Below are 284,748 nucleotides of genomic sequence, written 5' to 3'. Positions count from 1 at the left end.
TTGACTTTGAACACGCAGGCCAAGTACAGTATTTGCAAAACATCCCTCTTTTTTTATTTAAAAGGATAATGATTTGGTGTCAACCCCCACCCCCAAGGCCCCCCCCCCCCGCCCCCACGATCATGACTTTTCATGTCATTTCATTTCGTAGGACCTGACACTTTTCCATTCGTCCCAAGCTGTATTTATTTAATCTTATTTTATTTGTTTGTTTTTTGTGTGTATATAGTCTGTGTGTGCGTGTGCATATATTCTTTTGCTCTTTTTTCTAAAATAATTATTTTTATCCATCTTATTTTATGCGTACATATTTGTAAATTCTTTTCATATTGCGTGCACCTCTGTTGTGCGTCTATGCTGCTGTGACTACATTTCCCTCGAATTATAATCGTTTGGACTTTTGGACAGCTGACGGGTCTCCACGATCCGACCTCCTCTCGCGCTCTCCTTCTCAGCCTCTCACTGTGTCCATCACTCCCGTCTCTGACTGCACACACAAAAGACACATTTTCCTGTGTATGTGTTGAGGCAAAAATAAGAAAAAAAAAAAATAACCCAACGCCATATTTAAAAAGATAACCTTAAATTTGACTGGGCCTGGCAGGAAACACACGCCGGCTAGAAACGTACGGAAGCGGCAGAATATTGGGAGCACGGAAATTCAGCCTGCTGGTCGGGGAAGAGGATGGCAAACATAAGGAGCAGCTCACCTGCTGATTAAAAGTCACCAATCACTAAAATCAACAGGGGAAAAAATAATAAAAAAAATAAATCTCCCTTCGCCTCTTCAATCGTTGATAGTCGATATGTAAAAGTCTAGTTTCGGCCTCCTTCGAGCCCGATTTAACACCCTGCAAGTTTATTTAAGCGAGCTTCTAAAGTGAATGGAAAACAATGGTTGTCCGGAAGCTTATCAGAATAACAAGAAAAATCTCAAATGACTGACATGCAAGGAATCGTCAGCGTCCGCTGGGTTCAGGTTCTTTAAAGTGTTTCTCGGCGGCTCAGACCGGTGTTTTCTAGTCTATAAATAGAGCTGAGCAGTCTACCTGACGTCACTCGTAGTTTAGTCTTTCTTGCAGAGACAGGAGCCGACATCGGAACCGGGCTTCCACTGTGATTATGTGAACTCGGGACAATGAATAAGCTGCAAGTGTACTACATCCCGTGATGTTACGGACCTTCTCAGGCACCGATTCGTCTTACTCCATTGAGATCAAATTCTCAGGCGTGCGGACGTGAATGTTTCCAGCCGCTGAGACCGGCACCAACATCTCGCCGAGGTTTCGCGGGCGGCCGCGCGTGGACCTTCAGCACCGACTTACCACTTCTGTGGAGGTCTCCGTGTGCTCTGCAGCCACGTGCTCCTGCAGGGAGATCTCCGTGTAGCCCATCCTGCCGCAGTAGGGACATGTGAAGGCCTGGGGCTGCTCCACCGAGAAGGCTTCTCCGCCATAGTACAGGTCTGGGAGGGAAGAGGGATCGGACATCATTCAGTGTCAATGCTCTGCTGTGTTTTCACTGCGAGGTGGAGGTCCTCCTAAGCGGGAATCGAGTTTTGCGTGGGACAGCCGAAGGAAGTTAAAAGCTTCCAAAGGCTTATTTTACCCCACGTAGCCACACGGGAAGTCACGTAGAAGTCCACATGGTCAGTGACCTCCAACTTAACCACAGCGTTTCTAGCCTTCCTGCTTTACAGGAAACGTAATTAAATCTACTCGCACGGAACCACCTGTAATTCAATGGAGTTATATTTATAGTGCAATGTACACCTTACAGTTATAAAGACGACGAGAAAATGAAACGACCACATTAAACCCCCCCCACCCCACCCCCAGAAATGAATAAATAAATAAAAATGAGGTGGCCTACAAATGCAAATGTATGGAAAGCAAATGAGGGAATGGCGTCTTCACGCATCACGGGAGGTTGTCCAGGCAACCTCGGCTTATAAAAGCATTACTAAAAGACACCAAACCTAACTATAGGACTTATCTATTGGGGAAGTTATAAGCCTGATCTTAAAAATAGAGACGATATCTGCCTCCTGAACTGATAGCTGACGGCTCAAACACCCATTCTACTTTTGGAAGTTCTGGGAACCACAAGTAGTCCCGAGAGCAACGTGTACTGTTGGGATGAAAGGGCACGATGATGGAGCTTAGTCATTAAAGACCTTGAATATATAGAGAAGGATTTTAAACTTTATTCTTTAGTTCACAGAAAGTCAAAGAAGAGAAGCTAATATGAGAAAAACATGATCATGTGAAAGTAGGCCAACACAACCCATTTAATAAGTGACAGCTGTCATTAAAACTTCAAGAAGGGATTTTCTTGTTGTCGGAAAAACAACCTTTTAACATGACACTTTACATGTCATCATCTGACAAAATGTTCCAGCAAATGTGTCAGTGAACGGTTGCATATTTGTGTCCACCCGATAAATTGAAGCATTATTTAAAGTCCTATTTTCAAATTCCCGCTTGTGCGGTTTTGGTCTCCGCCAACACGTGTGGAACACATCTGGTGCTTCGGCTGATAAATGCTCCACTGCTCGCCGGCCAGTTGTTACCTTTGTCTGACTTGTGATGTTGTTGGGCAGGAAAGATGTTGCAAGTTCAACTGCTGGAAACGAGGTCGAGGACGGTGCGTTATAAAACCAAAACAATGAGCTGAAAGATGCAAAACCGCATCCATGAAGCTGCTGATTGGATCTCCGGCAATACATCTCGGAGGTTTTGTTGTTACAAGTGAGCCCTTACACGTTACTCACGTTCATTATTAATATGAAGACAGTGGTGAGAGGTGGTTTACAGAAAGCAGCTTGCAATACAACAGACTATTTTAGAAAAAAGTTCAATACACGGCTCTACTAGCAGCTTTTCTCATATTTCGCCATCACAACAATAATAATCAATCCGTCAGTCAGTTCCACCGCACTGAGGTACGTTTGTACACGGTGACATCTACCACAGCACAACAAAATGAAGAGCCCTTTCTGAGCTCGCACCTTCTGCTGTGTTTTCAGCAACAGTTGCTGTTTGTATTTTTTCTCTCTAGATTGTAAAAGAGCACTTTCGGTGTGTGAAAGGGTGAATGCCAGCATATTTCATAGCACCAGAACATTAAATAATAGTCGAAGCAGTCGTTCCAAAAGCAAGAGTAGCGGCCCACTTAATCAAAACTATAATTTCCCCACATTAGAGGTAATTGAACACCTACTCTAATGCTAAATTAACAAATTATGATTACTTAGTGAATTTACAATAGTACGGTCTACTCTCCACTGCTGCCACTACATAATGTTCTAGTTTTGTAGATATAAATCAAACCCAGAAGCCCATTAACACACTCCCCAAAAAAAACTCCTCCTCAAATCCGTCACTGCCGAGCCATTTGGGAACGGCCGTTCCATCTGAAAACAAAAGCCCGTGCCAGCAAAAGATAACGTGCCCTCACCGTTTCACTTGCGCTCGCTCATTAAAGCCACCGAGGAGAGGTTACCACCGGCAACAATGCTTTAACCGAACTGTGACAATCCGAGACGTTCTAGTTCTTGATTACTCGTGACAGGTGTCTGTGCAGTGCCCGTTTAAATGGTATAAGAAAGAAAATGTCACTGTACCAAGTTGGAAAAGTCAAAAAAAAAATTCCACCTCATTTATATTTGAAGCTTTTCGTTCTCTTTTTTTTTTTTTTTCCTGATGACGCTGTGGGAAGCAGTTCAGAGAGAGTGTGTGTGAGTGTGTGTGTGCATGTGTGTGTGAGAGTGTGTGTGCATGTGTGTGTGTTTAATCCGAGGACCTAAACTGCAGAGATGCATCAGAATTTTCTTGCTGGGGTTTTCAAGTTGACCATCAACATCCGTCTGTTGACATTAAATGCTACCGAATCAATAAATGACAGCTCATCTGGCTCAAATTCACGCTTTCCGTATTTCTACAACCAGCTCATAAAATTAGCCACAGTGTGAACGTTAACGGTACTTACCAAAGTCGACTCGGGTTAATATACACTGCATGGGATGCTCTGTTGTGTGCCTGGTTGTGGTTGCACCGCTCTCGTAGCACGATGCGCACAGATCGTAATCGTAGCAGATTAAACATTTGTATCGTCGACCTCTGAAGTTGCCTTTTAAACATGCATCGCAGCTCACGCCTGAGGGAAGAAAAGGGAGACGCGACAAGGGAAAGGAGAAAAGAGAGGTCAGAAAATGTGTAGCTGTATGTTTGTTGATCATTTTAAGATTTAAGTTGTCCATAACTTTACTTTTGAAGGATTATTTCATCTGTCAGCAATTTTGTTTTTACATCTTTTCTGTTGTTATTAAGCACAACAGTAAGTAACTGGGATTTCTTTATCAAAATCAACTGAAGTATATATTTTTTTTACCTTAAATGAATTAAAAAACAACAACAATGAATATCAGCTTCATGTTTTCATTGAATACAAAACAGTTTCACTTTAAAACATACTTATTTAATAATGATACTGTATAACCTTAACAGCATGGCAACACAAGGTCGGCAAATAGAAAGATAATATGGAGTCTGGCTGGATATCCTTCTAAAGTTAATCAATGATACCAAATCCTGGCATTTCTCTCTTTATAGCAGGAACATCTCTGATCACCGCAGGAAAAAAAAGTCCTTCAAAAGGTTTTACCTCGTTGACAAAACATCACAAACACCTGAAAAACACAACGCCGTCCAGTAAAATACTAAAGCCGTGCACTGAAGTTGAGTTTGGACTGAGGCTGCGACAGACGTTGATTCAAATAAATAATAAAGCTTTCAAATCTCCACACAGGAACGTAAGACTCGACTTCGAGGGCAGTTGTCGTTCGCCGCGTTTGGACCCGAAACAAGTTGGGTGTGTACTTCAGGGATATCCACGGCGAAGTAGTGACTGGATCGTGTACAAGAGATGCTAAATTTAAACGAGAGAAGAGATGCGAGGGAGTTCGGATGCTTCAACTGTACAGCTTTATAAAAAATGAAGGACAACGGGACGGTCCTTTCTTTGCGAGGAAGTCCATCCGAACTTGTGACAAAGCGTGCTCGTCGCCGGTGGTCACGCGTGAGGACACGCTGGGTTTAAACGCTGACGTTTTGAACGGGGAAGCGTGACGATACAGAATATCTCTGTGTTCAAGGACTTCACCGTACTTTTTGTATTATGACAGTTCAGTCAAACGTTAGTATCCGTCACCGTGGTGAAAGGGGCACGGACGGATGATTTGTTTGTTTGAAAGGATATTTTCCACAAAAAAACAACCAAAAAAGCGTTTTTAAAAAAGGAAATATCTTCAAAATGACTGAAGTAGTAAAAACCCGCATAGTGAGGACTTATTACACGTTTCCTCACGGACGACGTGTTATCCTTTAACTCAGGTGTGACCAGCGGACCTTGTAGACCAGAGATCAGTTTAACAAAAACAACAACAACAAAAAAAGGTTGAACCGTGCGTGTCACGTGGGGTCCGAGGCTCTTCGGGACTGTCCCGGAGTGAGTTGGGACACCAGACTGTTTTCTAACTCCCTCATCGTTCACAGTTGGGAAGCTGGAAAAAAAACGCTGGTTTGCAAACCTGATCCTGCCGCGCAGCGGGGGACACGGATCAGAGAGGAACATAACTTCACAGCAAAAATTAAATTAAAAAAAAAAAAGTAGTCGTCAACAACAACAACAACACGACGAGCATGGGACGTGAAGGCCGCCCCGGGGCCCGACGAACCTCCGCAGCAGGCTGAACGTGTCGCGGACGAACCACCGACAGTCGGCTTCACTGTGAGCCGAGCCGAGCCGAGCCGAGCCGGCCGAGGTCGACTGGACTCCTCCCGATGTCGGGGAGTTCAAAACACGTGGTGACGATGTTTAAAAAGACCGAGGAGGAGGAAACTCCCCGAGTCCAACAAGGTTGGCCACAAGGACGAGGTGAGTGTGGACCCTCCGGGACAACTCTCAGCAGGACGGGGTGGGGTGGGGGCTCGAACCGGCTGACGTGAACCCGCTTCGACCCCTCCCCAACCCAACCCGGCCCGTCCGGGACCCGCTGCCCTCCTTCATGTCCCCCCCTCCCCCTCTCCTCGGTCCTCCTCTCCGGTCGACGTTAACCGACATCACCGGATAGCTTTTAGCACGCGGAGCTAACGCGAACGTAGCTTCTTCCGCTTTGTACGTCAACGTTGTTTTGATCAGCGAAGTGTTGGAAATGTTCCGAAACACGAACATGATCCGCGAGCTCCGTCGGAACCGGATACTCCCGGGTTTTTTTTTTTTTTTTTGCGGCCGTCGATAACGCGTCCCAAACCCCCAACAACACCCCCCCCCCCCCCCAAAAAAAAAAAAAAAAAAAAAAATGTTCCTCTGCAACCTTGCTCGCTAACGTTAGCCAGCGTCAGCTAGCGGTGCGCTGTCAGACCGTTTTTTAAATCTCAAATCCGGACTTCGTTCAAGTCCTCCGCGTCGAGCTGCTTCTTACCTTCATGACGGGACATCCTACGGACGCTATAACGCGGCCCCCTTTGCTCGGGCTCCGCGGGCTTGTAGTACAGAATAATAGGAGTGAAGAGAAGCCGGGGCTGGCTGGCTGTCCCTGGCCTCTTCCCTCATGAAGGATCCGGTCTGGCTCGCTGCCCTCCTCCGCCTCCTGCTGTGTCACCGTCCGCCGCGCCGCCGCTCTGTCCGCACGGTGGCGCTGTCGTCCCGGGTTTGGTCGCGAAGGTTTGCTGAGGTTTCTGGAGCTACCTTGTGTTGTTGCTAAAACTACACAGGAAACAAACAAAAAATAAATAAATAAATGCGGTTTTATTTACCGGTATAAAATCTCCCAAGACTCAAAGGAAAGTCTCGACTGAAATAAAATCAATTGAAATCATATTTAACAGATGAGACAAAAAAATATATTTTTAAAAAAAAAGCACAGAATTGATCAAAGTTAAGGCGAAATGATGTGACTTGTGCATTGTTAAGCAAATAAAAGAAATCTTCCAGCTAACTTCCATCAACTTGTCAAATGCACACATGCTTACATCGATGGAGCTTTCTGATGTCGATACTTCATTTAAACAAACGTAAAAAGAAAGAAATCAGGATGCATTTTAATAGAAAGAAAGAGCGTACTTGCAGCCCTTCCAATACACATGTTCACTTGTCTAAACTCGATCTGAAGTAGGCTGCTTACCAACGACCGATGGACCAATAAATAGATCAAATAAGACATCAGTCTCCTAAGTTTTTACCCTGACTTGATGACTTGTAATGGGAACAAGTTTAGCCATCATGGCCATTTTGAAAAGGAGAGAGAGCAGAGAGAAACATGAAGATTTGAAGTACACATACGGTTTTAAAAGTAACTGGATTGTGGAAGATTTTGCATTAAACCCAAATCAAGAAAGGGCCATTTAAAAGCTTTGTGTGAGTTATTTTTGGAAACCGCTCCTGCTAACACAAATGAAGCTCTGTGGTTTGCAGACACTGCAAACTTTCTTCTGACTTCTTGGCTCATAAGTGAAGTTCTTGACAAAGACTCCAGGAATGAGTGAAAGCTACACTAGATAAAGATGTTAAAATTACACGGGTTCTGCTCTCCCCGCAGAGCCACCTACCTGCGTCTACTTTGTTTTAGTATTTCACAGTGCCCCATTGTTGGGTCTTGCCAGGCAGACCTCGTGGAGCAAAACCAGGACAGGTCAGTGGAGAATCAAACTGGCACTCAAACCTTGCAGCTGGCTGGAGAGTGTGGATGGAAAGAATAACAATACCCCTGCATGGGAAGCTACTTTAACTTTGAGGCTAATTTATCTGCCAATGTCTGACATCAGACTGATTCTGGGAAGTCTTTGGATTTGTTTTTCTTTCTTGAAGAACTATAGGCCTATTGTCACTCTCAGCCTCGAATAGAGAACAGAAGTAATAAAGTAAGAAGTCTATCGGGTTAAAGGTGCTGTATCTTGTACTCTCAAAATAGAATCCAAGTCTTCTGAAGGCAAATGTAGTCTTCGTATTTACCCGAAACCGGATGACAATAATTTCTGCTTTGTGATTCGGTAGGTAGGTAGGTAGGTATATACTTTATTAATCCCAGAGGGGACATTTTTTATTAACATCAAACTGTAAACTTTCATTTCCATGACACGGTACTACAGTTTCAGTTTCAGATGAGAAAACTGTCATTTGTCTTGTTAACACAAATTATGAATAATATTTCAAAGGAAAGCCTCCCCCCACATATACCTGAGTAATTTCCTTTGAATGTGGTCTCGTGGTCACTTATCTGCCAGCAGTTTAACAACATGTAAGCCAAGTGGAAAGTAAATTGGAACAAGTGTGTATTGAAATGAATCATTTATATATTATGTCATTCAGGTTTCCTGTATCTGCAACACCGGCAGAAGTAATTCATTTATTGTGAAAAGAATTTGCACGAGCTGCTCAGACTTCCGTCTTTCACAACTCTTTACATCTTGTTACACATTCAACCGTGTCAATGAGCAATTTTGTACTAAGCCAGAGTGTGTTTACAATGTCATCATCTCCTCTAACATCTTCCAGCATGTCAGACTTGTGAGCAATGGCCACCGCCCTCCGGAGACCACCGCGGTCCATGAAGCAGTCATTTCTATTGAAGGAGCAGGATAGATTTCATGGCTTGTGTCCTGTCATCATTGGAACTCTAGTGCCCGCCCAGAGATGCAGTATCATGCACCTTGTGTTACTTTCCCAAGCATATGGCTATTAATACATTGGCGCTAAAAATAGGACAAGTTATTTTGGACACTCCTATGTCACACACTCTCACTCTCCCTTTGAAACAGAGATATTTTTTTTTGTTTGTTTTAATGTTGGACTTTAAAAATAAAAAAAACCTCTCCTATCAGGAGGAATATCTTCTACTATAAAAACAAACAAACAAAAAACAAAACATGGTAGAGAGTGAAAGCAGATGCAACTCACGTTATGGGTCGTTAAACACGTTGACCCCGTGCACATAAACTGTAAACTACAGGATGACTCTGTTTGCAGATATATCTAAAAAAAAAAAAAAAAGCTGTTAAGATGCCAGGTACCAGGGGCTGCCCGGGTGGCAGGTGACACTTCCATACTGTTGGGCACTGATGTATGTACACAACACAGTGGTGTTATTGTAGCCTTGCGTGAGTGCGCCCATTCTTCGCCTCATCAATTGAAACTGGTCGTTGAGCTAAGCTGATGGTTTGGCTGCGCGCCAAGCTGAGAGAGGGGACGATGCTTTCAGGGGGAGGGTGCCTCGCCATCCCCCCCCACATGAACGCGGATCACAGCCTTTTAAATATTCCTTGAAACACACCGAGGGAGATTGTAACCTGGGTTCCTAATTCCTAAGGAAACTGAATTTGAGGGTTTCTGTTACTGTAAAGGTTTGAAAACGCGTCTCTAAAAACGTCCTCCTCCTTTCAAGCGTGCTTTGGTGCCGTGGACTGTTTATTGACAAGTTGTGCACATTATATAAACCCGTTTAGGCAACAAAGCATGACCTTCATACCAATACCGAGCTTCTAATGGCGGCTTGCGTCAGTTGTACCAGTTGTACACACCCCAAAAAAGGGTTAAACACGTGAGATGCCTACTACGAGTTCATTCAGATTTGCCACGCCCTTCAACGTAAACAAATGGGGGCTTGACCAATAAGATCCACCATAGATCAGCCGATGATCAGATGACTGAAGAGGGGAAACTATTTAAAACTCTAATGACACTCTTGATGCAAGTTTATATATTTCTGGAGCCGCACTTTCACAGCCGCGCACCTTAAAGCACCGCCGGCTCTGTTGCTCTTTGTCACCACTGGATTCAAACTCCTTCACCTACGCGCTACCAGCGGCAATACAAAAGACATTTTTATATTCTCAGGAAGCTTTTAATTCCTTCACACTCGTCTGTGACCGAGAAATGAATCATAAAGCCCTTTTACTGTGGATTTTCCTACAGTGTGCGTCTGCGCTCTTCTCGTCCGCAGTTGGAGAAAACGCTGTTCTTAAAGGTAAGAAATGGCTTTGTGTCCATTGTTCATTCATTAGTATAATTTGTGTTACAGCCGCAAATGGATTCGTTAAAACCTAACATCACATAAGTAGGTTACAAGAGGGCATAATTTGCGCTTGTGAAAATTCATAAATGGAAAAAGTAGGAAGGAGCGTAAACCTCACATTTCTGCACGTTGATTAATTAGCATTTCTAGATTATTAGGGGATATTACAAATTGGAACAAGTGTGGCGGGCAGAGCGAACCAGAAAAACGGGGATGGATTTAAAAGACAAGACCGCGACGTGTCCTTTTTGGGAGATCAGCGGGAGTCTTTAAGAAAAGCTCCAAGTGGATGACACACAACGCCACGTCTGTGAACTATTTGGAAAGATGTTCTGCTGAATCCGCGTTTTACCACGGGCCGCCCTGCAGCCGTTTTTACAACCCAGCAGTCATTTTGGTCTGTGTGGCCCATCACCAGTGGGTGTTGAGTTCATTTCTGTGCACATTGTAAAGCCTATTTGGGCGAACTTTAACATGTTGGGAATTAAAAATCGACCTGACGCTGCTGCGCTGAGATGAATCCAGACTGATTTATCCTCTTCATCAAGAATCAAATCAAATAAATATGTCACCAAAAAAATTATTTGAAACATTCCGTTTTCAAATAGATTTTTTATTCCCAAACATTTCCATATACAGTATGCTCATTTCTACTTGTAATTTGTCGGCATCCTCTGCTTGACTTCTTGCGTCCGTCAAATGTCGTAACTACTGTTTTAGCGTCAGATCTGAGAACAGTGTGTTAAAGTCTTGTATAATTACGAGCTGTGGCTGCAGTTGCGTAAAAAGGATGAAATGAAAGAAGGGTGGCATTGACATTTTGGCTCTGCGCCTGCGTCTTCACTCCAATTTGCACCCAACCGGTATTGTCGGTGCAGATGTTGGCGGCAGAAGCAGGTTGATTGGCTGCATCAGCCACTGCAAGTATGGGGTGATGATGGCTGGATTGTGTGTGTGAAGCCAGATCAGTGTTTGTCTTTCCTTTTTAATGTGATTGTAATCATCAGACTGCCAGAGGAGATGAGAATATAATAAACCTCTCTGTATTTGTTGGCATTTGTTCTAGGAGTTTGGTTAAGAGTTGTGACATGTTCAGGAGTTCACACGTTTTCTGACAGTTATGGATAATGGACAATAAAGCTAATGAGCTTTCCATTGGTTTTCTCTGATATATTGTGCCATTTCATTTTCCCTCAGGTGACGATAGTGGATTGGATGAGTTGTCAACAGACGGCAAGGCTCTGGATGGCACCGTCAAGTACAACATGAGGAAGAGTTTCGATCTGGAGCAGGAGGGCTGCTACCTGCAGGCTGGGAAGAAGGATTGTCTGCAGGACTGTGGCTTCAACGCTACAGCCAAGACTATCTTCATCATCCACGGCTGGACGGTAAACCTGACGTGCTGTTTTTCTTATGTAGCTCCTTGTGCATCTGGGTCACTCACCTGCTGACCAGTGCTTTGATTGTTGGAATTTATCGTGTGTGTGTGTGTGTGTGTGTGTGTGTGTGTGTGTGTGTGTGTGTGTGTGTGTGTGTGTGTGTGCACGCACGCACGCACGCACGCGCAGTGTCACCAAGTTAAAGTAGTTTGCCTGAATGAGTGAATAAATGAGTCTTCTTTTTTCTTTTCTATCAGATGAGTGGCATGTTTGAAAGCTGGATGAACAAGCTGGTCTCCGCAGTAATGGAGCGTGAAAGCGAGGCCAATGTGGTGGTTGTTGATTGGATGCCGATGGCACAGCAGCTGTACCCTGATGCAGTCAACCACACCCTCGGCGTAGGCCTGGATATCGCTGGCATGCTCAACTGGCTTCAGGTGTGTACACACTCATTTGCACTCGTCACAAACTTGGTTTACTCTCATGAATCACGTTGGAGTTCCCTGCTGAAACTGATTAAACACACAATGCACACGGGGTTAGCAATTTATAAAGAAAATGGAGAAAGTGTCATCTGCAACCAGTTAACATTAACAATCCACTGAACACCACAGTTTCTCCGTGCATGAGTCAGTCACTGCTGACGTAGCTTATAAAGAAGGTGTCTGTAGTATGTAGGATGGATGGATTTTCTGAATGATTGTTGGAGTGTGATCTGCAGGTAAGGAGTGGTGGAAGAGCAGCTGAAGATAAAATCCATAAAACCTGCCCCTTCTGTCTTTCCATCGGTCTAATTTAAGAGACAATAGACTTTTGTGAGCACAACAGAACTGTAGATCTGCGTGAGAAGTGAAATGGTATGTTAAATATGCATTTGGTCACAACACCTGATGTGTTTATATTTGGGGCTCCTGATCCATCCCCGTGGCAGCAGGTTCATTTCTTCCTGCTGTTATCTTCGCAGCATTGTGTACTTGATGTTTTGCTTTTAAATACCTTTTTAGATCAGTGCTCATCAGAGAGCTTAATAAGGATCACAGGCTATTTAGCACATCTGAGAAAAAGACCACAATTCCCATTCAGCACGACTGTCACAAAATTGGAGCGGTGCGATGAAGGATTCAGGCATTCTGCCACGTAGTTGTAAACACAGACAAAGACTATTTCACGGATTCAGCCTGAGACAGATGGTGGAGGCGCTGTTGCATGGAAGGGACCGTCAGTAGATTCTGTTCGGGTTAGCTGAGCTTGGCTCAGCTGCAGGCACAGCTCATCATCAATGGCTAAAATCCAGGATTTGTCCACTGTGGGTCCATGTGGGTTTGTATTCATAGTGGCAGCTGCTGATATGAGGGTTGCATGTTTTTTTTCTCAAACAGGATGAGCAGCAGCTGCCTCTGGAGAATGTACACCTGATTGGCTATAGTTTGGGTGCTCATGTGGCCGGCTACGCAGGAACATATGTACGAGGGACCATTGGCAGAATCACTGGTAAGTCATGTGCTGACTAAATCCACAAACAACACCCCTAAAAGAGGGTGCGTCCCCATTTGTCTGACCTGTCACTTTCTATATTTCTCAGGTCTAGACCCAGCAGGACCCATGTTTGAGGGTGTAGAGGAAAAGAGGCGCCTCTCCCCAGACGATGCTGACTTTGTGGATGTTCTGCACACGTACACTCGAGAGGCTTTGGGTGTGAGCATTGGAATCCAGCAGCCAATTGGGGACATTGATATCTACCCAAATGGTGGAGAAGTGCAGCCTGGCTGTGCACTCGGTGACGTGCTGGCAGTGGCAGGAAGTAAGAGCTTGTTTTAGCTTTCCAGAATGAGAACATCTCTAGAAACGGCACTTATTTGTTTTAGTTGAAAATGCTCCATTTCCACCTGATCTCACACTTTATCATTTAGCTGCTGCTCATTTAACCTACTGTCCTCCATTTCTGTAGATTTCATGGAGGTGATGAAGTGTGAACATGAGCGAGCCGTGCACTTGTTTGTGGACTCCCTGATGAACAAGGACCATATGAGCTTTGCCTTCCAGTGCACTGGCCCAGATCGCTTCAAGAAGGGGATCTGCCTCAGCTGCCGCAAAAACCGCTGCAACAACATTGGCTACAACACCAGGAAGATGCGGAAGAGGCGCAACAGTAAAATGTACCTGAAGACACGTGCTGACACACCCTTCGGAGGTGAGAGACAATCAGAATATGATGTGGAAATTCACTGCCATCTGGTAAACGGTAAAAGATAAGCAGTCCAGTTTATCTTTAACCACTATATCTAAAGTGTTTTATGATTCCACGGTTGCTAACTGTACTACTTGTACCGTCCTCCAATGTGGGGAAAAAAAAACGTAAACCCTGTTTTCTTTTTAAGGTTACCACTACCAGATGAAGATGCACGTGTTCAACAGAAAACAGGCAGACAATGCAGACCCCACCTTCCATGTCAAGCTGTACGGCGGCCATAATGACACAGCAAATATATTTGTAGACGTGTAAGTTCCAACTCTAAATCCTTTCCTTGCAAAACCAGTCTTTTCTCAGCACTTCACCGTGACTTTGTATAAAATCACCGCTTGGCTAAGCTCCTGTGCTCTGATATGCACAGCCTCGTAGCTGCCCTGCCTGCTGCAATATAAATTTGGAATTTGAACTTGAGTCTAATTTGCACTGACCTTCTCAAAGTGTCAGTCACATAGATTTGCAACGACCTCAGACCGAAGGAGGAACCGTTTCCATAAATGTAAAAGCATGGCATGGCAGTGAGTCAGCAATCTGACAGGCTTCTCATATTGTCCAGCATGTGGTGTCTACTTTAGTCACTCTGTTTAGTTTTAAACAATGCAGAAATAAAATATCAGACTTGAGCGCACACATGCTAGAAGTTCTGTCTTCAGTTTTCTTATTCACCTTCATGTCTCTTCCCTTTTCTCCAGCCATGATGAGACTGTCGGTCTGAACCTGACAAACACCTTCTTGGTGTTTACTGAGGAGGATATCGGTGACCTGCTGAGGATCCGTCTGAGTTGGGAAGGAAACTCTGAATCCTGGAACTCTGTGTGGAAGAACATCAAGAAGACATTCTGGGCCTGGAACACCAGGCCTCCTAAGCCGGTGCTGGAAGTTCGTCGGATTCGTGTGAAAGCTGGAGAAACGCAGAAAAAGTAAGCAGAGGGGTGAAACGCTGTATGGTGGCCAAACGTTTGCCGCAGTGAAGAATTGGGATTCTCACTCTGGTCTGTTGCTTTGTTGTTACAGGTTTACTTTCTGTGCCCAAGACCCTTCAAAAACGGAAATCTCACCCGGGGAATCGATAAGTTTCATAAAATGTCGCGATGGCTGGGAAGTGAAACCAAGAAAACGGTACGAAACGTGCTCAAACTATGCATTGGAAAAACGATTTCAAGCAAATGTAAATTAAGAAAGAGCTGTAGTATGGTGTGTGATTTAATCTGTTTCTGATCAACAGGCTGCCCATGTAACAACTGAGCACTTCCAACAACCAATGCCCCGTCACCATGGGGGACCCAACGTGGATCTGAGAGAAGCACGGCCTTCTCTCTCTCTCTCTGAGCACTTTTCATAGGAGGATTTGTCAGCACATGGTGAAGGGCTTCAGGTCGAAGACTGGAAAGTTTCTGGAGATGAGGACTATGGCGGTCTGTCCAGCAATGCAACGCAACTCTAAAAATGGTGTGTAGGCTGGAAGCGGTGGCAGTCCTGAGATGCACTGAGATTGCGGAGGAATTACAGAACGTTCCTTTTGTGTTGACTAGTGAAGTAGAATACAGATCTGTGCCAGTGGATGCACATCGGCAATAGTAGTCCCTGTACTGTACATTTTTAAATATATTTTTTATTTATGAAAAAAACGGAAGCACTGCCAGACCAACGTTATTTATCAGAGCACATCCCATAATGAAGCACATGTTGAATGAGTTGTTTTCCAGATGCAGTATTTGTGTGCATGTTAATGTGCGTGTTTGTGCCTGTTGTGACCAAAACATGTGCCTTTCTGCTGTGAGAGATTACTGATACACTGTAAAACTGAAGGAGATACCAGATCTCACTGCATATGTTTTTTTCTGAGGTTTTGTGCATAGTGTTGCTGTATGTGGCTTATTTTGGGGGTGCGTGTACATAATGTAAATACGTTTTTTGACAAATAAATTCACCTGTTATTTGTAGAAAGTGTTGCCTTTGTCAATCCTTTTTAACCGTCAGGATGGAAGTGTGCCTCAAGATATCTGCAACATGCAAGTGATGATTTTCAAGATGAGAAAATTTAAATTTGATTTTGATGTTTCACTAATCCAAACATGTTTCATTCTTACAACCTCAGCCCTGTACAACTTTCATCAACAATTTATGTGACAATGAAATGCCACTGTATACACTGGTAACCCACAACATTAAAACCGCTCACGGGTGATGTGGCTAACACTGATTATCTTATCGCAGTGCACCTGTGAAGAGGTGGGATATATTAGGCAGCATGTGAACAGTCCCTTCTTGAGGTTTGTGTTTTAAGAAACTCAAGGCTCTGTGATTTATGCTGTGTTTAAATGGAACTTGTGACCTTGTGATTACCACATGAGAAGTCGTGTGCACCGTATGCTTGGCATTCAAGCTGTTAATTTGTAAAACTACTGTTGCTAGGCAATGGCAGACTGGACAGTGTCTAGAAGCCACAAAGGCTAAAAATTTAGCAAGCTAACGGGGGGGTAACGTAATGCAGGAAATGCAAAGGCATAGAGAGAAAAGATGAGGCTGTTGGGATGATCAACATTTTCCTCAGATGTAAAATTACAATATATTAGTTTAACATCAAATGAAAAAATGCGCTTCCGTGGTAATTCCCATTTCCATAAATGTCAGAAAACACGTGAACTCATGAGCATGTCACAACTCGTAATCAAACTCCTAGAACAAATACAGAGAGAGGTTAGTCAGGCCCTCCACACACAAAATCTACAAGGTGAGGACACTGAAGGACGAGGTCTGCAAGACGGAGCAGTTGTTTTCTACGGGCAAGAAACCTGAACTCAAGCAAGAGGTCGTGGTTTCAGAGAAGAAGGCTCCAAAGAAAAAAGAAGTTTTGTTTTTTAAACTTTTTCTTTTGGAGCTAGATGAGATAGACCAATTAGACAGCTGGATGAGATAGACCAACAGATATCTGAGCTTCATGCAGATGTATTGTTTGATTCAACTCCTATCAAGATGAGTGTTCATATTGGAACCATTATTTAAATGTTGCTTCGCCAGGCATTATTACAAAAGAAACAGCTTTAACCATCATGCAACCCTCAGAAAGGTGTTCCAGTCTTTATCAATCAACAAAACCACCAGAATAAGAACATTTAAACAAAACCAAATGTTCAGGATCTGTTGGTCTTTCTTTGTGTTCTGCTAGAATCATCTTCCAACTTCTTAAGGCCTTCTCATTTAACAGAAGCTCGTTTATCCCACCTCAACACTGCTCCTTCTAAACTAGAGAGCTTATAAATAAATATGCAACATTACAAACCTTCTGGTTTAAGAGGAAATCTGAATAATAATAGTGGAGCAGTTCTCAGTACTGACTTTTTCTATCTTTTAAGTTGTTGTTACACGTGTTTACACATGGACTCACATTGTCCAGTAGTAATCCCACCTTTCAACATGCAGTAAAGCCTCTGTGTAAATTATTGTTTAGATTGCGAGTAGTGGCAGTCCATCATTGCCACAAACATTCCTGAGCCGTAATGACACACCTGCATTGTTGGAGCATGAAGCAGTGAAGTGGCAACTTCCTTGTCTTTTCATGTTCATTTTGCTCCTAAACATGTCAGGAAAATGGGACCACGTATCTCGTTTCATATCCTCCTCTGCCCTATCATGTTTCAGGAAACGTCTGGAAGTTCAGTAAGAGGAGGAATGTCTTCAACTATGCTAACATCAGGTGGGTGTTGCTGCTGTCTGCCAGCTCTTTGCTGTTAGACAGCATCTTCAGTGCTTGATGTAATCATCTTCAGTTCTTTGTTTTGCTCTTGTGACAATCTGCTGACCTTTCTCCCCCAAAACACACAACCCTCTGTACAGGAACCCAACCAGCCTTTCTGTGACTGAGAACGTGGAGGTGCTGTGCCCCGACAATAACCAAGATAACATCCAGAGTTGCTTTAGTGACTCACTTTAGTTTCACAGTCATGAAATATCTTTACGCCCTGGATATTATCTGTCTGCAGAATATTGAAACCACAACCTCTTTAGTCACTGCCAGCTTGTTCATTAAAGCCTCTTTTCTATAACTGGACCTTCTGAATAGCTTGTCAGACTTATTGTTAAAAGGCGCATAAAAAGCAAAACCAGAATGCCAAGCGTGTTAGCCCAATGCTAAAAGAGTGTTTTTGTTTTTTGACCTTAAAAAGTAGTTAATTTTCCATCTTTTTAAAGAACTTCAGCCACATCTGTGGGTCTGTCGTTAGCTGATGGAGCTTGATCAGTTAACATACCGTGATTTACATGTGAAACGAATCAACAGGTGGTTGTCTACGAGGGGAAATTGTAGCTTCTGTGTTTGTTTAAAAATGATTGGCATCAGATTTAAACAACCTTCTTGATCTTTCTCATTCACTGATGCTGTGGTTGGCTTTGGTCTCGTGTTCACAGACAGCTGATATCTGCCTCCATTTTTCAGTGTCTTGTTCTGGGTGCCAGACATTTTATTAATTTATGAACTCTTTGTCACAACCTGCACCCAATTCAGGTCATGTTTCCTGTTAGTTTATTTTACATCCTGTTTTATTTTGGCATCTCATCCTCTCTCCAAATCTGCTCTGCTATCTACCACAACCACCTCACCTGCTCCCAGTTTCCTAATCAGCCTCAGCTGCAGTCACTTGCCCATCACCCCAGCCAGTATATATACTCCTTGCTTGAATTAATTCATTGCTGGATTGGTATGTCAGTAAAGTCAGAATGAGCACTATATCGCTTGTACCTGTTTCAGTGTGTTTTGCGCTCCTCATTTGTGTTATCCCGTTTGCCTGCATTTTGTGTTTGCTTCTTCAAATGTAAGTAAAGTTTGTTTGTCACCTATCTCCTAATGTGTTGGTCATGCCTCTGGGTCTTCTCTCCTGCTGAACTTTAACACTCTTCTTTTTGTAAAGGAAATGTTCAACATTTTGGTAAATATGCCAAGAGTTGGATAAGAAGATTGTTAATACTCGTATCTTGTATGTTAAATACAAAGCTACCACCAGCAACTAACTTTGCACCGAACAAAAACTGGAAATGGGTAAAATGGCTCGCCTGGATCTAAGGGACAGCACCTTGACAGCTCACTAATCTAACAAATCTATATTGTTTAAATCATATAAAAGCAGAAAAATGACAACAAAAAAAGTGTAAAAAGACCATTTGTCTTTGTTGTGGGGTTAATATGATGATGAAAACAGAGCTTATTTTCCAAGAGGTGGGGTTATTGAACATCCTGGAAAATGTACATTTTTGTACATCAGTCCAAATTTTTATAGGGTCCTAGTTTTAAATTGACAGTCTTCCAGATTATTCCGGTACCCTGCTTGTTGGGATTGAGCCCCGCTGGCAGTTTTGTTAAAAGGTATAATCCAAATACGAACAAAAGAACAGTCTAGCTGTTGCTCTGAATCAGGGATTTTTTTCATAGGTGACTGTCACATGATGCAGATATTAAAGTTAAAGCCTCTGAGAAAGTTATAGAGGCAACACATTTTAAATATATACCTTTATTACAATTCTTTAAAATATCATCAATCTCCTATGTGTAACGGTCACTAAGTATTGAATGTGTCGCATATCTCAAATGTGTTCTGCCAAACAAACTCTACTGCTCATCGCTGACTACTCTTAATTTTTTATTTTTTTTATTAAGACTCTGAAAGCTTACTGTACCACAGAGGTCAACTTGTAGTCTAAAGTTGTACTTTTGAGTGCTGTTCCTGCATCGTTACAAGTACACCTTTGGTATCAGAGGTTTGTATTGCCCCCTTTAGCAGAATATTTTCCTGGACTGGCATCGGCTTTTAGAAATCTTTTGACTACACTTCCATGCAGTTCTGGGATGTTTGAAGGATTTCTTGCATGTAATGTCCATTTCAAATCTTCCCACAACAGTTCAATGGTGATCAAATCTGGGCCTTATATTCTTGTCTAGGCCATTTCTTCTTTTTGAGCTGTTCCTTGGTGGATTTGCTGATGTGCTCAGGGTCATTATTCTGTTGAAAGCTTCACTTTTAGTTGAACTTCAAGATGATCTTCAAGCACTCATTGATATGATGAATATCTTGTAGTTGAATCAATGAATGCCCAGTCTCTGAGGCAGCAAAGCAACCAAAAACCATAATGTTTCCATCATCGTACTTCACAGTAGGTTTGAAGTCTTTCTGTCTTCGGTCTGCACCAAACATCTCAACTGTTATTGTGGCCAAACCACTTTCTTTGATTTGCCTGCTCGATCTTTGCTTGTATTATCACTGTCGAACTCTAGTTTTGCTGGAATTGTTCTTTGTGGACAGCAAAGGCTTTTTCCCCCATGCAGGTCTACTTTGTCCAGTCTCTTTCTGACTGTAGAATCCTGCACTTTGACACCAACACTTGCCACCTGCAGATTCTGTGATAAAAGTTTGGGGTTCTTGAAGACTTTTGCATCAGACAGTCTGCTTTTGGGTCAAATTTGCTTAGGTGATCAGTCCTGGACAAACTGGCAGTTGTTTGAAATCTGGGTCACATGTAGAAGATTTTCCTTACAGGGGAGTGATTTATTTCAAATCGTCTGGAGATCTTTTTAATCCCTTCCCAGACTCTAAGGTATCCACTTTTCTTTCTTTTCTGAAGGCCTTTGAGATCTTTATAGATTTTGGCACAATGACACCACACTTTTAATAGCAAAGACAACAGCAGACCCTGAATGTCAGAGCTTCACTCCATCACAAGGTTTTATGTGGAACCCTGATTCTGATTTTATGGAATTAAAATGGTGATGAATGCACATTTGCATTCATCACAACTAATTCCATGTGACTGATCTGTTATTTTACATTATTATTATACAAAATGACCACAATGTAAATTTTGTGTTATTTGTTCTGGTTTACCACCTTTATTGGTTATGACTCTTAGAGGACCAAGTGTTTGCTTGTTCAAATATGTTAAAGCCAACAGTTTTCATGTCGTGTGCTTTCTTTTTTACATCAATAATAAATGTCAAAATTCAGGGTAGCTCCACTTACAAATTTGAAACTTTGCAGACAAAAACCAAAAGGATTTTGTTTGCCAGCTACATTTTCATGAACCTAATAGAACACTACTGACAGGTGGTTCTGGGTCCATGTTACCACAAAGTCTCAGGCATGTGATAGGAAGAGGTTTAAGACAAACTTGCCCTACATTTGCAGTCCCGCTGTAACTTTATTTGTGCATGTCCTGTGAAGAAGGGACATAGACTTGAATGAGGTTGCACATCTGAGGGTTTTGGTTTCAAGGTCCTTTATGCAGCGTCTCTGTCACTGCTGCCAGAATGGTTGCCGTAACACACCACGAGCAGCTCTGTTACTGTGGAGCAACGTGCCTCGCAGATTAAAGGGTGTTGGTGCACACGTTTGCCACATGTTGGCTCAAACACCACACCAGCCGCTGCCCTGTGGATCAATGGCGAGAGAGGGTTGGAAAGGCGGGGGGAGGTGATCTCCCATGACCCCGGCTGTCCATGCACGCACGGATGTCAGTCAGAGAGAAACCACTTGAAGGCTGTTTTGGGGCACCCTAGTGATCACAGTGGAAACGCTTCCAATAGAGATGGAAGTTGACCTTCCAACACTCTCTATTACTACACTAAGAGAGTCAGCTGAGGGGTTGTGGCATGTCGGTCTGAATCTGGCAAGAGTTGAAAGCATCGAGGTCACATGGGCTCTCTGTGTTTCCAAGCAAGACGTCCTCTGACTTTTCTGGTAATGTAGGAGGAGAGAATGTCAAAGGTGGGTGTGACTTTTGTTTATAGGGAATATTATTACATATGATTATTTGAACTAACAGCTGACCAGATATTTGATCCAAGACTCATGTTTTTGTGGAAGATGTGTTGTGATAATAAAAGGTTGGAGAGATGGTGGATTAGGGACAGGAAAAGCAAATCATATTTTCTGGTGATGTATCTATCCCTCCACTGGAAATTAGAAACATATGAAACATATCAAGAACTATGCTGGTGGCTCAGTAAGACCTTAATCTGCCAGCATGCTTCTTCAGAACTTCCTGGTTTTGATTTGTTCTTTAACATGATAACATTGCCACTGACCAATGTCATGACAATGTTAAGTAGATAACATATCTATCATGTTCAATATTTTTAGCATGTTAGCATGCAAGCATTTCTGTAGTTATTTGACCATAAACAAAACAATTGGACAAACAAAGTTTGACCAGGTAGTTGAAGTAAAATCAAAGGTCAGGGGAACACCAAATTTGTTGCAAATCATCCTGACGAGAACACAAACGGTTGTACCAAATTTCATGGTGACCTATCTGATAATTGTTAACCTGCAAGAGGTAAAGTCAGGAGATCACCAAACTCGTGGTTCTGGGGAAAGTCTACTTGGCAGGCTACATTTAAACTCCAAATATAAAGCTAACTGTTCTCTCCTGAGATCTCCTTGTCTGATTTATTGCTCCGCCCCTTGTCATGTGTCTGGGGATGCCATGATGTCAAAGGAAAGCAGAGAACAGTGGTCATGCGTAGGGGAATGACGCTGTTCAGGTGGGAAGGTGCTCAATGTGCTGTGAGTATTGTTATTGTCCTATCATAAAATAGCCAGTCAAAAATAAATATCCAATCAGATGCCGCATGCTTCAAAGTCTATGTTTGTTTTGTCACCATAGTACACTATAATTACACTGGTCCCGGTGTAGGTATTTTTATGGGTGGCAATTTTTCCACTGGTCCACTCGGCTCCAACTGGTGCATGGGTCAACACTTGACACCATTGTAATGGTTTCACATGTTTCCTTTGTGCTAAGCTTAACTGCCGAGCGTGTTTGTGTGGTGTGCTGTGTTGGACCATGGTCCAACACAGCACATGTTGTGACTGGCTGAGAAGCGCGTGAGGGTCTGAGTTGTTGTTTGAGTCATCTTTTATGTAGAGCTAGACCGATACTGAATTAATTAATGATATAAAATAAAAAAAATTCTGATCTCCATATATCAGCCAATATTCTTTATTTATACAGTATATACTGCATATATTAACATATTTTTATATCACTGATCCTGCCGATGTGGGATTTTGATCATAATTTGGAATAATTTACAGTTTATTGTCCACAATGACATTAGTGCACTGAAACATTCAACTTCACTGGAATTATAAATAACTGTCTATAATAAAACACAAAAATGGAACAATTACAGATTAATGTATCTTTTTTGCATATATTTTGTAAAAAAAATTAAATAAAATTTCATAGCCAATATCGATTTATCTGCAATAGGCTAATTTCAGCCAATAAAATTGCCTGGCTCATTTATCATTCAAGCTCTGACTGTCAGAAAGAATTCCTGAGGTCAACTTCTGAATCGGACAGCTACAGCACAACGTCCTTTACCTTTTGTACAATTGAGGAAAACAAACTACTGTTTTATAGTTTGATGAAAGTGTGAGTTGGGGTTTTCAGATCTTAATTAATCATATATATATTCAATTTATTCAGCAGTTTTTCGGGTCATGTTTGTGTTTGGTGTTATTCAGGTTCCCAGCAGTTGAAACTTCATCTATTTTTGGACGACCATTTTTAAAATATTTTTTACAATAAGCCAACCACAACCAAACGCGGACCTAAAACAAGTGGCATAACAATACTAAAAAAAAAAAAAACACAAGGAATGTTCAAACCATACATTTTTCCGTTTCATTGCAAAGTAAACTAAGACCAAATAATACACAGGACTGCAGCCAAAATAACCCATAATGAACAATTCAACTTCCAGTAAAGTGTAACTATTTGAATGCAGTTTGGAATCAACTTCAAATATTTTGCAGAAATAAATAGCTGACTCATTGTTTGTACAATTACAATGGTAATCTGGAAAGCTTGTATATGGATATACTGTTGAGGGCATCTGAGGGAATCAGTCAAGGTTATAGCTACAAGGCACATTTATGAATTTTGGTCTGGTGTGTTTGGTCACGTAGCCACAGAAAATATCTATATCCTGGAATTAAGACCTGTCTTTTCTGTTGAACAGAAGGAGGATAATGTCAGTTTAGGCTGGGGGTCGTTGTCCTCATCCATAGCTCCTACACAGCTGGACCTCTGCCTGGCTCAGAGTGTCCCACTCTCTGCTGTCCTCAGTGCCCCTCTGCTTCCAGGGAGTTATTGTATCGGACCATATCCGACTATGACCAGACACCCACGAACCCTCCACTAAGTGCCAACAAAAGCACAACTGGAGAGACTGGCGAGCCAATGGTTGAAGAGCTGGCTACAGTAAACCCAGTTGACCCTGTCAGCTGTGATCCTGAATCAGCTTTAGTTCTCACAACTTTCTCTCATGGGATTTCCCCCATCAAGCCAATAATCATCGGCTGTGTCTGAATGTCACATATTTGCCACGACTTCTGAAATCATGTCAAATGGCACTCTCAGAATGATCTAACAAACAGGACCTTGCACAATGTTAACAAGTCAGATAATGTGATGCATTGGAGGAAAACACTGATTTTAAAGGAAAGTTCAAGACCAGAGGGTGTTTGGATGCAAAGCTCAGCATCAACTTCCAAGCAACATGTTTTTGTGTTTTTAAAGGAAATAAATAGATATTTTCAGAGGCTATGAATTTCTCTGCAATTTCACACAGTGACATTTATCTCCATCTGTTCATTCAAGATTTTATGGATCATAATTGAATACTGTTCAACCCTTTTAAAGCAATTGAAGTCTCATTTACTTTCTTTTCCAGAGTTAGATGAGATCAACCCATCTCTCTTGCAAGGCCAAAGAGACATTTGGCCTAGCCTTAAATAATGACTCAAAGCAAGAGCAGTGACCTGGTTCACTCTAAACGTCTACCAGTGCCTGGGAAGCAACTCCCTGTATCGTCACTCAAAGACTGAAATGTAAAAACAAGAATTTGTGGTTAAATGCTGTGACTACTGCACCACAGTGGTGCAGTTGTTGTCACAGTTTCCTCACAGCACGGAAGTTCGAAAGGCCCTCTGGTGTTTGCAAGTTCTCCCTGTGCCTTTGTGGGTTTCCTTTTGAATGCTCTGGCCAACATGCACAGTCAAAAGACATGTGCTATAGGATAATGCTGCGATCTTCTAAATTGCCCGTAGGTCTAAAAGTGAGTGTGATTGGTTGTCTCATTCTGGACCTCTGATGGACTGATGAACCCACGTTCAACCAAAGGCTCGAATCCCCTGACCCAGCAGGTTTAGATAATGGATGGATGGATGTTGTTACTATGAACACCAGATTATCCTCTTGACCAGCGAAGATTTTATCACCCACTCGTTTGCTAAAACATCTAACATAAGACAACAAATGCTTTATGCTAAGCTAAAACAACAACAATGTGATGTTGTTGTTGCTTAAAGCATAAACGTGAAAATATTAATCCTCTAATAAAAAGATGGAGTGCATTTCACAAAACTATTCTTTCAGATTTCTTCAGTTTTTTTCCTGAAAATGTCAAGAGTTTCATTTTAAGAGATAAATATTTGTAGTCATGGGCATATGCTACACATTACACAGTCACCTGAAAATACCTGGTGGTGAGCTGACCCACTGCTGTTAAGACGGAGTCATTGTGTGTAAACACGACGCATTCGGTTTATACAAATTTGATGTAGCTTTAATAATTTTCAAACGCAGATGACAGACTTCCTGTCAGGGACAGAGGTCAAAGGTGAGCAGATGTGACAGTTACCTCTGATTCAGGAAACCATCCTGCAAACAAAAATGTCCACAGTGTGTCAAATTGAGCCACACATAGCACTTCAGGGCAAGAATGTTGCCAGGCAACATGTGATGTCAACGTTTCCAAGACAATGAGCTGCCTGGACCTACCTGTACATTTTACTGTTTCCTTTATTAGTCATGTATACACAATGTACGGAAGCTAATTATAGACATGGTCTTTTGTGTGTTTCTTGATCACACCCATTAAACATTCCTAGTGTTGCTGGAAAAAGAACGTGGACCCTTGGATTCAATAACTTGTTCAACCTTCTTTGGCAGAAAGATGTTTCCAGTAACTGCAGATAAAACCTGCACAACGTTCGGCAAGTATTTGGGACCTTTCATCCTTTCAGAACTTCTTCAATTCAGCCATATTCGTAAGTCGTTAAACGGGAGTTTAACTGTTGTTCCCATTTGTATGTCTCTTCATAATGAGACAACACAGGCCCATCCAAGCCTTTTAACTTGGTGAGTCAGTGTGAGCTGCAAGGAAACTGAACCCCAAGCTGACCCATTAGAAGAATATTTCTGTTCCAAATAACCCAAAATAATGACCCAAAATTAATCAAAACCAAGTTTCCAAGTTAAACATTAACTGACCAAAATGTTGTCACATTGCAAAACTATTCTTCCCTGAATGTCTTAAATTAGTCTTCACAAGACACACACACACACACACACACACACACACACACACACACACACACACACACACACACACACACACACACACACACACACACACACACACACACAGCGCCTCTGACGCTGGTCATTTCTTCAGGAGGGTGGGCTGAGACTTTCTCATGGGAATGAGCCAGATGAGTGTGAGGAACCCGAAGAAATGCCCTTTCAGCTGAAAGAAAAAACTAATCTGCTGACAATAGGATTTATATAATTCTTACATGTAACAATAGGATACCTTGAGACCGTTGAGTCTGCGGAGAATTTTACAGTGTTGATTCAGCTGAATTTCTCAAACCACCCTGCTTGAAATCAGCTTATACAGTTACAGTCACAACTACAGTCTGAACATTAGAAAGCAGGTCAGTGAGTAGTTGGAACTTTCATTGTTTATGGTTGCACTACAACGTAAATTAATTGTTTTAGTATCTTGTTTATGGTTATTTAGAGAGAGAGAGAGCTGATTTGGCTTAGAAATGACAGGCTTCTTTGGGTGCACTAATTGTTGGTTTGTACCCCTTTACATTACAAAACCACTACAATTACTTTGCTGGATACATACTGTGGGTGATTTAAGCCCAGTCACGTCTTTAAATAGCTCGGTTGGACCTGAAGAGTCTACATCTCACATGATTGCAGCACCTATTTTGCCTGCGTAACACAATAATCGGCTTTATGATGAAGGTCAACCAAAACACTTGGTGTTTCTAATGCAGTCGACTCTGCGAGGTTTCTGGTCACCTGGGACACCTTTACGTTTAATTAGCACGTGTACTATACTGTAAAAAAAACACACGCAAATGTACATTGGTCGTGTGTGGCAGGGATTCAGGTCCTTGTACTGTTGCTGAGCCAAACCCATGGAATGTATATGTAGGTATTCGGCTTTGATGTCCCATGGTCGGATTCATGTGATTTGAAGATTGATTTGTACAGCAGATCAAACACGATGGAGTGTCTACGGCCCGACTCACTGAAGCAGCAGGCAGATCCCACCTCAAAGGGAACTTCACTTTTCATCAGAGCTACACTGCTGAGGAATGAGGATTTACTGTTAATCTTTTAATACCAATACCGTGTTCCAAACAAACCTTTCCTCTTTAGGGAAGACAGCGGTGAGCGGCTGCAAGTCCATTCACACAAAATTAAATTCTTTACTTGTTGAATCTCAAATTGAAAATTTGGTAACATTGAAATTTACATTCAACAATTACAGTCAAAAAATTGGTAAATATGTCTAGTCAATTGTACTGTATGTTTAAAAAAAAAAAAAGCTGTAAAAGCCACATTCAGCTGTGTGTGTATGTTTTCAATCTACACAAAATCAGTGGAAATGCTGAAAATATTACGAAAAGTTGAATATTTGCAAAAACAAGTTTGGCTGAGTTGGCAAATCTGCACAACGTACGATAGAAACGGACCAATAAAACTGCACTGAAAAAACAAACCTAAATGGCAGCATAGGAAAACATACATACTGTATATTTAGCATAACAAGGACATTTTAATAGAAAGTCTTTTACGACTCTTTACACACCTGCAGTATTTAGCTTATTTGAAGTAAACCTGATGTGTCGCTAGGGGCTGCTTGCACCAGACGGTCTTAAAGGAGCAATGTGTAGGATTTTGTGGCGTCTGGCGGCGAAGTTGTAGACTGTAACGTTCCACGCATGTACGAGAATCTGCGGTGGCCACAAAACTCGTGAAAAACATGAAGGCTCTCTGAGCGAGAGTTGTGTTTGTCCATTCTGGGCTCCTGTAGAAACATGGAAATGTAACATGCCAGGCTGCGTGGAAAAGGACCCGCTCCCTGAACATTTAGGGCTCATTTTTAGGCAATGAAAACACAATGATTCTTTATGTCAGACGATTATACACTAATTAAAATAAAATTATGAATTTATATTTAATTTATTTATATTTAAACAGACTCCAATAAATCCTACAAAATTAACTTTTAAATTCAAACTTTTATATGTAAATGTAAGTGGAGATTTATTAATCAGTATATTAAAACAGGTTGTGATATACTAATAGCTTTCATGTGAGATTAGTTATTTTTATTATTCATACTTAGTAAGTATATCAGGTGTAACTGTTGTGTGTGTGGCATGTCATGTCTGTACAATACGAAACCAAACAGAAAGTTAACTGAAGGACTGGTTTTCACACACACACACACACACACACACACACACACACACACACACACACACACACACACACACACACACACACACACACACACACACACACACACACACACACACACACACACACACACACACACACACACACACACACACACACAAAGCTGAGCATACCAAATTGTCAGCAGGAAATAATATATGCCAATTTTTTTTTTTTTTTAAAACAAACTCTTAAATATTTATCTGATTGTTTTGCAACGAGCTGTCGTGACAAGGACACAGAAAATTTCACGTTGTAGAGTCCCGTCAGGGAAATATGTTTCCGGCAGCAGTAGGGTGATATTAGCATTTATTATTGACATAAGAAAAAGCAGAACAACCCAAAGTTTCTTCAGGGAACATTTCTAGGAATTTCAATACATGTCAAAGAAAGCATTACTGTGATTAAAATATTCATACATGAAATGTTTTCGGTTCTAAACCGCTCTCCAAACATCTTCATACCAGGAAGTGATATCATGCCTTTTATGTTCCCGGCAGCACTAAGGTAATGTTGTCATTTATTATTGATAGATAAGAAAAAGCAGAACAGCCAAAGAAATAGGAGGGAAAAAAAACAACCATGTTTTTATGGGAATTCAAACAAATAAAAAGATTGCTTCAAGGATAGATATGAGAAAAAAAAAAGATAAGTTATCTTCAACACAAATGTACATGTGTTCTGAATTTCTGAGATTACAAGCAATCAGTGTCTTTTGGACTGGTTGTTCTGCTCGTCTTAATCAGAAGCAAAATATCATGATAGAAACTTGTTAAATTGGGCTTATGCCACTGCAAACATACAGCTATCACTAATCATGGTCGTGATGTGTTGCATGTTTTACACGTTTAATATAAATGCTCCATGTTTCTGAAGCATCAATTCAAACCTGTCATTGTGGTGTTCGTGTCTGCGAGGAGCCCGAAGCCGCCGTTAATCTGTTGTCTAAACGTGAAGAGGCGTTTAGGTTGCAGTCTTATTTACTAATGTTGGGAATGAATAATCGGTTCGACCGGAGGCCTTCCTGGAGGGGCGACACACCAGGTGATGAGTTCTGGCACACTGTGTGCCAACAACTCAAGTTGTTTTCAATATACAGTATGAAACAAAAGCACACAAATATTCATTTCTGTTTACTTCAATGAGTGCATGAAATATTTGTACAGTATTGGCAAAATGTAAAGTTCACTGAAGGCCTGATCGCAAAAATGACTTTGCCAGTGTAGTTGGACATGGAGCAACTTCGAGCCAGAGGAATAGTTCCCTGTCGCTTTTCTGAGTTTCGCGAGTAAGTGATGCTGTCTTTGAAAAAAAAAAAATTCTCTCCTGGATGCAATATTTACTGATAAAACTTTTTAGCCCTCCTAGCCTACTTGAAGATCTGAAAGCAGGACTTCCCCAGCTCCTTTGGAAGATCCTAATCACGTCAGACAAAACTGAAGTATGGATCAGAAAACTGTTGTGGCTCACTCAACATTGATCATTATGATGTTTTTCCTGTTATTAAATGATCTTCTGGCCGCTATCACACCGAAGCATGTAATACACCTGTCGGTCCACCAGAAGATTCTGTGTCAGTGTTGCATTTTGCCTCACTTAGACCGAAGAGCTTTCTTGTACAACTCGCGTTCAAGTTCGAGAGAAAGCAAAAGTCAAAATGGATGTATGGATAAATTCGGTACATAGCATAAAACATCTAACTTGCGTAACATACGTTAAACGACTTGCGTAACCCTATATATGTAAAATGTCTTATCTTTGCCTCTTACATTTTCCTAAAACTAACCACATGGTTTTTGGTGCCCGAACCTAAAACGCCATGTGCAGTTTCTGCTTCATGTAGCCATATGTGAAATGGTGCCTTATACTGGACATGTTTTGTGTTTAGATACAAATTTAGTCTCCTTTTCTTGTAACCAGTCCAAGACACACCTGTGCAACAATCGTGCTGTTTATTCAGCCTGTTGATGACCAGGAATGGGAGGTGGATGGATTATCTTGGCAAAGGTGAAGTGCTCACCGAGACAGATTTGAACAAATTTGTGATAAAAATTTGAGAGAAATAAACCTTGTGTGCGTGTGTGTTTATGTTGAGTGTATTTTATTACACACGGTGAACTTGCTCTGGCCACTTTAATTTCCCTCATAGACTTTTATTGTCAGTCTGTTTGTCCTTATTGTCACCGGATTTGATCTTTCTGTAGTGCAGTTTGTCTGTCTCGGTGGAGTTATCTCTACTCTACTGTTGCTTTTCTCCCCAGCAAGTCTTTTTGCTCGTGTCAGATTAAAAAAATGCCCTCCAAACCCTGATTTGTGTTATTTAATCCCAAAGAGCTCCTCCTGATAAAAACAAAAAAAACAATGAGCTCTTCTGAAGATGAGCTCACCTCTCAACCTTTCCTCTCTCCTGATGTGTGGGAACAGGACTACATGAGCCTTACTGTATGTTATGGTATTCTGTGGGGATCCGTGTTGAGTAAGACACAGAAACAGCCGTGTCTTGGCTTGATGTAAATTATACAACGCCTGATGTCTGATCACAGTGTTCCCACCTCATATTACACTTGCAGTGGGATATCCGTGCACATACGCAAGTACACTCGCGCTCACACGCATGCAGCTCCTACCCCGATTTCAACCTTTCCAAAGAGAAAATCAGGCTGAAGGGTGACTTTCAATGGGAAACCCTCCCGTCCAGTGCGAACAGACGTACTCGTGAGCGAAACAGGCTTGGGGATGAGGGATTTCCCGCAGTATTGTGTATTTTGTGAATGAATGAATGAGTAGCATACAATGGTGAGGCAGACAAGCTCAAGAGACACAAGGACAAGAGCTTTAGGAAAAAAAAAAAAAAAATTGCCTGACTGCTGCACACCAACAAATGAAACCCACTTCCGCCTCCGGGGGTTGGTTGGTACTCATGAAATAGTATTTCACAGAGAATGAAAAGGAGTCGGGGAAACTAAAAGAGAGCAGGGCGGGGGGGAGAAAAAAAGCACAAACGTGTTGATTGGCTCAGGGCATGGTGCCTGATTCTAGGCTCTTTGTGATTGGCTGAGAGGTATGGCCTCACCTTAAAAGAGGGTTACTCCAGTTCAGTGACACTGAGATTTCCGTGTGTGCGTTGGCGTGGCTGAAAGCCTACTTTGACATGCCTTTCTCATAAGAAGCAGTTATTCTGGCATGTGTGAACATCAGTCTGTACATTCCTGATCCTTCAGTCACGATTATTCAGCTGTCTTGCTTTCTCACAATAAATACAGGAGGAACAATCACATATTTGTTCCATGAATTGTCAGATGATCCCTCCAAAGGTTTAGTCTAAATTGCTAAAATCCAGGCTCATAGTTAAAACCGCAAACCACATTAACCCACTTATGTTTTAAAAGTTAAATTCAAAGACCTGGTTTAAAAAAGAAAAAAAAAAAAAAAAGCAGTTTGATGCATCACATTCACTAGTTTTAACAAATAACTTCCTTCTTAGTTTGACCCTTCAGGCACTCAAATGTGACAGGCTGTGTGTCAGCGCAGTCAGCAATGGCAAGGAAATCGCTTGGAAAACATCTATAAGGGACGGTAAAATCAGCATTCGAGGCAAATTCATTTGTAGGCATGTACACATTTCTACTTTTTGTCGCCATCCCCACATGCCAAGTCTAACCTAAACCCTGACCCCTTCCTCTCTCTCATCCACCAAACCTTTAAACTGACCCTAATCCCCGGGCTGTGACACTTTGCTCCCTTTGAATGTTCACCATTGAGTGTGTGGCACTTGGCCAAACAAAGGGACTTTGTGTCAAATCCAACTCCAGTGCTTGGTGGGAAAGAGGCTGTGATGAGTTATTTACCCCGCAAAGTTACTTTTGATCCCAAATATACAAAGAAATATTCATAATGTGACTTTTATTACATGAGAAACAAGTTCAGTGATCAGTCATCGGTAGAGGAGCCTGTGAGTCTTTGTTTTCTCCAGCCATTGCTGTTTTTTTTAAGCTGCCACGGTTTATATGTGTAATTAAAACATTTTTTATTTACTTATGTGACCATATGATGGTCAGAGGGGGAATTGTCGGAGCAAAATTAATCATTATTGTTATATTTAATCGTTATATGTAATGATGTGCTACTATTATTCTCTGTAACTTTCCAGCTGACCTCCAACATTTATAAGTGCATGAGGAACTTGCTTATCTTTGTCTTGTGAAGAAGGAGACATTCAAGTAAGATGTTCTTGTTTCCCAATAAATGTGTGGCTGCATCTGTAAGTTTTGTCAGACTCATCAAGCACACTCTGTGTGCATGAGCTTGTCCTTTTCAGCTGAAAACAGATTGACTCTTATTAATAATTAGTCATTCTTGGTGATCATCATCAGAATCATTCTTAGTGATTCGTATATTATCCTGTTCTATTAAATTGACAAATAACAGTTTGTTGTATCATTGTTTATCTGTTCATTTCTCACACGGAAACACATAATTTCCACGACATGTTTTGATTATTTTTGTAGTGTTTGAGAATTTCTGGTCTATCCACAGAGCAAGTGGACCATTATATTCTGTATAATACCAGAGACAAAATAATCAGAGAAGGGGAAAAATCAGAGTAAAGTGAAGTCTGAGGGGAACACAGGTCCTCGAATCCTTCCTCCAATTATACATGACTGAAAAAGACAAAACATCAATGGTGCAATTTGATAAATGGGTTGAAATGGGCGTCCCTGATAATGGAAGCTTTAGCCTAAAACAATTAGATCAACTTAAGGCGTGTTTGGAGACCAAAGAACAGACTACAGAACACACCGAACACTAAATGTTTGCCAAAAAGATCGACAATAATGAAGAAACACCTACAAAAATTATAAACCACAAATACAAAAAAAAATTCAAAAACTTTTATGGTCAGTGAAGGCACTCATTCCTGTTTAAGCATACACATCATTAACTGACAAACAGAAATTAGCTTTAGCTATTTTTGTAGGACTTAGGCATTCTTAATAAAATGAGCAAGCACGGAGGAGATTTTCCCAAATTCAGGATCACGTCAGTTGTGATAACACGTGATCATGCGCAGGGAGATCAGTGGATTTAGTTGCCGTCTGCAAGTTTTGGATGCGTAATGTGTGTTGTGTTGGTGTAAATGGAGTCAATTCAAACAAACCATAGTTTTGTATCACTCATCAATCAATAGAGTGAATGTATATTGTGTGGTCAAATATTCCAGCAGGAACTCTTAAGAAGTCTAGGGCGAGACACTGCCTGGTCTGCATAGAGATATATAATGGTGTGTTGGATCAAGCGAACACGACCACATAAGCCTGTCCAGCCTCTACTTTACACTCTACTAAGAACGTTATTACCACATAACCACCACGTGTCAGCGGGTTTTGGAATTTGCATGCAACAAGGGAAGAATTTGCAGGTTACATTTAGTCTACCTAAGTCCTTAGTTTCTGTGGGGGACTCAAAACAGTCAGTAAATGTTAAGTTGGTGGAGAGAGTAAAATCGACAGGTGAACGACTATTGCTAACCGGCCTGGTGAAATATGTGGAGCCGAAAGCATGTTTACAAAAATCCAAAACCCGACAACAGAAATTGCTATTTGTGAAATAAAGGTCGCACAAAAAAGGACAGGTGTGATTTCTGTCACAGGTTTCAGATGTATGATAAACTGGGACAACTATCAACTCTGGTTTAGCTGACATACAAAACAGGCAGGATTTGGTAGTGTGCTATTGGGCTGTGTGATTTGCATATCTCATCCAAGTACTGGATTTTAGTGGTGCGATGTCGGGATAGAGGAACGGATTAACTTTGACCAATTATCGTTTTGCGTAAGTATTCGAGTGGACTGAGCTGTTAATGTGGATGTCGGTAACGTTACGGGCATCTTCAGTATGTTGTGTGTTGCAAGTGAAATTGATAAGAAACACTGTGACAGATGTGAGTAAACATAAAAACAACAATGAGCCCTCACTAATCCCTCGTAGGTGACACAGAGCTTCACTCTACACGTTACTTAGGTGGATGGAGCTTGGCACGCTACAGCACCAGGTCTCTGTGGGTGGTACGAGCAATGGGGACATATGTCAAAACCCAGATAGTGTGAAACCTCTGACAAGACTTGGCTGACCAGACCAGACCAGACCAGACCAGCTGCAACTGGATCAAGTTTGGCAGAAAAATAAGCAAAAGGTCTCAGTCTACCGCCATGAGTTTGTGTCAGCACAGACGTCATGTAACCGTCCTTGTGGTCAACAAACTGAGTAAAAGGTAGGTCAGGGTTTGGCAGTCCCAGAGTTGGAGCGGTCTGCAGAGAGGCCTTTAAGTCAGTGAAGGCTCCGTCAGCTTCTGCAGTCCAAGTCAGTCTGTCAAGTGTACAAGGTTTGTTATCACCATGAATCATGACAGAGATACGAGCCTCTCTGATAGAATAATTAAGGATCCACTGTCTACAATATGACGTCATTCCTGAGAAACTCATCATTTGTTTCTTTGTGACAGGTTTTGGAATTGATTGAATTGAAATGAATGCATTTGGGATAGAGCGATTTGCGCTCTGCTGTGGTCACATCTCCCAGATATGAAACTTGTTTCAGAGCAAATTGCAATTTTGAGAGACTAACCCTTGTGACCATTAAGTGCTAGGTGTGTCCACTGGCCTGAAAGTACGCATCATGGGACCAAACTCTGTCCCCGGAAAGAAGGACGAACTCTACTTGAAGCCAATTCAAAGGACCATTTTGATGAAGGGCCATTACATTGAGCCCCTTGAAGATGTGCCTATCTAAACCTTGGTTTAAAGTGACATAGCTAGGAGAATACTGCTTCTGCAACATTTTATGTGCACAAACTTTGAAGTGGGCTGTGTCTTTAAAACACAAGAGGCCAGTCAAGACATCCTCCAAAATCACCTGTATGTGTTCACTGCAGGAAGCCAGGATGCTTGTAAACCGAGTCTAAAACAAAACTTTTGGCTTGGAGTTCCCAGTATAAGTTGAGCGTTGCCAACACTAACAGATAAAAGATTGATTTTCTTACCTGCAGTCATGATCTCAAACATTGCTGTTTATTGTTAAAACTGAAAGTGAGCGTCTCGGATGGATGCGTGGACTTAGGTAAGCTCACCTTAGATAAACATGACCTCATCTGAAGTGGTTGAATCTCCAGTCTGGTACGTTAATGTGTTGGTAGCTGAGGGTCCATTTTACAAAAGAGTGTCTTTTAAGAGTGTGAGCAGGTTAACACGGCCCTGCATAGTAGCATGCATTCATACTAAGTGACTCACCCATCAAACACACCCATGTGTGAAGGAGGTTGAAGATCGTTTGATGTCACTTAACTAGACTGGGCTAGAGGACTTTTACAGAACAGCTGGGGAGCACATGAGCCCGCAGCTGTCCACCTCTGTATATGAATGATGTCTATGCCTCACACACACAGACACACACCTCAGACTATTCTGGACAGAGCTCACCAAACAGATGATGTAAAAACATATAAATGTGAACTGTTTTTCTCTTTAATTTGATCATTCTGTGTGGCTTGTGGAGTTCGAATGGATAGACTGGGTACTGCATAATTAAGAGGTTACTTTATATACTGGTTTAGACTTGATTCAGCTTTATAATTAGGGCATAAAGTGTTGACACAACCGAATAAAGATAGAATAGAATAGAATAGAATAGAATAGAATAGAATAGAATAGAATAGAATAGAATAGAATAGAATAGAATAGAATAGAATAGAAGGTGGTACACAGATAATCAGGAAATAAGTAGGGTTGTATACAGATGGTCTATGACAGGTGAACTTCATATTGATTTTTATTTCAGCATTACCCAAACAAAGAGACAAAGTGTCTTTGACCCTGAGGTGCTGAGTTATTTATCAGGAGTAATTCTTCCACAGATTTGGAGCCCACAGTCCTTGTGATCCATGTGATACTGGAGCAGATATTGTGCTGGTGTGCTGTGCAGGAGGATATCTGAGCCTGTCCAAGAATGCAAACAAACACATTGTAAACTGGCTGTAATGCCTCATTCAGATGGCCTTGTTCCCAAACAAGTCAGGTACATTAGCTGTCAAAAGAGCAATGCAGCTACTGGCATCCATGCAATATAACCCATCCTGTAGTTAAATCACCTCAGGGTTATGTGAGTTTAGTTTGTGCACCTTCAAGTTCGTATTTGAACTTAAAGAATGATTAATACTCTGAGAAAGTCCCATGGAGGAAAATTAGGTTTGCTACTGTACGTAGGACCCAGCCCCTACAAACCACATAAACAATCCAAGCTCACAGAGTGATGCATTTAAAAAATTTCCCCTCGGGGATTAATAAAGTAAATACCTACCTACCTACCATGCTGTTGGTTGGTGCCAGAATTGGATCACCACCAACCTGACACCAAATAACAAACTTTACGCTGCTGTGATTGGATGTTTTACTGGCAGTAAAGTGGTCCCGAACCCCATCCCTAACCTTAACCATTCCAAGTACAACAATCAATTTATTTTATTTTATTGTTTATTTTGCAGGGACAATGCACACCAATCAACAGCAAAACTGTAAGTGAGCCAGAGTTAGCCAGAGAGGCAGGGTGCCTGTGGTAGTGGGACATGGTTTGGGTCAGTTGCAGGAGGGACTGATTGGTTCAGGGAACGGTGCCGGGAAGAGGCTTAATTACCACAGCTGCATTTAATCACTGATTGTCTGTCTCTCCCCATAAAAAGCCAGTAGTAGCACACTGGATGAATCGCAGTCCTGGACACACTGAGATGGAACAGACACTGGGTGTGTGCTCGGAGGCACAGCAGTAGAGCACAGACTGTGACAGAGCGAGGCTGCGGCCCAAATAAACACATTTTGAACTATACTGCAGCTGGTTCGGTGTTTTTGTGCTGAGAGAACCCACCGTGGTAACAGACAACTGTTACAGCGCCCCTTCCACCGATCCAGTCTAGCGCCTATCCATATTGTCAGCTTGTTTCTTGTTCCTTTCTTTCCTTGGTAGATGGTGGATGTGCTGCCAAGTATGAATGTCTGCCTGGTTGGTAAATTATACATTTCAAAAATATATTTTTCTTTATTTGTTTTGATTGTATTTAGATATTAAGGATTAATAATGTGATATTGTATAGGATTGTGGAAATGTTACTCTAAAGGCTGATTCATGGCTTCCATATCCACATGTCCAACTTCAAACAGTCTTCAAACTGGTGAAACTACTCTCTGTGAATAGCCCACCATCCCTTTCATGACTGGAGGCCTCCATTGTGAAGCCATGATATGCTTCACATGCAACCATGAGAACAATGGAGTAAGTCTGTTGTAAAATGAAGTTGTTGGAGGTGCTTTGATTCGTACATCATTTCCATCCCAAACACAGTCAGAAGGAGTTCCAGATTCATCTGAAATCCTGAGCTTTGTCCACCTACTGTGCTCGGGGTGGGAAGGCAACAAACTCCGGCTGGTGTCTTATGTAGGAGACCGACGCATACCCCGAAACTGTCATATGAATGGAACGACATGCCATGAATTGTTCTTAAGTCAAAATTACTTTGTGATGCTGTTTCAGTTGAAACCAGATCAGGATGCTCCCCCATACTCTCTAACAGGGTAACATCTGAAGGGTTATTCAGCCAGCCAAATGAATATCCAGAAAGCAAACTCTTCTCTTCCACTTTTTGGAAGATGCAAAGCTAATGATGGCAATACATAAAAATAAGGTTACCGGAAGCACAACTAAAAGTAAGACAGTCTGTTGGCAAATGCAGAGTGTGTAATGCTGGATTCCTACTTCTAGAAATGTCATTGGGAAGCAGGCATAAACTTTACCTCTCACTTTTAAAGCATAATAAGGCAAGACAAGGTGACTTTATTTGTATAACACATTTCAACAACAAGTCAATTCAAAGTGCTTCACATAAAACCATTAAAAGCATCAAAACATAAGGCAAAAGAAAAGGACATTTAAAAACAAAGAAGAACAGTGATTAAAAACTTTAATAAAGTTAATTTGATCTAACATTAAACCTTTCAAAACATTTTGAACTTTTAAAACAGCCTGCTCATATCAAAACAGAACAACTGCAATTATGTCAAGTTCACCAAGTTCATTCAAAGGTGATTAGTGGGTATAGAAGTAAATTATCAAATGTGGAATTCCTGCCTGTAACTTCATGCATGATTTCAGGCAACCAGTTCAACAGTAAAATGCAACCCTATGAAAAACTGACCTAAACTTTCTTGCACGTAGTTTTCCATCTTTCCCTCTTCTCATTTCCTGTCTTCTTTCTACGTTCTACTGTCTACTGTTAAAAAAAAAGTTGATATTCAAGAGCTCAACAGCAAGATCTATATTAGCAACAATGTCTTAGTCACTCGAAATAAGGAGAATAAGATCGAAGCATACTATATTGAAACAAGGTTTGCTGATTTCAATTGTCAAAAAAATGAACGAAAAAAAACCCATGACATTTTGTCCATGATGATACAATGAGGGCAATATCCACAGCGGAAGGGAATGCGCTCATCAGATTAGACTGTTCAGAAACTTTGGCGTGCCTAACACCTTTGTTCTCTGTGACAAAAAGTTTGGCTACAGGACATGGTTCCCAGGAGATGAGTTATCACAGCGAGTGTACTGAATGTGTTTGACTGTGTGTTCAGCCAGCTGAAAGATAGACTTAATATCACACCACTGTGTCTGTCTGTCGTGTAATTTGCCAAGCAAAGCAAGCCACCAACACGCAACCACACATCGCGGTCACCGCGTCATACCACCCTCCGTGTCGGACGTCTCCAGTAACTTGCGTATCAGAATTTGTTAGTACTAGTTTGTACATATGCACTTACTTTATCCCGTACAGTAGTTTCCTTTCAAACAGAAAATAATTATATTTTTCTACTTTTACACTGACATTGAAACTTTTCATTTCAATTTCATTGGCTTTTCTTGTAATGACAATTATATATATATATATATATATATATATATATATATATATATATATTATTTATTTATTTCTTCATAAAATACCTTTCTCCTCTTGCCTCAAACTCCTTCCTTGCAGCATCCTCTGATTTAGTTTTTTTTTTTTTTTTCAACAATGTGGACTGGCAAGTTTAGATGTCGAAGTCGTTTTCACCCCTCAGTTCTCTGTTTTTGAGCTGTTACATGTATTGGGGATTAAAGATTATGATGGTTTTTTTGGCATTTCGAAATAGCTGCCTTTATGGTTGAGAAAAGACAACTTTCGTGTTCCCCTCATTGTTGAACTCACTGAAATTGAGTCTGCCTGGAACCACATTCACAGACAACAATGTCACCATTGTCATCAAGTGGTTGCAGACAATGCTGGATGGACAGAAGATTCCCACATTTTAACACTGTCACAAATACTTTAAGTCGGTCGAACACCAGGAGCCTGACATCTTGAAATTGTTCATGTTTTCAATTTTCAATGTTTTTCAGCATTGAAAATTATGATTTGATATCAGACCCTTAGAAATATAACCATGAAAAACTTCCTGTCAGAAGTATGAGGAGCAATCAAAAAGTTCAGAGATTGCTCCTGTTGCGTGTGAATGGGGCGCGGCACTGTGATGGGCACCGAGGAGGTGGAAGCTGTAACCTTCCTGAGTAAGTATCCTAAGTTACTGCACTTGGTCAACAACAGCTCCTGAGTTACGCACAACTTTATGACCACTGGTATGTGGTCCATGTTCAAATCGCGGATACACCCAATCCACTGCTTACAAAAATATGCAATTCAGGTGCTGCAAGTGATGAAGCAACTTAACTTGGAATACTTCACAAAAGTTATAGCTTCCCTGTGTTTTGTGCATTTCATGGTGATGTGCTCGATTTCCAAGCAACACGAGCAGTTTTGGAACTTCCTGATTGCACCGCGTGTAGTGACATCAGGGTACGTTGACTGGTCATATACAGTACATGAGCCAATGCAGGACCGACACCTTGTAAAACAATAGCTGTGTAAACAACAGTTCTTGTTAGCTTTAAAAAAAATTAAAAAAAATCAGCCTTCCTAATGCAAAATGGGAAAAGCCCTTGAATGTATGTAGCTCTTGGGGAGTTTCATCCAAAAGTGCCTATAGATTCTATTTTTTTAATCTGACTGGGCCAAACTGGGCAAAAATACAGCCACAAAAAAAGTCGTCTTTTGGGGCTCACATATAAGTTACACTTTCAGTAGATCTCATTTAGCCATACCACAGTCTCAGACTGAAAGTCATCAAATATTCTCTCAGGGGTTGATCGTAGAAAGGTTGCAGTGACTGACTGGTAAAACCACAGCTGGAATGCAATAAACACCACAGAGTGACAGACTAAAAAACAACAACATTTTGCTGGTACAGTCAGCGTATAATCAAAATGCATTTACAAAGGTACCATACAAGTTCAAGTGTGGCTTTATGCAATGTATGCATAAAGGCTCCACATATGCAGTGTTAAACTGTGAGATTTATGCTCACAACGCTCGAGGTGTTGGTGACCACAGACCAAATTCAGCCCTACAATTAACTCAAATATGAGACAGGTTTAATTGTGTGAGAACAGAGGTTACAGGACTGTGCGGGGCCGGCTGGTGCTCAGTGACATCTAAGCCACAGGCAAAAGGGAGTGGGAACAATAGAGTTTAAGGAGGGAATGAGCAACCGGTGTGCAAGGAGGAGCAGGTCAGGTAATGGGTCGGGGTGGAAACATACCGAGAGCACAGATACACTGATGAGGTGCACTTTCTACTGACAAGATGATGCAATATGTATGTCAGTGTGATCAAGTGACACTGCCAAGAAAAAGCTAAATGTTTATTTTAGTGCTGCTTCCTCACCACAATTTCAAATTAAAAGTATGCACCACTCATTGAAACAGGTGTTTTCAATTTTGGCTGATTATTCTGATTAGACCTCTGAGATACACTCATCAAAAAGGTGCAATCCAAACAATTGAGGAAGTGAGGAAGATCAATCAAGATTGGACACAGTCTGGAGAAGACGTTTGATCAGGCAGAATCATTTAAATCATGTGTGTGGATTTAGCATGCAGTGAACACGATCTTGAATTTGTTTTCAGCTCAGCTCCCCCATTGAGCCTTTCCTTTTATTGTGAAACAACAGTGGGATTAGGGACACAGCTGTGCTCCGGTAAAGTTAAAAATAAATGCAAGGCTTGAGTCACTTATCCGTACAAAATTACGCTGAATGGTGTACAATAATCGCAGGGTGAGTTGGTAAACTGCTGTGGCTGGAGAGCTTACCCTTGGCTGGGCTAGTGCCAATCAGTCATAGTACTTCAATATTTCCTGCTGGTTTTACTCTCCCTTAACATTTTAATCATCATTACTGACCATTCAAAAATATAAAAAGTAAAAGTTCCTTTGAGTTTATCCTGTGCTTGCTGTAATTCCATTGGATTGGATTGATTTCACTGTTTTAAATATTTTTGTCTCTAGGTCTTTAGAGGTTTGAGAGGAGGAAGATGTATATATGAAGATGTATGATATATATAAAGGCTGTGTTTTTCATGATGACACCTGCTCTGTATATATATAGTGTACTGTATACAGTACATATACAGTAGCAATGTCTTCTGCTGTTTTCTGTTTGAGGTTAAACCCTGCCCATGTTTGTTGCTTTGTACCACATCCACCTTGTAGTATTTTACCAAAGGGAAGTGAAAATTAATTATTCTGTCCTCATGATCTTTTGAAAATAAATGGAAACTTATTTTGGTTTTCAGGTCTTTTTTTTCCTAAAACATAAAAATTAGCAACAAGCTAACTTCCCTGTCAAACTATTTACCTCCTGACAAGTACTCTTGGTCATATGCTTTAACTGACCATTTGACACCAGTGACACCCAGCAGCGTGTCTGCTCTTAGTTTCCGTCCGTCATCTCTGTCACAGGTTTTGGTCTTAAAATATGCATTCACTGAATTTCTAAGGGGGTCCGTTCTACTTCAGTGAAAATAGACCATTTCCTAAGAAAGGCTCCATTTGGTGACGGGAATGAACTTGTTTATTTCTCAGAAGGATTTGTCAGTACTGGTACACTTTTAGACACATTTTGGAAAATACATTTTGGTATCAGTGAGTATGAGGGCACACGCAGATATTCATGGAAGAATTATGATGCTATTCATGGAGTCATTAGATATCATTTTACATTTACTTTTTTGGCCTTTAGCTGTCACCCATTCAGCACAGCAGTCTGATGTATGAAATGGGTGACCAGGGTTCAAAACTAGGGTAACTGGATTACTCTTAGATTTATTTGACGGTTGGCTTTGATCAGAGAATGTGATTCACGTGGAAACATCAGTGTGTGAAATGCATGCATGGTCTCACCATGCAAACGGGCACAAATGCAAAGCTAAAACTAGACTCACCGCCTTGCAGTTATAATATGCCTCTGCCAGCAAGTCAAGTTGCAGTTTACATTCTTATCTGTCTAAATGCATACAATATATACTATATAGTGAAGAGTTTGAAGGAATTTGGACAATATTGCTGCAAAGAATTTCACACACATCCTCAACAGCAAAGATCTAAACAATCACTACGGCTTTAAGGTGAACACCGAACATCATTGTCACCAGTTCAATATCCGACCGAATGTGAATATGGTCACAAATGAAAAATGGTCTGTTCCTTTGGTGTGGCGTTGAATAAACGCCAGAAAACCATTGAACAACATTGAAGTTGACCTTTGACATTTGGGAATAAAATGTGATCATTGCACAATTTTATCCTATTAGATATTTGCGTGAAGTTTTGTCATGATTACCGAATCAATTCTTCAGATATGTCAACAAATGTGTTTTGTGAGGGCAGAGTGACGTTTCACCACCAAAATCTAATCAGTTCATCTTTGAGTTCAAGTGAACGTTTCTGCCAAATTTAAAGACATTTCCTCAAGACTTTAATGAGATGTCACATTCATTAGAATGGGATGGACAGACGGAAAACCCAAACACACGCCTTAGCTGTTGCCAGCGCAGAGCCATAAAACCAACACTGAAATCTGTGTCCACGCAAACAATGCTAATTACACACCAGAAAACAAAACTGTCAGATGGTTCAAGAAAAAATGTTGAGGATAACAAAAGTGTGAAAGCTTGCTCAGTATTCACACTTATGAAAGAAAACTTTACTGTTAGCTCCTTAACAGTCTGTGTAAGCTAAATTTAAAAAAAAAAAAAAAGTGATCATCTTAGGACTCATTAAGACTTGAGCACTGCTTAAAAACACAGTCCTCTAATTATTTAGTTAATGGACCCAATGGAGACAGTCCATCCACTCATCAGTGCAGGTGGCTCCAGCAAAAAAGTTTAACCTGGCTCAAGTTTGCAATGTGACACCATGCTGCTGTGTTCGCCATTCAAATACATGCAAGCACACATTCCTGGTAGATGTCTTTTTGAATCTATTTCTTAGTATACTACAAAAAAAATAAGATAGATGTCACTGTGATACCTTTCCAGAGTTGTAAAATCTTGTTGTGCAGTATTTCTGCATGTGATGAGCCTTTCAACACATTCAAATTGGACCCAGATCGTAATTCATTCTTTCAGTGGTAGTTTAAATGACACGTTCCCACAAACAAAAACCTCCTGGGCGGTTTTAACTCAGGGCTGTTTTGGTGTGAATGCTGCTTATGGCGACTGGGGAATGGGGACCCTCACGAGATCATCCAGTACAGTAGCAGGTTGATTAACAGAAAAAGACTTGATTTAGGACTATACTGTACTAGGCTTAATAGACACCTTGACAAAGATGTGTGTGTGTGTGTGTGTGTGTGTGTGTGTGTGTGTGTGTGTGTGTGTGTGTGTGTGTGTGTGTGTGTGTGTGTGTGTGTGTGTGTGTGTGTGTGTGTGTGTGTGTGTGTGTGTGTCTCACTGTGTGTGAGGGATAATGGTAACAGTTAAAAATCTTAATATAATCAATGAATAGCAATTTACTGAAAGGAAAGGTGACAATATGATATTAAAATTAGGATTTAAAGGTCACAACTGGGTCAGACAGTCTGACATCAGGAGAGGTCTGTGTCTCTAGATTGGTAAAATAAGACAACAGTGTTTATTGTGACAGTGAGACAATGTGTATCAGCTCAAAGGGCAGATGTTTCACTATCAGTGACCATGACGTGTTATATTAGGTAATAACAAACTTTTGGTTCAGTCTTTGGAGCTTTTGGCATCATTGACCTTCGGAGTTGATATTTGTTATAACTATTAGGGGGAAAGTAGATTGTGTTCTAAAAAGGTGAAACTATGCAGAATGTTATGTGACTCATTGGAGGATTCTGCGTTTAATTCATCCACTGCATCATTTGTAAACCAGATGAACTCTGATATTTGTTTATTCTCAGCTTCTTACCACTTACAATACTACACACATACATCTGATTTCGAGAAACACCAACATTACTCATTCTATGAAGGACTTGTTCATTGAAAAGCCACATTTCTTATGTTGCCAAAAAACACAAAACTTAGTGAGAGACTTCTAATCAGTTTGGGTGGAGGATTTTTTCATCTGTGATAATAACACGTACCTGGAACACGACAGGAAAACAAGTGATTCATAACAATGCGTGTAACAACCCCCAGAACAGGACAAACAGAACAAAGTTGCCCGTAACAGTTTAAAATAATTACCATGCACATTTTTGAAGTGGTTCATGAGGAACACTTAAATGTGAGGTCTGACGTGGCTAAAGATTAAGAAAGATTATTCCCAAATATAGCCTGTGTGGCCTTGTGTAGAAATATAAAACTCCAAAGCTGTGAGAAACCTTTAGAAAATGTGTCATAGTGTGTTTACTTCCCAGATTTAATTAGTTAACTGTGTTTTAAGGATTTGCAATGTTCTTATGGAGGATTATGTTGAGTGTTAATCTCTTTTCCCAGTGAAATACCAGCGTTTGTCTTTAAAAACATGTATGTTTTTGTAAAACAGAGAGGTTTTGTGATTATAAAGATATTTCTATATACGTTGTAAGGACAACTTTTCTGACACCTTGGATAAATTACGGGGATCAATTCAGCCGTGGTTCATTCACTGCACTGATAATCATGTAAAAAGTTCAAACAAAGATACTCGTGCACATTTTCACCTGATATTTTCAAAATATGGACTAGTCTAATATTGGTTGAAGGCAGCATGATTACCCACTGGAGAACATTGGAAAGCTTTATTTATCTTAGTATTTGGCTGAAAAGTGCTTAAATAAAGTCATACTTTCACAACAGTTTTCATGAGGACACATTTTGTCACTTTTGTCACATGCACAGTAATTTATTCTTAATCACCATGCCAAGTGTATGAGGGAGTTGGACAGTGGCTGGATTAAATGCACTAGAAGATGCATGGGTGTTATAGAGCTTTGTTTCCATGGAGATTAATTGAAATTCTCAACGTTTTTGATCATTTCAAAGTATTTTCATGTTAGCAATTCACGAGAGCAAGTGTGCTGCATTACATAATAGATCCACATGGAGGATATCCACAACAAAAATGCAAATACATTTCTTGACATCACGAGACTGCAGTTGTCTTTGAAGTCGAAACCTTTTATGGACTCTGAGGAAGTTCAGTAAAAGTCAGCTTGAGGAATTGTCGATTTGGACGGCTCTCAGTATTCACTCACTGAACGCACCTGTTGCGTCCACGAGTCTGTAAGAGCAGTGAAGTCTGGATATTTGGATTAAACCTTGCTGTTCCTGTCATTCTTCAAACATTGACTTCAATAATAACCTAATGCTATAATAAGGGTCAATACGCTTTGTTCAATAATGCCTGAACCGTATGTTACACAAATGCTGTTTATCCATACATTTCTTTCATACAGCTCCATTTTCTGGTATAGGCCTCACCCATGTCCACCTTTCATTTTTTCCCAAAATTACAAAATCCACTTTTTCGAACTCGTCCCTGTTTTTTTTCCCTCAGTGACAAAAAGGGTGTTAAAAGATTCTGTTTTTTCTTTTCATTTTAAATTGTCACTAAAAAAAAAACTATTCTTTTAATCAGCATGAAACATTTGTAAGTTGAATGCTAAGGCAAAATGAGGCTCCCCGCTCTGGGGCAATTTCATGCACTTAAATGTCAGCATGCCTGAAGCAGAGCTCAGTCTGTGAAGGGCTGGTGCCATCTCTCATTGTGAGCCTGCCTTTACCGTGTCCACGTAGATCAAAGAATACAGTGCTGGGGTCATTAACTTGCTCCCTCTGTCCTCCTCCTGGAGGTTTTTGTTCCCATGGGGCTTTGTAAGGAATCTCTTACTGGACAAACACATACCATGTCTAGTTTGAAACAGTTGTTCGAAGCAGTTTGAAGGCCAAGTTGGAAATGTTCTGGAAAAGTAAAATCAGTATTTATGCTGGAATTTTACTCTAACATTTTTTTGTGTAAAAAAAGCCCAACATAAAATAACTAAAATTACCTCAATTTGAGCAGGAATGTTTTTGTATTCCAGTCTCATAGCATTCAATACCGGTGCAGGTTGTTGAAATAATTATCTTAGCTGGACGCTGCACGCAAAGAACAGGAAAGCAAACAAAAGGTGCTGAATTATAACATACCAGGCTTTGGCTATCCCATATTACTCTTTGAGTGTGTGTGAATGTGCGTGTGAAGCCTTTAAACAAAAAAACAAAAATCACCATGACACATTAGTGGGCCCCAGAAGGGGGCTGAATCCAATCCCAGCACAATGAAGAGAGATGTCGGCTCACCTTCTTTACATTACAGTATTTACTTTACAGTCTCTACTAACTTGGATGTGAGACATGTTGCTGGAGCCACCTAAAGCCTTTATCGTGGCAGTTTATATTTTTGTTTTAGTGCTGCATATTCCCGACACATAGGAAGCTTGGAAATATTGGGGCTCAGTTGTTGATGTGAGCCGACCAAAAACCGCACAAATTCAAGTTTTATATTTTTTTTCATAAACAGCAAGATAACACATTAAGATAAGCAGCTACAATAAAGCTTAATATCAGTAAATGTGATCACAAAGATCAGCAGTGATCGACACACGTCTTGGTCTCAGTCTCTGAACACTGAGAGAAACTCCACAGAGAGGACGCTGGATCACTGGAAGACTCAGTAGAACACAATGTGATGCAGCTGCGAGACATGTTGAACTTTGAGTACAGAACACAGTAGATATCTTAGATATGTAACACAGCTGAACTCTCAGTTTCAAGAATATTTATGGCGTGCACTTCCTGTAGGTTCTCTATTGATTCAAAGGAGTTTGAACACTTTCTGTGAAGGCTGTGAGAATTCATAGTAACTGAAGTAAGGGACGAGCTTGAGAGCAAGTGAACCATCAGATCACATAAATTAAAGATAAGAGAAATAGGTGTTTGTCTGAGTTTTCCCTCAAAGCCTCAGTCACTGAGGCACATACTTTGCATGTGTTGACAAGTGATGGTTTCTTTTAATAATGACATGCTGCACGGCACACAGCCTTACAGTGGTGCATAGCTGTTGAGTAACACATCCTTGCATTTCTTTTTGACTGTCACTGCTCGATAAGGTGATCCGTCATGTCAGGTTCTGAATATTCAAGAGTGTCTTGAGGGCCGCACATGGGAGGGCAGCTCTACCTTTCTGTTGACTCAGTTAGTACTGGAAAGAGACATGACGCACTGAAAGTTGACTCCATGCTCTTTGCGTAGAGCTGGGACTAAATAAAGATGAAACTGTTGCAGGGAGGTACCTCTGAACCCCCTCAACCTGTGCACGCACGCACACATACGTGCACAACTCTTTACCACTGATGCTTCGTCTGTTTCTTACCAAACCTCTCCATACTTTTTTTTTCCTCAAGAATGCACTCTTGAGCATCCTCACAGACTTGTTAGCATTCATCCGGTGCATCTGACAAGAATGGTCACTCTGTTTCTCTCCAATCAATCAGAGGGCCCCCATGAAAAACTGCAAGGCCCCCCGAACGCCAACACCTCTGTCTTCGCTGCTCTTCTGGCGTCTATGGGACTCCGGGTATGATTCCGGGCACTGGGATACCTAGAAACTAGGGCTTGTGGTCAGTGCCAGTTTCCATGGTTTACCCCTGTCAAAGGGATGTTCTTTCTGGGTCTGGTGTGTTTGTGAAATCCCCGTGAAAAGATGGCTCTGTGTCCGAAGGTCCCGAGCCCACCGAGAGCAGAATTCCTCTGTGACTCTGGCTGGGTTGGAGTTGCGCAGCACAGCGGATGAAGGGGAAAATGGGGGAGAAAACACAGTAGCAGCATGTTTGGGTCCTGGCTCGGTGCCACACATCAGTTAGGAGCTCAGGGGACTGGGTTACAGTGGGGGTTCACAGGAGGGAAGTAAACAGGCCAATGTGTATACAATTACACCAGCAAACACACTTTCAACTGCTAAGACACAAGAAGACGCCTGTACAAGCCCACATACATTAACACATCAGGAATTAAGCAAACATTGTCATAAAGTCCAACAAACAACCCCCGAATTTGGTGATCTGAAATGTCATTATAACCCCACAAACTGGTATCACGCCAAACCATGTAATACACCCATCGGTCCATGACCAGATACTGTGTCTGGGTCACATTTAGTCTCAACTGGGTCTGAAAAGTAAGGTGTGTTAGGTTTAGACACCAAAAAACACATGATTAGGGTGAAGAAAAGATCAGGGTTTTAGTTAAAGTAAACAATTTTATATTAATAACATTACATACGTAAGTTACTTAGCGTACGTTACATAAAACACATTACGTTATGTATTCAAATGGAATCAATGTTGACTTCTGCTATCGGACGGACCTAAATATTGGCTGTCTGGGTGAAAGTTCTGTGTTTATTCCATTGAACCGGCCTCGACCTCGTCTCTAGGTGGACTTTATCACCCTTTGTACGCGTGGAAATGAGAACAGGCTGCTCATAGATGTGTGTATTTTTTACGCCCTAACGAGACATTGACATTATTGTCTGGTGCACTGTCAGATGCTTTGACATAATATTGACCTGGTCATTTATGTCGCTTGTACACTTAAAAAAAATAAATAAATAAATCTTAATTTAGATACTATTTCATATTTTGGAAATAATATAAGAAATTTGTAAAAAAAAAAGTTGTATTTTGTGCATATTTACATAATTCCGCAGCGCAGTTTACTTATGACTAATCTCTTGACAATCCGGTTTACTTTCCGTCTGTTTTTTTTTCCTTCTCAGAAAAACAGTGAACACATAAAAGGAAGCTTCTGTTTGCCATGAAACACCCAGTGACGCACCAGTGGAACAGGAGATAAGCTTCAGACGAGAGATTGTCCACATAACAAAACCAGACAAGCCGAGTCTCATCTGAAGGAACATAAATATGAAAACATGAAGAATTTAATACACAGTCAGTTATCAATAATGAAAATCAGTCAGTTAACAGTGTCCCTGCTACATATATAGATGTGTGCTGTGGGTGACTGTTATGTGATTAAATTCAGTTCAAGACGTTTGTTTCTATGTTTTGAATATATTACAAAACTCCACCTCACCCAGGGCTGAATGTGCTCAGTAAACTGAAACCATCTGATTTCAACAACTAGTACCGCCAGCCTTTCCAGTTTGCTGTGCTCAAACTTCTCTCAATCAATGCTGATAATTAACTGTTCACACCTTCTAATTTTACAGAGGCCATTATTGTTTTGATATGCTTAAAATTGAACTTTGTGTTTTCATAGACCTCATTATGAGGCCCTTTAATCTTAGCGAAAAATGTCCCTCTGATTTTTGTACATTTAGAAGAATAAATAATAACATGATGTGACCTGCTGAAGCAGAGCAACTTAGGACACTGACAAGTTTAAAGAAGTCTGTGTTAAAAACGTCATGATTTTGGCTCCCTGTCTTGATGCTGTATCTCAGTTACATGGAAACAGGATAGCTTTTTTTAAAAAAAATTTTTTATCATCTATAAGAACTCAAGTTATGAAGGCGATTCCCTCTGTTTCCGGTTGAGTTTTGATCCAACCATTTTGACACTGTCAATATTAAAATTTTAAAAATATTCACTGAAAAAGAACTGATAGAAATCTTTTAAAATAGCCTGACAGGGGTTTCCTGTCAAAATATGAACTACTGAAATTTTGATCTGAGCTGAATGAAAAGGAGCAGTGGACCGTTGGTGTCCTCTGCAGCGTGATCACTGTTGTCAGAACAGCATCACTGCAGCTGGTAGCGAGTCAGCATCTTGCTACAGGACATATCAGTAGGACTGTTGTTGGCTGCCATGATGGCCTGAGGTTGGGCTTTCCGGTTGAAGGACATGCAGTGTGACGGTTCCCTGTGCTTCCCTGCATATAAATCACAGAGCTGATTGGATCTGAAAGGCTCAGAAAGGAAAACATATGATGATTATGACATCTTGTCGCTGGTTCTCAGAATTTGTACCTTTTCCTTGAGGGGCCGAGCGTTGCTGACCAGAGTTGTTTTATAATCTACACATTGTTTCGCACACTTTCACGCTACAAAATAAAACGACTTAAGTTTCTTTTTAGACTCCTCTGTTCCAACACAGAATACATCTTGTGCCCGTTAAATGGTATTATCTTAATACCACTATGCATAAAATAATTCCCTTTAGGACAATATAATTGTTAAGTGAATTTTTACCGCAGTGTTCAAAATGGGCTGACGCTGCTCATACTGCCAAGCAAATGCCTGGCTTTCACTGAGTGGCTCCATTTCCACTGTGGCTTTAGTAAAAAGTACGTGGGACTCCCCACATCGTGGCAGACGGAGCAGCAACCAGACACCGACTCAGGGCTGGAGGCTCCGCTCTGTGGGGCCAAACATAACAATAACCCTCGGGCTGGTCAGCACTCGTATGCTGGTCTGCTTTCCATGAATCTGCAGTGCTGAATCCAAGGTTTTCCATGGTCAGGGCCAATGAAACCACTGTCCTTATGAATTTACTGAGACTCGTTTGATTTGCTGGCTGGACATTAATAGAGCACGGAGGTGTAATAATTGGATACTCGTGGAGCTAGCTATGCAGTAAAACCCAAATTACACTTCTTAAAGATTGCAAAGTTTTGCACATTTTAGACCGGTGTGTTAAAGACACACCAGACTGATTTTACATTAGTGCAGGTCATTTTACAAAGCATACCATAATACTTCAGATTGATTTCCCAACTTTAAGGCTCATTTTAAGTGAGAATTATATCAAATGAATATTGCAAATAGATAAACAGAATATACCCCAGTAGTATCTAACGATGTGTAGTTGCATGATTTAAATCACCTGTAATAGTCCTTAAAGCAAACATTACTATATTATTTCAAAATTCTACCTCACTTTGGGGCCTGTGTAGGTTTAGTCTTCTTCAAAAGGGTAGGTATTGTTGGGCTCAATTATTCAGACGTTCAGAAATCTACCAAACTACAATTCAAGGTGCAAATGACAGAATTCTTCCTCCCCCTGCTGGACATGTGCAGGCAGTGCTACTACTTGATGGACCGATTCATTAATCCGAGGCAGTGGCAGGCTGGTTCTTCAAGGTTATTCTCTGACCATCTCTGTCTAATTATGATCGTTAGAGTAATTACTTTGATTATTTAAGAATTATTTACAGTGAAAGCTCCCAAATAATTATTTTTCGCCCCTCACTCTGCAGGTCAAGGGAAAGGCACAAACAAACTTCCAATACAAAAAAGTTCTTCTTTACAAAAAAGTTGATCAGAATCTGTGATGCAAACATTTGTCAGTTGTTGACCTGAATCAGCGTTGGACCTGAAAAGTATTTACAACTGACTTTTAAACAAGTGTGAGAGTTAATAGAAACCACGTAAGGAACTATGTTTCTGCGTTGTCTGTGTAAAAACAAAGCCAACAATATTTCTATATTGTTGGCTTTGTTTTTATTGTTGTATTATTGTTGTAACAAGATATGTTCCATGTGAACTGTGCGACCTCTGTGTTGGGACTGAAAACTTTCCACACAACATGGATAAGTCCAAGATAATTTAGTCTTTCAGTCATTGAAAGTTAGAGGAGTAAATAATTGACATTTGTGTGTGTGATTTTGTGAGTGTCAGTGTGTGTGTGTGCGTATATTAAGTCTGGAGCATTTGCTCACTCTCGACTACGTTGGATATGTGTATTGGGACTTAGTGGACTCTGTGGGCTCCAAGTGGTCATTTTTTCAACCACAAGTCACTTGTCCTCCCAAGCGTAACTCGTACATCGCAACCTGTCACTCACCTTTTAAAAGCAGTCAAAATAAAAATAAAAATAAATTTTAAAAAAAAAGCTCAAGGTAAAACAAAATTAGAATGTCATTTATCATCTACTGTAGTTTAACCATATTGAACCAAACCTTGACTAAACTGCAAACTTAAAAAATATATATATACAGCAATTAATTAACAATAAAACATATAATAAAAAAAAATACAACAAAAAACATAACAAACGTAACTCAAGTACCCTTTGCTCGCTTTCTTTTGCTTATCGTCCGATCTCCCGTCTTTCTCAATTGATTTAGTTCAGTTGTTAAAAGTCTTTCTGCTGATGAAGCCTTTGTAATGCAGTTATAATATGGAGAACCAGGAGTAAAACGAATTCTTCTAAATTACGAACAGAACCGGAAACTGTGCGAATTACTTGGACGGTACTCAGACTTTGAGTATTTCCGGAGTATTGGAGCAGAGATATAAACAGAGACAAGATATAAATCCGTCTCTCATCGCCGATACGACAACTACACTCCCGGGCTCCTCTACTTTAGCCAAATACATAAATAAACAGTAACAGTAATCTACGAATTACACTCCGTTTGTACCACCTGTACGGTGACGCACCGCGCGGACAAGACATCGTTACTTCTGAACAATACCGGAAGCGCCCGCTTTCATCTGAACGAAACCGGAAGTTAACGTGGTAAATGCTCTCGTTCCGCCTCGTTCATCTTTGTAGGTGTCAAGGCCCATGTATGTATTTCTATGATCAGGCCGACGCCGGGTTTTGGAGGACAGGCAGCTGTGATCCACGGCATCGGTTCATCTGTCACAATGTCATTTATGAACAGACCAACATCAACCGGGAACTGAGCCTCGATATAAAGTGACACAAATGACGGCGTTTTGGTACGTTTACGTTTGCTTCCGGTGTCTCCCTGACCCTTACGTTGTTCCCGAGGTAAACATGAGCTAGCTTCATTTACAAAACATGGGGGAAAAAAATAAATAATAACAATAAATAAATAAATGCACGTTTAAGGTCAAACCTTCGTTTGTGCGCGTTCAAATAGGAGTCCTGCTAAATGCAGGTGACAACAATTGTCTTGTCTGCTCCCAGCCTCCTTGATGTGTGGCCAGCTAATACCAGCTTATGTAAAGTCAGTAGCTCTCAAAGGGCTGTGCGGGTTTTTGATTTGTTATTGAGCTCTTAATCAGAAAAAGAAGATTTCAGAAGCAATTTCATCCTGAGTGATGTTATTGTGTAAAGTCCCACTAGAGGACGCCCTGGTACACACGTAAAGACCACTGACGTCACTGTCCTGTAAAGGATTTCTGAGGTGTAACTAATGACTTTATTCATCATTTATAAACCACTTACCAATTCTCTAAATAAGTTATAATGCTTTATTTACAACACAGTGAAAAATATCTGACTGGTCTGTCAGGTCAGTGTCTCATTAGTTTCTAATTAACAATCAATTAAGCAGTTCTAAGTGTTAAAAGTTGACGGGTGTCATAATATCTAATGAACTGCAACGCTTAACATCATTTTTCTGTGATTGTAAATGTTAAATTGAGAACAAATTAGTCTAAAGAAATGGATTTTGATCCAGATAACCTTCAGCATTTTTTTTAAAGGTCACAGACAGTTGAAGCTGTTACCTGGTAAACAAAAGAGCCGTAAAACTAGCAGGATGAAAACAACCTGCTGATCCCAAACTTAAAAATTATTAATAGCTGATAACGGATCTGGAAAACATTCATAAGTCATTTACTGAACATAAATTTAGACAGTGTGAAACATTGTACAAAATGTGTCTTAATAGAATACAGTATACACCTTGTTTGGGATGGATTATCATTTTACTCTTCACCTATTGTGTGTCTGATAATAAATGGTACATTTTCCTGTTATTTACACTGTGTGGTTTATTCTGTTGCTTTTTGTAGGTGAAACAAACAGACTGAGCCACAACATGTAAGAACCTCTCAAATACAACATTTTGAAGAACACTGAGGGACGTTACTTTCAAAAGAATGATATACCGATGTATGTATTTGTACTTCTGAAGGTCTGGGATCAAATATCCCGTGTCCCTGCCTGTGACGGTGGGCGTCTTGTTAGTGGGCCTCCCGTACTCCATCTCTCTGGCTGCTCAGTGGCTTTATGGCTGGCCAAACAAGCCTGGATACCAGAAGTACATAGAGGCTCTGAAACCAAGGTAACCGGTGAAATACATTAGATCTGTTTGTTGTTCCACACAATATCGTTTGGATAAAAAACATTTTTGTTCTGTTTTCAATCCTCGTTTTAATGTTCGGCTTCTCAATCAGGCGGATTTACTGTTTGGCCAGAGCTGTGCTGGAAAACCTCAAATACCTGCAGTATGGGAGACTTTACGTCCAGTGGAAGTCGTGGTATACGAATGAGGAAAACCGTAAGCATTACGTGAAGGTGTGTTCAAAGTAAAAAAAAAAAAAAAATCTGCTTGTTTTCAGTAAATAAAGTCACATCTTAACTCTGTGTGTAAGCAGCGCTCAAAAAAACTGACTGTGTTGTCTGTCTGGACACCTAAAAGGGCATCACATTTGGCCGCAGAGGCAACAAGCTGGACTTGTACCACCCTCCAAAAGTGGGCAGATCTCAAGATGTGCCGGCACCGCTGGTGGTTTTCATCTACGGAGGTGCGTGGGGCTCCGGAGATAGATCCATTTACTGTTTGGTGGCCCGGCAGATGGCTGAAGAGCTGAATGCAACCGTCATTTGTCCTGATTACTGCACATATCCAAAGGTGAAAAACTTCAAGAACGAACAGTAATCCTGATGAAATTTTGATTAATTATGGCACGTACAGTATGAAGCGTGCGCATGAATATAAATGTGAGACTGGTTTCTAAGATGAACGTTGTTTTCATGTGATTGTCAGGGGAATGTTTTAGCGATGGTCCAGGATATTGCCGACTGCTTGGTTTGGGCCCAAGAGAGTGGACAGAAGTTCAACTTTGACAAAGTAAGAAAGATTTGAACTATTCTTTGGAAATTAGAGACTAGACAGACCATTAAATGTAAACCCCCAAAGAGGGAAAATTTGTAATGAAATCATATAAAATCTGCAGGTAATCTAAGATTTCTTGAATCATTTCCAGTTTACTAAAATCTTGATTTTAAAGCCGTTTCATGGGATCTTTAATCCCACAGCTACTCATATCATGAATAAACTCTTAAATTTAAGTAGCACTGATCCCAACTGTCTGATCTGCATGATTTATTAACAAATTAATGCACTGTAATTGTATTTTTTTGTTATAAGTTGCTCATGCTGAGACCTTTTTTACATCAAGTATTTGTAAATGTCTCCTCCCATGTTTCATGGTTGGTATCAATGTAATTTCACATGCTGTTGTTCTGTTTTTATGAATAATTTTTATAGGACAACGTTGTGTTAGTCGGCCACTCAGCAGGTGCACATTTGTGTGCACTGACCACACTGTTCCTCGTTGATGCGAGAGAGGAGCTTTTCATCGAGTCAAGAAAGCAGCCCGACGTTACACTGTCGATAAGAGGAATTATCGGTAAGGATTGCAGTGAGTCTCAGTGCTTTTACAAGCATGTTCGTGCCGATAAAAACTCAACATTCAGGATGTTATGTGGGCCTCTAAGTTATTGATTGTATCACCTGAGGGCAGAACACTTCTTTTGAGGATTCAAACAGTTTCTGAATCTCAGAAAGAAGTTGTCTTTTTTAGAGGAATCAAATTCGTCAAATACAGTTTTGAAAAAGAGCGGGACTTTGAGCATTTTTTTTCTCTTTCCTTTAATCCATCCAAGTTGTTTTACTCTCCCTCAACAGGTCTGAGTGGCGTCTACAACATCATGGATCATTATGAGCACGAGCAGTGGAGAGCTGTTGAGTACGTCTCCACCATGCACAAAGCCATGAACGGAGTGGAAAACTTCCCGTACTACTCACCAACACACTTACTGAAGAAGCTCAGCCAGGACAAACTCAGCAGGTGAGAGGAAAAGACCACAAGTATTGGCTTTAAGATCGATGATATTTATTTAAAATAGAAATATAATACAGACATTTTTCTCTGACAGTCTTTGATTTTTCTGTTTCTGCCAGAGTGCCTCAGTTCGTTTTGCTCCACGGGACCACTGACATCATCGTTCCTAGCGAATCTTCTGTTAAGTTCTCCAATCTCCTCACCTCGCTGTCTGTAAAGGTGTCGCTCTACCTGCTCCCCAGAGTCAACCACATTGAGATAGTCACCGACCTCATGGTGCCAAACAGACGTTTCTACCATCCCATATTCAGCTGTATCAAACAGGAGTTCAGAAAGCTACTGGGTTCCTGCTGACATCCCATCCCATCATCAAACATCAGAAAACCACTCACACATCACTAATATTTACTGACTGTGCCATATACTTACTTTGTTTACAGTATCTGCTCTAATACCTCAACACGAATCATATTTAATCTTGAGTTTTACTTTATTCTTTATGCTGTGATTTCCTAATAATCATTACAATGATGATAATGATATTTCTAACAGCTCTGTAATTGTGAGTTAATTTAGTTTTTTTTTAATCTATAGTCTGAAAAAAAAACTTTCCCAATGGTCAGCAATCTGCATAAACTCAATCATTCATAATGTCTTGCTGCAGTAAACTGTGAATGAAGTAAAATCAATCATGAAGCAACAATAGTTTTATGAAGAAGCACGATGACACACAGTTTTAAAATGGCAGTCCAGTTACCAAACGTATACCTCTGGTTTTAGACCAACTTTGTATGATGAACATCAGAGTAATTTTTATTAACTTGCTTGTTTTTATCAAATGAAACATTTCCTGATTTATATTCTAACATATCATTTTGAATGATAATTTATTGACAAATAAATTCAGACAAACTGTAATAAACTGACCTAAAGGAACTCAGAAAGTCTTCACCTTCTTTTGTTCATTGAGTCTTTGTTAGGTACCTTTTAGATCTTTCAGACACACAAATCACACAAAGAGCCAAGCAGCAGTTACCAGGTACTCGTATAAAAACAACTAGCTTTGGTGCTGTCATGCTTAATTTATAAAGATAGTGGGGTTTTTTATGTACCAAATATATCTGCTATATATATTTTTTTTTTTACTATATTTCTGTTCACATTTACCGTCTGTATTTCTCCATGGTGTTGTTTGGTTGAGTAACCCAGCAGCCATTGGTGAAAAAAAGTATTCAGATCATATTGTTGATTTAAAGTACCAATACCGCATCTTAAAAATTCTTCATCACAAGTAAAAGTCATGTATGAAAAATCCCACTTAAGTAACGGTACATAAGTATCAGCAACAAAATGAAGTTAAAGTATTTAAGTCCTGGTTTGGTCCCTCTGACTGTTATATTATATATGACATCATTAGATTATTAATAGTGACACATCAGTGGGCCAGCACCATGTTACTGCTGTAGCTGCTGCATGGGGAGCTAGTTTGAACTACTTTATATCCAGTTTTATATGCAGGGACAAATGTGAGGGGTCGTCAGATGATTACTGAGAGAGGAAAAAAGAAAAACAAATCCACCACTTTGTTCATGGTTGAAATGCACTTAGTCGCTTAGGATAAAAGCGTCAGCTAAATGAAATGTAATGTAATGTAATGTAATGTTTTTGTACTTTTACTCTAATCTTTGATTTTTGATGAGAAATTCGATCATTTGAACATCTGCTGAACTGAAACCATGTGAGAAGTTTAGAGGGAAACATCTGTTTGGTGGAGCCGTTAACAACTCAGACATTTAAGCTGTGACCACGACGACCCACTGATTTGTGTAAGACCTGAGAAGACAAACGGGTTGGAAACCAGTGGTTTAATCTGTAAAAATGTGTTGGATTTGAAAAGCTTGCGACAATATCCATCGTGTCTTCATCAAATCCTCCTCTGAAAAGTAACTCAAGCTTTCAAACAGGTGGGGTAGAAAGTACAAATCCTTCTGAAAATAACGGATCAAATGGTAATTGAAGTACACGTACCTTAAAATTACACTTAAGCACAGCATTTGAGTAAATGTAGTTACTTTCCACCACTACCCGTAGTATTTCCCCACTTCTTCTTCCAGCTTTTATTTTGAAATTTGAGATGAACATACACGCACGCACGCGCACTCGGCGCAGTTTGACGCGGGTCGGCGCTTTCGGATCATTTCTGGCTCTGCTCCTGCAGCGGAGCTTCACTTTCTCACGCCCTCTCTTTCTTTCTGACCGCTTGGACGAGCAGCTGGACTTTTGTGTTGGACATTACCGAGGCGAGAAGAAGTGAGAATCAGTCTGTAAATATGTAACATCGCCACAGTCCGCTCAAACACTCGTGTTTCCACCGAGACGGCACAAAAAATGGACTCCGAGAAGAAGTTGTGGCTCTGCGGTCTGCTTTGGTGGTCGTTCCTGGTCCAGCTGGCGTCGGGAGGTAACAACTGCTTTTTGACAACAACTTTTTGAATTAAAAAAAAAGAAAAGAAAACAGAGATGAGAAGAACGTATTTGATGCTGCATTCAATGACGAATTGTACAAACTGGAATTGTGTCCTTATATTTGTAAACTTGGAGGAGTTTTTTTTTTTTTTTTTTTCCAATGTCTGCAGGGCTCCCATCAGTTTGCTAGTTTACGACACCACTTCAACAACAACAACCCAAATAACAAAAGACAATCAATTACAATTTTTTTTTGTTATCTGCACCATGCTGCAGTACTATTTCTAAAACATCCTGGCTGTGTCTCCAAAAGCAGGTTTTTAGTATCACTTTACAGAGGATGGTTCAGCTCCTGTTGTGGTTCACAGGTCTTTAAAATGTTGACCAGTGTAACACCTAACAGGATTAAATAAGATGTGAATGAGGACGAGCTGCTGGCTGTTTTGGCTGCAGTGTCACGGTTTCCCTCCAGCAGCAACAGAAACCCATTTCAAATCGCATGATGCTCTTTGTTTTGTTTTTTTAATAGTGTTTGAGCTAATAAATCTCAGTGTTCCAGACATATAAATGATTTGCAGTGGACTTTCGATAATGTGTGCATGCATGGATACCCAGAGTACTGTCACCTTACCGGAGGAAGCAGCGGGCAGCAGACATGGGGATGTGATGCCCACTGCACTGGAAGAACTATCTGACTGTGACAATAGCACACTCAAATGAAATGGACAGTTGTTGCTGTATTGAAAGACCGAAGGGTGAAAATATGGTTGTTGTTTTTTTTTATCTCATCCTTACAATTTGATATATATATATATATATAATTTCTGTTAGGTGCCTTTTAGATCTTTCAGACACGCAAATATATGTATATATATATATATATCTATGTATATATCTATGTATCTATGTATATAATTTCTGTTAGGTGCCTTTTAGATCTTTCAGACACGCAAATATATGTATATATATATATATCTATGTATATATACAATATAGATATCTATCTATACATATATATATAGATATATATCTATATACGTGTATATATATACATGTATATATGTATGTATATATATATACATAGATATCTATGTATATATATACATATATATAGATATATATATATCTATGTATAGATATATATATCTATATATCTATGTATATATATATGTATATATATACATGTATATATGTATATATATATACATAGATACATAGATATATATATATATACATATATTTGCGTGTCTGAAAGATCTAAAAGGCACCTAACAGAAATTATATATATATCAAATTGTATATATATATATATATATATATATATATATATATATGTGTGTGTATATATATATATATATATATATATATATATATATATATATATATATATGTCTGTATCTGTACGGGCATTCCTCAATCTGTCTGGTTGATTTGATCCTGAACATGTGCCGTGCCCTCGGGGATGATCAGGAATTATTTCACAGTGACTCACACTCACCATATCCTTCATGGAAAATGACTACAATACAGACATTTGCTTTACTTCAGTGCATTTCTGAACGTATTCATCTGCTGTATTCCTTTTGCATTATTGCATTATGAAACAGGCCTGTGCTAAAACATCCACGTCCCGAGCTTTGACAATGCATCAGCAACAGAGGGGCACGACAGTCAACAACAAAATCAGCGAGGCACTTCAGTCGAGTTGCATCTCTGATTTGTTGTATAAACTGCGCACGCAGGCAGTGACAAGCACTGGTCCTGCCCCTCAAATTAACTGTGAGCAAAGCACGGGCTTTGTTGTTCAATGAGCAGTTTGTGAAATCTCACCAAAAAGACACCGTCCTCCTGCCAGACATGTAGATTACGAAACAAAACTCAAACACCTCCTTTTTCTGCTTTTGAAGCCACGCAGTCAGGTGGGTGTTGCTCTCTGACTCGTGTTCTCTTTCATTTACATACCCCCAAAATGTCGGTGTTTCAACTCTCGTCAACGTCAAAAAGCTGAACCTGCTCAAATGTTCTTCCGATGGTTCTGCATCTTTCAAAGAATCCGCTGCCTTGCGGGGAAGTTGCGGGGGAAGACCATTTTGTTTTAACCAAACGTGACGTTCTGGGATACGACCTCAACGTCATTGTGATGATGCCAAAATGCAATTGAGCATGCATGTCCATCCTTGTGGATTTAAGGGAAAAATGTCATTGCATTCCTCTTGACCCGTTCTCAGAAATGCCTAATCCTTGTTATGTACACAGAGCCAGTGAAATGAATGAACATAAATGAGAAAGGACAATACATTTCCTCAGTCTGAGTCACGGTCACGCTGAGAATAAGTAATGCTGAATGCCTATGGGTTAATCAATTGTGTTTATTTTCAGCTGAATTTAACAATTGAAAAGGACTTTTTCATATCATTATCTTTGTTGGGGCTAAAGAACACAATATTCCACCTAAATTTTACAATAGTTATACCTAACCTAAGGACATGTTTTTATATATATATTTAGAACTTTTTCTAGCTAGTCTGTGCCTGTATGTGATTATTCAGCTTGGGTTTCTGGCTTGAGGAATATTTCTAATTAGTGAAAAACAGTGCATGCACATAAAGTGCACTAAAGCTGGCTGTAATGGGGGATGTGGGAGGGGAACACTGTGAGGCTGTTTGCTGAGAAAGAGAGAGGGCTGACTAGAAACATATTTATTTTGGATAAACAAATGAATGGATCCTGGGCCAAAGGTGTGCGTCTCTTGTTTAATAGCTATGGGTTTGTTAAAATATGTTTTCTTAATTATAGGATTATAGGATTGAGGATTAGAGGGCTGCAAGGTTGTCAATTAATTCATTGTTTGATGGCAACTATCTGTGGTTTCAGCTTGTCAGTTTGAGGATCTGCTTAGTTTATTTGTCTTATGTGAGGGTAAACGGATTATATTTTGGGTTTTAGTGGGCTGAAGCAAGGCATTTTAAGTTGTACAAAAAAAAGCTGCTTGTATTTTGGGATTTTACAGACCTAATTAATTGAGGGCGGTGCAGTGGTCAGCACTGTCACCTCACAGTGAAAAGGTTCTGGGTTCGATCCTGGCCTGGGGCCTTTCTGTGCGAGTTTGCATGTTCTGCATGGGTTCTCTCCGGGTACTCTGGCTTTCTCCCACCGTCCAAAAGACATGCATGTCATTGGTGATTCTACAAATTGCCCTTCGGGGTGACTGGTCTTTGGTTCTGTCTGTCTCTATGTGTTGGCCCTGTGATAGACTGCTGCCCTGTCCAGGGTCAACCCTGCCTTCGGCCGAAGTGAGCTGGGATAGGCTCCAGCCGTTCAGAGCGCCTTCTCAGTGATACAGAAGACATTTCATTTTGTTTTCCATGGTCCTTATTTGGGAAAACTGAAATCTTTTTTTAAATATAAAGACTTGAGTTGGCTGTTTGCACCCAAAGTCTGTGAATTGGATTAACTTGGAGGGACCTGGGAGAAGAGAGAAAAAAAAAAAGACTCGTCGTATTGACTTTCCTTCTTCTATTTATTTGACGAAGGTTTTATTTTAAATATGCACTAAAATATATTTATTTTAAAGTATAACTTACATTTATGAACTAAGTTTAAATTTATGTTGTTGTTTTTTTTGTACAATCAGCTCCTGTTGATTGATTGCTGTACATTGACATGCCTGAAGGACTAATTGACATGCTTTCACGGTTAGATTGTGTTGATTTCCACTGCACAGTCCGTACAGATTGGATAAGGTCAGGCAAATTGCACATTAGTGCATTAACCCTTTTAAGAGTAAAAGCAATGCACACACTCACATTAACTTTATCCAGCTTTCCACAGTGAGTCACGGTGGGCCATTAGCGGTGGACTGCTCATGTCCCTGGGTCACGATGAACTCCCGATAAGTCAGACACAGAATTGACAAGCTTCTTGACAGAGGCGAAGATGTCTGTTAACCTTTGAATATGCGTGGGCCTCTGGAGCTCATTAAAAACGGGGCTGGTGGTGCCCGGGCATGGCAGCTCAGATGAGAACGCTTCAGAGCGTGTTAGCCCAGATTACAGGGTGATGTGAAATGGCAGGGAGGCGAGGTAGAAGAAACAGCTGGGTCTGTCCGCCACGCTGTTTCTGGAACACGGGGCCACAGACAATGTGGGGACGTCAGAGCCTTTCATGTTCAGGTTGAAGGTTCCTGTCAGGGCAGGGCAGGCCAAGACATGTCTGACTACCTCCGAGCCACCAACACATCCACTGCCTCCGTTTGTGCACTGCTGTCATAGCAAAGTAAAATACCTTTAAAATCCACATATCATCGCTACAGTTTTGGACAGTCCACGAACAATTTGCTTCTGAACGTAGAAATGAGCAGAGACATAAACCTGATATTCTGTCGCACAGGCTCGAGGTTGGTTTCATCCTGAAGGTTGTTATTATTCTATGGCTAAATCTTTAGAGCTCTAATAATTGTACTCCTGTGTTACTTGAATGCATGTAAATCACTGTGGTTGAACACATAAAGTACAAACACAACTGGCCCACCACGAAGGCTGAATTCAGCAGAAATCTTCCAAGCATTCTTTTAAATCAGGTGGGGTATAATTTGTGCACTGTTGTGTTTTAAAGAGGCGTGGGTGTGCGTGCTTCCACTACACAGACTCTGCTCCACTTGTAAAGAACTACCAGGATGATAATTAGCTTGGCTTTTATATCTAAATGTCACATGTTGGCTATATTAAGACCACAATGCTTGACTTGACTTGCTCCGTGTTTGCCGTAGTCACTGCTACTGTACTTTCTGTTCCAGTTCATTCTCATACTTGGCTCCCTTTGAATAATTGTGATGTGGCTTGCAAATGACAGTGAACAACACATTCAAACTGTAAATCTTTTTTTTTTATTTTTTTTAAATGCCTCTCTTTAATGTCTCTCTTACAGCTTCCTTCTATGGAGATGGCTTTGTACAGCTCAAGGCAAGAGAGTCGTTCGACCATAACATGCTCCGCATTCGCTTCCGCACCTCCAGCACCAATGGCCTGCTGTTTCTTGCCGCTGGCCGGACCAACTACTTCTTACTAGAGCTCCGTGTTGGTCGCCTGCAGGTGGGTACATCCATGGCCCGAGCACATGAGCATATGTGTTCAAGCATATATGAGAACACACGTGCACGCAGATGTGCGCGTGCATACACAAGCATTCAAAACACACCGTTCTTTGTGCTCGACTGCATGCATGCACACGTTTGGCACATGAACACTGACCACCGGTAGCTATGGCTCCGTCTCCTCTGACAGTGTCAGACTCTCAGCACGGTAACACAAGCAGACAAGTCTGGATGGTGTGAGCTGAGCATTAACTCCTCTGCTAGTCATTTCTTGTCACAGTGGAAACAAGGGGATCATGAACGCAGTCAGATCTGTGTTTTATTGTGTTTGAATGAGGGATTATTTATTCGAACCAGATGATTGGGAGGGGATCACCGTGAAACAAACGTCTGCCTTCCCAGCAATATAATATTTTTATTGAAATATCAAAAACTACAAAACTAATCAGTCGTCACTTCCCTTCCAGTAGATGTAACCAATGTATTATATAATGTAATGTAGGGCTACAACTACTGATCATTTTTTAGATTAATTCATTGTTATTATTGATGTATTTATTTTTGTAATGTCAAGAAAATTGCAACAATTTCTTGGCTCAATGTGAAGTCTTTAGATATCTAGAAGTGACTAACAGTACAATATCAAATGAATTGCATTCAGTTTATAATGATATAAAAACAGTAAATTCTCGCATTTGAGATGCTGGAACTAAACTGATCACTGAAATAATACATTTTCTGTTAAGCAACTAATTGATTAATCAACTAATCATTCCATCTCGTATCTGATGTATTGTGCTTTTTATATAATGTTATGTGCTTTTATATAAAGAAAGTATTCTTTGTGCAGTCCTCTTGTTACTTACTCAGTGAAATTATTGATTTAAAATTGTAAGTTCTTTTGATATAGTGAGACATGTGTCTGCTTAACAGCTGCAGTGCCTTTGTCTTCCATTCAATCATGTGTTCTCCTAAAAATCAGCCTTCAAAACAGTTGAAAAGAAAAATGTAACTAATTTCATCAAGTGTAAATTGGAATTAATGTTGTATTTATAAGCATTAATAACTACACTTTAATACATGTACCAATCAGTTTTGTTGTTGTTAAATTCATGATGAATAGTTGTGGTTAATAATGAGTATTCCACAGAGCATGTATGTTCCTATTTCTTAAAGTAGTAAAGTCTATAGTGAAAATAACTTGCATGCAGCTCTGCCAGGCTGAATCAGCATATAGAATGGACAGATGTACTGCCGGAAGCCTTTTCGAAGATGCAGACACAGGAAACACAGGAAGTCCTGAGATGTGCTTTAAAGCCTTTGCGTTTCAAACTTGAGAAATCCTTGTGACTAAGCTTCTATTTGTGTTAGACTTTTGCTGCTGGGAATGAATCACACTGACAACTGTGGTGCATTGTCATACTTCACTGAGCACGAGGAGTGAACTCTGTGTCCCTGTTCTTTAAACCTGCACTAGTCACAATTTTTAATTTTTTGTTCAGTCAACACAAGTTTTCCTCGGGCTTGGGGTCTCATTCCATGTGAGTCAGACACGAGCGTCACTCCCTTGAAACCCCAGCATGGATAGCAGCGACTCAACGGCAAGCCTTGACAAGCCCGTCATCAGCATTAGCTTGAGATGGTGACATGATGCTCAGAGGACACAGCCGAAGGCGACGAGATAATAGGGCTCTTCCTTCTTTGAAGCTGTCACCAACAAGTGACATCATAAAATAAGCAGTCTAAATCCTGTGTTTCCCTTTCCAGTTGTCAGTATGTACAGTTAGTTATTTCATTCTTATGAGTTATAATGTCAAAGATAAACAAACACCTATTTCATCTGATTCAATGAAAGTATTTTAATATACATATTTTAGTTAAGGCTAACATGCTGATGTTTAGTAAGTATATCATTTTTGCCATGTTGACCATCTTGGTTTTGGAGGATAGGGTGAAAAGTTGAGGGGTCACTTAATTCTGCCCAAATGTTGTCAAGGCGCTTGACTCAAGACTACAGATGTCAACGTGACGATGGTGCAAGAGGAAAAGTGAAGGTGTCATCAAAGTTATCAGGATTCATCCTGTAAGAACTATCGATGTCTGCAAAATGTTATCCCAATCCGTTCAACTAAATGTTGTGATATTATGATATATTGTTGAGAAACGGTTTCATTCTCTCTGTACCACAGATATAGGTATCAAATTATTGGCAGTCCATATAATAGTTGTTGAGATATGTCATTACAAAACAAACTCCCGAGGTGTCAGAGGAAAGGTCATGGGGACCATGAATGACTTTACCAAAATACCAGGGCAGTCTGTTCAATAATTCTCCATGTAAATCAGTCTGGACAGTGAACCCCACATTCCCTAGAGTTACACCACTAGCATAGCAAAAAAATGGCAACAGTCATATTTAATGTGGGACATCAGAAAAAAGGTCCGTTCTAAATTGATGAACCTAAATTTAAACCTGGATTGCAACTTAGGCCACCATGTACATAACTTGTATTTCTATAATTTAGTATATTTTGTAATCCAGTTGTTTTATTTCTTCTCTTAGCTGAAACTGGACCTCGGATCGGGGGAGCGGGTGTTAGAATCCGAGCGAGGCACCCAGCTCAACGACCTGGCCTGGCATTCTGTGGAGGTCCGTCATGTGCAGCTGAACATCACTCTGACTGTCGACAAAAACTCTCACACAAGTATAGAGGTGTTAGGGTCCCATCTCAGTCTCGACATCGTAGATGGTCTCTATGTTGGAGGCTCAGGCGGCTTGGACAGAATTTACCTGCCCAGAGACCCAATCGGCTTCAGGGGCTGCATGGACGAGGTGGTCTTCAATGAACATGACCTGCTGTCATCACTGAGGCCGTATACTGGATTTAAGAGTGTCCATGAAGTGTCTTTAGGCTGCAGTCCCCAATTCTTCGCCACCGAGGAGGACCCTATCAGCTTCTTCAGCTCCACGGCTTACATTTCTCTTCCAACCTGGAATGCCCAGCAGGAAGCTGTATTTGAGTGTGTTGTGCACACCTCTGCGAAAGAGGGAATTCTCCTCTACAACTCGGCCAGAGAGGGGGATTTTGTGGCTCTGGAGATTCAGGAAGGTTTGCCAGTGGCCATTATTGGGAAAGGTGGAACCAAAACCGAGCTTCGTTCTCTCACATTCATCAATGACAAGAAATGGCACTCTATCAAGTTGCAATTCAGTTTCAAAAGCCTTCAGCTTACTGTCGATGGAGAGATGGTGAAAAGCAGTGTTATCCCTCGTTCAAAAGGGTTTCAGCTGAAAGGATATCTTTTTATTGGCGGTATCGATGACGGCACCCGATCAGAAGTCAGAAAGGTCGGGCTCGTCTCTGTGTCTGGAAAGCGTGTCAGAGGAGGTTCCTTCAAAGGATGTTTAAAGAACATTGAAGTTAACAGAGCCAAGATGGGTCTCTCTAATGCTGTAGTCACCAAAGATATCTCAGTTGGTTGCGAGCCAGAGAAAGAAGGAGAACCATCAACCACTGCGAGTCCAACAAGTACTCCGGCATCCCTTTTTCACTTGGTGACACCAACACCATCATTTTACATGTCCACCCTTGCAAGGGGCTTGGACAGAAGATACGGGCCAAATTTTGTGCAGCTTAAAAACCTTGTAGTCCAGGAGGGTGGTCGAGCGTCTCTCGAGGCCAAACACATCAAGGTTCTCTTGGACTTCAAGAAGCTTGGCATTCGACAGTCTCAAATTATGTTCCGAATTCGGGAGCAACCAGTTCGAGGTCAGATAAGGCTTGATGTCGATCAGGACCAAGAGGAGAACACTTTCAGTATGTTGGACCTTTGGCACGGACGTGTGATGTACATCCACGGAGGCTCTGAGAAACCAGATGACTTCTTTATGTTTTCAATTTTTTCCAGTAGTAGAAAGCAAGTTCCAGATTATCTGAATGGCAACAAATTGTACTGCTACAATATTTCTGTGACACCAACCAACGATGCACCTGAACTGAGTCTCCCCGAAGGAAATCTTTTTGTCCTGCTGGAGAACTCAAAGAAACGTCTCACCACAGATGTTCTAAAGACCACAGATATTGACAGCAATTACACCAACATTGTCTTCTCTGTGCTTGGGAACCTGAATTCTGATGCTGGATATTTGGAAATTGAAAGCAACCCTGGCAAGGCAGTGACCTCATTCTCATATGTAGACTTGGAGGGTCTGAGGGTCTACTACGTACACACAGGTGTTCGAAACTCAAGGATTGTTCTTCGAGTTAGTGATGGAGAAAAGGTCAGTAACACCGTGGTTTTAAGGGTCATGGCGGTGGCACTAGAGTATAAGATCGCCAACAACACGGGCCTTAAGATCGTTCAAGGAGAGACAGCTATTATTGGTTTAAAGCAGTTGGCCGTGCAAACCAACGCTGTGAAACAATATGTAGACATCCGGTATGATATCATTGAACCCCCACAGTATGGAGAACTTCAGAGACTTCACTCAAGCGGTGAATGGAGGCTGACGGACTCGTTTTCACAAAGGCTTCTAGAAAAAGAGCGCCTGAGGTATGTTAGCACTTATCCTGACATACAGACCTCCAATTCCACGGATTACTTTAAGTGCAAAGTTAGCGTGGCTACAAGAGCGACCACTGAAATACTATTTCCAATCTCTGTGAGGTGGGTGAGGTACCACCTGGTGAGAAATGTTATGATGGTCTTGGATAAAGTTAGGAAAGTGACACTGAACTCGAAGCACCTTTTCGCCACAGCTGAAGGTGTGGCCCTCTCAGAGGCCGACCTATATTTCCGAGTTCTCACTACACCAAAGAAAGGGAAACTCCTGCTCAACGCCACAGTCTTGCAGAAGAACCTGACCTTTAGCCAAAGAGATGTAACAGATCTAAAAGTACATTACCAGCTAGTTGACAGACCTTATGAAGATACAACTGACAGGTTCAAATTTCATCTGGTTTCCAGACACGCTCAGTCACAAAATTATGATTTCCAGTTTTCCATCAAAGCTGATGTCAACAGTGTGTTTATAAGAAATGAAGGACTCTCCCTTCAGGAAGGAGAAAGTAAACTTATCACAAAAGATGAGCTGCTTGCAGAGACTCTGAGTTCAAAGGACATGTTCTACACTGTCACGAGCAGCGCCAAACATGGAAAGCTAGCCCGCATTAGTCAGTCAAATTCCAATGTTAGCTACGACAACATCTTAACCTTTAGTAATCAGGATATATTAGAGGAACGTATAATGTACATCCACGATGACAGTGAAACAACTCACGACGAGTTCACTTTCATAGCCTCCACCAGCCAAGGGTTCAAATCTTCTATTGCAGAAGATGAGATTGACTCCAAAGAGGGAATGTTCAACATATCTATTCAGCTACTCAATGACCACAAGCCAGCACGCGTTATTGATAAAGTTTTCCATGTAGTACGGGATGGACAGAAGTTGATCACCATCGACGATTTGCGTTATCACGATGCCGACTCTGACTTTGATGACGGCCAGTTGGTTTACAATCGACGTGGAATCCCAATGGGAGACCTTGTGTTGGTTAATGACACCACTCATCAGCTGTTTCAGTTTCGACAGAAGGATTTGGAAGAAAAGCAAGTGTTGTTCATTCACAAAGGTGTGAGCACGGGCAGGTTTGTGCTCTTTGTCTCGGATGGAAAACATTTTGTATCAAGCCTTTTAGATATCAGTGCACATGATCCTTTCTTAAAAGTTAGCAATAACACTGGCCTCTTGGTTCAGAAGGGACAATCAGTGACCTTTTCCACTAGCAATTTCAGTGTCGTATCAAATTTGGACATCAGAGATGGCCAGGAGGTCATCTTCAAGTTGGATGAGGCTCCCAAGCATGGTGATCTTTATCTCAATGGAACAAAGGCGAAGTCATTCACACAGTCTGACCTAAAGGACGGGCTGATCTCCTATCGGCACGATGACAGCAAACATCTCGCGGACTATTTCAACTTGACAGTGAAAGCTAAAGATCTTCAGCTAACACGCAGAATCAGTGTGAAGGTTTACCTGGAAAGTCATCAGAGGCCACCGATAGTGCAGCATCACAACACCTTACTGGTGGAAGAGGGAAAACCAGGGAAGATCGATGAAACTAAACTAGAGGTGAGTGTTTAAAAGAGAAGGGCTTTTGTGTCAGAGAGAACAAATAATATTCATGCCGTTTTCTTTTTGGTTCAAATGATATGAAGGAAATCACTATAATTCAGTTCTTTATTTTTCTTAAACACTGAGAGTGATGATACATTAAAAACATTTCCGCTTTAGTACTTTCTGTCCTGAAACGAGTATTGATTATTAAAATTGTAACGATAACAAAGGAAGGAACTATGTTTGGCAGATGATCTCAATCAAAAAAGATCAATATCACCATAAATGATTACTTTTACTGTCTTGGTTTTTAATGCTGCTGAAAAGGTAAAAACTGAATGTGGACCCGTTTTTGTTTTTTGCTTTTCCCGATGATGCCAAGTTGCATTGAGAGTTAACGGAAAAATAAATCTTAGTGACAGATGGAACATTTCTGATTTAACCACTGAATGTTTTGTGGTTTTTGCAGGTCACCCACGAGGACAACCTGCCATCAGAGATTGTGTTCACAGTCAAGGTAGCCCCCTCTCATGGCTTTCTCCGGCGTTTTGTCGAAGCGGAGGAGCGCTACGTCGGAACCAACCAGTCCCCTGTCAAGACATTTACCCAAGACGACATTAACAGCGGGAACATTCAGTATGTGCAGGCGGAGCCCGACAAAGTCAACGACACCTTCGTTCTCGATGCCACCAACGGGGTCACTGACGTCAGCCGCATTAGGATGTCTGTTGACATCATCCCACTTTTCATCCCACTTCAGGTCTCCAATTTCACACTAAACGAGGGCGCATCCAAGGCGCTGACCGAGGATGTGCTCAGAGTCACCAACCGGCACTTTTATGGAATCAACTTCTTTTACAGTTTGACCGAGCCCCCGCAGCACGGTCACATCGAGCACTCTCGACATCCCGGTGTACACATAACCACTTTCGCCAGGAAGCAGGTGAGATGTCCTTATAGACACTCTTATAGTTGCCACAGAAAATAGCAATAGACTGACAGTGTGAAGGATGGATAAATACTTTGATTTAGTGCAGCAGTAACATTATTCATGTCCAGAACTCAGTAGCCTATGTTTTGTCCATTGATTCATGGATAAATATTTTGACTAATTATTATCGCAGTAATTATTTTTTTTATCACATATTTGTAATTTTACCCTAATCTACAAACGAGGCTTCCAGTGTGTCTGACCTAACATTCATCCTTAATTAAATGATCACATTTAAGGGATAAAAAACAAGCATTACCTTGGCTTGACTCCCTTTTTATCTGTTGTGGTTATGCCCCTGATTCATTTCTGAAACATGTGTTTTGGTCATTATATGCATGTTATTTCGTGGAATAAGGGATCCCAAGTGTCACCATAGATTATAGTGTTTGGTACTAGTGTGATTTGAATGACCTTTTACAGTTCCAGTCTCCCTAATAATTTCCATAATCCTTAACCAGGTGGAACATGAATTCATTTACTACGTCCATGACAGCAGCGAAACCTTAGACGACAATTTCACTTTGGTGGCCAATGACACCGGCCTGAGGAAGAGGAGTGCAGCCCAGACGGTGTACATCCAGGTTACAGCTGTCAACGATGAGCCTCCTGTTATTACAGCCAACAGGGTCCTCAGGGTGAGTCTGCTCTGCCGCTCTATATTTAAACTCTGGACACTTTTTTTTTTTTTTATTTGCAGGTCTGGCACCACAGCTTACTGTCAGACAATTTTCACGTGGGCAGTGTTGCAAATTGCCATGGCTGACTGGCTGGCTGGATGGGGGAAACTATGTTTGCTATGTGGAGGAGGGTCCAGGGTGGCAAGCAGCACAGAACAGACTTTTACATAAATTTGGAGAGACCCAGGACTCGTAGGAACGTCTGTTATGGTGTTTACGTGTTAAATCCTACAATTCATTGTTCATAGTTCATAGTTTTGAAATATATAACTGCTGCTTGCGTGACTTTAAGAGGGAGTTGCTATTTTCTGTAATCTGGGTTAACTGTAAATGATTTCTAAGGTTATGAATACAAATCCTTAAATTAAATGGAAAATAATCCCCAGGCATAGATGATATGTCAAGTGACATATTTGCTGAAAATAAATTAAATCCATTCCAGAGAATCTGAGTGTTAAGTGGCATGATGCCATGGCCTGGAAATAGCAAACACAGGGGCCATATGCCAGCAGTTCATTCCAGTTTCTTCTACTTCATATCTCTCTTTACTCTCTTCACTAGTTAGTGACTACTGTCTGTGAAAAGCAGTCACTAATTACATACATTATTATATATATATGTAGACTCTTAAATCACACAAGTTGTCTTGTGTGTCCATGTGCTGACTAGTGCTGACTTGTCTGGCTCAGTAACACAAGTGTAACTCGGTCAGCTTTAGTGGCTGGAGTTTGGAGAGGTCCAGCTGGAAACAGACTTTGAAGTATAGGTCTCTATTGTCTGCACAGCTTTGCCCCAAATGCCTCAAATTCCTCTGGGGTCCTGCAGATGAACAGGAGAGTGACTTTCTAAGAGTTGAAAGAGTAGTTTCAATAAGAAAATCAGAACATATTTTTCAAAGAGAGCTGTTTTTGATTTGTGGTGATTGTGACTGTCAAACAAACCTGCACATACGGACGTCTGATCTGTCTAATTCAATTGTGATCATTCATCATTATATCATGTTTTACTAGATGTTAGTTAGGTGGAAGGTCAGGATTTTAAAAAGGAAGTGGTTTACAGTGGCCACAAGGTGGCCCTCTTCTACTCCTCATCATTTTGAGTGTCATACTTGCCCTGCAGAGGATTTAGAGATTTAGAGATTGTTGTACAGTCACAGTTATGAATTCCATTTATCAATTGTGCCAGAGGTATTATCTAAACATGTTATCTAAGCCTGATTGGATAAGGCTGTCTCATGAACACAAACTGCTCATTTTTTGTTAAAGTATGACACAAAACAACGCAGACAAAAGAAACATCATCCAGTGATTTGTGCATTATGTAAACTGAAACCCGTTGAAACCAGTATTGTTTTCTGATTTTATATCTGCAGTGAGCAGCATCTCCTGCATTCCAATGAGGATTTATCTTTATATTTGTCTTGTATATATTTTGTCTTTTATATTTATTTTATGTGATTGAGATAAAGTTTGCTGAAGCACTTCCTTATAGAAAGATACAAAATAGTTTGAATTCTTAGGAATTCCAAAAAGTGAAAAGATTGAAGATGGTGATGTTTGTTCTGTTGAAAGTCATCTTCATCAGTAGAGCTGCAGCCTGATGAGCAGCGGACACCCCGCAGTGTTGGGAGGAATAGATCTCCACTCCAAATTGATCTCATGTGTCGTCTCTTTGAATGTGGTGAGTCACCCTGATGCCGTTCATCAAGTCCTGCTGTGACTTCCTGTTACATGGGGGATTATTGGAGGTGTAGTCATTTATCACCAGAAGAACAAACTCTCACATGTGGTGAGTGTTGTCATGTGACGGGTCCTCTCTGCTGCAGGGCAGATGTAAAGTGTGTGAGTCCCATGTCGTTTGTGGCGGTGGAGTTTACAAGCACTAGTAGCAAAAGAACCACAGGCTTCTCTTCCAGTAAGTAGCACTTTAAACTAAGTGCAACAACCGCACAGGGCCAGTTACACCTCAGCTTTTCATTTTGTCAATGTATCAGAATTTTAGGTCCGTTTACACTCCACTGTCAACCAATTTTTTGTGTTGCGGTAAAACTTATTCTCAGATGCTCTTAGGTAGCAGTTGTTTCATCACATCTGGTTTTGTCTGTTGCTTTTTGTTGTTGTCACCCTACACTGTTCCCTTCTGCAGTCTCTGATTACTGACATCTGTCACCTTAAGCAACTTTCAGAGAGCTGCAGTGGGAAGTTGCAAGTGAACAACCTGTTAGTTTACCAGTGTGTGAACACTGACACGAGGCTGTGATCACACCCTTTGCATAAAATGCTACATACAGTGGTGTGAAAAAGTGTTTGCCCCCTTCCAGATTTCAAATTTTTTTGCATGTCTGTCACACTTAAATGTTTCAGATCATCTAACAAATTTAAATATTAGTCAAAGATAACACAAGTAAACACAAAATGCAGTTTTTAAATGAAGGTTTTTATTATTAAGGGAGAAAAAAAATCCAAACCCACATGGCCCTGTGTGAAAAAGTGTTTGCCCCCTAAACCTAATGTTGTAATGATGTTAGTTATTCCTACTGTGCTGTCTCCTCAGCTTTGCAGAGTCTCGGCATCTTTCAGATCACTGTTTTTGTTTTCCACCCCAACTTGTTCTGGTTCATTCTCACCTACTTGTCTGTGTTGGTATGCTGGTGAACAGAGCTCAGTATTTCGTTGCTACATGGTCTATGGAGACCTTTAGAGAGTCAATATTGGACTCACATTCACCAGGTGGCCAGAAAAACTGTATGACTCCAAATGAAAGCTGAGTGTGTCAATAGGCAGCTTCTTTTTTTTTACTTTATAGGTTAAGTATCAAGTGTCAGTGTTTACAACATGCCCCCCCCAAAAAGTAAATTTAAATTAATTAAGAGTAATTCAAATGAAACTGATCCAACTTTTCTATGATAAGAAAAGTTTTGAATTTTTCATAACATTTACTGACATAATATATAAATAAAATGTGTTTTGTCTCGTTTATACTTTAAAAAGTACAAATATAATTGCATTGATCAGTAATAGGTCTTCATCCCATGACAGGAGACAGTTATGTCACAGCAGGAAAAGCTCAGGCATTAATAACAAAAATGAAGAGTTAAGAGACCTATATGGTCACATGCACAGTATGAAAATAGGTGATTACACCGTACAATTCAATTCTTACTTTGCTGATCCTCCCTAACCTAAGAAAGAAAATAAATATTTACAAAATCAAACAAAAATAAACCACTTAAAGAAATATCAAAGAAATAAAATAGTTAAATAGAATACAAAAAGAAGAAATACAAAATAATGTACTGTGTTGTGCAAAAAGCGACTGAGAGCAGCAATCTGGTGTGCTTGACTGTTGGTCATAAAGTCCTAAAGTGCAGCATGCATTATTGCACATAACGGTTTATTAACAAATACCAGTGCAAGTGACAGTTAGTACCAGTGTGAATGACATGAGCTCAGTGAGTGGACTGTGTGTGTCAGATTGAGAGAGATGGCTGTATTCCATTTATCTCATTTGTTTTCAGGGTCTTGGTATTGTGCACGCTGGCTCTCTGTCACCGGAGTGAAAAGCAGAGCCATCGTTACGATCATCAGTAACACCTGCACTTTTCCTACCAGTCAGTCTGCTGTGAGAAAGGCCAGTTCAGTTCATCAGATTTCAGAGTCCATACATTCTGTGAATTTTTGTCACGGTGTTGCATCGATTACTGTGGAACGACAACCTTACCAGTGGATAGTGGCTAGTTATGCAATAGTTGCTCCGGCCTGGACTATAGAGGCTCGTCCTTTATTGTCAAGTGCCTGAACGGTTCAGTAGTTTTATGTTGTGTGTGTCAATGGGTTCCTGAGTTCCTCTGTGTTGGCGTGAAGCTTTTGAATCTACATGGAAACAGGACTTCAGTGTGCCTCACCAACACTCACAACAGTCTGCGTGGCTATATTTAGTCCTGAGGTGTCCTTGATTTGTGCATTACTCGAGCCACATTTTTTCCTCTGGTTGTTATTGTCTTACCATCTATAGGAGCATGCGTTTGAGATTATTTTTGTAGCACTTCTGCCTCTGGATGATACACTGTACAGCGGGAAGTAACAAGTGAACAAAAAATGATTTGAAATAGCCTTGGAGCTGGACTCGCACCCACAGAGCATCCCGGGTCCATTGTATGAGGTGATGAATGACAAGGACACATCAGCGGTTTCTGTTGCTCTTTTATGTGCCTCGCTTTCTTTTCATTTGTATTATATGTCTGGAGAGAGTAGGTGTTACTTAGCTGCTATGCAAGTGCATTTAATTCATGAAAAAGTACAAATTAGACATAATCAATAATTGTTGTACCTTAATTCAATTCAATTCAACTTTATTTATATAGCACCAAGTCACAACATAGGTTATTTCATGGCACTTAACACATTAAAGTCCTTACAACAAGACTTTACAATATTATACAGAGAAACCCAACAATTCAACAATTCCCACATAAGCTAGGAGGGAAAAAAAAACCCCTCCTCTTTAAGGGACAAAAACCTCCAACAGAGGGAAGAAAAGACTCCCTCTTAACAGGAAGAAACCTCCGACAGAACCAGACTCAGAGGTGGGCGGCCATCTGCCTCGACCGGTTAGGGTGAGAGGAGAGCAGAGAGAGAAAAGGACAGCATAGAGATAGAAGAGAAGAACTGTTGGTGGAGATGACAAGCGCAGGGCCGAGACATGCAGCTCCATGACGGGACATCTGGAAAAGAAAGAACAGAAACTATGTGAGCGAAGGAACTGAATGGAGACAACAGACAATAAGAAAAAGCTATGGGAGAGAAAAAGATGGTGAGGTATGAGTCAGTTAAAGAGTAGGAGGAAAGAAAAGAAGCTCAGCGTGTAACGAGGTCCCTCAGCAGCCTCGGTCTATAACAGCATAACTAAAGGTTGGTTTAGGTCTACCTTACAGACTTATATTTTTTCTGGGTAACTTTAATGGGGATTTATTCCAAGAGTGACATCCACAAAAGGAAATGAGCTGTAATTGAATAAGTATCTTTAGCCAATATTCCATATTATTCCATATATCAGAGTAAATGTCAAACTTGGATTTATCTGACAAATACAGTTAGCCCTACATCATAAGCCGTGTTAAACAACATCACAGACAACGCCTGCTGTGTCCTTGTCTGTGGTGCGTCCAGGTTTGGGTGTCCTCCGTGACAGAAATCAGGCTGGACGACCTGAGAGCTCAGGACCTGGACTCCCCCTCAGAGGAGCTCCACTTCATGGTGACCCCACCCAGCAACGGACACCTGGCCCTGAAGAGCGCCCCCATGAGGGCAGTGCTCAATTTCACCCAGGCCCACATAGACCAGGGACAGCTGCTGTTTGTTCACAAAGGTAAAGTCATTTTGCTGTTACATGAAGTATTGGAAAAGATTTAATTTCATATTTTAATGTGATTTGTTTATGTCATTTACACAAACTGCAAAAGAAAACCCTGAACATTACCCCATATTAACAACAACAACAACAAAAAGATTAAACATTAACTATTGTTAAATAATGAGCGTAAATGATATTGGAAGATACAGACAAACTAGAAAACAGAAATGTCTTTATTTATAAAAAAATTCTATGGAGAATGGTATGAAAGAGAAAACTACAGCAATATCAACGATCCTGTCACTTTGATCACTTATTGACTTGTAGTAATATTGGATTTTATTGTTGTTATCGTGTTATTATTCTTCAAATTATTCTTCAAATTATATTTGATGTTTATGTTTCTGTGTGAAGTTTTATGTGATGTGATGGCAGCAACAAGCCACAGTAATATATATTGATATCAGACATTGATTTTGATCCTATTTCCCAGTCCTAAATATAACCAGAAATGAATTACTCCAAATGTTATCAGTGTCTTTTCATTCTCTTAAGGTTTAGATTTAATGCAGGAATGCCCAAATGTAATTCATCATCTTGTTTTTGTAGTTCTCTTTTGTGTCCACTAGAAGGTGCTGTTGGCCGTTAATAATGGTTTGAATTGCTTCCTACTGGCATCAACTCTGTGAATTACAGTCATCAGCAGGAACAATGTGCTATTTTCCTCATTAGCTGTTAAATTGCAGCACTGATAGAGACAGACTCGACCGAAAGACAAAGAATCCTGATGGAAAATGTTGAATATAGTCTGTCAACATGTGAAGGTGACTCAGATCAGGTTTCTGCTTCCTGTTCTGATTCTTATCTAGTTTTTTCTTTCCCTTTTCACCCACCAGGAAAGGTTGTAATAATAGACTCTACCCTATTCAGAACAGCCCTCCATAAGAACGTCTCTTTCTTTTTCATGCACAGACCTCTACACACACCTACAGGAGTATATTGAGTTTCCCTTATTGGCTCAGAAAAAGGGGTTTAAAGTTGCAGTGCAGTTTTTCTTCACACAAACATCAGGAATGCTGATGAGGAAGTTTTCATGTGTATTCTGCCGAAACACGGTTAAGCTTATTTGTAGTTTTGTTTTAGCCAAGAACAAAGTGAAAACATGCATTTACAAAACTGAGATGCTGCTGTTCTACATTCAGTGCAGGAGGCAGAACTTGCCTTCAGAGACGTCTTCACGGTTTGATCTTTTCATCTCATTTCTGGTTTCATGTCATTTCCAGGTGCCATGTCTGGAGGATTCAACTTCCAAGTCAATGATGGTGTGAACTTCACTCCCAGGCAGATCTTCAGCATCACTGCCAAAGCCTTGGTTCTCAGTCTTGTGAAAAACCGCCCACTCATGGTGTTTCCAGGCAAGTTTTACCCTCTGAGAAGAGTATTATCATAAACGGATAAGGCTGGTATTATTACATATTTTAACCATAGGCAACAAATCTCATGAAAAAATATAAACTGTTAGTTTCTCACAATATTTGTCCTCGTCCTACCTCTGTGGGACTCAGCTCCAAGACACCACATGTTGAAACAGGCCCCAAATATAATATAATATAATATAATATAATATAATATAATATAATATAATATACGACCTGTCCAAGGTGTACCTTGCCTTAGCCCAAAAGTGAGCTGGGATAGGCTCCAGCCCCCTGTCACCCTGTTCAGGATAAAGTGGGTATAGAAAATGGATGGATATATATAATATAAAACAATTGCTTTTTTAAGAAAGGTTAAGTAATTTCCTAAGACATATATTTATTCGTTATCACACATATTTGTTACTCTATTAAATACTCACATCAGTTCTTTGTGGGATTGACTACAGTGCCAATATTAATGGGAATGGAGACACATGTGACCCAGTGCAGTGGTGTGGCTCACTGATGTGTTTTAAATAGTATTTTGTGAAGCTCAGAGGAATGAACTGCAACAGACTTTGGTTACACACACAATTACTTGTTAGCAGTTCATTGTTGTTTTTTGTCTTCCAATGTGATTTGTGGGCAGTAACAAAAATACAGATTTTCACCAGACATGCACTGACTATGATTTGCCCCATCAAACTTAATTAAGCTTAAATGTCTTAACTGTGCGTAGCTTCTTTTTCTTTTTTTCCCCTCTTCTCATGATATGAGCTCACAAGAATTTGTGAAGTTTAATTTGTTTTTATTGGTTTTGAGTCATCATGAAATGCCACAGCTGCTTCCTGAAAAGAACTGAAGCAGCATATTTTTGTCTGGCTCACTCAGACTCACACATTCTTTTTAGTCCTATTATTAACCATAAGCAGAGTATTGATTTCCTCTTTATTTTTTTTCTTTTGTAAGGGCTCAGTCAAATATTGAAGTGGGAAATGTGTGTGTGTGTGTGTGTGTGACATCTTTAATTTCTCATTAGCTGTATTTTGTAAGTTGATGCCTGCTTGCATGTTCAGCCTCACTGCAACTAATCTGCCCAGAAGTGTTTGGTTAAATAATTCAGCACCTTCTTAACAGCCAAGTCTTTATTTTGCCCAAATGTTAGATTGGTCATTCAGCTTTCTGTCTTTATGTTTTGATAGTTACTAGTTTTAATAGTCAGGAGCTAAAAATAGACTGACTGGGTGTCGTCCGTGTCTGCAAACGCATTTCAAGGTTTTCAGTGGTCTGCTGTGTGAATTAGAAGGAATGTATATTGTGAGGGCAGCAAACAGCCAACTGGCACACTCTGCTGAGCTTCCCAGCCACAGGGTGAGTGGGTACTTGAAAAGCTGCACCACTGTCTGTCTGAGGCAGCCCTGTTTGTGCTTTGTGCCAGGCGGGGCAGAGAGAGAGAGAGAGAGAGAGAGGGCGGGATGGGATGGGAGCTTTTACTGACAGTGAATGGTTTGGATGGGATGAGGGGAGACATGAAACACTTTCACACTGCGGAGGGAAGATAAATGTTTTTTTCTTTTCCTCACTACCAACCTCAGATGTCTGGGTGCTTTCTGTAAAACTGTGCAGAGACTCCTTGCTAAATGTCCTTCGTTACAAAGCCAGCGTTTATCTGAAAGCATTCCGACTGTCGGTCATTGCGGTGTCACCTGCAAATACCAGATAAGACTTTCTAAAGTGACAAATGTGTTTATAAGTTGTTCCGAAAGGCCGCATTCAAAAGTGGAGTGAAAAGCCATTCCGTCACGGAGAAGAGGTGCACGCAACAATCATTAAAATATGGGGATAATAGTGTAGGACATTAACAATGTTGCATCATATGTAAACCAAATCATTTGTGTGTGTGTGTGTGTATATAACACAAATGTCTGCAAATATAGCAAAAAAAACCTCATCCCGTACAGAGTTAGCGTAAAATAGATTTTCATTGTGAAAACACAAGACAGCTCGTCTCTCCCTCTTCTAAGCAGGACATTTCCCATGAGAGACAAGGATGGTGGGAGCGCTGCCTTCGACAAATGATGAATGAATTTCTCTGTGCTTCGACCCCTCTATCATTGCCTTCCATCATTTATCAACAGTCTTTTTTTAGGCTCCGTACCCTATTCACAGCAGCAGCAGGGCTTACGGAGATCTATGTAATTCATTTTAAGAAGAAAGGCAGCTCTGAGTAGTCATCGTGTTCAGTAGATGTGTCTTTTCACTGTTTCCCCAAATGGAAAATTTGTGCCTGCACGGAGCTGATCCACTTTAATTTCTTGTTTGGGTTTTATGTAACACCCCGCACTGCAGTTGGACAGTGCTGTAAAAAGTCTCTGATGTCTGCAGTGCAGCTTTAATTTGACACATCAAAGGACTCTCGTCAGTCTATCCCAGACAGATTGTTTTGCATAAATTGGAGTCAAAAAGATGTGAAACTCTTTCACAGGGGGGAAAACTTACAACATTTGATGCAGCCACACAAAAGTTTAAACAGTGCGGTCACAGCTAAATGAAATAACAGACAACAAAGTGACTTTTTTTTTTGTAGACAGATACAGTTTAATAATCAAGCAAAGCCACTTTATCAGTATTTAACTTCTCATCTTTCTACAGGTTCGTCTAGATCAATCACACACGAGCATCTACAAGCTGTGACCAATGACATGAGCAACGCCTCAAACCGCATCATTACATTCAGTGTGATTCGACATCCTAAACTGGGGCGTCTGGTCATGAGGCGGCCCGATAATTCAACTGTAGACATCTCCACGTTCACACAAGATATGGTGAGTGAAGAGTATCAACGCTTGTCTCTCATTTTACATAAGTACATTTCCAAAATAGAATACAGAGGACGTGAACAAAAGACAGATTAAACATGAGAGTTCCTCCATTCATGTGGAAAGTTGCCAGATTTCCACTGTATGAATAATACATCTTCTACATCCTCATTCAGAATATTGACTTTGTGCTTCTTTAGCTGAATGGAGCACGTAAAGCTTTTATGTAATCAATTATTTCAGATGGATTATGATGGTCAAAGCTGTGATGCTTGTACTATATTTACTGCTGAGCAAAGCAGATTTAAATTAATGATTATTTCTCATACATACTGTATTAATATGTTCCAGAATGAGGGAGAATTACTGAGGCCACCGAGCTGTATACATTTGATTCAGTTCACTTTATGGAAGGCTGTTCTGAATGTTGTGCAAATTAGTTGATGTAAATGAACTACCGGAGTTTGCCTGAGGCTCTGGCTTGTTTCTGTACCACAGGTGGACAGGAAAGAGGTTGTGTACATTCAGACCCCCATCGAGTCAGTGGGCTGGGAAGCCATCGACTCCATGACCTTCTCTGTAGCGTCACCGCCTGCGTCTTTGGACAGTCAGAACTTCAAAATAGACATCTCCTACGAGAACACCGGACCTGAACACAACACAGTCCTGCTTGCAAACACAGGTATGGACACGAGTCTGCAGTCATACTAGCAGCTGTGTGAGACTCCACTGAAACACGGTGAACTAAATGTTAACATCAACATGATAACATGTTCACATTGTTAACATGCGGTTGTAGAGCAGGTTTAATTTTTAACATGTTAACAATACTAGTTTGTTTCTTTTTTTTTTTTATCCTTTATTGGGAAGGTCCTATTGAGATACAATATCTCTTCTGTCAGGGAGTCCTAGTCAGCTTTGGCAGCAAAATGATATGATACGATTTAAAAAAAAAAAAAAATTACAAATGGAAACAAGTAATAACCCTAAAACAGACAATAAATAAACACATAATATAAATGAATCCAGGGCAATTAACAATCACGGGAAATAAGGAATTGTGCTAAAAGCGAAAACATTTTTGTGTAGTAACTGATTTTAAAATACATTTTAAGAAAAAGTAAAGATTTCAAGTTAAGTATGCCTTGCAATTCTTTCCAACTTTAAGGCGCATGAAAGGAACAGGCAGATTCACCCAGCCCCGTACGGGGAAGAGGGACCTTGAGGAGAATTTCCTCTAATGATCAGTGTCATAGCTGTTGGTGGTAATTTACCAACCAAAGCTTTTCCAATTAAAATGAACACAAGGGTTTTTCTCCTGAGACAAGAGCGAAGTCCATTTAACCATTTCATGCATCATATATTCATTGATGTTTTCAAATTCTCGCACCCCAACACAACATGATAGACTACATCCAGTTTCTTCAAAAGAGATGAAGATGCATCCATATAAATGAAATCGCCATAATCTGACAAATTTAAAAAGTCTTATCAATGTGGACATCAAAAGTCAACCTGTCATCAAGCCAGATGCCACGATATCACCAGGATGTAACCCTCTGTAGGGAGGTGTCATCTACAGTCAGTGGGAGATGAACAGGAGGGCATACAAATTGTAAATTTGTTCTTTTTAGAATTTAATACCAGTTTTAATTTAACAAGGGATATTTTCAATAAATTATAAGCAGCCTGTAACGAATCCATTGCCACTTTTTAAGATGGTGCCGCAGTACAGATAATAGTATTATCTGCATATGGATTTAATCCCATACCAAGATCGTTTGTGTAAATCGTAAATAAAATGGGTCCCAAAATAAATCCTTGAGGTACACCTATCTTTATTTTTTAGCGCAGAGTTATAATTGTCGATGAACACACCCCATGGTGACGCTTTCGGAAAAGTCATGTCTGAGCGACAGGCCAATACTGCCATACGCTAGCTAGAGTGCTGCTGGCACTAAAAACCACAGAGTTCGTGTTTGTTGATGTTCTTATCGCGTACAAATGTTAAACAATCTCGCCCTTGGCAATTAACTTGACGCTTGCTTGGTAACAGGTGCTGAGGTGACAGAAGGGGAGAGTGTCGTCATTGACGAGTCCAAACTTGATGCCTCTAACATGATGTCCAAGTTGCCGACGCCTCAGCGCAGCTTCCATGAGGTCTGGTTTCAGGTGACATCTCTGCCTCAGCATGGTGTCATTGTTGTAGGTGAGAGAAACCTCACCAAGGAGAAACCTAACTTCTCCCAATTCATTGTCAACAAATACGGTATCACCTACAAACACGACAACTCCGAGACAACCCGGGATTCTTTCGTATTCAGTGCATGGCTAAATGCCAAAGGCAAGACCGCGCAACGCCCTCAAGATGGCGATGATGTTGTTGTGGAGAGTTTTAACGTTACAATCACAGCTGTGAATGATCAACCGCCTTTGCTAAAAACCAAAGCTCCGAGTGTGAAGGTGGTTCAGGGAGATACAGTGGCCCTCGGACCGGAAAATCTCAAAGTTGAAGACTTAGACAATCCCCCTGAGGATGTTAAGTTTTCTGTGATTAGTCAGCCCAACAACGGTTACCTAGCTCTTGAGGGAAGTTTGAATGAATCGATAGTGGCCTTTACCCAAGCCCAAATCAATAATAGAAGCATTTATTTCATCCACGATGGAAGCTCAATCTCGGGGGTATTCTACTTTAGTGTCACAGATGGCCACCATAAGCCTATATATAAACTGTTTAACCTAGAAGTGACTGAAATCGCCATTTCCCTGGTCAACTATACTGGATTGATACTGCTGCAAGGTGAGACATCAGTGTCTGTGACCCAGGACAACCTCGCTGCTGAGACCAACGGGAGAAATGCCAGCATTCACTACCAGATTACAAAGCCTCCAAACTTTGGCAAACTTCTGAAGGGCAACCAAGAGGTTACACAATTCAAACAGGAGGATTTACAGGCTGGATGGTTGTCCTACCATATGTCCTCTCTTTCTTCGTCAGAAGACAGCTTTGAGTTCACTGCCTTCACTTCAGAGGCTAATCTGACCGGTCAAGTGCTTAATTTAACTGTCAGACCTTTGATCCAGGTCAGCAAAGGTTTGAGGATTTCCAACGGGATTACTGCCAAACTCAACCCGAGCTTTCTTAACGCCTCTGAACTGGCTAAAATAAGTGACAGTGACCCTGTCTTTGAAATGATGTCCCATCCTAAGTATGGGAAGGTGGTTTGGACAAAACCTCAAATGTCCAGGAAATCTGTGCCAGCTGAGTCCTTCACCTTTCTCGAGCTGATGCAGGGGAAGGTAGCCATGGAGCTCAATGCCAACATGAGTGGGATTCAAGAACTAAATGACTCGCTCGTATTTGTCCTGAAAGCTGATAACGTCCCACCTGCTAAAGGGGAGTTCCACTTTACAGTTGTGCCATACAATGCAGGACTTTTTCCAACCACAAAGAGTCCTGTCCCAACCACATCATCTGTTCCTCAGACACCAATCAAGACTTCCAGAAATGGAACTGCTTCGTCAGTCCTGTCAACGGTCTTCCTCTCCACACAGCAACCAAGCAAAAACCAACAAAAATTCAAGGGACGCAACCGCTGGGGAAACTCCAACCGAACTAGCATTTTCAGTACAACTCTTGGCAAACCATCTCAAAACGAGGAGTTCCCTTTTAGGAACACGCCAGTTCGTGTAGAGTCCTACCCTCAAAAAACCTCCAGTCCACTCCTGGTCATCTTACCACTGCTGGCCCTGCTGCTGCTTGTAATCATCTTTGTGGTTCTGGTTGTCTTTCTTCGACACCACAGGCAAAGGAAGCAGAGCACTGCTGCACCACAGGAGATACCCCCAACTGGTCTTCCAAGCACTCAGTCTTACCAGGGCCAAACCCAGCGGAGCACAACAGTTCCTACAGTGACTGTCACCCCTTTAAACTCCACCTGTCCTGCCAGCCCCGTTCTTGACCGGTTAATGACACCAAATCAGGGCTCGGCCTGTAACAACATTGATTCAAACCTGCTCATAAGCTCTTGGAGCAATAGTTCCCTGGTAGCATCTTCCCAAATTGTTCAAACCGCCACTCCCACTCTGCAAAAGAATCAGTACTGGGTATGATCTTCCAAAAGACAACTTTCTGTTCACATTGGAGAATATTGTTCCAGGTTTGTGGTTGTGTACTTAAAGGAGGTTACATTTAATTATTACGTGTTGCAGGTTCTAATCAATATTGTCGTGTGTGAGGTTTCACTCCTGGTGACAAACTCTGATTTATCACCCAGCACTTCAGATTTATGGAGCTTTTTGGCCTCTTTTAAGCTCATTGTTTTAGTTTTATTAATGCATTACCACTTGTTTCAAGTTTCACCACTCCTATTTACCGGTAACTATACAAAATTGGCAACGAGCTAAGGTAGAAAGTGAAGAACAATGTGCATTTAAACATGGCCAGAAGCACAGCTCCAGCACGGTGATAATATTGCTGTGTCTGCTAGTTGTGTGAATTTATAAGGATATAATACTATATGTCAAGGTTGTTTGCTCGGGTTTTCATGCAGCTTTAAGAACGGATGAAGAGGAAAACCACCCGGCCAAAGTCCTTTACATTCACATTTATCCGACCAGCTCGGAGTTTTCTTTGAGCTGCACAATCATGAAAACTCTGGTTCACAGTCCAACGCCACCCGCTGCTCTATGTTGGGACAAAATTCTTTCACTTGAGCATTTACAAATGAATCCACATTGCAGTAAATGATAAACTACGTTTGTGCTTCATCTATGTCTAATCACCATGGTTTACTGGTCCTCATGCATGTTGAAGTTTCTCCCATTGAGGGTTATGATCATCTGAGCGGAAGATGATGCCAATAACAGATTGAAACTGTGAATTACTAAGACTGACGCTGGTACACTATGTAATATCTAAGCATTTCAATCGATTGTGCAGATTTTATATTGTTTTTATGTATTATACATTATAGTATAGCAACTTTTTGTAAACTCAGGTATTTTGTTAAAATCATTTATCTCATGTTCTCTTCATCGAGGGTTGCATGTGTTGTCAGCTTCTGAGGTCTTTGTCTGACGCTATAGGACTAATGCAACATAGGACTGGACATTGTAAAATGGACAATTGCGTGTCACATGCTTCCCAGCGTGGCTGTATATTGAATTGGGACATTGAAATGGCACGTTTGATACCTTTATCGAAACCAATGTTTTCATTAGAGGCCCGATCAAATCACTTCAATTTGACGTTAGCACTGTTTTTATTTTACTATACACTGTATTTTCATCTTATTTTATTTTACCGTGCACAAAAAGTCAAGGCACTGATCTTAAATCTACAAATCTACACTGCATTGTACCCACCGTCAGATCTGTAATCGGGATTCAAACAATGAGGATCATTCCGTAAATTATCAACGGGTTCACCTACAGATGAATAGATGGTGGCACTACGTACTTTTAGAGAGATTTGGCTGCTAACCCCAAAACAATTTCACTAATCTCCACCTGGGAATGACAGTCTGAGGTGCTGCGTTACACATCTGTCGACAGAACAAGCTGTCCGTCACTTGCACGAAGCATCTTACAATTTTTGTAAACGGCTGACTCGAGGAACTTCCTTTGACTGAAATGAGTGCTAAAATTTATATTTATTATTTATCACTGATAAACCTGTTTAAGTCGCGTCCTCAAGTCACGGACATTATCTGAAATAGGTCGACACTGTAACGATGCTGTAAATGAATGGCGCGGCTCCGACGTGTCCTGTCAAGCTGCGGGAGATTAAAGTTGCAGAAAGCCACTGCGTATGTTCTGAAATCATTTTTGTACTGAAGAGAATTGTCTCGCCACTGTGTATTCCTGTCTCATCTGAATGACGTAACTTGCGATGTAACAAAAGTGTCATATTTATTTATACCGTATTTTCAATAAACCACTTTAAAATGTTGGATGCAGGAGCAAAATCATAGCATGTCTGTGTGCAAATATAACCTGCGCAGTCTTTTTATTTTCTCCTCTAAAAAGGTTTATTAGGGTCCAAATTGTTCCTCATTTCCTCCACTGAAATGAGTTTTTGGACGTTTTCTTTATCACTATAATTTAAACTGTCTTGCTTCCTGGTGCCCTCCTCGTAATGGTACTATACTCATTGCAACAAAAGACACATTACACCAGAGGAGCAATTAGAAAAAAGATAAATTATCAGCACTTCTTGCACTTTCCTATACTTACTCTCATTTTAGTTTCCTTGCATCCCAGAAACAACTAAATCTGCAGGACTTTGTTAAATCATCTCGTCCAGGATGATGTATTTCATCAGGAAATGTGTTGTTGCCAAAGCAAATGTCTGCTAAAAAAAAAAACTCAGTGAAGACCCAAGAGGTGAACATGTAATGTGATTTGGAGAAGCACAAGACTCTTCTTTTTTTTTTCTTCCTGTAGCTGAAGCTTCACTGCTGTGAGTCAGACCACGCGGCTGACGGTATCATGTGAGGAAGCCAATCACTTGTTCTCCTGACAAACAAAACACAGACACCGATACTGGGGACGTTACCGGTGCTAATTAAAGACCACAGTGAGCTCATAGTGAATGTGATTGTTTGGTAGAGAAAGTCACCCGGCTCCGGGACTCGCGCGTGGTCGGCACCAGGTTTGCTGGATGGCCTTGTTGACGGTAAATGAGCTAATAGAAAGCAGCGAGCGACGGCATCACGTGAGAGCTGAAAACGTACACATGATATGAACAAACAAGCTCTCCGTTGATGTGACGGGTAAACGGCTTCCCTCGATGCCACATGACATTTACACCCGTCTGATTTACAGCGTTTGATGCTCGCATGTGTTGCAATTAAATATGGCTCGAGGAAGTTTCACTGTAAACCGTAGACTGTATATAAAAGTTGACGGAGCATCCCGGTCTGAACAATGAGGCCAATGCGGAAGTGTGTAAAAGTGCAATACCAGAGTCATAATGGTATCATTTGATGAAGTTACTCCTTATTAGTTTTGTAGCACTCCATCTGGAAATAATATCATTATTAATTAGATATTAGGCCTTGCAGCGTTTTTGTGGGCATGTCTGTGGTATTTGCACTTTAAGGTACTTTTGCTTTGGCTTTACTTTTCAGTAAACTACGTCCATTTGGATGTAAGATTATCGGTTGACCCGTGTCGGTAGCAGTTGCTACCGGCTGCCGACAGTTGAACGAAAACCAAAGGGACAAGTGAGCCAATCAGAGCTTTGTTTTCAGGTGTAAACAAAATTGGCCGCTCACTCAGATTATAAAGTTTGTGTCAATCCACAGTCTCAATTTCTGCCACCTTTTTAAATGGAATCTACAACAAGAAGGGTCGAGAAGGTTTGAAAAATACGAGTGTCATAGCTTTTCAATAGACGTTAGGGAGAGGGATTTGATCAACACGAGTCAGGGTTGAAAACATTTACACAACTCACTCCCTCATTTACACACAGAAACACAGACATAAACAAACGCACAGACAGGCTTGTCATTGTCCTTTCCTGTACTTCTCCAGTTTGAATCCAAACGGAGTCCCAACCTCGAACCCCAAACTGTCAAACCAACATTGTTTTTTCTTTCGTGGTAAAAAAAAACAACACTTTGCTTGAGTTCCTTCAAAGGGTTGAAGTGAAATCATACAAACACACACATTGTTAATGAGACCACCCACAACTGTTCTGCATGCTGAGATGGCCTGTTTGTGTTCAGGAATGCTGATGATCTGAAAGACTGAACTAAAATAATCCAGAGACTGCCAAAGAGAGAGATCACACTATTTATTGCCTGAAATCCTTCGCAGAGATGCATGGTTTGTCAAGGTTTTCGCAGCAGCTCGGTGTGGCGTTGCTTTAACTTAACTTCTAACGTTAGTCTTTTAATAATTACAGATGTTCTATGATGATCTATGATTGATATACTGCATTTAAGAAACTAAGAGAAAATTCAAGGTATCACTAGAGGATTTATATACCGGACTACGGCTAAATCGTTCAAAACCTTCCTGAACCAGAACCTTGACTTTGATACCAGTTCCTTCATGATGTTTTTTTCAGTATATAAATTAGACAAAATCCAGGAAAAATTCAATTGAACATTCCAGTTCAAATCTTTAGTTTATTTTAGTTAAGAGCGTAATCCAGTAACTTTAACGGGGCAAACAGTACCTGATCAAAACAAGGCTTCGAGTTCACATCTTGAATTAATAAACAATGTCAATATGACATCTTTGACCATCACATCAGCCTTTATTGTTTGTCTCGCATGACATAAGCATTAGAGATGATTGAATCTTCAAGCACTTAAGAAATATAAATAAATTTCATCCAAATCCAAAAAACATTTTATTTCCTTTCATTTGGAGAAAAGAAGTGAGGGCGCATCGTTCCGGTGCCATAACTTTGAGTCCAACAACAATGATAAAACATGTCTGCAGCCCCTCTTATCAGTATGAACTTCAATAGCATCAGCTAAATATATTTTGATATTAGAGATAATATTAATTATTAATTAATATTAATTATGACAAAGGTGAATTTATTGCAAAGGTTCATTCAAAACGTATTGCTTGTACTGTGTACAAATATCCAACCCGACACAGAACTGGCACTCAACCCATACACTGTATGACTTAATTGTGCTTCCATCGACAAAAGTCAAATTTGTAAAAGAGGAAGTCGGTGTCGAGAAAACGCTGACCTTCTGGTGCGTGGAGTTACGAAATGTGAACGTCTGTCTGGAAACAGTCACATGTACCATGTACGGCCCTCAGAGAAATCAGAGTTTACATCATCATCCCGCGAGCTGTCTGCAGTGTTGCACGGTCAAAGTGTTACCCACACAGTTCTCAGCTCACCCTTTAAATTACAACCGTGAGATTTTAAAAGTGAGCTAATGCAGGTCACAACCCAGCTAATATATCGTTCCATTGTGTGTATGGGACACAAAACTAGAGACAGTGAGATGAGTCGGATGGGTTCTTGCCCTCAGATATTAGATCTCCGAGTTATCATTGTAATTTAAAGCTTGTTAATTGTGGGGTTGAGGGTTAAAGAATAATAGCAGCATCTAAGACAAGGCTCAGAGAGACAAAGCCATCGTGGCTCATTTGGTGTAATAAAGCTCCACACAGACAAACCCAGATGGTTAATTGAATCACTTGCAGCCCCAGTTGGATTGTACAGACAAAGCCAGTGTTTCACTCCTAAAACAACTCGGTTTTCTCTCGATTTTCTTGTATAAACTGCTGCAAGAATGACAAAGTTGGTGCACTATAAAAGCCACAAATATATCACCCAGTTTAGTTTATTCATAAAAGCTAATCAAGGCACGCAAAATACTGCAAAGGCTTTCAGAATCTAACACGCAGGTGCCAAAAGCCACTCTGACCACCTCTTAGGAGAAAGCACTGTTGTACAAATGATGGAGTGAAACACAAAGGCCTTGCTGAAATTTGGCTACTCTTTCTTCCTTCCCGTGGCTGTTTACCCAGATGGCATCAGTATTAGCCACCTTTTTTCTTCTTTTTTTTTTAAATCAGGAACTAAACTGAATGTTTAAGCATTGCTCCTCTGCTGGAGAAAGGATTAGCTGCTTGATTCATTGACCGGCTTTTCTCTGGCTTTTGGCAGTGAGCAGAGCTTTCTGTCTGCTCTGCACCTGGCTGATGTGACCTGAAGTGGCACCAAAGACAGTCAGATCATGTGCACATCGAACATCTCTTGGACGTTTCATTGTCTAATTTAAGTGGCTCTTGGGATGGTTTTGCAGGTGTAAGCGACTGGTTCTTTGGTCGTTAAAAAATTCCAGTTTCATTTTTTTTCTGGATACATTCATTGTTGTTAATGTAATTATGACAGCTCTTTGTAACCAATGAGCTTTTGTAAAAGTGGACTCAGCCTCCGGTTCTGAAAAGTGAGGCCAAAGCAGCCGCTAGGGATTGGCCCCAAAAAGCATCCGGCTCCATAGACTCTTATTTAAATTCTTTCATTAAATACAAAGTCAACACACATTTTTTTCCAGAAGTCATTATGTGTCATTCACTAAAGTCACTCCTTCTTATTAGTTTTCTGGCGGGTCATCTAAAAATATTCCCAACATTAATTCGATATTAGGCCTCAAGAAGTGGTAATTGTGGGGGCGTGTCTGTTTGATTGACAGGCCTGTGGTGCGGCCAGGTTCACCGCTCGCTCCTCCTCATCTCGTCCAAACATGGTCACTTCTAGCTTCAAAAAAGTAAGATGACGACGGCCAAAATGCAAATTCGGAGCTCCAGAGGCAGTTTACAAACCAATGGGTGATGTCATGGTTGGGTGCCCCTTGTTTGTAACACACTAGTACACTGTGGATCTGCGTTACTATTTACTTGACTTTGTAGGTTTCTATTCATTACTTAATGAATGCAAACCATATTTTTGCTTGTTTTATTGGATTATTGGAAGCGCCAACAATTCAGTTGCAATACATTTTCCTATAATATACTCCAGATAAACATTTTTTTACTGTTAAGTAATCATTGGTCATGGCATTTTACCAGTTGGTGAAGCCTCTTTCTTAAGAACAGACACCAGGATCCTCAGAGTGTGTCAGGTTTCGACACATTTAGAGTCCCTCTGTGTTCTAATAGAGTACACATCGGCATCTGAGACATGCATTCATGGACAGTGCCAACACACGTGTGGTCAACTCCCGCTGTCCATTGATATGGTTCCTCACTGTCAAGGGCGGTCAATAGACTTATCCACAGAAGGATCATAAAGCGTCGTCATGCACCAGATGTTGTGCCTGATGTGGTCCTCTCCCTGAGGCCCCACACGAAGCATATTCTCAACATGAAATCGTTATTGCACCGTCTGGAAGTGAACTTAAGAGCGGTGATGTGATGCGTTTAGTATCATGAGCCAAAGTCAGACCCATCCTGTCGCCTGAACGTGGACCTATACTGACCCTTTACGTAACCGGCAAGTTCAGACATTTATCTTAAGAATCTGTGAATCAGTGATGTGTCAGCTACTAAACAATGAACACACAAAATGGGAGGGGTGTGTGTGTGTGTGTGTGTGTGTGTGTGTGTGTGTGTGTGTGTGTGTGTGTGTGTGTGTGTGTGTGTGTGTGTGTGTGTGTGTGTGTTGCGGTGGGGACTTTAACTTGAATGTACACTCCCCAACAGGGACTCGTGTCACAGTGGAGACATAATTTGATGTCCCCAAAGGTACAGTCGGTTGTTTGATTGTTAAGACTTGGTTTTAGAGTTAAGTTAAGTTAAGTTAGGTTAGGTTAGGTTAGGGTTAAGGTTAGGATAGGGGGCCAGGGAATGCATTATATCAATGAGTTGTCCCCACAGAGATAGTGAGAAAGAGAATGTGCTTTATTAAAGGCTTTATGAGATGAAGTCACATGGAGACAAAAACGTTGAACTTGGTGACACTGGAAGTGTTATGGAGTGTACTTCTTCTCCTCTCAGTATGTGATTTACTTGACTCTCTGTTGATAATTATGCTGAGCGAAAGGTACACATTCCTCTTGCTCATTTGATCTTCATTTATGAGCTGAGAACTTGTGACATTTGAGAAATGCTTGCTCACTTGTGTTTGGTCTTTCTGCCAACACAGATTTTGTTTCCCTGACTTGCCTGATATAATGTTGTTGGCTATAATAGTCAGAAAAGGGAATTTTCATTTGATACATTTTCACGTGCTACATGTATATTTTTGATTGTGCTTCTTTAATAGATAATTTTGAACAAAGATTGCAACTGAGCAGGTCTGGATGAGAGATTGATCCCACCTGGGTCTAAGTGGTACTAATTCCAGAGAACCTCCCTGATTGGCTGCACAGAATAGGTGACAGGGTCATCATCTCACTGTCACTTTTAAATGATCCTCCAGTATCTCACCATTCTAATTTCCTTTTATTAAATACAACTTAAAAACACAAAAGTTTCCTGCATGAATCCTGACAGAAAAGAAATACGATTTTCATACCGATGGCTCTAATAAGTGACTAATAAACTTTCATCCAGGAGAATATTTTTTCCTAACAAGGAAATACTCATGAAAACACACAACTTTATTTATGATTGACAGACATTTAAATGGTTCTGCTGCTGAGAAAATAATTGTGTGAGCGGGGGGGAAGTGGACTCTTGCCTGGTTGTGCTCACTTGTTTATTGTAATTAGAGCTATAAATGAAACTCTGATTGGGGAGGGGAGAGTGCACATTAGCCCACAACGACCAAAAAAATGCATGTTGTGTGTGTGTGTGTGTGTGTGTGTGTGTGTGTGTGTGTGTGTGTGTGTGTGTGTGTGTGTGTGTATCTTGGAGAGCAGCCAGAGAGGTGGGAGTGGGAGGGCCGTCAGCGTTTTTCAGACAACATGAATGAGGGCCCCACCGGAGTGAGCTTCCTGTGTGAGGGCTATAAAAACAAAACCGGGGCTAAAGAATGCCGAGTGCTCCCACATTCCTGAATGTTCTGCCAGGTACAGGACACACAGCATGTCCTCCGCTGCGGCCTCGGATAAACAACAAAAATACAACAATTCCCATGAGACACTGCCATGGATTAAAAAAAAAAAAACATGCAAATGTACATCTTTAAAGGTCAAATCTGTATTAAATATCCAGGACTAAACATCAACAGCTCCTCTGGTGGTCCACAGAGGCTGCCATTGTCGTTAGATCCCACAATACCAAAATGTTGCGCAGAACACACAATTAACAGATTAGTTTCCAGCTACCTGACTAAAAATGTATAGCTTTTATTAAATAACTGCATGTGGGTCTGACAGGTTTATCCCCGTAGACAATGAATGTCATTCATAAATTTCTATCCATTCTTTATCATCAGGGGAGCATTAAAATGTTGTCTACATGGCACAAGAATCTGCCACTGAGATATTTACTTTTTGATTTTATGCAAGAGAAAAGTCTTAGCTGATGGTAGCAGAAGAGGGAAGGTCACAGAGGTCACCAAAGACAGGGTTCACCCTCTGAGGACTATGGAAATCTAACAGGACTCTCTCTTTGTCTGTTACTATCAGAAAGCCATATAAATCCATCCATCCATCCATCCATCCATCCATCCATCCATCCATGTAGGTCTAACATTTGTATCCCCTGCAGACAATGAATGTCATTCATACATTTCTGCCAACTAGATCATCAAGTGTCTTGTGTGTAAATTTCTCATTTTACCCAGAAGGTGATGAAGAAGAAATAAGCTTACACTACTCAGACTAGTTGGTGTCCAAAGTAGAAATGCTTTACCATCAGGGGAACATTAACATGCTCTCTACATGTCAAAACAATCTGCCAATAAGATTTGGGTATTTATTTAATGCAAAAAGAAAATTTGGGCTGTGGTAGCAATAGGGGAAAGGTCAGGGAGGTCACCAGAAACAGGTAATAGGAACCTGTCTTTGTCTCTTACTGACAGAAAACATTATAGCTCCTACTTCAAAAGTGATGCAATTCAGAAAACAAAAACTTAGCTGGAGAAGCTTTAAGCCTTTTAGCAGGCAAAGATTCATACTGGATGTTTTTCAGTTATCATAACATTGAGTGTGGCTGAAGGATGCTGATTTCATCCGACCTTTACCATACAAACCCAAAGATTAAAAAAAAAATCTTATTGCGTTTCCTCTGTTATTTCAAATCACAGCCACCTTCGTAAACTGTACCATGTTAATGTTTAAATTAGATTACAAACAGAGCAAAATTTTAGGTACAGCAAATGTGATTTTGGCCTAAAGTAATGTTTTATAAGCAGGGTGTAGCGTGTTGGAGCGTCTTCCAGTGGTAGTGACCTCGCTCCCGGGAGTGGGCAGGGTGCTGCTGCGCTGAGGTCAGTGGATGATCTCATGGTAGCTGCTGACTGGGCCCACATGTTTGTCTAATCTTGCTTCCTGCAACACCAAAATGTGCTTAGGGGGCCAAAATAACATTCAAACATGAAACACATAGTTGTACGCTCAGTTGTGCATGTAGACTTACAGGAGAAGGGACATATATCTTCATTTAACAGGAATACATGTTAAAATAATGCAAGAAACTTTTTATAATTTGGACTTGACTTGGTTAAAAGTGGTTTTTCATTGATTTTCTGCTGCGTTAGTGTAATAAACATTAAATAATAAGACAAAATAGATAATAAATAGAACGATAAAATCAAGGAAATAGCTTGGACTAATTCAACTGATATTCAGTGAGATAAAGTTGTAGTTAAGTGGTGACCAAGCGATCTGATCCTTGGGAGTTACACAAGTGCTTGTTAGACTTAATGAATACATGATTCAACCATTAGCTCATGCTGCACCATCAAACTGCTTTCATAACTGAGAGGTGCTTTCAGTATCAGGGTGTAGATATTTCAGGCACGCTGCATGCTTTAAGCAAACAACAGAAGCAGAAAGAACTTGTTTTAGAAGAGGGGAACAAGTTTGACTTCCCACTGCTGATTAGCGTCATATGACAACTGTCAGTTTTCAACCACACAGACCACACGTTCCAATAACATGAGAAAAGACGTCACAGATGGCACTAAAGAATAAAGTTGTAATTTTCCACATCTGTGAAGGAGCAGTCAATGTCAGCAATTTTGATTGTTTAATATGTCTTTTTGGGGATCAAATATTAGATTATCAGCTCAAATGTGAAGGAGTACACAGTTGGGGTTTAACCGATGTGTTAAGAGGATTAAAGGAAAGGAAAACTTAAATGAAAAATTCACACGGGATAAATTTAAAACAAGTCTCTGGAGGAGGTGGAGGAATTAACGCATGCACACATTCTGTTTTTCATGGTGGGATTGCAACATGAGGCCACTGTTGGACCGAGTTGTTCTGTGTTGTTTCCCCAGAGACAGAAATCTGTAGAGCCCAGAGCCTCAGAGCTTCGTATCCCCTCTGCACCTGAGTCTGTCAGCTGTGTAATTGAAAACAGATCCAGCCAGAGTCCCCCAGCCAAACCCCCCCCCCCCACCCACCCACCCACCGCCAGCAGGAATATGCTGAGTACAGGCAAACGTCAACACCAAAACGGTGCAAGTCATTTCACACTCTCATCATTTTCAAGGCTTGTCTGTCTATTATAGAAGTAGTTCATCCTTTTGGAAAATTTACTTTTTTCCTGTTTTAGGATGAAATGAGAGGAAACTTCAAGGAAGATATAATTGATTTCTATATTAACAACACTTGTAATATTTACTGGGTTGCTTGTACACATTAACCCCCGCCCCCAAAGTGTGTACTACAGTGTAGTAAGTGTTTCAGTCCAGTCAGTGTCACATCTTGTTTTGCCTCAGCTTGAAAAGTAGACGCTCTTATGACCAGGGTCAAAGAAGGACATCATGTATCGAAGTCCCGCTACAGAGTTTGGTTGGTGTTAGTTGGATGGGTCGAACCCTGGACTTTCACCCAGGAAATCAGGGTTGGGTCACTGAAAAATGTTTTCCTAACCCTAACTGAGACGTTTCTGTGCCGAACCACGTGGCTTTTCCCGCCTAGACGAGAGTAAAACGTGACACTGACAAAGTATGATATAGTTGTTTTTTTCACGCTTTGTCGCAATACCAGATTGGGTGAACACAAATCTGAAGTCCTCTTCAGCTCTGGTGCATTTTGGCATCTTAAAGGTCTTTGTGTCTTTGTGTTTACCAGCTTCCAACTTTTACTTGACTTTTCTGCTCTCATGGTGTGTTTAGCACCAAACAGCAGACAGACAACCTGACATCCATAGCAGGGCGTTAAGCACCTAAACAGACAAATTTTTCCATGAAGAGTTGGTGGAGACCAAAAACAGAGCAAGAAGAGAAAGAGAAAGGTTGACAGAAATGGGACTCCAACGTATGCTAATGGCGTACCAATGAATGCCAACGCTGCCTGGCAGATGAGTTTTGTTAGCCGCACAACAATGTGGCATCCTTGGACAAGTGGTGGTGACCAATCAAAAAAGGGCAAGCACAAGTTAGCATATGTTACTGAAACAACTGGAGTCTTTACCTTGTAATATCTAAACAAGTTAAAGTTGCAGAGCCAAAAACTTTCAAACTCTTAATCCACATTCAACAAGCACAACTACCCAGTCCTTTGCTGCTGGTGGGATGAGGCCTACCAGCTGTTTCAACACACCGTGCAAGAACAACATGTTCTGTTTTTTTTTTTCAATTTCACCTCAACTTGAAATATCTTACTGCCATCTAAAACAGAGTGTTTCCTTTTAACAGAAATCCTGTGTTTGCCTTAGCACTTCCTCTTTTAATATAAGAATCTTACATGAAGAAATACGAAGGATGAAATCTTTGTGGTTCGCCTCGGGGCATTTCCTGCCATTATAGTGTAACATTTGGACGGCTTTAATCAGCTGAAGCAATGAGGGGAAGTCAGGGTCAAACTCACAATGAGATTCAATGTGAAATTATGTCATGGTTGAGTGTAAGAGCTCTTAAGAGTGAAGAGATGAGCGGAGTTAAGGATAGCCGATGTGAAACGACGATGCAGAAGTTTTGAGGTCGGACTGATTCAAGGGGTTTCTGTTTGATGAGCACCTGAACTCCCCGTTTTAGAGCTTTTTGTTGGTCTTTTTTGGTTTCACTGGTGAACCAGATTTCCATGTTGCACAGGGAGGGTGCAGCAGGAATTGGGTTTAATCTACACCAGGATCTCGAGACACTGATTCAGTCCTTGTGAAAGCAATACCAGCGTCAGTGCCAGCTCATTAGAGGGGAGAAACCCTGTTCACTTCTCAGAGCCACAGCAAGTCCGAAAACAAGCGAGTCGAGTCTCATCGGAGCTGTGATAATTTATTGTTGGACATGTTATGCTTCTTGTTAGTGATGAGACGCTACGGCTCCCAGAACAAATCCTACAGAGAGTCTCCCTGTTTTCCCCTCATCAGCAGTTACACTTGTGTCACGCTATGTTATCATGCCTTTCACAAGAATCATATGCAGCAACAGCAGCTAAGAATTGATCAGTTTTACAAATTCAGAACAAGCTGAGCTTCAGGCTGTGAAGAGCAACAATGTACAAACAGGAGCACCCATTTCTTCAGGCGTTGGCAGTATTGACTGAAGGCCTGTGGGGTGACTCTGCTTGAAGTAAAAGGCTGCGTACATCTTAATGCAGGACATGAAACCCAGAGATCACAAAACAAAATATAGAACAAAGGAAAGGTAAAGGAGATGATGAGAGCGCCTACATGACAGGATATTATGAGCTACGCTATGGTGGAGCTCTACAGATGGCAATGCCGGCCTGTCAGTCGGCCCACCCTTTTTTTTTTTTTTGCCCCGACTGAAATATCTGAACAACTACTCGATGTACTGCAGAGACATTTGTGATCCACAGAGTGTGAATCCACTGAATTCACCCGTATGTTGACGTTTTGAGGATACAGTAATCTCCTGACCTTTGGCCTCACGAAATATGTCAACACCAACCTGATGAATTTGGCAGATCAATTTCTGCAGTTACTCAATCAACTATTGCCCCCCCTCCCCCTCCATTTCATTTAGTGCCACCATTAGGTTAACACAAATCTTAAACTCTTCTAACTAATGACAGTCAGCTCAGTTACTTTGTTAGCATGTTAGCACTGACCGCGTTGTATTGCGTACTGTGACACAGCTGCCAGTGTGGCTGTAGCCTCCGAGTCATGTCGGAATTAAAAGGCATCTGCTTTTCCCCGAAGAAATGGACTCATTAACTGCACGTAAAGAAGCTTCAGTGTCTTGTTCCAGTTTGTGATAGTGCTCAGAATAATCCCAGAACATTTAATTACCATAATTTCGTTAGACATCTTGGCAGTTCCGCGGTAACCATTTCTTGTCAGTGCTTCTCTAAACGTTTGTACTTTGGTTTCAAGCAGAGGCAAAAGAGGAGACCAGAGGGGGATGTCTTCATAGATGATAATTAACGTGTAACATGACATTACATTAACATACAAACATGTTTACAGGAGCAGGTGGTTGCTGCTGTGACCTAGTAGTGATGGAACCTGCTTTCATTTCTGCTTTACATCACATCACTGGATTCTTATCAGAAGAACAAAAAAAAAATCCTTCATGGTGTATTCACCTCAACGTAAACCTGCAAAAAGAAAAACCTGCATGTACAAAGAGAAACTCTCCAATCAGCTCTTTGTTAACTTGGTTATAGGTGGTGGTGATGATAGCTTTAATGAAAAACTCCTGCCAGCTGTTTTTTGACCTTTTCCTGTTCACTGCGTGTTCGCTGTCATCCACTCTGACACTTTTAACAGTGGCCAGATGTCCCAGATGGCTGGCTGCGCTCTGTGCTGTCAGCAGATCTGTGCGCCGAGCATGCAGCTTAGCATGAAGCCCAGACACGGCACACCAGTCCTCCTGGGACGCAGCCAAGGAAACAGTGCAGTTAGAGCTGCACGGTTTGCTCTCTTTGTCTTTTTGGCATTGTAAACCGGTGAGGTGGTTACATTACATTGGTGTATAAATTCTATTTGTCTGGCTCGTCTGTCAGGTGATATTTAAAAGGCAAATTAACCTGTCAGCACATCCACAAGTTTCTATTGGCTTTTCCCCCAGTTGTTCACGGTATTTATGCTCCGGACTGAAATGATCTAACATTTTTAGGCTGATTAAATGAAGAATAACAAAAAACAAAGTCGTTATTTAAAGTTCTTGACAAAACACACAGGACCAACCAAGATCTTTCTGTGAAGGAGGAGTTTTTTATTTTGCTTCTACATTAATCTCTTCATGATGCAACCGGCATCATAAAGGTTAAAAACATCAGTACAGCTGAACTGCCTAGAAGTGTGCTATGAAAAGGACTGCAGTATTAAAACAGGTGAGGAGCCCTCTACCCTGGAACAGCCTGCCTCTGAACACTACCCCCAAACTAAGCCTGAAAACCAACACCTTGTCGACACAAACTCTGTTATCCGGCATTTTTATTTGAGCACCAGTGCTTGCTGTGCCATGAGTAAAGCATGGGTCCTAATTGTGACTCCTTGATCTTGAAAAAAAAAAAATCTATCCTGAGGGCCACTGGAAAAATTAAAAAAAAAGCCCTTTCAAATAAAATAATTTCCCATAAAAGACACTGCTCTCGTTCAAAGCACAGTGACCTTTTTCTTTTTTTCAAATGTGTTGCGCTGTAAAAACAAATACAATATATTTCTACATAAACAGTATATAAAGCTTTTTAGTAACTATTAACAGAAATGACCAAAGAAACGTAATCCGAAGGCACAGCGAGACAGTGGTGCCAGTGCTGTAAACATGTAGTCCTGTGTGCCCCAGAGGAAATACACCAGGCGGGGCTTGAGTGTTTCCAGAAGGCAGTGTGTCGCTGCTGCTGGAGCCGCAGTCGCTTCACCAGTTAGGTAAAAAAAAAAAAAACAGTGTTGTAAGGCTAGAAATACTTGATATATGAAATCTTGCACCAGGAGTTTTTGCAGCAGCGAATACAAGGCTCTCTCTCTGCAGGTCATTACATCAGATCTAATTCACCCACGCACCGGACCGAGTGGTGCACCACCGTTATTATTGATTCTCACGACATCTAAAAGAATTGGACCTTTGTTTGTATTAAAAGTTGGCCTAACATCAAAGTCCTCTCTTAAACAAGGACAGCCACTGCCCAAAAAATACGGCCAACACCCACCGAAACCTGGATTTGGTTGAAATTTCACAATTACTGGAACGTAATGTCCTCAAATATCCCTCCCTGCTGGATGAGCAGCACTCAGCAGTGTGTGGTGCTGGCTGGTGTTTGCCAAAAACGCCGCCGGCAGGCCGAGGGAGATGCAGGGCCGTTCATCACAGAAATTTGAACCGATGGGCCGAGACAAGTGATCCACTACGCGTTGTCGTACTTCTGCAGAGCCTCCTCCAGCTTGCCGGTGATTTTCTGGAAGAAGGCGATCTGCTGTTGTAGATGGTGCTGCATCTGGGCCTTGAAGTCGCGTACGCGGATCTGGTGGAAGTGCTGGAGCTCGGCCAGCGTGGCGCAGGAGATAATGTTGCAGCGGTCGTTGATGCCCTCCGCCTGCGCCCGGTCCATCTTGCCCTCCTCCACATGCTTTTGGCTCTCTTTCACCTTTGTCAGGGCTCCTGTTTGTGGAGGGGGAAAAAAAAGAGCATGACTTTAGACAGAGATCCGACTGCTTCATGTTAGTCAGTGTTCTGCAAATAGAGAAACACCCACACCATATCAATATTTAATCTCAGGGGGAACATCCAGGTCTAATTATACCAAAACAACAACAACAACAAAAAGCCCTCAAGCAGGTTCCATGTGTTTTAACAACGTTCCCCCTTTAGGATCTTATTTCCTTGAACTTAACCTTTGACTTATCAAACTGACCAAAAATAGTGGGAATGCTTCTGAGCACGACCCGTTTGTTCCAAAGTCCCTGAGAACCAGAGGCACATCTGTATCTAAAGTTAGAGAACACGGGGGCCCGAACTCTAAAAATATCTGTTACATTATGTCACTTCAAAGCCCAGCCGACCATTTAAGGGAATTCTTCTGGCAGTTTGATACCATCTACCGATTTGGGGAACATGGGTAACTGCCTAACAAAATGTTAACACATCTGTTTAGTAAGATTGAGCTATTTTTCAACAATGGTGTCATGGTCAAGCAATTGACCGTTCGTTAACCCTCCACAAGAGCAGAAGGAACGCATTTAACATCGTGTTTATCTCTCCTACCAACAGCAGAAAATGTCAGCATGTCCAGCTAACTATCTTATTGCAGTATCAAGTTTTAATTCCAAGGCCAAGGAGCATTTTATTGGCAAATTTTTAGGGATTCGAGTTTAAAAAGGAAAAAAAAACAACTCCTGTTTATTCTGATATATTACTGACTAAAGCGGTATGAGCAATTCATATACAGTATGAGTGTCAAAATTACTTACAGTACTATAGCTAGTGGCTATTAAAGTTTCCCTCAAGACATGCAGCTTGATGTCTCAGTCTTTTAAAACAAACCATATATGGCGTCACATAAAGCATATTAAATATGCAGTGTCCATCTAAAAATAAGAACCTCGCTTTCTTGTTGTAGTTTTTACCTCTGTTGAAAGTGAGGGATTAATTGTTGAAAAAAAAAAAATCACATTTCTATGATTTCTGCCACCTTATTGTAAACCGCATATATGTTGTGCAACAGCAACGAGCTTAGCGGAAGTTTTAGATTTTTAGATTCTTTCATGTGAGTCATATTATTGAAGCACAACTATGAAGGTTTACACTCTTTGGTTGTTACTGATGAATTTGAATCACTTTTTTAGTTCAGCTGTTGGACATAGTACTGATCTCTTTAGGTGAATTTAAGTAAACTATAAAAAAAAAATTAAAAAAAAATAAGTAGCTATATAGCTTGCAACAAAACCAAATTCATAGTGTTGCACTCATACCGAGAATATCACACGAGGAAAGAGAGGGGGGTTTACAACCTCACATTTTCACACGCATATCAACTGTCAGTGCAACTTCATGTGAAAAAAGAAAAAGCAGTCTCAGTTTGCTTGCCGCAGAATAAGCCTTCAGTCATTGTGGTGCCAATACAAGAAATGAGCCTCAAACTTTCCAGACAGATGGTTGGATGGGAGCAGAAGGAGGGTCATAACACCAGGAGCTCATGGCTGACTTCTTATCAAACTGATGATATCTGACCGAATAAAGGAAGAAATGTCACCAGCAATTAGTATTAAATTGTAAAGGGAGGGTAAGTGGAAGGATATGTCCTTCTGCCTGAACTTACAACTTAAATATGTCCAAGTTGAAAACAAAGAGGACACAATGGTGAGGGTGGTGACATGAAACCTATGTTTGTGTGCTTATATCATTTCTTAGGGTTTCTTATGTTCTTGTCAAAAATAATTGTCCAGTTTGCACCTACATTTGTATACCAAATAGAGGAAGTTTGTTAATGTCACCCCTTCTCAAATTAATTTTGCATCTCCTTGCTGCCGTGGAAACAGCAACATTTACTATTTTTGTTGCTTCTCATTTGTGAGGAATCTCACTTTCTGTTTATCACATATCAGTCTGTGTTTTGGCCTGTTGGATGGATAAAACAAGACATTTTTGATTGATATTTTTCAACATTTCTAGACATTTGATAGACTAAATAATTAAGGAAATCATCCACAGATTAACATTAAAAATAATCATGAATCTAGTCTTAAAAGGTTTTAAGCGAAACTGACTCATTTGATCGGACCTACGGAGGGTCCTTACCGAAGCAGTGGTTTGCTCAATACTTTGAAATACAGAAACCAGTACTGATGTACTACATGTCATTGAGTGTTGACACTGGTATGTTGCACAGACTGAATGTAGAAAGACCAGTGAAACATCGTGCATTAATGACCAGCTAACAGACAATCCAAACTGCGTGTTGGCTTCAGGTTGGAGTGCACTTCTTGCACTGTTGTGTCATGGGTTTTTTTGTCTTGATGTGGGCTGAGTTACCAGCACTCAGCTGAAACTCGTTTCCTGAAACCAACAGAGGACTTCTTGACCTGAACCCGCCGCTCTGACTTCTGTTAAAGTTCATGACCGCCTTCTTTTTTTACAACGCACAACACTCAGCAACATGTAAGGCTGTTTATTACAGCACATAGACAAATATGCTGAGACCACCCTCCCCCAAAACAACATGTCTTCGCCCTTCCCCCTTAAGCTCAGTTTGCCTTCTGGCTCCCTCAGCTGCAGTTTAACCCAGATCTTTGAAATGAGCATAATACACAACAGATTGAAGATGACAGAAAAAGGAAAAGAAAACAGCAGAAGAAGATACAGGCCGGAGGAGACGGGAAGGACAGACGGGAACAAGGACAGACAGGAACAAGCACAGACGTCCACAGACTTCAATATAAATTCCCATGGTGTTTACTATACCTTAAAGGTCTCTGGCTTCCTGTGTTTTAAAAGCCCATCAATGGACTAAGCAGGAATAATTGTTACCATGGAGACTTTACTGGAAAAGGCAAGAGTTCAGTCACAAAGGATGGTGTCAGCAAACTGTAATATGCGGAGCCACATTATTTTCACAGGAGGCTGCAAGTAAACTTTAAAGGCCTGCTGCAAAAATTACAACCACTAATAAGATTCAAGTAGTTCCTCAAATCTAAATTATTGATTCCTCTGATGAATATTTTCTCAATTAATTTATTGTTACTCTTCAAAATTATTTCCCACAGGCGGAGATGAAGCCTTCATATTGCTTGTTTTGTCCGATCAGTCTAAAACCTGATACTATTTCATTTACTGTCATAAATAACGGAGAAAATCAAGAAATTCAAACATGTCCCAGGCTGCAACCCATAAAAGTGGGTTCTGAAAGTTTATTTTTGCTTAAAAAAATAAATAAAACAATCAAGAGACTCATTGTTGCATCTGCCAACACCAATAAATCAGCTAATAGTTTAAGCACTACTGTCAAGTTCCACATAACAGAAACTAATTTAAAAAAAAAAATCATTCAATCATTAAAATAAAGATGTGGTTAAATATCTTTTAAAAATTGAATCATAAACCATCTCATCTCAAACCTTTTGTTTTAAGGATTCTGCAAAGAAAATCCTGTAAAGCTTCTTTGGCAGTGAACATAAATATGATCTCAATTTTTTTGCAGCAGTATCTCCTGATATAAATAAATAATATCAATCAAAAAAGCGTGCACCAGTTCCAGTATATTTATAGGAACAGGGAATTGTAAATAAAGTGAATAGAAGTGAATTATTTACAGTCAATGACTACGAACTCCTGCTTTTGGCCTCTTAGCCTTCCAGTGTATTCAAGATACAGAATCATATTTTATTCACGTAAATGTATGGACTTTTTCAAAGCAACCGATTACTGCCCAAACCCTACGTCACCTACAGTGATACATAATGTTTGCAGCACACTGCAGTTCCTATCAAAACAAGCAAACGTCCTGATAATGGCCTTTGCAGAATTCTTCCCTGGGTGTACGGAGGTGGCACAGAGCCCTGCTGGCCTCACTGGAGGCTTCAGCTCTTACGTAATCCCCCGGTTACGCAACACCCGAGAGCTCCAGCGAGCCAATGGCCTGAACAACCAGCGGCAATCCCCATCTCATCACTCCACCACCTCTGTCATCCATTTGTGCACCAGAGGACATTTAACTAGCCCGGAACAATACGGTTCATGAGACAGACCCGCCGCAGTGTTTGCACTGGAGGAGTGGCAGCTTAAAGGCTGACTCAGCAGAAAAGCCTGGCTTCCTTGTAAATCGGTGATTTCCTTCTCCTGCTGAAAGTGTTCTGTATGTAGTCTGAATGCTCTCCAGCCAACTGATTTAATTAAATTGTAAACCACAGTATGTTGATTTGATTGAGATCAGTCCTCGTTGCCCTGAAGTTCATCAGTGTGGGCTCTTCCCTGACAAAAGTCTATTTTATTAGCCTGTTGAAGACTTGGTATCTGAGCTTTTTAATTGAGTCAATTAAAACATCATTTGCAAACTTATCATAAACTGATTGGTGCTCTATTATGTTATTCTGGCTTGCTGTTGACTGAAGACTGAAACACATTATCACACCCTGGTTAACAGTCAACAGGTTTTTCCTTGAAGATTAATATCACAGAGTAACCTTCAGCAGCAACAGGGGCTGCATTTTAATATTCACATGACAGATAAAGACTGTCAGTGCAGATTTAAAAAAAAAAAAAAAAAAAAAAGGTTTTCCCTTCTACATACTGTACTATAAACTGCTGGACCACATTTAGACCTAAACATCTGCGTTCAGAAGTTAATGATTCAATTAACTCCTCTCTTTGAGCTTCCATTATGCTAAATAGGAGCATTTCATTGTCTTTTTGCACATATTAGAAGCTGTAGCTTCTTTTGTAATCATCCAAACCAGTGTTACTTATCTTCAGGTTGTAAAGAGTCAACATATATAAAACTCCTCCCCTCCCCTTGGAGAACTCGAAACAAGAAGCCACATCACACCTTCATGCTGTCAAGAACTCAACATCAAATTAAGACAAAAATAAAGCGTTAAATGCTTTTCTGAAAAGCCAGATATGATGTCAGTGGCAGGAGCGTTGTCCCTGCCAGGCTGCACACTGATGGCTAACGGGGGTCCCTGTGGAGGTGGAGATCAATAAGGTGACGGTCAATGTCACTGTGAGAAGGCTCACATTTCACCGGTCACTCGTGTTGGGACAAATAAAACTCTACGTGGTATCTGTGGTCGTCATGAGGTGGACCGAGAAAGCTAAAAATGGAAATGAGCTATTGATAAAAGTGATAAGCAGCAGCTGTGATGTGTTTATCCTACAGAGAGCAGCTGTGATCTGATGACGAGACCGCCTCCAGGGAGATCCTCTTAAATAGGGGGTAAAAAAAAAAACAACTAACGTGCAAGTCTAAAGTTTCCATGTCTAATATTTCTTTATTAAATTAGGAATTTGTATTTTTGTCTTTTACATGTCTTATAAACAGAAAGGAATGGGTTCCTCACTTGCGTAATGATTAAGGGGGAAGGAATGTAAAAATAACAAAAACAGAAAAATTGGCTCACCCAGACCAGAATAAAGAGAGGACCGTAACAGCCTCAGTGCATTAAAAACAAGGTGAGATCAAAGTCATTTTAGATTCAATACGTGATGCAAGGCTCTCCTTTCATCTGCTGCATGCCCTGTCTGTCCCATCAGCTTTGTTCTCAGTCTACCAGTGTGTCTGTTTATTTGTGAGTCTTTTCTCAACATTGTCCCTGCAGCAAGGACCTCTGAATCTCTTATCTGTGGAATTAGGCTGGGCTTATCACACCAGGCTGTGTCACCTTTTTTGGTGTGTGTGTGTGTGTGTGTGTGTGTGTGTGTGTGTGTGTGTGTGTGTGTGTGTGTGTGTGTGTGTGTGTGTGTGTGTGTGTGTGTGTGTGTGTGTGGCGCCTACGTGGCAAACTTGATTTGAGCTGACTGGGAAGTTTTGAGTCCCACTGCAGCCTAAACACCCATCCCCCCCCCCCACACACACACACCCCCCTCTTTCCAATGGCATCTATTATAGTGGAGTGAATGGGGGCCAGTGTTTGTTGGCACCCAGATGATAAACAAAGTTTTCCACAGGCAACAGCAATATGCTAAACCTTAAATTGAGGTTAAGTTATTTTAGCGAGTCTGACAGTTCATTTTCAGACTCACATATCTGATAAATTAAGCTCTCGGAACTCGCAGATGAAAACATTCATTTCCAGAGAGAGAGCCGTGTGATTTCAGTAAGGTGCAACACAAGAGCTGGAACTAATGCATGGAATGAGAAGGATTAGTTCACATCATCCACTAATCTTGCGAGAATATATTTGCCCATGTCCTACATTGTGTCCTGTGTTAGGTAGGATTGTCAGCGTGAAAAGGAAGACATATTGGCAAATGTTCATGCAGCAGTCAGTCAGGTATAACCCACAAAGAGGAGCAGTAGTTTACCAAATCATTTACTCTCATAAAGAAAGCTACATGGCAACAGCAGTGAGAACATTCCTTCGCAATGCTGTGTGAGAGTGACATTTTGCCTCACAATGAAAACAGCCTGGGTTGGAGTTGTGTAGGAGGATGGAGGGCAGACAAAGAAACACAGATCTGGTGTTGTATCAATCCACGCAGATTGGAGATTATCTGTGTGTCCGCTGATACGTCACACTTCCGTCATGGAAACTCAAACACAGCCCAACGGGGTGCTGCCCATTTGACTCAGCAGGTGGAACAAACAATGGCAGCAGCATGTAAACTAATCTCCACATGCAAACACTGCCTATTTGTATTCCATATTGACACAGGCTGCTGCTGTGACAACAGCAACACTGTCTGAAACTAATTGTGGTGTTTGTCTTGTTGTGACCAGCAAACACACTTCCTTCTTCACTTTAAAACCGGTTGACTTTACCTCAGCCAAAACTGTGGTAGAAAGTAAGGTCTAGAAACAGGGTTAATGATGCCACTGCTACCGTACGGCTTTATTTTATGTAGTATATGAATTTTAAAGCCCAGTATCACACCAAAGTGTGCAATACACCTATCAGTGATGGTTGGCCTCGGTGGGCACAGATCATGTGACAAAAGTCACGTGTTGAATGTCGTGCGACGGACGTCATTTGAAGAAGAACTAAAGTGCTCATGTTTGTGTCAGGAGGTCAGTTAGGGATGGTTGGATGGTTTTAAACACCAAATTTGCATGCCGGAATTTGAGTCCGAGAGAGAGTGACGTGAATTTCTTTTGTAAGCCCAACCATGTGGTTTATCATGCCAGGGCGAGGTGAAACCATGACGATGACACGGTTTGAATTTTAGATTGTCTGGGACACTTGTATTATGAAACATTAGAGATTTGTCCCATTGTGTTGTTGTGGGATTTAATTGAGTGCGTCTTTCATTCAATACTGTAGTATTTCAGTTTGGACAATCATCTTCCCTTTTGTCCAACTCTTAATTAATAATAGTTTCTTAATGTAGTTTAGAATGTCAGCAATCTGTCATTCCCGCTGTCATGGGATTATAATAAACGGTCTACTGAGAGGCTCCTTAAAGCAACCTTAAACCAGATAAATCAGTGAGTGAGAAATCTAGAAAAGTACAGTGTTGTTTGTTTACCTTTCTGGACATGGATGATGTCTGGGTAGTTTGCCAGATGTCCTTGGTAAAGCGCTAACAAATCCATGATTGGGTCGAGATCCTTGCTTGGCTGCTCAGCAAAATACTCTCCGATGGCTTCGTATGCGTCCCCGGTGAAGGAGATAGCCTGGTTGAGTCCTGTAGAATACGTCTGCTGGTCCATTTCAAAGGCCTGACTCAGGACCTTAAATGACATCCCCACTTTCTGATACTCCTTCTTAAAGCCGCTGATCTGCTTGCGGGCAAACTCACTGACAGTGGTGTTGAGCTGCAAGGTGCTGTCGTCCATCCTTTTGGTGAAAGTCTTGAATCCGTCTATTTTGCTCTCGACCTCCTGGAAGTCGAGTGGAGCCGCAGGTGTGCTGATGGTGAGGAAAAAGTTGGCTCCGACCATTTCGTCCTTCTCTGCCTTCCTCTTTCCCTGCTTCCAGGCCTTCTCGTCGGTGCTGTTGCAGGTAAGGAAGTGCTGGAACACATCACACCTGGCCAGGACCGGGTGGCTGGTCATGTGGTTCATCCACCACATGAGGCCTTTCCTCCTCTTGGAGATGAAGTCCTCCTCAAAGCGCCCTGTGGCCTGTTTCTCTGGGATGTGTGGCACAGAGATGACAGGAAACTTCTCCACCAGCCGGGCGTACAGCCAGTCAAAATGCTTATACCTCCTGTTCACCTGGTTCTGTGTGTGTGTGGGTGTCAGCTTATAGGAAATGTAGCTTTTCATGCCCTTGAACTTGGTCTGTTTGGTGGGGTCGTCGATCGTGCAGATGAAGGGGTAAGGGTTCTCCTGCCACTCTGGACCGTACTGCCCCATCACCACACAGATCTTATCCCCATCTTTCACAAAGCCCGACGCCTCCCCGAGAACAAACGCCTCTCCTCCTGACTTCACAAAGGTCGAAAACCTGTTCAGGTTTCTACTGACTGTAGCAGAACTCTTTGCTTGCTGTGCATTACCTCGTGACATTGAGGATGTTGACACTCTATAGGTGGAGGCACCATTGCCTTCAAAGTCCTGGTACCTTCCTCCTACTGTCCCCGGCTCATCTGCCACCGTGGAGCTGTCATCCCAGTCATCATCCCAGTCATCATCGCTGCCTTGGTTGGGCTGCTGGTAGGTGTGCTGCTGCTGCTGCTGCTGCTGCTGAGGGGGAGGATGCTGTTGTTGTAAGGGAGCTGGGAAAGTGGTGAAACCAGGAGGAGACGGTTTAGAAAAGTTTTCAACTTTAGGCTTAAAAGAGCCGTCAAACCCTCCGGATGGGATGTTGGCGTATCGGGAGTCCGGGTAAGTGTCCCCAGATGTGTTGCAGCTGTTGTTGTTGAACGTGGAGGCAGCGTCGCTCGTCAGGATCTCCACGTACGACGCGGGGAACAGTCCCCTCTCTCCTCTGCTGTTCGCTCCTTCAAACCAGCCCTCAATGTCCTGTTGGCTGTACAAAGTTAGGATCTCGTTCTCCTTGACTGACACCTCGCCGGGGTTTTCGGAGTTGAAGTCGTACAGCGCTCTGGCTCGGAGCGCCATGATTCGCCACAGCTGGAAGGAGAGCAGGACAGCGGGATCGCTTATGGCTGGCTGGCCGGGGCAGGAGGGAAGCGCAGCGGGCTGCCAGGCTAGCTCAGTCAGTCCCCCCCCCCTTCCCCCCCTCACACACACACACACACACACACACACACACACACACACACACACACACCAAAAACTACTCCTCAAACTCCCGAGTACAAACTTCTAACAACGTGTGTAAATCCTTTCTGCACGGTCCTCCGTCTCGGTCAAACCTGAGAGGAAACTGCGAAGGTTTAAATCCAGAGGCTGCAGTGTATGAACCAGGATTGACGGTGTTTTGTGCTCCAATAAACATGAGTCTGTGCTCCTCCAGCCTCCCTCTGCTCTCAGTCGGACGCTTCTGCCTTCACTCGCTGTGCATCAACCGCAAGTCGACCAGGCTGAATAATCGAGGGCGGAGCTTCCAGACTGCAATCCACCCAGACAACACAAATCAAGCGCCTGCATGGGGGGAGAGCGACACAAGCTTTTCCACACTTGTTGAGTGCTTCATGCACCAAAAAAAGCAGATTGCAGACCAACCCTGGCTTCATGCGAGGAACAAGAGCAGCGAGAAAACAATTTGATGTAAAAAAAAAAAAAAGAAAGAAATGTGGGGTCATGAGTCTTATATGTGGTGTCAACGTTTACAACCAATGATAATTAACAAATTGGAGGTTATAATTCAAAATTGTTATTGTTACGCCACTGCATTTATCTGTCACTCATAATAACCGGTTACCTTCATATTAAGATCATAAAATACACAATAAACCTGTTTCAGGCTATCCATGGTATTATTTCTTCACTCCTCAGCCAGGCACAATGTTGAAAAGTTTGCATCACAAAGTAGCCTAACTGATTGCTAGTGGTAAAAAGAGAAAGCAGTGATTCTCCTGCATAACTTTACCTTGTTACAAGTAGAGTTATCTGAAAAAATTTATACTTTTTCATGTGCAAAACTCTGGCAAGATTCCTGATCTTAAATGACTTTAAGAATAGATCTTATATTTTTATGTGAAAAAGATGCCTGCATTGAAGCAAAGAAAGCAAACTGTGTTAATGCTTACATATAAAACACTAGTTATTCCATTTAGTCATCTATGGCATCTGTAATGACTACATTAAAAAAGGTCAATGTTAGGAGTCCTGTTCAGTTGTCTTATGTTGGCCATCACTCAACGTGACATACGGCAGAGGCCTCACATTCAAAATATGTCCTGATGTCAGTGATCATTATCGCAGAGGACTCTGCACACCTGATTTCCATCAGAAATGTTATCTGCTCATAGTGATGTGTTGTTGAAGCCTTCACACTCGCCAAAAATACTGAGGACACAACGTCAGGTTCCTCAGTGGTAACTACAACCCTGAACATATTGGAATCTAAAGCCATTAAGAGTGTGGTCACACTCGGTCATAGCTTTATAAATAGCAGAGATACTGAGGTCACGAGTCTAAGTGCTCTGAATGGATTTTTATATTTTATTTAATTCCATTTTTGAAATTATATTTTTTGAAAAATAGGGTCTAAATTCTGTTATAAGCACAGGCTAAACTCCACCCTACGATCAATTTCTATCCTGAATGGCTCAAATGTCAACTTGAAATGTTCAGGAAAAAGTATGGATGTCAGTCTTGATGTTTATAAAATGCTGACATCATGATGACAGAATCACATTCCTGATACCATTTGCACTTCAGGTATGAGTGACATAATCGCTTACAGTAGCTACGTTTATTTTTAAGTCCCAGTCATAAAAGGCTAAAATACATTATTCAACATATACATCCAAACAAATATGTAGCGATCTGCAGGGGCTGTATCTAAACATGATTTATAGTGATGAGTAATCTGCTGATTATTTTCTGTAGTTATAGATTTATTGTTTTATTGATGAACAGGAAAAACAATGAAAGATGCTTGTTATAAATTTCCTTAATAAGATAGCAATGGCCATCTAAAACTTCCAGTGTGGTAGTTTTGGGCAGATTGGTGTATTGATTACGTGCACTGAAGTTGCCAGTGTATTTCTTAATGACATCTTTACCTGTTAATTAACAGGAAATAGACACACACTGTTGACACGAATCATCCAAAACCCTGCAGTTCACATAGAATTTGCTTTGAAGCCCAGACACCCATGATCAATAGCTCAAAATTAGATCAAGGTCCCATCAATTAATCTGCAATGTTTTTCAACTGTGCAGTTTCAAACAACATTAAACACAATCACAGAAGAATAGGGATTCTTAATTTGTCCATCCGCCTCAAGGGCATATAAAGTATATTTTTGCACTGATAAAGTTTTATTCTGTTATTTATATGGGATAATTTGATTTATGAATGTGTGATGCAGAAAGCGTCCTTTAACAGTTTCAGGGCTGGCAGTCTATAAAACCTCCTCATGAAACCTGCCTTATGGAACCACTAAAAAAAACTCATAAGTATTGTTTTCAATTCTTTGTTTTTGTGTTTCAGTCTGTAATCTATTTAATGGTCCTCAACAACAATTCTTTGAGGAAGCTCCAATTTTCTGTAATTGTTTGAAATATTTATTAGGCAGTATTTAGATGTCTTCAAATAGCTTTCTCTGACTACATTCACATCTTAAGTTTCTGATTTTGATGGTGATCTGCTTGCAAATACTGTTTGTAATCCAAGACCACAAGGATAACCCAAAATCTCTAAACTGAAAGCTGTTTTCTTTATTTGTGGACTATTAAAAATAAAAATAAAAAAGTTACATTAACTGATTGTTTGCTTTTATATCATGAGTCCAAGTAATCCTTTTTTTTTTTTTTCTACACAAATAAATATGCACAAGCTAAACCCCCCCATTTTACATAAGCAAACCATTTCCTTTGGGAAAGATGTGGATCAGACACCATAAGGCCTGGAACGATGATGTGCATTTCTACTTTAGTAGATACTGCCCCCTTGTGGCCTTTTTTTTTCAGATTGTAAGATGATGTGTTCTTTACATTACGGTTGGTGCAAAACACCCAAATTAAGCAACAGCTTTGCACTGAATATGAAATGTGATCACTGATATGTTAGTGTATGGCCTTTTATTTATAGAAATTATAGAGGCGGTTGTAGCTCAGGTGGCACAGCAGGTTGGTCATAATTCGTGGGGGTTTTGTGGCCTTCAGGCTCCATTTCTCTATATGTTGAAATGTCCTTGAACAAAACATTTAGACCCAAATCAATCACTCCTGATGTCTGCATGTGCGGAAAAATGCAAGCCATGTTGGACAAAAAGCCTTATCCAAATGAACGTGATATATAACGCAACCATGTTTCTACAGGCCACCAGAGGTCTCCCCTCTCACATTCAACTTGGTCAGATATCCTGAAGAAGACAACACTCAATTTACACACACTAGAAATATTCTGTAAATCAAATGCAATTATGCCCTTTTGTGTCTCCTTAACTCTCTGTGTACCTTTTAAGACAGGTTCACGGGACATCCAGTTATACTTCCACTTAACTGAGTTCAGGGAGTTTCCTTTATAGCACATCCTATGAAATATTGAAGAGGAGTGGGGTCTCCGGGGAGCAGGAATCACTTTAGTATGCAGCTTGCATCACATTTGCAGACTTGTGATTTATACAGTTACTCTGATCGGGATGATATCACATAGTTTCTCTGGGCTTTAATTTTGCCTCCCACTAGATAATTCTTGTTCACTTTTGTCCGGTTATTTTCGTCCTATGTTATAATGGCTATCCAAGTCCACAGATAATTTTTTTCTTTTCTTTGCAGACCGTTGGGGAAGGTAATAGGAGTCCTGAAATATATTCCTGAAGGGTGCCTTGTGTCATGCTTCATCAACTTGAATCAGATTTATTTTAAATTACTCTTTATGGTAAGATGTTCTGAATCATCGCACCTACAAATGATGAAATACAGCACAACATTTACTGAAACATAACAAACCTGGATGACTCAGATGTCGTTTTCACACTTGATACACTGTTTTGTATGCATCTACCATATGCACATTCTATCTACAGTGCATCCGGAAAGTATTCACAGCGCTTCACTTTTTTCCACATTTTGTTATGTTACAGCCTTATTCCAAAATGGATTAAATTCATTTTTTTCCCCTCAAAATTCTACACACAATACCCCATAATGACAATGTGAAATAATGTTTTTTGAAATTTTTGCAAATCTATTAAAAATCAGAAACGAACAAATCACATGTACATAAGTATTCACAGCCTTTGCCATTACACTCAAAATTGAGCTCAGGTGCATCCTGTTTCCACTGATCATCCTTGAGATGTTCCTACAACTTGATTGGAGTCCACTTGTGGTAAATTCAGTTGATTGGACATGATTTGGAAAGACACACACCGTCTATATAAGGTCCCACAGTTGACAGTGCATGTCAGAGCACAAACCAAGCCATGAAGTCCAAAGCATTGTCTGTTGACCTCCGAGACAGGATTGTATCAAGAGGCACAGGTCTGGGGAAGGGTACAGAAACATTTCTGCAGCATTGAAGGTCCCAATGAGCACAGTGGCCTTCATCATCTGTAAATGGAAGAAGTTTGGAACCACCAGGACTCTTCCTAGAGTCGGCCGCCCGGCCAAACTGAGCGATCGGGGGAGAAGGGCCTCAGTCAGGGAGGTGACCAAGAACCCGATGGTCACTCTGACAGAGCTCCAACGTTGCTCTGTGAAGAGAGGAGAACCTTCCAGAAGGACAACCATCTCTGCAGCACTCCACCAAGCAGGCCTGTATGGTAGAGTGGCCAGACGGAAGCCACTCCTCAGTAAAAGGAACATGACAGCCCACCTGGAGTTTACCAAAAGGCACCTGAAGGACTGTCAGACCATGAGAAACTATGCACTCTGGTCTGATGAAACAAAGATTGAACTCTTTGGCCTGAATGCCAAGCGTCATGTTTGGAGGAAACCAGGCACCGCTCATCACCTGGCCAATACCATCTCTACGGTGAAGCATGGTGGTGGCAGCATCATACTGTGGGGATGTTTTTCAGCGGCAGGAACTGGGAGACTAGTCAGGATGGAGGGAAAGATGAATGCAGTAATGTACAAAGACATCCTTGATGAAAACCTGCTCCAGAGCGCTCTGGACCTCAGACTGGGGTGAAGGTTCATCTTCCAACAGGACAACGACCCGAAGCACACAGCCAAGATAACAAAGGAATGGCTTCGGGACAACTCTGTGAATGGCTACGGGACAACCAGCCAGAGCCCAGACTTGAACCCGATTGAACATCTCTGGAGAGATCTGAAAATGGCTGCACACCGATGCTCCCCATCCAACCTGATGGAGCTTGAGAGGTCCATCAGAAGAATGGGAGAAACTGCCCAAGAATAGGTGTGCCACGCTTATAGCATCATACTCAAAAAGACTTGAGGCTGTAATTTCTGCCAAAGGTGCTTCAACAAAGTATTGAGTAAAGGCTGTGAATACTTATGTACGTGTTATATTTTCGTTGTTTATTTTTAATAGATTTGCAAAAATTTTAAACAAACTATTTTCACTTTGTCATTACAGGATATTGTGTGTAGAATTTTGAGGGGAAAAAAATGAATTTAATCCATTTTGGAATAAAGCTGTAACATAAGAAAATGTATAAAAAGTGAAGCGCTGTGAATACTTTCCGGATGCTCTGTCCTCTTCTTTTAACCATTACAGTTCTAGTTAGGAACCAGTCTTTCACTTTGATCTATGTTTGTACTTGCTGTGTTACCTTTTTATTAATTTTGTACTGTGTAATATATTCTGTCAGAGGCTGTTGGATTTTGTGCTGCTCAAAAGCTTAATACTACTGTGGAATGCTGCAACTGCATGAACAGTCAGACTCTTTAGTTTGGTGTTGGTTTACTTGTTCAAACTGTAAAATAAAACAAATTATAATTCATCACAAAGATCTGATTGTACAATATCAGAGTTTTCACTGAGTTTGTGGAAGACTTAGGTTCATGTATTTGGTGGGGGGTTTGAAAATTTCAGGTTTTTCAACACAAACTTTTTGACCATCACGATTTCCATATCTGTGTACACAAAAACGTCTTCTGTTATATAACAACTATATAACAGAAGACGTACCATTGATGGTATGTAACTAAGAATATTTTTAAGGTAGTTTGTACTTGAGCGTTTCAATGTTAAGCTACTTTACACCTCCACTACACTTCTGAGGGAAATTAGACTTTTTATATTAATCTTACTAGGCTATAAATACATCTTACTTTGTAGACTATTACACACAAAAACCTGACAAGTGTGTAACATATGATCTATATTAGCCTAATAAAAGACTGACATAAATGTTTATATTCCATTCATGCTGCCAGATTACCTAAAAATCTGCCTTCTACCCATGAAAGTCACAGCTGAGCCCCATCTTCAATGTTTTACGATTTATATATATAGATCTGTACCTTTGGTGTAGTAGCACACATAAGGATGTGGCAAATTTCTCTCCTCGACAAGGTGAGTGGAATTATGTCTCATTACTGTAATAATAATAATAAAAATTCACAATGTCCACAAATGATCTCTGTCTGCTGTTTGGGAATACATCCTTAAAATGAAGAGCAGCAGATTTGAAAGAGACACCGTTTCAGCAGCGGTTCTCCCTCAATGAAAATAGCCACCATGTGTTTGATCATGTGACCGCGCTGCGTGCGCAAAGCGACGTGCGTGACGTAGCGGTGTAGGCTTCGTTAGTTTCCTCAACTGATATTGTGTGATAAAATACTGGAAGTCAGCCTGGTGGAAAAGGGGCTGTTTATTCAGGAAAAAAAACAACAACACACAAACACAGCGGCCGTCGTGTTTTTTTTAACACAAACTCGGTCGTCGCTGAGCTAAAACTTGTCTTGTTAGCGAGGAATCCGGCGGAAATTCCTGCTTGTGAACCCACGAAAGGCTGCTTTTTTATTTTTGCTGTGGCTGTCGAAAGGCGGGGAATACGAAGCGACGTGGGGGTCAAATCCTTTACATTTTGGACTCATTGAAGCAAAAAACAACAACAACAAAAAACGGGATTACTACAAAGGCAGTTCGTGCTGCTGTGTCTGGCCAGCGATAGTACATGGATTATCTGGTAAGGAAATGACTCGAAATGCTGTGGTACTGTTTATGCCAAATGAAAGACTCCCTTGTAATGTTTGGTTTCTTGGTGGTAGGGCTGATGACTATCAACAGTTGGCGTCAGGTGTTTCCTTATTGTTGTTAACGTATCTATGTGCTATCAGGTGGAGCACCTCGTGTTGTGTCATGCTGATGTTTTCAGGTAAAGGGACTGCAGCGTTTGCCTACCGGTGGTGTGTGAGCGGAGTCTAACCGGTTGACCCGGAGCCCAGAGCCCGGTCTGTTTTCATGCTGAAACACGGTAACCGGCCAACTAGCCTCAGCTTTAAAGCCCTGCTGGCGTTATAATGTGCCACGAAGCTGTTATTTTCCACCAAACTCTGTGCTGCTGAGGATAAAGCTGCATTCAGTGTTGGATTAGGTTACTCCAGGTCATTATGTTACTCAAAGTGAGGCAGACCTTCACTGCTGTGGTTTCAGATGTTAGTCCCCTGCATATTTTTTTGTAATACCTTTTGACCAAAAGGGTTGATTTCAGTCCGGGCCACTGTACCAACTTTGGGCAGGGGGATTATGGTTTTTGGGCCTTTGCCCACATTGTAGAGATGGGATGGGTGCTGCTGAAACAGTGCAACAATAGAGAGGAAGCTGTAACCGACAGGCTTTCCCTGGGAGTTTATAAAGTCGGAGGAAAGAGTGGACTTGGACATTGTGTTATCACCTCACAGGAGGGGACAGAGTGACTGTGTGAAATGCAGAGGAACTTGCCCACCCAGTGTTATCAGATTGTTTATAATGGGCCTCCTAAGATGTGAGACCTGGGAGGGACTTTGAACTTTGACTTCACTGGGACTCTTCTTGAGTCACGATTACAAAGTCCTTTCCAGCAACTGCCACCAGAACAGCTGTACTATTAATGTCCAGCTCGTCTCTGGCTTCTGGCCTCAGAGTAATACATCTTTCTGTGGGTTGACCAAAAGTGTCACTTTCAGAGTTTACTCGAGTTACTCTGTAAACTCTGTTAGATGTTTATTGGAAGTTGGTGGTGTCAAAGGGTAAACACAAGAGTCACAGGAGCAAAAAAAAAAAAAGCGGACCTCGTGACATAAAATGAATGAAATCAGTTTCACCCTCAACTCTGTTTGATGTGCTCTATGGACGGGACATTATTTATTCATCTACACTTCACATCGTTCGGGAACAGTTGTTGCAAAGTCCAATAAGCTACAACGTCCAATATATTTGGACAGACTGGAAAAATATCATTACCCAAAGCTGCATATTTAAGCTTTATGTTTATATCTGGAGGGGAAAAAAAGTACTTTCCCAGCCGACATGCTTGAAGGATTTAAGATTTTCTGCGACAAACACAGCTGTAACTCTGTGGCCTGTTGGAGCCGAGTGCTTGGCCGTCCTCTGAGGTCAGGCACTCAATAGGCGCAGGGCCTCCTTTCCTGCTGTGCAACACTGGAGACCTGGCACAAAACCTAGGCCTAAACTATGTCTCTCTCTTTCATATAAATCAATCGGAACAGTTTTCCAAACCTTTATTAATTATGCTAGTCTTGTGTTGTGTTGCTATATGAAGTTTTAGACCAGGCTTGGCCTATAAGGGTACCTGGGATGAACAGGAAGCAGATCATTATTGCACATTGCAGAGTAATAACAATGGTTTGGATTCTGACCGTTGTAGAGATCTGCTCCATGGCAGATTCTGTTCCAGCTGGGAGCTGGAGAATTTTGAAGGGACTGGACTTCTGCATGGTCAGCACAGTGTTAAAAAAGACCACACAAAACTGCAGCATTGAGAGAGGAATTTGTTGCTGGCTGTTGCCATGGTACAGCCTTACCAAATTGCAATTGCACTGTGTGGCCAACTGTTGGGCCCGAACCGGTTGTGGACCTCGCAGGTCCATCAACATATCCAGGCTTGTGTTGTTAATTTTTTTGGTATAATTTATACAAGAGCATACAGCATTATTATTAAGTTTTGCTGTAGCAGGCACGTGTTTTGTAAATGGAAACCTCTTTTGTGAATGCATTATTTGTGCTCATTTATGGGTGTAGGCAAATTCACAGCAACCATACACAACATTTGCCTTTGATGGTGAGTTATTTTTCTGCTACATGTGAATGAATAAACCCCCCAGGTGAACTGGTCTTCATGTTATATTTGAGCCCTGTTCTTTACAAAGACAGATGTGTGATGTTGTAAAAAGTATTCATTCTGTCTGGTGTTGAATAACCAGTTTATTTTCCTGTAATTAAAATTATGCCAAAAAACTCAGTGACAACAACCACCAGGCGTTGACTTCAAGCCATAGAGTCATCATGGGATAACCAAGCACATTCTCGACTGCTTATAACCTGGTCCATGCAGCTGACCTATGTTCAAAAAGAATAAACAGGGGGAGGCATTTAGGGAAAAGAAGCTATTTAAACTTAGGTTTGTTTATTTAACTAATTATACGACTGTATCTTGATGTAATTTCAAGGGTTGCATGGAATATTTGATAAATTGACTGACTTCAATGCTTTGATGATTTTGTTGTTGAACGGTTGACATATTTCACAGTTTATTGATGGATTATTTTTTGCATTGTACTTGAATTAAAGTAATGCCAGAAGCTCTATTGGGTAATCAATTTGATGTCATGAACACATGCAAGTGAATAAATAACATTTGGTTTAACTATGAGCAGTCGGGGGAAAACGAAAATGCAGACTTAAAAGAAGATGGTAAGCTGAGTATTTCATCTTTTCATATTTCTTACCAGAGTACAGATGTACCAAACTGAAAAGGCAGTTATTCAGCTCGTCATTCTTATTAACTACTTAAATGTTTTCAGTCATTTTTAAATGATTACTGAGGCTGTCTGCCACCTGTTTACGTTGTCTTTTTTTTCTTTTTCTTTTTGTGTAGTTGTTGTTTGCAGGCTTTTCCCTGGTTTCTGGAGCCTTGGGTGCTTTGGTAGCAGTGCTGGGCTTTGGGAAGTTAGTTGACGAGACTAATATCATTACAATGTTTATTTAAAGAATGCACTGTGTGAAATACAAATACTGGTAAAACAAAGCTCATAATGAATTGATTTGAAGTGTGATTTTCTTATCCTCCCATTGCTAAAATGTTATTTTTATCTGATAAATACTCTTATCAGTCTCGTTCTTTAATTGGACGAGGCCTGCTTTCTCAGCCTGAAACTAACTTGACAAGAGTTTGACGAGTTTTAATTTACGTTACAAACAAGCCAGACTCAGCAGACAGACATTTCTCCGTTCTCTGTTCAGGAGCGACTGAGCTTGTCACTAAAATAAGAATAGCTGGTCCACCTTAAAGAACAGTCCACTTTAAGTAAGTCTGGTCCGGTTAGGCTATTGCATTGTTGCTAACTCTGAGGCTAACTCCCTTTACTTTAATCAGCAGGTGGCAATCAAGACATGTGGACATGGTTTGGGTTTTTATCACCGACAGCTTAAACTGTACACACACTGCACTGCTACGTTCACACCGCTAACTTCATACTCTGCCACTTGCCACCTCACCATCACACACACACTCTGTCTCTCTGTCTAGACTGCAGTCAACCTACGCATTCGGCATAGTTTTTTATGTTCATTCTGCTAAGGCGCTGTGAAATAAGTGTTGGCCGCTATGCCCTAAGTGTTACAATGGTGGGGAAACCCTGGTATGTAGACTGCGACAGCATTAAAACTTATTTAACATGGCCTGGTTTGGCTGATTTTATTCTGAAACGATAAAGGTTGTATATTTATGATTTTAAGCTCAGTTGTGAATGAATTCTCAGCAGGTGTGAAAAGAGTTTTGCTGACCATCTTTATCAAATTGATGTGACGTGTTCCTCGATGATATCCTAATGTAGTTCTTATTACTGAACACAATTGTACAGTGTGAAACATTTTTTAACAACTCTATGTGAATTGGCATCAAATAGCTAGAATTAAAATTCAGTTTGTGAAGAAGACACGTTCCCAAAAAGGGTCAAAAAGTTCATATGAACTTTGAAGAAGTATACATTTGTATGCAAAAGTTTGGGCATCCCTGAGAAAACTTTTACAGTACCTGTGGCATGTGCAAGAGTTTATGCACCCTCCTACTTGTAAAGCCTCAGAGCCTCATGAACTTGTTAGACCTTAATTCATTTCCTGAATATGTTTGTGTCCCCAAACATTTGCAAATGCCACAATACCTGTTTCTTTCCATTTCTATGTTTAAAATTAATGAAATGAAAAGTAACAGTGCAGTTTAAAGGAGGCTTATTTTTTGGTGTTATTGCAGGGATTTGTATTTAGTTCTTTGCGCTTCAAAAATATATAATTTGAACTGTGACATTTCTTCTGACGATTGCTGTCATTATGCCGAAAGCATTTTAGCACTTGATCCAACTAGCTTACAGGAGTTAAAAGCTCGGAGGATGGCGTGTTGTTCTGCAGATTTCTTAAGGAATGTAGCAGAACACAGCTATGCAGCAATACACATTTTAAAATAGTCATGCTATTGTTTACCCATTCAGCATAAAGATCACACCTTTATGAAAATATATTGAAGCCTGCGTGCCTTTTGGCTGACCAACTGTATTTCGGAGCAGATCTCCCATCCAAGGGCACACAGCAGGCTGTGGCAGATTGACATCTCGTAGAGGCAACACAGAGGAAAGAGAGCTGATGGGAAGTTCTTGGCAGCAAATGGAATTAGCTTTTTGGCACATGGGATACAAGGCTGCTGTAACTTTTCCTCAGTCTTGTCCCCTATCTGACCGTGTTACACACCTTCATCTCCACCAAGTACTTTTCTGAGGTCAACATAAATGGCCTACTGACTGCAGATAAGAGCGCTTACAAAATATTTTAACAATGTGCGCGCCTTTTATTGGCAGATGGATATTAATCATTTACTTAATCCAAACTCAGGTTTCATTTTAAATGGATATGAATTGATATTTACCTGAAGTTTGGTCAAGTTGACCATAGTTCCTTAAACCTGCCCTTTTATTTAAAGTGCACAGCCTCCAGCTGTAATGTGAAATACCTTTGTGGGCACAACAGCACTCCTGAACCTCTATGGCTGATTTTAACCTACAAGGAGGATGTCAGGCAGTTTTTGTGTCTGCTGGTAAGCTCATTGCAGTGATTCCCCTGTGTCTGTGGAGAGTGCTAGTGAGTCAGCATCTCGGGCTGCAGCAGCCTCAGTGTTGCTGTTGGAGGTAATGGGGTTTCATAATGCTGTGATCATGATCAAGTACAGGCACTTTGACTTCCTTTTATATCGACATCTGTATAAGTTGATGGACTGTTTCTCTAAAACAATGTTTGTGAACTGTTTTCATGTCTTTTTATTGATTGTCACTTCCCTCACTACGTCCTACAAAAGCTTTTTCTCACTAGCGGACTCGTCAGTGATTTATTATTCTGCTCTAATTTTATTTGAAAAATTGTGGGTTGGGTCCATCAAAGCTATAAACAAGTGCAGTTTGATAATGAGAGCTTTATTAGTGATTCAAGGCTTCCATAGGGCAGTGCATCTTGCTGAGCTGCAGTCAGACTGAAGAAAGTGCTGTACAACAGGCTATCATCATATACTGTTACACCAGGAGTTGCATTACAAAAGAAGATATCTACTATACAAACTTGCACTATGATTTAAGTATAGGCACGATTTAGAGAGGGAGAGAAAAAGCAATGTGAGAAACATTCAGTGCTGGATTTTAATGCAGGAAGTCAGGAATGATATGATGCCAATCTAAGGCAAAAGAGACTCAGTTTTCCTTATGCTTTGGTTTTCAACCTGATGACTAACAAGAATGCATTTGGATCTCATCGAGAACTAATCTGAAATAAGTATATACTTCTTTAGCTGCACTGTGGAATGATAATCTTTATGTTATATAAAGTATAAATAACTGAACGCCATTGGATTAAAATAATGGTAGTTTATTGTAACAATTTTTGGATGTGGTCTGATCGTCCCTGTTCCTACCTGTACCTGTACTGACTTACAGGACCAGAAAGGATTCGACAACACGCCAAATTCAGTGTGTGTTAATGTTTTCTCCTTAATGAATGTGGAGATGCAGAAAGCCAATTAGTCACTGCAGTGAGGACGGGGACAATGGTCCTTGTCCTGTTGTCACGTTTCCTTTCCAAAGTTTGAATAACAGCCGGAGCAGAAGATAGAAGCCAAACATGACGTTTAGTTTACTTCGAGGCACATGTTACATGCAGCAGTGTGATGTTTGCATTTTTCAAAGAAGTGAATCCGTTCGAAATCTGGTTTGTCCGTCGATGTAATTAGCTATCATGAAGCCTTATAGAATTACATCTGAATATTGTATAACTGCATTAGATCAGCAGGTGGTGGCAGTAACCGTTACTAAACGGCTGACCTGACCAAAACAAGCTATTTGAACATGACTCAGTTCTCCATGAACAGGCTCCTGACAGAACGTCCCACAACATTTGTTGAAATCCCCATGACCGCTGCAAGCTCAAGTGGTCGATCCTTTCATCCTCCTCCATGCATAAAAAGCTATGGTTTTCATACTTCATAAAGCTGTGTGTACAGTATGGACATAGTGTGTGGGTGTGTAATGGTGACTAATCCAATTTGCAGTCTTATTCTGGATCCCTAGTTGTCAGTGAGTCCTTAATCACTGCGGAGAGAGAGATCCTCCCAAACTAATCTTAAGCTTGTGTCTGTCTGCTGATCCTAGTTGTAATAGTTTTTTTTGTTATCTTTCTATGAATGAATACAGGAAGTAAACACAATACAATCTTCAATCCTGCTCTTCTTCGCGCGTAACAACACATCACTGTAGCTAAATCTCCAATTTAAAAGATGAATCGACTGAACGTGAGATGGTGAAAGGCTGTTCTCGTGTTGTTGACCCGGCACGGTTGTGCTCAGCTACTCCTGATCCTCCTCCATCCATTCACTTACTCCAGAGGCTTGGGTTGTTTGTTGCCGGGGGTTACGCTTGTTGTTGAGCACAATGTCGGAGCACATGCAGCTCTCCCTTGCCTTGTGCAGGATTGGGCTTTACACGGTAAGAAAATGCTTAAATGCTGCCGTGTGTTTGTTGGAGAACGGCACAGATTGGCTGTTCTGTGTGCGTGCTGGGTTAAACACTGCTAGTTTCATTGTGGTTTAATTTTTCCCTGGAGTGTTTTGAAACAGATACTGACCAAGCAGCAGTGTCTGCTGCTTCACTGCTGTTTGGTCACTGAATGGAGAGGACGCTCCGCTTCATTCGAGTGGGTGTTAGCATAATATTAAGGTGGAAAAGGTGGACGTAAGCACAAGGATAGATTATGGTCCCTTTTTTTCCTGCAGCTCCTAGCAACTGGCTTCAGGCAGCCTTAAGTACATCATAGTGATTGAATGGAACCATGAATATTATGCTAAGAGGCCAAGGGGGGAAATATAGTCAAAGTTGTTTTTGCCTTGCCATAGCAGTGACACTTGTGAATGAGAGAAATTAATTAACATGAATTCATATTAAAAATGAATGCTCAGTAACACTGCAGTATTTATTGCATGTTTGTGAATAGTTGTATTTTAACCACGGCTGATGATTCATGTTGTGTATTGTCGTCAGGTCCCCTGTTATTCTGTGACCAGCTGGTGAAGCTTTTTCAATGAACGCTAACAGAGAGGCTTCTTCTGAGATAGTGTTTCACAGTAAGCTTTCATTTAATGGATATGATACACACTTAAATGCTGTGACTCATCGTTTCAGCCATGAGTAAATCAAATGAGTGGGAATGCAGCAGGTGGGTATTAAGGTTTATTGGAATAAAGTAACAGAAGATGTTGATATAACAACTATCGCTGGTAATCACTCTTTCCAGCTGTGGACTGTCCCACTTAAGGCTCAAGTGAAGTTCTGCTCTGTGCTAAGCTATCGTTACCTGCCGGTTCATCAGTCGGTGTGCTTCATCCTCAACATCCACACAACGTCAGCGGACGTGGCTGTCCCCATGGTGTGTTCACACCAAACGCCAAGCAAAGTATTGCCGCCAAGCGGTTACGTACAAAGTCAAAGCACAGATGCAAATGTCCGCTAACTCGATACAGTCTGTATCAGCCGAACCTCCTCACATGTCAACAGTACTGCCCAGCTTCGTTGCCTGGCATCACTCTCTCAAATGAAAATAAATTCAGTTGATGCCAAGGTTTAAATATCATTCATCCGACTGGGCCAATAGTCGGGCGAATAGTCTATATCAGAAAGTTCAGAGCGATTTTCTAATAGTAATTTTGTTTGAAATGCCCATCCCTAGTAGTGATTGGACATAATTCAGTGTAATGCTCAGATTTATCAGTGATGTATATTAAACTAGGCTGCTGGCTGGAGTCTCTGACAGTGAGAAGCAGGTTGACAGCTGCATCATGAATGAGTCCAGTGCTTGTTGAGCAGATCGCCGTAATACATGTGTCTGCTGTCTGGAAGTGAAAGCTACATGGTGCGAATACTGACGGCTGAAAACGGAGATCAATATAAGTAAAAGTTTGCCATACAGAAGTTCAATGTCTGTGATTGTTTTGCCTTTGGTTGATCGCGTTGAGACTCAAGCCCCTGCTGGGGGAGCACAATATCCTGGACTGTGGTGCACAAAATCAAACCCTCAAAACTTGTGATTCTGTGGTAGATAAACACTTTGATAAGATCTCAGCACCGCTGCATGTCTGTAGTTCAAGCTTTGTCGTGAAGAAAAACAAACTTCTGAATCCACAACCTTTACAACATTTATTGACAGACATTTGATGTGGTGCTGACGGAAGTATTTCACTGGGAAGTCAAGAAAAGCTTGGTAAACCTTTGCCGATATTATAGACTACTTTTCATCAGTCTGTAATCACAACGCCAGTAAAGACTGTTGAGCTGCAGCAGAAGACGGGACGGCACAGACGGTGCCTGACTACACTGTCCATTATAGTCAGTGTTTGACTCGGTGTTTGTTTCCGACAGCCTGTCTGTCAACCTAAACGTTTTTTTTTAATTTTTTTATTTACCCACTATCATGTGCAATCTGAAAAATGCAAAGTTTAATTCACACCATTCAGCTGCTTATTCCTGAAGTGTTCTGAGATTAAAACAAATTTGTATCGCTGCTTTGAAGTTTATCTCTGGTGTCGTTTGGTGTAGCCTCAAAAATGGTGCCAAATTGCAGCGGTTTTCTTCTTTGTCACAACCAACTTGTTCTCACTTGCCACAGTTTTTGATTTATGTGATTGAAAATATCTCTCTTGATAGTTTCCCAGTGTTCTACTGACACAGCAGGGTTTCCAGCACAATTTTATGGTGGAGGCACTCTGCCTCTCCTAAAATAAACAGCCCCGTGTCTGAAGTCAGGGGATACTATTACATTTTTATTTCCTTAATTCTTTTTTTTTTTTTTTTTTTCCCCATCCATTTTTGGTTTATGAAGCTCCCTGGAAAATGAGCAGTGGCACCACATCACAAAGCAAAGGCTACTGTATGTATATCATGAGTTTGAAAATGAATTAAAGCATCATTTACCAGCCACACCGATAATGAAAGGAGATGTGACAAGAGCTGTCTGATTCAGCACGTCATTGATCAGACAGCCAGTTCTCATTTTCAGGGCGTCAAATACCGACGCTTTGTAGAAGCTGCTGGCATCGCGGTATGCTACAAAGTAAGTTTAGCATTGAACACAGACACACACACAGTGCAGTCTGGAGGTTCGGTGCTTTGGCCAAAGCCCTTCAGCCTGGATGTTTTTCCTTGCTGGTCAAAGAAATCGGGACTGGTGGCCTTTTGGTCCAAAGTCCTGCTTCTGAAGCTGCAAACCACAGCTGGAACTGAAAATGGACCAAATCAGACCATACGTTTGCTTGAGCTCAATTAATCATAGCAACACATTGTCATTTTGAGAAAACAAAAAACGATTATAGTTTTTAAAATTTGGGAAAAATGGAGACAGAAGTTCCATTTATAATTCTGCGTTAAGTGGCCATTTCTTTAATGAAACAGTTTGGACCTTACCCCCATCACTCTCATCACAAAATGAATGAAACAATGCAAACACAGATACATAGTGGAATATAAAGTATGCTACTACTTCAGCACATGTAATACATCCGTTGAGTATTGAGGTGCTGTCAGTGGGTGAAATCCGACACTGGACTTTAAACCAAAAGCCAAGCTGTTCCCGTTCACTACCTACGTTCAACAGCCACTCCAGTCCAGCCTAGTTGACCCCGAACCCTGCCTAACGTAAAAGCTGCACAGTATGATTTAATCTCACAATTGAAGTTTAAACAAATGCTCTTTTGAGGATCTTCTTAGTGTTTAGATGTCACACATGCAAGAGTGCCGTTAGATTTTGTTTTTTAAGTTGGTAACAGCAGGTGCCGTGGGACATTAGTACAGGTGACCACGTGCTGTGGGCTCCGTGACTACTACTCTTTGCACCCTTAACCATTAAGGGGTCTAAGTGATCGTATTAGGCACTTTGTTGTCATCTCATTATGTTATTAATGGTGTGGAAAAATGGCTGCTCCACTCAATTGCTAGATCTAACCCTAAGGCTCCGGCCACAGCATTCAGACCACGAGTCTCAAGGCTGCTTCAAGCTTAATTTGGAAAGAAACCACTGAGTGTGCATGGTGACAATGACCTACTTGAAGTTAAAATGCACATTGGTGCTTTACAGCACACGACCCGGAATCTGAATCAGCATGCTGACTCTGTCACCTCATGCAGGACTGGTTGAACAAACAGGAACTGAACAAGTAAAAGAGTTTTTAATTGGACAGTGGTGAGAGCTAATTAAGATGCTTTATTAATGCTGTCTTTTTAAGAAGCTTTAAATCAGTTAAATTGTGCTTGATCAAAACACAGCATTATTTTATCAGATGAAGCCAAGTTTAGTTTATAAATATTGATTTAACTTGATTCAATATTGTTTCGTTTATAAATAGTGATTCAAGGTTTTGGAAGCTGTAGTTTGTCATGCTGTGTATTTATTATTTTGTTCACCCCATTGATATCAATGGAGGTATAGGTTAACAGAAACACCTTGGCATTTTTTCAGTAATATTAAATTAGTTGGTTCTGCAGACTGTAGCTCAGGGTACACTCAGTATTTTATCTCAATGATGACGTTATGAACAATGTTATGAAGTGAGTGGTTATCAACCCGTGAAAATTAAAAACAACTTTTATCTTAAAGTTTGCTGTTTTTTGCAGCTGCGACCACAGTGGCAACACCTGCATCCTGTTTACCATGTAAAGATTGAACCCCATAATAATGTACCAAAAAACTAAAATTGTATTGTTTCAGTTTTATAGTTTGTGTCATCCAGTTAAGTTTTATCATATATGATTCGGAGTATTATGCACTTGAATTTACGCTATATACAAATAATTGCATCAGAAAATGCTTTGTTTAAACGTTATCGCAAGGAAATTAATTTACTGACCAAAAGAGAGAATCTACTTTGTGCATTTTATTCTTTCAGAAATGGTCCAGAGTTTCTTGCTATCAATTTACTGGATCCATTCATCAATGTCTTGCTGAAGGCTGTATTTGACAGAGAGTTGTTAAGATGGTTTGTTTCTTCTTTTGAATCTTTTGTCTTCTTGGTTTCTGTGCTGCTGTGTCACTGCATAGAGATAACCCTTTTCCATTTTTTCCAATGTTGTTGTGCCCTCACATGCTTTATAGAATAAGTTGGCCTTTAGGCTTGAGGCAAGGCCACTGTAATGTAGAACAATCCTGTACTGATAGTTAAATCCTTCATGGTTCTTTAATGAATATATGTTTAATGGAGCCATGAGAGGAAATGTTGACATCGCCTTTATTTTGTTCACCTCAGGTTAAAATGAATGTTTGGCAGTGATTCAGTCAGAGACATCACAACAAGGTGGATTTGTTCTGAATGTTTCCACTGGATCAAACACCAGCTCTATGCACATTCCTTAGCTCGTGAGCTTTTCAGTCATTTTACTTAGTTTGACCTTGAGCCTGACTAATCTTAGTCCTTGGTTCATCTTTGTTCAAAGTTACTGTTCAAGTTCAATCCAGCTTGCAGCAGGATCTCTCTTCTACCACTGTTTTTACGCCTGCTTGGTTTTGAATAGATAACTCCCACACTCAGCCAAATGGCTTCAAAGTTCCAAAAGACCCCTCGGTGAGTGTACAAAGTGGGAAAACACGAATGATTGACCATTGTTCTCTCTCACATGTGACACAGACATTTCTAGTTTGTAATTTGTAATGCAATATGCTTTCATGCTTAACCCCCCCCCCCCACACACACACACACAGCAGTGCACTGCTTTCCAAATAAATGTCAATCCTTTGGAAATAACACAGATTGGTCCTTAATGTTAATTCCAAATGCAGCTTCTAAAGGAAATCCTGATACCCACCTTTTAAATGATATTTATAGCTCGACAAAAAAAGGTCATCCTGTTCTCAGGGAGAGGCATTTTTAGCTCTCTTATCCATAGATAAGATCTTTGCCCAGTACAGTGTATAGTATTAAGATATGTTGCTGAAATGTTTTCATGGATTTTTTTTTAAAAAATTTTTTTAAATGTTTTATTTCCCACTGCTGTGTCTTACTGAATCAAACATATTTTCTGACCTCATGTAGCCCTTTATAATTCAATGTAATAATGGGTATAGGTTACTTATAAGCCTGTGGGACTCATTCATTTTAAGAAGTTATTGTTTTTGTGATTATATTATGTCTCAGAAAAATTCTTGCACAGAAAATAAACTCTTCTTCTCACAGCGTGTGAGCAGCATACATTTCCAACCTGCTTCCGTCTTTTTGAAAGGCAGGATGGGAGCAGCTATTGCCCCGTCCTGGGCCTTGAATATTGCACACTTCAAAATAACCACAGGACCTGGTGGGATGATGATTGAGAGATCACCAAGGGTCACCCACCAACTATCGTGGACTGTTTCCTAAAACCTGGCAGCCCTTACTGGTTTGTTTTGTTGCGTCAAGGACATTTTGGGAAGGAATTTAGCTCTGGTCATTTGGGAAACAACAAAGAAGAATTTCCTGTTGGAGACGTATTGGCAGACAGTTTTGGATGACACTTTTGGCCTTTGTGTATTATGTATACAAGGAACTCTGAGAGTGTATATTCAGGATCACTGCCTTTCTAGTGGCACATATGCAGTATTCATGTCCATCAAATTGTAGAAAGTTTTGACCACAACTTGTTTCGCTGTCAGAGTATAGGTTGGATTTTCTATCGGACATAAAGAATACAGTGGCAGAGCAGGTTCAAGAGCAAGAAAATATCTGGAGTTTAACTAAGCAGTTTGGTGACAACAGGAAGCTGTAACTGTTCCACAGGGAAACTTGGTAAATTTGTAACGACAAAAACACAAAATGCAGTTTCAGAGGAAGTGTGCAGGGGCAGCATACTAGGATGGAGGACAAACATCTATATGTGTGTGTGTATATATATACACATACATACATACATACATACACACACATATAGATGTTTGTCCTCCATCGTAAATATATATATATATATATATATATATATATATATATATATATATATATATATACACGCACACACACACAAGTTGTAGCTAAAATTCACATTGAATGTGAAACCTCTCGCTTTTGGCTTTTGTTGGGAGACGCCTTATAGCGTCTTTCTGTTATACAAGTCTTTGTCCCCCCTGACATGACAAGGACCCATCTTCACACCAAGCTCAGAGCCTGAAACACTGTAATATGCTTATCCACAAGACATTGTAATACATGAGTGGGCTGCAAAGTCCTTCAGTAATCCCAGCCAGAGGCCCTCTTTCTGTTTCAATCAGTTTTCTTACGGTTACCAGTCACTGTTAGTCCACAAACCAAGTGAATTAAAACATTTCTAAATGCTGACTCTTATTTTTAAAAGATCTATAAACCTCTTCACATGTTCACCCACTTCTCTTATGATGCATTTGTGTATTACATCATTTGGTAGACTGACAATTGAAATGACGCCTGAAATCCCCATACAACAAAACCTGATATCCTATAAAGCTATAAACAATCATGTAATCAATTAAAAAACAATGATCTAAATGGATCGGAGCGTGAATAGGAAGAGGGCTCCTCCTTACTACGACACCTAAATAAAAGCACCTTGAAAAAAAAAAAAAAAGTATGTTGACCCAGTCCTACTGCAATAATCCTTTGCATGTGCTCTAGATAGTTCAGGGAACTTGAACAGATGAAGCTGAAACTTTTTGTTTGGAAAATTACATGCACAAATGTTCAGTAGTGTTTTTAATAAAGAGCTCGGGTACAGTCACAGAGCCAAGAGCAGTTTTCCACCTAATTCTTCACAGTGACTGTCAGCCCCGCAGTCAATGCAATCTCTGAGGGACTCCTAATTATGACAGTGGAAATCGTGGTCTAATTACTATTTCAGACAGCTCTGTTTCGCAGCAGCATAAAATAGGCACGTCTCCTCGTTAAGTGCAAGATACGAAGTCAGTCACAGCTATTCCACAAGAATAAAATCAGATGGTACTTTTCAAACAAGGCCTTTTGTAGAGTGTGTTGAGCAGGAGCTCCTGTATTTAACTGTCTGTCAATATAATAAATCAATCAAATGAAGGAATTTTCAATAAACTCAGCTGTTGCAATTCATAAATAACGGCACCATTTCAGGATATGAACACGTGACGACATGTTGCATTGTCCAGTATCTCCAGTCCATACAGCATTTGCAGCACCTGTGGTACTTTTGTTGCCATAGAAAAATAAGTACCGTAATTGTTTTTAGAATTCTGGGTCATCGACTTGGTCCCAAAGTATTGATTTTTTGTGTTGTGTCCACTGAGGCTGGTTCCACCCCCAGATGTAATCCTCTTTGATATATGAATGGTGAGAGATCCAATCCTATAAAAAGAGGTTTCCTCTTTAAATTTTTTCATTGAGCACAGATATTTTTGGCCTTATGTGGAGGAAGTGTGAAGTGACGTGGGCAGCTGTGTTTTCTATGTCTATGTGGGCATGTCCAGATGTGTACGCCCACATTTAATCATTTGTAAACTGCCAGCTTCCTTCAATAGGTATGTGCAATGCCGTGTTAAAAATAAACCCTGGACTGACAGGTGATGTCTTCACAGTGGTTTGCAGGATCAACCTTACATGAATGTTTATGGTCCCGGTGGCGAAGAGGCTGATACTGAAATTATTCTCTAGCATTGAGTTTTGAAAGCTGTCAGGTTGGCATTGAATGCAAAGTCATATTCATGGAGCTTAAATGTGTTTAAATTAGAAATTTACTGAGGTAAATTTTGTTTTGTAAATATTTGTCTAAACATAAGCTTCCTGACAATAAATTTGCCCAAATAATGCAGACAATATTTCATTGTTGAAAAGTTGTGTCTCTTTTGTTAAATGACAAAAAGATTCCTAGAAAAACAAATGTATATTTCTCTAAGCATTCTATTAAAAAAAGATTGTTTTAACATTGTAACTGAAACTCTTGTATCATATCAGCACTAGTATTGACAAATCTCCAACAACTGTACTGGTGACATATGAATTACATATCTAGAAAAGTCAAAGTACTTTTGTTTCCAGTATTCTCATGTGCAGGACTGTATGATCTGCATACTTGCCACCATTTAGATTTCAAAATACAGGATTTTTTTTTTTTGGGCCCAGAAAAGGGGATAGTAAATACATAAATAACCAGATGTATTTATGTCGTATTTATGTTATGACACAACATCAACGAGAATCTATCATAGAAACACTGCACTGTGGAACAGAACACATTCATTTTTACAATTATCATTTCATTCATCTGTGTATGCAAATGTATTGCGTTGTTGTGATTGTCTATTAAAATCAGCCCTACATGCAAAAGGTGTGACCAATATCCTGGTGATCAGCAGATATCAATGCCAACGGCTCAGGCGGATTTGCAGGTGTATTTGTGGATTTTAAGGGGAAAACAGTCTGTCATGGCATTTTGACAGCAGCTAAGTTAGCTAGATAATTAATTCAGCCGTCAACTGGCCTGCTGTTCTGCGCAGAGAGCAGCTGTGTTCATGCCCCTTGAATCGGGTTGTACGTTGCCAGGTTGTGGCGACAGATGGATTGAAATTCTATGTAGTGTGTGTAGACTGTATTTCATAGATGGTCTGGCAGCTTGGGTAACGTCAAACACACAAAACTCATGGATCTGTGTATAATGGCTATTCAAAATAGAGTATTAGGGCCATGGAAGTTACGCGAGTTTCCCAGGAGAAACAACAAAACGAGAAAGGGGCAGGAGGTGACCCTGAAATTCAGGAGGAAGCTGATTGTTGGCATGCATGATTATTTGAAAGATACATTTTTCTTTATAGTTTAGTTTTGTCGATTTTAAATCTCTTAACAGGTTTCTCATGGTAAATGATGTCTCTCTCGGAAAAATGCAAACAACTCTTTCAGGATAGAAAAACACAAAACATGCTCGACTAAATAAATGCAAAATGTAGCACAGTGTGTGCTATGTAGGTCATTCAAATGTATTACTGGTGAAGCCATATGTGTGTGTCACAACACGGGTCAACTGATCTCCAATCATCATGCTTTTTCCATAATCTCATCTGGTTTCTGTTCTTGGAAGATAACACTTCTACTCACAACACTGTGGGTGCAGATATCAGTTCTCTGCTCACATGGACATCTAAATATTCCTAACTGGTTCCAGACAAGACCAGAACCGATTTCCAAACATACTTCAGATCAGATTCACCCCAGCGTTGAGGAGTTGAGTGAAGGATTGTGTGTAGACACGCTTGGTATGATTGCATGAGCTGCTGATTTATAGAAAGTGTAATGGCGCCCTCTGTTGTCGTTGGACAGAAAGTGCCATGGCCGACACATTAAAGGAACTGCTGAATTTATTGTCTGTCAGTAACTTTTTAGCCCAGGACCCCTCATGACCTTTGTTTAAATTAAGCACACTGCATACTGTTCAGACATTCAACTCAAAACTTCAGTTCCATCCGCCTGTCGCTTCAAATTTGATACATATATGAATTTAGTGGTTGTTGGTTTGATACAGGACACATGAAAAACAAAACAAAACCTTTGTAGTAACTATTTTACTGTTACAGAAGGAGTAATGCAGACAAATGATAGTTTTTGCCTTCTTGGGTTATTTTCCAGTGTTGATGCAGCTGATGGTCATCACATCACTTTTATGTGAGTGTTCAGTGAACTACACGGCAGTTAAGAGGGAAAGTGGTCAAAACCCAGTTCACTGCTGGGTGTAGGCTGAGACGAGTGCTCCAAAGTTATTTCACATTGCAAGTTGGTTTACAGTGTTTTACAGTGAGGCACTTAAACACGGCACAAAACAGACTAACAGCAACGACACAACATAAAAACATAAGAAACAGTGACTTCAAAAACAAGTCCATAAAAGTCTGCCTTGAAGGGATTAAAAGGGACGCCTTGCTGCTTTCTGTGAGAAAACTGCTTTTCCACAGAGGTTGCAACTCACCTCACTGGAATTTAAAACCTGTTTACAGCAAACACATTTTGAAGAAGAGGGTTACTAAATTCTCAGAAAGTTACCATGGAACTATTAAGTTTGAAACAGAGCTAACAAAGGAGCTTAGAGATAATGACACTTGATATGTCCAATTTTATCAGCTCCTCCACCAATACACTGCAAGCCAGCTTAAGAAGCACAAAACCTGCACTTTAAAAAAGTTATATGGCAAATTAGAGACTGCATGAGTCATTTTTCACCTTTGTACATGTAGATCATATTTGCAGATAGCCAAAAGATTTCTTAATTCCATAATATTTGTAATTGTCCTGGCAGCCTGACAGTTGGCATCATTTGACCCCATGATTGCTCTGCATAATTGTCTAATGGGAAAGAAATATGAAACCACCGTGAGGACTCAGCACACCCATCTGCGCAAATACTTGTTCTCTCATGATATCTTTGTTTTCCAGACTGATGATTTACCCTTAAGTATGAGGAGACACATTAAGGAGTGTTTTTCTGAAACATTTGTCTCCCATGTCTTTCCAAATTATTGGATCTACTGTTCACAGAACTCTTTTGGGATGTGGTTTAGTAGCCAAATCCCCCTCATCTGTCAAAAAGCTTGAGCGTTTCCTTACTGAAGCGTAGTCTAATATCCCGACGTAACGCAGCACAATTTTCAACTAAGATTGAAGCATGGACCTAATTGATTGGAAGATGTTTTGACTGTATCATCCAGAATGCACTCCTTTTATTTTGAGGGGTCTGGAGTATGTTACCAATAGGCGTTTTTATTAGGGCTGTTACTCATTATTGATTTCGACATTCATGTATCCATCAATACTTTTGCTTAACTTTTTGGCACTAAGTTGGAAATACAATCAGTGCAATAAGTATCCCTCCAAATTGTTAATATTTGTTTTATAAATAGTTGAACATTCCCAAAGTATCCAGTTTCTAATGGCAGAAAACAAAAAACAAGAAGGGCATACGTTTGGGAAACTGGGAAAAGCTCAACAACTCATTCGCTTTCAGTCAACAAATTGACTAATCAAATAAAATGTGTGTCAGCCCTAGTTTGCACTTCCTTCAGAGATGAATAGATTGAATATAATAAGACTTGACAATAGACTTCATTTCTGATTACCTTTAAGCCAGTTTGAACAAAGTTTTTACCTGAAAACCTTTTAATATGAAGCCATCATTTTGTACGTAAAGAAAGTCTTCATTGTTGTTTGTCAAGTATATCACACCTGGACAGTGAGACACAGGGTTCTCAAAACTGACACATAATGAAATTTAAATTTGACAAATTTCTCTTGTGGCAGAAGATTGAGTGGATAAAAATTCACTCCTGCATCCTCTGGGTGGAGCCATGCAGTCACCGATCTGCTCATTAGCTCACCTGCTCCTTTCCTATGAAACACTTTCAAGTCAAATACATGACTTTAACATACTGCATTCTACTTTTAAAGTCAACAGCAGACACAGACAGGAATTCAGCTTTGTTTTCCCTTTTAGATGTTTTACTGGTGCATTGCGTGAACTTAGCCCATTGGATACAAGGATTAATGTGTACCATGCAAAGCAAATCATAAGCTTTTGTATTTAAGGGGTCAACTGAGGTTACTTAACCCAGGAAGGGAAATGCCTTTAGTCTTTTTTACAGATATTTTATAGGACACATATCACTGTGGTTTCTTTTAGGAGGCGTTAAAAAGCACGGTCATAAGAGGATGTATGGAAAACCGCTGGGCATTTGAGGGAAACTGAAAGTGATGAATTTTTTTTGTGGTTTTTGAGACCATATTTAATAGCATGCAAAGCCACAATAAAGAAATGTAGCATTCAAGATGAAAAATTGCTGTCTTTTGTTCTGGCTTATTTATTACGTGCTATCGTTTTCACTCTTCTAAAGCTAAAGTGAAAGGGGCCAAAAACATATGAAATGCTTTAAAACCCTCTGCGTCATCGATGATTACTCACTGGATGAATGCGTCTTTGTAAAAACCAATACCCTGCTGGTGTTTTATCGTGCACTTTCTTTTCCTCTTCTTGATACCTTTCTTAAAAGCCTTAAATGTGGCTTTCACAGAACACAGTACAGTAAATGATCTTTTATTTTTATGGCAGTTGAACATATGACACTTTCTTTCATGTAAGTTCCTTTTTATGTCTGTAGTACTTTCTGACAAGCAGATATTTTTCCCTAACATGCACATTCATCCACAGTTGGTAGGCTGTAAGCTCTCTTCCTTGGGGAGGCAGGCCTCAGGAAGGGCTGAGGCTACCTCTGAATCAGGTTGCACTGTGCACTGTCATAGGTAGGTCTGTGATGGATCATGGCACAGTTGGCCTCTGACTGTTCTTTCCTGTCTTTGACTAAGTAAACGTTTCCCTCTGTGCTTAGTCGTCTCTGAAAGCTCCTTTGCGCAATACTGCCATACGCGCAACATCTGTCCATCAGTCTTGGCTCTTAGTGTGTGTGTGTGTGTGTGTGTCTGGTGTCCATCCCTTCTTCTGGTAAAGTATGATTTTGTTGGTAATGTGGAGTCCTTGGTTTGTGTTCTAGCTGGATCACAGCAGACTGTTGCCCACTTTCACATGTTGTTCATCTACACTGTCTTTCATGTAATTATTTATTTTGGCGTTTACCAGGGGGCAATTCTTCAATGATTGATTGCATAATTGGCAGCATTCACTTTCATCTGACTGACTCAATTGGTAGATTTTTCATATTCTATTTGCCACTCTGTCTACTGCATGTCAGCACAGTGAGTGTGTTGATACTTGGCAATGTGGTTTCACAATGGTGCTTTTTAAAGTGTCCTGTGAGGCATTGAAAATATCTGTTCATCCAGTAGGTGTCAGGATAATGCAGAGCAAACATGTACTGAAGATAGACTTGGTGAAGAAGTGATGACATACAGTTAACCCCTAATGATAATGGACATTTACCAAGAATGTATAGTTTACATTCCCACATAATGTGATTATTTTTATTGTAGATATTATTTCTGAGGCAGTTAAATTGTTAGTTGAATTATATTAGTGTCACATACTGAGTTTTTAAGCCTGTTCCTGTAAAGGAGGGGGACGGGATTGTACAATGTGATATGTTTTTTTGTCCCCTTTGAAGTAGGAAAGACATGTGGAGTCCATTGGCTTTAGTCAAATGCTGCCTGTGTGGGATTTAGTCGTACAGTTTGTATAGTGGTAGCCTACACACACACTTTCCCGGTTCAGCCCTGAGCCTTTTCTATCTTCTTCATGTTTCACACACATGTGAGAAAATTTAAAAAAAATATTAGCCACACATGTTTTGTGGTGTTGACTCTGTCCTTCAGCACATTGGATCTGAAATTAACCAGCGCTGTTTCTCAGCTTTAATTTGAGGGTGTTTACAGGCACATCAGTGTATGAATCATAGCCCTTTTCATAAATAATACCCCATTATGAGGGCATGTAAAATAATAGGACAAATTAAGAGAACCATAAAGCCTCCGTATTTAATGTTTGCCTCTACCCGGCCTGTTCTGCAGTCCTTTTCACTTTGTTGTTGTTTAAAGAGCTTTTTCTTTTCAGTTTCCTCAGCGAGGGAAAAATATGATCATTTAGATTGAGACCAGGAAAGTAACTTGGCCAATCAAGAGCTCTTCTGTTTGGCTGTTAAAGATACAAAAAATACAAAAAATAAACTCTCTCAGGCACTTTGGGTACCGTGCTTCTCGTTGAGGATCTGGTTCCTGATGCATTGTCCGAGATGTATAAAATGGGCGACAAGTTTTACACTACTCGCATTACACACACTTAAAGCTAAACTTAACACCGTAGCCTCATGGTCAGTGTTTTATTTGAAATCCAATTTGCTGTACTCAGCCAAAGTGACAAACATGTCACTGTCATAATACTTTCTAACTGCACTGCGTAGACATGCAGGTCAGCTAGGTGCAGCCAAACTGCAATGACCCTCTCTATGTCCTGGCCAATGCTCAGTCCACACGCTGTGCAAGTTGCACTTGGATATGTTCCGTATAACGCCTGTGCATTAGACCAAGCACATGTTTAGCATTTATTTTGGAACTGGCTATGTAAGCATGCCACTGAATGATCTAAATGAAAACCAGTAATGCCGGCATCATTGCTCATTTTGGCATTAGAGCGTCTACCACGATTCAGGAATAGACTGCTGTGGGGTTATGGGGTTACTGCGATGTTCTTTCCTGTATCAAAAGAAAATATGACACCTGTATCACATGGTGAGTGGATAGAGCCTTGCTCCCACAGCTTTACTTGGTGGACCAGCGGACGCCACAATCTGGTTCTGATTTACTATTACGTAAGCACTTAGAGACTGTTGTTTTTGAGAAGTTGTCTTTGTCGGGGAAAAAGGCTAAGGGAAACAAAATAACAAACAAGAGATTGGTTCCAAAAGCAAATGTGTTGTGTAAACCGTTCTCAGTTCACGATGGAGACCATTTCATCTAGCCACCCCTTAAACCCCCAACAACCATATCTCTGCACAATTAGTGGGAGGTGAACGGGTTTAGATGGAGGGTTGAGGGGGGAGCTGGTTAAAATTGGCGCCCATAATCGTCCCCCTACAATGAAGTGGAGCCCCTCAAATGGCTGATAAACAATGTACCTGAAGCGAACAGCAGGCAGTGATCGAGCTATTTGTGAGGGAGATGGACACAAACTAGCGCCGATGGGGTGACAGGAGGTAGGTGAAATGTGGATTTGAGGTTTTTGAGGCTGTCTCTACAAAGAATCCGCCAGTCACAACTGAGGGGCCCAAAGTGTGTGATTATTAATTACTGATGGCTTCCCAGCCTTTGAAAATCAGGGGGCCGCAGGCATCACATGTGTGGAAGAGGCCTGTCATCACCATCACAGAAACAATGCTCGAATTTGGCTGTCATGCATTTTTGCCTAATTGACTGTTTTGATGCAGTTTTTTTTTTTTCCTCCATTTTGTTTTTGAGGGGGCACGGATGCCCCCCCCACCCAATCTTGATGAGGAGAACTTGGTGGGCTTTCAGCTTCACCCAGCAAGAACCTTCCGGAGATTCTTTGATGGCAAGAAAAGCCACTGGAGACCTCAGGGGCCTCATCGGCCTCCATTTATGTATCGGCACCATAACACTCCATTTTTGATTCCTGACAAGAAATGAGTGAGGAGGAAAAGTAATGTATGAATGGCATACAGTGTGTGTACGTGAATGTATGTGCTATGTGGAGTGTGTGCATGTCTGCGGGGTGGTACTTTTTTGTGTGTGAGGCTGCAATGAAAGGGGGAGGCCAGGGACACCACAAACCACATGAGGGGTCTCCTAATTTGCATAATTAACTGTTGACACTAACTGTGCTTAATGAAGGCCTATTGAAGTCATTGACACTTTTACACAGCCAGCCCCTGGGAATGAGACAGAGGCTCCTCTGGCAAAGGTTAAAACAATGTGTCTGGTTAACTTCCGACAAACGCGCCGAAACGCCCCAAAGTCTCAAAGATTCACGCTCAATGCGAAAGGTTATGGCACAGAACGACCTGCGATTTCCCAGAGTTGAAATACCACCAGATGTTTGGCTTTAGCATTTCATCCGTCCTTGTCTGCAGGATTTGCCACTCAGTTTTCTCAGTAATATACGAGAAAATGTTATAGTGGAGTTGTGCAACAGTTTAGGATACTGTAATGTTTTAAAACAATTCTCTGTTCCAAAGAAGCTTGTACACACTGTTTTCACATTGTGTTTATGTGGTCACAAAGAAGATTCTTGTGAAAAGTAATTCGTTTTTTAAGAGCGTCATTCATATTGCAAAACAAGAAGATTCAGCTGGTTTTGAATATCTCACACTGGTAGCCATGATTGCATCCATGTTTCCTTTGGCATGGCCTTGTTTTCTTTTAAGACAAGGGACATACAACATTTGATAGCAGCATTTAAAAAAATGCCATGTTCCATACAATTGTGAATATTTGTCAAGGGAGCATTTATGAAGTAGACTCAGCCAAAGCTTGTCACCAACATAAAATTTGAGTTGATTATTAATTGTCACACAAATGGTTGTGATTAGCGATTTCTCTTTTTCTGTTAATTTTATGCCACTATTATAATATATATGATATATAATCATTTATTGGCATTGAACATTATAATATATAGATAAAATACAAACCTCACCTTTCTGTTTGCCCTTTAGTCTTTGTAAGCAAAAATTGCCCAGGACAGATATGACTTAAACAACGGCTTGAACATAGAAATCCTGTAACTGAAATATACAAAGAAATTACTTACAGAAACAGAAGAAAAAGAAGAAGAATAGCAGTAGCAGCAGCTACATATATGCAGCTATATATATGTATATATAAATATATATATATACACATATATATGCATGTATATATGTGTATATATGTGTGTGTGTGTATATATATATATGCATATATATATGCGTGTGTATATATGTATGTATATATATATGTATATATACATACATACAATATTTCAAGAATTTCAAGCTGTATTAATTGAGATATTTCGTCTTTTCTGTTGATCCATTAATACATTTGTAATAAAATGTCAAGTATGACATAAGCAACTTTAGTGAATGCACTTATACAGGGAAATAATCATTCCCGTGGTGACAACAATATCATGTAAAGTGCATTGTTCTCTTGGTATACTAAGAAGAATTGAAACTGTTTTTGTTGTCATATACCTACAATTATTGCATGCTAAAAGGTCACGGACATAAAGTAACTGTTGTCCATGCAGTGTCTTAGACCACCTGTTGACCCCAAAGCTTCCTTTGGACTAGGGTTGGCCGATAGATTCATTTAATTCAAATGGTGATGTGAAAAACGGCTTCCAAAAGTGGGATGTGTGGCTCCCTCACTGTCTCTAAGACAACACCAGCGCTAACAGTTTAAAACAGATCTCTGGAGTCACAATAATGACGTAGGCTGTCACCTTTACCTTATAGACGGCCCTGTATGCTGCGCTTTGCTAGTCAAACACACTTGAGTAATGGCAGCAGTGCTGTAGCTGATGAAATAACACAGAAGAAAAGTAGAGACAAAAGCATGAAGGGAGACAGGAAAAAATTGTGTTTCTTGGAAATTCAGATGCTAGCTTCTATTATTAACTTCCCTTCCGGTATCACCCTGTACGACATGACAAGGCCCCGGTGGAAGGAAGTTCGCGAAGCATTTTATATCAGGAATGACAAGGTACTTTGTTGTTGCTGCACAGCTGCTCCTCATGCTGTTCCTTACAATGTGTGCAATAGTAAAAGGGTACCACGTTTTGAGTTATGCTTAGTCTTGACTTGGGGAGAATGAAATAACTGACTGAAACTGAGGTTGAATTTTTTTGCCCAAATCGTTCTGTCTCACTTTAAGGCGTTCAGACATGCATGTGATTGCATGTAGTGTTCATGCATACATGCCCAAAATCAGTATTCCCTGGACAATTTTAAAAAGCTTTTTTGTCATATGAACTCTGGACAACCGTTGCCCTTTTACAAATGTAACTCTTAACAAGAGTTGTGCTGTTGTGAGAGGGTGAATTCTGCGGACAATGACGTCCTTTTCACACATGGTCCGGTCCAACCGATTTAAACATTTCTTACATACGGCTCCTCCGGGTAACATCCAGATAAGTTCAGTATCGCAGTGGATGTTTAAAAGCACTATAAAGCTCCACTCCCGCTCACATGTTGTGTTGCTGTGTCCAAAAGTTTGTCTTGCTGCTGAGCAACGCTCAAAGTTTCTCATAGATAAAAAGAAATCTGCGCACAAGTGGTCACTGATGTGTTCGAGACACGTCCTAGAGCCAGAGCAGGTGTGAATATGATTCTCTCTCAACTGGACACAGATGCAGACCATCTGGATACAAGACACTGAGAAGGTTTTCCTGCGAAACGGATATATTGTCGCTGGTGTACACATGTAGAGTTTCACTAAAGTACAACTGAAAGTCTCTGAGGTTCCTGCAAAGTATTGTGGAAGGAACATGAATCATAAAAAAGAAAAAAAGGGTAGCACACGCGTTTGTTACAATTACTTGAGGACACGAACTGTTGCCCTGTGTGTCGGAACAATAAACAATCAGCATTTCATACCTTCTGCTATTCATCTCATTTTGAGAGCTGCAGGTAGTGAACATTGATCAGGTTCTCTTCAGGAACAGTGATGTTGACTAATGTAGGAGTTAACACTGGTTCCTGCCGTACAACAGCTGATCAGAGATCCAACCTGAACGTTTGGCTGATAGTTATTTATAACTTTTGTTGCCTCCAAATGACGAAAGCAAAACTTAATGAGATTAGATGAGGCATTCAGAAGGCTTGGGATTTTATACTGGATCCAGACTAGATCGATCCCCAACTGTACTCACTGCAATTAATGGCTTTTCCATTTTGTTGGTCTTAAAAGCCTCCAGAGGCCTATTTTCCATCCCAGTTCAGGGTTTGTAGAACACAGAGATTCACTCGTCATGTCTCTAAGGTTGGTCATAGACTGCTTTTCTCTCCTCCTCCCTCTTAATCCGCACACTTTGACATGTTCAACAAGGTCATTGGGGATGTTATGAATGATCTTTGTGGCCAGGCCTTGTTTGCGTCATGCGATGCGAGGAATAGTTCACTGTGTTAAAGAATTAACGATTTTCCAGCCCCCTCCCCCCCCCCACCTCCACCTCCACCCTTTCCCACCACCCCCATCAACCTAATTCTCGGTGTCTGCACAATGTATAAAAACAGATTTATTGTTCCGTTGGTCTCCATCAGTTTTGTTTTTTTTGTCTCAGAAGGGCCTAGAAATAGTTGATGGGGAGGGGTCTTTCACATTTAATGACAATGTTCTTAAGTTTGAAACTTTCCCACACTTGTTTCAGGGAGAATGGGGGCCCTAAGATTTGTTTTTATCAAAAATTGTGTTAGTCGTCGATAGATAGATGCTGTATGAAAATGAGCTGTAACTGATGTAAGTGGGACAAGTACCCTCCCCATCCACCCATCCTTTTTATGTCTGAGATGGGGCTCCCCCCACCCCCCTTGGTTCTTGCACACTGGTTTCAGGGCCTTCAAAAGGGGGCCCCTCAAGCTTTGATCCTCTATATGGGTGTGGAAAAACATTTTTTTGCCCTACACTGTGCCCAGGAAACCAACGTTTTTCCGGCGCCATATGCTAATGCAGCCAAGCTAATCACCCTTCCCAATTACAAGATTTATATGCCATAATGGCACCCAGTGGCAGCCCCTTAACCCCTCAATTCTTTGGCTTCCTTATCTACGCTCTGGATGTCCCATGGAGTAAAGGTGTCTTCTGTCCATGAATGTCTCGGCCTCTTGCTTTCTTTTACAAAAAGAGGGTAGCATGAAAACAGTCCTGTGAGTGGGCCCCTTAATGCTGTCCCTCTCAATCTCTAGCTAATGTACTTTTCCAGTAAATGTCGCAAAACGCACAGTAGCTCCGAGGTAGGCTCCAGACAGATAAATGTGTCTACAGCATGTCTAGTGGTGCTGCTGCTTGGATTATATTTCTCCTATCAATGTCTTACCCATCAAACCCATTTTGTCTTCTACCCATTAGTGAACTCTCTCAGTGTGACTGATTTCGTACTCTGAAAACCTATCTTCATTTGTCCTTTCTTCTCTGGCTTCCTTTTCTTCAGGCTGTTAAAGTTTTAGTCTTAATAGTGTGGGCGGAAACGGAGGTTATGAACCTTGTTGGTGAGGGGACATTTGTGCATTTTAAAGAAAAACAAAGTGTAAGCAGTAAACTCTCGTGAACGTGGCTGACTCCCGCGCTGTGGCCCACTGCTGGCCCCTCTAAAGGGGACAAACGTAGAACCCGTGCAGCGCTGGCTGGACTTTCCAGAGCTCTTGGCTCGGCCCCAGATTCTCCTCAGGTGAACTTTTATCCGGCTTTGTGAGAAGGAGAACATGTTCTTTGCAACAAGGACAGTAACTCAATAGGAAATCTATTTTTGGTTAGCCAAACAAGAGGTGTTACAGTATGCGTGAGCTGTTTTCACTTGTAGATAATGAACATAACAGATTAAGGGGAACACTGTCAAATAAAAGCAGCAGTTTTGGATCTGTGCAAGCTTCAGGGACAGATTTATGATTACTTCAAAAAAAATAAAAGTACAGCATATATTCAAGTGCTGCACTTTTGTTTGGGGACATAATATCTTCTCTTGTGAAATAAAGTCTTTTTTGTGAGAAGCTGTCCTCTGAAGCTTCAGACCGTCCCCGAGGTATCGGTATAAATCAGTGCATCAACCGAGACGCAGTTTGGAAAATGTCTGTTGTGTGTAAGTTTTAAACTGACTGAAGGTCATTAAACACTTTTTAACATGTCGTATCCTCAATCTTTGTTCTAATGATATCTGAGTACTGCATGCTGCCGTACACTTTATTGTATTATAATTATAATTGTGCAGGAATGTTGACCTTAGCAGCAATATAGGAATATACTGTCATCACAAAAATAAATTGTTTAATTAGTTTGTATTGTTGTTTTGCAATGCAAAGGTCAGGACCTTTGCAATGGCTTTTGTAATGGTACACATTGTTTACTTTGTGTGTGTGTGTGTGTGTGTGTGTGTGTGTGTGTGTGTGTGTGTGTGTGTGTGTGTGTGTGTGTGTGTGTGTGTGTGTGTGTGTGTACAAGTGTACGTGTATGTGAACTGTAGCAGCGGGCACTTACTGCCACATCCAGATGGTGCTGGAAACAAACAGGGCTACGCTGTAGGACCCCTCAATAGGACCGTCTAGACTGGTCCCTGACCAGACAGATACAGCCTCCCATCAACTTAGCGTTTGTCAGATTTATGGTAATGGTCCGCAACAGTCTTCCTGTCAGTGACATCAAGATTTACAGCACTGACACCAACCCCCACCCCCTGCCACACACATACACATATATGCCATCCTCATCCTGAACACTCCCTTTATCCCACACCCTCCCTTGCCCCAGCCTCTCTGTCTCTGCATCCTTCTTTTCTTAGACTCCAGCTCGTTGCGACTGAACAACTCTTTCTGACCGCCAGACCTTGTCTATGCAACTGGGAGTTGTGGAAGTGCTTGTGTGTATATTTCAATGAGGTTATAGTAAGAAGGCCAAGGCCACGAAGTCCCCCGGTCTCCTCTGAAAGCGTCACAACCCCAGTGGAAAAAAAAATACCCTCTTGGGGTGGCAAAACCACCCAAGCCCCCTCTGTCTCCTTAACAATGGATTGTGTCAGGGTTTCCTGTTAATCCCCTGTGATGAAGCTTGAGTGTTTGTGGGGTGAAGGGTTGGGGAGCTGGGTGAGGTGGTGGCGCAGAGAAGCCTGGGGGGGTATGGGCGTGTTAAGTTGGTGCGGTTAGGGGGTGACTCAGAGAAACTGAGTGGTGCAGAGTTTAGAAAGTGAGGAGCAGAGGGGGAGAAGGGATACATTATTGGTGGTGGAGTGTGAGTGGAGGACAGACAGAAAGCCCCATGTACGCGGATTAGCGTCGCCCCCTCTTTCATGTCAGTGTTTTTGGGTGGTAACCCGATCCCTGGACCCTAGCACTAGTGAGCCCAGTGGGAAAGGCTTCCTGACAGATATCCCGTCCATTCTCAGCCCAAGTGTTTTTCCAAGGCTGCTCTTCCGCCTTTGATCTGGCCTCCTCCTCAACCACACAGGGTCACAAGCTACCATGTCAGGCCTGATAGGAGAAGGCTAACACTGGAGCTGCTCACCGAAAAGGGGAAGCAAAGGGGAGAGGGGGAAGCAAGGTCGTCGCTCCAGCCTGTAGTTCCAAATCTTGCCCCATAGTTCAGACCCGTCTTGGTTGTCTTTAAAAGTGGACTTTAGCTTCCAAATGGTCAGTCAAATCACATTATTCAGCCCAATTAATGAGGTGGTTGTATATCTGTTCCTAAATCTGCAGCACTCGTCGCTGTGATGAAACTGATTATTTTGGGGAATGTTCTGGTATTTTAGTCAGTCTATACGTCTTCCTTCCACTGACCTGTGTTTCATATGTTTATGGTCACTCAAGAAAGAAACAGGATTGACATAATGGAAATGCAGAACGTTGATGTTTTAGAGCTATTCGGCTTCTTCTGTTTTCATCATTCACTTACAGTAACTGAGTTACAGCAGAACATTGCTTCTCTCTTTTATGCATTGGACGTAGTGTGTTCCAGCAAAAAAGCTGGGGGGCGCTCTAACTTCACTCTCTGGCCTCCTGTGTGTGTGCTTGAGTGTGTTCCAGCTTGTCTCCTTGTCCAGACACCTTAGCGTCAGGGCAATAGTGTTGGAGCTCTGAAACGAGGGCCAGACAGACAGAAGTGGTATGAATGAATTGGGTAGCGGGGGTGATCGGGGAGAGAGGGAGAGAGAGGGAGTGAGGGAGAGGGAATGTTGCTTCAGAATAAGGGGATGATGTGCCTGCAAAACAGTGACAAGCAAATCAGCTTTAAAACAGGGCCTCCCTGTACACACACAGACAAGCAAGCATAATGGGTTGTGGGTTGTTTTGTCGACTTAAGTTGACACGGTCTACTTCACCAGACGGGATGTTGAGCTGGTGCAGACAGGGTCATCTTATTATTGCTGTATGTCTGTCATTTCAGTCCGGTAGGTCTCTGTGTTACCGTGTTTTAAGCGAGAAGCGTTGAAGTCAACAGGAGACATATTCAACATTCACTGCATCAAAAACATTCCACACAACTGGATGTGCACGGTCGAGGCATGGAACGGGAACGGGAGTGATGCGTATCCCCCGAATGTTCCAGTGTACTCTTTCAGTGCATGCGTGTCTGTGTGCGCGCACGTGTGTAGGTGTCTGTGTTTGTTCGGGGATCTATTTTTGATGCGGGGTAATGAATGGCACCTGTTTAGTGTCCTTAACTGGCCATCATTTCTGAAGTGCAGTAAATCTTGTATTTCATCGCCCGCGCCTACAGTTGAAAGCATGACGGAGTTTTCACTGCCATTCGACGTAGTGTTTGTTTTATCTTGCGGTTAAGGTTTAAAGAAAACAGTCCGCCGTGCCTGTAGTGACGAGCATCGTGCCTCCGGTATCGTCTCGCCTGCACCGTCGGGGAGGAGAATCGACCGCTGTGAGAGGCGCGTGGTGACAGCGTTGGTGGTTGGAAAAACGTCCGGACGACTTGACTAACCAAACGTGCTGGTGTGAAATATGTTACGTCATGAAGAAGAATAATGGGTGGGTGGTTGGGCGAGGTATGGTGGGGACCCCGGCCGAAAGCAGTCCGTGGTTGGCGTGGTAACAACTAAGCATGGGAAGAGTCCAGTGAGCAGCCTTGTGTGTCTAGCATGTCTCTCTCACCCCTTAACGAGAATGGCATGCAGTGCGCCCCACACACCCCCTTCACTCACTGTACTGAACCACACTGTGTCCCACCGTTCACCCCCCATCCAGCTTCAAAGCGGCAAATAACAACAACAACTGAAGGGGGGAGAAGATGAATGAATGTGGCCATCCAACCCCTCCACCCTCCTTTGCCTGCACTCTCCCTCCACCTCCCCTCCACCCTTCTACGCTTCCTTCGTCCCTGAAAGACTGCCTTCCTGTATGTCCTTCTCCGCTGCAGACCTGTGTTATGACTGTGGCCGGTGTGTATTACACACATAGCTGTTAGCGCCACTCCTCCGTTGGGACGCCCATATAAAGGACTGTCATTTCCAAAGGTCAGGAGTGAGCCCTGCACGCAAGTGTTGTCCCGACACTTGGTCTGGAAAAATAAAAACGGCCCGCTTGCCCATCCGTGTCCTGTGTCTGTCTGTCTACAGTGGCTATGACTACCAGAGGCCAGTGTCTTGGATGTCCTTTCTCTTTTCTCCTCCTCCTCCTCCTCCTCCTCCTCCTCTCGTCTTTCCTTTGGTAGCCCCACTGTTGTCAGGAAGTCAAGATACCCAGCTTATGTGAATTGGCAGCCAAGGAGGAGGAGATGGTTGCTTTTCGATGTTCCTTGATTCCTTGAGGTAAATGTGATATGGCAGTTTTTAACGGGCATTATTACCCTCATTAGCGCCGTTGCCGGGCTAACAGTTCAAGCAAACAGTTCAAGCTTATCTGCTGATGCGCAACCAACCTTTCAAGAGGATGTGTTACAGGCGTATTTGGCAAGGACATTAGTTCTATATTGTTGAGTGCGCAACATTTGTGCATCTGAGGCGAAGTGCGCTTATGCATTAGTTTTGCTTCGTGTAATTAGGACATCTACATTTTGGCAACTGATTTTATCCACCCATAGTTTCCAGATTACGACCACCTGTTCTTTTTTTTTTTTTTTTTTTGCCAAAGTGCAAAATGTGGGCTTCATTGCAAGGCCAGGCAAAGTGACTCAGTCAGCAGGCACTTACTCCCTATAAACTACAGCACTATAATTATTTATTTTTTCAGTCTTGCGGGATTTTTTTTCTCCCAGAGTGAAATGATGTATCAAAGATTATGTTTTGATACATGAATTCCCATTCAAAATGTATGAGTATGCTTTGTGTGCCTGCCTCGCTGCTGGTATTTTCCATTTTGGAAACAAATTTACGATATGAGGTGTCCATGGAGGATATTGTTAGTGCCCTCTTAATATATTTCCACAAATGATTCTTGTATCTGAATTGATCTAGCAAAGCAGTTGTGTGTGAGTGTGGGATTTTTGTTTAGTTTGGATAATGCTGGCCGAACATCTGGGTAAACATAATACAATTTAATGATGCTAGTGATCCAGAAAGAATGCTAACCTTTTCTGGGCAAGACATCGCATTCATTATATGGCTGTCCTGAATATTCCAGCAGCATCGTTCGTTGATGCTGAACACCTGTTTAGAGCTTTTTGCACTGTGCAGAGACAGTACTTGTTTTATTGTTGTTGGCATTTCCTCAGCAAAAGTTTAAATGCACACATACAATATCACTCTTTCAGATTAGGCAGTGAATATCAAAATACCCAGCAGGCATATCTGTTGGCCATGTGCCGCATGTATCCTTTGACAACCCCAAAGTTGAGTTATTTCACAACTGAGGTGAGGAGAAAAGCAGCCCGTACAACCGGGAAGCTTGTTGGGGTGCCTCTATTTGGAACATGCTGTCATGCCACTGCCTATTTTCCTGTCTTGTGGTGTCTCGACGGTAGCCAGAGAGTACGAGAGTGAAACATGAACTAGTCTTCTGCGGTGGTAGCGGCTTCCCTCTAACCCACATTTATTACCTCTAAAAATACAAAGTGGTTTTCTAAAAAGAGCCTGGCTCCTATTCTGTCCAGCTACGTCAGGTGAATTTACATGATGGATTATGACTCATTGGCAAAAAGGTTTTCCTCAAAACTTTTCAACTCCATCTGAACCCTTTCATTTGTAATGGCTGAACCCTGCGTCTTGATCTTTTTCCAATTATGTTGTATCCAAGCATCCATTGATATGTCAGGTATGTAAATTAATAGACCTGGAGTCAACAGGTTCCATTGTGATGTTGGTTAGGCTGCTTGATTAAGCATGTGTTGGGACTTTAAGCATTATTTAAAGGAAAATAATTATACATTTCATTTGTATAGCACTTTTCTAAACTCAAGTTAAAAAGTGCTGCACAAAAAATAAGCCATTAAAACAAAACAAGCAGTGAATTCCAACAAGCCTTAACAACACAATGAGCGTATAAAACAACCATAAAAACAATTAAAACAGGGTCTAAAAGAAATAAGAGTTCATCACTAATATCAACAAAGGCTCTCTGATAAAAGTATGTTCTAAGAAGAGATTTAAAAGATGTCACTGACTCAGCACACCTTATTTCCTCAGGCAGCTCGTTCCATAACTTGGGGGCTCTGACTGCAAATGCTTTGTCACCTTTAGTTTTAAGACGTGTCTCCGGAACAGATACAAGATTTTTGTCTGAGGATCTCAGACTACGGGCAGGTTTATATAGAACAACCAGGTAAGCTAAATAGGATAGAGAGAGGCTATGAAGTGTCTTAAAAGTGAACAGTAAAATCTTAAAATCAATTCTCAAACATACTGGGAACCAATGCAAGGAGGCGTGATGTGGTCCCTTTTCCTGCTTTTAGTTTAAAGTCTGGCAGCTGAAAACATTGGGGGGGAAAAAGAACTACAGCAATAATTTTCCCTTCATACCATCAATGTCCTTTTTAACTCTTCATATGGGCTCCCCCATCTTTTAGATGAAGCTAAATGCTAATAAGTTCACTACTTTAGCTCTGGTTTGCCGCCAGGAGACCAATTATGTCACCCATTAAAAGTATTTTTCAAATTGGAGGCTGGGGGGGATGTTCTTTCCGTCTTTCTGCCATGCACCGTTTTCTTCTGAAAAAAAAAAAAAAAGATATGCAGCCTGGCTACGTCTATAGTGATATTTATATTTGGCAGCGCCTCTCATTTACATAAAGCCTAGCTAATCAGCTTTCACGACAACAGTGAGGTAATGTCTCGGCAGGTCTTTCAGGGAAGCGCAATTAAAACATGTCCAATCCTATAAGAGGCAGCTAATCAATAAAGTCTAAGAACGGCAGACTCTTTATGTAGAGTGTCCTGGCACGAAGAATTCCTCTTTTTTAATGCTCGGGTGGCCTTATAGGAGTTTAATGGAAGCTTGCATGAATAAAGGAATCACAGCTGATAAGCCACCAATCATGCTTGTTTTTCTATGTAATAGTACATGTGGGAATATTTTTTATAACTGAGCCACTTCCTGTTGACTATATATATGTTGAATTTAATGTACATCTCAGCTGTTTTGTCTGGATGCCTTGGAGATTTGTGGAGATAGTCATCATAGGACAGTCTCATCCGAGCTCTCGGTCTCGGTGACACGGCACACTGGCTCGCAAATCATTGAGTGTGTGGTTGACAGGGGAGGGGCATGTGTTGAGGTAAGCAAAGGCCTTTCGACATATTTATTTTTCTCCTGTGAGCCTTTTGACCAAGCTCTCCTCGTCAATCTTGTGCTGTCAAAGAGGGCCAGAGGTGGGAGCTGCCATCTCTCTCTCACAGGGGCCACTGTGTGCGTGGGGACCCCAGGGTCAGGCCCTGGATGCTCCTTTGGTAACTGTTGAGAAATCTCAACTCCCTGGTGGGAGTTGTCCTTTCCGTCTGCTCCCACATAGCCAATGAGGCAACGATCTTCTTTTTTACCTTCTGCGTCATGTACACTTCTTGAAATCTATTTTATAAGGGGCTGAATAAATACGTCATCCAACTCACAGCTGCTTCATAGCTCATAGAGTTCTTCCATTATCTCCCCTGAATGATCCACAATCACCTCAGAGGACTGACAGCTGAAGGGTAGATTTAATCCTCTCCACAAACCTTTACATGTAGCTTCAGGGAAGGTAGGTGGCAGTCAGAGGTGGCGAGAGGAGAAGAGAGCCAGACAGAGAATAGGATGACCTCATCAAACCAGGTTTGTACGTGTGTTTCCCCATCTGACAAGCGTGTGTTTCTGATCTTACCGTTTTTCTGGAAGAGGAGAATGTTTCCTGTTTGAGCAGACTGGCGGGTTCACCGAGGAGTCGGGGGGGTCGGGTTTCTCAGCCGACGTCTGGTTCTGCTGAAGCAGATTCCCCACATCTCCATGAAACGGCAGCTCTGTTTTGGCACGACTCTGAAAACTGACCCTGGTGGTCACTGATGTCTTGGGGTCCACGGAAGAACTGAGGCTGAAACACTCTTTGCGGATCTCTTGTTTCCTTCCAATTTGAAAGAAGCAGTGGCTGCATCTTGTAACAATGGCTGCTAGTTTTGAGGGAAACTCTTGTTCATTTTGCGGCATTTATCGCAAGATAAGAACTAATTTTAAATAAGAATTCTTCTCATTTTGTCTTGAACCTGAACCTTGATACTGCATATTTAACACCCTCTCATTTCTTTACCTGCCTACATCCACTGACGTATAAATGTTTTGATGGCATGCCCGAGCCCACCTGGACAGTGTGCACACAGATGTGCACACTGCACACACTTATGCATGTGTTTTACTTCTTGCTAGAGCCTTTGATTGAACTGAGTAACAGTGTGTTGAACAAGTTGTCCCCTGACATGAGCAGTAGGAAATCTTGTGTTGATGTTCCTCCACCTGAAATGTGATATAGTAGATGGGTGGGAGTGAGTGAGTGAGTGAGTGAGTGAGTGAGTGTGTGTGTGTGTGTGTGTGTGTGTGTGTGTGTGTGTGTGTGTGCGTGTGCGTGTGCGTGCGTGTGCGTGCGTGTGCGTGCCCTGCCTTGTCCAGACTGGTTCCTGTCTTGCTAATAAAAGAGATCTCTTTTTAGTTTTGGATACTGATCTCTCCACACAAGTTTAAAGATCTCATTCACGGTTCACACTGCATTTGCCCCTTAATGTCTCACAGCAGGCCCTCAGTCCCAGGCCGTGATTCATGGAGTGACAGGTCTGCCTCTGGCCGCCATAAGGGCCCAATCAGACAGGGTCTACATGCAGACAAAAACATGTTGCACCAGCGCTCGGATACATCCGACCCTCCTCTTCAGCTTCATTTCTTTTTTCATGCCGACTTTTGCTCAATAGAAAACAGTTACATCAAATCGTACAAGTAAAACTTTTTGAAGTTATTTTATTTGTCATTGCTCCTTTTTTTTATTTATTTTTTTTTTTATTAATACTTTTTGATGAAATGTGGTTAAACATTTGGCTCCTCTTACATCAACTGACAGTCTGGAAGTGTTTCATACACTAGACCTGTTTCTGACATGTATTGTGGTTTCCTGCTTCATCATCTGAAGACAGCTGTGATGCTCATGAGAGTCTTCCTGCAAAGTTAGAGACACAAGTTTATCCTCACTTGTTTTGATTGCAAATGCAGAATTGTAATCACACACACACACACACACACACACACACACACACACACACACACACACACACACACACACACACACACACACACACACACACACACACACACACACACACACACACACACACTCTCTCTGCCCCCTCTGGGTGCATTTGTTCTGTTTTCCAATCCATTCAATGTTTTGTTTGCTTTGTTTTAGTGTTTTCGGGCACTGTGCTGTAAAGGACCCCCGCCACCAAGACCAGAGTACGATGTGGTGTGCATTGGCCTGACGGGTGCTGGGAAGACCAGCTTGCTCTCACGCCTCTGTAGTGAGGGCAGCGACGGCATCGTTCCCACAACAGGTATGTGCATGTAACAAATGGGTCAGTAGAAACGTGGGCATTTCTTCTCGGAGGAAAAATATGTGTGCTTAAATAGAAGCACGCACCCTCTGCGGTTATACCCAGCTCCCTTCCTTCACATGTGTTCTTGCAAGCTTCTTAACTTCTGAACTGTTTCAAGAACATGTTGTCCTTTGGATTGGACTCACAGATAGATAATACCATCCAGGTATTACAGATTTCCAGTAAAAGGAATAATGTCTTCAGCATTTACTCCAAAGTTTCCGTGTTTTTGCCAGAATAGATGTCAGGATGTCACCAGCCAATACTTAGTTTCTCTCCTCCAGTCAAGTGGGAGGCTGGTGTTAAGTATGTCCAGAAGAGGAGGGGGCTTCGGGCTTCGTAGATCATTCTCCTGGTAGTCAACACTGGGCTTTCCATATATGCAATGCAATCCCTCAAGAACACTGACATTCCTCCTTCCTCCCCTGGCTTTGACAGCAGCAGTGAGCTGTTGCAGAAATCCTATTTTGATTTAGTCTTTGTCCAGTATAGGCTAAATATAAAGTAATTCCCAAATGTGCTGCCTGTAACGGTAAGTGCGAGGTTGGGTGGTTCAAGGGGGTGAACACCTGTCTGCGCCTGCCGCTGGGGAGGGAATAATAGATCAAAAATGTTGATTACTTACCTTAGCAGAGAATTATTGTAGTGAACTTCTCTGAAATGAGATTTAACTGTCAGCACTCTGTGTGTCTGCCAACATCTACACAAGGAAGACGATGAAGGCCAGTAGGGGGGAACTCTCCTGTGGTTCCCATTGCTTTTTACTTCATAACTGCGCACTGTTGTAATGTGCTGAAAAACTACACTTAGCATTACATTTAGATGTTCAGAGGATCATAATCGGATGTCTCTCATATCTCTCCCCCTATTTGCGAATGTTACCAGGAAAGGAATTCCCACCAAGACAGTTCAGCATAATTTGAGCAACATTAAATCTTTTCCATCAGTGGGTTTTTTCACCATTTTTCACTGATTCTCATTCACAGCCGCAGAAACAAACCACATAATACGTGGTAGCGCTTTAGACATTAGTTCTATCCTCCACTAACCCCGTCATAGAACAAAACACTTTTCTGTTGAGCTTTCCTTGTTTTTCTGTTTTGCTAACTCTGGACCACACAAAGTGTTTTTCTTTCGTGTTTAGAACACAAATATGTTGTCAGTTCTCTGTGTGTTCACCAGCTGGTGGTTTGGACAAGGTACACCAAATATCCCGAGGAAAGGCAAGGATAAAATAGATTTTTAAAAGTCAGGTTGTTTTTTTTGCTGTCCATTTTCTCACTGATGAAAGGTAACGTAACCAACGTTCCTAAAAATTGGCTCTCATCACTCTTAACATGTGCCCGCCACACACATGCAAACACACACACACACACCGCATTTCTTGATGCCGTTACAATGATGGATTTTCATTTTTCTCCCGGCAGGTTTCAGCATCAAAGCAGTGCCATTTCCAAATGCCATCTTGAATGTAAAAGAACTTGGAGGTAAGAAACGCAGGCCGAGCCTTCACCCGTAAAGTTTCCGAATTTAATTAGACTGTTTCCTCTGTTGCCACGTGAATCTTAGTCCAATGACGTGTTCTTGTAGGCTTTCCTAGATGTTAGCAGGGTCATTGGCTGCAACTCCACGTTAACTCTGGAAGATATCTGAAGGAAGTTTTGAATCAGAAACTAAATTATAAACATAGTGTCAGAAAACAACAAGCATTTCTAACTCTGTAATGAAGCATTCATTTCAAAGCAATTCCAAAAAGAGAATACAGTCGTGATTTTTTGCAGTTTAACTTATAAGGATATATAAAGAAGTTTCTATGGATTTACCTTATTGCAGAAATTTATGTATATGATAATAAATATTATGATAATTTATAGATTATTTCTGCTCTCATTAAAGGTTCAGTATCTTGTTAGATTAGGTAGCAAACAATGTGTGTGAATTTCAAATCCTGACAGATAACGGACTTTTGGGGCCGACGTTAGGAGTAAAAAAACATTTGATACTGATATATTCTTTATGTAAATATAGTACAGTATATACATACATCTTTCAAATGTGGTTATCAAACTCTGAAAAAAAAAAAGGATATGCATGATATTTTACAGTTTACTGTCTACACTGACACCGGGTTACTAAAACAGTAAACGTCATTGTGACTGTAATAATTATAAATAACAATATAGAAAAATAGAACAATATCGAATTAACTCCAAACATCTTTTTCTGCACTATGTCCTGTAAAAACGTTTTTATATCGGCCGTCATATACGCCGAAACAATATACTCATGATTCATTTGGCTGATATCAGTTGGGCTGTAGCGAATTCATGTTTCAATAGATTTATTTCATTGGTACCACCAAACCATCAAACTGTCTTCTTTCTCTGAGGATGTTGTTTTTTAAACCAACTGCTTTCCTCAAAATCATTCATCTGAGTTACACAAATGTGCACATTTGTCCCCATTAAAATATGTTTTGATGTTTTTCTTTTCCCGCAATGACCTCACAACTCAATTGAACTGTTTACGCAAATAACTGTGTACGTCAGGGATGCAAAAGAATGTTTTTATGTTTTTAACTCCAGTTGCATCACACCTTTCAATCAGACACAGACGTGTGTTTACAGACGTCAGACCTTTTAGTGTTTTTGGAAGTGGTTGTACACACTCTGTTATTCCTGGAAATTCACTGCACTCGAGGAAGCTGTTTAATAAGCGCAGATGAGGGGACTTGAGGTGGCGGTTGAGGTAAACAGAACAAATGCAACGGGAAGCCTTAAAGGGGGCCGTAAGAGAGGGATACTTCTTCTACAAGGAACTCAGCGATGTGAAAAAAATGTATTGTTTTATTGAGAGTTAAAATAATGTATGTTGTTTTCTGTGCACTATAGGCACATGACAGGTGCAGTACATATTTTGAAGGTTCACCCGACATAGCCTCCTGAAAAGATCAAACACACACTCTCTCTCACACTCACAAAGAGGCACCGGGAGACCACCAACGAGGGTGCTACCAAATTTGGAAAGAGTGCATTAGGGGTTTTTCAAAAGACGTTTTTCTGGATTGGGTCAAACCCAGTCTGGTGGTGGTAACATTATTGTGGTTGGAAAAACACTGGTCCCACGGATGACACATTTGATTTAGAGACGTTAGTATAGGTTGTCACCACAGCAAAGGATGATGAAATCTGTTCTCTTTTTCTCTGTGCCCCCCTGCCTGGACTCTCTCTCCCCTGCTCCTTTTCTTGTAAATACACAGAGCACAAGAATTTTGAGCAATTTATAGTGGCATCCTTTATGGATGGTTTGGAGCAAAGTGAAAACAAGCACATGATGTTTTGACGCCTCTACTTTCCCTGACTTTTATTTGGAGGTAAGATGTTGACATGCAACCCTTTTGTTTTGCTGTGTGAAGGCGTGCTCTTCTTATTGCAAATATATATGACGTAAATGCGGAGCCGAGAGAGTTTGTGCTCTTGCATAATATTTCTCTGGTCCGTTTTCATAATGAGCCATTCAGATCGTTTTCTGATTAAAGCAGCTCCTTTCTGCACAGTTTGCAACTTACTCAACACTTCCCATATCTGTTAGTATTCGTCTTTTCCTCCCCTCTCCCTATGGCTTTAAAACAAGCAAACATGCCTGGTTTGGTTTTATGTTATTTTGCATTGCATCAATGATGCAGAAAAACGATACAAGATGTGACGCACGGACATCAGTATTCCTGACCCTGAAAACCTTGTTTTACACAATACCTTTGTGGCTTGCTCTCTTTACTCAGCCTTGACTAAAGCAGGGGAAGAAGCGCTTGTTGAGTAGCGGAGGAAGTGAAGCACTTCCCATGTATTTCCTTCCCCTCCCACCGGAAAGTCCATTGAAAATGTCAATGAGGTATTTTCCCTATAGTCTGAAATATAAAGCAAGTCTTGCGTCTTCCGTTGACTACCGCAAAGAACATTTGCAACATTGCTGATAAATTAACTATTTGTTGATATATTTGCCACTTTTGGCGGCGCGAGTATCCCATGAATCTTCCTCACAAAGTCCCAACCCTTTACGCTTTTTATATGCTGTTACTCCTCGTTATGTACTTGGCTTGGTAAGCCTGATTATTGCTCAACCTATTTCAAATGGAAGCCAAAAAGTGGTGTAAGCTGACCTGGGAGAGGGCACATGGGAGTATGTTAAGGTCAACACCTTTGGCATGCAGAGAAGTCTTGCATACAGAAGAGAGCAGCGAGTGACCCTAACATGATACTTGGAGTTGGCTTCAGAGGCAATTCTCCTCTGTGTCAATACAGTGTTTTAGGCTCTACAGCCTGAGTGCAGCTGACCCACAACTGTTACCTGTATTGTTTTTCAGTCTTCCATCTCATGCACATTTGACAGAACAGATATGTTACTATTTTAATCAAACCAACTGTCTACACCGACAGCAGAGCGGCCTGTGTTGTGCGACACCCCTGTAATCGTCAGCCAAAGCACATTTTTACGCTTCAAGTCTATTTTCCTGCGTTATATACACACAGCTACTGTACATTGGCCTCTGAGTGCTTATAAAATGCGGTCGACCTAGAGCCTGAACACACTGTGTAGACACAGACGGAGATGCTGTTGCTGCTGCTAACGTGCTGCTCACGCTTTGCCTTCTGTGTACACACGGTGTTATACCAGCTATGCATTTTTAACTCGCCCTCCTATAAGTGCACTGGGCCACATTGTCATAAGCGCAAGCTGTCCTATAAAGCAGAGGCACATGTGTGCAGGCGTTCCTGTTGTATGACTCCTGTAATGATTCAGGCTGAGCTATATGTTTGTCTTACTCGTGCATTTATCATTGAGCTCCCTGCTGACTTGTTTTAATTTGTCTTTTTCTTCCGCCTCCCATATCTTATTCTCTTTACAGTTGCATGTGGATTGTGCTCTTAGTTGTGCTCCCATTGTCTCTATTTTAACCTCTAAAGTTTAAATAAATGGCATTCCACAGCAGCTTATTTGTAAAATTCAGACCAATGTGGATGTTAAAAGACAAAAAGTGTGGTCTCACTACAGAGCCTGTCCTCTTTGAGGCGGCAGCCCAAGTCATTTTGTGCTCTGCCTTAGCCACTAAACAAAATACTGACACAGCAACACGGTGTCACCTGAATGGAATATTGTATTACTTTCTTAGAATTGAATTGAAAACATATTCTGGGATTGAGTTAATACACCCAGAGAAATTTACATTTTCATTCACTGCATCATTCTTTGTACTCATCTGATTAAAGTAGAAAGGGATCTTTTTCATTTGGTTGACATTGAGATTTCTCCATCCGGTGATCTTTAGTCTGACACGCATTTGCGACTCGGCTGGGTCTAGGTGTGGGGATTAGGTGGGAAAGGCACCTCCGCTGTGAATGTGTGTGCGTGTGTGTATATATGTGTGGACAGTGACATGACGTCAAGTCTAGACGGGCCATTTCACAGAGTGCATTCATGTCACGCAGTGACAGCTGATGAAGTGGTCCAAATGATCACCACTCATTGCTGTTGTTCTTTAGAATCGTGTCTTTTAATTTGGAGCAGAGTTCTACACATTTGTACTGTATGCAGGGTCACACAGTATTTGTCACCAGGCTTTCCAATGCTCTGCTACATTTCAGCATCTACGGTGGAGAATTGATTGTTAAAGATCAACATTTTGGTGTGTGCTTTTACGTTTGAGCTTTTATTGGTAGATGAACAAGTGTGTGTCTGTATAATCGTACTAATGAATGTACAATATACATGAGATTCATGCATTGTGTGAATAAGATTAATGTGTGTAAACTTAAAGTAATCACGGCAGCTGTAGGTACATCGAGCAGGGAGGAAGACAAGCGAGACGCTAGAACATGACAGTACATTTACCAGCTGTCTATACCGACCGGCACGTCTCACAAGAAAACCACTACATAGTATATATCGTAGGCCCAATGTGGTTCTTATTATTATCAAATATCACAACAGTATGTGTTACTTTGCCCAGCAGGGAAGCTTTTCCTGGGAAAGATCCAACCAAAAGTGAAATAATTAGTAAATTACCATTTGGGTTTAAAGCAGATGATGGCAGGTTGCAGACTGTTCTGATTTTGGAGTTCTGAGGACAGCAGTGAAACTGATCTCTATTTGAGGCCTCATTCAAGGATATTACCTTCTTTGAAGTTGTTTTTCTTGCTGATATTGGTTAAATAGTGTATCTACAAAGTGCAATAGCCAAATCAGCTTATGTTAAAATTTCTGAAACATTCAAAAACATTTTATTTTGATGTTGCATTAAAACATATTCCTGCGCACGTATTATTTGAGTTCATGTAGGTGCAGCAGGCTGCACTGTATGTTCAGAGTTGGGTAAGGTGTAATTTTTATATAGCCAGGGTGTTGTGATTAATCATTACACTTTTAAGCAGTCACATTACTTATCCATAACTATAAACAGCTGCGACAGTCACTGCGTTACATGATGAAAATGACTCACCCACTGGAGACGGGGTTACAGTGCCGAAGAGCAAATATACAGCCATATTATTTATATACAGTAACACAGTAACACACAGATTATTTATCTCAAATATTCCCTGATGCTGCATTCCTGTAAACAATTGTTGTCAATTCTGTGCATAAATGAGAGGGATTGATTGTGTGTTTTGGTCCAGGCCTCGCACAGGAACTGTTTACTCAAAAACAGACATTGCTGAGACTGTTGACAGGTGTATCAACAGCTGAAGTGTTTTCCAACTCACTTCCAGCTCCAGATCATTCCTCAATGAAGTAAGCAAACTTTATTCGCAGCGCCTCCATCACTTCTCCCAGCACCCCTGTCCCGTCACTTTTGTTCTTAGGGGGGAAAAAAAACCACTGTCTGTTTTTTGTTAGGCGGACTTCAAAGTGGTTTTACATGGTAACCAAAGTGGTTGCTTCAGTGTTTCAACTTTCAAGAGTGAAAAAAGATCTATTAGCAACATGATTGCATTTGGTTCAAGGTAAAAGCTGCCAAAAAACGTAAAGGATGGGAGGCAGAAATGTTCGAGGAAATATTGTTCAATCTAACGAAGAATCTGAAGTCATACCTGCATCAATGCCCGACAACAAACAGAACAAGCCACAACAGTAGCTGGATTCAGACCAAATGGAAATATAGGGTGGTATGGGTTTCAACTGCGTCGACTCATTTCGCCTGCTGTTTGAATTTGTGGATGAAATCAAGAACATGGCAGAGAGAGAATCTATATCAAGCACAAGACTACCTGCTTTTAATTTGAACTGTGTAATTGCTAACTTACGTTTTACTGGCATTTGCCTTCAAGTTCGCTTCATTAACTCATAATAACACACAAATTCAGTAACCTGATCACTGCAACATTGTTGCCACTTGTGTTTATATAACCAGCAGATGTTTGCCTTTCCCTCTCCTCCACCTGCATATTTGGCATCATGACTTCTTCTGAATCTTGAAATGTATATCCTCTGTATTTTCATGTTTTGACTTCTTGTTTTGTCTCAAATAGTGTCACTAAACCTCTCAATCCCTCAACAAATGGAAGTAAATAAATGGAAACAAATACACCACAATAAATGGGTATATGTTAACAGATAATGTTCCTTCTTACTTCTGGGCTATCTTTTCTTCCTCCTTTTTCTTTAGTGTTTGTGTTGTGTTTTTCCTACATCGGTAGATAGATAAGTGAAAGTATATCGGTTTTCTCTCCAGTCATGGTCTGAAACTCAAAAATAATTCAAAAACAAGGAAAAAAAGATTACACTCGCATAATACAAGCTGCAAATCATTACAAGTGAAAAGCTGGACCTCAGTAATGTTTGTAATTAATGGAAATATGACTTGAACATTGAATTGATTATCAGAGCAGTAACTGATTCAGAGTTAATTGACTGGTTTTAACTCTAAAACCTGAAAGCTTCTGAATTGAAAAGCATAAAACTACTGTATATAAAAGTTTACTATCAGTATTTCACTTGCTGACACCATAAGAGAAAAAAAATCATGATGAACGTAGCATGAACATGGAGAGTTGGCTGCATCAGTAATGCATGGTAACCCTTGTAAACATTTCACATAACAGTGTCCTGTAGCAGTTGGCTGTGCATATGGTCTGACTCATCAAATGTCTACAAAGCATCGCACATCTTCACACAATATGATAATTAAGATTCATGACTGCCAGACAGCAAACCATACATAAATGTTATATACTGTATTTACATATTAATTACACTCCTTTCTTTGGCGTCATCTGCTCCAGAGTTTAAAATGGTTCTTGTTGTTTGTTTAAGGGAAACCCTCAGCAAGATGTTTTCCTCAGGTCATATTTCTGTCCATTTTATTCCAGTCAAAGTAACAACAAAACGTTTTCCTTTGTGCTTTTTGAATTGATAATATTGGTCGCCCCCAAAAATACAACTCAACTTAGCTCTATTGATATGGCACCTTTAATGCAAGCATGTGGCCCACAGTGCTTTACATTAGAACTACACACACAAATAAAAGCTATCCAGTGTCCACCGGGCTGTAATCATGGCAAAGATGATGTTTTCTTGTATAGAGAGAGCACAAACACATTTCCACCTCCAGAAAAATCTGATCTGCAATTTGAAGTTCCTACTAAAACTTTGTTAAATGGTGTGCATTCTGAATCTAGAAATGCACTGTGCTTGTTCATTTGACGACATGGATAGATGTAGGGGGATCTGTCACATGAAGATGAAGTGCTCTGATGGAGTTTGATATAATAATAAAGTAACAATCTTGCATAAACACTGGTGGTAAACATCCCACAACTGACACACCATGTGTGTTAAACTACTGACACAAGGAATGAATCCATTATAGAAAAGTAGGAGATACCAATTTCTCCGGCCAAGGCCAGACTCGGTACACAATTATGTCATTCAGCCCCAAGATTTGTTTTTGGATACTTTGTCCTGAATGAAAACTGTTGGTCTCTTCCATTACTAACACGGTAGTTTGCGTTGTTGCTCTTGGTATCTACACATTAAACCAAAGGATACATGTATGAAGTCCAGCCAAGTGAAATGCATGTTTAAAAGTATTCTGGGAAACCTGAGTTGTAAAGTTAGTAGATCAGAGACATTTAGAAAACAATCATACGTTAAAAACATTATTTTAGAACTTGAAAATACTCCGTTTTGAATTCTTCCTTCTGGTGCATCCAACCTTTATACTGTGTGTTACTTTAATGAAATGATTAATAGGAGTTCATTCATATTTCTCAGATTATTTGTCCATTTAATTTCCTGAACTTTAGTTTAGGATTCGGTTCGGTAATGTATTATCTAGACCTAGGTACTATTTCATTCATGCCATCTTAATTCATGCATTTAATGAATAAAGCAATGAGACTTAAAACAGTTGAGACATGACTTTCACTGAAATACAACTTTTACCTGTTGTACTGCGCTGTTGACCTTTGGGTCTGAGTGCGATCTAAAAGTATCAAACATTTTTTTTATCATTACAAGCTAAAGTTAGTAAGTAAAAACAGGAGTGTTCAGAAGATGAAAAGCAGAAGGGAAGAAAGAAAAACAAGTCAAGGAATGAGGTTTTCCTCATGGTACACTTATTTGGTTAATGATATGTAGTAGTAGCCCCCGAGGTTGATGACATCACGTTTGGAAATCCTCCTGTCAGACCAATAGGTGGCAGAAGTTGCCAACGAGATCCTACGAGACATGACAGACATTCCTCCATTTCCAGGCAAAGATGAGAGAAACTTCCTAGTCAATCTCTCAAGTGCCACTTTGTCTGATAGCTTTCCACTCCAATGAGAGGTGTGAGTAGAAGGAGTGGGGGAGGAAAAAAGGAAGGGAGGGAGAGCACGAGGGGAGGGAGGTAAATGTCACCGAGAAGCACTTCGTGATGTTTAAACATTTGCCAGCCTCACAGTTTGTCACTTCTTGGCAGTCACCTTACTATGAGCAACAATAACAAAACAACAATTCACAAGATTGCAGAGAAACTAACCTCAACAGACGGAGGAGGACAATTTTAACCAGAGAAAGTACATCCTCGGAGAGCGAGTGGACATACTTGCGTATGCAATGTGATGTGCCCATTTGTAGTTGTGTGTGCAGTGACGACAAGTTTAGTGAGGAAAGAACAGCGGTCATCTGAGTTCATGAAATGTAATGTTCAAGAACAAGTATTTATTTATTTTTTATCTGCAATTATAGATTTGGAATTACAGTAGCCAACATTCAGGTGTATTTGGGATTAGAAAGGGGACTTGTTGAGGCAAAATGTAGACTCTTACTTAAGCAAACCTACCAACCTCCTGTTGGTTTGACTGAAAATGTATTCTTTCTTCTTTAATTAGTGTCGACAGTTCTGGTCCACTTGGGTTCAGTTAGTTAAAAATAATTTCTGTTGTTACTCTGAGCAACGAAATCAGAGTGACTCTGAACAGAGTAACAAAGAAGATATGACTGCAATATCATGGTTTGTAGTGTTGGGTGAGTGAAAAGGGGAGGGCAGAAATTCCTTAACTTAAGAAACGCAGATATTTTTTTCTCTTTTTAAATCTCTTTTGGTGACAAGTGATTAAATTTGCCATAAATTCTTACTGCTAGTTAAACAACATTTTGTACAGTACATCGGCTTATAAAATGGTAGTGCAGTTGTCCGGTTTTACGGGTAAGACATGAATGCAGAGTTTGTGTTACATCTCCAGTACATCAGCGACATGACAGAAGTTTTTGGGTGGATTGGAAAATGGTGTTCAGTTCAAGAGGATTTTTTTTTTGATTGGAGCGTGTTTGCTGGAGATTGTACAATTTGTGTCATTAACATCTACTTATCACATAGCAGCAGGGGGAGTGGTGAAGGTTTTGGTCAAAGATCTACACAGCTTGGATTTCACAGACTCTGGCAAAGTTTTTATTTGTTTTAAATATCGTATTTATACAAAATATCGGGCCAAGACCTCTCCCAAAAACTCAAGTCGAGGTTAAGAGAATCACTTTGGATAAAACTAATTTGTGTTAGCTCATAAAGACTTCAAAATAAAGAGGACAGAAACAAAGTGCTGTGGATGCTTACAAAAATTATGACTGAATAGTTTTTAATTTATCAATTAGATAAAGATAAAAAAAAATAAAACCTAAATGAAATCAATATTTGATGTGACATCCTTTTGCCTTTAAAATAGCACCAGTTCTCCTCGGTATCCTTGTGCACAGTTTTTTTTTTAAGGTACTTTGTAAGTAAGATGTTTCAACTCGCCACAGTTCTTCAGTCTCAGTAGCTTCTGTCTCTTAAAATCACAGACTGACTCCATGACGCTGAGATCAGGCCCTGTGGGGGCCACACCATCTGCTGCAGGACTTCTTGTCCTTCTTGTTGCTGAAGATAGTTCTATATAAAACTCTGGCTGTGTGTTTAGGCTTATTGCCATGCTGCCCAATGAATTAGGGACCGATCAGATGTCTCCCTGATGGTATTGTATGATGTTTTTTTTCTACAAACTTTTGCTCAGTACTACGTATACAACAATTATTTCGATATGACCTAAAAATCTCAGCACAATATTTCTGGGTATTTCTTCTCTATGTGACAACATTCTTGAAAATATGACAAAATACTGAAAATGTTTTATTATTAATTTCCACAACATACAATTGCAACAACATAAGTGTTATTGTTTTGTATGTCAGAATAAGTGTGTCATTTTGCCTTCAAATATTCAGCAAAAACTAACATCTCTTGTGGTTTGTTGTACATTTTTGATCTTCTCTAAACAAACAACTTCACACAGTCGGACCCTTTAAGGAACGAAATCCTCCACCATGAAGTTGCTTTCAGCCTTGATTGTTGTTGCTGTGCGAAAGCTACTGTTATGTTGTGTAACAGTAATGCAGCATTACTTTAACTTATCATAGTATTGTCCATTTCACAATTTTTCAAAATCATGTTTGAAATTATATTGATATTATCGTGAGCGATACAATATTCAAACTGCCACCAGTCCACAAAATGACTGTGAAGGTACCCGTGCTAAAGATGGGGGATCCGATAGATTGGTGAAGGCGCAAATGCTTTCAGCAGTGATTCCCTGGTTTTATTCCGAGCCAGCGACACCTTTACTGTGCCATTTCCCCACACTTCCTGTCTGTTTACAATGCACTGTCTGAATGAAGGCAAAAATGTAAATAAAATAATTACAAAACAGCACTTCTAAATGACAATTTTGTCACATTACTGGGACATAATGGAAGGTTTTCAATGTTTAAAATGTGCTTACATTAAGGGCAGCATAGGATTTTGTCATGAGACAATTAGGAAAGATTGACAATCTGTAAAAATGTTATCATAAAAACGTATTTCCTCTGAACAAGCATTGCCTGTCAGTAAGAAAGAGGATGGGCTGGTTGTGGAAGCAGAAGGAGGTGAAGGAACACGAGTGACTCATGTTGTCAGCATGGAGGTCTCATCCTCAAATTACTTCCATTTACAAATGTAATAGTTGCTGTGAACTACACCGTTGTGAGAGGACGTTCCTCTGCCCTGAATCAGCAGACAAAAAAGAAACAGTTGTTGACAGATAATTCAATGTCATGAGAGCCTTGAAAATAAGCCCGACTCACTCGGCGGTCTCATTGACATCAGAAGTAGTTTCAACTTTGTACTGCAAAGCTTAGTGGTTTTGGTTTTACACGAAACAAACAGAAATACTGCGACTGTTTGACATAAAATGTTATGTAGCATGATTAATATCTCATCAATGAATCAATGACTGGTTGTTTGGAAAGTAGTTTTTCTATTTGGAAAATATCACATATAATTGTCAGATAATAAAAGATCCATCGTCAAACTAGAGAAATTGTATCTGCCAACATGAAACTACACTTTATTTGTGGTTTGTTCTTGATGTTCTCGGCTTAAAACTGTCCAGACTGATCAAATAAGATGTGATTTGGTCTTAGAACAAGTCTATTTACAAAGTTAGCAATTATGAGTAGAGTATTTTGATGCACAATGATGCACAGATATCTATGACAGGAGCTGTTGCCATTTCTGTTAATAATATCACGTCTGTCTGCAGGAGCCGACAACATCAAGAAATATTGGAGTCGTTACTACCAGGGATCACAGGGTGTAATCTTCATACTGGACAGCGTGTCATCAGATGAGGACCTTGAAGCCGCCCGCAACGAGCTCCACTCGGCTCTGCAGCACCCACAGCTCTGCACACTGCCTTTCCTCATCCTTGCCAATCACCAGGACAAGCCTGCAGCCAGGACGCCAAACCAGGTAAAGCTGTCTGTTAAAGGTGCTCATTTTTTATTATTACCTCACTTGAATTGCTTTAACTTCAGTTTGCCTTTCACACACAAACACTGCCCACTCCACAGACTCGTAAAACATTGAATGTAAGTCTTGATCAGAAAAAGCAACGTTCTGCATAATTCATTGTGCCCACTCTAATGTACTCGCCTTTAAATAACATGCATACATAAACATGTTCATGTTTTGTTTTTTTGTTTTCTCCATTTTCATGCTGTAATAACTGTGCACAACAGGCCCTTTATGATTGTGGGCTATACTAAGGCTTTTATAATGTTGTCAGTCTCATATCAAAAATGTTAAAGTCAGTAACATTTTCATGGTGTTGGAAAGACAGTGTTACCACACCCCTGTCACCCAGGGAACTGAGTTGAGGATTACACAACAAGGCAAATTGGTTCCGAGTGAGGGATCAAAGCCATCAAAACATCTGTAGATAATTTTTTGTTGTAAGGGAAACATCAACCAATGAACCGATCAACCAATGTGTGCCAAGCCCCTCAAAGGTTAGGTGTGGGAGCATAGTCAGTCCCTCCAGGAAATTGCGATCGTAATAATTAATGGATTAATATGAATTAATATTAATATTTGCAGGAGCTTACAACTTTTTTTTAATTCCTGTGATTTTTCTGCAAAATATGTCGTCAGCAGAAGCTGTGCTGAAAGTTTTAGGGCATAAAGTACGTTTTTTCAGACAAAAGTCGCTTTATTAACACAAATAACTGTTATTAATAACTGTTTGACTTTTTCTTCTTTTTTTTAAGATAAGAACTAAAATATTTCTGTGATGTGCAGCAAAACTCACTTAAAACTCCACAAATTACATCGCAATTTATCAAATTCAAGCATTTTTGATCGCAACAATCATAAACAAACTGCGAAATTTTTGGGAGTTTCCAACAGGTTCAAAGGAGGATGCTGAATGGGCACTCAGGGGACTTAAAGGCCTCTATCTTAAACGCAGTGCAAAGCCTCACCAAGAACATCACAAATGTCTTTGCCAGTTTCAGACTGACACAATTGCCATTTTCCTGTCCGACGCCACATTTGAGTGTCCATTGGTGTTAAGATGTGGTCAGGTGAATTGTTAGCGCATTGCTATCTTGAGACAGCCAAAGCAATTGACCAATAAAAACCTGTCTCTATTGCTGATGTGTCTTTAGCAGTTGTTGTTGGAGGGTCTTCTGTGCCTGTTATGGTTGATTACCCAGAGGAGGATAACACTGTTGAAGGAAGTTGCCAAGCTGAAGACGCAGGCCGCTTTTGCCTGGTTGGCCAGTTTGAATTTCTGAATTAGCAGACAAGAATCTGATGTTTAGAAAAACTGCAGCTTTTGTTGTGGAAGGAGTTTGAGGAGTTCACGATGATTAACTTTTGGTTGACCTCAACAAGGTTTTGGCAAACTGTCTGCGGATTCAAGAATGAGGATTGAGGTCTTTTCTGCCGGGGAGGAGGACTGCTGACCCTGACTGGAAGTAGTACTGGGCAATATATATTGCTTCTATAGAGGCAAAATTGCAAGGCTAAACGCTGTTGATGCTGTAGGAGCCCGTTGTGTTGGTTTGGGGATCTTAATAGGATGCAAAGACAACTCGTTGTTTGGAAGTTCTCACATATCCAGCTATCCCAATAGGCAGATATATGCTAGAAAGATTGTTAAGAAAGAAAGCTATTTTGGCTGCTTCCACCATGATCTGGATCTGCCTGTATGTATCTAGAAATAATTATTTGTTTGCTGTCACCAATTGTAGCTGTATCACTCCTGTGTTTATTTGAAACAGCTACTGTATACAAGTTTGCCAAAGTTTACTAAATTTAAGTGATCTTTCAGCATGGTCTATGCATGAAGGGCTTTTGTCCTGAAACTTGAAAAAAAAAAGTGATCAAATACTCAGAGCTACAGTATTATCATCAACATGAATTATTTGTGACTTAAAAATCAGCCATCACCCTTTAAAAATAAATAAATAATAATAATAATAATATATAACAGGGCTTTCTGTTCTCATCTCTCATTTTGTAGGACATTCATGTGTTTGACTGGGTTTGAGAACACTCTGAGCATGTGCCATCAAGATGCTTGCATTTTGTCCTTTTCGTTTAATGGTCCCTGAAACAGCTTTTGGGCTCTGGAACACAGGCTCCCTTCATTCTTTAGTTTAGTTTAGTTTGTTTTTTTCCCTTATTGAAGACAGGTTATTTGTTGTTTGGCATTTAATCTCAAAAACTGATTTTGATCCCATATTTAATCTTATTTGAGCGCCTTGTAATGTCTTCTTAATTCAGTCTCATACATATGTTTTGAATGACGGATCTACTTTAGGGTTAAAGGCTCCATAATTGTTCTAGGCGGGTTTTGCTCTATTGATCATCTCTGCATATTGACAAAGTAGGAAGCAACATACGTCTTACTGATCATCTTCCAAGCACTAGCCAGTGAGGAACTCCATGCCTGTCACAATTATGAAATAATCACCTGATCGCAATGATTTCAGCATAATCGTTATCATTTTTCATAATCGTCCGGATGGCTTCCATACATGTCTATAAAAACTAACAGAAATATCATATTTCCATCCTTATTTCCACGTCATTTTCCACAGCTTGAGGTTTGAGTGGCACTCTTAATGATGTCATCTCATCTCATCTCATCTCATCTCATCTCATCTCATCTCATCTCATCTCATCTCATCTCATCTCATCTCATCTCATCTCATCTCATCTCATCTCATCTCATCTCACACACACACACACACACACACACACACACACACACACACACACACACACACACACACACACACACACACACACACTTCTGCTGTGGTTTTACACATGAATTAGCGCTACCAACAATTTATCTTCAGGCCCCTAACTTCTAATACTCAACCAAGGAAATTTTGCTGAGCATCTATTTACATTAATATTATGGACCTAATTTCAAAGCCAAACACCACTTCCATTAAATGGCTTCTCTTCTTCTTAAGCTGTATGTGCATCATTAAACTGTGACTAGGCTTATTCTATAATAGTGTCATAAAAAGAACAGAAAAAGACAGTTAAATCATTAATCACAATTATTTGTATGGTAGTCATCGTCAACTATAATTTCATGATGGTGACAGTAATACTAATAGTAATGAGTACACATTTTTTGCTCTAGCCATTTGATAATAACAGACAGTTTGCCACTGGCTACAATAGTTAGAAGATAGTGGAAATGTCATGGAGTGGTAGGTCATGTCACCGAAATGAATCACTGCTTGTGAAGACAGGGATAAAATACAACACAATTAGGGTGCTCTGACCCACCTCTGTGCCTTTCTCTGCCCCTCTTTTCTAGCAATGCCCTACCACTCCAGCTCCCTCACAGAGGGAGCCTCTTGGAGTAGGATGTTATAGCTAGCCTTCCCTATATGCAATGCACACTCATGTTTCAAAAACCTGGAACCTCTCTTTCCTGCTCGCTCACAAAATCACACACACACACACACACACACACACACACACACACACACACACACACACACACACACACACACACACACACACACACACACACACACACACACACACACACACACACACACACATGCATCATCTGCAGTGGCCTATTTAATGTCTTTAAAGAAAACTAAGATGAATGCCTGGAGAGAGGACACATCTGCATTTCCTAGCCTGGACCACCGCTGTTGCTGGTCTTCACTGATGTGAAATCTGCAGTGGAAAATAAAAAGAAAGAAAACTTCAATACCAGATTCTGCTGTGACCCAAACTGAACACACTTGAAGCAAACCTTTTACTCCACCTCAGTCAGTTTAACTTATGTTAACGAATTATTATGGATTGGTTGCACTTGAGCACAAGCTACTATAGTCACGGAAACCCCCCTAATCTTATTAATATTTTAAATGACAACTGCTTGCTTGAAACCCAACCACACTCGTCGCTTTGTTGGCCCTCATAACGTAGCCAATTAATTCAGTCTGTGAGCTGCACACACTCCGCTACCGGTCTTAACGTGATGTGTCCTCTGCCATATTTGACCCGTCATTGCATCAGTCTCTGGAAGTATTGACTTTGTTTGCAAACACTGATGACACGCGAGTCTGGTTTATAGGGAGCAGGGTGAGATGGACGTTGCCTAAAGGCACTTTTTGCACTCTGTTGGGAGGGTCATTTCAGTTCACAGTCACTGACTTGCATAAACCGAGTTGTTCAGGATGACTGAGGAAGTTGATATTATTATTAACCTATATATTTACTATTATCTGTTGCACTTTGAACATTAAATTTTCAACAGAGTCCCAACATTTGATTCACCGTAACAATTTGCTCCAGAAAACTCCTTAGAAATCCCTTTGATGTGTTTTTAATGATTTAAACATGTCCTAATGTTTATTAGACAAGTCACTCAAAATTCAAACAAAAAGGGTTTGTATAAATCACTTACGATGCATGGATATAATGCCACAGCTTTCCCCTTCAATCCCCTGACTCAAGTGCCTTTCACATGGGACTCTGGTTACATCCAATGGGGACTTGTTTTCATCCTCTTTGTCTTCCATAAGCATATATGAGCAAAACTGGATCCATCCTGGTGTCCTGAGATTAAATTTAACACTCAATGCTCGGGTTAAAAACTGTTTAGTTAAGTGTGTTGTAGATATTGTATCCATCTCACAGCATTAACAGGATTTGATTAAGAAACAAACTAAGTTGCTTGAAGCAACAGCGTCAACAAAACCATCTATAATGATGAAAGTAAACACACACACACACACACACACCTGTGGATTGGGTCTTACAACTGTAATTGCAATAGAACATCATTAGAATGGATCATACTTGTGACAAAAAAAGCAAAGTTAGAGCATCAAAGTTTAGGGCTTAATCCTTATTAATCATCCATTTACACCTTCTCACCAACTGCCTACTGGGATCTATAGTATCATGCTCAGTTTTTCTGAACCAGATTATTCTGAGGCATATTATATTCGTGAATGTTTGTTTCATAATTTGTTTTGATATTTTTGTCATCCTAAAAACCAAGCCTACAGATGAACCCATGCTGTGTGTCTGTCACTGAAGGTCTGTATCTGATCTAGATTGTAATATTAGATTAGGCCCTCGGTGAAATGAAATTATGTACAGCCTAATGTTTCAGATTTATATCGGAACATATATTGGGTTGGATTTTGTGTCCCGTTGCGAACCCCTGTTCCATCTCTGCTTTCCGTCTGAACTCCGCTAACCTCCGTAGACTGCTGCTGTGAATGTTTGACAAGCACCACCCCTGAAACAAGCCCAAATTTAGTCGGTCTGATTTCTATTGGTGGCTCCTCTGGCGATGACACTATACACAAATGAAGTCTCCGTGTTGACCTTCTTCTCACAGCAACCACTGTGTTGACAGAACAAGGTGGCTCATTTCCTCAACACACACGCATACTTGGATTTGTTTGTGCTGTTTTCTGGGGCACTCCTTGTTTATGGTGTCACGTTAGTGACTTAGGGTGTTTCTGGCACTGCGAGAGCAAAGGGTGAGAGAAGGTGGTGGTGGGGTAATGCAGCTCAGCGGGCCTGTTAAGGCCTCACTGGGGCCCTCTGTGCTGGAGCAAGTGTTTTTCAGGAGCAGGGTGGGTCTGGAAGAGGTAGAAGGAAACATGGGACAAAATTCCTTGTTGACATCAATCTCCTGCCGTTGGGGGGCCCAAGGAAGCTGGGTAGGAGTAGAGGGGAGGTCACCCTGTTGATATAACACCTCAACAAAGCAGGACTGTTTAGATGGAAGGGCCTAATGGACTGCGTCCACGAGGGGCTCTTGTTTTAGAAAATGCTATCATTGCTGTGGACAGAGGTAGAAGTCTTTTTGGTTCTTTTGGCACTTGTGTTATCAGAAGAGGAGATAGAAAACAGAATGAAACTGATGATACACTGTGGAAAAAACAATGGAGGCCAGGAGTGAGTCATGGAGTGGGGCGTGGGGGCTAACAAGAAAAAAATACTGTAAACAGAGGAAAAACGGGCAGTCTGCAATATCTAACCTTGAGAGCCATGAGAACGGCCCCCCTCCAGGATTGGAGACAGAGGCACTGAAACATTGTGGTCAAAGTCCTGAGATGATTGAATGGGAAATGCCCCATCACCCCCACCCTCATACTGTCTTCTTTTTTCTTCTCTCTTTCTCTTTTTCACACTCAATCCTTCACTCGCTCTCTCAGACACACACACTCAAACTCAAGTCGATCCAGTCCTGAACGGCCCCTTTATGCCTTCGTTCATTGTGAGGAAAGCTGTGCCTGGCCTGAATTGGAGCACATCTGTTTTCAGTGTACCAACGCTAAATCTGATGTTGCTTATGCATTGTGACAAAGTTACACCGTGCAGACAAGCAGCCACTCACATGCGCCCGACTGTACAATTGCAGGTTTTTTTCTAGTGAGTTAAGTGAATTGAAGAAGGTCTGTGTTAATTATGAAATTGTCTTGAAACGCTGTTCCATGTCCGGTCTCAATTTCTGGAAAATCAAGAGGACTGTACCGAGAAGCAGACAGTGACAGATTTTCACCTCCTCACCAACCAGCATGCAAACAATCATTAATCATCAATTTGCCATGTTTTGACAGAAACAGACGGGCAGACACACACATGCACTCAGACACACGCGGGCACATTGACGCAGACATAGTTTGTTTCATATATGGCATGTTTTCTGCCTTCAGCTGATCATAGAAAGAATACATTTCTTCTTTAAACAAATCTTTTCTTCTGGCTGCTGTTGACTGCTGTTGACACAATGACGAGCCAAGCTGAGCAACATCTCCTCATTTGATGTCAAGACAAGCATAAACAGGCTTTCTTTTCTACAGTGAGTCGAGGAAAAATTCTTTCAGAGATTTGAGTTGCACCACGAACCTCTAAGCTTCCACAAAAACTTTCCTCACCACCAGTTTCTTAGAGCATACTGTAATACATGCAGGTGCTTTTTAAAAGTAAATATACGCACAGCCTGGTTACTTTATCGCAGTAAAATTAACTCGTAGTGGTAATTAACTACGAGTTTTAGAACATGTTAATAGAGCATATGAGGGTGGATTCCAAGACTGCTCCTCCTGCTCCTTGCAAATGGTGCTCAGCATCGTGAAGTGCGCAGAGCACCGAAAAGCTGTAACCTTTGTGTGTAAGTACTTTCGTTGCTTGGTCAAAATCAGCACTTGAGTTACACATGGTTATGTGAGCAGTGGTCTGAGAGCGTCAGCGACCTTTACGCCCTTGAAACTTGAGCAGAGAACGCACATCAAAGTTTGTAAGACATCATTGGGGACAGAGAGAAGTCAAAGGGAGTCAAACCCAGTGAGTTGGGGTGTTATGATGATGTTGTTGTTTTCAATGCGCTGTGAGCAAGTGCATTGTCCTGTTGAAGAACCCAAGTGGCATCGCGCCACAGTTCAGGTCGTTTGCACTGAATGTTTTCCCTCAGACACCTCAGAACATCACATTTGAACTCGCTGTTGACTGTCAGAAACTGTGAGACTAATTCTGCTCTAAACCCAACCTCACCAAGATGTGGAAAAAAAAATAAAAAATACAACACCTGGTTGTGCACCTGAACTGATGTGGCTTTTTTGGTCTTGGACAGTGATGTTCTGCCCTTTGGAAACCCTGATGTTTCTCAAAACACCTCACCATGCTCATGGCTTCATTACCATAGACTTCCTGAAGCACTTTCTCTGCATAGTTTGACAAGTTTTAGTTATGTGCAGAATTGCCGATGCACCCAGAACACTGCTCAGAAAACGTATAACTCAGGTGCTGATTTTCATCAAGTGACGAAAGTTGAAGTACTTATTCACGAAGGTTACAGATTCTCTTTGCTCCCTGTACGACACATGGCTGGACACCGTTCGTGTGCAACAGAAGCAGCATGGGAACCTTTTGATCCACCCTCGTACAGTGGAAATCCCACTACTGTGAATGTGTCAGAGAGACACACACACACACACACACACACACACACACACACACACACACACACACACACACACACACACTGAAGGGGGTGATAGACGGTGTCAAAAAAGCATTGCACATATCCTGACATGTCATCTGATGAGTGGTGAAGTGAGACTTTGCATCTGCATAGCATGAAGTGAAGTAGTCACTGTTGGTTAGTTGCCTTGATTTAACCTTTCACTTATATGTTCACGTTCATTTTTATTGGATAGTGTTTTTGAATTTTGTACTAGTCCTTTACTTTCCTCTCTGTGCCTTCACGCTGTACTTAACATTCTGGTTTCCCACATTTTTATTTGATTCAAAGCCTGTGGACGGATTCCAGCTATTAGAGGAGGACAAATTCTAAGCCAAAATATATTTAAATAATTTAACAGTCACAGTATAAAGTTGTGTCTTGACTGTTTTGCTTCTTTTTTTTTTTCCCTCAAATTGCAGTTGTAGAAAAGGCATACCAATGTCTTGATAAATGTTCACTTTCTTTTTTCCCACAACTACAGTCTCCTAATACTATCAGTTCCATTGATAAAGCACTAGAGACAGGAAGCTGGCCTCTCTCATTTTATGCCCACTCCCTTATCTTGCTCTTTTTTAGCATCCGTTTGTCTGCCCGGACATGTTTACCCTGAACTTGACTCACATGTCCTCTCAGAACATTGTGGTGACAGACTGGCTAAAAACTGGAACATTTGCTTGACTGTGAAAATTCTGTTTGACATGTAAAGCTGTGGTGCAGCTCTGTACCGAGTGTTCTGTACATGCAAACTGTGTACACGGCTTGCCTTTAGGTAAAAGATACACCCACTCCCTTTATAGGCTAAAAAACCTTGTGTCATGTTTTTCTTTCATGTCTTTCCACATCTTCCTTTCTCTTTCCTCACTATTAAACGCCTAATAAAAATATGCTAGCATTTACCTCTAAAAAAAAGTTGAACCTACTCCAGCATGTGAGAAGTAATAACTCAACAGAAGGCTCGTTTTCTGGAGGGAACTTCCTCACCAACCCCACAGCTGAGTCGCTTTCTCCGCAGCCAGTTTCTGTTCTCATGTGGTCCACAGGAATGCGGCTCACGCAGTGATGGAAAACCCACAACCAACAAATTCTCCTCATGTAAGAGGTCTCATTTGACCAGTGCCTGTGTTCCCCTCCTGGAGCCTCACAGTAGAAAACACTTGCACCACAGGGTAGATGAAATAGGTCACATGATCGCTTGTTCTTGCCATGTCTTATAATGGAATTATATGATGAGGGTTGTACTTTTTACATGACACTAGTAATGTACATATTCCAGTGGTTCTCAACTGGTCGAGCCTCAGGACCCACAATTTCCCGTGGTTATTAAAATGCAACCCAAATTTTGGAGCCATTCAAAAACGCACCTTCATGCGCTGTTAAAATCATGAAATAAAAAAAGAAAAGAGCAACAAAATGGGCAACTGAAAACGGCAGACTGACCTTAAACGTCAGGCATATATGCTTTTGAAACATGTTTAAAATAACCCTGTTCACCAAGTTTCAAAAATCTAAATTTTAAAACTTCTAAACCAAATAAAGAGGTCGACTTCTCTCAACCAGAACCTGTTTAAAAATTCTGTAATGATTATTGGATCCTGTCTTTTTCCTGTTGACTCCCAATAGACATGTTCTGTTCAGTGATTGGTGAAACCTTCAGTGATGCTATAGGTGAGACCACCGCCAGAGATTAAGAGGGTGGTTGGGTCATGGTGTAGGGAAGTAATTGTTAGCCAGCCTTTTTGTCTCTATTATCAGGCTTTCTGAAATAAAGTGGCTGGAGTGGGGTCATGGGGGCCAGCCCTGGCTCTCTGTTTGATCAGTGATCTCCATGACCCCATTTGAAGGGTCTTAATCTCTCTGCTGACCCTCTCAAGGCTTTTTTTTTAAGGAAGGGTTACAGGGTTGGATGTTGACTGGGAACTATCAAGAGAGTTAGGATGCTATAGGGAAAGTGTGTGTGTGTGTGTGTGTGTGTGTGTGTGTGTGTGTGTGTGTGTGTGTGTGTGTGTGTGTGTGTGTGTGTGTGTGTGTGTGTGTGTGTGTGTGTGTGTGTGTGTGGAGGGGGGGTGCTTTTCCACTTGAATGGAGATACGTAGATGTGCAATGAGATTCACTTGTACAGAGCATCCGGAAAGTATTCACAGCACTTCACTTTTTCCACATTTTGTTATGTTACAGCCTTATTCCAAAATGGATTAAATTCACTTTTTTTCCTCAAAATTCTACACACAATACCCCATAATGACAAAGTGGAAAAAAAGTCTGTTTAAAATGTTTGCAAATCTATTAAAAATAAATAATGAAACTATAACACGTACATAATTATTCACAGCCTTTGCTCAATAATTTGTTGAAGCACCTTTGGCAGCAATTACAGCCACAAGTCTTTTTGAGTATGATGCTATAAGCTTGGCACACCTATTATTGGGCAGTTTCTCCCATTCTTCTTTGCAGGACCTCTCAAGCTCCATCAGGTTGGATGGGGAGCATCGGTGTGCAGCCATTTTCAGATCTCTCCAGAGATGTTCAATCGGGTTCAAGTCTGGGCTCTGCCTGGTTGTCCCGAAGCCATTCCTTTGTTATCTTGGCTGTGTGCTTCGGGTCGTTGTCCTGTTAGAAGATGAACCTTCTCCCAAGTCTGAGGTCCAGAGCGCTCTGGAGAAGGTTTTCATCAAGGATGTCTCTGTACATTGCTGCATTCATCTTTCCCTCCATCCTGACTAGTCTCCCAGTTCCTGCCGCTGAAAAACATCCCCACAGTATGATGCTGCCACCACCATGCTTCACCATAGAGATGGTATTGGCCAGGTGATGAGCGGTGCCTAGTTTCCTCCAGACGTGATGCTTGCATTCAGACCAAAGAGTTCAATCTTTGTTTCATCAGACCAGAGAATTTAGTTTCTCATGGTCTGAGAGTCCTTCAGGTGCCTTTTGGTAAACTCCAGGTGGGCTGTCATGTTCCTTTTACTGAGGAGTGTCTTCCGTCTGGCCACTCTACCATACAGGCCTGCTTGGTGGAGTGCTGCAGAGATGGTTGTCCTTCTGGAAGGTTCTCCTCTCTTCACAGAGCAACGTTGGAGCTCTGTCAGAGTGACCATCGGGTTCTTGGTCACCTCCCTGACTAAGGCCCTTCTCCCCCCATCGCTCAGTTTGGCCGGGCAGCCAACTCTAGGAAGAGTCCTGGTGGTTCCAAACTTCTTCCATTTACGGATGATGGAGGCCACTGTGCTCATTGGGACCTTCAATGCTGCAGAAATATTTCTGTACCCTTCCCCAGACCTGTGCCTCAATACAATCCTGTCTCGGAGGTCTACAGAGAATTCTTTGGACTTCATGGCTTGGTTTGTGCTCTGACATGCACTGTCAACTGTGGGATCTTATATAGACGGTGTGTGCCTTTCCAAATCATGTCCAATCAACTGAATTTACCACAAGTGGACTCCAATCAAGTTGTAGAAACATCTCAAGGATGATCAGTGGAAACAGGATGCACCTGAGCTCAGTTTTGTGTAATGGCAAAGGCTGTGAATACTTATGTACATGTGATTTGGTTTTTTTGGCGTTTTTTTTAATAGATTTGCAAAAATTTCAAAAAAAAATTTTCACGTTGTCATTATGGGGTACTGTGTGTAGAATTTTGAGGGAAAAAAATGTAATATAACAAAATGTGGAAAAAGTGAAGCGTTGTAAATACTTTCCGCATGCACTGTATGCACATGCACAAGTATATGCAAATCTAATGTGAATTTAGTGCGAGCTCCTCTTATTTTTCTGATCGCTTACCCTCAAGTACTCTCACCTCAGTTAATCTGGATATCAAACTTTACAGGCCAAGCTCCCGCCACACCTAAGGAAATGCAGACATGGCTTTGTTGCATAGTACAAGCATGACTTTTCTGTGTGGAGCTTTTTGTGCATAAACTGTTCTGCATCACATTGTTTAGACAAATATGCCTTCTTTCCTTCCCTTCCTTTCAAAACATTTTAAGCTTTATTATTATTAATGTTAGTAATAGAAGTAGCATTATGATATTCAGCTGGCATAAAGGTGATTTTTTTTTCTCCTCCTATCCTGTCCTCTAACACGAAGCCTTCCTCTGAGGATATGCAAATGTCTAAGTCTATCCGCAAAGAAGATTTAAGGCTAACTTTCCTTTAGCCTTTGTGCCCCAAGTCTCCAAGGCACTACTCTCCATGACAATAAGAGGATAACGCTGTCTCTGTCGTCAGGGCTCAAACTAAATATTGTGACAAGACAAGCAGACTGCACCCTTTCACATACATCTGCACCACAATTGAGCTGCTCCACACACGAAAGCATCGCCATTGTCCGTGTCCTCATTATGGTGCTAATTGACACTGGTCTGTGTGGAAAATTGCCATAATAATTTTTTGTCCTTATGAGTTGTGTATTTACTTGGCCACAAGGGTTATCCATGAAATTTATTCTTTTATTCTAAAGGTTAACAATGATGCTCCATCTCATTTCTTGTCAGTGATTTAAAGGCTTTCAAAGCGCAGTTTGACTAATAGAGCCGTACGCATTAATACTCAGTATTTACTCTGAGGTTTTTTGACAGTCATTGACAAATTAAGTAAAACTAAGATTGATAAGAAAGCTTATGATGATGATGACCTCATTTACACTTATTTGATATTTCATATCCAGATGAGATTTAAGACACTTCCCTTTACATATATAAACATTTCTGTTGTCCATATCACAAATCTAATTACAATCGGTCTTTGTGGCTATAGTCTCTGAGAGCTCACAAATACATAACAGATTATTAGTACAATTAATAGGTTATTACTATAGGCTGCAAATAAGCCGTGTGGTTTGACCGACAGGTATAGACAAGAAGAAAATGAATCGGGAGTATTCTGGGGTGATCATTGTTGGACCACTCTGTCGTTTTAATTGAATTAATGAATTGACAAAGCAGCTGACACAAAGGATATAAACCCAACAGACCGCAGTTTAAATTGCTTTTGACTGATCAGAGGAAAAAAAAAACACTCAGGTGCTGCCGTGCATGTTACTATGGTTACATGGTAACTTTGCTTCTGCAGATCAATTATGAGATTGCTTTCTAAACGGTTCGTTAACAGCAGATGGATTTATCATTAATTTAGTTTTTTTAAATCACATGTCTACAATCACAAACTACTGTGTTTGATACTTTGCCTGTAGAGGACTAATGAGCTGCATCAAGGGTTTGGAGTAAACAGCTGAAAGTTATTTTGCGGTAAAATCTTTTTAAATTGGTATAAATTTCAAGTTGAGGAAAGAAATTTTGATTACTACCTAATAAAAAAAAAAATAGGAATATTACAGAAATAGCTGGAAATTTTTTGGTTCTCATCTTTTATTGTTTTTTCTGAAATTAAAGTGCTTTGGACTCAGTGTTACAAAAAGTTGATGTGCAGTTAAAATACATGTCAACAGGCTAACATTCAAAACAGCCAAGGGTTTCAGTAACTGATTAACGTGGTCCCTTTGGTTTGATTACAGAGAACAACTCACATCTTTTTGTTTTGAAACCAGTTTTGTGCACAATGACTTCTGAGGGAAGATGGAAGTTTCAGCCCCCTTTCTTTGATTTACATCTGCAATATGGTTCAATGAGGTCACTGTGTTTCCCTTTCTTTGTCTCTGTAAATCTTCCCAGTGCAATTAACAACTAATGATAAGGTGTTTTTATTTGTAAACATCCACCTGTTTTATGAGGTTGAAGAAACAACATGACAGGAAGAGTGATAGAAGAAGAGATGAGAATGTTTTTATTTTGGGGTCTTTGGTATTCAGGCGAGATAATTAACCTGTTCTTTTTAACTGGTCTCCTCATCAAGACCTCCAGATGTGCCCGAGTGTTGTCAGATGAGGTGTTTCAACACGCCCATCCATGAGCAGCTGTGCGGATGTGCTCATTTGTGTATGCGAGCGCGCACCCTCAGAAATCAAACTGTCTACATCAACACACTTTTTCAGTGTAATCTCCTTTCCTCATTGTGTCACGCACAAAGACGCACACAGACGCACAAAGACGCACACAGACGCGCACACACGCGCACGCACGCACACACACACACACACACACACACACAAACACAAACCATTAAGTTGTGTGGTCAATTCACTGCTCACCCTCAGGAATGCAGCTGCACTCCGACTAAACCACCAGCAGATACCCACATACACAGACGCTGTGGTCTCGATCTCCTTTACTGTCATCAGCTGGAAAGGTTTAGAAAACTAACTCACACAAAGTCCCCTGGAAGGAAACCATAAAGAGGGGATTTGATGTGAAGAGGAAAACCGCAGCGCCGGGTAAATTGTGATAATGACAGACGGAACACTTCCTGGCTTCTTGTTTTGAAAGGAGATACTGATCTTAAGCAGTGTCACCTAAGATACTCAGTGTAGCCAAGCACAGACATTACACTGACGGGGCTGAGGAAAAGCGAGAGGGCTAAGGAAACACAAAGCTGCAAATGAGAAAGGTATTGTGGCAGAGCGTCAGTGCCCCCAACCTCCTCTTCTGCTTATCTCTCTGCCCATCGTCTGGGACTCTTTTATCAGTACACCAATTGTATCCAGGCCACAGGTTTGGCCTGGGACTTTATGTGGCTCTGCTTGGTAGGTATGTTAGAGCACAGACTTATCAAGGTGTCGCATCACTGATGAGGAACTGATGGGACAGCCCTTTGTCACGTATAAGCAGCTCATCAGTAAGGTGATTTTTGTTTTGCTTTTAAACATTGGAGGCCGTCATCACCAAACAGGCTTGGCTGTGACCTGAATATCTATCTCTGTCAGCCATGCTTTATCACAATATTTAAGGATCCCCTCTTCTTAGTCCATCATTATTATCAGCCTTATGATTGGCATCCATTTGAGCCCTTTTGGGTATGTGTAAAGTGACTTTGTTCAATTGTCTGTCGGAGTTGTTGCGACATAATGCAGGCTGCATGTGTCTACCTTCCAGTGTGTTATATCAACTGTACACACATACAGCAGACAGACTCACACTGATATAATGATGCTCTACACTCTGTCCAAGCCTTTGTGTTGGAGCATCTGCACTCCTTCATGGCACAACCACCTCCAGATGTTATCCTCCTATACTGTACCCATCTACAAGCCCTTTTCTTTTCACTGTAAAAGCAGGGAACCCTTGCTTGGGTTAGATTTCCCCTCATAAAGCCACTTTATTTGCCAATGTTTTTCATCTCTTCAAAAGACTTTGACATGGGAGCCCCTCAACTGAGCGTTCTGGATAAAACATTAAGGGAAGCAGGCCTCACAAACAAACTCCCTCCCTGACTTAAAAAGGCAAATGACAGCTTAGGATATATGACTGTGTAGTTTTATAAAACCTTAACAGGTCCATTGCATGAACAACACTTCTTTAAGACTGTCTGTTACCTTACTTTACAGTATTACAGTGACTGCAGTGCTTTTCACTGATCTTATTAGACCACCTGCTACTGATTCAGTTTGTTTTTCTTAGAACTGTCCTCTATTATTATTGATTAATATTTATATCAGCAAGGATATCTGTTATCTACTGCTGCACGATGGACTTTAAAATGGGGTTTTTTAGCCATTAGTAATGTTTCACAAAAGATTTATTGTGTGCTTTCTCTGTGAGTGACCCATGTAGGTACATATATCTGTTTTATATTTATATTTGTTTCGCTGTCCATCCTGCAACCAACTTACCCCCTGTAACGGCAACCATGACAGATCTGCAGGCTTGTCAGGTACCATCAGTGCAAAGCTGGTGCCATGTGACGCTCCCGGCAGCTTGCCAAAAGCTAATTGTGGTAATTGGTGAGCGCCAATCCTGTAACAAGGCTTTGAGGGGCGACCCACCGACACAGATGAAAGCGTTAAGATGTGTCTTGTGTCAAGGACTTGCGGGTAATCGCCGCGTCCACTGACCTGCAGGCCAGGAGGGCAGGACCACAGTGCTGCAGCCAGTCTGTGTGGAGATGAAGGTGGACAAGGACATGAACTGGAGGATCTGCTCACTGGGTCCTCCCAGACATCCGGATCTAGAGATTAAGATTATTACATCTTTTTTTTTTTTCAAAAGACTAATAATTTCTCCTTAAATCCTTGCACATAAAACTCTACACATGAAATACAGGAATAATTGTAAATATATCCTTTTTTTTCAGGCTCCATCTAAATGTTTGTGAGCATACTTTTTCCATTTCATTGTGACTCTTAGCAGATTTTTTTTGGTAACACTTACTTCGATGTATAAAGTCTGCAAACAGCACTAACCAGAGACCATTTTTGTCAAATCCAAACATGCTTGAGCTGTGTGCAGCAGAGGTCCGTCCTTTGCTCTGCTCTGTGGAACAGTGGAGTATATATAATCTAGTCTCAGGATTGATAGATGAGCCCAGAAAGCAGACAGAAACTCTCCCGAGGGCTTTAACAGTCACCAGGTCATTTTACTTTTGCAGCTTTAGTTGTCAGATAGCCTTAGCTTAGAGTAGTGGGTGGGGGGTGTTTGGTGCTGTCTACGATAGAGAATCGGTTTAAAAACCGATGAACATATGCCTTTGTTTGTTCCTTTCCTGTTTGTTACTGTCTCAGGCTCATTCAAATGGGTGTAACATCCTATTTCTAAAAGTCCTTTAGCCAATTTTCATACTGTCTGGGAAGGATCGTCTTATTCAATCCTGCACGAGAGCTTTGTGCAGGATTGCCTGTGTTAAAGGATGAGACAGGTCTGACCGAATACATTCAGTTGGCCGCAAAGAAATGCAGACATGATTGGGAAATGCTGTTTGACCAAATGACAGACAGCGTTGTAGATGTTTAATAGATAAGAACGTATGAATTAGTAAATTAGATTGTGAAAGAAAAACTCATTTGTAATTTTATGACACCACCTTTATTGATTGGATACTGCAAACAGACAGCAAATCAGGTTAAAGATTTTAATCCAAGCATTCTGACACTGGTACATGACTGATTTTTGATGCACATCTGTATTTAAACTAGTCAATATCCAGTCATCCCAAAACACTACACTATATTTAATATTTACTATTTGAGTGTTCAGAGTATTGCACTTTAAATTTAAGGATCAGTAGTTTCATGACTCAGAGCATGTTCAGCTATGTTCCGCTTGACCTCAGGGGAGCTGGGAGTTGTTTTTTTTAAACTTCTGTTTGGAAACCTGATTGGCACTCATATGCTTTCTGGAGCATAACCACCATGCAAATACACACATTTGTCAGACTTCTTCTCAGTCAATGAACAATTTAGTGGTCTACTCTCGACTGTTTGTAACTTGAATTCACTTTTTTATAATTTCAGTTACAGTAACATACTGGCACTCAGCCAGAGGGTTTTGCAGTCTTAGATAATGACACTGTGGTTTAGTATACTTTACTGAATTTGATTAAATGATGTTACATTTCATCACAGTTTTAAAAAAAAAAACAACCTCAGCTGTCAGTGATCTGAAGATTTTGGCTTGCGTTTTGGAATATTTAATTAAATGTTGAATCTAAGTGATTGAAATGTAGTTAAGTAGTTTCCTTTGTGCTGTAATCGAGTGTGAAACACAATATTGCCTAATTATGCCAGTTTTTTTTTCTGCGCACATGGTTGAATTGTCTGAAACTTGATACATCCCGGACTGTCATCACTCTACTGCTCTGCACTAAAATGTGATATTTTTCTTAACTTGATATATAAAATAATTATATAATAAAATATAACAAAGCAGACAATTCAACAGTCAGTCAGGGGTTGTTGATTTTTGGTTGTATGCTGAGCCTTTGACTCTGTTGCTCTTCTGACAGCTCATGTTGGAAGGGTTAAAATGTGTGCCAGAAATCAAATGAATGCACTTGGCAATTCACTCTTCCTCAGTGCAATGTAGCTACATGAACATGTAAACTGTCTGAGTTTTGCAGACATGGCTGCAGGGCAGAGGGAATTACACTGTCACACAGAGGATATGGAGCTGCCGTGATATCCTCTTGGCACATAGTTGAAGACCATCCAGGTGGAAATTGGTATGTTCTGCCAAGAGGGAGGTGGGGAGTGAGGTAGCTGCGTGGGAGGTGCTCATCTGCATCGGCAAGCATCGTCTTTCATGTGCACACTAGTATATGGCTTTACCTGTGGTAGTTGTCAAAGAGAGAGGAGGTTTGTGATGTTTGGTGTGGAAGCAAGGAAATGTTAAGGCATGTGCGCTGGGCTTTGCACATCCGTACATTTTTGGGATTCATAAAACATGTGCCGCAATGTTTTATGAGAACTAATGACAGAAACACAATCTTATCTACATAGAGGCTTAAAAGAAGATCTGCTAGTGTGTGCTGAACAAGGGAGATACAATTCAGATCTCCCTCGTTCAGTCTGAGTGGCTGTGGTTCAGACTGCATGTTTCCCTTCCTTAAAGGTTTTCTGGTTTTTGATGCTGTCAAAGGAAGAGCCTAATTAAGTGGCTATGAATATTTTGTGTGGGCTTGAAGGTGTGCGACTGATTGATTATTTCAAGCATTATTGAAATATAATTACACGTGTTAATTGATGCACCCCAACTTCTTTAGAGCATAAAAATAAACTTGAGCAGCTTAAGCTAAAAATTTTCTAAAGAAACTCCCATCCAAATTATTTTTTAGGTTTGGTGTTGTTCGACACAAAGACACTGACCCCTCCCACTGAGAGTTGGGTACCGGACGTGTAGCCAGGGCTAAGCCGCTGCACCACACTGGGGTTAATGTTCCAAATCATTTAGGCATTGGAGCAGACTGCCCCGCAGTGCATCGCTTAGGTGTAGATGGTGGAGAACATATACGGTCGGGAGAGAGGCTGAGACGAGGCGTGTTTTCGACAGTACACAGGGAATGTCTGTGGGGGCAGAAGGGGGCACTGAGAGGACATTTGGTGGACTTATGTGCCTCGGGACAGCCGCAGATGCCACAGGGAGAGCAACGGCTGGCGACTTTTCCACCATGCGTCTCTGAAAGTGGGCTGGATAACAGACCCTTAGCAGTCTGAAGACAAAGGCCAAATAGGCTATGTGGAAACAAAAAAAGAAACAAAGGAAGTTTTTTTTTTACTGAACAGCCAAATCTGATTTGACTGACAGAATCCTGAGTTGAGGCCTAACCAGTGTGCAGCAACCCCTGTTTGCTCCCTTTCAACAAATGTGCTTTTAGTAAAAAAAGAAAGCTTTCATTTTCATGCTGCCAGAAGCCAGGTGTCTTGAGCACCACAAGCCTTCCTCTATATGATCAAAGCTGCAGCATTATCTCCAACATTCTTCAAGTGCGATAACATATCGTGCTGAAGGGGTTACTGAACCGTGCAGACTACTGCTTTTTCCACCTACTCAGTCTGTATGCCATTAACCCATTCTCATATCATTTCCAGTTGCTGAATGGGCCATTTTGATTAGTGATAATTTAAAATGTTGATATATTTAGAGATCATTTCAGTGTGGTCTACTTGCATGTGTTTTATGTTTTCATTTGGCCAGTACACACGGACCCCACACGTCCATGGGACTAAAATGCGATCTGTGTCTGGTTATGCTATTTGTATAATCATTGATTCAACCCGACGCATGTGTTTATACGTTATTTATTTGTTTTGTTGTCTGCATTCTGTGCTTGCAATGATCATTCCTCAGTTTTCATGCAACCCATAGAAAAAAGTTGAACTGGGAAGTGTTGTTGTGAACATGAAGAATGGACAAGGTGAAATGAGACATGCCTTTTTTTTATATGTCGTTTTGTCTGCAGAGTTACTTGAATTCTTATAAAGGGAAACAAATTAAATCACTGGAGTGTCCCCGGCTACTGTCCCCGTTGCATCCTTTTTAGTCCACCATGGGTTTAAACACTTCAGTCAGATAACAATAAACTGCAGAGTAACAGAATCACTGGGTTGTTGTGGTTTTGCTTGGAAAATGTACTTCTCACAAAAAAGCAATGTATTCTTTACAGCCCATAGGATGTGAACAATAAAAAAAAAAAACTGATATTTTAATGACTAATTACTTTGTTACTTTGAGTTTGGACCAAACAGTCCATGAAGAATCAGAGCAGCTGACAGACAACTTCTTCCATCCTAAACTACCACGTAAAGTCAGTGAGCATCAGGGTTTCTCTGCCACTGCCACACACATTTCAGGGCCTTACTGTCACTGTGTGTGTAGCGTGTGCTTACGTTGGGCCGTGTTACGCGTAAGTCCAGGTCGACTTGTGTCTTCATCGAACCAGATGACAGATGAATCCCCGGGCTGTCTGTGCCACATGAGACAGTCCTCCTCAGCTTCCTGTGATCTGGATTACCCTCCCAAAGTGCTGAGAGCAAAAGAAGACAGAAAAATGCAATGGTAGTATTAATTTAAGGCTGAATAATGTCTTAACTTCACCACATCTTTAAGTCAATTGACTCACCAAAAGACCTTTACAGTCATTTATTGCAGCAACAGAAAAGCCTTTGATGTTACAGCAGCAGCGATACACCTTAAATGCAAAGAAAATGAAGCATGTCATGACATGTTTTCTCATTGTATTTGTTATACATCCCAAGAGTTTTTGCAAATTACATGGCTCATATACAATACTGTAGCTTTTGTGTTTAAGTTGTGACTTCCATCTAGTTTGACCCCTTTTTTTTCTTTCTTCACAAACTTTCCCCTCTGGGAACAGTTTGATGCTGTTTGTTGGGAGCTGATGTGGGTGGTGTGAGCCATGCAACTCTGAAACCCTGCCACCCTGCTCCTGTGTCCTCGTCTGTCCCTGTCTGGCCTGCCTACCCCTCCACTTCCCTCCTGCCGTGTCCTTCTCTGAGGGCCAGCTCCTCTGAACCCAAACAACAGCTCCATTTGTTCTGCCGGGGCTGGGAATGCACTCAGCCATCTTTAGCTATGTTTCTGCCAGCCCCAGTGGATGCCAAACCTGTGGACCTTACTCCTATGCCAGCTCTTCTATTTCTTTTGCTTTCTTTTGCTGTGTCTGCTTGTGTATATGACAGTGCCAATGTCTAAGTCAGCGGTAAAGGGTCCTGAGAATTGACCATCCGTGCAGCTTTGTGATGGTTAACCTATTGTACTGTAAATGCTTCAATCAAGCTTGATTTTATTGAAAGATTTAGATTACTGTTGAGTGCATCCCACTGCAGTGAATGATTGGTTGAACTTCCAACAGATATACATTATGTATTAGTGAGACAATGGTGGTGTTTTTAATGTTTTCGTTAGATTTAAATGTACGGTCCATACAACATTGTTCTTGAAACACAATTTAATTTAGAGATTGAGTAATTTTTTTTCATTCAAGAAAGTACTGTTGAACTCCTGAATTGTTTCTTTCTTGAGGCATTTATGCTCCAAATATGTCAACTTATAGAAAGGGAGCATAAAATGCCTACAAGAGTTTTCTTTATGGATCCAAATGTGATACATTTCTAGATGTGTTACAGACAATGAAACCCAGGTTATTTTCTGTTGCTAAAATATACAGATATTATCCCCAAAACACTTCACAGACACGGTATTGCTAACTAAGCGGCTGCACACAGCAAAGTGTCTCGTCATTACTGCAGTGCAACTCAGACAGGTGTGTGGGCAAACATTAGTTTGAAAAAACATTAAATAAGGAATTGTAATGTCATTTTTTTATCTAAAGGTGAAACTGAGTGGTTTTATCTATCTGTGCAGGCAGTTGGAAAGAACCTTTATCAGTGTGTTTACAGAGGTTGCTTCCTCAGTCCATCTTGTATTGTTTAAGGGCACTGAAGCCCGTCTTTGGATGGAATCACCAGGAAACTGTACAAAATATGTCATAGTTGTTGTTTTCCATACCGGACTATTATTGCTTCCAAAGTAGTTCAAGCTCCTCTTTCTTTCCACAGTCTTGTATGTTTCTTCATAAACTTATTTTTTGTAAATACAAGAAGCTGAGAGCACATCTCATTATACATCAATCTTTCCCATGTTTATTTCATCGGTCAAATATTTTGAAAACGATGACATCATTAAAACCCGCTCTCATTGCACATTCTGATATACGTTAAACCCTGAAAATGTTTTTTTTAATTATTTTTTTATAAAGTAGTAGTAGTATTTTTTACTTGAGCCAAGAAACAAGTAATGAATATATTTTTTCAGCTATTTGCATTCAAGCAGCCACTGCTCATTGGAGACAAATAGGCCATGGACTCGATGTGAATGCCTCATTGCCCAACACTCCTCCATCACCGTTGTGAGAGATGGATGAGTGAGTGTATGTAAACGCTGCATAGGGTCCCAGCACTTCTCATAGTGCAGAACCAATGTGGAGCTCTTTAGATTGCTCTTGAAGAACTTAAGAAAACACAAGTTGCTGATAGCAATCACTCAGTCTCTGAGATCCGGTGGTAACATCACTTCAAACAATCCCTGCTGCCGGATTGAGGAAAAGTGGGCAGAAGTTATTGAAGAAGAACAAATGAGCAGATTGCACTCACCAAAAGTTTAAAGTTGAATTCAAGGAAGGTCAGTTTGCTTATTGTTTCTTTAAAAAAAAAAAAAAAAAAAAAAAATTAACATCTTATGGACATATTTGCTTTTTGTCAACTTTGTACAACTTTCCAAATTCAACTTGATAAACAGGACAACAGAGAAAGTGGGCAAAAAGGGGCAGGGAGGGCTTCCTCGGCTGAGCAGAGAGAATGAAGAAAGGGGTGTAATCTACTCTGTCTGGTACATTACCCATGAATGAGGCCTGAGCACATCAGGAAACTCACAGAGGATGCACTCTGGCCTTAGGACACAAAGAGAAGGTGTGGCCAGTCCCTTTGTAGCACTTAAATTCAACACTCTTGTTTCCATACATCATTCACTTCAGTTATTTCTGGCCTTTATTCATTTGTTTTTTTGAATGTCCAGGTGCATACTTTTTGATCAACGCAGATATAAATTAAATTCATTTATCAATTAAAATGGACCAACATATAGGGGAACAGCCTTGCTTTCTTATCTGACTTGATCTTTTCTTCCACTGATTTTAGTGTCCAAGTAAGGCCAAATATCATCTGCTTTCTTTTCTGAGAAGTTCTTATCTCCGTTAGTGGGCACACACATTGTAAACAACCTGCCATTTGATCCCCACGCTCCATCTCTCTCCACTTTTAGAACCAAGTGGCCCCTTTAATGGGGATGTCCCGGCTGGCATGGATATGTCCAGACTTGTTGCCCACACACACACACACACACACACACACACACACACACACACACACACACACACACACACACACACACACACACACACACACACACACACACACACACACACACACACACACACACACACACACACACACACACACACACTTACCTACCCCCACCCTTGTGAATAATGGGGATGCTGTAGCAGGGATATGCTCATCTTTCAAGTAAACTGGGAAGTGTTATTCTCTGGGCAACAGTTACCATGTAGGACATCTGATTATAGCCGCATCCTAGGTGTTCATGGCTTATTCCGTGGTCATGATGTCATGTACACAGGAGATGTCCATGGCCTCAGTGCAACATGTTTATGTGCTTATGGGCTTAATCCAGGGCACCAGCAGGGAGTGCAGGGTCTGCATTCTTCTATATGTGCATTATAATGCCATGACATGTCTATGCCATGACTATATTGACATGTGTATTATTACAGCTGATAAAATATGCCCAAACATCAGAAAAAAACAGACAGCGCTTGCAAAGAGTATGATAAAGTACTATAAGTGAAGTAAATGTTGTGGTTAACGATCTACAATGACAGAGTTTAGAAATAATTTTCAAGCCACTTTGAAGTATTTCCTCTGTAATGACTAAGATTGAGTGCCTGTGATGCCACAGTTCAGCTAAATGTTTGAAAAAGGTTTGGTTCTGCACATTAATGCATTACTCATGAGTGTAGTAATAAGGTGGTATTAAGGCAGCAAAGCAATGTTTCATGCTGTACTTGTATTTTTGTTGTTGTTTTATAATCCTTTTGCGCGCACAAATTATGGTGATGTTGTTGCATTCTGCCCTTCAATTGTTTTCCTTTAAGGGGAAGCAGAAGACTGAGGTAGGCTTAATTGTTAGGCCAATGTGGATTCACAGGTAATTCCACATGTAAGGGTCTTAACAACGTCACAATCTCCGGGCAAAAATGGAAATGTTTTGCCAGGAAGATGCGGTGATGCATTTTTGGCTTTCAGATGAGCCGCTTTGGACTGTGTCGGTGGATTTGATCTGCCTTAAGAGGATGCACCCAGACTTTTTAAGATATTTTGTCCTGCAGTGCAATACAACTGCAACACAGACATTGACTGCAGACAGTATTGTGTGGGACTTGGCAGACACCCCCTGAAGCGTCTTTTGAAAAAGGTTACCTTGTTTGCCCCTTGAGCTATTTTTGCTCTGCCTCTCTGTCTGGACTCGCCAGTCTGTGAAAATACTCCTCGCTAACCTTACCTCCTTCCCTCTCCCTCCCATCCCATGTCTGTCATGACATCATACAAACATCAGGTATCCAAAGCAGACAGCAGTAAACGGGCGTTTGTTTAATAAGCATTATTAACACACCTGCTTTGCAGCACATTCCTGATTACAAGGTCTAATGGGACTGGCACTTCAAGAGGGATTAGCATGAGCCTGGGGGCCTACACCTGAACCCAGTGCTACTCTTATATGCAAACACCTTCGAACTCAACAAAAAGAGTTGCGGAAAAGCAGCCAAGTTATGACAATGTGTTTTATCCCCTTGTGTAACTACACACCCACCAAACGCTGTGATCCACCCCTTTGTCTAGATTGATGTTTTTTTTTACACTGAAAGAGAAAAATTAGGAGTCTAAGGAATAATTCGTTCAGCGACCATGTCCGTATGTACTCAAAACATTGTAGTTAGTACACACAAGTTACATTGTGTTGTTCAATATCTTTTCCTTTGTTGGAAAAAAACAAACTAAAATGGGCTTTGATGCTGATGAAAAAATGACTAGGCTTTTATGACTGAATAATATAAATTAGGTCAAATGTTGTCCTACAGACCCACAAAAACTGCACTTTATGTGTGACTCTTTTCTTTTTTTTTTTAACCCATTCAAAGTAATTACAGGGTTATTGTTGCCACTGGCTAGACCCTGCTCACTTTAGTTATCGGTGAACTACGATACACAGTTAACTTGCTGTGCAACTATTACCAGTGTTTGCAGGATTGTTAGAACTATTATGTGAAATTTTAAGGTTAACTTTATTTTACATAATCTCACCTAAAGTGTGATCAAAGTATGGCTGAGCCACTGTAGTGTACATCAGACACACAATTCCAATGATGTGGGGTTTTTGGTACTGCGTGTTTTGTCATGCCCAGTGTACTATTTGTCCCGTTACTAAGTGCAAATATAAAAGAAAATCTTTCTCGTTTCCCACACAGAACATTACTCTTTCCAGTCCCCAAGTGGGTGGTGGTAATTGTTGTCAATTTGCCTCTTAAACTGTGGGCATAGCATGTATTTGTCTGTGTACCACCGGCATGTACCAGATTTGCAGGGCCACCTATTCATTTTTTTTTAATCATTGTGGATATGTGAGCATCGGTTTAAAGCATGTGCCATGTTGCATTATACCATGAAGGACTTGTGGGCTGGTGGTATGGCTCGTTTTTGGTGTTGCTTTGCAGAGTGGAGGCAGTTTTGGATGCGGCCACATAAAAACAGTTAACTTTTTTATATTTGAAAGAAAAAATAGGTTATTTCACTTTATCTGTTTATGTAACACCAAATTACAAAACGTTAGATCCCTGCATGCATTCTGCTTACACATAGCGCGTAATGTCAGTCTGGAAGTGGAGTCACTGCCCCTCAGGTTTAACCAGGGATTGTGAGGGAATGAACAAAATGTCTAGGGAAATGACTAAGCCCCCTAAGACCTAATGGGGGCTAATGATGAAATGTTAAATGTCTCTGATGTGATATGACCAGAATGACCCTACGTGGGCTAGCTCACGGGGAGTCTGCTTAATGTCTGCACTCTGCGCCGTGACCAGTCGTCAGCGCTGACATCCTCTCTGAACACCGTGTTTCTGCTAAATCGTCTCGGGCGCTCGCTGTCTGGAGGGGAACCAACTGATTTTGGGTGTTTGAGAAGCAGCAGTCTCGTAGCCTCCAGACGAAGCCTGTGGTAGCTCTGCTTTCTACTGATGCGGATGCACATATACAAACAGGATATATGTCTTCTGCTGCTATTCTGGGAAAGTGCTAGAAATCTTTTGTTTTTCAATGTATGGAGCAAGATATTAAAAGCTTTGTCCTTCTTCCTCTTTGATTGAAAATACTCCTTTAGCATCTGTTGAGCAGAAGGGGCTTTCTGCTACACAACATTTATGATATTGTTTCCTTTTTTTCTTTGGTAATCCTAGCCTGTGGAAGGATGGAGTGTGTTTTTCACCTGTGGAATAGACAATAGAGAGGATGGCATTTCATCTCTCACAATTATTGCTGAAATCTGTATACATCCGGACAACTGCGTGCTTAACGGAAGCTTTGTAATAGTCTCTTGTAATTGAGGCCTTTAGAAGTGATGCATGGGTGTTGAGAGCCCTTATTGTTTGCTTGACACCAAACAGTTATGTTCACACCTCGAGTGGAGTCACTTCCCCACAAAGTGTTTTTCTGAGCCATATATATTTTCAGCAGTGTTTGTACCTGTCAAAAAGTTGCAGGTGATAGCCCTGCAGTGCTTCTGTGCAGTCCAACTGATCTGTACAATAAGGAAAGATGAAAGCTGTGAAAAAGCAGGCAGACAATAAAAACGAACTGTTCTTTGAACAAATAAATAATCCACTGCCAGGTTTTGGAACAGTTTCAAGTCCCACAACAATGCTCACTCAGCAAACTCCGCTTTGATTTGACTTTTACTTCTCTCATCCAAAATGCTCTAATTCACTCCCCGTGATGAAGGCTCCACTTAATCAGTCCGAGTTCATTTGCTGATAAAACTTGAGAAGAACTCCTTTCTAAAGGCTCTCACCTCTGCTGCGGATTTAGGAATTAGACACTGTAAATGTTTGACAGCAATATATACAGTTACCCTCAACTGATAACCTCTGCTCTCCTCGGAGGCTTTTCATTACCCTCGTGAATGCTGATTAATGTTGTGAGTCACTCGATAGAAATGCTGTACGTTTAATGAACTGACTGTAAGAGTGAAGGATATGTCACTGAAAACATCTTTAAGGTGTGTCATTTACGGTTAGTTTAGCTGCTCCATAAGAATATCATAAGAAGGTATTTTGGGGATTTAAGTACCAAAAACCATCTCAGTATAGTTTTACATCTCCCAACAACAGACTGTTTTGTGTCTGTGTCTTTACAGTGCATTGATATCCAATCAATGATATCCAATGATATCCAATATTGATATCAGCCAATCAATGCAGTGCATTGATTGGCTGACCCTTTTCTGTGCCCAGGCCAAATACAGATTTTCTTCAATCTTGCAGCTTGCTACCTCTGCAACAGACTGACTGCTGACATATGGCATCAGCATGAGTTTGTGACATCACAATCTTACAGAGGTCCAATGGGCTCACCTAAACAGCACAGTTGCTTAATACAGGCTCTGTGCATTTCACTATGAACTGAGTGTTTTGACACTTTGACAGTATTTATTCAGAAAAGAAATAGAAATCTGAATGTGAATTCTGCATGCAAGTAGGGAACAATCACACCAAGTATCTGAATCACTGGAACACTCACACCTGGCTCATTTTCTCTCTTGCCATGTGCTGCCTCCATGCAATGTTTGCCACCCATGCTTTTCACATATTTATGGTAATGTGACAGAATCCTGACTCTGCAGCACTCCATCACATTTGTTTCCGTTTGTGTGACCCAAACTTGGCCAAGCATGTTAATAAAAGTTAATTACAATCAGGTGCAGGTATACCACTCCTGGACAAAACAACCACCAACCACATTTTTTTTGTCTAGTCCGCACAAAAGAAACAACAACTAAACAACCCGTAGAGGCATGTTTAAAAACCTTGTTTTAATTATATAAGTTGTATTTATTTGGTTTAGTTTATGTTTTAGATCCGTGTTCTCGCCCCAGGTCAGGGAAACCCCACAGTTTCTTAGAAACTGAGACATAGAAAAACAAAGCTATGTATACTGAAGGCTTGTGGTGTGATGATTCATAGATCTGAAGAAATACGCTGTACTACATCGGTTCCAATATTGGCCTTTGGTTTTATTAACCAGAAATTGTAACATCAAATAAGAGGTTTTATTGTTGTTCCTGCTTTATTGTGAGTCTCCCATTTTATTTAATGGGTAGTGGACTGTTTGTCTCTCTCTGCCTGTGCGATCGCTCACACACACACACGTCACATGTCCCCCTTCACCGCTCGCTCAAAGAAAACACAGACTTGGCTCTGTGTACCCGTTTGAGCTCTGTCAAAGATATTCTTTATGGCCAGTGAACTGTGCTCTGCCTGAAACATATTGATCAGTTCTCTTAAGTCTCTGAAGTAAAGTCATATTTCCAATTCCCAAATCCTCACTATAGTCCTCAGACTTTTTTCTTTGCATGGCCATTTGTGTTTCTATTTATGAATCATAAAAAGCAGAATGACACAAACGTCTTTAGATAATATGTTGTTTTTTTTATTCTGTCTGTGGATGCATTTTCATATTTGATTGAGTCAAAGTATTCCCAAAAGATTGATAACTCTCCCTCTTTTATCAGGAGAGGCAGCAGATGGAAACCCTCTTTGGACCTTTTATTACAAGCTGTTATGGAAATACAGAGTTTTTTTTTATTTTATTATAACAGTGCATTTGCATTTGTCTGATTAAAAATTTGTCTAAATGCATCACATTAATACAGTGTATCTCATTCTCCACATAAATAGAGATCATGATTGAAAGTCTAGACAAGCATAGATGATAATGAATAGATTCATACAGAGATGTTAAATTAATTTGTAGCTAGAAATAAGGCTTGATTAGTTGATTGAACAAAAATGCACTTTAATTATTGTAGTAATGGACAAAGTTAGTTAGTTTGAAATATGACGCATCTCTTTCTGAGCCACATAATGTTCTTACTCACCCTCGGCAGGTGGTAGACACCCAGATGGCTTCTTAAATGTTACATTCAATTGATTACTTGCTTTTAGCCATTAATTAGTCTGTACGTAATCTCAGCATGCATGCAGCGTGTTGCATTGCCAAGTAAGTAATGCGTTGCTGCAAGTCCTGCCCTCCACAATCTATGGAGCTCAGCGCATGCTGAATCTTGCCTTACTCTCTTTGCACCTTCAGTATACAGTACATTAATGTGATCTGAATGTCAGAGGGTTCCTAATGATTGTTATTATCAAAACAGATAATTTGTTAAAACTGAGGCTTTCAAGATAACTCATCATTGAGTCTCACACAAGGCCAGGCAGCATTTATATCTTGTTGTGGTAACCATGGAATTAAAGGAATTTCTAAACCTTCAGGCTCTCAAAATTAATTAGAACAGGTCACTTAATCTAACAAAACCTGAATTCTGCTTCAGTCTGCCTCCTAGAAGTTACATTAATATACAATTAAGTTACAAGTGTGAATATGTTGAAAAGGAAACATAAGGCAGGCCAAATTAAGTTTTCTATCAACATAGAAGGGGTGTGTGGAGGTGTTCTCCTGCTCAGAACAAGGTGGCACCATGTGGCCAAATTTGCTAGACCCGTGTTGTCCAAAAGGAATCTCATAGATTTTGGATTTGTCATGTGCCCGTGACAGTAATTATAATTTCAGTGTCCATCACTGTCTCTTAAAATGGCAAAAAGTGAGATGATAACTTTTGATCAAACTGTGTTGGGAATAGTCCAAGACGGAAGTGGCTAGTCAACCACTGTCTTCTGTCACATTTTGCACATGGTGAACTGGCAGGTCTTGGCACACATTGGGTGGTGGCTGTGCTCAGTGACTCATGTGGCGCCCAGTGTCTGAAACTTTCGTCAAACGTCTGGCACATGGTGTGTGTGTGTGTGTCATTGTAGCCTGTGACGCTGGTGGCTCTAAATTCCCCAGTGGCTGCTGATTGGCTGTCCAGAAGATGAGGCACAGGTAAGGGCCAATCAATGAACCTTGAGAAGGAAACAACACAGTGTGAGCAACTCAGTTACCAAATGGCTCTAACTAACTTGTTAAGATCACCCTTACAATACCTTGCACTTGCGTCATTACTGAGTGGAAATGTCTAATTATTGCCAGCTCATTTAGAATAATCATCAGGGTGAAAGTTGTACTTCAGTCACAAATAAGAATGTTAAATAATGTTTGTGGAGTTTTTGACGTATTTTTATTACAAGTCTTCCTCTCTGTTTTTTTTTTTTAACAGGAGTGCTCAAATGCTGCCAGTACCAGCTTTCTTTGACCTTTTGGGGGTGGTGGGGTGGGGGGGGGGGGGGGCGATTGAGTTCATCATATCATCTGTCTCTTATTGGCAATAGCAAAAAAGTTCTTTCCTACGAGCTCAAATTGAAAGATTATTTTGCAAAAGAGACCTTTAAAGGAAATAAAAATAGGGATGAGACACAATAAAATGTATCCAGTCACACAAAAACAAACACATTGTTATTAAGCTCCAAAATTAAGGTCTTAAAAAAATCTCTTTTTGGAAAATGTTAGTCATTTGAAAAGTAAAGCTACAAGGATTTGCACTGCACTTTGCAGAATGCAGTTTGAATGTGCTCTGTTAGAAGTGAGGAATCATAATTTGAGGTCTTTGAAGGTCAAACACAGACAATGAAACAAAATGACTTGAGGTCAGAAACTGAGCAAAAGCACGTTTCATAAAAAACAATTAACCTCTGTCCCTCCCCATCATTGTTTTCACACTTCTCTGACACATTCTTTGAAAAGGAAAACTTCCATCCAGTCACAAGTGTGGTGATGTTATTGTATGTGATGATGTCAGATGTCTGTTCATTGACGGAGGTGATGATACAAGTCGTGATGGACCTTAACGGGTGTTTTCTCTCCTCTCTCAGCTTGTTTTTGATTGTCACAGGCTGTTTTTTTTTTTTTTTTTTTTTTTTTTTTTTTTAAGGAAAGGAAGGGCTGGTGATATTAAGAGGCCTGGAGGGGGGCATGTTTGCTCAACTCAGCTCGTCTGTAAACACTGATGCTCACGACAAAAGTGATGCTATGTTTAACACCAAACAGCATGTCACTATTGCGTCGGCTTGCCCTTTGTTTTTTCACATACCTCATCGCCGGAATAAGCTGCGGTCAGTGCTTAATCACCAGAAGGGCAGTGTGTGAGCTATGACCTTAGTCTTTTCATCTCGATTTAATCACAGACAATCGACAACAAATTTCTGCAGCCCTGTCAAATCATTCAGCAGATGTCTGTATTCTTCAGTGGTTTGCTTCTGCCTTAAGAGAGTTAAGTTATGTTGCAAAAGTAAAAGTGAGCCAATTTCATCTTTCTTCTTCTCTCTGCAGAATAATAATTAAGAGAAATTCCAAAAGGGCTCATTGCCAGTCTTGTAAAGATGAGATCATTGTGCAGTGTCAAATGATTTTTATCAGCCAGACTGCCAAAGATTGGAGCTAATGAAAACTGCGACTCGAGTGCAGTCAGCATTTCAAACAGACGTTCTTTCTGAATTCGACTAATTTCCCAATAAAACTTTTCTTTGTGGGGCCAAATGAAGACGAATGCGCTCTAAACTTTAAAGGTCCAGCTGTTGCATAAAAATGTCTGGTGCAACACAGCGTCAGCAGAGAGACTACCATAGATTTGGAGTATCGAGCGTCTATTTCATAAGAGGAAGGGAAGCATTCAGATGTTGAACGACATCATATGCAGCTGTGGGGTTGTTTTGGACTATTTTTGCCTGTGCTGTTAAACTACAAAAGGAGAAAATACCTCTCCTATACTGACAGTCATTATAGAATATATCTGCAGTCACTCAGATCAGATTTCCTCTCTGTATGCTGAGTGTGCAGATGAGACTGATGGAGGTACTGAACGGGAGGACAGCGGATGAACAGCAGGAAAGCAGACAGGCGGAGGGGGGAGTGGGTCAGGTGGCGTGACTTTTTACTCCGCGGCTCACTGACCTTGACAATAGAGCCACAGTCAGTGACTCTGATAGCTCTCTCTCCGATAGCGTTTCTTGCTCTCTCTCTGCCCCTCTGTCTGTTTCTCTCTTTCACTGTCTCTCTCTTCCTCTCAATCCCTTTTTCCTCTCACCCCCCCCCCCCTCTCTCTCTCTGCTTGCTCCTAGCGAGTCCTATGGCAGCCAAAATGCACCACCGCCACCTCTCTGCTGCAGCTCACCCCCCTCTTACCTCACGTCTGCTCTTTTTCCAGACAAGCGGGTTTAAAAAGTCAACTGCGTATTGAGCCGTCTAGACTGAAGCCGGTCAGCGACCAGCCCTCCCCACCCCCAACTCCCCTCTCCAACCCCACTCTTGTGAGTTGCTGGCTACAGTGGAAAAATGGATGAGGAGCAGGTGCCCTTGCTGAGGGCTCATTTCTAGCCAAGTGCAAAATGGCTCTGTGGTCACATTATATAAACATATTGACCACAGTGGAGCAATGTAGTGACAGTCAAGCTCAACTTGGCTCTGGACATGTTGACAGCATTAAATAGGTTTTCTTTCACTGTAATAAAATGAACTGACACAATGAGGGTTAATTACTACAATAACATACGATGTGTAATAGCATCTTTTACATCAATGAAAATGATTATTTATGAGTATTTACATAAAATATGTCAGTGTTCTATAACCAAGATAAATCTGTCCACTGCCTCTTTTTCATTTAGAAGGTGTTGGAGTTTTAAATAAGGGCACGCTCTCCTCCACATATATAAAACACAAGTGCCAGTTCCAGAGTGAACTCCCCCTCTCTGCTGCCTGTTATTCTTTTGATGTTCACTTTTATGGGTAATTTTTAACTTCCTATTTTGGATGCCGGTAGCAACAAAGTGATTTACTTCACGCATGCTTGTCATTATTGTGGTTCATGCTATTTTACAGTGCACAAACAAATTATTTGGTTGTGAAACCTACAGTACGAGTCGGCTGACACGTTCATGTTTTAATAGCACTGAAAACACTGTGATATTATTTTCTGAAACATTCATAGAGAAGAAAATTTGTATCTCGGCAGAAATGTTTGCAAACAGTTTGCACAAGCTGCACCAGATCTGTATAGTTTGTGAGGGTGCTTTCAGCTCCCCTCTTGTCAGTTGATTAGGTGTACTGTATGGCACCCGAAGTGTGACATTCCATGTAAAGCAGAGCCTGATAGGTTTTTAAGAGGTGTCTCCAGCCAGCCGGTGGCCCCGCCATGTGCAGTTAGATGACTTTATCCTCTCTGGTAAAACGCAGCGTTGACAGCTCTTGATTTTCCAGCAGAACATTAAACTCGTACAATTAAGCTGTCTCTAAATGCCAGATTCAGCTTTTTAAATCCTGTATCACATGTTATCTTGTCATTGCTCTTCATTTGATAACTTAACTTCATGCTGAGACGTTTTAAAGATGTTTGCGCCCAACAGATCCTGTCGGGTTTACTGCTTTGGATTATTTCTATAACTTTGGGATTCATCACTTCTCATCGAGTTTCAGTCCGAGTAACATGTGATGCTCCAAGTTTTGTCATAAAGTGAAGATTATTGATGCAAAGTTGTTTCCCTCTCAAACAGGACAGCAGAATTTGGAGTTGGTGATAACAGGAGAGTGAGCACCACCTTTGCATTTTGCATGTGGAGCAAAGTTCCTGACTCCTGATTGGTTATCATATCCTCTTACAGTTCCTGGAAAGAGAGTGGCGGGATAGTTGTAGGTCCTGGCAGTGATGATCAGAAAGCGCTTTTGAAAACAAAGTACAGTCAAAAAATGTTTGCCCGATGAATCCCTCACTCTGTATTTCCCTGCAGTCTTGCTAGGTGGCCCCACATCCAACTGCACTACTAAGAAGAGAAGAGTAGTGAGTCCAGATGTTTTAGCTAGTAAATGTATCTGAGTCTTTGACAAACAGAGAGCACCTTCGAGGGGTGCTGTAACATACATTTCCGTAGCGCCTATTCGCCTCTGTTTTCATGTGTAGTGTGTGAGTGTGAATGATTACAAAAAAGGAGTCCAGACCCTGGATGCCAGGAGAGATCTCAGGGACGTGTACCCAGTGCTTCATCCATCCCACCTCGGGAGCCGAGGGTTGGAAAACCAGTCAGGCAGCACATTGATTACCCTCTGGAGAATTTGTGCTCGACCTTGGAAGCGCAATATGTGAAGTTACTTAGAAACTTCTTGTTTCTTTGATGGTTTATCTCTCTTACATCTTTGTCTATCCCGCTTATGCAGCCCTCCCGCCCACCTTCATCTCAGCTTTCTTTCCTTTTCCCACCCATACAGCCTTTTTCATCGTGTCATCACTGGGCTGGTGGTCCATCCCTCTGGGAGGTTAAGGGGCACCGTGGGTGAGAGGGCAGTCGTCAGGTTTGTGCGGGCACTGTGCTCGCCTTTTCCCATAGCCCGTGTCAAATGCTGCTGAACCCTGACCCTGGTGGGTCCTCGCTCTCAAAATTGGTGTGGAACGCAATTCAGCCAGCCAGACCCTATTCAGGACCGGACTTTCCACTGAAGGAAAAGAACTGCCCCCGTCCCAATTGTAGTCAATGGCCCTCCCATTGTCTGCTGGTCAAGCAGGGTCGGACGACCAGCCGCCACTAGCCAGGACAAGACTTCCGAAAAGCCTATTCAGCATGCGATTTGACCCCCAGGTTCCATTGCTGACTCACATGGATCAAACGCTGGGAATCTCTGGGGGTTCTCTTCCATGGAGTTTTTCATCCATTGAAATGTGCCCTTTTCACAACTCCAAATGACAGATTTTTTTTTCTCAAAGTCTGATGGGCTTTGCACAAATTTGAAACTCGTGGAGAATTTACATCTAGGCTCTACTGATGTTTGTTTTTTACTCCTTAAATATCTCAACATTAATGGCCTTTATTGAGTTTATACATTGGACATGGGGCAGCTTCCATTCTTGACAGTTTTGGTATGAAAATGTTGTGAGGCTGTGGCTGCTGTTGTTGACTGTACACTCCTGATTGCTGGCAGTGATTGAAACCAGGCAGAAGCAGTTCTCTCAGAGGGAATTAATTGCTCATAAAAATAATCATATTTCCTAAACTGCATTAAATCTCACTCAGCCCAGAGAGCACTGTAACTGTGTGTACGCACAGATGCATCACCAATGTGTTGATTTTACAAATTTCAGCTTTGTTGAGTAATGTACACCAGGATTAGTAAAAGTTACTGGCAACTGATGTGGAGTGCACGCTGTGGAATGTGTGTTTTGAACAAGCAAGCCTTGGATTCATTACATCCTTTGTTTTCTGATTAGTCCTTTGTCCCATTTGTCTGCCATTTGGTTGTAAAAAAGAAAAAACTAATTAATTTATAGATCACACACACAAACATGTACACATGCACCGACACATAAAGTAACAACGTGAATATGTGGTCATGATTACGAATATGAAAAAGTTTGCAAGGCATAAAAAGTAAGAAAGCCCAGGAACCTTGAATTTCAAATATGATGGTCTCTTAGCATATGAGTGTATGTCCATGTGAGAGAGGGTGGCTGTGTGCGAGTGTGTGTGCAGACTCCAACTTGATGCATGGTTTAAATCTTTTGCAGAAGGGGAGCACTTTGATTGTAATGCCGCGTGCTGTGTGCTAGAGCGGGGGCCTACTGCAGCTTTCAAGCTGGTCAACTGTCAGGACTGCAGCGTGAAAGGGGGGCCTCCGAGTGAAAGGGGTGGAGGGTCCCACTCGGGGGTCCTGGAGGAGGAGGGGTGGCTTGTGACAGACCTCCTGGGCTTTGAGGGCCCTCTGTGTGGGCTGCTACAGCCAGGCAGCTCTCTTCACAAGAAGAGGAGAGAAAGGGCGGGCTGGGGGGAAGATGCTGGCACATTGGCCCCTGCAGCAGGGAGCACGGGCAGGACGCCAGCTCACCCGTTTTAGTCCCATAGACCAGATGTTCCTTGTCAGGGAGCTCTTGGCCTTTAATAAATTAAGTTACTGTAAATCTGTAATAAGGCAAGGCAAACATGGGCAGCCCAACTCCCCCGCTGCACACACATCTGAGATATTTTGCCCTCACAGACTTTCTCTTAGTATCCTACAGGTCAACCCCTGGTGAAGGGGCCATGTTCCAGCTACTGAACCTGCCAATTATTTTCCAGCCTGCACAAGAGGGCGGATGTTTTCCTTCCCCTTTGCCCCCAACCCGCACTCAATAGAAAATACCATTCATGTTAAGGCGGGTTTCAAACCCTCAGTGCTTGATATCTGTCACCCAAAGAGAAATGTAGTTGAGACGTTATGGTCACAGAAACTCAGAGCATTAGGTGTGCCCAATTCTGAGGGTGCAGTGACTGGTCGGTACCAAGCCTGTTCCATTGGAGAGCTGGGTGCCAAATAGAAATATATACTATTTATCAAACAGAACAATCACAGTGATGTTCAAAGCAAAAAAAAAAAAAAAAACTGTGTTTCAGTGTAACTTGTTTCTTTTCTTTTTTGATAACGGCTTACTCAAAATTCTTACTTTGAAAAACTAAAATTTGTAGAATAAAAACTCAAAAAGATCACATCATCACAGTATGATTTCTCTGTGTTCTGATGAAAATAATCATAATCCAAGATAGTTTTTGAGTGTGGTTGAGTGTGTATGCTGCAGAAAGACACTACATCTGCTGTCACCACTACCCGACCTGAGGCAAGGATCATTTACCCATGTGGCAGCCAGAGTTTTTGGAAGTCATCTGACCTGCTGCAAGAAAAATAAAAAAATAAATGCCTCTGTCCTTGTAAAAACAAAGTAAAAAAAAAAAAAAAAAAAGAAGATCTACCTGCTCATTGTCCAAATGGGAATCTTCTCATGCACATCTTTTAGATATATTTTCAGAATGCCTGCCTATATGGAAAGAACATTATCACTGCGTAAGATCCCAAATGCAATAGCATTGTTCCAAGGAACATACTGAAAGAGTCTGTAAGAATATCCCCTGTGCATCCTAGATTTACTGCACCTCTGAGGATGGCTCTGATCTGGCAGTGGTCAGTTGGCTTTGAAGAAAAGTGTACTGCAAGTGAATCACTTTGAACCTGCTCTGAGCCGAGCCCAAGGGACGACCTATCGTCTCACCTCAGTGGAACAGGACAGTAAATCTGAAAGGCTGCTCAGGTTTTGCACTATGACATTGGGACTTCAATCTTAATTTGTTGCCGGCAGAATCCCTGTTCCAACAATTCTACAACTCTGGATTGGGTCCAAGCTGGCCTCAACGCTTTAACGTGCCGGCGAAGCCTGGATTGTTTCCACAGCAAATGAAAGAACTAATTGAATGTCCACATCTTTGTTTTTCCCAATCCTTCCCTTCATGTTCAGACTTTAGTTTTATAGTCCTTGTAATTTTTGTTTTTGTTTTTGTTTTGTTTTTACTGCTGAGGCCTGATTTACTAAAGGTTTGCGTGTGTAAAATCTTGTGCAAACTCCAAACCACCCGCAAAAAAACGTCCAAGCAGATTTACCAACGACCTGCAGTGAGGATTGCATCTTTCAAATGTGCAATTTAACACACGTTGTCCCTTTTGCGTGTTTGCCTGAATGGAAATGCAAATAGAAAAATTTTGCACCCGCAGCGATATTTACTAAACCTGAAAGTAGAAACAGGAGAAGCGATTGTTGTGTATTTTAGTACGACTGAAAGGAACTTATTAATCAGGTGCGCAAATCCGGAGAGACGACTGCTCTTATTGTTGTGAGAAGGAGACGCAGAGAAACTAAAGAAGAAAGAAAATTTTGAGATGACAGAGGGAAATATTATTCAGACATATCGTTTGTCCAACGATGACATTTCTGAGTTATTGAATGAACTGAATGATGATTGACAGCCAACAACAAGGAGGAGCCACAAAATACCAGCAATTAAAAAAACTTCTTATGACTCAGCATTGTCCTGCCTCCGGGTTGTTCCAGCTTATCGCTGCTTGGATATCCCACCCAGTCACATTATTCAGGTGTGCCTTCACAGGTGCTGAATTTGTCCCGCAGAATTCACAGGTAGCTTCATCAGGTTCACGAGCACTCGCGAGACACTGAATGAAAAGTCACATGCTCATCACAGAAAGATCTGGAACTGCTGATCAGTGTTTGTTCGAGGATCTCATCCACCGTCCCTCCTTTTAATTGGAGACGTTTTATTATTAAGCCTTTTTTTGTATTTTTGTTTTTGTATGGACTTCTTCGCTGATAATCTCCTATAAAGCGTTTTGTTCGTTTTGGAAAAAACTGTACCCTGTTATTTAGTACCCTTTATTTGAGATCTTAGTGGATCAGAGCCTTGGTGAGTTTTCAAACGTCTAGATACATCTTTGTTCTGCATTTGCTTTTTTGCTTCTATTTAGGGATAGTGCAAGTGTACGTACTGTATTTGATTCGCTGCAGTTATGGATGGACCAGGGTTTGAAACGGGCTTAATGCTGAGCCCTCTGTAGTCTTGGTGTGGTCCCGAAGTACTTCATGTAATCTGGAAACAAAAGTCGTACTGCGATGTGCCTCACCTGCAGCAAATACTTTCACTGAACAGGTGATTAGGTCATTATCTACCTTGGGTAAGGTCCAGACAGTAATCCCCTCGGATGCAAAACCACGGGTCCATTACCGAAGGTGTTACAGCCTTGCTTAAATAGGCTTTAGGCTTTACTTACTGGCCAGTGGACTGTTTCATTTGACACCTCCCACAGTTTGTGGTGCAATGTTTGTTTTTTCACAGGCTTCCTAAGTGTTCCTCTCTTGGGGACCTCCAGGCTTTCTCATGTCTTTAAGGCTCTTTAGGTAAGCCGGAAAAGCAAACAAAGCCATATCTATTATATGGTGAGTGGATCTCACATTACCCTCCCATTTCAATGCAGTCGCCAGTGTGGGCCACTTTCCAAGTGACTGATATCTTCACAGGGGCCAACATGTCAAGGGATGGTGTAATTGATTGTCTTGGATATTTGAGTATGCCACTTTCCCTGGTTCAGAGACCCCCTAATGCTTCCTTCTCCAGTTATAAAGCGTACTCGTGTGGTGAGGTTTTGACATCTGACAGTGACGCTTGATAGACACGCGGTCATGGTGCATATTTATTTCGACAAGGGCATCGGAGGCCATATCCTCCATTTTATGAGGCACAGTTATTTCAAGATGCATTATATTATATTAAATATTCCAGTGCCTTTATATACTGTAAATATACAATATAAAAAGATGTGTGTTTACCACTTTCTGCTGCCTTCTCCATAGGTCACTTTATGCACACATGCTCTGAAGTAACCTTTGAACAAAGATTTTTTTTTTTTTTTTTTAAACTGGCCCCTGCTGAAGTTTTTCCAAATGAAAACCTCTAGGCTGAACTCATTGGCTCTCCAATGAGTTTATTGAGTGAAGCCCTCCTTGCTTCACAGAGTTTTGAGTTGCCTGCAGGAAAGCCATGTATGAAGGATAACTTATCTGTTTGACTAGGTCTTTTTTTTTTATCAGCTTCTCTTTAGGTTTTGGCTTTTTTAAACATGGCTGAAGGGCAAAATCTTCTCAAGTGAACATTTCCTTCTCTTCCTTTTATGATCGTATTACTTAAATAGGAAGAGATTATTAGTATTATTTGATATTATTCAATTTAGTTTTGATATTTTTCTCAGACTTTTGGAACCTGAGGCAACTGCAGGAGCCAGGCCCGACAAAATAACTTGGCCTGGATGAGAAATTGAGAGCTGACAGCATAGGTCATTTAACTTTCTTTTACGATACTTATCTGCTGTCGGAGTGTATCCAACAAACCAGGATCTGCTCCATCTGGCTTTGCTGTTAACCTCTGCAAGAATGCTAGAACCGACTTTAGATTTCCCAAATAATGTGTACATAGCGCAAAACCATTGAACCATAGTAAGTCTTTTTATCAGAAAGATCCTGAACATGGCATGTTAATGTTACGCTGTTGCTTTGGACCTCTGCCACTGCACTTTCCAGAAGGCACTTAACATGAATTACTCGCCACAAACTTGACTGCAGAAATGACTGTAGGAAACATACTGCGCAGGGCACCGATAAAATAATGAGAATGCTCCATGAGAAATGACTTTGGTTTTGAAGTTAATAAATCAGTGTTGAAACACTGCGACAAAGGTGGGTCATATTGGGCTGCATACCAGTTACTGGTGTTTATTAGCTGCCTCAGTCTGTCACATTGTTTGCACAAAGTCAGTTTCTCTCTACAATATTTTTTTACTGATACATGTAGAATTTTAAGAATGCAGGATTTCTCACCATTTTTACGGTGCTGCTCGGGCAACAATCAACAGGTTAAATCTTGAGCCCAAGTATAAATAAATAGTGTGGCCTGTGGGCAGCCTGACAGAGAAGCACAGAGTCTGAACAGCCGATAGGTGTGAATGTGAGTACGAGTAAGCCTGTTAGATTTTGTCTGTGCGGTTGAAGACCTGTTGCATAGTTCATGCTGGGAGCAACTGAAGTTCTTCCTATGAACATAAATAGAAGCAAAAATCTCGGTCTGAATAACATTTACGGAAAAAAAAATAATGATTTTAAGACTCGTTTTTTTATTTGTTTTTGTTTCAGTACAAATTTATAAGTTAAGAATATAGGCATTATGGCACAATACCATCTGATTTCCATTTTAAATCCACATTTATTTATTTTTTTAAAGTTGAAGACAACTGCAGATCACAGGATATCCTGTAAATTTGTCAGGTTTTTTCCTCACATATATTCTCAGTAGGCAACATCATGTACCTCCATGGCTTGATCTTCACCTCAGGCATCTCTTGTCCTCTCACTCCTTTTTTTTACCCTCTGTCTGCCTCCAGGGTTTGCTTAGTTGGTCAGGAGGCCAGAGCAGAGCTGTGCTGGCAGCAGACAGCCGTCGAAGCTCTTTTTATTCTGCCAGGATATCCTCTTGATTTGACTTGATGCCAGCAGTGACCATCACATGTAATAATCTGGCATAGCGATCAGCTGGATGCACGTGCCATGCATGCCCATCCGCTGTCTTATAGAGCCTGAAGTAAGCTTGCCAGCATTGGAGCTTAAGCTTATAGCTGACTAGCTGCAGAGCCACTCCCTGCAGACACGGGGTCACAAATGATCAAACCTAACATCATCCATCTTTAATGAAGTGACTTCTTCTCCAGACTTCATTTTCCAAAAAGTAATTTCTGAATTGTTTCTTTTAATCAACAATTTAAGATTTCTGTTGTAAAAATTATTTCTAGAGGAAGCTAGACATTTTTGGCCAAGTTTATTTTAGTTTCTGTCCCACAAATAAACTAAGGAATGTACCTTTATACAATTCCCCAAACTGTCCCACACCTCTCCCTCCTTCAGTGATTAAATCAGTAGCATATTTTAACACAAACTTATATTCTCCATCATCAATCGATATATAATTGAATTGGTCAACTGACCTCTGAATGACCTCCTGCATAATTTTAATGTCTTTTCATATTTACGAGGTGAAAACAGGATTTCACCACTGTATAGTTTGCCAGATTGCAAATTACACTTCACTTAAATTACACAATTAAATATAAAATCCAACCGATGCACTTTCGCCGTCATTAAACTATCCGCTCTGCATGACAAGTCAGTCCCAGAAGTCACTAACTATTCAGGGCTGCTGCCAAAGACCTCTTCTCACTGGAGCTGTCTGCCTCTCCCTGTAACAGTGTAGACCGGTGGCTAACATTACTGGATTCCAGCAGCAGGAATGCAGCTGACACAGACACAAGTGATTCAAGATTTTTTTTTTTGACACCCTTATGCATGTATAAGCCGCTTTCTCCCATGCACAAGGCGAGGCCCCCGGTCTGTATGACCTAGAAGAAGCTAGACTGGGTGACCCAGTGGTCATCCTAGGAGCCATCTGGCAACCGATGTCTTGTGTGGCTTACCCATCCCACTGCCTCACGCAATTCCTTAAGCAAGCATAAGTGTGCTTAGGAGGACTTAATCTCAGAGAAACTGGTTTGGGCCGCGCTGTTGACTGTCACTGTGGATGGATGCACCCGGCTGTCATGGGGTTCCTTAAGTCATGTAACACTGAGACAGTATTTTTGGCAGCATATCCAGTCCGTCTGTTGTGTGATTAAATCTCTGGATTGGACGTGGCCTGTCAATGAAACGTGGCCCGGATGAAGGTGTTGGTATCAGCTGGCTATTAAGCAAATTGGGTTGATTCTTTGGTATCACAGACTACTGGTGTTATAATGAGCGCACAACTGTAAGGCTGCACTAAAACCTTCACGGGCCATCTGGTGTCGTTGGTGAGATCAGTTGTCTGTTGCATAGTGCTAAAGAAGGCATTGCCACACTGCGAGATGCCCCTGGGTGTGTTCTGTTGGCCCACAAGACAAGGAGGGGAAGTGAGAGAAGCTTGAGCCTGTCTGCACTTGCACAGAGGTCACTTCTGGCCTTTTGACTGTCTGCCAGTGCAGGGGCCAAAGTCTTCCAGAAGAGGGCCTTGGCTACAGGCAGACAAGTAAGCCAGCCAGCCAGACAGGCAGCCAGCCGCATCGTCTGCAGTCTAGGTCTGGGGCTAGAGCCTGGACTAGGGCAGCTCAAGTTACCCAGACAGATTTGTTAACACTGTTTGGGTCCACTCGGCTTTCTAGCCAGGCCTCTGAGCCAAACGCTGCTGAGGTGACTTAATCTGTCATTAAACTCACATTACACCCGGACAGAGACTCAGCTCAGGGGGGCAGAGACGGCACTCATTCTCCCACTCGCTGGCATGGCTGGCTGGGTTTGAGCAGACACAAAGAATACACCACCCCCCTCCTCCTCTCCATCCTCTTCATGCCACACACCATGGCACAGTGAGACAGCCCAGCACGGTCTAGACAGAAGCAATTTCACTTGAAGTTGAAAAGTCATTTGACTGTGTGACGGCCATCCTTGTGGATTCTGCTGTTTACTGGGCTCACAAATCTGTTTGTTTTCTTGCCCTATTCAGAACACTGTGGTCATCTGCAGTCATCAGTCTTTGTTCAGCATTTGCATGAAAATGCAGAAATGCTATCTGAACTCTAAAAAGTAGGAATTCAAATCATAATTGCTATTGCGTGTAGTGAAATGTCTTAAATGGCTTCACAGCAGAGGTACTTTCCAGCCTGTCATTTGACAAACCCTCAATGTGAACAACCAGATTCTTGTGATTACTGAAAGAAAGTGATAGAAACGTTCCTTTAAACCATCACAAACGCAGCCAACATGACTAAATAGGTTAATAAGAGGGGAAATTGTACTTTAATTGCATCTGCGACATTAGTAGCATTTGAATTTTATCTCCGAGCTGCTGACAGAACTTATTTGTCTTTTCACATTCTCCACTGGCTGTCAGACAAACAGGAGGAGATGGCTGAACTTAGCTCACATGGGCAAAAAAAAAAAAAAAAAAATGCTTCCATTACTCTCAACTTGAAAATGTCAGAAACCCTAACAACCTGCAGTACCGTCAGTGGAGGTCTAAGGCATTGTTTCCCTCTGTTGAGATTTGTTTTTACGTAACAGCTGGTTCTGGTTCTCCCCCAAACCTCACCGCACCCCCACTGTCAAGAGCTGCCAAAAGCCAACATATGAACTTTATAATCGACTGTTACAAAGAGCAGCGCCAAGCCAACAAACCGCATACTTCTCAGATAAAAGGGCTGCTTTGTTTCATTTATTCAGTCTAACTTTGTTTATTTTATTTATTAATTTACACTTTGCTCAAGACAGAGCTGCAAAATTAGACCTGCTTCTCACTCCGAAGTGGCTCAGCTGATGTGACAGTCATCGGAAAAAAAGAAGGTCTTACCAGTTTTCTATCCTACACATTACTAAAGCACAAGGTAATATTGCCGGCTTAGTACCATGTATTTGAGGGAGGTTTTATAACCGGATTCACCTGGTGGGATGTTTGTTTCGGATCAAAACAAGCAGACTGTTCACCATAAATAGCACAAAGTTTCAGACCAGTGTCTAAAACAGCAAGTTTGAGTGAAGATGACCTGCAGGAAAACAAAACATCTGATTTTTTTTATTATGATTTTATTCACACAAATGAACCGAAAACCAGAGCTGTTATTCTTCCTGAAATACTAAATATGATCATTTCTGAGAGTCTGCGGTGACTGACCAGTTTAAACTCACCTGCACTGTTCTTGTGACCTCAGATAAAGAAGTACTTTGAGCTGGAGCCCCTGGCCCGAGGGAAGCGCTGGATCCTGGAGGGCAGCACCACCGACAACATGGAGGCCGTGAAGGAGAGCTTCGGTCAGTTCATTAGCCTGCTGGAGGACAAAGACACAGAGCCTGCCAGGATATGATGCTAACACTGCTAATGCTAAGAGACTTGAGCGGTTCACGAACCACCACATCCCAAGCGCGCACACACACACACACACACACAGCCACGCAAAGACACTAACAAGTACACAAGAGGAAAACCTCTCGCTCTTTGAGATGTGTATTGTATGTTATCCTCCCTTCACTGCGGCCTCATTATTTTCAAAGCGGAAGAGTGTGCACGAGCGGCGGCCTCCGGAGGAGAGGCACCTTCAAACCCACCCGGTGTGAAGCAGTGTGTCAAGAAAAATCATTGAACTTTGCCAAGAATGGAAATCTTGTTTACTACTGTCTGTGCCGTTGTGAGTTAATCAGTGGCATTTGGGACGTCATCATTGGACACTAACACAACAAATCTACACACGCGCGCACGCACACACACACACACACACACACACACACACACACACACACACACACACACACACACACACACACACACACACACACACACACACACACACAGAGTGGAGTGTAGGTTGTCTGTAGATATGTTTAACGTCTCCACTGGTTACTTTGTAGGGTGTCTGGGTGGGCATGCTCCATGTTCTTTCCACTGAGAAGTACTGTATGGCTGTCAAGTGTGCTTCTCCTTTTGACTCGGTAACAGCGAACGACTTCGTGAGTGCGTAGTCCAAAGCCTCGTCTTATCTACAGTAGTTACATATCGGTGTGCCGCGCCGCGTCTGTATCGCTAATCTGAATAGTGTAGTCTTCAGTATCTCATGGAGTATTATGAGCATATTGCTGTGTGACCTCCTGCACAGCCAAGTACTTCTTACTAATCACGTGACTAAGTGCGAGGTGACTTTACGGAGACGGGAGTCCATGCGGAGACAGTGGGAACAAGTCTGAATGCTTTTATACATGTGCAACTTAGGATATATTTTATAGCTCTGTATGTTAACCTCGTAGAGCAACATTCCGATTTTTTTTTTTTTTTATATGTCATACATACATATGTCACACATGTGAGTTCTTTCAAGACCAAAACAGAATATATAACGATTGACTTGGCAGGAGGTGCCCACAAGGTAGAGAAGTGCAATGGATTTTGTTTCTTTGTTTAGTAAATGTTTGTTTTGTTATTTTTTTTTTTTTTATTATTTCTTCTTTTTTTTTTTGCAGTATTTTTTTTTTTTTTTTAATTTGACATAATCCCTCTCAGCATTGGCTTGTGACTGCCGTCTCCCATCAGGGTGGAATACAAACTATCAATTAGCCACAGCAACAGCTGCATCTGACAAGTCCCTGTCCTACACCCTTAATGCCTTCCAACTGTCTGAAGACCCCTCCCCGTCCGCCCCACCCCACCTCGTCCCTACCCCGACACTGCTCCCCGTCCCCCCTCCGCTGCTCCACCGGCCGTCTCTCAGCCCGGCTGCCCTCATGTGGACGCCACAACCTCCAGAATGATCGAGTTCGTTGTGCCACAGGTGTGTGTGTGTTTGTGATGTTTGTTCCACTAATGGACGATGTTCACACCTCCCTCCTGTGGGCTCTGTGTTTTTATTGTTGTAATTTTGATCAGTATCTCGTCAGGTTTTTAGAGATTTAATCACTTTTTGTACCTGATGTGAGAACTGAGTGGATCTGTGCATTTGTTGGTTTGAATGCAAAATAAATGTGTCGATGAGGGATTCTCCCGGTGTTGGACTCATCTGCTGTCGTCTGCTCACACAAACCTTTTTAAACAAACACTGCGTTCTGTTTTTGTTTTTTTATTAAATCATGTGTTTTGTCTAAAATAGCAATTAAAGTTTAAAAAAATTAAAATACTGGCACTTGTTTTTTACATTTTGATCACTTTTACTTGTTAAACTGTTGAAGAAAATGTGTGATATTTCTGCACCTCTGTGTGACACAGAATTCTGTAAAGTCTCTTTATTTTCGATGTATAATTTTACAATTGGAGGATGGATGACAGTTTTTAGGTTTGTTCAACAGTATAAATGTTCTCTGTATTCCTCACAGTGTAACTGCAGAACTATGCAGCTCATGTTTGTAGCATTTGAGCAAAGAGAAAAGCATTTAGCCCACGTATGTATATGGAGACTGGATTCTTAGGTCTGTTTTAGGTAAATATTCATACAATCTCATATTTTTACTCCATATATCGGAACAAAATATGTGATGAGTTGAACGTTTTCGTGTGTTCCTGGAAATATTTTCTTTGCAGTGTCTCTGATTTGTGATTTAAGGTGACCTTTGGAAACCAGAGAAGATAATCAGGAAGACGCAGACGAGCTCGAGCCAAAGTTTAAAAAAGAAAGAAAAAAAGCGGTCAAAGTGGAGCAGCTGAAGAAAGTTTTGAGTGGAAAGTTAACCGAGTGAGACAGGAGTTCCTGATAAATATACTCCACTCTGTTCTACCTCTGCCTCCCCTTTTCTTCTCCTTTTGCCCTTCTTCCCTCTCTTTCAAATTAACCGTGTGGCTTTAATACAATGTGTGTCATGCAGGTTGCCCTGGCGACTCTTTGATCCTGTTTTCCAGTCTCTGCCTCTGGGGCAGACGTGCTTCTCTTCAGTCTGCTGCACACCAGCTCTGGAAGCTGCTGCGACCCTGAGACAAACCATGGGCTGCTGCGCTTGTCTCACTCCCCCTTTTTTTTTTTTCTTCCTGTCGCACTCACTTTCTCTCTATTTTAAGTCCTCCTTTCTATCCTTACATTTTTTTTTTTTTTTGCTCAGGTTTTTCCTCTATCTCTCTGTCTCACTCTTACCCGCTCTGCTTCCCTTTGGTCACACCAAAGCAGCCCTCCTTCAGCATGGGCATCCAGGGTGCCCAGGGGAAGGCAGGAGGCCTGGCCCTCAGTGAAGCAGCCCTCCTGGGAGAGAGCTCCACCGTTCTTATCTCTCTTGTCTGCACAGTTGATTTCATTCCCCCTGAAAAAGATGCAGCTTGTCCTCTCCTCCCACAGTGAACCTATACCCACTCTGCCTGTTCAGCTGCTGGTGTCTGGCTGTGGCGTTCAGGGAGTCTCTGGTTCTTGCCAGACAGCCGACCCTCAGTGTGACTTACAGGTAAGAAGCTGCAAAGCTCTGCAGCCTTGTTGTGTGTCCAGACGTTTCTAATCAGTCTGAGCTCACAGTGCATCGCCAAGCAACAAGAACTGAGGCGTGATGTTTACTGTGGTGGATACAGTACCTCAAGTCCGTGCAAGTTGATTTTGATAATTTGCTCAAATTAATGGTAATTAACGGCTGCCTGGAAGCAAAGAAAACCTATGGCAAGCCTAATTGTTGGCAGCGACATGAAGTGAAGGGGTGATTTGTAAAAAAAAAGAAAAAAAAAAAGGGGGAACCATGCAAAAATGCCATTTGGAGAATGAGTGATCCAGATGCTGCACAGAAGCTAATTGAACTTACGCAACCACAAGCAATTATCTGACCAAAGCTGCAGCCGCCATCATAGTTTATCATTTGTCTCACTGGTTCTTACTGTCTGACATCATGAGCGCTGCGTTCACTTCAATATCAGTGTTTTTTATTTACAACTTGGTTACAGTGTGGACAGTACACACACACACACACACACACACACACACACACACACACACACACACACACACACACACACACACACACACACACACACACACACACACACACACTACAGTCAACATCAAGTGTGGATTGGATTTAAACAGTTGTTTTTTTTTACATTTTAACACTTAAACATACTCGTGATTCTATTGAGTAAGAAATGGACACATGAAGCCATGTGGCTTTATTTAATATTATCACATTTATCACAACAGGACTCAGACAGTGAGTGTGGTTTTTTTTTAAAGTAAAACATTGTGCGTCCAAACGGTGACAGAATTCTTTCTGTATTTCTGATTTGTCACATGGGTAAATTCTGTAGAGTACAGTGAACTATTATGTAAAACAGTTTAGTTATTGAAGGTTTAGTGGCCAACTTTAGAATTATATCACATTATATCGGACGCTTTAGTTGGGAAACATTGGATTTTTCTTATTTTGGCATGCACGGCACATTGTGTAATTGTAAGGAGAACGGTGTGCCACATACATTATGAGGACCCACCAGAAGTATAAACAGTCACCATCCCACACAACAAAATGAACCCTGTGAGCTTTGTGAAATGCAAATGCGTGACCCGACAGGGAACCTAACTTTTGTTTACAAGACAAACAAAAGCTGGCATGTTTTCTTAAACTCTGCAAAGAATGCCCTTTTCTCTCAGTCCTCTCCCGTGTCCAGTGTGTGTGGCAGCGCGTTTCTGCTGATAAGATCCAGCCAGGAGGTGGAACAGATGTTGCCCTGACATCCATCTGGGCCCTGTACCCCTGCTCTGCCTCCCACAGCTGATGCTCCACACAGGACACTGACCACTCCTGGTCCCTCACAGCAAGAGGCTGCTCCCACAAAGCAAAAAAAAAAAAAAAAAAAAAAAGAAGCTCACCACTTCGGGGTCCTCGAGCAGTGACACAGCACAGAAATCAGCTTCGATGCTGCTTTCACTCCCGTTCCATGTGAGAGAGATACCGGTCGGCTATCAGGCAGCACCTCAGGGTTCATTCGAGGTGTTTCCTCTTTGTTTCAACACTCTGCTGCATCCAGGACTCTCACACACACACACACACACACACACACACACACACACACACACACACACACACACACACACACACACACACACACACACACACACACACACACACACACACACACACCCCTTTGAAAAACAAACACAAATGACGGAAATGCGTCGACATGATGTGAGCTAGTGAGGAAATCTACTCTGGAGTAAATAATAAGTTCCAGATATGTATGATGATTGTTCCAAGCAGTCTGAAATTCTGCAGCAGTGTGACACTCTTGACAGGCCTCACTCCTCGACTTTTCATTTAGCAAACAAACTGCTGCTTGACTTTATTCTGAAAGAGTCAATCACATTTGTCAAATTGATTTTAATTAGATGGATTAAAGGGAAAGCAGCCACGGACTTTTTTTTAAGTGGCTAAAAAGTGTCGAAATAAAACAGTAATGACACTAATTTCTGTTTTCTTTCACTCTGTAGAGCGCCCCCCTCAGTTAGCACTTAGGTCCAAATGTGTGAAATAGTTTAAATAATGGATAAATGCATTTTAATATAATCTGCTTTTCTATAATTATAAAGTTATAAGACCACAATACAGTTAACTAACCCTAACGCAAAAGCCCAATATTTTTTTTTTCTTAAATATCTAGAGCCTTGCCTGATATGGACTTCATTCATCTCACTTTTATTTTTGCAAATTCTTAGTCATCTCCATGTTTTCTATTGGAGATATTCAGTCTCTTACAGGTGTCCTTTCCCCCCGCCCCCATCTTTGTGTTTTTAGATGTGCAGCAGGAGACTCAGCTGAACGTGCAGGAATCCCTCCTGTCGCGCATGTGATCTTGCAGGTTTGTGATCGAGCTGTAAAACTAATGAGTCACTCAAACCTGATAGAATCTTAACGAGCTACACACATGCCTAGCGTGAGTGAGTGAGCGAGCGCACCCTGCAGCGACATGCCACAATCATTATTACCACTAATTGATATTCCACTGTGGCTCTTTATGAGTCACTTGAGTCTTTTTTATTTTTAACCCCTCTATGACTTTCATTATATCTGATATAACAAAGTCATGACACACATGCACATATAAAGAATGTTCAGCTAATCTTAACATATCTTATTAATCATAAGTGGAAATTGAGGATATGAAAGAGTCCTTTCTTTAAAGTCAATCCTATTTAGACGAGGACGTCTTAATTCACTCTAGTTTAAGACGACGGGAAACTCGGAATTGATTTTTTTTTACATTTCTTCAACGTGAAAATTCTTAAACCCTCAGAAATATGTCTTTTTCTGGATCAGATTGGACCTGCTGAAGCTTCTGACATCTGCCTTCCCAAACTTCATCCACTGTCTCAGATTTATGAACTGGGATCTTCCCTGATTCTGCTTCATAAATCTGAAAAACCTGATCCACAGCAGGCCAGTGTGGGTGAATGTGGCGACACTAAGTGTCTAAAGCTGTATTTTCTATATACTGTAGAACTTGAGGATTATTTTTATGGTCTTACATAAGAGAGTAATGACACATTTTAAAACTATTAATTAAACAATAATCCATTATGTACCACATGCAGTTGATCATTGCTGAAAGCTGGTCTGAGACCGCTTAACACAATACTTTCTAAACTGATGAGATTTCTAGATTTAAACTATAGTAAAAAAAAATATTCAGATATTTTCCTAAAAATACTGCAAGGTAAAATTACTCCACTTGAGGTAAAAGTCCTGCAATCAAGACCTACCTCATGTTGAAAAAAAGAAGTCTCACAAAATATCATTAAAAAAAAAAGTACTCATTAGTGAACAGAATGCCCCGCCCCCTCCCCTCACCCCCTCCTTATTATCATATTATTGTATTATTGTTATGGATGCATTTGTGTTGCAGCTGATTTAATTAAAGCCAATTTATTTAATATCCTGTTGGGTAGTTCAATCTACAGCAAGGCGTCATACTGTTATGCGGGGATCATATATTTATTCTTCTAAACTTTGATCTTTAAACTGACTTAAATGGAATAGACTCGTGAGTGCAATATTTGCCTCTGTAAAAATGTGCATAAAATGTAAATACAGAATTGTAATTAAGAATAGTACTTAAGTAAATCTACCTACTTTTTACCGCTGCCTTGAAAGCTCTAGGCTGAGGACGGTTCTACTAGTCAGTTTTTATTATTTAGTGTGATCCTTGAAGGCACCCTGCCTATGTTTGGATCAAACTTTTGTCCTGGAAAAAATTGAGGAAACCATGCCGTGCAATTCTACTCGGGCCCTTTGTGGCCACCTAAGCGCCTCCTGTTTTTTCTGCGCGTTTGAATGCCTCGTCTGTTGGGTGACTTCCGTGGGATCCCGGCAGGCTTGTCACTCAGATTGTTTGTCCTGGGGACGAGATCTGTGTGAGTCCTGTTTCTCTTCCTCTCTCCCTCGGCCCGAGTGCTGATGGAGACCCGCATCCCAGGTGGCCCACACATCAAAACAAGAGGGATCGCGGCTCTTGGTTTTCAGACAAACATCACTCACTTTCTTTGTTGTCTGAGGGACAGGGGGCACGGCGGTTTATCTCCAGAGGATCTCCCCCACTATCGCCTTCCACCAGCCCACTGCCCCATCCCACAGGAGCCGCTAAAAGCAAATGTCAGTCAAGGAGAAGGTGTTGCATTCTTTCAAAAGGTCAATTAGTAGTGGCCACCGAAGGATCTGCTGCATGTTTAAGTCAAAATACGGAAACCATCTGAAACATTTCCTGTTAATATCATCCAATCAGATTTATTTCCTCGGCGCCAAACTTCTATTTTCAATTCCTCCGTGCGATGGCACCTCTGTCACGTTGCAGTCCATGTTTTGAAGACGATTGCCCTGCCCTTCCTACATACCTACCGCACACAGCCAGTTTAGTCTGCTGCGAGTTATTTAAAGCTGAGCTTTGATTCACGATGCGCTGCGTATGAAACCCATTGCTTGCTGTGTGATGGGGGCCCAGTAGCGGCTCGCAGTGGAGCAGCTCCGGTCCATCTGTGCAGGTGATTCCTGCTCTGGCTCTTCCCCTGCAGGCCTGTAAGGAGCACTGTGTCTCGGGGACTTTTATGAGCATGACCTTAACATGCCCGTCTCAAGTGGTCTAGACTCGGCACTCCGTTTACTAGAGTCCCCGTCCCGCTGATGGCTATCAGACTTTTTGCTTTTTACTGGTGACTCTCTCTTGTCATAACTCTTTGAAGACGGACAGAGTCGACGCTTTGACCGTCCTGTTTGCAGAATTTACTGTCAGGGCTCTGAAAAACAGGGAATAACAAAAGGGGGAGGGCTCCGACATGCGCTGCATTTCTCTGCAGGGGATCAGATGAACATGTGCGCAGTACAGCTGCGGTTGTGGCTGCACTCGGAGAAGGTGGTGAGGCTTTCATGTAGCGACTATCAACATGAAGACGAAGCACCAGTAACGGATGGATCTGGGTGAAAAGTGCTTGAAGGGAATGCTTTCTGAGGCAGGTGAAATTGAATTATAGCTTTGCCCCGACTGATACTATTTGAGCTAACACAACAAAGTGACGTGTAGTTCATTCACTGTGTTTAACTGTAGGTTTTATGAACTCTGGCCTTTCATCAACTCCTACAACAAGCCGACGCAGTGAACGTGTAGCCACAGGTAATTAATCAGTCGCTAATATGTGGTAAATATTTAATAGTTGCCTATAAATTTAGCCGTTTCTACCTTATGGTCTGTTTGGTGTGCTGTTTGGCGCCGAGCCAAACACTGGAGGTGGATTAGCTCATTGAATCCAAACAGTTTACGGGGAAAGCAGCTCCAGTGACGACGCTATGTGGGCAGCTCGCAGCTCTCAAAATACAAACGTTCCATGTGAAAGCCAAAAGGGAGAAAGAAGTGAGTCTTTCACAGGGACAATCCAGTAAACATGGTCACAGCGCAGAGAGGGAACACCTGTGTTTTGCCAAACTTTTGGCACGGAACGGTTTGATCACTGCCGGAGCCATATTTGGTCGAGTGCAAAGTGAATGCTGCCCTCACAGTGATGACAAAACGCACCGTGACGCAGGAAACTGCAAAGTCAGTCGCAAATCAGATGTGAGTGGACAATAGGAAGAGGAGAAGGTGCCGGGATGATTCAGCGCTGCTGGAGCAGGCGGCAGACACAAACACGGGTTATTATAGTGGGAATAAGCTTAGAGCCGCAGCCAGAAATAATGTTTAAAGTGTTGAGGATTAGGGTTAAAAGTCAGCAAGGTCAAGTAAGAGACCAGTTTAGATTGGCTTAGAGAGGTTAGCTGGAAGGAGCTTCTGACTGTTTCTCTTCTTTTATGGTGTATTTACTGTAGAACACTCACAAACATGACCCCAGCCTCTTTTTTTCAGTGACATAACGCCCAAATGCACCTGAATGTAGTTTTTCATAAGGTTGTGAACATTTTTAGAGACAATTCATGAATCTGAAACAATGTAAACCAAAATCTAATAGCGATGGGGCACCGCTGATTTATATCAGTTATTTCAACACCACCAGAACTGATGAAGTACACAACAAAACAAACCTCGGGCTTAAAAGGAAATGTTTAGCAGTAAACAGTCGTCACATGTTTTTATATGTTTTTAGGTCAATTAGCGATTGAAACACTCCGGCCCGGTGTTTTGGGATCACATGGCAGCACTTCCCCTGTTTACTGTTGTTCTGAGGATTGAGCCTAAACATCCTCTAATGGGATTATAGCCAATAGGAGAAGAAGAAAAATATGTGTGCTCTCTGTACCTGCCAGATGGTGACTCACTATCAGGAGTCAGTTTGAAGTTTTTAAAGTGCCACTTTAAAATGGTCTGATCCTACAGAGATGGGTTTTCACCATATGTAAGAATTATTTCTGATCAGTTTCATTTGAATTTGTTTAAAAATATAATTACACACGTAGCTTCTCACATAGTGGATCTTCATCAGATTCAAATGTTAGTCAACCTCCGCACAGGTCCAACAGTTTAAAAATGGAATTGGATTTATTATGATTACGTGTACTTTGGTTTTAGAGTTGCAAGAAAAAAAAATCTGGCCGCAATACGTCCGTAGTTAAAACCCTTCACATTAAATTTACTTTGATTAATCTATTTACTTTTACAGACCCTGAAAACATGCCTTCAAAGCCTTCAATATGCTTTCATTTAATATTCATGCGCAGAAACACAACAATCATATTAAATCTACAACACTCACCTAATCTGCATCATCAGGACTGAGTTGTTGTGTTTTGCTCAGATTTGATCGACAGTATAAACAACCAACTGCCATCAGATGTAAATATTGCTAATTCCTGATTGGTGAAATTGTGACGTCACCGTTTCCCACACTGCTTCCCACCCACCGTCACATCTATATCCTGCACTCAGTTCTTCAATAAGTTAGAACTAAAATAACTGTTTTTTAATACCAAAAATTTGATTTAAAGGGGACTAAAAAATAATTGAATTGAATAAGTAGTTAAAATTAGCTCCACATGAATCAGCTCCAACAGTAAAAAAATCTTACTTTCCACTTTTATGCATCTTTAATAATAATCTAATAATATTATATATTGTCATTAGAATTGTGCAAAAGTCACAGGGCGAATTTTTCTACATTAAGAGAACTTTTGGTTTTGACGTTTTAAGTAAATCTTGCTCTTAAAACTTTTATTGAAGTCTAATTTTACATGCAGGACTTGTATATTATATATATTTTTTTTACAGGTTGGCATATCTACTTTTACTTGTGAAGAGGAATATTACCTCCACCACTGGTTAGCAAACATCCAAATGAAATTAATACAGGGTAAAGTATATTATATTTTTCAAATGACAGACTGACAAAGTATATTTGCTGGTTTCTAGTTCCATTAATTCTTGCTGATAATGTAAATAATAAATGCTTCAAACAGTCATTAATAAGCTGCCAGCCGTGTCAACAACAAAACTTATATATTTTTTTTTTATCCAAACTGTGAAATCAGTTGTAAATATTAAAACACAACAAAGCTGTGCAAAAAAAAAAAAGAGTAAAAGTAAGAATTTCATGTTTTTATCTCCTGGACACAACATAAAAAAAAAATTAATAATAATTAAAAAAAAAAAAAGATGTGCTGAAAATGAAAGTAGTGACAGTTGTGTTGTCCTCAGTCTGTCTCTCCTGTTGCTGCGCAGTGGACCCCCTCCCCCTCCTCCCCTCTCCCCTCCCCAACCCCGAGCCCCCTGAATCAGCCTGGTTCACATACACAAGATTAAGTAGCAAAAGTGACATCCAAGACCAATCGGGCCACCCAAGAGAACCGCAACCAGCGGAAAGGCTGTCAGAGCCCCCTTTTGCAACATTAATCTTCAAGCCTCTCCTGCACTGCCAACTTGCATCTCCTTCAAACAGGACAGGGAGGTAGAAAACTGAACTTTTCCCTCCCCGAAGGTTTCTCCTCTCCATCAATTAACTCTTTGGGGGACAATTCATCGTCACCCGCCATGTGCCAGACAACTTCAAACACGAGCAAAATGAATTGCTTTTCCAGACATTTTCAAAACTCGCCTTTTAATTTGGCAATACGAAGATTAGTGTGGATGTTAGTTCAACTTGTAATCCACCTAAATGTCTTCAGAGACACATGTGAGGGAGAAATTACACCAAAAAATGATGCTTTAAAATGATTTATGCCGGCGAAAACTACATTTAACTTGTCTGTTAAGGGCTGCAGAGACATTTCTATGGCCTGTTCTAGCCATTAATGAGACGTTAACGTTCAGCAGTGGAATTTATCTTAAATGTCAGAGGGCCAATAAAAACAGACATAGAGGGATCAGCACGCTAACTGAACTACTTTAACCACCTCAGCCACCTTTTGTCTTCTCTGCTAACCAATAGTATCTTTGATCTCTTTCAGGAGGATAACTCTATAGTGTGTGTGTGTGTGTGTGTGTGTGTGTGTGTGTGTGTGTGTGTGTGTGTGTGTGTGTGTGTGTGTGTGTGTGTGTGTGTGTGTGTGAGAGAGGTGGGGGTTATTCTGACCCTTCTGTGGGGGTGGTGTCACGTCCAACCTGATAGTGGTGTGAATAGGAAAACAGAAAAGATGAATACAGCAACTGATAAATAGCGGAACATGAGTGTGTTATGGTGTGGATGCCTTCAGTCCCAGGAGAGGGCCTTCCTAACCCCAACCTTTCTTCTGCCCGAGACCTGAGAAGCAAAGGGGGATGTCGCGCCATCTAACAGCGTTCCTTTGAAGAGAGCAGCGCTCAAATCAAGCAGCATGCCTTGAATACTTTCTGCTCCCTTTCGGTAAGACTCTTTGCACACGGCTGCAAAACTAATCTAGTGGAATACATCTACTTTAAAGGATAAGTCTGCTGATAGTTTAGATTTTTCTTACTGTCAACAAAGGCCACAAAAGGAGCAAAACTGATCCGTCAGACAGGAATTGTCTGTGTGGCTGATGTGTCTTATTCCTGTTCACCGAGCTCTCTCTAAAACACCAGCTGTGTATTAATCCGCCACTGAATGTAGTCCCAACACAAATGCATTAGTGTGACAGTATTTCACTTCTTTTTTTTTCTTGCATTTTAAAGATGCATGTCCTCAGTGGGAGCTCAGCAACAGTCATGATACGAAGGTCGGCTTTAAGAGATGGACTAATACGTTGCAGGTTTGGTATCTGACGTGGAGAAAAATCGAGATTCTTGCACGTCGGTGTAGAAAATCAAAGTGTCTGTTTTAAATTGATTATCTAAATTACAGAAAATTTGGTTTTCTGGCTTCCTCTTGTCGCATCAAAGACGTGCAGGTGTTTCGGTCTTATTTGCTCCGGATTTGAGATTTTATTCTTGTACCTCATTTATGCCTAATGTCTAAATTGTATGTTGATCTGTACATGTTATCTTAAGAAATGCTTTCAAACCCATCTTTGTATCTTCACCTGGTGTTCTCATTACCATATATATTCTGCAGGCAATTTGATTTATTAATGCAAATTATTGTCTGACAGTAGTGTCTAAGAAACGCGTCGAGTCCCAGATAAAAGGAAACAATGCTGGGCTCTACCCCCCTCCCCTCCCCACCACCACCACCACCACCACCACCACCCTATTGCCTCACGTTACCGCTCCTACCTGTAGCTTTAGGCAGCCCTGTTTGAGTTAGCAACAAGAGTCGGAGTCGGGAGTCGGGTGACCTTTCAACTCTTGGGATTGATTTTCCTCAGAGTGTGTTCTCGCTGTACGGATTGCTTTTACACCTGGCTGAGATCGGATCACGACGCGAGCCTGACCACCTCCAAATGAGGCCTGGCTGATAAGTTCTCCAGATACAGACGACACGTTCACGCCATGTGTGAATGAGATTTCTGTTGTCACCGCAGCATTGCGACGGTCACAGGCATTTTGTTTGAAGTGATCAAAAACCTCTTCTTTTTTTTTTCTTCTTTTTTTTATAAACAGCGTCTCCATTTCGCGCCACTGAAAACATTTTGCCGTTGATTTGTTTAAATAGCATTATGAAATTGTTTTGAGCACCACGATCGATCTCCATCACTGTTGTATTGAGGTGGCGGCAGAAATGTACGAAATTAAACTTAAACCGAAGCAAACGAAACCGGCCGTAGACTCCGTTGAGAGTCGGACATTTAATCAATAATTGATCACAGCATCAATATAAAATGCTGTGCAAAAAAATTTTAGGCGCTGAAAGTGAAGTGAAGATGTTTTCAAAAATAAAAGCATGAATATCAGTTTATTTGGTGTAACCATCCTCTGCCTTTTAAAACAGCACTCGCTCCTCGAGGTGCAGTTTTTAGAGGTGCTTGGCTGGTTGTTCAGCATCTTGGAGAACTTGTCACAGTTCTTCTGTGGATTTAATTTCTGTCTCTACTTTTAAACCCACACCGACTCCATGACGTTGAGATCAGGCCTCTGCGGGAGTCGGAGGACTCCTTGTCCTTCTTGTCGCTGAAGATAGTTTATGATAACCCCGGCTGTGTGTTTGTCGCGCTGCAGAATGAACTTAGGAACCTGCATGATATCACTACATGATGGATATGAATCTAAATATGCAAAGTGTTTGCATAGTGCTTCATATATATAACGACGTAAAGTTTCTGGAAATTCTATCAGGGAAACTTTTATGGATAAAATAAGCAGACAGGAATGTCCGTTTCTGGCCAATCTAAACGACCTAAATACCTGTCAACTGAGAAAAATCACAACTGTGATGCAAAAATAACATGAAAAGCTTTAAATCAGTCCCACTCATTGTTGTGTACTGTAGCAGAGAGAGATCTCATTCACCGAGAGATGGGAAGTCAAATGTACCACAGTATAAACAGTGAGGCACATTCTCCATTTGTTAAAACATGAATATGATCTCGTGGTATAAATCATCGTATTAGTCAGCCTTGGGCTTGCTACTGTAACATGGTGAGAAAGAACAGTGGGATTATCTTGGAAAGTTTTATTTCTATTTTTAAAAAAAAGAAAACAAATCCCGAACATTCAGATCTAAAGAGGTAATATTGTTTCTCAATAGGTAGTTGGAAAATTAGTACATTTCTATGAAGGATCATAAATAATAGAAGAATAATAAGCAGCACACTTTAGGTAAACAGGTTCTTTTCAGTGTTACTTGCTTTTTGTTTGGATAACCACAAGTCATCATCAATCTGTGATCTGTGCCCTTCAAAACAAGCTGCAGTCCACCCAGCGTGCTGAAAACACACACGCGCACGCACACACACACACACACACACACACACACACACACACACCGGAGCTGGTCCTTGGCTGCAGACGAGCGGGGTTGCGTGCATCATCGCCTGGGTTGGGGAGTTCACAGTGGACAGCGGCTGCAGACAGCACTAATCATTAGGTCACTGTTGGTCAGAGAGCGGCTTGCGTGAGTGAAGGTGTGTGTGCTGTGTGTGTGTGTGTGTGTGTGTGTCTGTGTGTGTGTTTGTTATTTAGAGAAGCTCCATTAACAAACAAAGTCTTGGCAACCAACTGTTCAAACTAAAACTTTCACACCAGGTCTTCTGTCCAGCTGCTGAGGCCTGCACGCTCTCCAGCAGAGTGCAGGAGTATTGTTTTTTATGACAGGAGGCTGAGGTCTCCTGTTTATAACTGTAGATGAAAAACAAATTCAAGACGGACTAAGGTTTCTTCCCCTCCTACGGGAATACTTTTGTTTACTCTCTGGACCTTGGGCTTTTTTTTTTATTTTTATTTTTTTTTTTTTTTTATTGTATCTTCCAGCTGCCGAGGCCATTTATTATTTAACCCATAAAACAATAAAACATTATGACAACGTTAGTGACGGAAAACACTAGTAATGAGCAGGTGTTACACTGTAGCTGTTGCACATCACCTGTCAGTCTTGGCAAATCTAATGTGGTCTTCAAACCTGCTCAACACATGCAATCTGCACGCGCTGTGTAAACAGATGAAAAACGTTGTAAGCGGTATCGATTTATTCCGCTTGAATCGACGGTCCTCTTTCATCCTATTTGTGTTGATTGGCTTGCAGGCTACTCTGGAGGCTACCTACCCCCCCCCCCACACACACAGCAGACACAAGTTTGTAAGTTTAACAGCAGAGAACCGCGGAGGAAACATTCATTTCTGTTGGGAATCTGTTATCTTACTTGGTCACGAAGAAGAAATTTCAAGCGAGAGGAAGAGAATTTTCTTTTTTTCTTTCTTTTTTTTTTTTAAAGCATTTTCCATGTAGTACGTTGCGTCCCCGTTGGGCTGCTTTGTTGCATTATGTGCTTCTCTTCAATTAGCCTTGCACGTGTTGCTCTGAAACCACCGTTTCTCTGGCAACAAGGCTGTCAACAAGCTCTCGTTAGGACTTTTTTTTTTTTTCCAAGAGGGTTAGACAACTGAAAACTGTTGGCGGTTTGTATAGTCTGTACGCCATCCAAAGGAACACCGGCAGATGCTGGAAAGAGATGCTGCTGCTGAATTTCTTCTAAAAGGAGGTTCTCGGCGCTCCGAGCACCAGAAACATTCGCCTCCGTTGACGGACGGAGAGAGAGAGAGAGAGAGCTCAAATCGCAAACCGTCTGCGAGGCGCGATCCCACGAAGTCGGCCGTTATTTAAGAAACGGCGCGGCGAGAGAGGTGAAACGCGGCCTCGCGGGCGCGCTGTCGTGCGGTGCTGCACGTCGACGGCGTATTTAGACGTCGGGAGCCGCGCGCGCGCTCCGCCCGACGGTTTGCGGTTGCCCACGGCGCTTTTCCAACAATGCCGCCGCGCCGCCATTCTCATCGCGCGTAATTTATCGCGCTTATAGGCCGAGACGGGGTGGAATGCTTTCAACTTTTTATGATGCAAAGTTGTGCCAAGGGCATTTTTTTTTGTTTTTTTTTCTTCCCCCCCCCCACACTGCTTCTCTGAGGGGGATTTCAAAGGGGGGGTGGGGAGGAAGGGGGAAAGCAACACATGCTGTCATTCACGTCCCGCTGCTCAGACGGACCATTACGCTCGTATCAGATCGGCACGTTTGATGCGCCGAGCGACGGGACCAAAAAAAAAAACAAAAAAAAAGCCTCGAGCGCGAGGCTGCGAGAGGTTTGCAGCGCGGCGCGTTAATTAACGAAGGTCCATGCCAATTAGGCGCCCGTGATTGGTGTGCGAATGTCAGCGCAGTCACGCAGTTCGGGACTGCGCGCAAAGTAACACCAGTGTTTACTGCACACAAAAGGCCGTAAACAAAGCGCCGGCAACAAGTGCCCCGCCAAGTGTGGATAGCTGAGCCGTTTCGGAGAATTTACGGCTTTTCCAAAGATCTAAACGGTCATCTCAAACGAGGGGAACGTTTTATTGGCTTGTCGAGACGTTTAGCTTTTAGGCAAAAAAAAAAAAAAAAAAAAAGATTTCAAGCTTTTTTTTTTTTTTTTTTTTTTACCTTCCAAACCAAAACGGGAATCAGTCGGCGATTCATGCTGAAACGTGCGGAGCAGACTAATCGAACCCTCTCGCGCAACAAGTCTTTACGATTGTCATTAGAAATTTGGATATAAACTGCCAAAATGTTTTTTTTTTTTTGTTCTTGACAGATGAATAGCAAAAAAAATTTACTGTCATCATTTTTTATTTTTTTTTAATGTTATTTCCCAGTTAACAATGCACGGCTAAAAATGAAGCCGTGCAGAAGTGCCAAAAACCGCAGTTCCTCAGGCGGCCACTCGAGGCTGGCTCCAAAAGGGGAGTCAAGCCATCAGCCACGAGTTCGGCGGAGTCGGGCAACCGGCGAGGCCGAAGCCACCCGCGCGCTGAACATTTGAAATGGGGATTCAGGAAACCTGCGGGTGACGTCACACAGGCTACGTCCATTATTTTAACGAAGTGTATGGATGTTTTGGGGGGGGGGTTTCCGGTTTGTTGCCTTAGCAAAACAAACTGTTTGAAGATTGTCATGTTAGTTTTGGCAGTTTGGTTAAATGTTGCGTCCTCTCGGCCTGCTGTTAGTCGTTATGAGCCCGGCTTCACCCGACTGTTGCTCGCAGTGTAGTTTTTAAAGTCTAAAAACCCCGTTCACACGAGGTTCGCTCAGCCAACCTTCACGCGTGTGTGCGTCCTGTTAACTCCAGTAGCAACACAATACACAAGACGGTCTTCAACATAACATCCCCACTGCCATTTCTTTACCTTCTCTGGATAATTAAAGTTAATGTTTGAATGTTTTAAACCCCCCCCCCAAAATTTTTTTACATATAGCACCTTTAAGAAATAAAAAAGGCATTTTGGATTTTTCAACATTTTATAGGTGAAACCATAAATCAATAATTCAAGAGAAAAGTCACGAACTGCAACTCTAAACGTGGATTGTTTTTCTGTATTTTTACACCTTTCAATACCTCCGGATGAAAAACAAAAACAAAAACATCAAGGTTAATGTTGCAGCGCTCACTAAAAGGTAGTGAAGGTTACTACTTGAGGCTAACGCTCATATTGGTCATGGTAATCTCAGGCCACAGATGTTGTAAAAAAAAAAAAAAAAAAAAAAAAGGTCCCATTTAAATTCCAGTTGTGCAGCTCTCCAAACACTGAAACGATTTGGGTAACAGGATAGAAACAAAACGCTCATGCAGGAAAAATGTCACTCCTTTTGGCCTCCAGATATATTTATCTCTGTGTTTAAACAGGTTGTAATTGTAATAATATGTTGCCCTTTGTTTTGCTGTTGCACAACTCCACTCCGAGAACAAACACTTCATTAATCGGGTGGGCTACATTAGGTAGTCAGTAATGAGGTGAATGTTTGAAGAATAAAAAGCGATAATGACCCAAATGTTTGGTTTACACATTTATAATTATGCATTTATTGACAAGAATGATACAGGTCTGCTGAGGGACGAGCGGAGGTCAGGCCCACTAACAGATGGGTGTTTACTTAGCGGACCTCCGGGTCCTCTTGTCCCAGGAGAAGTTTGCTCCGTAGGATTTCACGCGGGGCTTTGAGCTCCTCTTCTCTGTTATGTCGTAGCTCCAACCTGAAGGAAAAACATCAGCGTGAGCGATGGGGGGGGGCGAGAGCGTCACGTTTGTTCTCTTTGGATGACTTCCAACCACAATGAGGTGTTTTGTAGACATCAACAGGCTGTGTGTAGTCAGAACGACTCTAATCGCTTTCATGGTGCAATAAACAGAGAAAGCCAGTTTCCTTTGCTTAGTTTCAACAAACTTTCCCAGATGGTTGAGTTCTCTCTGTTGAAGTGAACTGCACTAATGCTCGACACAAAACCCGCTTCGTCCACGTTCAACTGGTTCAACCTGTGCTCAATTGTCTAATGGTCTGGTTGGTCCGCCACAAGTGTTTTCTTCATCTTTCAGTATAGTGTAAGGAAATCCTCTCCTTGTCGTCAGGTGCTGGTTTACTACTATCTCCGTCACCTGACGACCGTCCAGCTTTCAAAGCTTGAATCCACCACGAACATTACAAAAAAAAAAAAAAAAAAAAAAAAGCTACGAATATACTGCCGACATCCAAAGATGGTCTCTGCTAAGACCGATCACCGATTTATCGTTTGGTTGATACCCTTTATCGTATCGTGTAAGCAATTTATGTAAAAATCATAACAAAATGACTTGAAATAATAAACCAAAAAGCTTTGAGTTACCACTCAGGAGGGTCAAGTGTTCCAGTGACACTCTGCATTATAAAAAATTAAAAAAAAAAAAAAAAAAGATGTAACTGACACTATTTTCGACTGAATCGGAGTGCACGTTGATCCAGATGAAATCGTGTTACTCCAGCTCAGACTACATCCCCCTCTGACGCAGCAACACCGGCAACCGCCTCAATACCCGCAAGCGCCGCTTCCTCAGACATACAGCGCCGCTGTCTCGTCCAGCAGTCGCTCAACTCAGAGGAAGGAGATACGAGTTCCCAGACGGGTCCCGTCGCACAGCGTCGGAGCGCGGCGCAGCAATTTGCACAAAGCGGGAGGAAACGATAAACATCCTCGGTCGCGTCACTCGAGCGATTTGTGATTTTTCTGAAGCATTTCCAGGGCCTGTGTTGTCGATTCCTTAAATCTGACGGGCGCTCTCTGATCGGGTCAACTGGTCAGATTGCGAATGCACACGTTCCAGCGGTCACAAACGTGCGCGTAACTCTGGCGCTCGTGTTGAGCGGAGGACCTCGAATACAAAAAAACAACAACTTGGGACTAGTCACCCAGAGGTTATTAAATTACTGTCCCGCACTCCACTTGTGTACAACAGGAACTCTTTGATCGCACCTCGTATGTCGTTACTACATTTTGTCATTTTTTTTAAACTGAATTGATTGGCTGTGATTAGTGGAGCCACTGCATTCACTACATTATTACATGTCCTTCTTCACACATTTATTTGTTGTGGGTTTTTTTTTTTACCATTTTTCTCAGCAAAAGCAATTGCATCTTCCTTGGAGGAGAAGGAGAGGACCATGTTGGATAAAGGATCCCCCCTAAAACAGGAAATGAGCCGTTAGCCACGCGGACATCAACGGCAAACCCTAAATATCACAAGAAACGTGTTACTATCCCAAAATCAACGACATGTTGCGGGGAGTCGAAGCAGCCGCCGCACGTCGAAAACGATCTTGTTTATGTTGTGTAGAAACCGGGAGGTTCTTACGTGGAGGCCCAGCCCATCAGCGGGTTCTCCCAGCGCTCCCTGGTGTCGAAGTCCATCTTCCACTTCTTGGTGCTGTTGATTCCCGACTGCATGGCCGTCTTGGTGGGCACGAAGATGTGAACCTTGCGAGTCTTGATGTGCTCCTCGGGGACCCCTGTGAGAGTGCTGATGTCCTGCGGGACGGACGGAAAGAGATTATTTCAGACCGGAGGAGACCGGGAAATCCAACTGGTTCAGGCGACCGCGGAGAAACTGAAACCCGTATGTGGTGTTTGTAATTCATAGAGAGGAACCGTGATTACGTTTGACCTCATTTGATCACACTTTATAACACGCGTTCGGGCTGAGGTCATGCGAGTCCTGCTCCGGCTACTCGTCAGCAACCCTGCGGGGGGGGCGGGGGGGCGGGAGGGGGACTCGGTGAAAATGTACAAACCAGGTTTGTAAAGAAGGAAAAGAAGGAAAAGGGTTCAGAGCTCTCCATCTCTGCATCTACGTGTGAACTGACATGTTTGTGGTTGCCGGCGGGTTTCCACTCTGACCTGCTGACTGATTTTCTCTCCTTTACAAAAACGTTAAAAAAAAAAAAAAATAAGACTTCATGCAAATAAATATGCTGGCAATGTCATTTGAAAGTTACAACTTTTAAGACCTGACAACATGTTCTCCAGGTTAGGAAAAACGGGCTCAGGAAAATGTTCGGTGGATACAAAAGGTGCATGTGTAATCAGCTGCTTTATGTTTTATATTTTTGTTCTTCACATCAATCTGTAGAGATTTATTTCCACTTTTAAATATTGAGGTCAAATAAAAGTTCAACTGCATGCTTAATGTCAAATAAAACATAAAAATAAAAAATAAAAATTTAAAAAAAAAAATCCATGGAGTGAACACTTTTTATAGGAGCCATAAACCAGTCTCAAAGTTTGGATTATATTTTTATTGTTTCGGTGATCTGATGGCCTTTTTGCCAGCACGACTGCGAACAACAACAGATGAATCTTTCCTGAGTTTTGGCCCGCCAGAATTTTTTATATTTTAATATGTTGCTTGTAAATGTCCAGCATTGTTTACTGGGCTGCGTGCTTCTCTCAGGTAGAAGTTCAGTAATTCGCTTTTGGGGATTTTTGGACATGCAAACACATTATAGCTGATTAAGAGCAACATAAAAACAAAACGTAACAAGAAGGAGCTTAAAATGAGTTTGTCATCGCCAGCCGTTAATGAACTTGGTATCACAAAGCTGACTCGCTTTTAACTAATGGAGATCACCGTGTTTACCTACGCTGCACAGCTAACTGGCTCCAGGTTAACTTCAAAGGATGGCATCAAAAAGCCCCGCAGGATCCTCCCTCTATAATAAAGAGGGTACTCTGTGTACTCTCATAAAATGACTTATTTTAACCTTCACCATGAACTTTTCTGAACCTAATTATGTGGTGTTTGGTGCCTAAACTAAGGCCAGTCGAGGCAAAGCCTGACACCGGCGGGGTTTCCCCTAGTGGACTGAAGGGTGTATTACACGCTTTGGCATTCGGGTATTATTTCTACATTTTGTACACTGCCCTTCTTATTACACTCTGTTCGTGTCGTTCTATTATCGATATTTCACCATGAGGAATAACACCATTTGCATTTGCCACCGTGACTGATTTCCCCTGCAGGTTCCACTGTTTTCATCTCATTTCAAACGTGCTCGGTGCCGAACGGATAAAGTTCAGAGTTCGCTGTCGATAACCGGCTTTGTGAACCCGGCCGTCCGTGTCAGGCTCAGTGAGTGCCAGATAACAGAGCCGGTCTGAGCTGAACTCACTTCCGGCTCCGGACCGTACGCATGCGAAAAGGTCAAACCTGGAGTCGAAGAACAAAACGAGAGAACTGCCATCGGCATCTCTTGTGCTGGTATTCATACTCTTTTACATTTATGGTGACGAAGTTAATGCCTAATACTTGAGGTGATTTATTCCAGACCATCAGAAAGTAGGCCAGCGTGACACTTGGAGGAGGAGGAGGAGGAGGAGGAGGAGGAGGGTCTGGGTGGGGGGGTGGGGGATGAGGAGGAGGATGATGGGAGGGAGGGGGGGGGGCCTGCGGGCAAACAAGATGCATATTCCAGAGCAACTGGAGCCCCTTCAAGCTCCTATCGAGGATCTGGTCCAATTCTTTAGGGAATTAGCAAACAAGCAATGGGAAGTCGGCGACAAAACACCGATGAACCTCCCAGCACGCAGGCAGCAGCCACCCAAGACTGAGGGCTTCCCGGTGCAGCTCTCCTTTCAATACAAGAACTTTACACATTTCAATGGCCATTACAACTTCAAAGAATAAAGTTTTCATCATTGTCTGTCATCTGCCTGCTGATAGGAAGGGGGTCACTTTGCATGAACCCCACAGAAAAGCCCGCACTTTCCTTTGGCAGCGAGGCTTCCACTGGTATTTAAGGCCGGTAAATTACAAGTCCAACTGCTGAACTACTGCTCGTTTCAGCGCAACATCTTTAGCCGTGCTAAGAGGCAAGACTGAGTTTAATCATAAACAAGATCTGCACGTTGAAAAGATTGTCCGACTGAAAGGGAAAAGACGAACAAAAGGGGGGAAAAAAAAAAAAACTTCACAAGTGCTTGGTAATTATTTCCGGCTGCCCTATCTACTTAACCTTAACAATTCCTTCTTGTCACAAAGAGGAGGAAAACATGTTCTCCTCACCGAGAGGGGGTAATGGTTCATGACACAATAGCACACAACACAGTGTTAGAGAGCAACAAAAAAAAAAGAAGAAGGAAAAAAAAAAAAAAGAGATGGTTTTGTTCTATCATGCAGCAGGTAATCAAAAAAATGTTTTATTTGTTCAAACGATCCGTAGTTCAAAAGAGAGAGATCAGATCTTCCTGGGAGTTTCGGAGAAAAGATGTGAACCATCAAAATACTTAGTGAGCTACAACACATTTGGAAAATGAGGTAGAAAAATGTTACAAAAAAAAAAGCACCTTTTGAGTTGAGGTAAATGTAATTGGCAGTCAGAAACATTTAACATTCTGCGGTCTGGTCTGTTCTAGGTGCACGAAAATCGCTCTCTGAGACGCGTTGGAAATTATACCCCGGGGATTAGCAGGCCAGACTATGGTCACGCGTACGTACGTTACATAAACCATAACTGACACGAGGCCCACGTATGGTGCGTCGGTGCAATAATTTGTCCAGATGTAGCAGACCTTAAATCACATCTTCGGCCCGGATGAGCACAAAAGGTCCTTCATGACTGAGGGAGGATGTGTCAAAACAAAAGCTCTGCCAAATCACTGAAAACACTCAGCTCATTATCTGGCATTGTTTGCAAAAAAATAAGAGTCTAGACTTCTATGATACTGAAAGCAAGGAGGGTTATCGGCATAACGGGCTCACCCACAATACCCAGATTCACAAAGGGAATGATTGTGGCTGGAATGTGGTGTGTTCCCAGGAAGACTAGGGAGGGCCGTCACAAAAGGAAAACCCACACGGTGGGCACTTTTTCTTCTGCCATGTACAGGAAGCGCAATGAGAACTATCAAGTTTGACACTATTCACAGGGCCTTCACGGGGCCCTACAATACCTGGCTGGGCAGACAGAATGCCGGGCTTAAGAGAGGGGGGAAAACGGCTGGCAAAGTCTCCGTCACGTGAAAGCGTGTCGATATTTGTGACACCTCCAGGCTACGTGCCAAATAAAGAGCATAGGAGCTTGTCGCTGTGGGGCCGCAGGGCCCACCAGAATGCTGAAAGCCGGTACCCCTAATGCTCCAACAGAGACCCGGGATGGAAGAGCTCAGGGTAAACAACAAAGAAACCTCACTGTGCTGGAGTTTGGAAAAACTGCGGGAAACAACGAGATACTAAAAAAAAGAAGAAAGAAAAGCAGAAAGAAAGTATTTTTCTTGCGGCGGTTGTTACAAGTGCAAAACGCCACCAAATTAAATATTTCTGGAATTAAGTCTATTGTTGGGCTGCTGCAAATTGTTTTGCTTAGAATTGAGATCACAATTCTCCCTCCTTCGCTCCCTCCCTCCCTCTGAGCAGGAGACCGACTGCAGCACAGGCCTGTCAATCAAACAGACACGCCCCCCCCAAAAAAAACGCAGCTTTTTGAGGCTTATTTTCCTAATTAATGATGCGATTGTTTTCAGATGGACCACCGGAAAACGAATCAGAAGAAGTGACTTTAGTGAATGACACCATAACGACTTGAGGGGGGAAGAATTTATTGATTTTGTATTTAATGAGAAAAGTTGAATGGGAGTCTTGTTAGCCGGAAGCCGACCCCTAGTGGCACTCGATAGCATTGCACTCCACGGCACGTCTACACCGGCCTCAACTTTATAGATCTGGAAGCTACATTCACTTTTATATGCAGTCTGTGTTTATGATCAGCACATCGAGTTTGGACAACAGAACGGGAACGCCGTTGTTTTTAGCTCGACACTAAACATGAAACACCTTCGGTCTCTCATGAAACGCAAACTTTGAACAAGTATCTGTGTGCGTGTTTTCTTTTGTCCAGTTTGTCCCTCGGTGGGTTTCTGTTCTTCACCGTCGGCTTCTGCTGCTCTGAATCACGTGCTGCAACGCTGCGTTGTCATTCGTAGGGAGGAGAGAGGAGCACTTGTTGTGATGCAGCTGATGTCTCTGGTGAAAATGAGGCAGAATCGTTGGCATTTGGAAATGAGATCACATCGAGGCGTGACTGGAGATTGTGCAGCCCTACTGCACTGAGATTAATGTGAATCATTTCCGCGTATACATTTTGTGCGTTTAATAAGTTTTGGCGCGGCTCATGATCAATAACACCGAATACTTTTCGTTGGACCGGCTACGACGTCTCGCCTTTTCTACTTGGTCGTAACCACTTAAAATAAGTGGCGTGATTTCCGTTTCATTTCATTTCCTGCTTCAGTCCAACACTGGTTCATGTTAGCGGGCGAGACGCTGCACGGGTTGGAGAGTGTTGTTTCAGCTACCAGAACAAAATACGCTCCTGGAAGTCCAGTTTGAGTAACTGATCCACGAGACTGAGGGTTCACCAGACGCCAACAAACTACACAGCAATTTATAATACTACGAGACAGGACTTTACAACTCTGGAAAGTTATCCTGGTGTCAGTCCTTTTATTTTTAGCTGCAGGGATCACAGGGTAAACAGCAGAAGTCTGGTGTTCAGGTTACACAGTTATATAGCAGGAATGTGCGCTTGGATGCGTTCAAATAAATAAGGAGGTTGCATTTTTCATGTAGTGCTGTTGTCTTTGTGTTTTCCTGCTTTGGGAGGGCCATTATTTTTGCAGTGTCTGACATATTTGTCCGATTACAGCAATCAAAAGAGATTTATTTCTGTAATTTAACTTACAAAAAAAAAACAAAAAAACGGCTTCAATTTGTCTGGACACTTCTGTGAGCGTCGCGCAGGACGGCGGCATCCCTGTTCTTAATCCCGAGCTTCGATTGGCTCGGCCGACGCCCCGTCTGAACTGCTGAAGAAGTGGAGAAGTGGGCAGCGCTTGGTCGTGTGGACGTCTGTTTCTCTAAGTGTTCTTCCAGCCACCGCTGTCCCCGTATCGTTTAGCACATGTTGTCAGTTTCAGATGATTTGCGGGTGAATGTCCACATTTCCTGCACTTCATTTCCTACAGTTTATACAAAGGCATATTAAATCCAGTTTTTCTTGGTCTGTTAGATAAAATATGGTCTCCATATCCTCTCTGATATCCTTTGCAGATCTGGTCCAAATAACATAAAAGATTTTCGTGGTGCGTTGTGCATTTCTCTCGACCAAGAGAGCCTAAAAAGTGGTTTGCCAAAAAGAAAATATCTCAAAATCAGACTGAAAATCTGACTTTTAGAAAAACTTATAAAGTAATAGAAATCACATGAAGTTTTCTAAAGAACAATTTAATTTTCTCTTTGCTCCCCTACTTTGAGAGCTTTGAATAGTGGCGAGTAAAACAACCTCAACCCATTACTGCTCGTTCACTTGGTGATCTGAACAGCTCCGTCTCACTCAATCATTGGATGCTCCCTGTGTGGCCATTTATAAAAAGAGTGTTATTTTAAAGATAAAATAAACCATAAAAGGGGATTTCACGTCTGTTCTTCCAATGATCCTGGACGACTCGATTATTAGTCGTGAGGATGATCAACTCTCCGATCATGCAGAGAGGTGAGACGATGTGGGACACGAAACACGAAGCTATCATCGTGACACTAACAGTAGAATCAACATGTTTAACTGGCTTATTTTTATTGGCGCACAAAAATAGTTTTAATGAATAAACATTTACGACCACTAGAGGTGAATCGACTTTGATCAGTATTTAAAAGAAACAGACGTTAAATAACAAAGAAAATAGCCCATTGTCAGAATAAGTTGTCAGTGGCGTCCTATTTTTAAGACTTCTTAGGCTTTTCAAAACTAAACAGAGCTTCACACAGGTTGTTGTTGTTTTTCCCTGTTAGTGCAGTAACCAAACAAACAAACAAAGGATGCCTGTGCACGAGTCCCATTTGTAGCGTCACTACCATATTTCTATGAACACCGTGAAAGCCGTGACACAAGTACGGTGCGGGCCGATCACAGCATGAACACCTGTATGCCGAAACTGCAGCTCGGCAGCCGTAGGGGTCAAGAGGTCGGCCGAGCTGAATCATGTTGAGTCAGCGTGTGCTGAAAGCCCAAACACATCACCCTTAACCCCCCACTGTCCGTCCCACACCCAGGCCGAGAGCCTCACTCATCGGCCTCGGCCGGTTCCCACCTCCCGGCGGCTTTGAAGTGGAGAAAGCGTGCCAATTACTGATTGGACAACGGGGGGCGTCTCTAACAGAAACAAATATTATGTCGCTTGCTTATGCGTGGGAGCGGTTCGACGCTGGAGAACGAGAAGCAGCTGGCATGAGGGTCATCTCAGATCTCACGTTACACATACCGGTGATGATCGGAGGGAGAGGACAGAGGACGGTCGGTCACTTGTGAAAATGCTGGATGCAGACACGCGTGTTTGTTTGTGCGTCTCTAATATCATTTAACAAGTTATAATAGTTTAGAAATAACGCAAAACTATCATCAAGCAGAAGTGTGCATCTTCTCCGTTTTACATCGACGTAAACTGAATAGGATTTTGGACTGTTACACGTCTAATTTGGCTTTTTGATGACAGATAAATATATCAGGGAAATAATCATTAGTTGCAGCTTAAAAGCCGTGACCGAGAGTGCACGTTACTTCACGGTTTCATTATCCATTGATCCACCGTTCATGTTCTCAGTTGGCTAGATGATCGTTTCAGCTGCCGCACAACAAAGCAACATGTCGGGAATTACTGTGCTGGCATGTTGTTGCGACGATGACGGACAATAAATACATTAGAAACCAAAAAGGTGAATAAATGGACGTGTAGGCAAACAGAAGCCCTTTTTTTTTTTTTTTTTACCAACCTGCAAACACAACACTTAGCAGCTAGACACTTCCTAAAAGTAGGCAGCGCTGACAAGGCTGAGGAGTCCTCTTAAGAGGCTTATTCTCTATGGAAGAGAGTGTTAATGAATGAAACACTATTTAGTGGATGATACATAATAAAGCCTCTTGTCTGGCACTCTTCAAAGACCAACATCCTCTGACCCACTACTCTAAACTTGAGGCCAGAGAATTTTTTTTTTTTTTTTTTTTTTTTTTTTGCATAAGCGCTCAGTATGAGAGGGTAACCAGACAAAACAGACACTTAAGTTGTCTATGTGCAAAAAAGGAGGGAGGAAGGGGGAGAGGAGGATGAGAGAAAGAGAGGGGGGGGGGGGGGTTTAATGTGGTCTGCTCCACTGTAGGTCACTGTGTGTCTGAGGCCAGACAGGCTTAGAGAACATTCACCCCTGGACCGAAGACTTAGACTGCTGCTGCTAAATATATCCCCATCGCTGGGATAGCTGGAGTCTTATTGTGACTCGGGGTCTCCGACGTCCTGCACGCTGATTTTCTTACGGTTTGCAAATGCGAAATGAAATGCCTTTTTTTTTTTTTTTTTAAGTCGCAGGAGTTGAGTCTAATTTTGACTTCAACACTAACGATCAATCGTTTGGCCACTTCAATCAGCCGATATTGGCCGATCGTAGATATATCAGTATTATGGCCAACATGGACAATTTTCTTTTATAGGTTGTAATGCAGAAAAAGAAGTCGGCGGTCATTTATAAACGGTTCTATTTGTATTCTTTTTTAATTCACAATTACTTGTTTTGGTGCACGGGTGATGTCATTTTGGACAATGAAGTTTATCGTTACGCTGTAAAATAGCTGCCTCCATTCCAGATCTTTGACATAAGTGTCTGACAAGCATATTTCAGTCACTATCGCGTTAATATTATTATTATTATTATTTTTTTTACTCCCAAATATTGGTATCGGCGGTGGCCCCAAAAATCCAGTAGTGGTCAGGGTCTACTTTTGACATTCTCATACACATATTGTGTATCAGGGCGTATGTCGGTCACAATAAATCAGACTGTCAGACTCAATATCTGTAACTCTGATGAAAATTGAGGTCTTTAAAAAACAACCAACAACAGAGCTTTCAACTTAACTGACTTACCGCAGTCAAAGCCCACATCTTTTGTCCAGATGTGATGTCACTTGCCAAGCAGGCGTTGTGCTCTAAATTCACAAGAAACCAAAGATTTCAGATTAACAAACTTAACATGCCACGCATCAGATGGGCCTACCAATTTGATACTCTCTTCCTCTCCCCGTCTTCCTCCCTCCTTCTCCCTCAATTCCCCGCAGTCGAATAACTGTCCTCCTCTGTCTCGTAAAACCCCAGTGCCTTTAGAGAACTCTATAACAAGGCTTCACAAGCGCTTTAAGATTATGGTGTTGTCTTTATGTGGAGAGAGGGAGTGCACTTGGCTGCAGCTGAAGCCGGACTAGACGCTCAAGACACTCGGGCCTAAGTGGGAGATATTGTGTTGCATATTGAAGCAGCTGTTATGGTTATAACCACAGTTGTTTCTGCAAAGGGCCGCAGAGGAAAGCAGAAGGCCTGACTCTAATTGACGGAGGTCGCAGACATTCCGTGTAAAGCTGTGTATCAGTGGCGAGCCAGCCGGACCCTGAGAGCTGCCCAGCATGCTTAATCAAACAGTAATTACAAACAAAAGCAGGTCGGCATGGGCGCTCCAGGGAACGGCTTCGGGCACTGGAGCTCCATCACGCAGGTCTTTATATTTGGCATATTTCTGAAATTCAGACAATGGCCACAAAGTTTTGCCCATAAAAAAAAGTCAAACTTCAGAACTCAAACATGCGATAAGATAAAAAAAAAAAAACAGTCAAAGTAACTGAACTAACTAAATGTTATTTTAATTATTTTATCTATGTTTTCGCTAACCAGTTCTTTCTACTCTGTGAAATAGTAAAAAAAAAAAAAAAGAAAGAAGAGAATTAGTTGCCTAAAGCCTCTCATGGCGTCATCAAATTATGTGTTTTGCCTGAGCAACAGTCCAAACCCAAAGATTCATCAATTACTATTATACAAGACAAACAAAGCAGCAAATCCTCACACTTTCAAGTTTCATATCAGCACATATGTCGTGGTGCAGTGGTTAGCATTGTTGCCTCACAGTAAAAAGGTTCCGGGTTCGAATCCGGGCCTGGTCCTTTCTGTGGGGAGTTTGCATGTTCTCCCTGCGCCTGCGTGGGTTCTCTCCGGGTAATCCGGCTTCCTCCCATCATCCAAAAACATGGTTCTAGAAATGTACCTTAGGTGTGAATGGTCTTTGTTTCAGTCTGTCTCTATGTGGCTCTGTGTACCCTGCCTTCGCCCAAAGTGAGCTGGGATAGGCTCCAGCCCCCCCGTGACCCTGTTCAGGAAAAAGCGGGTATAGATGATGGATGGATCAGCACATATTGGACTAGAAACACAGATACTGTTACATCTGGGACAGGCCAAATTCCAATAAAACTGGCCGGCCAACATATCAGTCGGTCTCTAGTAATACAGTGATGACTAGGAGGATAAAGGCAAACAATAGAACAGCTTTACTGTAATGCAGTGCAAAACAAGAAAACCAGAAAAAGACAACATTTATGCCATAACAAGATAAATCAAAGACAAAATCTAGTCTCTCATCAACAATTTAGAGCCACTTTTACGACTGAACAAATATCAAAACAGCTGCAGATTATTTTCCTGTTTCCTTTGCCCTGCTGTAAAATTGTTCACTAACAAACACCAACAAAGATCCTTTTCACTGAATTAGTTCAGATTTTTGACCTGCCGCAGACTCTTGTCCTTCACAGCCTAAATTAGTCTGTAATGGAGAAGACCAAACAAACTGTAGCGATGCGACTTCCTGTGAGGTTTGCACTTTCTGGACAGACGAGAACTAAGGACAAGATAACGAGTGTCACACAAACATTCAGACGAGGGTTTTTGGAGTGAATTCAAAATATCGTTTGCCAGGCCAAAATGCAACCTCATCTAAATGAGGTTATTCAGAAATGCTCACGACACACCAGGCAGCACACCCCTTTCTACTCGGCCGCTCCACAGAGAGACAGCGTGCGAACCCAGCATAACCTCTCTGCGGATCGAGATCTTTGTTGGATTGGTCGAACCAGAAAGCAATTCACACTTATTGACAGCTTGATGAATGACTAGCGTGCCGACATACACTGAATGCCCAAAAGGGAGAGCGCTCTCATTGCCCTCTTCCATGTGAGACGGAGACCACTGTACTGTAAACAGCTGAGGGCCTCTCTTTTCGGCCTGTCTGAGTGAGCATTAGAGTACTTCCCGCCGTCGCCAGCAACAGCATGCCACAAAGGAACCTCTGTGGCCGACAACACTGAAGTGGCCACTGTCTTTTTTCGTGAGTCTCAGGGTGTCTCACAAACTTTTTTTTTTTTTCATGCAAGCTTCTTTTCTTTCACCCCCTCCCCTCCCCATTTTTTAGAGGCCCTTTTTCTCTCTCTCTCTCTCTCTCTCTCTCTCTCTCCTCTGCTGTTCCTCTCAGTGGCCCCTACTGAGAGGACAGAGACAGACACTCCACCCAGCCAAAGGTTTGTCTGCCAGTATGGCCAGCTTTGGTCGGGGACAAAAGCACACTGACGCTGCCCACACTGCAGCCCCCCTCCAAAACAAGTCCACAACAGACTCCCACATTCTCCCCAAACTCCCTCTTTCTCCGATATCTTCTATCTCGTCAGTCCTTTAATGACAAAGCATTAACTTCAAAGATCAGTCTTTGTTTTGTACAGTGGGTACATTGCTAACCTTGGCCACTTCAAATGCTTCTTATCATTGTTTAGGCTGCGTTCGAGCACTTAATGAAAAGAGGCTCCAAAGACCCTGTCTGCTGAGAAGCTACAAGCTATAAAGGCTATATACGTAGAAAAAGCAGCTCTGTGCAGTGACTGCGTCCCTGTTGCCACGCAAACTAGCTTTGATTACACATTTATATCTGTGATTAAAAGTGCTTTTGCTGCTACGCTGTGTGCCGAAGCCTTCACAATTTGTCAAAGATTGACAAATATTCTTCAGTTTGTTTGACCGACAGCTCAAAACCCCAAAATATTCAGTTAACACTGATGTCAAATGAAGAAAAGCAGCAAAGCATCTTGATGGAAGAGTGGGAATTGGTAATAGTTTGACACTTTTGCTTGTTAAATTACTAACGATTAACTGATCTTCAGAATCATGGCAGATTCATGTTTTTGTACGTGAATGACAAAGACTTCAGACAAAGAAGACGCTTTGCTTTGGCAGCAGAGAGGTCAATCAAAGTTGTGCAAAATAAGTCGAAATAAGCTTGTTTCCAGCACGAATCATTTGTCCATGCTGAACAGCAGGCAAAATGTATGCAAACACCTGACCTGATGTCTTCTGTGCCCTGGTTTCCTGGGTGCATGTGCACACACCGATTCAAACACCACGAGCTAAATCACAGTAACTCAAAGTCAAAGCAACAAATGAAAACTGGTGGGTATAAAAAAATGGAAACCCTTTCTGATGGGGATGAGAAAAATCATTTTTATAAGCGCCATCATTTTTCAAAGGGAAACCACCAATCCACCCGTTTTACAGGTCGTGGACAGTTTAAAGCCTTTCAGGCTGCAGGGAGCTGCGAAAAGTCTAATAAACTGCCTCAATTGACGTAACTTTGGTAAAGGCAGAAGACGACAAGAAAGTGAAAACACAGACTTCTGCAGCCTGCTCATCGCTGGGCTTTCTTCTCACAAGGTAAGAAGCTCAATGCTACATTAGCAGCTACTTATACAACACGTCTGAACCTCCAACTGACGGTGGGTCACGTAGATGTCCGATTTGTTTGACGAGGAGGAACAAAAAACATGACATTTCTGGCTCTGCTGCATCAATTGTAATACGTCTTCACAAATCTGAGTCTGACAGTGTTTTAGCAGAGCAATGTGTCAGTGCAGTCTTTCTCATTGTACAATACAAAAGAAAAGCTACAACGCTGAAGATGAAGAGAACAAATAATTCTTGAAAAAAAATCCCAGTTACCCATTGAACCAAGACCACAAAGTGTAAGACCAAGCTTACAAATGTAAGCTGCATTGAGGACAGCGGAGCACTGATACTCAAATCCAACCTGTCTGCTTTAAAGTGATGGAGTAGACACACTATGGACATTATGAAGTTGCTATGCCAGGTCAATGTAGGCAATGCAACTAACATGCTAATCAAATGGAAATTGTGGATGTTAAACAATGATCCCACGCGTGAGTGTCAAAGCTTCAACACTTCAGAAATAGTCAAATAAATCACTAGTGTTTTTGCTAATGATCATCACTGGTTTAAGGCCCAGTGGTGAGTGCTGCCGGTAACAGCCAGACTTTACTCTCCTCAACTTGTGGAGAGTACCTGATACCTGGTACTACTTTTGGCATCCCCTCAGTTGAGGTTCTGCATGAGCCGAGCCGATCCTAAAAATTGACGTGAAAAAACAGCAGACCACTGATTGGTCAGAGAGAACCCACAATCACTGCATCAGTATGTTGACAACACGGGACGTCTTGCACAAACCTGCCATTGTTAACTCGCCGAGTCACTCGAACAGCCGCAATAAAAAAAAAAAAAATCCCTTTTGGACTACTTGATTAATGGCAACCTGCAAAACCGCACTGTCATCAACTCTATGTGTATGTGCGTTGTGTTGTGTTGTGTTGTGTTGTGTTGTGTTGTGTTGTGTTGTGTTGTGTTGTGTTGTGTTGTGTTGAAGACGGCGTCATAGTGTTTTCATGAGGGGTACCATCTGCAGTGGAAAACAAAATCCAGAAAAGTACCTGGGTCGAGCTGAGCCAGTACCAGCAGTGGGAAAGAGGGCTTGAGACAGAAAGCATAACCCACTCTTTCTACTGTATATTAAAAATGACGCTGTTATTGAGAGGATTCAAATTCAGTCATTTTGGAGGCTGTCGTTTATTAAATCGTAAAATTATTTTAGAGGCTTATCCTCATTTATATAAACACGGTGGGAAAATGTAACAAAATAAAAGCCTATAAAGTTATACATTTTCAAACTCTACATTGTAACCTGACTGGAGGCCAGTGAGGAAAACACCATCAAATGCACAATATGGGTATTCAGTAATTCATGGTCACAAAGACTTTAAGATTTTTCTATAGCAATTGAAAGTTGATCTGATTTTTAGTAGCATCAAACAGTCACTTTGTCATATTGAACTCCTTGTTTAGCTTTACTCCACTCAGTAAACTATTAAGTAGTTGGAGTATCTTCTGTAATGACTTGTCATCAAAAGCTGGAAGGATTGCGAAGAGAGGACAGACCTAACAGTGATGACATTTGCCATTAGCATCATATTGCTACAAAAGCCTTCTGTCTCCGAGCTCATTCTGGCAGCAGATAGGAGAGTTTTTAACCGTTTTTTCCAGGAAAGTAATTAGAAGGCAGTAGATCAGACAAACACCAATCCGTGTGCCACGTTGAACAGGGAAGGATCCTTACCAATTTCTCATCAACTGTGATAAGTTGCGTGTCTTGTCCTGGTTTCTCTGCCAGCCTCCATGTTGATGTGCTTGTAGACCTGAAAACCACGAGGTAGACATTACACGCAAAGCACAAACCACCAGAGGCACAAAGGAGTAAATCAGACAAACAAGTCACACTCTGAAACCACTGACTATCTTGGAGGAAGCGGCGGGTCGAGAATCCTGTGAAAAGGACGCGACAAGGAGGGAATCCCCCCCACCACCTATTAGTTCTGTCTGGTGAATCTCTGGCAGACTCTCACTGTCGTCCTAATGACAGGACGTGCTTAATGTTGGCTGTGGTCAACTGTCAGGCGAGGACTGTGTAGCTCTTTGTCACAGTGCAGCCGTGTCCGTCACTAAACAGCAATGTGCACGTTCCACACAATGTACAGAGAATCACAATCTTAGCAGAATTCGGATCATTAGTTTCGGTATATATATATATATTTTTTTTGTTTTGTTTTTCCTTTTCGTGGTGTCATAAATTAAATACTTGGGGCTTTTGCCTGTTTAATTCACGAGGTCGCTTACTGGATCTTAAAATAAAGTCTTTCAATAATGAAGTTAGTTTAAGTCTCAATTCTGTTTGTTACTCTTCAAACATGAACCACGTGTATCAATCAGTTTGTTAAACTACTGGTTTGCCTTTTCACTTCCTTTGCTGAAATGTTTTTGTTTCGAAAGCCAACAAACTGTCAAAGTAATTGAAGTAACTTATTTCTTGAATTAACTTACCTTCAGGACATGAAACTTATTTCTAATTTGACAATTTCATTTTCAGTTGGCCAACAATGTGTATCTTTTGGTTACATAATGCAATCACACCCGTCATCTATTAATGACCTCATGTAGTCAATGATGATGAGGTCTAATAAGAAAAGCCAGGAAAGCTCCCACTTGTATTGTGTAAAGAGAATATGTCCATTTCTATCATTCTGTAAAAGAAAACGTAGACGTTTTTCTGCAACGTGCAACACGTCAGTAAAAACTGCTCATTTTTATTGTTCATTCACTGCAGAATCTCTTCACCTGACAAAGAACCAAATACAGCTCAAAATGGTTTTAAAATCCATTTTGTAATAATTTAACAATTTTAAAGGGACAATTCAGCAGGTGGTTGGAGGGTTTAATTTAAAGAACAGCGTTGCAGACATTTATATAAGTCCTAATATCATAACCTGTGAAGGTAAATCATGTCAGCTGACTCCGGCTGATGTGCGCTGGGCCACTTGTTTAGTTCGATCTGACATTTCTTTTTTTTCATGACTTTAGTTTGATCTGGTATTTATCTCAATCGGTCGCAGGAGAACATGACAAGTCGTGTGGCTAATGTTATGGCTATTTATGCTGTTTTTGCAATATCGTATTTAGATTATGAGGACTGTAAAATCTTTAGCAATGTTGTTCCAGTTAATAGCCGAACAAGAACGCAAACGGTGATCACGTAACTCCCGCTACTTTCAGGAGACATCATCGCTGTATTCATTTCACAGGATCTCAAGACTCTCTCCACTGTAGTAATGTGACTTATCCCTCCTGCTCAATGACAAAACCCCGAATAAAGCATGCTCCTATGCAAACGTAGGTCTTCACACAAACTCATTTACAGCAGCAGATTTTCAGGCGGTGACTATTTTGTGGTGTATTTGTCTATTTACAAGTAAAAAAAAATTTTTTTTAAAAAAAAGCCTTTAGAGATTATTGAGGACGAACATTTTTCAGCATCTGGGGGGGTGGGGGGGGTGAATCAAAGCAGAGGCAGATCAAAACAGATGTAACTTCAAGAAATCCAGCCATCAATCCGATATTTAATGTTTTATTTGCGTGTATAAACGTGTTGGTTTTATGACCAGGAATATCCGGTCGATGTCACATCCGACAGCAGACCGGAAGTTGAACTGAAGTTAGCTGTGGAGACTCAAGTCTTTGAAATTCGCCTTTCCAATTAGGTGTCTTATTGAATAAAGTCCTCCCTCTGGCCGATTATTAATAATGGTATGTAGCACGTGCAGCCGTTTAATTGTGTTGGTACTTAAATTGATTTCTTGCCCGACCTAGCGTCGGCTAATTAGCTGGCTAGCCAAGTGTTGTGAGGACACTGACATTATCTAACAGCCTTTAACACTAAACGTGCCGGCAAGAGCGCAGTCAGGTGTGTAAAGTCAAATACGATGTCCGATAAAGTTATAAATCTTGTAACGCGCTTTATTAAAAGGCTGCGATGCGGATTATCGTACAAGTCTTGTTAGCCGGTCACGTTGCACCTACGGCCTCCTTCTTTAGTCGACTTATAGCGAAATATTTCAAACAAACTTCATTTCTTGTAACACGCACGGACGTAACATTAATAAACAACTAACGTGGAGTTACCTGATTGGGTTCAGGAACATTCTCGAGGCTGCATTGATCGCAGAAAAACGTCCCAAGCCGAGAAGTGACATTGAGGACGCCATGTTTGTTGTCAACAATGACGTACGGCGAGCGCGAAGGAACAAACAGTACGAACGGGCGACGGAGACAGCTGGCAGGAGGAGGACTGAAATGACTTTACAAGGATGCGTCACGTACAGAGAGACATGTCCAGACACATCGAGCATCTATTTACGCCGCGGATGTTTGTTTCATATTACAGAGAGAGAGAGAGAGAGAGAAAGGAAAACACGATGATGGGAAGGAAACGGAATTCACTTTTGCTTTTTTGGCGTTTAGTTGCTGCTTCTTGCATGGTCGTTTACATTTCCCCTCAATTTTCCATTTCTTACGTTTTTGCTTGAGAAGATAAGATTTGCGCTGTGTAGCAAATCAAATGAGACCAAAGAAGCATTAAACGTGATTGATTTTTAAAAGAATCGGACAATCTTCTTTATATCATGGAAGGGGTCTTCCAACTAATGTTGAAAATGCTTCTTTTTTTTTTTTTTTTTTTTTTTTTAGAGGGATTGTAGGGCTAAAACACAATTATTTATTGTAAAAAAAATAAATAATAATAATTATACAACATATAAAGCTATCTGTATATTCAGTCGCTGTCTAATGGAACATACAGTATTTGGGGGGTATACGGTCTTTTATCTGGGCATGCAGACATCATTTTTTTGGAGCTATACTGACACATGGTATAGTGACGTCTCTAGCAAATCTATTCACAAATTCGTTATGGACAAAACCACCAAATTGAGAGGAATATTTGTTTTTGGCTCATCCAAAATTACAAGCTACTGTGGTGTAGTGTTGAAACAAATAATCAATGCCCACAATAATACAACTGACAGAGATATTAAAACAATGACTTCATTGCACTTTCATCTTGCATTTTAAAGTAGCCTATATCATCACATTGTCCATTATCCTGACTGTAGGTCTAAAGAGTTGATTTAGGTCCAACTTTTCCTTTAGTGCCAGTGCATGTGTTTATTTTAATGTGTTTAAATATACATCATTGACAAATTAATGACAAAGCAGAGTCAGAAAAAAGTATAAGGAAAAAAACTTTTATTGTTTCACTCTTCATTTCTGTACAAATACCATCAAACTTTGTATGTACATATGACATTTACATAAAAAATACAAAACTATATATTCATAACAGAATTTTGTATTTCTCTTGTGATGTTTGAAAATAAAATGCATTCTGAGAAAAAAAAAAAGAAACAAAGTGAATAAGTCGGATATAGTGTATAGTACTGCAGTACGTTAGTCCTATTTTTGCTCTGTGAGAGCAATATGGAGCACATTGGCAAGAAGACAGCTCACAAATATTAATGGCACATTGTTTCCAAAGTAATCAAGTATAAAACTTACCTCTTCTCTAATGTGGTGAGAGAAAATAAATGCTATTGAATTATGTCTAAAGTTGTTGTCTCCACGTGGAAACAAATCTAAAGGGCTAAAACCGAGGGAAAACCTACAAATCAGAAAAGAAAAACAAATGGCTCTTTTTTTTCTTTTCCATTTCATCACTGCTGTGTTGCACCTTTTACAATGCTCTTTTGCAAAACCATTGAGAGAATCCCTTTGGTCAATTATTATAGTTGTAAACAAACCAGAAACACTTCTGTACATAAAATAATTGATATATTCCCAATAAATAAACACACAGCCTAAACATGCATTTACGTATGTGTGACATAAACATCTGTGATAGAGATTTGACAGAAACAAGCAGATTTTTACAGCTCAGGGAATGCAATTTACAGCTTGTAGAGGACTTATACTTACACGGTAACATGACAAATAAATAACACTGTTTTTCTTTGGACAAATATATTTCTTCGTGATAAAAAAAAGAAAAAAATTAAAGGAACAACAACAAGAGGGGAAAATGAGTGGTAACACAATATATCATGGTAGATAGTAAGCCTGACAATGTAAATGTATAAATTATAAAACACAAAAACAGTATAAATAAACATCTAGCAGACTGAACTATATGTATACTTCCTTTTTCTTTAAAAAATAAATAAGCATACACATAATGTACAGTATGGACATGATTCCTTGCCCTAGGACTGTTCCCCTAGTGATGGGAGCCTATCCATCCAGTATAGAAGATAAATGGACATAGGCCATGTAGTCTGAGTCCTCATCTTCCTCATCCTCCTCCTGGTCTTCTGTAATGGCTATATGGGAGAATATATGGTAGCTGTTGTATGAATATGGACCACAACAGCGCAAAATATCAGTGAATGTCAATAAAAAGCTCACAATAAAGCCACTGGCACACAGCCTCCTTTTTGTTTCTATTTTGTGTGTGTGTATTTGATTATATTTATGTGTGTGTGTGTGTGTGTGTGTGTGTGTGTGTGTGTGTGTGTGTGTGTGTGTGTGTGTGTGTGTGTGTGTGTGTGTGTGTGTGTGTGAGGAAGAGTCTGTGTGACTTAGCAGCAACAATTACTGTGGCATCTCCAATTATACTATTTACATAATCTAGCAAGTCAGGGCTGCAACATGAGAAAAAAAGAGGGATGATGGAAAGGAGGGGTGGATAGGCGGTTGGGTGGGTGGAGGTTACAAGGTGGGTTGGGAGGGGGGAGGGGGGCACTGGGGCTGATGGTTCCAGTGGCTTGGCTCTCTTTTGGGCAGCGCCCTGAAAGCAGACACACATAACACAGAAAAGTGCTCTTGTGGTCGCTCTCTGTGTTCTCTTGTGTTTGCTAGTTTCTTTTTTTCTGATTAGTGTTTTAGGTTCTGGCTCAAACATACAGGGAGGGAGGACTCTGTCTGTGTCGCAGCCTGGCCTTAGCAAGCAGGTCAGAGATCAGCAACACAGTTCTGAGGTATTTTCTTTTCCTTTTTACAGAAGAGATTTATATTGGACACATAAAAAAAAAGCACACAAGCGAGCGCAAGAGTGACAATACAAACAAAAAAAACACACAAAAAAAAACAGGCAGTCCCTAATCAATCCAAATGGATTTGTAATTCCCAAGACATATTCTGGTAGACAACACATTCACTGGAGCGGCAGCGATAAAAGTTAGCTGATAAATGTTAACTTTTCTTCCCTAATGACGAGATGAGGAGTGTAGTTCTACAAGCTTCTGCTCATCCTGCACACTGTAAATTATCACATTTATATTTAGCTCATGAGGTGATCATAAAGTTGGTCCCTTGGATTCCATTACATACCTTAGGCACATCAGGAGAAAGAAGCGCACATTCTTCTAAATAGCAACTTGGAATGTAAATCTGATACTTCCTCGAGGCCTTTGTTCAATTTGATGGTTTGTGAGTTCATTAATGTCTCACATGGCTCTACAGAAAGGTAGTCGGCATGAATATCCACGTTAAAATCCATCGTCATCATCATCGCTAACATGGCACCAATGTTACAATCACCTTATTCACATCATATGAGTATGTTTATACGATCTCTTTTGTTCTGGACACATTGGCAGTGTGGTGTATATCACAAGAGGCAGTGCATTGTGAATTGATTGATTACAGCCAAAAGCAACAAAAAGAAATATAATACCCCCCAAAAAACCAAATACACCATTACCAGGAGATTAGCACTGTGACCATGGAATTTACAAGCTGTAAAGATATAACCACTATCATAAGAATAAACCATACATGGCTAATAAAAAAATACTGCATGAGACGTAAGGATACCTGCTCCTGCAGGTCACTAACATGACCATAAAACTACTTGGATTGTTCCACTGCAAACAAAATTAGTCTGGTCTATTATTTGAGTTAGCGTTTTCCCAGGCTCTTAAGAGTCTGCTGATATAAAAATGACCTTTTTCATTTAGATTTCTGTTTACTTGTTTTGCAGAATAATTGGAAAAAAAAGTAAAATAAATAAAATAAAACAAAAAAAACAAGAACAAAAGCCAGCGACAAAGACAATGTCATGCAAGTTCTTCCATTCCCAAGTCCGTTCTGCTTGCTTAAGCTGTGCTTAGTGATGTAGCTGGGTTGGGAACTCGGGGAGAGTTAGGATGGGGTGGGGGGCACTTTCAGGAGAGGTTTTTTTTTTTTTTTTTTTTATCAGGAAAGCAACATTGAATATTGTCTTTTGCTTGGAGAGGGAGGGGGATGTTTTGTTTCTTTTTTTTTTCTTTTTTTCATATTTTTGCTTTTGTTATTTACTTACAGTTGCAAGATCCTGAGTGCTTGACCTCCAGCAGCACCCCCATAGAACAAGCAGCTTGCTTCATGGCACATTCACTGGGATATGTGGTGTTGTCGCTGGCACACACCGCCTCGTCTGTCCTACTCTCCGGACAGGACTCATCGCACAATGAGCAACGGCCCCGGCCCATCCGAGCATCCCACAGACACTTCTTCCCTGCGCTGCACTGGATGTCCTCACATGACTTGGCCTCTAGAAGAAGAGAGGAGGAAATCTTTCATTAGATGGATTATGTTGAATGCTTTTCAAGCAGGATCAGATGACTACTGAGTTTTTGGAGAACTAAGCTAGGAATAAAAAAATAAATCCTGCTTTATATGGTGAGATCTTGTGGTCGGGAGCTGAAAGTCATGTTTTAATGAGCATTTTTTTTTAAGACTACATGACTTAAGAAGACTGCTTTCGGGATAAAATTCCATCTGACTCAAAACTTGAAGCATGTCTTTATGGCCCCCAGCACTCCCCTGCTTTGCGCTCTCCCTCCCTCCCTCTTTCCCATATGGGATAGTGCTGCCAACATCAGGAAATAATAAGATGTCTATCATTTCTTGAGCAAACACAAGTAATTACCAAACACACTAAGACCCCCTTCTCACTGGAATGTTGGCAAAGATGAACAGTGAATTACTGCAAACCTGGCCGGGAAGAGAATGCTCTCAAACAATATTCAAAGTCAATGACGGGAGGCGCTCTCAGAGAGCAGCCCGAGTCTCACGCTTTCACAGCTCTGGTTGCAGACTTACTGATGCATTTTCCCTCATATGCCACTCCGATAGACCTGCCCAGGAGACAGGTAGCTCTTCTCAGGTGACACGCGCTAGCATAGATGATCCCGTCGTTTCCACACAGGTACTGCTCAGGCGACGTCACCTCGGGGCAAATCCGATTACACGTCACACAATATGCGTTATTTGTCTGGTCCACGACGCATGTGGAGCTGCCGGGGCACAAGACGTCACGGCACGTTTCTGGCGAGACAAAGACATTGAAAGATTTGGTGAAAAACGGCACGAAATAAAAGACAAAGAAACACCTGCATTCTCTCTCTCTCTCTCTCTCTCTCTCTCTCTCTCTCTCTCTCTCTCGCAGTTTTGAGAAACGTGGAGTCTCATAAGTGAGCAGGATTGAAAATCGTATTTACTTACTCTTGCATTTTCCCTGGTACTGCACGTCCAGGTCGGGGTGGCCTTTACATTTCGCCTTCAGCAGTGCGCATTCGTCTTTGTAGGTCTTTCCATCTGAGCCGCAGACCGGTCCTTTCCATGTGATGTTGGAACAGTCGGGTGCGCATACGCAGCGCGGCTTACTTCTTCTGTTCATCTTGCACCTCTTCCCAGGTCCACAGTCAACATTATCGCAGGTTTCTAAAATAAAAGGTCTGTGTTATGTGATGCTGATGAGGATTTTGGCCTTGTGCGTAACATTATTCTGGCGCATAAAGTGCACACGACAGAGATCATGTACGCACTCTGCTGTGCGTAAATCAGATCATCAGAACGATTTATTAAACGAAATGACTGATGATGTGTATAATGAGAATACGAAGGGAAATGAGTGCACCTCCACCTTTGCAAGGTATGCAATTGGGAGCTCCGCCATTGAAGATCATCCACCTAAAGAGCGTGCTGTTGGGGACGTCCTCCTCGGTCCAGGACGTCCCCAGTCTTCCACTCCGACAGCACTCCTCCCTGCTCATCCCAGGCATGTAGAGCACCTGGCACCTCCCGTTCTTCCCCTGCTGCAACCAGCAGTTCCCAGCTGTAAAGAAGAAACAAAAAAAAGCTCGAATGTCGCATGTTGGACGTTTAAAACCGCTGACCCAGACGCACCAGACACACACGCAGCCCGTATTATCCGAGACGCTCCCTCCCTCCCCTTTCGCCCTCCCGGCAGTATTTTGTCTGATTTTTTTTTTTTTTTTTTTGCGAGACTGTTAACACTTGCCTATGCCAACTGTGACTGACAGCCCTTACAATGCAGCCACAAACCAAAAAAGTAAGGAGAATCTTTGGAGGGGGGGTTGTCCTTTATTCCCAGAGACTCCTTGTTATCACCGGACAAAAACTGGAGCGTCTAGACAGTGTTTAATAGCAGCCAATCTCTCTCCTCTAGAAAACCACGGTCTTTAGGCTATAAGGCTAAACACACGCCGTCTCCAACGCCTCTGTACATTATCCCAGACATGCACCCATCAGACAATGACTTGCTCTTCAATAAAACCGAGTAAAGTTGAATTCAAAGATGGAAATAAAAATCCGAAGAGTTATTCTGTTTCTAAGCCACACAAATATCTTTTGATTCAGACAACAGCAAGACATAGGCACATATGTCATTATGCGTTCATAAACTGGTACGTTTCTCTTTCTAAAGTTATCTGTTAAATCTCTTTGAAATAAACTACAAGCACCAAAAATGTTTGGTGCAAAACTCTCTATGGTTAATATTCTTTGTCATAATTAAAGATGTAAAATTTCAAAAAGCACATTTTATACACAAGCTGAAAGAGTGCGTGGGAGAAATATAGAAATAACACGCCCATAAACTCAGTGAATATTCTGAAGTTAGTTGTAGGACTGCCGAGAATACCATGAAACACTAAACGCTCACATAAAAGTATCAAAAATGTTCTCAGGTACGTATTATGGAAGGCTGAAGTTGCCACCAACACGGCGTGGCGGCTGGAAGTGCGTGCGCCTGGTTAGGGCTGCAAAACTTGCCGTATAGTCTCACTTTAAAGTGTCCCATATGGCACCTGTTTTATATACGCTTTATGCACGCACTGTCCGCTGTACAGCGACTTTTATCAGTGGGGGGAAAAAAGGAAACTCACTTTGAAAAGTTTCTCGGTGGCAGCAAGTATCCGACACTCGCGCGTTTTGTGGCTGACAGCAGTCGAAGTTTTCTACAAAACGGAAAGAATGAAAGGAAACTGATGAAGAGAGCTTACCTTGAACTTTTTGATGTTCCATGAGGTGACAAAGCCAAACGAACAAGAGAAAAATGCCCGGGTGAAGGTGGTGTTTCAGCATCCCAAACATGATGGAGAGGCAAAGTGAACCACGTATTTGACACAGGCAGCGCAAAAGTAATCTGCTTAAGGTGGCAGTGTTGAATAAGTGTCAGTCTGAGAATGCAGCCTCTCTTTTTAAATCTATAAGGGGTCTCGGGTTGACTGTCTCTGGTGGGCGGTCTCCTCTTCTGTGGGGGTGGGGAGATTTTTTTTTTTCTAACCAAAGTTCTTTCAATCCCAATCAGGTGACATCGTTACAAGAACTTTCTCCTGCCGCAATAATGATATGAACATATTTGTGATGAAACTCCGGAATCATGCGGCTTTGCCGCCAAACAACAAAAAAAGAAGATTGCAGAACAGGCAAAAATGTGCCAAGTGATAGGCATCAGGTTATTAATGAAGAATGCTTTTATTAATGTTTCCTTTCCGTGCTTTTGGTTCTTTTATCACATAAAATATCAGGTTGAGCGCATACTGCTGGCTTTACGCATGGCTTGGGTATGCGCCTTTAAAGCTATTGTAATAATAGCCTAATAATAATAATAATAATAATAATAACAATAATAATAATAATAATGATGATGATTATTATTATATGAAGGCCTTTATTACTGCATAATAAATAGGGGCCCATAGCCAACATACCGATCGGGACATACCATCAAATTACGGGTACTACTTGGCGGTAACTGATATTTTTTCCACCAACTGCAGACAAAAATGCAAATCTTTTGATGAGAGTTGCCGTTTGGAATATATCCGAGCCAGACAATAATAGAATTCATAGTAGTCCGCAGCCGCACTGCTAATATTAGAACAGACAGTTGTTTGGGTTTCTCTCCCGGGTCAAGCTTTTAAATATAATCAAACCTGTTTCCGAAGAGGCTTGAGACAGAGAAGCGGGGTGTTGCGTTTCATTGAATGAAATACACGCACACGCGCACACACACACACACACACACACACACACACACACACACACACACACACACACACACACACACACACACACACACACACACACACACACACACAGCTCTCAGCTCACCACACGCGCACGCTGAACTCCTTCAGAAGTCCTTGCGCGACCTCTTCAGCGGAATTCTGGTTACAGCTCTTCACAGCAGAGTGTCTGCTGTGCGAATCAGACGCAGGAAGTTGATTGGAAGACACTCAGATCTCCCTCTTTAATTCCACGGAAACACTGCTGATAAGCGCATCATTTATCTTTAGACTATAAGAATGATGTAATGTAACGATGTTCCCATATAATTATTGTCTGTAGAACTGTGGATATTGTAGCCTTAAATCAACTGATATCCTCCAACAGTCTGTATGTTCATAACTACAGTCCGAATTTTTGGAGTTTTGTGCTGGGAGCATTTGCCAGTTCTGTTAGGGCGTTTTCAATACAAACTGCAATGGACAGTATTGATTTGATCACAAAAAAATACAATTTGCACAAACGGGATAGAAGCCAGATGTACACAGGAAAAAGAGGGTTTTTAGCATGTAGACAGATGTCGCTATGAAAAAGATAATCCAACAAGTTATAATCACATTCTTCTGTGACATATTATGACAACTCTCTTTTGCTCATCTACCAGGGGGAGGCTGTTTGATTTTTAGTGCCAGGCTCATTTTATGACCTGAGGGTTCTTGCAGTGTTATTTATGATGTGCTCTTCTTGTGATCCACTATTGAAATTCATGCTACAGTATCTCAATCCAACAGCTGTAACAGTGTAAAGAACAAAAATAAAGGATGCAATCAAATCAAATCAACAAAAATGGCCCCAGTACTCAGAAATATGGAAGTAAAACTAATATTTGGTTCATTATCTTCACTTATCAGCTTTTTTTTTTAATTGTCCGGGGACATATTTGTCCTAATTTCAGTCTAGTTCCTTAGTTATAACAACCATTCTGCACTACAGAAGAAAAGGCTTATCTAACTGATTTATGGCATGTGTTGACTGTTATCAGCTCGATCAGAGCATTATGAAATTTCACATCTGTAAAAACATTTTTGTGGGATAAAAGCAGATTAAGGCATCTGTAATCAATAACATAATCTGTCTCACAGACACTTTTGTAGGCTCATTCTTAAATGATGTCTGCTCTTTTATTAATTAATTAATGAAGTTATTTATGATTTTATCAAGTAAAGCAATTGGTGATACATATTTACGTTTGTTTTTTTTACTAAAATTTAAGAATTTGACTATGTTCACTAATTTAGTGACTAATTTAGTAGTATTGATTACAAATTAAACAAATGTAAAAGTTCCTCAGAGTGGCAGTTTAATATGTTACTTGTTTAAGAGGGTTTTTTTTAAAGTGACATGTTCAACAAATCTGAAAACGTTCAGTTGATGTTGAGTTATGTTCGGCAAATCATTCAGTGTCTGCTGTGTGTGATTTGTGAGATCAGTGACTTCTTTGAAGAGTTGAAGTTTCCAAAACACTTGCTGACATGCAAGTACATTTTGACCCTGCTGTATCAACTTTAAAGTGCTGGCTGTTTTCCTGAAGTCATTAATGGCAGAAGCAAAGAGACAAGGGGGACTCCATGTCCCATCAGCTCTGAGCTGAATCTGGTTCAAGCAGCTCATGGTTAGTACTGATTGGAGTGCTTTGCTACTACAAATAAAACCACTGTTAGAGATTATAAGACAACACTGATTGGCTGCAAACACTCCTGGTGCCATGGGGGATGACATTTACTTTGACATTTACTTTGATACAGAATTTTCGTATTTAAAAGCCAAACATTGAGACTGTAATACTATGTGGTTGTATTTACTCAAATATCTATAATATAATTTGACAATGAGTGATTAAACCTTCAGGTTTTTATCATTATCAAATGAGACAAAGTAATAGTTGACCATGCCAGTTACTCAATAAGCTAAAAGTAATTTTAAAAGTGTTAGAAGTATGAAGTTTGTAGTCAAGATGTGTGTACCGCTACATGTCTTACAATGTGCAGAATAGGCCAGCAGTTATTAAATTATTTGCTATGACAATTTTTTATTTACAAGAACACAAGAACAACTATTTGTGAGCAATCATCCAGTTGTGGCATGGGTCAGCGGTTTGGCTGTATCTGCCAATCATCTGCAGAAACTCCCAGAGGGCCGCATTTACACACACTTTCACCGTATCTCATTTCAACAACTATTTCCACACCGCTCCCTGTACACATATACATAGAATCCAAAGGCTGTTTCACAACACTGCACCGCATGAGTAATTGTGAGACAGAGCAGTTCAATCATTTATCAAATTCTATATATCCCCTCCAACAAGGAAGGCTCGAGCCCAGGCGCCCAAAAAAATACTTAATAGAAACTAAAAGCATATTCCATTTCTCCAGATCCCAAAAAATGAGTGCTAAAGACTCTGCTGGGTGCTGCTTTTGGCACGATGAAATGGAAAACATTCAGAAACACATTCCAAAGCAGTCTAGGGACAGACTAACAGAACGGTGGGAGAATACGACAGTCAAAAATGTAAGAGGAAATTAATTGAGTTTGAAGGAAAACCTCAATTGTGCTGAAGTTTAAAAGGAAATGGTGCAAGTAGGGGAGGTTAGAGGAGGAGAGGAGAGGAAATGCCAAGTTGTTAAAGAACAGTATCAACGCGTCACCTGTATTACGCTGACACCTTGTGGCGAAGCTGTGTCAGTACACATTTTGACTTTCGAGGATTTTCTTCGATTATTCCTTTCACAAACTTTCTACTGTAAATATGAAACATTGGTATAGACTGGATGTGTTTAAGGAGTAAATTATGCTGGTTATCACTTTTGGCAATCAACAAAAAGCAGTAACTCCAAAATTTAACAAGCACTTTCTTGGCCTTTCCCACACCCTTCCACCAAGTTTTATCTAAATTGTGCTGATAGTTTTTCCCGTAATCCTGTAAACAAACAAACAAACAAACAAACAAACGAACTGTCCTTGTTCGAGGTAATGACAGAAGTAGTCACTCCTTTGACCCATATTGCCAAAAATCTTTTCATATATAAAACCCAATATTAAACATCATAATTTGATCCTATAGTTTAAACTGTACAGTACAAACACAATGAAACAGCCTAATTACAAATTCCACCCTTCACAGGATAGTTTTGTTTCCTTTCTGCCTGAAAGCAGTTAATACCAACGGTCTTAATGCAAAACAAGCCCTGAGTGCCAGAGGTGTTTGTGTCCTAAAAATGTTTAGACAGATGAGCTGCAGCATATTCGTGATTGTAAGATTTTATAATTGCTTTTCCGTCACATTATCCGGAATTTGAAGAACGGCAATACATAAGTTAGATGTCTTTACAGTGTAAAACTCAGGATGGCAACATTTGCATCCAAATTGACAATTTCATCTGTATATATGACTCTGTGATGTTGGAAAAAAAAATAAAGTTTTTACATAATTTTTTTAAGTCAGTGCAGAACATTCTGTACAATCCAGAAGCAGAAAATAGAGACGGACAATGATCCTCTGTAAAATGCACAGAGGTTGAATCCCAGTTATCCACAGACAGCTGACATAAACAGTCTCCATTTCAGTAAAATGCCCAATTTCCAGTGACTGAGTAGTAGTCTATTTGCCCTTTTTACAAGAACTAGCGAGAAGTACTAGTATTCACCCTGGAAAGAGAGAGAAGGCCACGTGTTTTCACTTCATAGCACTTCATCAACGTGTGCGTGGCTCTGTCTGTCTTCATCCGCCTCCTTCTGCAGCTTCTGGTATTTTCTTTTGAAAAACCCAAACTAGGAAGGAAACCGATTCAGTTCAGACACAGGTGGAATATCAGGTATCATAAATAAAAATCTTGAGGGTATATTTTTTATATTTTATATTTTTTTACATCTTGATATACAGTATTTGATAAATATACTGCCGTCAGTTTCATAGTAGATTGGTTATAAATAACCAGGTTTTCCTGAGAACGAATAAACACAAAGCTTCACATTTCTATGAAAACAGATCAAGTTAATTCTCTCTTTTCAGGGTAAGAGGTGGCAGAGGTGTTCACCAATACATAATATTATAAAATTATACAAATAATTTACTGATGTTCCTCTTTGTCATTAACATCATAAGACGAAAACTTACCTTCCACAGCAGTCCGACAGCCAGAGCCAACAGCATCAGTCCAGCTATGACGCTGCCGACTATCACTCCCACTGGAACATCTTCTTTCTCTCCAAGTTTGCTGACTGTCAGCACCACCTGAACAGCAGGAGAGCAGCAGGAGGGGACATTGTGTGGTCTGTGTCACTCAGATATGGCATGATTAACAAAACATAAACAGCAATTTACACCCAGTTTTTTTTCTAATACAGAATATAATTCTGTATAGTATGACTGATTTAATGTTTAGGAATGTGGTATTCGCCTCCAAAAACTGCTCAACAATGGTGTTGCAGAAGAAAATGAAGATAATACAGTATACTGATGGCTCACATTAAATGTACTGCTCCTAGATATACACAGTATGCTTTTATATAAATAAATGTCTTCATGTGAGGCAGCATGTTCAAGTATCTTAGCCTGATCTTACAGGTAGCTGTTTGAGGCCGATGATGAGCAGATCGGGGTCGGAGGTCTCCAAACTCAGACTCGACGTCAGCTCAACGGTCTGGTAGGTGGCCTAACGTGGCAAAATTATACGAATGAGAGCTGAAAATGCATCACTATGAATTCATTCATCAGTAACATAAGGAAATAAATGATACTGAACGTAGACTAAACAACCACCATTATTAAAGATGTTTACCGTAATAAATGTTCCACTCCAGATCCTCGTTTTAACTTTTACAAAGTAGTCGCTCTTCACTTCAGTGTCTTTGAGGAGGCATTTTATATATTCACATTTTGCACTCTTGCAGTCCTGTTGGTTAAACAAATAACATCAATGAAAGAAAGTCAATACAAAATACTCAATATATAAATGTGGTATAGTTTATAGTATGTTAAAAAAGAGACTTCTATTCTGCTATAGATATTTGTTAAAATCATGTATATAAATTAAGTAGTTAACTGTATAGGTACAAACTATGTTAAAATATTATTATACAATTTATTTGAAATAAAGTATTATTTGAAAATATTCCACATTCAAAACATAAAATCCAAATAATTGTAGAGCATTTGCCGTTTTTAGCTTAATAGAAAATATAAAGCCACATGCAAACTATAATGTTACTCTATTATGCACTGAAAAGTGTACATTAGGTACTGTGATGGAAATTGTGGAGTTGGAGTGAATAAATCCAATGAGACAAAGGAGAGGAGAGAGACCACAACATGTTGCAATGGCCGGTTGCTAAACCCCTCTGCCTGGACTCTCACATAGTTCCAGTTAAATTGGTCTACATTCTTGCAGATAAAGAAAAATAAGCTATCAGTGGAGTGTTTTTACCAAACTGGAAATGAGCCAGACTGTCTCCAGTCTAAGTATAAATAATGCCCTGTGCTACTGGCCTCAGACAATCATATACCACATATAGACATACAAACATTTACACATGTATATATTACCAACAAGATACAAGTAAAAATACAACCTGAAAAAATTTCTCCTTGAGAGTGGAAACATTGAACATAAAAATATGCGTGACTGACCAGCTTCTCTGTCCCTCTGAGGCTTTCTCCGGCGAAGGACACTTCATGGCTCTTCACATCGATCTTCAGAGGATCGACCAGACGGCTGGAGTCACAGCTGACAGCACCTCCCTGCAGGTAGAGAAGACCTCAGTCATTTAATCTCAAAACCATACAGTAAAACTCAATGAAATTATTCAGTCTGACATGGAAAAACAAATATGGAGCAGCTATCGAGCAGTTTGTTAATCAGTCAAACTGAGTAGTTGGTTGTTTTCCATCAGGTGACCACCATCTCCTGTACACCCATTTAAACACTGCACATTGAGTATGTGTGTCTATTAAAGAGTTGTTTGATTATCTCTAATGTTTTTTGTTTTTTTTACAGATACGTACAGATTTATGAAGTTAAAAAGTTTTAAAACTCTGAACTTTTTTTTTTATTTGAGTACTTACTGCTTGTGTCTCCACACTGCTGACATAGAGGAGTTTATTTCCACCTTTAGTTGTCATTGGCAGAGCAATGGTCAGATACAGGATGCTGACAGGGAAGTTACCTGTTGAAACCTTTAAATACAAGATGTTAGAATGCATTTGAAATACATATATATAGGAATTAGATGATGATATTTTAAGAGATTCATTTATTATACCTTGACGGTGAAGTTAGACTCTGGGCCGATGTCATCCAGAGATTTCACCGTCGTCACCACTGGACTGGCTGCATCCGCCACGTAGAAATTTATATTTGACTTCCTAGAACAAACAGACCGTAAAGTTAACACTTTAATCCATTAGCCATCATCCACTGTCCATCTGACACTGTCAAACTAAAATGAGAAAAAAAATAACATTATGAAAACAAAAAGTAAACTCACCAGGATAAAACAACTCCTGTGTCATACTGAACGGGAATGGATACGTCCACATTATTGTCTGCAGGTCTTTGTTCTTTACTGTCACTGTGAAGAAGGAAGGAACACAATATGATTACATGCCAATAATTTTAATCAAGTTGGACATTTTAATTGAAAGTCTTATTGATGCAGTGTACCTCCTGGCTTCAAATTTCACCTCAGCTCTGTTTTGCAGCAGATCAAAATTGTAGTCAAAGTTGATCTGAAATTTCACCTGTAACAAAATTATGTGATGTTTTCCATTGCTTACTGTAACATATGATGAAATCAATGCTGCTAAAAATCAGTTCAAAAGAGAAGAAATGTGTTTTCTGTTTTGCCTCTTACCTCTTGGTCGTTTTTTAATGCTGGGTATCCTACTTGGCAGGTGACCATTTCTAATTGTGTTGAGGTGCATTTGACTGCATCCGTCTGTAAAATTATAGTTCAGAATAACATAACTTTATGGCTCGTGGCTTAATTACAATAACAATACATTACCAAAAGGCTGAATTCATTTTAATGTTATTAAATTCCAAATTATATCCGGGTACTTATTTGGTATTTAGAGTAATAATCAGGTCCTTTACTTAAGTACGAGTACTAATATCCCCCTGTGAAAATACTCCCGTCCTGCATTCAAAACATTACTCACGTAAATGTAGTATCCTCAGCAAATTTACATAAAATATAAAAAGTAAAAGTACACACAATGCAGAAAATACAATTTTTGCAGTGTTTTACTATCAAATATGATGTTTTTGGATTAATGTTATTGGTAGTTTATATACTGCTGGAATACTTTATATACTGTTGGCTAGTTTCATTGGCAGTAACGCATCCTTTTTTAACGTTTGTAATGTTGCTGTCCTGTGAGAACCACGTCAACAAGTTCAGAAAAAGAGAGAAAAAAAGATTTCCTCTTCATCATGTTTTTTTCGAACTAATTGAAGTAGTAATTCTCTCAACCCATAAAGAAACATTAAATCCTTTAGTTCATCAGACACATTTAAATTCTAAATCACCAGATTTGGAGACACATGGTTTTCACCGGACAGGAAGTGTAGAAAAACTGTCAGATAAATGTAGTGGAGAAAAAGTATATTACATGTCTCTGAGATGTAGTGGACCATAAAATGGAAATACTAAGTAAAAGATCTCAGATTTGTACTTAAGTGCGGTACTTGAGTAAATGTACTCAGTTATATTCCACTACTAATTGTACGTCTGATTCAGTGACTTGAAAAATCTGCCTAAAAGTTCCATTGAAGGACGAACACATGAACTGTTCCAATTAGCATCACGTCAACATAAACTGCTTTTAATAAAGCTGTTTTTTTTTCACTCACAGCAGGGAAGATGGAGGAGTAGTAGAGGTTGCTGGAGAAGGTTGCCAGGACCAGCGTGTTGTATGCGTTCTCCATTTTGTTCTTCACAACAACTTCAAATGACAGTTCTCGGTTATTAGCGCTGACCAGGTTGGGAGTTGAGCTGCAACACAAGCGCTCAAATTACTCTTCTCTGCATTCATGTGATTTCATTTATGGATGTCAGAGATTAAAGAACTTAATCACAGCATGAGTATTGTCTAGAGAAGGAATGGTTTAAATAATTTTTTTTCCGTTATTTCACTAAAAGTTGGGACATACTTTGAAAACTCTGAAAACTGATGAACTCTATTGCATCTAACGTTAAATGCACGGTGCAGTTTCTTTAGCGCCTTCGTTCAGATTGAGAAGCACAAAAGGAAAAAAAAGAAAGTCAACACACAAGTACTCTGAAAAGCTGCTTTATGGTGTCTATAAACTCTTTGTTCATGTCTTTTCATGCGAGTTATTTTACTGAGCACGTGGCAGCCAAACTTTATTTTTTTTCAGGCTCACAAGTTTGACCTGACCATTTTATGGGCTGTAATTTGTGCAGTTATTAGCAATGAAGACAGACTCATAAAACAGAGAAAATAGAAAATAGTGTGATGGTTGTTAAGACTTACCAGGACATAACAGTAAACAGAGGATTGCCAGGTTTGGTCTAATCTTCACACATTTCTTCTCTGATACACATATGTCTACACTACTACATGCCTTTTATATAACACAGTAATATATTAGATTTTATCCTGAGTAGGGATGCAGGGCTTTGAAACTGGTACTGTAATATCATCTGGACAGCTCAGTGCATATGTGCAAACATATGTGGTGGAAGTAATGTCGTTGAGAATGTATCATTACAGTCAGAAATTTGGACTGTAAAAATCTGTTTCATGATTGTCACGACTAAATAAGTTACATTAAAAACTTAAAAGGAGCAGTGTGCAGGATTTAGTCTTATCTAGTGGTGACGTGACAGACTGCAACCAACTGAACACCCCTCGCCTCACTCTGATTATACATTAATGAAAATATCATTATGAATATCATATTTCATTTCGGCCAACAGATCCATCTAAATCCTCCACACTGAACATTTAGTTCAAGAAACATTCTTCGATATCATCAGTTATCTCATTCCAGGGGGTCAAATACTGCTGTTTTGTCACAGCTCTTTAACGTATTAAAGATATGCACCGGTTTATTTGGGTTTAGGCACCAAAACTACGTGATTAAGGCATAGACTCTTTATAAAAGTGGATGTAGCTTCTGGGTCTGAAAAGTGAGGTTGATGTGGAAGTGCCTTAAACTGCAATACCCCAGAGGACCACTGGAGGTTGGCTCCAAAAAGTCCATAACTCCATAGACATCATTAATTAGATATTAGGCGTCAAAAAGTGGTATATTTAGAGGTGTGTCTGTTTGATTGACAGGCCTGTGGTGCAGTCAGGTTTTCGCTAAAGCTGGACGGGTCGTGGTGTTCTCAGATTGAGTCAGATTCACCGCTCGCTCCTTCTAAACTCGTCGAAATATGGTCACTTCTGGTTCCAAAATAACAAAATGGCGATTGCAAAATCCAAACCTGAGGCTTCAATGTTCACAAACCAATGTGGGATGTCACGGTTGGTTAGGGTAGGGTTAAGAAAAGATCATGGTTTGGGTTAAAATAAGGAATTTTAGGCATGTCATGTTGTGCACTGTATATTACGCAACATGTTACATAAAAGTAATCCGTGACTTTTGCTTTGTCAGGGACTGGAGCACAGACAGAAACAGAAATTCAGAAGTTTGTTATGTGAAACAACCAAAATTGTTCTAACCTGCAGAAAGTTTTATCTTTATGTGGTGAAAGGGCTCTTTGCTTATAGTAAGAAGCTGGCTGAGATCATCCTCATTCCACAAATGACTCACAGTAGACAAAATCAGAGCCTTGCCACAGCTTGTTCTGTCCCACACTGAGGATACCATCACACATCATATAAATTTATGAAACACAGCTCACCTTATCTTTACTTCAAAACAGTATTCGGCATGTGTCACATTGTATGTTTTACATGTTATATTAATCAAGTCGGACATTTGGTACCAAACACTTTAGACAGGAAAGTGATTCCTACCTGGTGGTCTTTGTATCTGTCTTCACACTCAGCACCAGATCACTGACACACACGTCATCAGAGCCACAGTCTTTAGTGAAGGGGATCTAAAACAATAACAGAGTGTCAGATTCAGCTGGATGCTGCATGGATGCCTATCCTCCTATATTATCTATCGATTTGGAAAACATAACTCAAACCTGTTATATGTTTACTGCGTGGGATGATCTTTAATCTTGTTGTTGGGAAATCACAGTATTTAAATGAGACCTTGCGTGACTCTGTGATACAAGCCAGTAATCATCACGCAGTTGTAACATGTCATTTTAAATGACTGTACAAACATCTCTGCAACTGCTTTTAAAGTTCGAGTCAGACATGCTTATATGTAGTGAATCAGATACTTACAAAAAACTCCAAGGCACTTGGAGAAAACTTGTCGAGGACGGGGTTTACATCTGGATTCTCCTGCTCGAGTTCTACTTTCAGACTCAGGGAATTGACAAAGTCTGGCGCCTCCTGTTAAACACACATCAGGAGAGCTTTTAAAAAAATATTTTCTACCTTCAAATCTGCAGTAATGTAGCCACAGGCCTTGTCAAATCAACAGATGATTCTCATCCAGTACCTGGACATAAACCTGGTAGTCTCTGCACAGAGGTGTCGATGATATTTTGGCCTTCTCTGTTAGGAAGCGTTCGTTGTTTTTTGTAAATAGTCCTCTTGACGTCACTCGTGAAGCCAGCAGGTCAGCGTCCAGAGTTAAAGTGTAGGATAGATCTAAAAGATATGAGGTCACACTGTTTTATATCTACCTTCAGTCTTTTTTCCTTGAAAATAATTTAGGATGGGATTTGAATGTCTTTAATTAACAGTTTGACATTTTGAAAAATAGGCTGATTTGATGATGATAGTTAAGATAAGAAGCTTAATGGCAGCCTGGAAACAGCCATTCTGGCTCAGTCTGAAGTAACAAATTCACAAAACGTTTCTCAATTATAAATCTGTTACTGATTGAAAGTTTTAGTCGAGAACATTCACATTCTTGCCTGACATTTCATATGCTATACTGTACTGGAGCTCAGTTGTTATAATAAATGTTGTGCTGAATTCTGTTTCATCCTTCAAATCCTGTCTTAAAGTCACTAAAAGGAATCCACATACTGTTGAGAAGCCTAACAGGTCATCAGATTTACCAATGGGTCCAACGGGGTTCTTGGGCCTGAACGCAGCACTGAAACAGAGGTTGGCGTTGAAACACGGAAGCTTGCGTCCGTTAACGTCACAGGGTTTGTGGAAGATGTTGATTTTATCAGGCTTGAAAGAAGCTTTAGCTGTGACGGACGCCACACCTCGTGACCTGAAAACAAGTTCAGTGTTAAATCGTTATCAGACTATCCAGTTTGATAAGATTAATATGATGCAGCAAATTATTGCATCTTTTAATCATTCACAATGTATTATGAGGAAAATCTATTGTTTCCACTTATTGCACAGGTTTGACTCACCAGAGTTGCACCACTTTGCCATAAGCACCGATTGAGATGTCAGGGAGAGTATCATCATTCAGATCTTTATAGCTATCCAGAGACCGTCCAAAATACTGCAGCTGGGGATCCAGTTTGGAGCCAAGTATTCTCTGAAAAATACAAAGTATTATCATCATCAAAGAACTGGTGATATTAAATGTGTTTGCAATATAAAACATTGATGTCTATCCATTTGTTTGGCTCCAAAGACACAGAAGCACCTGCAGCACACCTGTCTGCCAGATTTCATGCAAACAGAACCGTTTCTGTCCGTACCTGTGAGAACTGTTTGTTTAATGTCTTCTTCTGTCCATTGTAGATGTAAATGACACCTTTCTGTTTGTCTTCTAGCGGCGCTCCGACTACGACATCATTGTAACCGTCGAGGTCCAGGTCAGGAACAGCGGAGATGGCCATTCCAAAACGGGCATTCTCAGTTGGGGGTGGACCATTGAGGAATCCCTGCTCGTTCAGTATACCCTTCAGAGGAACAGACGGAGAACGTATGTGGCTGATGGAGCGAAACATCATGCAAAAGTTCTTTTAAAGTAAAGAAAACTATAAATGAAGGTTGTTATTTTTTGCTGTTCAGAAGATCTAAAAGTAGATTTTTACCTTGGTGACAGAGAAGAGGTAGACCCTGCCCTCTTCTCTATTCAGCTCGCTCATGTACATGGGAGCACCGATCAGCAACAGGTCTGTAACTCTATCTCTGTCCACATCCAGGGGGCACAGGACGCTTCCGAAGTACGACCCAATCTAGCACAACAATTGAAAGCTGTTTACTGATGATGACGTAAATCTGTTTTTCAGGCTTCACACTGCATGTATTCATCAAGCTTGTGGAGAAAGTGTGAACACTGTATCTTTATAAGTCAGTACCTGCTTCCCTCTTTCTGAATCTATGATAGCAGATTGCTTCTGAGCATTGACGGTGTAGACGATAACTTGTCCAGAGTGGTTGGAGCGAGGTGCGCCAGCCACAAAGTATTCTGTCGGCCAATCGCTCAGGGTGGTGACAGCGTAACCTGGAAATGAACACAAGTAAAACATTTAATAACTGTCACCTGAACTTGGGCGCATCTTGTTACGTAGAGAGGTGAAATGTGCAGTAACTAAGTATAGTAACTCTGCTATTGTCTTTTTTACTTTATGCAGCTTTTACTTTGTAAAGTTTTAATGGTAAATATTATACTTTTTTATTTATTTGATAGTATAATTACTAGTTTCTTTGTAACTTAAAGCCTTTGCACTCTTTTAAAAGCACTTTCAACTCTCGCTGATGAGATGGCCAGTCAGGCGTAAGTTGGGTGGAGTGAGCAGGGAGTTACATGATTTTACCGAACTCCATGTACTGATAAGAACAATGATGGGTGAGTTATCCTGTCTCAACAAGCACAACAAAATCAACTAACGCATGAGGAAGACATCACTCAAGACAAAGCTTGTACATGCCCACATTGTCTCAAGAAGAGGTCCAAGTAACACACCTGAGGTTAAACTTTGGGGGGCTTTAAGATTTTATATACAAAACACAGAATATGATCATTTATGATGTGAAATATTATTGATTTGTTGAAGAAATTATGATAATAGTTAGAACATAAGATTTCTGATTCTACTTAAATACATCAGTAGTAACAGATCAATTATATAAAAAATATAACCTCTGAAAGTTTATTTTTGATACTCAATTTTGACTGACACAAATATGCACTTTTACTTAAGTAATATTTGGAATGCAGGACTTTTAATTGTAATATATTATGTGCAACTTTTACTTCAGTGAATCACGTATATAAGTATATATATAATATATATAGATATATACTGTACTGTATATACTGTGCATTTTATATTTATATTTTTTACTGCTATTTTACTGCTATTTTATTGCTTTTCTATTATTCTATTATTATCTTATTGCTTCTGTATGCTGCTGTAGCGAAAAAAAATTCCCCTCGGGGATAAACAAAGTAACTACCTAATCTACCTCACCTAACCTAACCTTCCACCACTTCCCTGAGAGGAAGCACTGTATCACAGAGTCACAGCAGTAACATACGTGCAAAGAAGAGCAAATCTTTGCAGTGTCTGTGGATTCCCTCAAATCTTCCACTTAAACCAAACAAACTGTTTATTGCTTCAAATTCTATTTGATGTTTACTTTAAAGGTTTGCAGGTTTGCATGAATGTTCAGTTGTGTGTAAATAATAATAAAATATATTTCCAGGATAGGAATAAGGATATGATACATGAAAATGTAATTAATTAATTTGTAGTGTCATACAAAGATTTAATGTAACACAATCAAAACTTATATTAGACTATACCTGCACAGAGAGAGAAGTGTAAATGCCTACCCAGTAGTGAGCTGTGGTTTCTGTCCTGCAGTGTTGTCTCAAAGGCAGAGAAAGGGAGAATGTCCACTTTGGACCCTGTTTGATGGACGACAGTCCCGCTCCAAGCGTAGGCTCCCACTGCTCCGAGCATCATCACATCCTGAAACAGACCAGACCAGTCAATAGAGGGCACACCAATACTTCTGAATAGAAAATGTTGTTTGATTGAGTTCCAAGTAGAAACTTCACAAATGATGAGAAGTACAAATGCAGAAAAATGGACCGAACATGTTGTAAATGTTTTAAAAAGATAACTGCTTAAGATTGTGGTCAGACCTCGGTAAAAAAAAGAAGAAAAAAAAAAAAAAAAAGCAACATCCTGTGTATTTTAAATGTGAATATGTCTTTGTACTGCAAGAGGACCGCTGTAAAGAGGCTTCGGTTCACAGATGACTAATCACACTGTGAAAAGCTTTGTTGTCACTTCAAACATCACGCATGGTACTTTGTTAGCTGTTTCCAAAAATGGCTCCTCACATATTTTCACAGCTTTTAAGTTGGTGCCCTGTGGTGCATACATTCATATGTGGAGCATCCACACCTAATAATATTTGGCCAAATTTTGTCTGTTGACAAAAAGTGAAGGAACAATGTTGGAATTGTGCCGATTTTACTGTTTTTCTTCGTACTCTTCTTTTTTTTTCTTGCTGGCATTGAAACTTCTGAGAAGAAAATTCTCTGTGAAATTCTCTCTCAAAAAAGTACAAACAATGTGCCAGACATCTGATAACCCTTCACATCAGACTACTGATGAAATTTGACAATCATTTCCTCCCTGCCCACAGAAACACACAACCCTACACATTATCTTACTCGTGTAAAGAACAGACAAACTTGTGAACTTGCTTTGTAATAACTGTTAGAAAAGTGTTAAAAACATAAAATGCAGTGTGCTGCACCTGTTGGCTGGAGTAGTGAGCGCTGAATCCAACCTGGGACATCTCCATCTTGAAGTTGTCTCCCCCTTTTCCAGTGCCTGGTGGGAACAGAGCATCATATTTACATCAGAATCAAAGAAATAATAAAAAAATAACAATGACCTGTAGCTAGGACAGACATGTTGTAACATGAATGAACACCCTGTATCAAGTAAATGACACACAGCCCGTACAACAATTGGACACACAGAGAAGTAATATGTACCTTCTATGTTGAAGATGCGGTTGCCCAGAGCTCCAGCGATGGTGGAGAGGGCCGCCTCTTCTGACACATTGAAGAAGTATTTCTCTGTGGGTAAACTGGCAATGGACTTGATTTCTGTTATTAGGTTTTCTGTGTTGATGTCATTTCTGGTGTAATAACCCAAGACCTTGAAAAAAGGAGGAAAAATCACAAATTTAGGATTGCAATGAGAAACAAAGTGGTTTAGGTAATAACGTGAGCTAAAAAATAGAGCAAATTACAAAAACAAATTATGCAAATGTAAATGTTTAGCTTTAGAATTTAGCATAGATATCCAATGCTGTGTAATCAGCAGGTATCACATCCTAAAGCCAATGAAAATTATAAAATTGAAGAAATAAAAATTTGTGTACAGAGTAAAAACTTTGAAAAAGGCTTGTGTAAAATATTGTTACAGTAGATGTAAAGGCAAATCAACAACATCCATTTTTAAAAAGCAGAATTATTACAAAACCCCATAGAAAAATTAAAGGTGTGATTTAAGTGCTGGAAATAAAACCTAAATATGCGACTCGGTTTATCAAATGTAAATCTGACTTCATACTTCATAAAATAATGAGTAAACATCCAATCATCACTTACAGCAATACCGAAGCGGGTGATGCCTTGCTTCTCACACTCGGCAATGAACGTATCCCTGAAAGCCTTGTCGTGAGACTCGCCATCAGTGACGACCACCATCACCTTGGCAGCATCTGGCCGGCCGCCGTTGTTTTTATGGAAACCCCACTGACTAAAGAGAGCAGACACAGCAGACATTTTGAAGTTACTGGTTGTGGTTTTATCACAAAAAAATACAAAAGATTAAAAAAAAAAAAAAAAAAAAAACTACACTGATTTTATTGTGGTCAAAATCTAGTTATAATATTTGAATAATAAAACAAAGCCTTATAAGAAAACAAAGAAACCAATCAAGCAGTGAATTATACAGGTAAATATTCCACAGATAAAATAAATACATTTGCATGAAAAGCTGCATGACTACAACACCAACCTGGCATATTGGATCGCATGGAAGGTGTTGGTGAGAGAACCGTACATCTGTGTGATTGTGGACACTGCGGCCATCACCTCGTCTCTGGTTTTATACTGATTCAGTCGGAATTCAAACGTCGGACCAACAGCATACTGAATGACACTGATCTGGCATAAAAGAATTTAAAACACGCTGTGATGAAGCTGCAACACTGACAAAAAAAGTAACCAGTCGAGTAAAGTCAAGCGTGTCCTCTGCTGTATCTCCTGCTATGGCTGATGACGTGTCACCTGTGTCTTCTGGGGCCCGATGTCAAGCGTGGGTAATAATTTCTGCAGGAAGTCCGTCATTGGTTCCCACGGATAAATGCTGTTGGAGCCATCCAGAACAATCACGATGTCCATCGGCCCTCCACATGCTAGAAGAGAGAGGGACATACTCTATCATAATATCCTCAAGCAGCTGTGTTGAATCAAATGGCAGTCTTATAATTGATCTATTTTCTAACTTTCATTCAGCCACTGGTTTCAGTTCACTATAGTTCAGTTCATACTATATGTAATATATCACATTTAACACTCTGCTGTCTTTCTTCATTTATTAAAATAACATTATCATGTGGTTGAACAGATGTACATGTCTTGCTGGTGGAATCCAGAAACCTCAGACTATCAAGACATGTGAATGAAAAACAAAGCCAACAAGCTGTGTTGCCAAAATTCAAACCACAGGACAAATGAAATAATGACTAACGTTCACTTGTGAAAGAAATGCTTTGAGTGTGGCTGTTTCTCTTATTAAAAAAGCAACTGGTTGAACTACAACGCCAAAGTTTCCGATGTCACATTTTCCCACAAATATTGAAATTAATCTGAAACACAACTAAAAATATAACAAAAGTAGACTGCATGCCGCTGTAATAGATTCATACCATAAATGAATCATGTCTCAAAAGGTAGGAATACCCTGAAAGATAATCAACTATGCATAACTTAAACCGTCAATAATCCTAAAAGAAGTTCTTACTCTGAACAGCAGGGGAGAAGGCAGGCTGAGGTTGAAAGAGCGGGTCCATTTCGGCACATATTCCTGGATAGAAGTCTTGATCGCCACACTGCTGTCCCCAAAGAGGACCACACATCTGTATCAGATGACCACAGAAGAAGAGACAAAAGTCTTAATGGATGTTCAGGGTTGTCACTGCCTTTAAAATCTTATGTCTGAGTTTAATAGTTGTAAATTTGACCATAAATAAATAAATTAATAACCAGTGATCGAAACCTGCAAACACACTCAGTGGGTGCTTTTATTTAGTAACCTACAAAGCCTGGCAGGACTTCCTTTCTGCTGCAGCACTCAAATAAAAAAATAAAAAAACACTAGTCACACTAATTACAATACTCTGAACTGAATTACTGAACATCTATTGAATATTAAATATTCCATCAAAGCAATCATTGTAATAAACGACCGAGCACAAAAATGTTCTGTATAAGAAATGTATACTGTCAGTGTCTGAGATAGCGCTATCATTTCTATATTCTGTATAAAAATACACATACCATCAAACCTCTAACTGCGGGCATCCGGGTCAGCGTCAAACCCAGGGACATGTTTTTGTTGACATTTTTAACATTCGGAATACTGACAGAATCTGTAAATAAAATAAAATTACATCAAATTTCTGATTATAGTAGTTTAATCTGCAATTTAAACAATCTGTTCAATTACCATAAGATCAAAACATGAATGAAATACATGCTTTACTGAATTTATTTTGTTATTTTCAAAACATATCGGACAAAAAGACATCTTGGATGTTTTAAGATGACACAACTTTTAAGTTTTCTTCAGGCATTTTAAGTACTTGGCCATTGTTTGGACTAGAGGTCAAAGGTTAAAGAAACAGAACCCACAAACCTTACCTTGAAGGTTGAGCTTGTCACAGCTGTTTCTTGATCCTGAGACTGGACACTTATAAACATCTCCCTTCCTGTTTTGACCGAAGCCACTCCAAGGAGCACCAACCAACAGCCTATAGAAAACAATAATATTAATCTTTGCACCACCAAATAAACACACACTATGAGAGTCATCTCTATATCTACAGAAAAAACTAAAGTAACTGCATTATTTTAACAAGTGAAATAATTCTGGGCCAATTTCAATGCTTAAGTGATACAAAATGGACATAAATATCAGTATGAGTTTGTAAAAAATAAGTTTGCGTGGTCCTGTTATGAGCATGGGCCAACAAGCCCCTCATGTCTTTCTTTTAACTCTCTAAAAATACCAAACAAGATTCTGCAGCTAACAGAAAATATCCACTTCAGACACTTTATTTCCACATCACAACCCCTCAGGTGCTTCTTGCTGCTGTTGAAACTGTCACTTCACATTAAAAAAAAAAAAAAAAGCACAGGAATTGGGACACATCATTGATGTCACAGTATCTGGAAGTTACGTAAATAGGCTGCTCCTCCAGACGGTGAGTTACTCTGTAAACCATGACTCAGAATTTACAATATCCAGACATCAATGACAAGTTTAGTTACTGTTTAACTAAGTGATACAAATGAGGCATACTGTAAGTAAAAAGCTCTAAACAAGGCAGGATTGTTTGTGTCACTAATGCAGGTTGTAGCAGCTCAGACTAAACAGAGCACATAGTTTTAGTTTTTTGGTATTTTTGCAGAAATGTGGGATAAGTGTGTATCATTATGGTGATGATGGTGATATATGTATGTCATTACATATATATATATATATATATATATATATATATATATATATAAATATTTTTGTTGTAATGATGTACCATATTATCTTCTGTATCATCTACAATAATCTTTGATGCTTCGGCACTATTGTTAACGTAACATTCCTGCCAATAAAGCAAATTGAATTGAACTGAATTTAATTGTATCCAGGATTGTGTTGTAAGATTCAAGAATTTATTATAACTTATCTGTTAATTGACAGATAAAATTCGATTTTTTTTTTTTTTTTTAAACTCATAAATATCTGTATCGGTCAAAAAAAAAATCCATTACCTTGTTCAGTTGTTATGAGTAAACAAAAAAATCATTCCCTCCCAGGGGGGAAGCTGGAAGTTTTTGAGAAAAAGAAAAAAAACTAGACCAACACTAATGCTGTGTTCCAAATTGCGTATTTACGTCCTAACACTCACTATTTTGAGTGCATATGTGCGTTCACACTGGCAGGTATACAAACATGCACTGCACTACAAAAACCCGGATGGTGCACTCAAAATGGTACAAAAATTAAGTGTCAAAACTGCTGAGCACTTTGTTTTAACACTCAACGTTCTTGGCTACCCAAGGAGGGACCACCGACCTAAAGAATTTTGAAACTGAAGGAAAGCTGCAGCTGCTATTGAACACTGCATAAAAGTGTTTATTTTTCACGACGTACCGCCATGCTGCTGTTGGGCAGAACACACCCGTGTGTTTTAAACAGGGCATGAAACGACGTTCACTTCTGGGTGAAATAATTAAAGTCTGCAGACATGTTGGTGAGTGATGCATTCAAATGTTATGGTTATGTCTGATGAGTGCAGAACAGCAGTGTGGGATTTGAAACAATAACCTGTCAAAATTCAAGTGTTACACAAGTCACTGTACTAACATGCAAGAGTACCATGTAAATGTACTAAGGGAGGTACGTGGTTTGAAACACAGACTAAGAGTCGATAACCACGCTGACGGTCCTGTGAGGCCTTACTTAAACGCACACTGGTGCCTTAATGCACATACACTATCTTCAGCTCAGGAAGACGCACCAGCCAAGATCTCCGACTGGACCGTAGTCCGTCTGCTAAAAGCGTTAAAAGAGAAGGGGATGCCTCACCACCGCTCCGACAACAAAGCAAAACTGTTCCAACTCCTCACAACTTTCCAAAAGTCACGTCAGGCAAAAAACACAGACGTACCTCCATCCAAAACACACCGGTGTAACGTCAACGACAGTGACGTCACCACGCACCTCCAAGCCCCGCCCTCCCACCCACAAAGTTCCGGGTTGCCAGGTTTGCAGCGCACCACCTCTCATCCCCCTCCACTTCCTCAGGCAAACTCATCTTTGCACAGCGGCACCGGGATGCCAACTCTTTTCCTCTCTTCAATTTCCACAGCATTCCATCCCACCTTCTGGCTTGGATTCATCATTCATTCATCTACTGCTGTTCTTCCACACACACCTTTTTTCTGCCCTCTACTCTGGCACCGGGTTGCCAGGTCTTCTTTCCTCTTTCCCCCTCTCTCATCCATCCACAGCGCCCATCATCACCACTGGGCTGCCAACTTACAACCCTTCTGCCCCCTTTCCTCAGGCGCCTCCAGCGACCTTCCCAGCACAACAAGGGCCGCAGTTTACCCTTCTACCATGGAGATTCCTGGCACCGGGATGCCAGTCCCTACTCCTTCTTTCCCTATCCTCCAACCATGCCATGCTCTCTTTTCTGGCTCTGCGCCGCCGCCCCCTTGCCGACTTCCTAGTTATAACTCCTCCTTTATCACCTCCAGCCCAGGTCTCTTGACCATGAAATCAGTCTTCGCTCAGCTTGGCGTCCCTCTCTGAAGAGAAAACAGAAGGTCCTTCACACACCTTGGAGTTTCTCGGGATTACTCTCGACAGTGTCCGGTTCCAAGCTTCTTTGCCCGCGGAGAAACTCCACTGCATCATTCTCCTCCTGCAAAACTTTCTTCTTACTCCTTCTTGCACCAAACGACAACTGCTCTCCCTCTTGGGACATCTGAACTTTTCCTTGCGTATCATCCCCCAGGGCCGCTCCTTTATTTCGCACTTGCTTTCCCTCGCATCATCCACACCCTCACTTATCGATCCAGTCTCCATGAATACCCCCTCCAGAACAGAGATGCAGATGCGGCTGCACCTCCTGTCCAACTGGAATGGTATCATCTTCTTTTACGACGACCAACTTTCCAACCCAGAAGACATTCAGCTCTACACTGACGCTGCTCCTTCCGCCGGTTTTGGGGGCCACTACGGCAGACGATGGTTTTCAGCTGAATGGCCCATCGAGTTCCGCAACTTCCTCCAAGGCTCCCTCCAATCATCTTCAGCAGTCCACGAAATATATCCGATCGTTATCGCCACTCTCCTCTGGGGGCACGAGTGGCCAAAAAGGTCCATACTCATCCATTCCGATAATATCGCCGTAGTCGACATCATTAACAAAGGCAGAACCAACTCTCCGACGATCATGCCCTTCATACGCCGTCTCACGTGGCTGTCGGTCACTCATCAATCTATTCTCAGAGCTTAACATGTTCCTGGCCACCATAACTCCATCGCTGACTCTTTGTCTCGCTTCTCCTTCCAGATCTTCAGAACCTTAGCTCCAGACGCGGAGGAGAATCCAACCCGTCCCACCATTTTCAGACACGACATTCCTCATTTGAAACAAACCATCGCAGAACTCATCGCTTTTTCCCAACAAGCCATCGTCAGCAGCTTGGCCCCCAGCACTCTTTCTACTTACCGGACGGCCTGGAACTCTTTCCGCTCCTTCACACCACGTTTAACCTTCCGTTCCCTTCCTTCGACATGGCCTCCGTATGCAGCTTCATCTCCCATGTCCACTCAATCCTCCACATCGAGATACCTACCATTAAGGTTTACCTTGGCGGTATCAACTTCTTTGCAAAATTACTCACTGGCTCCCCTGCAACGCTCTCCCAGTCGTCTTTACTTATTAAAGGCCTTCAGCGCCAAATACCTACACCGACTCCTCGCCGTCTCCCGCTAACCACCGATCTTATTTCTCACTGCATTGCCACCCTTCGTTCTAACCACTTTTCCACCCACCTGGCACGCACTCTGGAATCCATGTTTCTACTTGCTTTCTTCGGTTTCTTGCGATGCTCAGAATTCGCTTCTTCTTCAGCCAAGTCTAACCCTAGTCTCCACCCTTGCGTATCTGACCTCTATCCCATCTCTGAAGATTGCTTAGGCTATTCGCCCAAATGGCGCAAAACAAACCAGGTCAGCAACCCAGTTCCCATATTTTACTTTAAACTAAATTCATATCTGAGCCCCTACGAACCCCTCATACACTATCTTCAGCTCAGGAAAAAGCAGCAAACTTCTTTCCCTGAACCGCTGTTCATCACCGAAACAGGCCAAGTTGCCAATTGATCCTGGTTCCTTTTACACTTCAGAGCAGTTCTAATCACCTCCGGGATTAATCCTGACTCCTTCTCCGGCCACTCCTTTCGCATAGGGGCAGCCACCATCGCGTCAAGCAGAGGAGTCCCAGACCACCTCATCAAGGTCATGGGCCGCTGGTCTTCCCAAGCCTACCAACTTTACACCCGCCACGGCTTCGACGACCTGCGCAAAGGGCAGGCAGCCTTGCTTTCTTAGGATGGCTTCTTTTGGGGATCTGCAAGGCCCGAGAGCCGCAGTGGATCCTCAACTAAGCCTTCCCCAAACTGTGAAACTCTCACCCCGGCTTAATCAATGAAGGTTCACCCTCAGCCGGGGTCCTAGTGAATTGGAGATAAAGTTTTAGCTGAATTTCAGGAGCAGCACCACGCCTCAACCACTCCCCCACTTCCGGTCACACTCCTATAAATATCCACCCACTCTAAACCTCGGCCTGTTCACGTTTTCTGCATCCCACCCTCCCTCCCTCTTGCTAAACCGTTTCACTTATGGTTATCATGTTTCATAGCCTTTATCCTTCCGTCCCACAAGGAGATCTCGGGGATCTGCAAGGCCCGGGAGCCGCAGTGGATCCTCGACTAAGCCTTCCCCAAACCGCAAAACTCTCACCCTGCCTTAATCTCCCCCAATTAATGAAGGTTCGCCCTCAGCCGAGGCGGGGTCATAGCTAGTGAATAACTATGTTCAGCAACAGGCCTTCATTTGCTAAGTGGACACTTCTATATGAAAAATTCTCTATGGCATGAAGCACATGCTCAGATCAAGCTCAAAGATCCAGAAATATTACAGTGTGTGTTCACCAAGAGCTTACACAGCATTCAGATCTCAGCCCTGCAGAGCATCTTCCGGTACGCCTGACACTATTATTACATCATCCCCTGATCGCAGTTATCTGGGATTACATGAGGAGGATACATTCCTACCATTTGCCTTGATGATTTGTCGCTTGTTGAACTGTGTAGCCGAACTCCTCTGCTGCTGGTCCGGTGAATATCTTGGCACCTGCAGTGCCGACATTGAAGGAATGTGACTGCCAGATTCTGTCAGCTGGTAGAAAGGAGAAAGATGTGGTGCATTAATAGTGTGACACTGAAAGTTTATAAAAACAACATCATATAATACTCTGCTGGTAATAGTTCTGTCAAAGCAGTTCTGTACTGTATAAATAGGCCTACTATAAGCAATTAATATTCAACATTTTTGTATTTGGTTATCTAAAACCAAAAATATTATGGCACAGAAGTTTGATGTTTTATCTCCATCAGCTGACTTCCTCCTCTGAGTCAGGTGGGCAGTTTGTGGCTGAATCATTTACGTTTTAAAACCACCTCAGCTTGACTCATGAAGGCAAGGCAACCCACAAACAAAATTCCTCGGTAGATGAACTTCATATCATTTAGGAAGTCTAGTAGACGTTCAACGTCAGTGTGTTTCTCAGTAAACAACATCTTCAAGCTCAAGCCCTCTGAACTCCTTCAGGTGGAATCTGCTTGTCCGCATGAGTGCTGCTGCAGTATCAGAGCCACAAGCCCAAACAGGCAGAGCCCAACTACCAGCCTGCCTTCCCCTCAATCAGCAGCCAGCGGAATGTCGACGGATATTGGACTCAGGAGACCTTCACTAGCGCTGTCTTGCCACGCCTGTTTACCTGTAGCACAAAGTAGCACTTTGCCACATCTTGGGACTCTGCAAAAAAAAAAACCAAACATATTCATATTTCCTTTCATTTCAGAGATGGAGCTTGTAGGAGAGGAATTAAAAGTCCCTGTCTGGCTGCGGCTTGAGAGCTTCCACTGATTACAGGGCAGCGTCAGCGAGCAACACATACAATGTGACTTTTCTCCACTGTGATCCACAAAACAACTAAATCTAGCCCTATTTACTCCGCGCGTGTTGACTGCGGATCATGCGTTTGGTAGCAGCCGGAGAAAAGCTGAAAAATGACGCGAAACCGACTTCAATATAAAAGCATTTCAGGTACATTAAGTAAATTCAGACCGAGGGTTCCTCCGGTGCTCTTCAGGTGTGTTGAAAGTGTATGAAACCTTTTAGCAACTGCCTTCAAAGCCCTGCCGATCTTGTGAAAACGATATGAAGCTACTTTACAAGAATATTTGTAACTTTTCAGGTACGACAGCGTGTAGTGGTGGAAATAAGTCCACAAAGGAAGGTCGGTACTCACCAATGACTATTACAATGAAGAAGATATTCCCCCAGAGGTAATCCATCCTCGTCGTTATTGCATTTGTAAGAAGCGATTAAATGAAGCCGCAGCACTTGCCACAGTTTGGCTGGCAGCGCAGAGGTGTCAGCCGTGACGCACCGGACACTCTCCAAATAAGGGACTTCGTGCTCTTACCTGCCGACACAAACTTTGACTAAGTGTTGTCAAACAGTGGAGTCTGTAACAAACTTCTGCCTGAGCAGCTCCAGAGAAACTGTCGCTTGAAATCGAGTAACGAACAGGCAGAAGTCCGGAAATAAAGAGCGTCAGAGATTTCACCGCGAGTTTAAAGTCAAGACAACAAATGACATTTTGAAAATCAAATGGAAGCATATACAGGATGAAAAAAATGACAGCTCAAAACAAGTCCACACCCGTCAGCCTTAATTTAAACCCCTTTTAATCGTCATTCCAGTGGGAACAACACTTAAATCATCAGATGTCAAATAAAAAAAAAATGTACATCAGTAATTAACAGTAAACAATTTGAGAGTTTTGTCATCATCCTAGAACCTCTATTGTCTGTGCTTACAAGTCATTGCAGGACAGAGTTATGGTGATGACAAGAGTAAGTTTTAAAAAAAGTAATAATCAAGAACCTATAAACTGAAGCCCAAACACTATTAAGTCCATGAGACATGCCTTTTCCCTTCACTGGAAAAGAATGGTAAGACCTTCATAAAATAAATGGGCAGAGTGGTGAAAGCACTGAGAGAGATTAAACTTTCAAAGAGTGGTTTCTTTCCAAAATGCTAATTTGGAAGGAATCTGAACTGGTGCTTGTTGCTCAATCCGCTCAGACGGATAATCACATCTGATCTCATATGGTCCTGTGAGCAAATAATTTTAAGATATTTACTGTAAGTAAGAACTTTTATCACTAAATGGACTCTTCACAAATATCTTGACTTTGGGAAGTTTGACTCAGAAACTGGAAGCAGTTGTGTGATGTGCTTCGGTGGCTCCAGAGGAAGTCTGAGAAAATAACCCTGATGACATCAGCTCGGCTAGAGACTTTTAATAGAAGGCCTGCATTGTTAACTGAGGACGTGGAATGTAGAAGATGAGGGCATTCACCAGGCAAGGAGGGTCAGTGCATTAGGGGAAATGTAGGATGCTTGACAAGGAAATAATAGGTCTGTTGCACCTGGAAGCATCACAGTGTGATGTGCTGGCCGCTGAGCAGCCCTACTGAAGCAGTTGGAATATACTCCAGAGCACCTCATTGGTGGCAACGAGGGACTGGCTCCTCTTTCACTCACTTTGCCCAGCTTTGTCCTGCAAGATAAGGCAGAACTTGAACCAACAGCCTTCCAGTTAAAATCCAACAACCACTTCTGCATATCTTTGAGCTCCCTAACCGAACTACATAAATCCACAGAACACCTATTGAAAGGCTTTCACTGCTTGCACTGATTTTACTTGACGACACTGGTGGTTCTAATTAAGCCAGTTAGTTACTTGAGTGTGTGAAGTGGTTTTTGAAAGGCTGCTGTTGTCCTAACAGACAAACAGACTACCTTCGCTTTACTTAAACAGAGCCAGAGTCCATTGGAAACAGCCAGGGTTTGATTTCAAGATATTTGATTGAGCTCATATCTTGATGTCCAAGAGTAGAGAAATTTATGACTTCTTTATTACATGAAACTGTTTTCCACACTGTGAGGTAACAGTGCTACCTAACCCTCCCTCTGGTCCAGCGTAACATTATCTTGGTGCTGCTGTGCTGCCATCCAGGCTTAGTGAACTCACTGCCTCATAACAAATATGAGTTGAACATCAGTTTCCATCTCCACCCTTCCAAGTCAGCCACATCAACTCTTAGGCGGACCCTGTAAGCTGCCAGAATTCAGGCTTTCGCATTATCAACCGCAACAATTTATTAAAGGCTGTCCTTTTAAGCCTGCAAACATCTCTTAAAACAAGCGCTGCAGGGTTTTGTGAGAGAAATATAAGAATATTACGATATTACAAAATTCTATAGCAATTATGACTTGACACGTTTTCCTATTGGCTGCTTTGTTCAGGCACCTTGAAATACATTGAAACAGTAAAGAGTGTCCAGATCTACTCTAGTCTGTTGAAGAGGTGGTCACAGGCCCGAAAACCTTCTTTAATTCAAATCAGTTGATTCAGTGCTTCTGAGGAGGCCTGGATGAAACAGCATTATTCAGCAGCCAAACCTTTACACCACCTACCCTGTTTGTGCAGCTGTGACTCGTGTGTAAGTCATGTGGCGAGCCGGAGCCCCTTCAAAATGAGCATGTTCAAGCATTTGTGTGGTAGTGATGAGAAGCAGTTCCTGGAAACGACTGAGCTTCGTCTCTAAATGTTGTGTTCTTTATACAAAAGTAAAAAGCTGATGTTATAAATACAAAACAAAGTACATCTGTTAAATCCCTCTCCTTCAGCAGAATACTGGGTTCCTTTATTTCACTAACGACAGTGCCGACAGTTTCAGACAGCTTATTTTAAATCAATTTAAGTTCATTCATGTTCTAATGCGGCAGAGTCATTAAAAATTCCCACTGAGAAAGATCATGAATCATCCCAAATTAGTGAGGATGTTTGGAGACCATTTGTAATCCCAGGCTGAGCTTTTGTCTGTTACCATTCATATTAAACTGTCTTTTCACCCTAAGTGTATAAATGTATTTTCCTAATTTGACTCTTCCAGCATCTCTCTATACAGTTAGGTTTGGCTGTACCGTATTTTCTTCAGGTTTTGAGATATAAGATTTAGTATTATAGAAGTGATTTGCCTTTTTTATTGACTACTTTATTATTATTTTTTTCATTTATTCCCTATGGTGGAATTATACTTAGACCAATTATACTTTCACAATCATTGTGCCTATTTCACTTCTTTCCACCAGAAAAAATAGTCCCAATTCTAAGAGTTCATAGCGAGGTTAGTCGGTAATGAAGGTTGCAGTGCTGCACTATATGTGGTTTTTTTGATGAGCTTATTTCCTTTGCACCACAAACTGCAGCCTCAAGAGTGGTCAAAGTTGAGTCGCCACCTCAGTGACACAGACGAACAAGCTAAACATGAAAAGCCTCAGAGAGGGTCTATTTGTTGCTGGTATACAGCATATTTTACAGATATTTACATTACTGTCCACATCCTGAAACTTAATGCCCAATACAAACACAGAAATTTTATAAAATATCATACAGTATGGGGTTCTGTTTGTGACAAAACATATATCGACATGCGCCCCCTTGTTCTTGTTCTTGTGTGTGTGTGTGTCGTTTTGAGGTGTACTTTAATTGTGTTGTGCGTGTCTTTCTGATCTGTTGATTCACACTCACAACAACACAATCAAAGGACACATCAGGATGATATTCATAACAACATAAACGAAACATCAGGATTACTCACACAACAACAAAAGGCACAACGATAGAAGTACAGTTCAAAGGTGAATAGACATTGAAAAATGTTTTGTCACTCAAATGTTCAGTTGACATAGACAGTG

The 284,748-nt window shown here is 41.1% G+C and overlaps 8 protein-coding genes and 1 long non-coding RNA gene across 17 annotated transcripts in view; 3 read left to right on the top strand and 6 right to left on the bottom strand.

Annotated features, from left to right (window-relative positions):
- LOC138626318 (E3 ubiquitin-protein ligase KCMF1-like) overlaps positions 1-6,624 on the bottom strand; it is a 10,853-nt gene extending 4,229 nt beyond the window's left edge. Inside the window, exons 1-3 of the mRNA XM_069707887.1 lie at positions 6,485-6,624; positions 3,991-4,158; positions 1,326-1,465 (exon numbers count right to left, since the gene is read on the bottom strand). Coding sequence (XP_069563988.1) covers positions 1,326-1,465; positions 3,991-4,158; positions 6,485-6,500 — 324 coding nt within the window. The 5' untranslated portion in view covers positions 6,501-6,624. The remainder of the gene's footprint in view (positions 1-1,325; positions 1,466-3,990; positions 4,159-6,484) is intronic.
- Positions 5,539-15,646, top strand: lipg (lipase, endothelial). Of its 3 annotated transcripts, XM_069707883.1 has the most exons (11): positions 5,920-5,937; positions 9,973-10,024; positions 11,270-11,460; positions 11,709-11,888; positions 12,831-12,942; positions 13,034-13,252; positions 13,400-13,642; positions 13,830-13,950; positions 14,392-14,619; positions 14,714-14,818; positions 14,925-15,646. In XM_069707883.1, exons 3-11 carry the CDS (start codon positions 11,338-11,340, stop codon positions 14,935-14,937), a joined length of 1,344 nt encoding a protein of 447 aa, XP_069563984.1. In that variant the 5' UTR covers positions 5,920-5,937; positions 9,973-10,024; positions 11,270-11,337; the 3' UTR covers positions 14,938-15,646. The 3 variants fall into 3 exon arrangements, with proteins under 3 accessions (XP_069563982.1, XP_069563984.1, XP_069563983.1); XM_069707881.1 differs by lacking the exon at positions 9,973-10,024 and having other exon boundaries at positions 5,539-5,937; XM_069707882.1 differs by lacking the exon at positions 5,920-5,937 and having other exon boundaries at positions 9,717-10,024.
- Positions 15,647-53,296: 37,650 nt separating this feature from the next.
- LOC138626307 (uncharacterized) lies at positions 53,297-57,491 on the top strand. 2 transcript variants are annotated; one of them, XM_069707864.1, is made up of 10 exons: positions 53,297-53,394; positions 53,439-53,453; positions 54,498-54,525; positions 54,620-54,769; positions 54,882-55,002; positions 55,127-55,339; positions 55,475-55,558; positions 55,979-56,120; positions 56,399-56,561; positions 56,675-57,491. In XM_069707864.1, coding segments are annotated over exons 3-10 (1,110 nt in total). In that variant the 5' UTR covers positions 53,297-53,394; positions 53,439-53,453; positions 54,498-54,523; the 3' UTR covers positions 56,910-57,491. The 2 variants fall into 2 exon arrangements, with proteins under 2 accessions (XP_069563965.1, XP_069563966.1); XM_069707865.1 differs by lacking the exons at positions 53,297-53,394; positions 53,439-53,453 and adding an exon at positions 53,465-53,505.
- A 1,284-nt stretch (positions 57,492-58,775) lies between these two features.
- LOC138626308 (ADP-ribosylation factor-like protein 15) lies at positions 58,776-214,154 on the top strand. Of its 4 annotated transcripts, XM_069707866.1 has the most exons (10): positions 58,776-59,016; positions 63,948-64,111; positions 66,677-70,249; positions 70,704-71,177; positions 71,687-71,863; positions 77,074-77,272; positions 78,541-78,672; positions 81,328-81,500; positions 81,993-82,176; positions 83,551-87,102. In XM_069707866.1, the coding sequence occupies exons 1-10, from the start codon at positions 58,944-58,946 to the stop codon at positions 85,605-85,607; spliced, it is 7,206 nt and encodes a 2,401-aa protein (XP_069563967.1). In that variant the 5' UTR covers positions 58,776-58,943; the 3' UTR covers positions 85,608-87,102. The 4 variants fall into 4 exon arrangements, with proteins under 4 accessions (XP_069563967.1, XP_069563968.1, XP_069563970.1 ...); XM_069707867.1 differs by lacking the exons at positions 77,074-77,272; positions 78,541-78,672; positions 81,328-81,500; positions 81,993-82,176; positions 83,551-87,102 and adding exons at positions 154,336-154,480; positions 155,950-156,009; positions 167,617-167,825; positions 212,207-214,154; XM_069707869.1 differs by lacking the exons at positions 58,776-59,016; positions 63,948-64,111; positions 66,677-70,249; ... (5 more) ...; positions 81,993-82,176; positions 83,551-87,102 and adding exons at positions 117,406-117,789; positions 154,336-154,480; positions 155,950-156,009; positions 167,617-167,825; positions 212,207-214,154.
- On the bottom strand, positions 99,491-111,052 carry snx18a (sorting nexin 18a). The gene is made up of 3 exons (XM_069707880.1): positions 110,808-111,052; positions 109,126-110,777; positions 99,491-101,607 (listed from the first exon to the last, which is right to left on the bottom strand). Exons 2-3 carry the CDS (start codon positions 110,663-110,665, stop codon positions 101,354-101,356), a joined length of 1,794 nt encoding a protein of 597 aa, XP_069563981.1. The 5' UTR covers positions 110,666-110,777; positions 110,808-111,052; the 3' UTR covers positions 99,491-101,353.
- LOC138626319 (uncharacterized) lies at positions 188,199-212,206 on the bottom strand. The gene is made up of 3 exons (XR_011311285.1): positions 212,184-212,206; positions 194,609-194,663; positions 188,199-188,241 (listed from the first exon to the last, which is right to left on the bottom strand). It is a non-coding gene; the product is annotated as an uncharacterized lncRNA (long non-coding RNA).
- Positions 214,155-230,254: 16,100 nt separating the features above from the next.
- On the bottom strand, positions 230,255-248,597 carry ndufs4 (NADH:ubiquinone oxidoreductase subunit S4). Its single transcript, XM_069707886.1, has 5 exons — positions 248,488-248,597; positions 246,092-246,170; positions 232,085-232,257; positions 231,841-231,914; positions 230,255-230,454 (listed from the first exon to the last, which is right to left on the bottom strand). Exons 1-5 carry the CDS (start codon positions 248,568-248,570, stop codon positions 230,351-230,353), a joined length of 513 nt encoding a protein of 170 aa, XP_069563987.1. The 5' UTR covers positions 248,571-248,597; the 3' UTR covers positions 230,255-230,350.
- Positions 248,598-249,594: 997 nt separating this feature from the next.
- fsta (follistatin a) lies at positions 249,595-255,882 on the bottom strand. Of its 3 annotated transcripts, none has more exons than XM_069707861.1 (6): positions 255,705-255,881; positions 254,318-254,515; positions 253,903-254,121; positions 253,501-253,725; positions 252,719-252,949; positions 249,595-250,736 (listed from the first exon to the last, which is right to left on the bottom strand). In XM_069707861.1, the coding sequence occupies exons 1-6, from the start codon at positions 255,793-255,795 to the stop codon at positions 250,648-250,650; spliced, it is 1,053 nt and encodes a 350-aa protein (XP_069563962.1). In that variant the 5' UTR covers positions 255,796-255,881; the 3' UTR covers positions 249,595-250,647. The 3 variants fall into 3 exon arrangements, with proteins under 3 accessions (XP_069563962.1, XP_069563963.1, XP_069563964.1); XM_069707862.1 differs by having other exon boundaries at positions 254,324-254,515; XM_069707863.1 differs by having other exon boundaries at positions 250,644-250,759; positions 255,705-255,882.
- Positions 255,883-258,784: 2,902 nt separating this feature from the next.
- On the bottom strand, positions 258,785-281,317 carry itga2.2 (integrin, alpha 2 (CD49B, alpha 2 subunit of VLA-2 receptor), tandem duplicate 2). Its single transcript, XM_069707859.1, has 30 exons — positions 281,225-281,317; positions 279,966-280,089; positions 274,758-274,867; positions 274,395-274,486; positions 273,859-273,973; positions 273,123-273,250; positions 272,851-272,999; positions 272,439-272,589; positions 271,818-271,983; positions 271,574-271,650; positions 270,636-270,774; positions 269,155-269,300; positions 268,888-269,031; positions 268,549-268,752; positions 268,252-268,382; positions 267,940-268,103; positions 267,372-267,523; positions 267,152-267,262; positions 266,765-266,850; positions 264,627-264,768; positions 263,626-263,709; positions 263,436-263,512; positions 263,260-263,343; positions 263,035-263,137; positions 262,838-262,948; positions 262,403-262,513; positions 261,555-261,668; positions 261,339-261,428; positions 260,891-261,007; positions 258,785-260,544 (listed from the first exon to the last, which is right to left on the bottom strand). Exons 1-30 carry the CDS (start codon positions 281,268-281,270, stop codon positions 260,455-260,457), a joined length of 3,558 nt encoding a protein of 1,185 aa, XP_069563960.1. The 5' UTR covers positions 281,271-281,317; the 3' UTR covers positions 258,785-260,454.
- Between the last annotated feature and the right edge of the window lie 3,431 nt (positions 281,318-284,748).

The sequence above is a fragment of the Brachyistius frenatus genome, unplaced genomic scaffold (genome assembly GCF_029030835.1).
Source record: "Brachyistius frenatus isolate BFR_SWC_R1_liver_20210118 unplaced genomic scaffold, ASM2903083v1 Contig_72, whole genome shotgun sequence".
NCBI lineage: Eukaryota > Metazoa > Chordata > Actinopteri > Embiotocidae > Brachyistius > Brachyistius frenatus.
The sequence above is the reverse complement of the archived record's forward strand: the minus strand, read 5'-3'. Positions and strand labels throughout refer to the sequence as shown.

Bases quoted from the DNA above. Each gene is read 5' to 3' on its own strand.
- snx18a (XM_069707880.1), bottom strand. From the start codon at position 110,665: ATGGCGCTCCGAGCCAGAGCGCTGTACGACTTCAACTCCGAAAACCCC. The intron at 101,608-109,125 runs GTAAACAAACAA...CTCCACAAACAG, and splicing joins CATCATCCATGTCCAGAAAG to GAGCCCTGACAAAGGTGAAA.
- LOC138626307 (XM_069707864.1), top strand. The intron at 55,559-55,978 runs GTAAGAAAGATT...TAATTTTTATAG, and splicing joins AGAAGTTCAACTTTGACAAA to GACAACGTTGTGTTAGTCGG. The intron at 56,121-56,398 runs GTAAGGATTGCA...CTCCCTCAACAG, and splicing joins GTCGATAAGAGGAATTATCG to GTCTGAGTGGCGTCTACAAC.
- itga2.2 (XM_069707859.1), bottom strand. From the start codon at position 281,270: ATGGATTACCTCTGGGGGAATATCTTCTTCATTGTAATAGTCATTG. The intron at 271,651-271,817 runs GTACATATTACT...TGTTCCCACCAG, and splicing joins CCGCATCTTCAACATAGAAG to GCACTGGAAAAGGGGGAGAC. The intron at 267,263-267,371 runs GTACTGGATGAG...TGTGTTTAACAG, and splicing joins ACTACCAGGTTTATGTCCAG to GAGGCGCCAGACTTTGTCAA.
- ndufs4 (XM_069707886.1), bottom strand. From the start codon at position 248,570: ATGGCGTCCTCAATGTCACTTCTCGGCTTGGGACGTTTTTCTGCGATC. The intron at 232,258-246,091 runs GTAAGGATCCTT...TCCGTCCCGCAG, and splicing joins TCACAGTTGATGAGAAATTG to GACATCAGCACTCTCACAGG. The intron at 230,455-231,840 runs GTAAAAAAAAAA...TTTTTCCTTCAG, and splicing joins TGCTTTTGCTGAGAAAAATG to GTTGGAGCTACGACATAACA.
- LOC138626308 (XM_069707866.1), top strand. From the start codon at position 58,944: ATGGACTCCGAGAAGAAGTTGTGGCTCTGCGGTCTGCTTTGGTGGTCG. The intron at 78,673-81,327 runs GCAAGTTTTACC...ATCTTTCTACAG, and splicing joins CCCACTCATGGTGTTTCCAG to GTTCGTCTAGATCAATCACA. The intron at 81,501-81,992 runs GTGAGTGAAGAG...TCTGTACCACAG, and splicing joins CCACGTTCACACAAGATATG to GTGGACAGGAAAGAGGTTGT.
- lipg (XM_069707881.1), top strand. From the start codon at position 5,844: ATGTCGGGGAGTTCAAAACACGTGGTGACGATGTTTAAAAAGACCGAG. The intron at 11,889-12,830 runs GTGTGTACACAC...TTTCTCAAACAG, and splicing joins GCATGCTCAACTGGCTTCAG to GATGAGCAGCAGCTGCCTCT. The intron at 14,620-14,713 runs GTAAGCAGAGGG...TTGTTGTTACAG, and splicing joins GCTGGAGAAACGCAGAAAAA to GTTTACTTTCTGTGCCCAAG.
- fsta (XM_069707861.1), bottom strand. From the start codon at position 255,795: ATGTTTGGGATGCTGAAACACCACCTTCACCCGGGCATTTTTCTCTTG. The intron at 254,122-254,317 runs GTGCACTCATTT...CTTTTATTTTAG, and splicing joins CATACCTTGCAAAGGTGGAG to AAACCTGCGATAATGTTGAC. The intron at 252,950-253,500 runs GTAAGTCTGCAA...CTCTTCTTCTAG, and splicing joins ATATGAGGGAAAATGCATCA to AGGCCAAGTCATGTGAGGAC.